Source organism: Stegodyphus dumicola, chromosome 5 (genome assembly GCF_044657685.1).
Source record: "Stegodyphus dumicola isolate Sdum_Otavi_A_Nest chromosome 5, ASM4465768v1".
NCBI classification, from domain to species: domain Eukaryota; kingdom Metazoa; phylum Arthropoda; class Arachnida; order Araneae; family Eresidae; genus Stegodyphus; species Stegodyphus dumicola.
In genome coordinates, this window is record NC_140772.1 from 62,050,824 (window position 1) to 62,301,125 (window position 250,302).

The 250,302-nt window shown below is 32.0% G+C and overlaps 2 protein-coding genes and 1 long non-coding RNA gene across 4 annotated transcripts; 2 read left to right on the forward strand and 1 right to left on the reverse strand.

The window, feature by feature from the left end:
* Positions 1-530: 530 nt before the first annotated feature.
* Positions 531-35,201, reverse strand: Alg2 (alpha-1,3/1,6-mannosyltransferase Alg2). 2 transcript variants are annotated; one of them, XM_085816711.1, is made up of 4 exons: positions 34,611-35,201; positions 27,307-27,504; positions 17,937-18,015; positions 3,683-3,849 (listed from the first exon to the last, which is right to left on the reverse strand). In XM_085816711.1, the coding sequence occupies exons 1-4, from the start codon at positions 35,101-35,103 to the stop codon at positions 3,822-3,824; spliced, it is 798 nt and encodes a 265-aa protein (XP_085672837.1). In that variant the 5' UTR covers positions 35,104-35,201; the 3' UTR covers positions 3,683-3,821. The 2 variants fall into 2 exon arrangements, with proteins under 2 accessions (XP_035204411.1, XP_085672837.1); XM_035348520.2 differs by lacking the exon at positions 17,937-18,015 and having other exon boundaries at positions 531-3,849; positions 34,611-35,199.
* A 1,002-nt stretch (positions 35,202-36,203) lies between these two features.
* Ltn1 (E3 ubiquitin-protein ligase listerin) lies at positions 36,204-235,056 on the forward strand. The gene is made up of 31 exons (XM_085816712.1): positions 36,204-36,449; positions 40,847-41,059; positions 45,189-45,287; positions 50,077-50,307; positions 51,658-51,710; positions 53,425-53,605; positions 78,969-79,142; positions 82,381-82,568; positions 88,486-88,633; positions 93,295-94,020; positions 100,428-100,650; positions 106,159-106,301; positions 109,157-109,241; positions 118,030-118,180; positions 132,648-132,816; positions 150,265-150,501; positions 158,277-158,380; positions 161,921-162,037; positions 167,998-168,125; positions 181,024-181,129; positions 181,434-181,575; positions 184,341-184,548; positions 186,223-186,463; positions 188,383-188,472; positions 189,147-189,327; positions 198,787-198,958; positions 211,087-211,216; positions 211,323-211,410; positions 212,634-212,828; positions 228,280-228,447; positions 234,853-235,056. The coding sequence occupies exons 1-31, from the start codon at positions 36,405-36,407 to the stop codon at positions 234,916-234,918; spliced, it is 5,202 nt and encodes a 1,733-aa protein (XP_085672838.1). The 5' UTR covers positions 36,204-36,404; the 3' UTR covers positions 234,919-235,056.
* Positions 62,257-68,774, forward strand: LOC146997120 (uncharacterized). The gene is made up of 3 exons (XR_015040997.1): positions 62,257-62,661; positions 64,722-64,764; positions 68,562-68,774. It is a non-coding gene; the product is annotated as an uncharacterized LOC146997120 (long non-coding RNA).
* Positions 235,057-250,302: the final 15,246 nt, after the last annotated feature.

The window sequence follows — 250,302 nt, forward strand, 5'->3', positions numbered from 1 at the left end:
TTTACAGGACAATATGACTTCAATAAAAATTTTGCACTCCGTATTTTCACCTTCGGGGGAGGGGGGCTTCCACCCTCTCCCATCACCCGAATTTGGATCCCCTACGTCCCTCTTTGGCATCCGGAAAATCTGGTCACCTTACATTAATCAAAGTATCACATCAGTAATATATTAATAAATATTACTGATTACCACAATTTCAATATAATTAAGTTTTTTTTAAATTCCCAGAAATTCCAATTTTTAGCTAAAATTCTGAGTTGATATGTCATGAAATTCTACCTTCTTGCTTATATTTTTTATTTTATTTGAATATTTTCTAACATAAGTTTCCCGTTCATTAACTGATTTTGATATATCAAAACTGAGAGTGGAAAACTACATGGTACATACTATTTCTGAATTGATGGATGTGTTCCAAATAATATACAAAAGTACTGAATGAGTGTCTAGGATGTGTTAAAGAACTTTGCAGATTAATATATACATAAATGTACTAATGTTATATTATACATCAATGAAAAATAATATAACAATAATTCAATAATATTTATTTTTTCTTCTACATTGTACACTGCTATCCATTTAAATGATATTGCGATGAATCAACAGGTTATAAATTAAGCTAAAAATGCTAAGGGCAAAAATTAGCAAATAATTATGGTACTATTTATTACATTCAGTTTTAAATTTGATTTTAATCAGCAAGTAAACACATTTAGCATGACTATTTGGGTTAAGAAGATAACCTGAGCAGTTAAGCAGTTACAGAAAAATACTGGAAGGACTGGAAGTTATAATAAATCACCAGTTTTTCATTTTGATATTGTGAATTTCAACATAATTTCAGAATACGAAAAATAGCTCAGTTACGACAGAATAAAATTTTTTCGTTTTGTACCAAGCATATGGATTTAATTTTCAGATTCATTACTGCATCAAAACAAAATTCCATAAAAAAAAAAAAAAAAAAAAAACTGCACTCTATATACTGCAATGAACGCAACTAATGATGCATAAGATAGTGAAAAAAGCTCACTAGTAATTCACCTAACATGTAAAAAACTAAATATTATACCTAAATAGTCTGAAAGAAACCATGTATGAACTAAGTGAAAATATATTACATATAAAGTTATTAATTCCATTAAAATATACAATACAGTCAAAAGTCGTTAATCCGGACTCGTCGGGACTTCGGCGATTCCGGATTATAGATCATCAGTTTAAATCTCGTAAGATGGCATGCAGAAATTCTAAAATTAAAAGTATGAAACCGTAATTTATGAAATAAAGAACAATTATGATCTAAAGGGTATCAAAATTTGCAAAAAGAAAAAGCTTAATATTTATTTGTTTACTTTATTAAACATTTCTTTCAATGTAAGTTGTTTAAGTTTTGCTTCGTTTCATGTGATAATACTTTCTCTTTAATTCTATTAAACAGACATAATTTCTTGTTCAGTTACAAAGTTCCGCTGTTCAAGTCCTATAATTGCTGTGTCGAGAATACTGACTAATTTGTCAATCGAAATTTTTTCGTTTTCAATAACCTCTGTCACTTTCTTCGCTATCGGAAGCGAATTATAATGACGAGGAACTTGTTTTAAATCATATCAAAGACGGAGCACATCGAGATGAAATACTACATTTGATAAGGAATTATAAGCCAAATAAAATAAAAACATCTGCCCTGAAGATAAGGATAGTGCTGACAGATCAACTTCCAATTCATTACGCGCCCGCCGCTGCGTTTCCCCTGCCGAGCAGCGTGAAATTGATAAACAGATTTCGGATTTCAAAACATACTTTCGCTTTAGATCCTTTACATATTAACAAATATATATCGGAAATTCTATTTGATATAATCGAAAGTTTAAACTTACTTTTATAAAATTTCTCTTACAGTCTGCAAAAAATAATAAGCCGGATCCAATTCGAAAATTAAGGAACAACGCAATCATCAACATTAACTGAAATAGATAATTATTTAGCTTATACGTCCATTATACATAAAACGCGCACGCGAAAACGTATTCTGCACTTGCGCACACTCATATGCGCAGTCGTAAAAGGTCTTACGCGCACGCGTAAACCCCTATGCGCATGTGTCAACGCGGCGCATGCGCAGAAAGTTTTTAGTTTTGAGGTCCGGATTATAGATCATTCCGAATTAACGACTTTTGACTGTATAAATGAACTGTAAATGCAATATGGATTTAAGATAACAATACCACTGCTGTCAAATCAAAAGACAGTAATTTAAACTACATATTTGTAAAAATTTCAGTTAAATGTCATACTGAATGTTTCTTCCTTTTTCCCCCCATCATAGTAATGACTATATTATGGAATAAAACAGAAAAATATAGAAACTATCGCACTTTGCACTCAGAGAAACTGAACTGTTCAAATACTTAGAGAAACTGAACTGATCAAATACATAGAACTCTAGTTAACTGAGTCGGCTGTGGTCTCTGTTAATCTGACTGAGTTTTAATCTGTACAGTTCGGATAATAATATTTTTAGGTTATTTAACTATTTGAACTTGATAAGAGGTTCACAATTTTAAACTACAATTCAGCTGTTAAATATCGATTTTCAAGGTTGCTGGTGAAATCAGAGAAGATCTGTAGACACTTGAATATAATGGATAGCTATGAAACTTGAAATCTAAAAAACTGTGAGTTTTTATGCTGCCTGGCAATGCCACTTAAAAGAACTTTGAACTGACTTAAATTCATTTTATAATGCCTGATTCAGGTTACTCAGCTGTTTATAATATAATTCTGACATAAAATATATCAATATTTTATTAAATAGTCTAAATTTTATAATTTTTAGCTAATTTCACTTTGTAATTTCCTGATACTTTCACACACATAAGTATGGCAGTAAAGCTTTTATTATAAAAATAACTTCAAATATGATGAAAATAAAATTAATTAACATACTATTGAGTGGACGAATTTAATAATATACCATACATTAATGTAAAACAAAATTAAATACAAATATTAACTGATTAAACAATGATTGAATCTTCATATAAAGTTCAATAAATGTCTACAATACATTGAAACAATTTAAATAAAAACAAATTTAAAAAGAAAATTATGCTGAAAATAATTATGGGGTGGGAGAATGAAATTTTAAGAACTGAAGTTTCATTAATTCAATAAATTTAATCTATTCATATGAAACCCTTTCCTAAGTTTAAAGGCTAAAAGCTGCGAGCTGGGATATTCAGTGATCTACTGGGAGGATGGAATGTGTGATGAAAGAAACTGGGGGATAGCAGTTACGCTATAGTAAAATATTATTTAAAAAAATATAATACAAATTTTAGTTTTTTTCAATAATTGAATTAAGTTTTGTAGCAAAATTTTGAAAAGAAAATTTTTTACGAACATGTTCTGTAGCAGATACACCCAGTTCACGAGCTAGGCTGTGGTCTCTTGTAAGTAAAATCATTTTTTCTGCAAATGATTCAGGTGTTGAGTTGCAAAGAAAACCTGTACTTTCATGCACAACAGTTTCTAAAGGACCCCCACTGTTGCATGCTAAAACTGGTCGTCCTAGGAGCATGGCTTCCAGAGGTACAATACCAAAATGTTCATTGGAAGGAGTGTACAAGACAGCTGTACTGCAATGAAATAATAACCTCTTTTTATCATCATTAGGTGATTTTAGGAATGATACATTTTTTTCTAATTCAAGGGATTCAACATAATTTTTTAATTCCTGATAATGTTCTTGATTTTCAGCCACTCTCTCATCATATCCTCCAGCAATAATGAGATGAATCTTTAAAAACTCTTTAAATGGCATCATCTTCTGCATACACTCTAAAAAATAAAATAAAACATTATACTTGAAAATCATAATACACGATCTCTAAATAATATTCTTTTTGGTTGATTTTTTAAAGAAAATTTTGGACTCTAAGTTCTTGAAAAGTGCTCCTTTTTATTTTTTGGAACTAGCTGAGGAAGAATTTCTGAAGATTATACAATTTTCAATATATTACAGTGCTTTGTCTGCACAACAAAAGAAAATATACATGTAAAAAAAGTTTAAAATCTATTTTACTGTTAAAAAAATTGCACTGATTAATGCTTTTTTGTTAAAAATTACCTTTTATTCTCATATTTAATTCAGCACAACCTCATACAAAATATTGATAGTCATTCATTAATTTAACAAACAGTATACACTTGACAATTAATATGATGGAATTTCAACAAAATTTTTCTTTTTTAAGCAAGATCTCATACATGAAACATACGTAAAAAAGAAAAAATCGGCTAGTGCTCCTGACTGCTGTGGCATTCATTGAGCTCAGGTTCAAATTCTAGAGAAGGTTTGCAAGTATACAGTTCAGGGTAGCATGTGGATATTTAAAATGCATTGCTAACCAAATGTCCTCTTGAAAGGTTTAATGGTATAAAAAAAAAAAAAAAAAAAAAAAAAAAGGAGAGAGAGAGAGAGAGATGGGAGACCCTCACACCTTTCCCCAGAGACACTCTTCATCAGAACTGGGATGAAGCTGGGCAAAGTTGTACTGTTACCTATCTGATGCTTAAAGCCCATGACAGACACAATCTTACGTTCCTTGCCATGATAAAATTTATGGACTTGTTTTGATTAGATAAGCCACAACAATAACACCATCAAACTCTTTGTTAAAATGTTTTACATATGAAATTATAAATAAAAAAAACACAGTTAACCCTGCAGTTAAAAAATATGTGTCTTTCAAATTTAGAATTAAATTAATTAGCTCTATTATTAAACAATGAAATGTTAAAATATTTTTTTGCTCAAACAAGGAAAATTTTAAGAAAACATTCAGAGCAGGGGAGGGAAAAAAAAAAAAAAAAAAAAAAAAAAAAAAAAAAAAAACTTGTTAGGATAAGCACCTATGATTGAAAAGGTTACATTAAAAAGTTAACAAAAAATTACGAGTTGAAAGAAATTTTTAATAACCTGACTGAACATACCTTATTATTAAGAAGTTATTGGTACATATTTCTAATGCGAATTTTCTTTAAAGATCCTTTGTTGCTTTTAATAGCATCGAATATTTCACTGTTAATTTTCCGAAGCTTATTTAAGCTATTAAGGTTGATTCAGTTTGACCTTATGATATTGAGTATCCTTTTGACTGGTGCCAGTGTGACTGGCATGCTGAAAATGCATTCTATTATTTGAATAAGATTGGGCAATGACATTTTTTTTAAGTGACTGAAGAGATTTACCTGTTTTTATTCACAATTTTTATTTTTCCAAATTTCATAATTAGCTTTTCCAGAAAATTGCTACTTCATTAAAATATTTATCTATGTTTATTGTATTATTTGAGACAGTTTCATTTAATTTTCCAGTTAAAACTTCAGTTTCAGACCAAGTTATTTCCCTGTTGTTTATCCCAATAAAATATTTTTATCCACCAAAATTGTTTTTCCATAGCTCGATGTAAGAAAGACATCTGTGATAAAGCTGTAAACTCTTGTATTATTGTATTGATATTAACTGCTTCATTATTTTTTAGTATTTTAAAACATTTTTCCTTTTGCTTCTTGAGGCATAAATTTATTCTCATGTTTTTCCTTGAGGTATGTTTTTAATTTCAAAGACATTATCAGTTGCCCTTGCTTTCGTACTTTCCATAATCAAGACAGCTAGCCAGCATTGTTTAAATAATTTGAGTTGCCCTTGCTCCCCCCAAAAGTTTTATCATCACTGGACAGTGTTCTTGTGAAATAAAATTAGATTTCAGTCCTTCATATATTTCAAGTATTCTGTCAATATTTGGAAGTAAGAAAGAAAATATTGTTGTCATGTGAATGTATTGTTATGATGAAGAAAATTTTTACACTTTACATATACAAATTCACAGAAATCTTCTAGTTTAGTGACTCAAACCATATAAATGTAAAAAAATGCATAAATTTTGACCATTAAAGCTTATAATTCAATAAATAGAATATTAACTGAAGGCAGCTGTGCATGATGCAAGTGCCACAACCAATGCCAAGAATATTTTTTTCTTAGTTCATTTTTTTAATCTATTGTGAATGTTTTTCATTCTTCTACATTAAATATGTTTAAAATTAGGAATGAAACTACACCTGGAAAATGCGATAGCTTCTTTGCTCCAATAACAATAGACAACTTTATTGATGCCATCATAAAGTTTGTTTTATTTAAATCTGTGTAAAGCCGCTACAATGGCTCAACCACATTAAGAGTGATAGCTTCACATTTTGTTATGGCTGATGAAACTTTGTTTTAAAGAGCTTCAAAATTAATCTAGATGAACAATCAGGTAACTTGAAACTAAAATTGTGAATAACAATATAAAATGCAAAAGTTGCTTCTTTAGCTGCTATTAACAATTCTTTATTAGTTAAATCAATACATTTAAAATATGATAATATATTGGAGAAATTTCCAGCCACTGTTACTAAATTTCACACATTTCAAGTGATTTATAATGCTGAATGCCAAACATAAACTACTGAAAATTCTGTAAAGCACAGTTCACATTATCAGTACGAAAAAAAAAAACTTTTTCCTAAAATAGATAATCCTTTTTCAATTCATCAGTAAACACACAGTTTTGTTTTGGCATTTTGAACGCAACTCAGAGAGGATACACACAACAATGACGTGGTCACTGTTAAGTTCCAATGTTACGAATTCTAACTGAAACAAAATACCTAAAAAATTAAATAATAAAAATATCTGGATTCTATGCTATTATAAATTTTGTGAAAAAATATCAGGATGAAAAAATAAAGTTTCATCTAAATTCAGTAGCCTACATACTATAATTCTGGGGGAAAACATCTAAACAATATTAAAAAAGCACTCAAATCTAGATATAAAATATTTAGAATGGCAACAGCGGAGATATTTTAATTCCCTAATTGCTGTTTCACCAAATGCTACACTGCTTTAACTTTTCATACATTCCGCACTTCAAAATTTTACCAAATAACTGGTATTCACTTACACTTCAAAATAAACGATTATGCTACCAGCATATAATGGATTCTAGAGACTAATGAACATATTCTAAAGTATCATTTATGATTGAAAATAGACTAGATCTTAAATATCTCTCTCTTGTAAACAGCAATATTTTTAATAAGCCTGCTAAACATACATATTTTTAACTCACTATAAAAGTTGTTTTTGTTGCCACTTCCAAGGAATAAAACTACACTAATACTCTAAAACTCAGTGGCGTAACAGCCCTAATGGGCCAAGGCCTGCAGTACCCGAAAATCTGCTTTCTTGGCCGTGGGCCCCGGGGTGCTAAGCATATGCCCTGAACAAGTGGTCAGCTTGTCGCAGGACACCCAGTGTTTATTTCCCAAGTGAACTTGGTACTCATTTTATCGACCCAAGTGATGGAAATCAAGGGATGAAAGGCTGAGTCGACCTTGCTCAGCCCAAGGTTCGAACCCCGAACCTGTGGTGCTGCTGCATGATGTGCTAGCCACTGCGCCACCAGGCCTAAAACTACACTAACAAGTGGCAGAAAAACATACAATAAATAAAATAAATGAAAGTATGTATAAAATACAAAATACACATCATCTGAAATTCATCATTCTCCTACCCTATGTTGTTGAGAAAGTTGTCATACAGTTTACAAGTCCAATCTCTGGATAGAACTAACTGCATGTTCACTCTTTGCTTTTACAGATTTGACTATTTTCCAACGAACACACTTCAACTCGATTTCTATCATATTTTAGTTCTAACCAACTGTATGACAGTCCTGTATGACTGTATGACAGTTGTCCATTTGTGGTTTTCAATCACAGCAGTCTAATGGTTTTATCTTTTCTAGGTAGTAATTCAGTAACAATGGCTGATGGCCATTCAGTACATGTAATATAATTATTCCCAATAAGAACTATATTTCCAGGTTTAACATTTTATTCATATTTCTTCAAAGGATAACTCTCCAATAATTTGTTAAGATCTTGTTTTAGACAATTAAAAATAAATCTTATTATCTAAGCAATCAACCGTATCATTGCCATAGCTTGAAAAATAATAATACTACTACTATCTTGATCCATAATATCTGCATTCAGTATTTTTCTTTCTATCAGTTCCACAGCTACAAATATTTGAACAGCTTTAAGAATAAATAGAAGAATGTCCTGCAGTTTTTGTTTTCCTCTTTTCTACAGATATAGAATACCCATGAAAAATTTGTCTGTGATATGCCAGTAAGGTGAAGATTCTAATAACCAAGAGGATGCCTCACACCATTGCAGCAAAAAAGTTATAATTCTTAAACCAATCCAAACTGATCATCAGCATATCATTTCTTCTATCTCACTAAAGTCCTAATAGAGGAGTATATGGTTGAAGATTATTATTCCTGGTGTGCAGCGAACATCTCAAATTGAATTTACCTCCATGCAGTATGACTTAAGACATTTCAATGAAGGGTAGCATATCACCTATATTATTTAAACTTGTTACGTGATTATCAACAAAAAAAAAAATTAAAAAAAGAAGCTTAATACAGTCAAAAGTCATTAATCCAGACTCATCGGGACTTCGGCGATTCCGGATTATAGATCATCAGTTTAAATCTCGTAAGATGGCATGCAGAAATTCTAAAATTAAAATGTGAAACCGTAATTTATGAAATAAAGAACAATTATGATCTAAAGGGTACCAAAAAAAAAAAAAAAAAAAAAAAAAAAAAGCTTAATATTTATTTGCTTACTTTATTAAACATTTCTTTCAATGTAAGTTGTTTACATTACTTCGTTTTATGTAATAATACTTTCTCTTTAATTCTATAAACAGACATAATTTCTTGTTCAATTACAAAGTTCTGCTGTTCAAGTCCTGTAATTGCTGTGCCGAGAATACCGACTAACTTGTCAATTGAAATTTTTTTGTTTTCACTAACCTCTCTGTCACCTTCTTCATGTCTTTATCCATTTTTTGCAGCAATTCCACTTTTTGTTTGATGGATATCGAAACATACTTTCGTTTTGTAGATCCTTTGGGAGCTCCAGCATCGGAAATTCTATTTGACATAATCGAAAGTTCAAGTTTACTTTTACAAAATTGCTCTTATAATCTGCAAAAAATAATAAGACGGATCCAATTCGAAGATTAAGGAACAACGCAATCTGCAACATTAACTGAAATAGATAATTAGATAATTTTAGCTTATACCGTCCATTATACATTAAACGCGCACGCGAAAACGTATTCTGCGCTTGTGCACACGCATATACGCAGTCGTAAAGGTCTTTTGCGCACATTTTAACGCCTATGCGCATGTGTCAACGCGGCGCATACGCAGAAAGTTTTTAGCTTTGAGGTCCGGATTATAGATCATTCTGGATTATGGGTGTCCGAATTAACGACTTTTGACTGTATAATCATGATCATATTATGAATCATTCAAATATATTCCCGAATGATAACCCAGGCCTGCTCACAAAAGGAAAGAGCTGCTCTTTACATCAAAGATGAAGCTCTTATTTTAACTTCTCTACTTTCATTCGCCTTCTATCAGAAGAATTCCATATAGTTTCCTTTCTCTGGCCAAACACACGCATAAAGGCCTTTTTGGTATCTGCAATAATACCAAATTTAAAATTCTCTAAATTTGAGGAGAGTTCTAATAAATTGGGTCTGGATTTTAAACACTGGTTCAAAGATATGGATTTATTTTGGCTGGCAGATGCATCGAATACAGGAGGACGTACAGGGGTTGGACAAAAATATGGACACACTGAAAGAAAAATATACTGCTGTGACTAATATGGTGTAGGAAAACCGTTGACATTCAAAACAGCTTGGAGTCACATCAAAATGGATAAATAGAGGTCTTTTATGCTTTGCAAGGGAGTCTTGTACTCTTCTTCCTGTAAAAATGTTGGCAAGCCCAGTTAACGATGATGGTGGTGTATAGTGCTTATGCAGATTTCTCTCCAAAAATAGCCAGCAAAGGCTCAATAATATTGAGATCTTATGACTGTAGTTGCCAGGGTAGATGTGAAAGTTGACCATCATACTCAGAAAACCAATCCTGGATGATGTGAGCTGAGTGAACAGAAGCACTTACAGTCATTGTGGAATACAGCACCATCACTGGGGGAAAAAATGTACCATGGAATGGACGTGATCAGCCAAAATAATCACATAACCCTTGGCAGTAATATGACATTGCACAGTAATGATGGGTCCCATCCCATGGAATAGCATGATATGGTTGCCAAAACCACGACCGAACCACTGCAATGTTTCACTCTCGGCCACATTCTCTGTCATATATTTGCTCAGTCTAGAGGATTAGTATACAACAGGCAGATTTTGTTAAGCAGCATACGTAAAATGAGAAGCAAAATCATGATCAGCATGATTTGTAACAGAAGTCTGGCTGTTACTACCATTGCTGCTTACCTACAGAGAGAGAGAGAATTGCTGATCAGAACAGACTGAATACTTGATGTTGGCATGGATGTTAAGTGTTGAACGTCAGTTATACTCAGTTTGTCTGATGCAGTTAATGTTGTAGCTTCATGTATAGTTTTTGGATTTGTAACCTAGTTGATATACTTTAAGATTCCAATAAGCCGCTAAGACACCAAAAGTGATAAGTTGTTTTATGTTATCTTAAATCTCACTAGCTGTAAGGAAAAATGTTTTGCATTTATTTTTACAGTTTTATGTTGCATCTTGTGGCCACAGTAAGGATTAATGATAGGCAACAACTTGCTTTAACATACAGAGAAAACTTAAGAAGGTGAGCAAATAGTTACAAATTAAATTGGGTAGTTAGATAACCTTATTGGGTAGTTAGATAACCGTAGTCATTATAGATTTACAAGACCACTATTGCATTTTATTTACTTAAAAAAAATATTTGTTAACAAAGCACAATTAACCCGTTAATGCCCAATTTATTTTAAAATGAGAATTTTTGAAAAATATTTTAAAATTACATTTCATATATCATAAATAAAGTAATTATGAAGTTTTATTCAATTACCGTAATTAGGAGTTCAGATAATAGGTGATCTATAAATAGATCGTTGGGAGGTTCTGGTAATAAAAAAAAAGTAACTGCCCTCTGATCTTATGTCTAAAAAATTACATATTTAGTCAAAAAATATGACTTTTTTTTTTCAAAATTAAAACCAACTAAAAAGATTTAAAGGAAAAAATCCTATTTTACTGATCTAAACTTAATATTAATGAATTAATTATATTTTTATTGAGTAAGTTTGCAATATTTATGTGTGAAATAGTGGAAAACATTTCACACAGTGTTATATCTCATTTTATACAAAATTTAATTGGACTTCCCTTACATTTTTTAAATTAGTGTCTTCTTTGGTTTCGTCTTTTACCTATGACATGGTCTTTTTTATTTAAACATATAGAGCCTATGACTTTCATCTCAATGACATCACCAAATGTCTTCCAATGCTTTTCTTCGAGTTTGTTTCCAGTTTGAGGTAAGCAAATGCAATATGTCTTCAGATGTCTTTTATATTTCTTTTCAACACTCATATTCCAAGCTGTTCATTCAGAGTTTCAGGAGTATTGTCCAAATTCTCTGCATTACATTATAAGTCACAATTTTAACAGTAACCCTTTACTCCACACGTGGCCGATGATTATAGAAAATCCGTATAGGTTTACCTTTCGGAAATCGTTTGAAAAAATGATGACCGTAATATCTAATCATCAACAGACAGAAATTTATCAAAAATTCCAAATTTTTGAAAACTGTGATTTATACACGTGATTAATTTTCTTATTTTGAATGCCCGGTCTGATTTTTGTATTGCTGCATAATTATTGCTGGCAAAATGGATTACAGATTTAATTTCTAAATATTTATTTAGAGACAGTTCATTTTTTACTATCAGTACCATGAGATCTTCCTCTGACCAGTAATCACGTTTATAGCGTGAAGTATTGTCGCCAGAGAACATCAAAAAACCAATAAAACTCTTCAACTCATCAATTATAACTGAAAACTTTGGCTTATTTTTCCACACTTTTGCGTGTCTTTCTCTGTTTCATTTATTACCCATTCGTACAATTCGGAAATTAAAAATTCTTCAAAAATTTTAAGTGAATTCATATTTTCTAAACTATTTGAAATACTCTCAAGATTTTTGCCAGACAAATTACCTTTTTTATTAAAAGCATAAGCAGAGTTATTTATTTTGTCCAATTTGCTTTTGGCTGCATTTTTTGATAATTTCAAACTAATTTATGTTTTTACCGATGAAGTGATTATTTTACCATCATCAAAGCACTCTTCGTCAGTGAACTTGTCCACCTCAAGCGGTTATGCAATTATATCTGACTTATCCTTAAAAAATGTATATTCTAATGATTCTTCGGCGGTGAAACACTTTACGCCTGGACATTTTGGAAAAAAATGAAAAGGGAACAAAATAGTATTAGTTACCACTAATGACCAGCGATCTATTTATAGATCAGCATGTTTAAACTAAAAATTTAATTATAAGAACAGTTATTTTTCTAATCTAAATAACGCAGAAGAATTAAAGAGGTACTGAAAATGTAGAACACGCAAGAAAAGTATAACTGACTTTTAATTTAATTAATTACAATAGATATTTTGCTTTCACAAAGAACTATCTCAGAAATTGTGCTTTATAGCACTTCTTACCTTGTTTATTTTTCAGATTTTAAATATTCTAAAGATTTCAGATTTTAAATATTTTTCAGATTTTAAATATTCTAAGTCATGAAAATGAAAATTATAGTCGCTTTATAATATGACACGGAAAAATAGTGTTTTATTTTAATGTTATTTCTTAAACATAATTTTAATATACTATCATTATTTAAATGAAATTTACCAATGTTATAATATATTTTTAAAAAACATTGAAAAATTCAAAAATTTGAGTTAAAAATTTTATATAGAAATTGACCTTAAAATTGACAAATTTAGAATCATTTAATAAAAAAATTCAAATTCACAAAAAGGAAAAGTTGTTTATGAACTACTGTATTTGACGGCATATAAGACGCACTTTTTTTCCTAAATTTGGTCTCAAAAAAGTTACCTGCGTCTTATACGTGAATGTAATTGCATTCAATAATTGTTTATTTGGGTTTTACGAAACGTGAGAACTAAAAGAAACCATGCTATTGAAACTTTTTTTCCTTGTGTGTGGCCGTCTAAATAAGGGTGTGTCTTATATGCTGTCAAATACGGTATTAGCAAAAAAGAATAATTTCAAAATGCTTATGCTCCAGTCTTGCACATAAACTCAAGTATGGCATTGTTTATATTAAAAGTAGTTTCAAATTTAAATGATGATCCATCAAATACATATTTATTGGTGAATTGCCAAAAAATATTTCTAAAAATACTAATTCATACTCAAAATGGCAGTCATAAAAAACAGACAGAAATTTCAGATGATTAAAATTAAGGACCTTCTGTCGATCTTGGCAGAAATTCAGGACTTTTAAAAACCAAAAATCATTTCTAAAAAATTTAAGGACTTTCAAGGACTCTTAAGGACAATATAAAGTTTGTCTAAAGCAGGACCATATCCTCAATTTCCATAACGGGTATGCCGTTGAACACCAAATATTTTGAAAATTATATGAATAAATCAACATTAGTTGAATACAGTTGTTTGCATATTAATATGTTGTTGAACACTGTATAATATGAAAAATAATTAAATGCATATAATATATTTTAAATTTCTCACATTTATGGTTTGAAATGGAAAAATTTCAGGTAAGGTTTGCAAATATTTTGCTTACAATTCAATTTTGCTTCATTTATGCAGATCACACTATAATACGAGGGTTGGAACTTTAATAGTGGCAACACAGCTGAAAAAACGCTATGCAACAAAACAAAAGAATATCGCATATACCACATGTGAACTACATACCTACCTTACCTCTCAGCAAAAAGACTCGTCCTGCTTACGTCACGCGCATGCGGAGTGACGCGCAGAATGGATCCTTGTATTAGCTCGCGGTCTAAAGTAAGTGTTGTCAGGATGTTTTCAAAACAAGAACAAAGATGTTGGATAAAAATTGAATGTGCCAGAGGTCGTACAGCACGACAGTGTCATTAAGGGCTTCAAGAGGCTTGCGGGAAATCTACATTGCCTTACAGAACCGTAGCAAGATGGGTGAAAGAATTCAATGAAGGACGCCAAAACATGGCAGACATGCTGCGGCCAGGTCATCCGAGTGTCAGCGATGCAGACTTGCAAGCTGTTGCCGCACTAATGGACAGTGATTGCCGACAAACGATTCGTCAGCTGGCCGGACAAACAGGACTAGCGCATACGACTGTGCTGCACATTCTGAAGGAACGTCTGTTCATGAGAAAATTGCTTCACGATGGGTTCCACATCAATTGACGGAAATGCAGAAATGGCTACGATACGATGCTGCCCGAACCCACCTGGAGCGCTATGAGTGCGAAGAAGATGCTTTTTTACGCTGTATCATTATGCTGGATGAGACTTGGGCCCGATCGTACCATCCAGAACTGAAACGCCAATCAAACGAATGGCGTCATCACGGGTCACCACAACGTTCGAAATTTCGTCGGAACCCCAGCAATGTGAAAGTTATGGTGATCCTCGTGTACGACTGTGATGGTGTCATCCTAACGCATACCATTCCCCAACAGCAGACCATCACTGCGCACTATTACTGCTCATTTTTGGAGCACAATCTCCGAATAGCTTTGAGAAAAAACAGCGACACTTTCTGCACAATGCTCCTCTCATTTTGCATGATAATGCTCGGCCGCATGCAGCGCAAGCTGTGACTGATTTGTTCAAGCGATGGAGCTGGGAAGTGCTTTACCATCCACCATACTCCCCAGATCTAAGTCCTTGTGACTTGATTCCTAAGATGAAGGAACCACTTCGTGGCACTCGCTTCCAAATTGTTCCCGAGATTCTTGCGGCAGTAGACCGGTCCATTCAAACTACAGTCAAAAGTCGTTAATCCGGACTCGTCGGGACTTCGGCGATTCCGGTTTATCGATTTTTACGGATTATAGATCATCAGTTTAAATCGCGTAAGATGGCATGCAGAAATTCTAAAATTAAAAATATGAAACCGTAATTTATGAAATAAAGAACAATTATGATCTAAAGGGTATCAAAATTTACAAAAAAAAAGCTTAATATTTATTTGTTTACTTTATTAAACATTTCTTTCAATGTAAGTTGTTTCTTTTTATGTGATAATACTTTCTCTTTCATTCTATAAACAGACATAATTTTTTGTTCACTTACAAAGTTCCGCTGTTCAAGTCCCGTTAATTGCTGTGCCGAGAATACCGACTAACTTGTCAATCGAAATTTTTTCGTTTTCACTAACCTCTCTGTCACATTCTTCATGTCTTTATCCATTTTTTGCAGCAATTCCAATTTTTGTTTGATGGACATCGAAACATACTTTCGTTTTGTACGATCCTTTGGGAGCTCCAGAATCAAAAATTCTATTTGACATAATCGAAAGTTCAAGTTTACTTTTTTAGTATTGTTCTTACAGTCTGCAAAAAATAATAAGCCGGATCCAATTCGAAAATTAAGGAACAACGCAATCATCAACATTAACTGAAATAGATAATTAGATAATTTTAGCTTACACCGTCCGTTATACATAAAATGCGCACGTGAAAACGTATTCTGCGCTTGCACACATGCAAGTGCGCAGTCATAAGAGGTCTTACGTGCACGCGTAAATGCCTATGCACATGTGTCAACGCTGAGCATGCGCAGAAAGTTTTTAGCTTTGAAGTCCGGATTATAGACCATTCTGAATTATGGGTGTCCGAATTAACGACTTTTGACTGTATCAACAAAACAGGTGCTGCTACAGGTATTCCACGACTTCCACATCGTTGGAAACGGGTTGTACACAATGCTGGCGATTATATTGAAGGACTGTAAAACATGGTGACATGAATCACTTTTATTCCTTGTAAATAAATAGTTGCCACTATTAAAGTTCCAACCCTCGTATATTTACAAGCATAATCTGCAAATGAATTACATTAATTATTGACAACATTTTACATTAATCATTAATAAAATTTGAGGAGTGGTACAGCTAAAGTTGATATTAGCAACATCAGCTATTCGATCTTATAAATTTCACTGATCATGTTACAAATACTGTTGGTATTTATACATGGTATAAATTTATGTACAATATTATTTATTACATATTTACTAAATATATGTATTTTATTTAATTTATTATGTACAGTTTGAGTATGCCTCGTATTTTGACCTTTCGTTTTCTTTACATTTTATCATCTTTAAATATTGGTTAATTTTAAAAAAGGCACAACTTTAAACTAAATATACAGTACAATGCGAAATTTGTCCTCTGCATTGTACTGTATATTTAGTTTAAAGTTGTGCAGAAAATTTTCAAAGCAGAATATAAGCCTTTGCACAATAATAATGCTTAAAATGCACCAATTCAGTTCTAAACAATGAACAGTTATTTCTTCCATCTGAATGTGATAAAAGTACCGAACACATTTATGGAAAATTCAGTGCTTTTGTGTTGTGGAACATCAAACAAAAAGTGGAATTGCTGCAAAAAAATGGACAAAGGCATGAAGAAAGTGACAGAGAAGTTAGTGAAAACGAAAAAATTTCGATTGACAAGTTAGTCGGAATTTTCAGCACAGCAATTACAGGACTTGAACAGTGGAACTTTGTAACTGAACAAGAAATTATGTCTGTTTATAGAATTAAAGAGTATTAGCACATAAAACGAAGCAACTTACATTGAAAGAAATGTTTAATAAAGTAAACAAACAAATACTAAGCTTTTTTCTTGTAAATTTTGATTATCCTTTAGATCATAATTGCTCTTTACTTCATAAATTACGATTTCATAATTTTAATTTTATAATTTCTGCATGCCATCTTATCAGATTTAAATTGATGATCTATAATCTGGAATCGCCGAAGTCCCGATGAGTCTGAATTAAAGACTTTGTACTGTAATAAGGATTTTATTATTTGACTCAGTTATAATAATTCCTTTTTTTGCTATATGAAATTTACAGGCATGCACAGCATGCATCACATGCCCTAAGATGATGCCTCTGGTCTAAAGAATACATATACAATGACAAAAATATTCTTCAACAGGAATTTTAAAATACGATAAAATACAACAAAATATAAGAAAGGTAATTAATTCTTAAATTCATCATTGCTGAATGGCAAAATTCATTATTAATGATGAAATGGTTAATTTCGCCATTCCGAATTCAATAACGGGGAAAATGAACTTCCATTTACCGAAACCTAGCATTACTTTTCCATCCTTGTCCTTTCAGTGGTTACATTTCAATAGATTCTAGACCCCAAGTTACAAACCTTATTTAGAAATATAAGAAAATGCACAATAATAGAACAAAATATATTTACTCATTGCATTACTAGCTATATACAGATGGAGGATAAAATAATACGAACACTTGTGAAATAATGGAAAACCTTTATTAATAGGTGGTTGGATCACCCTTTGACTGAAGTACAGATTGAATGTGACATTGGATAGATGTATAAAGGTCATGGACAATATTTAAACGAATATTAAGTCATTCCTCCCGCAGAGCGGTCTCTAATTCTGAAAGTCCGGATGGAGAAGGAAATTGGGAATGAAGTTTGAACTCCAAATATGCCCATAAATGTTCAATAATATTCAAGCCCGGAGACTGAGGGGCGAAGCAAGATGTTCAATTGCATCGTCTTGCTATTTGAACAATTCTTAAATACACCTTGCAGTATGGATAGTGGTATTATTATTTATTTTCCTATCGTTATTTCTAACTAATTAATCAAGGTAAAACAAAACTGCTTACTTTGTCCCAATGGGTTCTGCCAGGGCCACTGGTTGAAATGGATTTCTTCTGTTCTTCTGTGCATCTCTATCTGCAAAATCTTGAAGGGAATAATCCATAAATGATAAATACTTTCTTTACACAAACATATTTAATAAAGACGCAAACGGTTAACAGAATATTTACATAATGAGAAGTGTTTAAATGTGGCACGACGCAGCGTGCGACTTCTCAGTTCCGAGTTCTCGTGCAATCTCTAAGCGAGAGTTCATAGTTCGAGATGACGTCACTCAGCCATCGGATCTCAGCAAGAGTTGAGTTGCAACATCCTCTGGCCCAGAAGGACAATTGCTGTAATTGTCCTTATTACATTCCAGCTTCACTGGATATAGTAGTTGCACTGGTCTTTTAATCGTATGGCCATTTGGCAAGTGGATAGCACAGGCTCTCATGCTTGCCATCTCTTCCAGGAAAGATTTCCATTATGATGCCCATCTTCCACATCAGCCTTGGAATTTTATCTTCATGCACTAATATAATAGTTCCTTTCTTCAAACAGGTTTCTGTTTTCGCCAGTTTGGAATGATGAGCAGATTTTAAATTCATCAAATAATCCTGCCTCCATTTTCACCAGATTCTTTCTACCAGTATCTGTTGATGTCTAAATCGACGTGTAAGACTCTCCTTTGTTAAAGTTAATTTAGAGCTTCATTGCGGCAATGACAGTAACCGTCTTCCTATTAAGAAGTGACCAGGGATCAAAGATTCTGGCTCTCCTAGATCCGAGTATGTAAATGTTAAAGGTCTGGAGTTCAATATAGCTTCCACTTCTGTTATGACTGTCTCCAATTCCCTGAATGTCAAGGATGATTTGGCTAGGATTCTCTTCAGAAGAGCTTTCAGAGACTGAACCATACGCTCCCAAAGGCCTCCCCACCATGCCGCCCTCTCAACTAAAAATTTCCATTTGATTCCTTGCTTAGAGAACTCGTCTTTAACTTTATTGTTTTTCATCATCTCGTTCAATAGCTCTAATTCTTTTTTCGCTGTTTTAAAGGTTTTGGCGTTATCAGTATACACTATTTGGCACAAACCTCTTCTCGCTATGAACCGTCTAAATGCAAGCAAAAATTTTTCTGTGGAAAGGCCAACTGTAAGTTCTAAATGCACGGCTCTAGTTACAGCACAGGTAAACAGTAAAACGTATGTCTTAGATCATTCTCTTCCATTTTTGATGTACAGTGGACCTGCGTAATCTAGTCCGGAGTTCTCAAACGGAAAGGCTTCTCGGCATCTGTCTGGTGGGAGAGGTGCCTATCTTGCATGACAGGTTTAGTTCGAAATATTTTGCAGACATTGCAATTGTACAGAACACTTTTAATTTTTCGACGAGCCTTCAGCAACCAAAAATTTATCTCTTATCTGATTTAAAGTATCTGCTATTCCTCCGTGCCCTACCACCTGATGACTATGAAGAATATTTAGATCAGTCAAATGATCTTTGTCGGGCAACACGATTGGATGTGCTTGTTTGTAATCCAAATTTGAATTTTCTAATCTTCCACCAACACGAATTACACCACTTTCGTCTACAAATGGACTGAGGACTTCAGTTTTGATTTTGAACCTAATGCCTCTTTGTTCTTCAGTGCCCGTATTTCATTTGTGAAATTTCACTCCTGAACACATTTGATCCAATAAGTTTCTGCTATTTCCAATTCGGTAACCTGCAAACATCCTGATAATTTCGAGGTATTTTTAACATTGTTGATGAACCTTAAGCACCACGCAGTAATTCGGTAAATTCGATGTAAATTGCTGTAATTTTGGGTTTTAAATAAATCTTCGGAAGGTTCGGTAACACACGAATTTACGAAAACTTCCTTTGATGTTTTTCTTAGTTCCTTGTTGGAATCTTAATGTTCTTTGTGAAACATACATTCGGTTTTGGCCAGTGTTCCATTTCTTCCTTTAACCACGTGGGCCCGTCCCACCATATGATATTCTGCTTCAGATATTTGACATTTTCACCTCTAGTTAGCAAATCAGCTGGATTATGTTCACCAGGCGTATATCTCCAGTTCAATACATTTGAATTCTTCTGTATTTCCTTCACTCTGTTCTGAAAGAATGGCTTCCACCTTTTCACATCACTTCGAATCCAGCGTAACGTTATACTAAAATCAGTCCACATATATACAATTAAATCAATGTCCGGAAGTTTCTTTTGGATGTATTTGACAAGCGGGAGCCTATCAAAGCACCCATCAATTCCAATCTGGGAAGCGATACTTTTTTCAAAGGTGCTACTCATGATTTTGATGTAATGAAGCTTGTATGAATGACTCCATTTTTCGAATAACAAAAATACAGAACAGCCCCATAGGCCTTCTGACTCCCATCTGTGAAACAGTGTAATTGTAAACCATTCTTTATATCCCTTTCCCAAGCACCTGCAAACTGAGGTCTTGGTATTTCCAAACTAGAAATATGAGCTAATTCATCACACCAGCTTTGCCAATTCTTTCTGATATTTTCTGGTATTTCAGTGTCTTATGCTATCTTTTGTTCCCATAAATCTTGCAATAAAATCTTAGCTCGAATGGTGTATGGATTTAAAAACCCCAGTGGATCAAAGAAACGTTGAACAAATCTCAAGATTTCCCTTTTAGTGGGTATGTTATTTATCCTTTTGGCATCTTTTTACCAAATCTTCAATTTCTATCAAAAATGTATCATTTCACCTATTCCATATGTATCCCAATACTTTAGAACAAGTCGAATCTTGTGAAAAATCTTCTTCATATTCCATACCTTTTGTAAATTCGTTTCGTTTTCCACTTCCGCATGTTAAATCCACCTTTTTTCAGTATGCATTTAATATGTTCTGATTCCTTGAATGCTTCTGATTCTTCATTTGCTCCAGCGATTAAATCATCGATATACATATTTTCAGTTAGCATAGAAAATACGTTCGGATACTGTGAGTTGTATTTGTCAGCATGTACATTAAGAGTTGCTCTGAGAAGAAACAGGCCCACCAGCGGCCGAGCGGTAAAGTCGCTGAACACTGGTAGTTCGGCCGAGGTTCGAATCCCACAAACGGGCTGGCTGCATGGGCGTTTTCGTGGTTTCCCCCATGTGTAACGTGTATACGAGCCAGTTTCCCTTAGAAAGTCCTCCACGAAGGTATCCTTCCTCTTAGGCAGATAGCGCTAGTGTGCTTTGCCATAATTAAATACACCAACACCAACAACTGTAAAGATACGGACTAGATGTTTCTCCAAAAATTACTCTTGCCATACGAAGAGCCTTTGTTTTGGTTCCATTTAGTTCACCATCGTTCCATAGAAACTTGACTGCACTTCTGTCTTCATCAGCAAGAGAAATCTGCAAAAATGCTTGTCAGATGTCAGCTGTAAACGCAATTCGATTTTGGCGGAACTTAAGGAGCAATTCCAGTATGTCTGGACACATCTTGGGACCTGAATGTAAACAGTCATTTAATGACAAACAATTCTCCGCATGTGACGAAGCGTCAAAAACCACACAGAGTTTTGCAGTTTCCTTGTTTTCTCTTATAACGGCTTGATGTGGCATAAAATATGTTTTTGGTCCAATTTCAATGTTAGTCTCTTCGGCGATTCCTTCTTTAAAGTACTTATCAGTTACTTCGCGATATCTGTCATAGAACTGTTGATTTTTCTGAAATATACGACTTAAACTTTTAAATCTAATTTTAGCAATCTCCAAATTATCTCCAAGCTCATTTGAATTATGATTCCAGGGAAGGTGAACAATATAATGTTTGTTTTCAAATTTCACAGATCTTTTGAAATTATCGAAAACTAAATTATCTTCTAATTTGAGTTCCTTATTCGAATCATAATTTATCCCCATAGAATCGAGCTCCCAGAGCTTCTTCAGCAAACTAGACAGTGATTCGTTCTGTGTATCTTTATTATTATGAACTACAACCTTCATAGTATTCACATTAGTTGAGGAAACTCCATAAGACCTTTCTGTTCCACTAATGGTCAAACCCAATTTTGTTTCAACCGCTACTAAGGAATTAGACAATCTGTGAACCTTACCCGTAACTATTTTCCAATAAAAGTCTGCTCCTATCAGCAAAGAAATTTTCGGAGGTTTATTCCCTAGTCCCCATTCATCGGGAAGTTGTATGCCCTGTTTTTTAATAAGATTAGCTATTTCATTTCTAGGGGAATGAATATGTGATCCATTAATGACAGGAATAATTAAAGCTTCTATTTTGATTTCATATCGATACTTAGAATTACGCAAAATGAGCCTGGTTTTTTTAACATTCTGCGCTTCAGACGTTGTGCAACCGAAAGAGAATATTTTTATGTTTTCTTCTCCAATCACCTGAAGTTTTAATTTCTTACAGATGTCCTCCCTAATAAATGTTCACAGCGATCCTGAATCAAACAAGGCGCGAACGCTTTGCTGGCGCCTTCTGTCTGTGTTTATAATTTCAGTTTGTACTGTCAGAAGAAATGAGTTACTTGCTGTTGCACAATCGGAAACAGAGGAGTCTCTTGTCTTGTCTGACGTGTTCATTTCGTCAGAATGTATCAATGTATGATGTCATCGATCGCAAATACCACAAGTTAGTTTCGATTTGAAGTTCCTGGCTAAGGGATAGCTTTTGAGACACACGAAACAAATTGCTCTTCGCTTTAACGCTTCCTTTTTTTTTCTGGCCCAGTCTTCTGACATGATTCTGACATATGATTTTCAGAACAGAATAAACAGCTATTAGATAGTGATGTGTTTAATGCTGCCACTGAAGGAATTCTACCCTTATTACAATCCCGATATCTTTCGCTGTCTCGAAAACATTCTTGAAACTGCCGCTTATTTTCAAAATGGGATTTCTTTTCAGTGACTTCAGAATCTGTTGGCTTAACTAAAATTCCTGTACATTCTCAACTTTCTATTTCTTTTCTTAAAAAAATTTAGCAAATTTGTAATTTTTGTCTGTTTATCATCTTCATATTTCCTAATAAATTCTAGTGCTAAATCATTCGGAATCACCTTTATTAATATCAGATACAATAAAGTACTGTATGAATCTGGTAAAATATTACACGATTCTAACCCTTCACAACGATCATATAATTTTCGAAGTGCTGTCACATCGCAAGACCTTTTAACTGGAGTAGAAGTTAATAAATTGTTCATGTGGGTATCTATTATTAGTTCCTTGCGTCCGAAGCGATCTTTTAATATTTTCACAGCCTTCTCGTAATTCTCCGCTGTTAATGTCAACCCTTGTATTGCAGTTTCTGCATCGGAAGTAAGAATTGACTTTAAGTACTTAAATTTATCTACTGCATGTAGACTTTCGTTTTCGTGTACAGCTGTCTCAAATCGCGCCCAAAACCCGGGCCAACTGCACACATCCTTTCCCGAAAAGTTTTCCAGGGACAATTTCGGGAGTTTATTTTTGTTTTGCGATTCAGTGACAGTTCCACATGAAGTAGAATTAGCGCTATGTGGATTAATATCTAAATATCTTTTCGCGCGTAATTTCCAAACAATAATTTTACTTTTATACTCTTCTCTAGACATTATCTCATCTTCTAAATTTGTCACATCAATTAAAGTTTCAATACCATTATCCGCCAAGATTAGTTCTTCTTCTTTACTAATTAACTGAGCAACCGTTTCTTCAATTACATTTTTATCCCCCTTATTAGCAATTTCTGTTTCTATCTTATTTATCAGCCTCATAACTACTGCTCTTATAGCAGATCATTTCTTTTTTAATTTTTCTAAATCCATGTCTTTATGCTTAAAGCAAAATCTATTAATCAATTCAGTTCAAATTCAACCAAATGGCCCCATGTTATGGCGCCACAATATTATTATTTATTTTCCTATCGTTATCGTTATTTCTAACTAATTATTCAAGGTAAAACAAAACTGCTTACCTTGTCTCAATGGGTTCTGCCAGGGCCACTCGTTGAAATGGATTTCTTCTGTGCATCTCTATCTGCAAAATCTTGAAGGGAATAATCCATAAATTACTTTCTTTACACAAACATATTTAATGAAGACGCAAACAGGTTACAGAATATTTACATATTGAAAAGTGTTTAAATGTGGCACGATGCAGCGTGGGACTTCTCAGTTCCGAGTTCTCGTGCAATCTCTAAGTGAGAGTTCATAGTTCGAGATGACGTCATTCAGCCATCGGATCTCAGCAAGAGTTGAGTTGCAACAAGGGGTGTTGTCTTGAAAAAAGCGGTCACTCCCCAGGGAACAGTCTGGACATGATACCCTAGAATGCTTAGATAGTGATTGAATGTGATCTTCCCATGCAGAATAATAAGTGGCCCAAGACTGCGCCATGATATCGCACTCCATACCATAATAGCGCCATCCCGATGCTTCACAATCGGCAAGAGGCAGTCCGGATAAAATGCTTCTTTGGGGGTTCTTCAGACATAAATGCATTCGGTCGTCTGAAATAGGGTGAATGGCGATTCATCTGACCATATTACCTGTTGCCACTGCTGTGGGGGTCAGCCTTTGTGATCTCTGCACCATTGGCGTTACTTGAAAGCATTAGTTGCTGTCACCAAGGGTCTACGAATTGCCAATCTGCCATAAATGTTTGCAGCATGAAGTTCCCTTTTGACAGTTTTTGTTGAAATGGGGTCTTGGAGATGACTTTTCATTTCGGATGTTATCTCGGATAAAGATTGCTTGTGCTTTCGGGCTACTACGCGCTTCAAGACCCGTCTCTCTCTATCAGCCAGCTTTGACTTTCGGCCACTGCTGTGCCTTGAAGACGTGGTCTTACCTTCTTCGTGTACACTGTCATAATGGCTGATACCATACTCCTTGCCCACCCCACAAGGTTTGCTGTTTCCATAACCGATGTTTCACTTAAACATGCTCCAACTATCATTCCTCTTTGGAACTCTGACAGGTCTGACATTTCAATTTGTCACAGACAGTTCAATTGAAGCATGCAACGCAGGTGACTACTGTTGAGAGACCGATACCTTCCTCTTCACGCTCACTAGGTGGCAGACTTCTGTTGCACGTGGCGCGGCTGTACTGAAGCTGTGAAATGTCATACTTTTTCACATGTGTTTGCATTATTTTGTTCTCCATCTGTATGTACACTTATAAGAAATAAATCTATATGTACATGACATACTAAATTTATATATGAAGAGTTCAGGAAGCTAATTTGAAAAATCTAACTATGGAAAAATGACCAGATAGTTGATTCAAACTTAGTTTTGCATTTTTACACGGCAGATAAAAATAATATACGGCAAAAAGTCTGAGATCTGAAACTGTCCAGACTTCTGGGATTCCGGATATTTCTGGATTTTAGATCATCATTTTAAACCTGGTAACATAATATGCAGAAATTATAAAATGAAATAGTTGTTTATCAAAAAGCATTTATGGCCATAAGAGAATCAAACTACAAATAAAACCACTCTTAATATTAATTTGTTCTATTAAACATGTATTTCAATTTAAGCTGCTTCACTTTCTGTGCTAATATTTCTTTAATTTTACAGAGACACATAAATTTTTGTTGACTTGCAAAGGTAGCGATATTTTCTGATTTAAGGCCATATTACAGTTTCATTGTCTCTTAAGTAAATGTTTGAGGCATTGTGATCACAATGGAAAACTTATTACATCATCTTCATTTAAATTATTACTTCTTCTCAAAGTCCATTAATTGGAAAATTTTGCCTTTTGCTTATGATATCCGAAAACGTTCAAATTCATGATTATCAGCATTTTTATCATTTAACATTTGGTTGTTTGCCATAAATTACGACAAGCATTTAGAAAAATATCTGCAGACATTAACCCCCCAGTGGTTTTGTCATTATTCACACTACAGATTTTATGTTAAAACATTTTTTAATTCTTAAACGGTCCCGTCATTGTTTAGGAAATTAAGTACTGATTTAAAAAATCCTACTTTATATTTACATTTCAGTGCCTACAGCACTCCATTATCCACCGAATGCTGGATGTAAAATTTGGATGAAAGAACAATATGGAGGTGTTATCTTACACTAAAATTTTAATTGAAATATGAGCCAAAGTTTTCATAATCAGGATAGATTTTGTATCATCTAGCAAACCAACAAATTTCACATGTTGCCAAGCTTCAGGCATGAAAACGATTTCAAACCAATTCATTAATGTTAGTGTCATCCATGCTCTTTTATTTGAACAATACATGATGGAAAAAATCTTTACTCTTTTAAATGATCAGGGTCCTTTATTTTTTCCAATTATGAAAATTTTACATTTGTGCACTCCAGCAGCATTTGCACATACCAAAATTGTTAGTCTCAATTTGGAATCATTAACCATTGGTTAAATACATGCACTCAGTTTCTACCTTCATTTCTTCATGAAATATTTTTGTTTGAATCATTGCATTTAATGTGTCAATGGCACGGCATCATTGCAATGATATCTCACCTACTCAATCATAATTTTTTGCATAATGAATGATTTTTCTGTTATTCATTGCCAGTTGGGTCACCTACCCAAATACTGACCATGCTTAGTTTGCAATAAAATGCCAAAATAATAATAAAAAAAAAGATTATTTTTTTCATTTTTTATGTTATATACTGTTGATTTCCACTTGCCATACTCCTTACATATTATGAAAAGCATATGTCTTATCTATCCTTTGTTTGTTTGTCACTGAAATATGCTTTCACATGGCAGATGCTGCTACAGCTTGAAGAATTAGGAACTCTTTGATATACTTTATATTCAAACTTTGATAAGACAGCTACAATAATAAGGGTCTGCAAACAGTAATAAGCTAGATCAAATTAGAAAATTAAAGAAGAGTGCACTTTGCTATATTATACTACATTGCACTTAAGTTTCTCGAAATCCTTTTTCCTTCTCGGCTGCTATGCCAATAAGCGAAAACCAGTGCAAGCAACAACACACTCCAGACAAATATGTCTTGGGACTTCACTTACTGTTTAAGACAAATAGAAAAACTGTACCATCTCCCTGGCACAACAACCGCTCAAGAGCTAGAAGTGTGGTCATCATCAGTGTCAATCAAAGTATCGTCAAGGGCTATGTCCCGATTCCCTAACCAGTATGTGTTTGAAAGCGACAAGCTGGAATTTCAATTAATTGGGAGAAAAATCATTTTTATGACACTCCAGCGTTTTCTTAAATATTATATTTCCCATCCCTGGCCTTTGTACTGGGGGGGGGGGAGAACCAAAAATTTTAGATATTTTAAAGTTTTATCTATTCTTTTGCTGGTAATATGGAGGTCGGTATTAACGACCAGATTTTGGACTTTATATTGTATTAAACAAAATTAATTACTTACTCATTGCATCAATTGCTAAAGATATATTCTTCTTCCTCTCATATCTATTCAAAGATAGGAAAATTGTGGTTGCATCTGTTTTAACTTCCAAATCGCTATTAGGAAGAGGACGGAGTATACTGTTCACATTGATGGTTGGATAAACTACTTCCAATTTTACATGTTTTAAACTGGGAAATGTCTGTCGAAACACTTTGGCTAAAAGATAAACAAAAATTTTTAATTTATTTTATAAACAATTTAATAAATAATTAAATTAATATTCCTATAACAAAACAGATAATATTATTCTGAATTCATAAATTTACAACTCACATAGCATTATGGCCTTAGCAATTTTTAACATACATTTGATAAAATGAACAGCAATATTTTTGCAAGAGAATTTTTCTAACTTGAATAATAAATAACATATACAGCTAAAACATCATACCATTTTGAGATTAACAAAATTCCTTTTCAAAAATTTTCGACAAAATAAAAACAAATAGCAACATCTGGTGAGCAACAAACTTAAGATGACTCTCATGGCATGGAATAGGCATGGTTGGTGGTACTGTTATTAATGAGACATATACTTCTTATAAATATTTGCTTTGAAGTCCTTATCTTCTAACAAATCGATCTTAAATGTGACAGTTTTGGATAAATCTATTTTTTGTATTACTTTTGCATTATTGTTTGTAGCAATTTTATTATTTATACCTTACTGGAATTTTTGCATGAGAGACAATTCTTTTCAAATATTAAAATCAACATATCCTCCAGATGGGTTTGTGCTTGCTTTTCGTAAATGTTTTTGTGGAATTTTATGATGAACTTGATTACATTTGACCTTGTTAGTCTCTTTTCTTCCTTACAGCTTTCTTTTTAGAGTCATTATAATTATGTAAATATCTTAAAATATTTTCTAGTTCACTATGCCTTTCCTATATGCAAATTTTTAATGCACTGTATAATTCCTCAGATAGTGGTATGTTCTGATCTTTAAGTGATTGCAACATAAAATTTATTGTTGAATCTGCTATTAATGAGTTGGAATCTTTCTGACATAATGCCTTTACAGCCAGCTTTATTGAAAGCAAAGCTAATACAGTTTTAGATATTAAAATAAAGTTGGAAAAAAATTAGTTGTCAATTAATGCTTTCAGAATTGGATATTTTATTTTCAAAAATCATTCCATCATTAAGAGCAAACTTTTTCAGCACATTTTAGAATCTAATATTAGCATAAATTCTTTTTTCAAAAACCTATACTTACTGAAAAGTAAGTACAGATTTTTGTAAAACGGCATTTTTAGTAGGGGAACATTTAAATATCTTAACAACTTTACAAATTTTCTTAATTATACGAAACAATCCTTCATAAGTCCTTGAATCCTTGAAGGACAAAATATCTTGTCCTTAATATCCAAATGAGGTACTTTTTACAATTATTATTATTTATTATTTTCTCCATTGTCACTCTCTCTTTGAAGTTAGAATCAGAAAATTCTATATCCAGAGTATTTTGCTTCTCATGCTCTGATTTTGCTGATACAGCACACTGATAACTTCAAGCTGAATTTCATGAGCATAGCACAATTCCTGCTTTGCATCAATCAACTTCCCAAATTTTTTTCTTCATCACTACTCCATCTGTAGCTACACAGATAATATCTTCTTTCAGAGATAATTCCCATTCCTTCAATTTGCAGTTGACTACTTCTACACATTTTGTTGCTGGGATATTTCTCGAGACACGTGTGAGTGCTATATTCCAAATTTTCTTTTGTGAATGATTATTTATAGTCAAGTCACATCTACTTTGTACACTTGCTTACTCATCAAATGCGAGACTAAATTTTGTACCATTTAATTTTAATTCTGTTAATTCTTCTTCCAGAGAACTGCAACTGTTGTTATTATACAAGAAGTTTATAACAGTTCTTATAGCATTAACAGATATTGGTATATTTTCGAAATCTCTTCTAATTAATGACAGCTGAAGTCCGAAGCACTCTGGATGGCAAACCATCTAATGTTGTCATTCTAGATAAAACTTCATCTCTATTAGAAAATCTGTGATTTGTGATGTCTTTGGTTTAATAGTATCATTTTTAGTAAGTTAGAATTTGTTCTGGATAAGTGATAAGCTTGAAGATCATCATGTAACAATAACTACAAGGTTACTACGAGGTGCTGGCCAAGAAATCACAGTGTGAACATTCCAACTGGTTTGTTGAGCCGAGCCACATTATCTGAGGCTAGGTTTCATACATGCTTCATACTTGATCTTGATATTATCCAGATAAGAAGAGGAAATTGAAATGGCAGTGAGACAGCAAATGATTGATGTTGGTACTGCTACAGTGATGAAAATACATACTTCAAATAACAGTAGATGCCCAATAAGTTAAACTCATTAACAATAATAAAACAAAATATTTGTTACTTACAGCTAACACTGAAAATACCGGTTTTTCAAGAAATAGGATGAAATACTGGTATTTGGTATACGAGTATTGCAATAACTACTAACAAAGTTTTAAAGCATCTGTGGATTTATTTACTAGGGTGAGATTTAGTGTTTCTACATATGTTAATTTATGATGATATCTTTCTTGACAAAACTGTTTTCAAGTACTTCAACCACTTCATCATAATTTGATCCCAAAATTCAAAAATCCTCTATCATGTTTGCAATGTTGCTGCCTAAAGTATGGTTTTAAGTAGTTGAATTTTTTTGATTTTTGTTAAAGATTCATTATCTTAGATTGCAATTTTGAAAGTTTCAAAAACTTGTCCACTGGGTGCTAACACTTTTAAATTTAGAGACAGTTAATTTTAGAAGATGAGTAAATTTATTACTTTCATTTTTAGAATCTTTAGCTGTTTCATTAAGAATACCCGTATTTTCATCATCTGAATATATGAATTTATTTAATACCTTCTTATTTTTTCTTCAGTCTTAACTTTAGTCATGTAACTTAAGTTTCAAATTCATTCACTTGAACTTTCCAATCATGCTCTATTTGAGTCTCTAAATCACTTCAGAGTTTTCATTTCATAACCTGATATAAATTTTCTTCTAGTACACTTTAACTAACATCCTCTTTACTTTAACTCTGCCTTGATTTTCTTAATATCATAGGTTTTTGTAACCTTTAATACCTTCCATTTTGATTTTAATTTAACCACAGGATCTTCCATCACTCTTGTACTTAAAAAAAACAGGAAAACTTGGCTTTCCCTTTGCTGTCTTTTAGCACAAAACTTCACACACCTGTTATGTGCTAATCCAAACTTGAAGGCCTAATGCATCACAATATTCAAATTTCAAATTATGAAGCTTGATATTGGATAGTTAATATGAAGATGATGTTTAATATTTACATAATTTTTAATTACATTGATTAGTAGTTTACCCTGAAGAATAATCAAAACATCGCTACAATCAAAGAAATAAATCACTTAAGGGAACTTAACTGTTCTTACTCAGTTGGAATCTAAAATTAAACTAAACTATAAAAATGAGATACGCAGGGAAGTATGGGGAAAATGCATGTCACATTTAACGCATGATGCGTCACCATCTATAAATAATCAAAAAAATTTCCACATCCTTTGAGTGGCATAGTTTTGTGGATCTGCTAATGAAGATTTGTATTTAAACAGCTCTGATTAGCTGAATTTCTGTTATTACTTGTTTTAATCTATGTTTTCATAAACTTTCATTCATTAAGAATACTTACATTACTAAAGAAAATAAAAAAGCAACAAATTTAAATTATAATATAATATATATCAAGAGATTAAAAATCTTATGACTGGATAAAGGCAGTCATGCCACTTGGGGTTAATCCCTGATTCTGACTGATAATCATTGCTGTGCTTGGCCTTTTTTTAAGAGTCTTAAACTGCCTCAAGAAAATTGAACATTACAATTTATAAACTAATTAATAACCCTTTCTTTTATTAAAAATAAAAGTATGGAAATATAGCTTATTCTGATCTATGATGGCATATGGCAAAGGTTTAAAGTTCTTTTTCCGTAAACCCTTGCCAAAGATAGGATGTACACTGCTCAAAAAAAAAAAAAAAAAAAAAAAAAGGGATAGTCCTATATCTCTCAATCTACTGGGCTGATTGACAACATTCAAATTGCATTCTTCATGTCTCGAAAGCGCGACTTAGGCTATATATTAGATTTATATATAACACTATTCTAACATAGGTATTTTGACACAAAATCGGACTTCTTCTAAAATAACATACCAATTTTTTTACATATTTCGATTCTACGACTCAAATTACACCTAAATATGAAATTTTGTAAAATTTGGAGCGAAATTTACGGAGAAATTCACAAATTTATGTTGGCACTTTTTTGTCAGTTTGCGCCAAGAATAGTTCACTTGGCGAACTTCTTAATATATAGCAACCTACTTTCCTTTCCTGTGAGACGAAAAAAAGTCACCATCGTTCCTTTTTTCCAAATAATATTCTTTATATTATACTTTTAATTATAACTTATTATCTTAAGTAATTTTTTCTTTTTCGAATTTCATTTTAATTGTTTAAGTTGCATATTTTTTTCAAATAACTGTTTTAAAAATTTCTATTTACCTATTCGAACTGCGTAAATAAAGGTGCAGCGTTTATTTTTTTTCAAATAGTTTTCTTTATATATATATATTTTTGTCATAGTTATTATTTTAGGTAATTTTTAAATTCTTATACTTTTATTTTAATTGTTTGTGTTGCATTGTCTCTTCAGATAATTGTTTTAAAATTTTCTATTTATTCCTTCGAATTGAGCATTTTAAATATATTTATTAATATAAATTTTCCAGAATTTGATTTTATTTATTTGAATTGCGTTTCTTTCGGAGGAATACTTTGTAACCCAGACTACGATGCGTTTGAAAACTGCATATATTAAAAGAGAAAATACAGTAAAGCAAAGTTAACACGCCTTTCAATGTTCCGTTCAGAAAAGAGATATATAAACGACATTTTAACTTAGGATGACTTGCATACACTGCTTAAAACAGTTTTATCATTGTGCCCATTGCTTTACACAATTTTATCCTACATTTGGTTTCTTACAATGTTATTCATTTTTTAGTCAAATATTTTATTTTTGAAATCGCAAGAATAAAATATCATAAGATTAAAAGGTTTTAAATTAAAAAAAATCAAATACTAAATTTTACGCAAAAATTTATTTTTTCTTCTCTTTTTCTTCAGGCATTCTACTTTATTCTTGCTCTTTTTCATTAGGCATTCTGCAAGTATATTAAAAAAGCATCCAACTTTTCGAAACATTTTGGTACTTCTGACAATTATTTTAAATAAAGTTATCGCCTTCCATTTCATAAAGGCCAACAAACAGCCAAGCGGTAAAGTCGCTGAACACTGGTAGTTCACTCCGGGGTTCGAATCCCGCTAAATGGGCTGGTTGCATGGGCGTTTTCGTGGATTTTCTCATGTGTACCGTGTATGACAGCTGGTTTCCCTTAGAAAGTTCTTCACGAATTATTTCGTTAGAGTTTTATCAGTCTTTAGAGACTAAACATTTTGAAGGTATGAGATGAAAGGAAAGACTGGTTTCATCAAGAGGTTTTGGTTTATTTAATTATGACAAAGCACACTAGGGCTATCTGCCTAAGGGAAGGGATGCCTTCGTGGAGGACTTTCTAAGGGAAACTGGCTCGTATATACGTTACACATGGGGGAAACCACGAAAACGCCCATGCAGCCAGCCCGTTCGCGGGATTCGAACCTCGGACCGAACTACCAGTGTTCAGTGACTTTACCGCCCGGCCGCTGTTTCATCAGGAGGGAAAAAGAAACGCCTTTAGGTGACATCCACATACAAAATACTGGATAAACTCCTGAATCTTCAAATAATTCGACTGAGAAAATTATGGGATTCTCCATTTATGATACGATATGATGTTCTATAACGAATTTAAATTTCTACAACCATATAGACTAAAACCAGTCGCTCTTCACTTTAATCTGCAATGATATCATTTTTGTCTTTTCTGCTAACACAAGCTCAATTGATGGTATTTGCTGGTGTACACGTCCAACTGTTTTCTCTTTGAACACCTAAATTCTTTGAAGTATACTGATAGTATATTCGAAAGCGTCCAACTTTTTGAACATCTTGGTACGTCTGACAGAAAAATTTTTACGAAAATACATGACAATTTTCTCAATCATTAAACCCGTTAAAAAGAACACATATGAAATTACCTGATCGCGAAAAAGTATTTACCCTTTCCAAATATGAACATTTCCACATATAAAATAAATAAAATATCCAAAAACTTTTACCTCTAAATCATCTATTACATTATAAACGTCACCAACGAATTCATACCGCAAACTTTACAAATACTTAGTGTCAAATATTTAAATTATTTCCATGCACGTTTACTTCAACTTAAACGTATACCAAATTCCTACAAACAAGAATTGCACAAAAATGGCATTGCACACACTCTTCACTATATCCATGTACACTGCTTTTTTCTCATAAATTAGAAAAATTTCACGAAAATACATGACAATTTTCTCAATCTTTAAACCCGGTAAAAAGAACATATATGAAATTACCTGATCGCGAAAAAGTAATGAACATTTCCACATATAAAATAAATAAAATATCCAAAAACTTTTACCTCTAAATCATCTATTACATTATACACCTCACCAACGAATTCATACCGGAACCATTACAAATACTTATTGTCAGATATTTAAATTTCATGCATATTTTTCATGCACGTTTACTTCAACTTCAACTGAAACGTATACCAAATTCCTACAAACATAAAATTCACAAAATAGCTATCATTTAATTAAAATATAATTAAATTCAAAAACACTACTTAAAGTATAAATGAGCACATACATTAAATTAATACATACATAAATACCCATTCCGAATTCACTTTAGTTACGGCCATGGGATCCAAAAATTCACGAACACTGTTTCACACAACACAGAATAAAGCCACATACAAAATTTCCAGATTTTTTCCCGATTTCCCCCCTTTTCCGATTAAAGAACCGTAATTCGTCCATTAATATCACATGACATATCCCATGATCTGTCATTTCCCTCACACAAAATAATGCGTAATCGGAACTGAGTACTGCTCACATTATTATCAAAGTGCCAGGTAGTAACCTTTATCGCCTCCAAAATGTCGCCAAACTACCAGTTACCATATTGTAAAGATCAACCAAGTATTTAACAACATATTAAAAAAAAAAAATCATTTGAGAATTACAATGATTTTGAATACCTGTGAAATTACTGTTCACGAGAATGGTATCTGCCATTCCTGTAGTTTTCTCCTCTAACCAGTCTAATGGTAAACGATATAATTTTTTGATCCAGTTCTTCCGCTCTGTCAGTAGTTTATCAGGGAAATGACAATAAAAAATAACTCTTGCTCCTTTCCATTTCAAAATTGGAATGCATGCTGACACTTGATCACATATCACGATGTCAGGACGATAGTTACTAAAAAATATCAGATAGAAAGCCGCATATATCATACGAAAATATGAACACAGAGCTATAAATCTACTTAAAATACTCCTAGGTAACCAGTCTCCTACAACAACTGCATTAAGAGATCCATCTTTAGTTTCGGCAAAACAATGTTCGGGATCATGATGTGCAGTAAATATACGAATTTCATGCCCTTTAGATTTCAAAGCCAAAGCAGCATCTACTACTAGCCGCTCCGCTCCACCTATACCTAAATCAGGATGCAGAAATGCAATCTTCATCTTGTAAATTCAAGTAAGAAACAGAAATGCAATGGTATACACATATTCGCTAACGAAGCATCATCAAAATCAAATCGTCATTTGTTGATACCAGCCATACTGCCAAATATGAAAAGTTTAATTTAAACTATACGTGTGGCTTTTTTATACTGAAGAGCTAAAGTTCTTCAAAAGAACCCGCCTCAAAAATAAAATTTAAAAAAGAGTCTTTTTCTTTTTTCTGACCCCTTTTTGATGCAGGAGAATTATATCAACTTAATTAATTAATCCATAGTGTTGACTGTAAAACAAAACTTAATGTTTTTCCACAGAAACACGATCAAATATCTGAATAAGTTCTAACAGATTTCATTACTAGATATTTAAAATTTCATCGCAGTGTTATCCAGGAGGCGAGGATAAGGTTCTTATTTCATTAGCCTCAAACGTTTTTTTAGCATTTGACCTCTTGAAAGTTAAAACCGAACTGCTAATATATAATATAAATTCATTTTTAGGAATAATCAATTCAGTGTTTTACTAACTGCTATAGACAACATTAATATTGTAGTTTGTGTTACAATGAGCCCCAACGCTGACCGCATGGTTAAAACCGGTGAATACGGGTAGTTCAACATGAATCCCAACCCAAGTCAACGGGTTAGCTCATTGGCTGGCTGCATTGATATTTTTTGTAATTTTTCACGTATTTGACCTGAATACCACCCAGTTTTCCTTGGAAAATAATCCACGAAGGCCTCCCTTCCATTTGACTGCAAATCTAATGCATTCCAAATAAATTAACTTTCGTACAATAAATGCTTCGTGTCCAGCGTTCAGCTTCTAAATCTTTCTTACTGATTTCTACATTTAAAAGTACTTTCGGACGGGCGCTATTTGAAAGGAATTCTAATTGGGTAAATTTAATATTTGTCCTCATTCCGTTCTTAGCCCTTTAGTGGCAGATTTAATGTATTCCAAATAAACTAACCTTCTTACAAGAAATGCATCGTGTCCAGTATTCAGTTTCTAAATCTTTATCATTAATTTCTACGTTTAAAAGTACTTCGACCGGCGCCATTTAAAAGAAAATATAAAGGAATGTTTGCCTTTGTTCCTTTTCCTCATTAATTAATCTATCTCTTTGGTTCTGCATCTTGGCATCATTGTTTTGTTATTTTCCTTTAACATATGATAGAACGTTTATGCAATGTGTCTTTTACGATACGGAAATTGAGGAGTCGAGTGTTAGTGGGTAAAACTTTTGAGTGAAGGAATTTGCTGATAATTTTTCCTGCCGTTAGTTACCAATCTAGCTAAATATGGGAAAAACTAATAAAGGCCAACGAACTAAAGGAAATACCAGAGTAAATATTTGAAATTTATACTTCTTTCTTACTAAGCTAATTCTATAGTTCTAGCTATGACTGTATGCCTTTTGTAAGAAAATGTTTAACTTTTGTTTTTGTAAAAGTACGTTAATTCTATACCACATATTGCGATACTGGAATTTCATAATTTGCATTTCTCATTTATAGTTATTGGATATTTTTAGCCGTATGCTATTATGAATACGTAATAGTAAAAAGAAGGCATCTTTTGCTTAGACGGGTGACATGACTTTTTTATACTGAAGAGCTAAAGTTCTTCAAAAGAACCCGCCTCAAAAATAAAATTTAAAAAAGAGTCTTTTTCTTTTTTCTGACCCCTTTTTGATGCAGGAGAATTATATCAACTTAATTAATTAATCCATAGTGTTGACTGTAAAACAAAACTTAATGTTTTTCCACAGAAACACGATCAAATATCTGAATAAGTTCTAACAGATTTCATTACTAGATATTTAAAATTCCATTGCAGTGTTATCCAGGAGGCGAGGATAAGGTTCTTATTTCATTAGCCTCAAACGTTTTTTCAGCATTTGACCTCTTGAAAGTTAAAACCGAACTGCTAATATATAATATAAATTCATTTTTAGGAATAATCAATTCAGTGTTTCAGTATTCAGTGCATGGGGAGGTGAACAAGCAGGAAAGGGTTTACGGTAAACAGTTGTGCTGAAATTAGATCCATTGCGTATTATAAGAATATCAAGGAAGGGAAGTGTATTATCAGGGCAGTTATCAGATTCAATCTCAAAAGTGAACTGGATGACTAGATCAATCGAATTTATAACAAATAAATTCTGGGCTAAGTCTTCCTTATCACCATCAAAAAGAGTGGGTTTAATCCTAGTATCCGGTGCACACAGGATTTGGCTACTTTATGATGAGTAGTTAACGGGTCATTCAAAGAAAATATGTAGTTAAACATAGTATATAGTATATATACTATGTGTGTATAGTATATATATAGACGTTTTTTGGATCATTTTTGGTGTTGGCGATAATTTTCAAAGTCGCGCCAAAGCTGCACCGTATACTAGGATTTTACCAAAGAGGGAAAGTGTTATCTACTAGCGAATCCACAGACGAAAAGATAGTTTTTCAAATGATTTGCCCTCAAAATAGTGCATGTAAATGTCAGCAAGTACAGGACTGAGGGGATTACCCATAGCTAGTCCTTCAATTTGGCAATAATATTCATTTTGGAAAACAAAGTGAGTTTGACTCACAGAGACTTTAGTGAGGGAAATTAACTCCAATTTCAGTATGTGAGAAATAGAATTCTCGAAGTCTAGTTTCAAGGCATTTTAGTCCACCTTCGACTGGAATGTTAGTAAACAGCGATTTAACATCAAACGAAAACCATAATGGAGTGCAAGAGAGAAGTATCTTTAAGCTTATTGATGACTTCGAGAGAATTTTTTACGGTGTGAATATTGTTGGAAAATAAAGGAGAAAATATGGAAACTAAATATTTGGCCAAAGGGTAGGATGCCGTTCCTAAATTGGAAACTATAGGTCGAAAAGGAATTCCAATTTTGTGAATTTTGGGGAAAGCATAAAATCTTGGGATTTATAACAGGGCTTTTATTCAGTTTTTCTAGAAGCAAAAAATTAGTAAATTGAACATCTGTGGAAAGAACTTTGGTATGCATAAACTGTTCTGCCTGATTATTAATAACTATCATCCAGTATGCTTGAAAATTTGTTCCATAATAGAATAGAAGTGCAGATCACCACATGTAACACCACATATGCAAATCTTATGTTCCAGTAACACCACTTAGAAGTACTGTAAAAAAAGATAATAGGTTCTTTATACTATTTTTAAATTTTTTTTTTTTTTTTTTTTTTTTTTTTTTTTTTTTGGGCCATTCATTTGCATGGGAATGTTCAGTGTGCACCCCCCAAAGAAAAGTTTCTGAGTTTGATACAAGAAGAAATGTGGCTCATAGAAATGAATGCTGGTATTGGACAAAATAGAGATATGATGATATGAATGTTGAATCTTATTGCTTTGGGCAGGAAGAATGGACAAACTGTTGCACTAGCCTCATCATTACAGAAAGAGGATAGGGTTGTTGTGTGCAAAGCAGATTGCAGAGCAATATCAAGGGGAAAAACTAGGATTTGTTGCATAACAATCTGTGTCAATCTGTTCAACATCTGCAGAGAAGGGGAATCTTTGCAAAGCATCCATTGATTCTGTGCTACTGGAATATGGGACTGCAGTGGTGCATTGAATAACTGTTAACTTTAATTGTGCCTTTTATATTTTACAAAGAAAGGAAGTAATTATGTGCAAATTGTTTAATTTTTATCACACCTCAGAATCCAGTTAATTACTCTTGTATACTTCTAGATTATTTTTGCGACTTACGTTTCATCCCTCCCAAAATTTTTAAAGTTTCTTTAATTAATTTGAGGCTGCCATGAGCATCATGAAAACTAATAATTCATTGAGTAGATTTTTAGAATGTCTGTGATTATTTTGTGAAAGAGAATAAAATCAAAGTAACTTTGCAGAGCAGGTAGTTGAATTAATGTATTTTATTGTGCTGACCATTTGTAAGCACATAGCTTCTTTTAGTTTTCTGTACTGTCACTATGAGTATGGAAAAATGTTAATTATAGTAATTTTTATATTAGTTACATGAAAAAATTCATTTACATACTGTAGAGTCATTAGGATTTTTTATGATGAAGACGTGAAAAATTTGCAGTGCCCTTGGCGGGATTCAAACACCAGACCTCCAGAATACGTTTTGAGTGTGCTTCCATTTACACCATGAAGGCATGTGGAAAGGAAGGTGAAAACATCTTATATATTCCCCTTTTATCGGGTGACTAGGGATGAGGGTACCAATTTGCCAAATCCTGGTAATGACAAATTATCATCCACCACCTTTTACTTCGAATGCCACTGCTGAGTCATCATTAGAATTTTTTTTCCCGATGTCACAAAACAAGAAATCTGCAGTTGCCCTTGCCAAGATTCGAACTCCAGACCTCCTGAATATGCATTGAATGTGCTTTCAATAACACTGTTTGTGCAACTGTGAACAATATTAGCACATCATCCAATTCCTAATTTTTTCCTCCTGTTCTATATTTATAACTTATATTTTTATTTTTCTATTATTGCTAAACGGTCGGATTAATTTTTGAGATGGGTATCGTACTGGTTGGAATTAATTTCTGTCGATAAAGCAGGGATACATAACACTCAAGTTTACGATGGGTAAACAAGATTTAGTAATTCTTTTGTGAACTTTAGGTATATCTTTATTCAACACAATCATCTAGTGATATGTTTTTGTATAAAAATTATGTTTTATAATTCTCCGTGTGATATTTTTCAAAACACTCTCCAACATGTAGGCCAGGTTTTCGAGTGCACGTATCTAAAAAATAATTGGTTTGGTGCCTTCCACCTTTAATCTTTCTGTTTGAACATACACTACAATCTTTACATTTTCACAATGCTGCAATATATGCAGTTTTCCATGAAGTCTTTCTTATCGGAGGTCAGGTTCAGGTGAAAATGTAATGGGACACCCAATGTTTACTATAAGTAATGAAAACATTGGGTGTCCCACTTATCGGAGGTCGATGGTCTTTCTGGTTTCGAATCTGCTCTGTCACGAAAATCACCTACCAGTTGTCACCAATTTTCGGACAAACATAAAATTTGGCATAGGTGTCCTGTTCTCTCTTCTAGCTGAATTTTGGGAATTATTTTGGAATATTTTAAGAAGAGAGAATGTCTAATTACTGTTAAATACAATTTATAAAATATTCTTTGGAATTCTACAAGGTATCGTCGAATGTTGTCGATTTCATTACATTCAAAAGACGACTGACTCGCCACTGCATCTTGCATGACAAGCGCTGGGTCACAACTTTTGTTTAGATTAGATTACATTATCTCCAATCGTTGGAGCACCGTATTGGTTCGCTAATAGGTTCTTTAGACGTTGGGGTTCATATAGGAAAAGTGTAAACTGTTGCATGAATGCATACAGTGTACGATTCGTATAGCTCCTTGCTGTGGTGGCTGAGAGCAGACATACGACTGGAACGGTAAAAAGGCTTTGGTGGCTGAGAGCAGACATACGACCAAAATGGTAAAAAGGCTTTGGTGGCTGAGAGTGGACATACAACCGCAAAGGATTAACTATGTTTTTTAGATATAAAATCTTATTCATTACAAAACAGTTTGTTTCTGAATGAGATACAGCAGTTAAGTTATGTATAAAATTAGACATTTAATAAACTGTTTTTTACCCTTTTTTTGCATTTAACTGTAAATCTTTTTATTTTATTTTTTTTTTTTGCATTTAACTGTATTTTAAAAATGATCTTATTAATTTTTTCAGCCGTCTAGTAGTGGCCATACTGCTCAGCTGTTGAATTCTAGTGGAAAAGCGTTATCTGGATTTATAGGATTTGAGGCACTGGAAAAAGAAATTCCAAGCTATGTTCCTGTGGCTGGTCAGCATACAGTTGACACAGTAGACAGTTCTGTAGATTCGGATTTTCGAATGGTGATGCGCAAGATGCTTAAAAGAGATGTTGTGACTAGATTGAAGGTACATTGCTTAATGTAAACTATCAAAACATCTCAAATTTTTGCTTCCTATATACCGTTTGTATAAGTAAGATTATTCAAAGGTTTATTCATCCAAAAAATTCATGATCCACCTTTTGGAAATTTGGTAAATTTACTGTTTAAAATATAAATTTATGGATTAATAATATGAAATTCTTTAACCATAAATAATTGTTTTATTCCATACTGCAATGCCATGAAATTAATAATCATTTAGATTTTTAAAGCTGTTTTCAAGATCTGTACAAACATTATCAACTCCGGATTTTGTCCAAAGTAAATAATATTGGTTTCGAATGAAGTAAGAAGTTTATGTTTTGTTTAACATTGATATTGAAAACTTCTGATTGAATATTCTTTATTCCAGTTCTTTATGTAGCTTTCAAGAGAATTACCTACTGAGTTCTAGTGTACTTCAGGTGATTTATTTTTATTTAAAACAATTTCATTATACAGTCAAAAGTCGTTAATTCGGACACCCATAATTCGGAATGATCTATAATCCGGACCTCAAAACTAAAAACTTTCTGCGCATGCGCCGCGTTGACACATGCGCATAGGCATTTACGCGTGCGCGTAAGACCTTTTACGACTGCGCATATGAGTGTGCGCAAGTGCAGAATACGTTTTCGCGTGCGCGTTTTATGTATAATGGACGTATAAGCTAAAATTATCTAATTATCTTTTTCAGTTAATGTTGATGATTGCGTTGTTCCTTAATTTTCGAATTGGATCCGGCGTATTATTTTTTGCAGACTGTAAGAGCAATTTTATAAAAGTAAGCTTAAACTTTCAATTATATCAAATAGAATTTCCGATATATATTTGTTAATATGTAAAGGATCTAAAGCGAAAGTATGTTTTGAAATCCGAAATCTGTTTATCAATTTCACGCTGCTCGGCGGGGGGATTGCCGCGGCGGGTGCGTAATGAATTGAAAGTTGATCTGTCAGCACTATCCTTATCTTCAGCGCAGATGTTTTTATTTTATTTGGCTTATAATTCCTTACCAAATGTAGTATTTCATCTCGATATGCTCCGTCTTTGATATGATTTAAAACAAGTTCCTCGTCATTATAATTCGCTTTCGATAGCGAAGAAAGTGACAGAGGTTATTGAAAACGAAAAAATTTCGATTGACAAATTAGTCAGTGTTCTAGACACAGCAATTATAGGACTTGAACAGCGGAACTTTGTAACTGAACAAGAAATTATGTCTGTTTAATAGAATTAAAGAGAAAGTATTATCACATGAAACGAAGAAAAACTTAAACAACTTACATTGAAAGAAATGTTTAATAAAGTAAACAAATATTAAGCTTTTTCTTTTTGCAAATTTTGATACCCTTTAGATCATAATTGTTCTTTATTTCATAAATTACGGTTTCATATTTTTAATTTTAGAATTTCTGCATGCCATCTTACGAGATTTAAACTGATGATCTATAATCCGGAAAAATCGATAATCCAGAATTGCTGAAGTCCCGACGAGTTCGGATTAACGACTTTTGACTGTATTCATTAAATATGGTTCAAACAAGCTGGTAATTTTGAAAATATTTTACGACTTGAATAACATGCTCAGTGACATTTGATATATTTCAGTGTTTAGTCAATAAATTAAATGGCTGATCTTTAGAATATGGTAACTGGTAGTTTGGCGACAGTTTGGAGGCGATAAAGGTTACTACCTGGGACTTTGGTAATAATGTGAGCAGTACTCAGTTCCGATTACGCATTATTTTAAGTGAGGGAAATGAGAGATCATGGGATATGTCATGTGATATTAATGGACGAATTACGGTTCTTTAATCGGAAAAGGGGGGAATTTGGAAAAATATCTGTGGCTGTATATTATTTTGTATTAAGCTTCATTGTGTGTTGTGTGAAGTAGTGTTGAATAATTTTGGGATTGTATGGCGCTGTCTGAAGTGAATTCTAGATTTTTAATGCGTTCGTGTGATAATTCAAAAGAATTGATTGAATGGTGCATGAGTGTAGGTTTAATTGTGGATAAGTATGAATGTCCAAAATGTGGGAATGAAATGAGATTGTGTGGAAGGAAGGATATTACTGATAAGTTTGAATGGCGGTGCAAGAAATCTGGTGAAAATGGACATTTTGTGAAACAGAGTGTAAGGAAGGGTACGTGGTTTGCTGAAAGTCGTGAATTCATAATAAAAGTGTATCCACCATGTAAGCAAGATTCTGAAGAAGATTAGGTAAGTTAGTATTTTTAATTATTTGAGGATATTATTTTTATGCATTGTTCTAAATGTAAGGTGGAAGTAAAGTAATTTGGTATTATTGGGAAAATTGTTATTAGCAATGATTTAGTTTAAAGTAATTAGGATTGTAAGCTAATTTTTATTAATTTAATGTATGTGCTTATTTATAATTTAAGTAGTGTTTTTGAATTTAATTATATTTTAATTAAATGATAGTTATTTTGTGAATTTTATGTTTGTAGGAATTTGGTATACGTTTTAGTTGAAGTAAACGTGCATGGAAAAAATTTAAATATTTGACACTAAGTATTTGTGATGTTTGCGGTATGAATTCGTTGGTGACATTTATAATATAATAGATAATTTAGAGGTAAAAATTTTTGGATATTTTATTTATTTTATACGTGGAAATGTTCATATTTGGAAAGGGTATATACTTTTTCGTTATTAGGTAATTTCATATATGTTCTTTTTAACGGGTTTAAAAATTCAGAAAATTGTCATGCATTTTCATGAAATTTTTCTAATTTATGAGAAAAAAGCAGTGTACATGGATATGGTGAAGAGTGTGCGCAATGCCATTTTTGTGCAATTCTGGGTTTTTTTTTTAAGTAAAAATAAGTCGACGTGTACATGGTTTAGTGATATTTTAATTAAATGATAGTTATTTTGTGAATTTTATGTTTGTAGGAATTTGGTATACGTTTTAGTTGAAGTAAACGTGCATGGAAATAATTTAAATATTTGACACTAAGTATTTGTAATGCTTGCGGTATGAATTCATTGGTGATGTTTATAATATAATAGATGATTTAGAGGTAAACATTTTTGGATATTTTATTTATTTTATATGTGGAAATGTTCATATTTGGAAAGGGTATATACTTTTTCGTGATCAGGTAATTTCATATTATATGTTCTTTTTACCGGGTTTAAAGATTCAGAAAATTGTCATGTATTTTCGTGAAATTTTTCTAATTTATGAAAAAAAAGCAGTGTACATGGATATAGTGAAGAGTGTGCGCAATGTCATTTTTGTGTAATTCTGGGATGTTTTTTTAAGTAAAAATAAGTCGACGTGTACATGGTTTATGTGTATGTGTTATTTTGAAAAACACGTAAGGAGTATGGTATTGTGCACTTTTTCCCAATTTTGCAGTGAATATTTGTCATGATTAACCAGTTTTGTTAGATAAAATTTCTAGCATAAGTGTAATTCGGCTAGTAGATTGTTGGAAGAAGTGTTCAGTAGATAAAAAGAAAAGAAACATGTCTTTACTTCGTGAAGACAAAATGGCGGCGGGGAAAAAAAATAGAGGGTTGCTGTAGGAGAGTTGGTCGCCAAATTTTTGCCAAAAAATCGCCAAGTTACCATAATCTAAAGATCAACCAATTAAATATATATATATACCAACCTCCAACCAATGCTTTCAGCATTTCTAATAACTTGATTTAACAGCAAGGATAAGTAAATTTTTATTTGAATGTGGCATTAAAGATGTATCAATAATTTCCACTAAATGTACAATTCTATCTATTGTACAAACATATATGAAAATGATTGGTTGATTGAGGAAATTAGACCAGTCATGTAGCAACATAATACTATTTGATAAACTAAAACATTACTCCATTTCTCTATTAGTTCTTCATATTTAACATTTAATAATTTAGGCCTAAAATAATTTTTAGATAGAGGCTTTATATCCAGGACATAGCATCTCTTCTATAAATGAAATGGAGGTTTTTTTTTTAAACTATGAAATGACTCATTTGTAGCAAAAAGTAGTTTACCTGCTTGATGATTTATTTTAGTTAAGTGAGAAAATGCTGTTTTAATGTTATGCTTGTAATTTATATATTTACTTTTTCTCCCTTTAGGCTGTACAAGAGTTTGGTAATCACTGTGCTGAAAAAGATAAAGATATTGTAAAAAATGTGTTGCCCTTTTGGCCACGTTTATTTAATAAGTTAGCTTTGGTATGTTTATATGCATTTTCTTTAAATTATTAAATTGAATATGCATGATATTTCATATATATATATAGTACAGAGTTTGAGATCTGGACATCCAATATCCAGAATGATCTAAAATCTGGACCTTAAAGCCACCAACAACCTTTTCTTTTTTGTATGCTTTACGCATGTGCCCAGTCACCCGATAGGTTAGCGGCCTCTTGGTTCGCCTCTAGGGGTTGAGGCATTTAACTTTGTTAGGGCAGCCTTAAGCTTGCCAGGTCTGAGTGCCCTTTCCTCGTAGCACACTGCCTTATTTGACCAAAAGGTATCTTATTTGACCAGGGCAGGAGACCTCTCAAACATGAGAAGTAAACAGTTTTCGAGTAATTATGGTCAAATTGTTGCTTTTCCGAATTAAAAAGTTAACCTATGTTTAACATAATATGTAACTGCACTTATCTTTTTGTATGTAGGATAATAATAATAACAAGCAATCACCAAAAAAATTCACAAAAAAAAATTCACAAAAAAAAAAAAAAAAAAAAAAAAAAAGCACAAATTACTATGATTGCAACAGTAGATGCAAAATAAGGATTCAGCACTTTGTTGAAAATGTCTACCTTTACTTACATATCAGCATTGCATATTTTTGTTCACATACATTTACAAGATCAGCTCAGCTTATGTTAAAAACTGCAAAAAGCATTAACTGATAAAAATCAAAGCGATATAAGTAGTATAGATCTTATGCATGAACTTGCAGTTATTGCAAACTTTTGGAGAAAATGTAGCATCGCCAGTTGAAACTCCAAGTAACAACACAGCAGTGTGCAGAAAAGAATTTTGGATATATCCCTAGATACCTAGAGCATTTTTTGTGGCCTTTTGTGATCACAGATTGAACCTTGTTGTAAATGACACGAACAATTTATTTGGTGCAAAATTTATTTGGTGTTAGATACTTAACTTAATTTGCTTTTAATTTTAAGATAATAAATAGTGTTAAGGAATATACATCCTATAACAGAATAGTCTCGACGCACCAAGAAGGAATCATCCGATTGCTTTGAAATTCCGTATTCTTAAATGTTTTGACCAAATATGTAAATGATTAAAATTTGGTGTCCAATGAATGAATAGTGCGATCTCCAGCGCAAGGGAACTGCGCATCCAGTAGATATATAGTAGGAGCAGTTCTTGAACTGTTGTTAAAAATGTCTCTTGCATTGTAATTTAGGACACCTTTCGATGACTGAAAAAATGCCTTGCTGCAGGATTCGAGCTCATTATGAGCAACTGTCAGAGTTTGAAAGAGGCAGGTTGGTCAAATCGAAGAATCACTCGTCGTATGAGTCGAAGTGATGCGGCAATTAGAAGATGCTGGCAAGAATGAATGGACAACGGTAGATTTCAGCGTCATTATGGTAGCGGTCGACCTAAGGCCACGACAGATCGCCAGGACAGAGTGATTGTCAAATTTGTTGTAAAAGTGCCTGATTCATCGCTATCAACCATTAGACATGCAGCCCACACAAGAGTGTCCACCATGACCATTCACAGATGGCTCATAGAGCGAAAACTACGCTCGTACCGACCGTTACACCACCTGCCAACTCACGCCTGCATGCTGTTGAGCCAGATTACAGTGGTGCTTGGCTCGATCAGATTGGAATGATGCTGACTGAGGAAGTATAGTCTTTAGTGATAAATCCCGCTTCCAGCTGTGTATGACGATCATCGAAGACCCGTCTGGAGATGCCCAGAGCAACGTGCCAATTCTGCTTTCACAACTGCATGCCACACAAGCCCTCAACCAGGAGTTATGGTCTGAGGTGCGTTTCGCTTGATAGCCGGACTCCTTTGGTCGTCATTAGAGGCCAGATCTCTCTCTCATTGAGCATGTCTGGAGTATGATGAGAAGGTGACTGCATCTGCCAGGGAATATTAATGACCTAGCCTGATAACTGGAGCAAATTTGGAAAGAAATACCACAGGAGATCCTCCGGGAGCTTTATCAGTCTATGCCACACCGTGTGGCAGCTTGCATCCAGGATAGAGATCGGTCAACACTTTATTGAGCTCATTATTTTCTAACTATGTAACTCTGAAATAATTCATTCAATTATTCTGAAATTTTAATCATTTCCTGTTCTGTACATAATCTTCGTATCCACCAATTTTTGTCTCCATCGAACAACTCTTTCTTGGTGCGCCGATGGTTTTTAGAGAGTGCATTTGGTAAAGCATTTAGTTTATTATTTCACTGTGCTTGCAGTGTTACTTTTTTATAACGTAAATATATGTATAATTCTTCAATAAATATGTTTGAGTGTCAGTTTTAACAAAGCACAAGATGTTTGCACATTTAGTCAAACTGAAAGATAAAATGTAATTCTTTTAGTTTCTCATATTATTATGTTAATAATGCTTCATTTTAAGTGTTTCCCTTTAATATCATCAAGCAGTATTTTAAGCAGTTTCCCTTTAATATCATCGCTGCATAAAGGCTCTCTGTATGCTTTGCACGATGGCACGGATTAGGCTTGGCGCGGGCCTGCCCATTGGGAACCATGATCTATCTTATACAGATGTTGCAATAGGTGAATTTAAAGTAACACTTTAATTGTGTGTCTTTAGTATAGATTGTATAACATTTTTATATGACAACCTTTATGATAATTTTGATATCTATGATATTCCTACATCACAATCTTTGTGATACCTATGATATTCCTACACCCATTCGCCAGGTTTTTCCTCAGGAATTAAATTCTGTTCTAGATCAAACCATGTTGGTGGGCCACCTGGATCTTGTTTGTAATGTTAGTAAACAGCTCTCCTTAGAAAGTAAATTAAAAAATGCTGTTCTGACTACTATATATACAGTACAAAGTCTTTAATCCGGACTCGTCGGGACTTTGGCGATTCCGGATTAGTTTTTCCGGATTATAGATCATCAATTTAAATCTGGTAAGATGGCATGCAGAAATTATAAAATTAAAAATATGAAACATAGTTTATGAAATAAAGAGCAATTATGATCTAAATGGTATCAAAATTTACAAAAAAAAAAAAAAAAAAAAAAAAGCTTAATATTTATTTGTTTACTTTATTAAACATTTCTTTCAATGTAAGTTGTTTAAGTTGCTTCGTTTTATGTGCTAACACTTTCTCTTTAATTCTATAAACAGACATAATTTCTTGTTCAGCTACAAAGTTTCACTGTTCAAGTCCTGTAATTTTTGTGCCGAAAATACTAACTAACTTGTCAATCGAAATTTTTTCGTTTTCACTAACCCTCTCTGTCACTTTCTTCATGGCTTTATCCATTTTTTGCAGCAATTCCACTTTTTGTTTGATGGACATCGAAGCATGCTTTCGCTTTGTAGATCCTTTGGCAGCTCCAGAATCAGAAACTCTTTTTGACATAATCGAAAGTTCAAGCTTACTTTTTATAAAATTGCTCTAACAGTCTGCAAAAAATAATAAGCCAGATCCTATTAGAAGATTAAGAAACAACACAATCTGCAGCATTAACTGAAATAGATAATTAGATAATTTTAGCCTCGTTTATACCTTCCATTATACATTAAACGCACATGCATAAACATATTATGCACATGCGTAAACGCTATGCATGCACAGAAAGTTTTGTAGCTTTGAGGGCTGGATTATGGACGGCCAGATTAAAGACTTTGTACTGTAGTAAGTACCCTCCTGATGATTGGCTCCATGTGTACACTGATGGTTCCACAGAAGGCACTATAAAAATGCCAGTGCTGGAGCATATTTAAGTACTTTCAGTATTAGCTATTCCTGTTGGTAAATGCTGTGACAATATGGATGGCAAGATAGCAGCAATATCATTGCAATTGATAAATTGAAAGACAGTCCTGATCCCAATATTGTGTTTCTCATTGATTCTCAAGCTGCTGTATTATCACTTGTGAATTCAAAATACAATGAAAATGCATGCTTGTAGAATGAAAATGCATGCTTGTATCCATGCTTGTAGAGTGAAGCCTTTTGAACTTAGGAATTCTAGAGAAAACATCGCTGTCCAATGGATTCCGAGCCATTGTGGCATTTTTGGTGACGAGCAGGCTGATAGACTTGCCAAAGCTGGCTCTCTAATGACTCAGCCTGATTCTCCTCTGCCTTTGCATAGCATTAAAAGGATTGTAAACAATAAAATTAAGAACAATAGAATGCCTTCATACAGAGATGCAGCTGTGGGTAAGAGGTGGAGTATCCTGCGTAACAAAAAGAATAAAATTCCCAATTCTTTGCCTAGATCTGTTGGAGTTGCTTGTTTTCAAATGCTAACTGGACTTGATTATTTACAAGGGCATTTATGTCATATTGGAATCAAGAATTCAGCTTGTTGCCGTTTATATCATCAGGGTGACATGGATGGCACTCATCTCAAGAACTGCCCCATTGTTTTAAAGTTTATAATTGACAACTCTTTTGAAGCTACTTTTAATGCTTGTTTTCATTCTTCTTCATTTTACTGGGCTGCTCATTGCTTAATGGCAGAAGTGCCGCAAACGGGTGTGGGATAAAAAAAAAAAAAATGTTTATATACACTGTCCGTTGGCTTCATATTGTATAATCTCTCTTTATAAATCTGTAGAAAAAAGGTAATTTACTTACCTGTTAAATCATGACTGTAGAGTTAATATAATCATGCTTTTTGCATAAAATTACTTCCTAAAATGGTATTTTCATAAATGTAATTTTCATATGATATGAAATCTGCAGAAATAATTGACTCCTAATTCAAAAATTCCTATTGTAATTTTTTCAGGATACTGACAGGCGCATAAGAGAAGCTACTCATGAAGCAAATGGAAAGCTTATATTTAAAGTAAAAAGAGAAGTTGCTCCATATTTGAAAAATATAATGGGTGTTTGGCTATTAGGTCAATGTGATCTGTATGCTCCTGCAGCCACTTCAGCACAAGCAACATTTACAGCCACTTTTCCTTCTGGAAAGCAGTCTGAAGCACTAATGTTCTGCAAAACAGAAATATTTGCTGTAAGAGTTTCTACTTTTTTAGAATCATAAGCTTTTTGTTGTTCATATTTTACAATGCAGCAATTTATATAAATCCCTTTATTATTATTTCAAGATCATGTTCTGTTAAATTTAATTAATTATTTAGATTTATTAAAAGTTTTTGAAAAATTTTTCACGCGCACACAGAGCACTTTAAAATCAAAGAAACAATCTTTTACGAGGGATAGAGCATATCGAAGAGAACTTTTTATCCCAGAATGCATGGTCATTTGTTAAGTGGTTAGATGTTGGAGGTGGTTCCATTTGCTAACCCGTTCACCTAGAATTGAACTAACAGTGTTAAACACTGCTCGGCCAATAGTGAGCCCTTATGGAGGAGTGACATAAATAAGTAAGATTATTATTTGTTAGCCAACAGTTATTTTAATCACCATCCACCCTAGTTATCATAAAATATATATATATAATTTTAATGAATCCAGCTAATGTAATTTCATGGGTCCAGCTAGTAATTACTAATAATTGAAATGAACCTGTGTTAATTGCTTTTAATTCATTTAGTTATTTAATAACACTAACTTTGAGAGAAAAATTAAATGTTTTACACTTTGCTGAATGACAACACACTTCAGTATTAAGATGAAATATTTTAATTCAGGCAGCAGCAACTCATTTCTTTTAAATTGCTAAGTTTATTGATAATTTTGAAAGATAAATATATTGTCTTTTTTTGAGTGGCAACACACTTCTTTCATATTGCTGAGTTTTCTGATTAAATTTAAAATATAAATATTATATGCCTTGCAGGATGTCAGCATAAAGCTTTTAAATCACTGAAATTTTAATCAAAACTTCATTAAGTTCACACAAAATATGAAAAAATAAAGAACAAATTCAAAATTTAGGCTTCAAGGTACACATGTTCAGGTAAAGGACTGTGTGTATTCAAAATTTGGTGGTGTCACCACTTTTCTACCATGAGAGCAATATGCATACTAAAATATAGATTCTTTAGTAAATAATAATAAAGATTTGAGAGAACTCCAGTTCATTATAAGTTAAAAGATGTGGAATGTAAAAGTCATCAGCTGATTATAAAAGTTATCCCAGAATCTGAAAGTGCCATATGTTTATATGTTGTAAAAAATGACATGAGACATGAATATATTGCAAAATGGCAAGCACTGTCCAGTGCATGTTCAGCTGCTTTAAAAAGGGTCAGGAATTTATGGTGCTATTTCAGTGTGTTCTATAACCCCTTAAAGATTTTCCAATTTATTCCGGAACATCCAGTATTTTTTTTTATTATATGACTGTATGTTCTTATAAAATGTGTGCATATTCTGATTGTACTTTTTTTGTTTTTAGTATTTCAAAGATAATTTATTTGAGCAAACAGCAAAGACAATGAGTGAAACAAAGTTAGTATTTATAATAATTTTCTCTGCATGCATACATTTTATGTTACCATATTTTTTTTTTAATTCAGAAATTATAGTTCATACAGGCTTTTTAAGTTTTATTGTTATGTGGGCCTCTGTTTTTTTTTAACATTGCTTTTATTTATGTATTAAATCATACCCCAATTGAATTGTCAATTTGAAAAATGGAATGATCTGAAATTTTGTTTTTTAAATTTTAAAGAAGATAAGCATAAACACTATTTTTCCTTTCTAACAAAGCTCATTTAAACTTTAGTGTTCTTTTTTTTGGGGGGGGGCGTCCTCTTTTAAAATGAGGACATTTTATGTTACCATATGTTTTGTTACATGTATGCATTTTATGTTACTCTCTCTCTATATTTTTTTAAATTCAGAAATTATAGCTCATGTAGTCTTTTTAAGCCTTATTACTATGTAGGCTTCTTTTTTTAACATAGCTTTTATATATTTATTAAATCATACGCCAATTGAATTGTCAGTTTCAAAAATGGAATGATCTGAAATTTCGTTTTTTAAATTTTAAGAAGAGAAGCATAAACACTATTTCTCCTTTCGAAAAATCTCCTGATTTCTTAAAAAAATCTCCTGATTTTTGAGTGTCATAGGTTGGCAAGTATGCATCTGGTAAACTAAGCAATTTCAAATTTTGCTGAGCTTTGGCTACATAATGACTTTCAAGCATTCATAAATTAATGTTTATGTATTACATCATCCATGCTGTTTTAACTGAATGATAGATGCTGGGGGGAATTTTAATCTTTTTAAATGTCTGAATTTATGTATTTTTTCCACTTGCAAGAAATTTTCATTTGCACAAGCCAAAATAGTTAGTCTCACTTTGGAAACTCTGACACTAACTAGAGGCTTTTCTGAAGAGGTCATAAAGATATTTCAAGGAATATGTTCGGTGAAAATACTGGTTTTGTCAACTTTATAAATTTATTATGGAGATAACATTTCATTATTAATCAGCGGTTATTTTATAGATTTTTCTGCTTTCATTATCAGCTGAAGCTTAAATTTTAACTGCCTTATACCATGACTATTTTTAAATTTGATTAACCAGCCTGTGTGGACTCTGCTTTCTTGAGACTATTTTCACATGAAATATTTTGGCTTGGATTAATTTATTAAAATTAATTAAAGTTATAAACTTACAAACTTTTGCATGTACAATTCATTTCATCAAATTAATGATGAATGGCTTTGTACAAGACACAATTATAATTTACCAAAATTAGCAGCAGCTTTTGTTTTGTAGCTGAACTGTAAATTAATTTTGGTATCAAGAATTTAATTAAGTAATAAGCATTAGAAATTTTTTTAAAGAAGTAAATCTTTTTGAGTATGTCAGTGAGATTTGTATGCAAAAATCTGAAACTTTTTTCATTTAATTAAAAATAATAAATATTTTAAAAATTGGATCATTTACTGTGTAAGTATCTATGAAAATTCTTTCTTTTAAACCAAAAGTGTTAATTTTTACACCTTATTTTGAGGATCAGATTCTAAAACAAAGCATGTGACCACTTTTCTGTGTTCTTTTCTATTTCCAAACACCCTTTCTATTTCTGTATCATTACATTGTGAAACACCTTTCCTGTATCATTAACTGTAAAAAAATGCACTATGTAGTAGATAATAATGTATTGTGCATTTTTCACATTTTAGTGTTGTTATATTTTATTTTTAGTTTAACAAGTGCCGAAGATGTTGAAAACAAATATATATTGGTGATATCTGCTACCCTGCAAGCCCTTAAGCTTTTTTTGACAACAATTCTTCATTCTGAATTGCAAAACATTTATGAAGATCTACGTTCTGTTGTTGTTGAAAGTAAATTTTGGAAATATGCCAAGAATAAGGAGTCACTGGTAATGTTTCTGATTGTCATTTGTTTTAATCTGAATAATGAGAAAATATTTAATATTTTGTCCTCTCTCCTCTTATGAGGAAGAAAAATATTCCATAAAAATTTCCCATTGATTTTCTTTTTTACTGTAACAAAAACGCAGTAAATTGTTAATTTTTTTATGAAGGGAATTGCTTTATAGAGCTATGTAATCAATATTGAAATATCTGTGACATTTAATTGTTTGCATACATCTGTCAAAAAAGGGAAATGTTTTATGAAAATTTCCCATTGATTTTCTTTTTTTATACTTCTATATTGTAACAAAATTATATTCAAATATTTCTATACTGTATAACAAAAGTATATTCATATACTCCTATACTGCAACAAAAACACAATTGTTTACTTTTTATAAAGGAAATTCAATTACTTTAAAGAGTTACATAATCAGTATTGAAATTTCTGTGACAATTAATTGTTTGCATACTTCTGTCATAAACATATTAACTATGTTAACATAATATCCACTGTGTATTTAAATATCTTATATATGAGGGTTGTTTAAAAATTTTTTGACCTTTTGCCAGGGAAAATATATGCTTTACATGCTGCTGAAATCACTTCTTAAAGGCTTCTTTTGAAATGGTATTCATCTCTACCATCACTTTCTGCATTATCTCAAAATGGGATCTTTCCAATATCGTACTCAATTTTTGAAACAACTAGAAATCACAAGAAGCCATGTCTAAAGAATAAAGAGGTTGCTGTTCAACTGTACTTCTATATTTCACCAGGAAAGTATCCATCAAATGCAATGAATGGTCTGGAGCATTGCATGATGCAATTGCCAGGTTTTCACCATCCAGAGGTCTGATCGTTTGTGCTGAACTGCATCACGAAATTAGCAGAGAATTTGTTTAGTACCCTTTTGTCACTGTTTGCCCTCCCGTTGCACACATTCTTGATGCACAAGTCTCCACAGATATCAGACAAAACAGTAAAGTAAAGGCTACTGTTACAGCCTAGTTTTTATTTATTTATTTATTTAAGGTAATGAAATAAAGAATATTATTATTTTTAGATTAGTCTCAGTATTTATTTAGGCAAAGCAAAGTATGTATTTTCTTTTGTTCTGACGGCAACACGTTATGAGCCCAGTTCAACTTAGCTTTGGAGGAATGCAAGGGAAGAGGGCCATTATCTATGAAAGAAAACTGAATTTTTTTAGAAGTTGTTTTGAGCGGTTTAGCTCATGCGTAACTAAAGATGTCATTAATACCAGAAGGGTTTGAATTGTTGAACCACAACAACTGTATGAAAAATAAAAATGAATTGTTTGCTGACATTAAGAACTATCATAGGCAAATGGAAAAACTAACAAATAGAAAATTAGTATATGCACCAATAACGGTGGTGAATTTTGTAACAGCCAATCCGAAAGGTACTTAGCCAAAAATGAAATTAGTGTTGAACATAGAAACATATACACTCCAGAAGAGAACGGTGTCTGTGAATAATTTAACTGAATATGGCATTAGATGCAGTAAAGCTATGCTTAATGCTAGTAAAATGGGAAAAGGATGTTGGGCAGAAGCTCTTCGATGTTTTGTGCATATGTGGAACAGGGTGTTTCACAAGAGTAACTGAACCCCTTATGAAATGTTTCTCAATAGAAAAACCCAGTGTTGTTTATTTTGAAGTATTTGGTTATAAAGCCTATGTTGGCATACCTAAACAAAACAGATAAATTGCAAATGAGATGCAGAGAAGGAATCATGGTAGGATATGCCAAGGAAACTAGGTGTTATAGAATACAGAAGATAGTATCCTAGGCCAGAAATCAAAAACTAAGTTTAAAAGACTAAAGAATCGGAGGGGTTATCAGAATCGTATAAAGAACAGGAAACTTCTGCAGAACGAATTAAGTCATTAAAACATACATCTACTCCGAAAGAGGTTTTGGACTTTAACTGGGAAAGAAAAGCGGTTAAGAGGTAAGATGGAACACATATAGATATATATTAGTATATAGAAGGAACAAACACTCGTTTTAGGTCTCATAACAACATTGGAAAATACTGCGAGGCTAGAAATATTAAATTAAAAGAAGATATGTTTGACTTTACTGGTGAAAATGAATGCTCTGGAAAAGTTAATTTTATTGAAAAGGAGGATCTGAAGACACAAATTCTGTAGAAATTACTATCCCACAAAATTTTAAAGAAGCATGCCAAAGAATGGGATAAAGCAGTGAGGGAAGAAATTGACAAGGTAAAGAAAAAGAAGGTCTGGAAATTAGTTGAGAAGCCAGATAAGAAAATTATGCTGGGAAACAAGTGTGTGCATATGCTAAAAGGAAATGAAAAGAATGAAGTAGTTAGATATAAAGTGCATCTAGTCACACAGGGGTTCAGACAGAAAAGAGGTGAAGATTTTGATGACATTTACAGTCCTGTAGTAAATTTTTCTGCCATAAGAATATTTTTCACAATACTAGTATGTTTGCATGGATGGACTAACTGTCTGTTGGAGGTGAAAAATGCATATTTATATGCAAAGCTCAACGAGGAAATATATATGATCCAGTCAGAGGGATATATTGAAGAGAAAAATAAAATGAGTTTATTTCACAGGGCAATTTATGGTCTGCATCAGAGCAGCTATGAATGATTTTGTGAATTTGAAAATACTTTAGAAAATCTAGATTTTAAGAAAATACTATGGTTTAATTGTCTTTGTAGAAGCTCTAATGTCATCATCTTACTATATGTAGATGATATTGTAATTTTTAGTAAAGCTCAACAGTGTATAGATAAAGTAATCTCACAATAGAATAAGTTTTTCGATCTTAAAGTATTAGACAGAACTAGAAAGTTACTTGGAATTGAACTTCGAGAAAATGACAAGGGAACTTTCATACATCAGCAAAAACATATTGCAGAAATTTTTGCAAAATTTAAACATTTTCAAATACCCACTTCTCATATCTAAAGCCACTGTTCTTACAAAATTAGATTGTCTGTCTACAAGTGCAGAATTTGCAGAAATGCAAAAATTACCTTTTAGAAATCACTTGGAATGTTTAATTTTTGTAACTAATAGGATAAGGCTCCTATATCGCCTATGCAGTAAGTATCTTATTGCAATTTAAGGAAAATCCTAGAATTAGGTATTAGGAAGCATTGTTGAAATTCCTTGGTTATCTCAATAGTACTAAATCATATAAGTTAAACTTATCAAGGATTAAATATTTAAATGTGTATTGTTATTCAGATACTGACTATGCAAGTAAGAAGGCTGACCATGTGTCTATGAGTGGATTCATATTTTATTTAGATGAAGTACAAGTAACCTGGAAAACTTCTAAATAAAAGTGTGTAATTTTATCCACCATAGAGGCAGAGTATATCACCTTATTGGAAGCAGTAAAGAATTGATGTGGATGAAAAATGTCTTTTAATATGAAGTTCAGTTTGAAGGAATGTAATCTATTTTGCAATAACAATTCTGCCACTGATTTTTTAGATCCCAATAAAAAACCATCGGACTAAGCACATTGACATACGATATTACTTTATTAGAAGTGTTAGCATAAATTTAGGTATTTTGCATAATGAAACTCGAAAGGCATACAAAATGAACGTGTGCCAAGATATATATTGGCGAGAGAAAGTAAAGTTCGTGAGCAATGCAGTATATTTGACTTTCACCTTAGCTACGTGGAGTGTATTCGTTTAGTACTTTCTCTTTTCAGGTACTATGTCAACGTATGTTCCTGTTTTCTTTTTTCTTATTGCCTAAAATTACCACCGGGGAAACATGCAGTAGGCAGCAAATGGGTGTTTAAGACAAAATATGATGAAACTGGTAAAAATATAAAATACAAAGCACGCTTAGTAGCTAAAGGATTTACTCAAAAATATGGCAGTGATTATGATGAAATGTTTTCACCAGTAGTGAAACACACTATGATAAGAGTTTTCTTAACATGGGCAGCATATAATAATGCCAAGGTACATCAACTAGATGTTAAAACAGCTTTTTTGTATGGCAACTTAAATGAAGAAATATATATGGAACAACCAGAAGGATTCATGGTTCCAGAAGAAAGACATAAAGTTTGTAAATTAAGTCGATTTATGGTCTCAAACAAGCAGCTAGGTGCTGGAATGCAGAAATTGAAAATACATTGAAGAATCTTGGGTTCAGTCAAAGCAAAGCAGATCCGTGTCTTTTCACAAAAGTAGTTCATGATAAAAGAGTTAATTTAATAGTGTATGTTGATGACATCCTAATAAGTTCTACAGAAGGACTAATTCTTCAAACAATTAATGATTTAAAGAAACGTTACCAAATAACGCATCTTGGTGAAGCTAAATATTTCTTAAACATGGAAATAAATGGCAAGCAAGATGGAAGTTATCTCTTATCACAGAAAAATAAAATAAATCAACTTGTCAAGCAATTTCAACTTGAAGATGTGAAACCCGCTAGCACACCAATGAAAACAAACTTGTGTTTCTTTATCCTCAGCAGAAGCTGAATATGTTGCACTATCGCAAGCTACACAAGAACTATTATGGCTATTAAAATTAATAGAAGATTTCAATCTACCCCAAACTCTACCGATAAAGGTATTTGAAGATAATCAGTCTACTATAAGACTTGTAGAATCTGAAAAATTCAGTTCGTGCACAAAACATATTGATACAAAAGTTCATCATATACGCGAGTTGAATAACAAAGGAATAGTAAAACTTGCTTATCTTTTGACAGAGCAAATGGTTGCTGATATTATGACTAAACCAATTCCTAAAGCTAAATTTCAGTTTTGCAGAAGTGAATTACAATTGGTATGAGTTTCATTAGCAAAACAGGGGCAATGTTAGCATAAATTTAGGTATTTTGCATAATGAAACTCGAAAGGCATACCAAACGAACGTGCGCCAAGATATATATTGGCGAGAGAAAGTAAAGTTCGTGAGCAATGCAGTATATTTGACTTTCACCTTAGCTGCGTGGAGTGCATTCGTTTAGTACTTTCTCTTTTCAGGTACTATGTCAACGTATGTTCCTGTTTTCTTTTTTCTTTATATCCTAAAATAGGTAAGCCTGCTATTTAGGACTGATGATGATTCTATGTAAGTTATTCTTTTGAATACTTCAGTGTTTTAATGTCCGTGAAGATTATTAGTTTTTTGTTCTGCTTAAGTTAAGCAAAATTATCGTATTTTATTAAATAAAGATTTCGTAGTTAATTTTTTGACTTATGATTCTTTAATGAAAACTGTGCTTGAGGAAACTTACTCAATACGCCTTCAGTGCTAATGCACAACCAACAAGAAGGTTGGTGAATGATGGGTTGTCTGACCTCAAATTCATCTCCACTAAATTAAATAATGTGGACTCATTTATGAAAGCTGTAACTGCTATGAACTCGAAAAAAGTTTTGTTTAACTGTTTATAGTAATTAAAAACAATAAGTATTGTGTCCATATTATAGAACCGAAGTATAAATTTTTTTTCTAAGTTTTTTTTTTTTTTTTTTTTTTTTTTTTTTTTGCATGAAGAAAAGAGGCCCACTGTTAACTTAATGTTCTGTTATTTTCCTCATGCAAATTAGTTCAAAGGTCAATCGGCGATAAACTAATGTGGTTGCCACTGATTGGCTGATGACGTAGTGTCGGTGGGTTGGCCGATGTATTATATATGCCAAAATGGTAAATGCGAGGAGATTCGCTTGTTTTCTTTTCTCTGTTTTTGTTTTTAATGTAAAGGCTACATTTACAGCCTAGTTTTATTTTATTTAAGATTAGTTGCGGTATCTATTAGGCAAGGCAAAGTAAGCGTTTCCATTTGCTCCAACAGTAACACAGATTAGCAAGAAAAATATTGTGCGTGGAAATTTTACTGATCCTCGCTTCTTTGGCAATTTCTCATACAGTCAAACAACGATCCATCACTACCAGATTTTTGACGATTTTAACAACAGCTGCTTGGTTTGTGGTCTCAGCTGCTTGTTTTGGAGTAGTTTATGGTTCCTCAGAATGCTGGTCACTGTCTACTGATATGTGTGGTCATTTTTGAATTACTTGAATGACTTTGTAATTTATGTTACCCGCATAGCATAGTCTCCAAACACTTGAATACTACCCAGGCAGCACGTCTTCAAAAATATACGTATAAATTTTGGTGAAAGAAGGGTATGGTATTTTTTGCCCGTTACTTTTACGAAATTTATACGAATGAAAAAGGCTGAAGTTATGTAAATTAATGTAAGCTTTGATATGAATAAAAATAACAAATTTGATATAAGAAAATAAATAAGTTATTTTGAAGATCTTTAAATTAAAAAAATATAATATTTTGCAAAAATGCACGTAAAGATTTAGCTAGTTGACTCATCATTATTTTCCACACGTTATTTTTACGAAAATTATACGAATCCGAATGTACTGAAAAAAAACTACCGCCATAACGGTATACTTTATTCGTCACTTTTACGCATATTATACAAATCCGAATGTTCTGAAAGAAACTACTGCCTTTATGGTATATTTCATTCGTCACTTTTACGGATATTATACGAAGTCTAAAAAGATTGAAAATGAAGTTTATTAATTCAAAATATTTAGTACATTTTTGGCATTTCACTTTGTTTTCCTTTTCCACGAACATGAAAGAAAGGGCATTCATATATGAGGCTAAAATTTTTCTATGAATTTTAACATGTGAGCTAAATCTTTACGTGCATTTTTGCAAAATATTATATTTTCTTAATTTAAAGATCTTCAAAATAACTTATTTATTTTCTTATATCAAATTTGTTATTTTTATTCATATCAACACTTACATTAATTTACACAATTTCTTTTATGAAATCCTATTACCCATTTAACTGGAATAAGCTGTATATTAAATTTGTGTACTTACTGGGTTTGGTACAATACTCGCCTTATTTTATTTAGCAAATGTGGACAATTAAATTGGAATAAGACTAGCAAATCTTTCATGTCGAGGAATAGAATAATAAATAGAGCAGAAGATGCTTGAAAATGTTTAACTTCTTGAACAATAGTTTAATGTAGACCAAAGGATCATTAATTATAATCAAAGATATACTAATATTTTTATTTAATAATAATAACTCTACAAAATTGCAAGCTTAATCCTGATATTTTGCATATATTTCAGTTCCTTTAATCTTTGTTATAAAAATCACATGAGGCTAACATTTTTAAAATTTTGTTTAATGTACGGGAAAAATGATATAGCGATTTTAATAATTTTTATATGAGGAAAAAATAAATAAATAATTATATTATATTTTATATTTTTCCTGAAACAGTTAAAGACATTCTTAATATGGAGATCTGCAGAATAAGTACAAGGGTCCAGTTAAATGAACTCAAAATTTACATACTTAATTTTACACTAACTTATAAAAATTAACCGGATTTACGATTACACACTGAGCATGCGCATACACACGAAAAATAGAATTATTACCTTAATACAGAGATGCCGTGAATATAAATTTATATAATGCAAAAGTAAGTTTATTTCATATGCTAATTTAGAGGCTTTCTTAATATGTTTAATTATTAAAAAAAAAAAAAAAAAAAAAATTCTTCTGCCAATGACCAATGGCAAAGCAGACACTTTCTACTTCCGGTTGTGGCGGGATATTTGTGAAGTCAGCAATGGCGGTCGAAAAGAATGGTAAAGTCGCAAAGAATACTGTTTGTTCGTGGATTCTCGTTTGTGACTGAATCCATCGATGTTACTAATTATTTGAAGAAAGTAAGTGAATATTTATATTTTCAGTGTTTAATACTCATACTTTTTTCACTTATATAAAATTTTATAAATAGCGTCTGTGTAGGAAATGTGATTTTCCATGTGTTGTTCTTTTGTGTACATGCCTAATGATTCATTTTCAGGATTTGGCACTGTTAATGACATAGAATACCAAATCAATAAATTGAAAAAATTTTGCACTAATCTGTTACTTACTGTTTTTGTGTCACTCCTGTTTGTATGTGTCTCACCTTTTTATAGTTATATTATTTTTACTCAAACGTTTTAATATTTATCTTAAAGCATACTGTAATTAAGCAGGAAATAGCTTTTAATGGAAAAAGAAAGGCAATATTAACATGACTAATTGTTCAGAAATCTGTTCTGGAAATATTTTCTACCTTATGCCAAAAAATAAAGCATGTAACTTTCATTTATTTATGAAATTCAAAATTTTTTATTTGTTTAGTGTTTTCCCTAAAAATAATTTAATTTCTTATTTTTGAATTTAGTTTTATAAATTTGCTTTAATATATAATCTTTAACTCAAAGATATTGTGCTATTAAAACAGGAAATTTTATGTGATAGAAACACAGGTACTTTGTTCTAAATCTTTGTTCATTTTATTTTATATATACTGAATTTTCATGCACTTGTAAATATATACTTTCATGAATAATAAGTAAGTCCTAAGTCCTTTCATGGATGCATTTCATTTTTGTTTGTTTGATTTTGTTATTTTGTTGTTTTAAAAGATCTGCCATAGTTAAAGAAAGAAAATAAAGTAAGAATGCTTTACTTTCAGTTTTGAATAAATTTATTACTATTTACTGCAGCTTCAGGTTTCTCTAAACATAATTTTCGAAGTCAAAACTTGATAGTTATGTTGATTATTAGACTTGCATGAAAAAATTTATTGAAAAGTTCGTATTTGATCTAAAATACCTTAAATTATTGGAATTATATTTTACTAAATCATGTATTTTGATATAACTAGATAGTTAAAAAAATTAAAATTGTAAATGTGCAGAAATGCTTATGTAAAACCAAGATATTGTTTATATTTTTGTTGCTTTTTCCCTTGTAAGTTAAATATATATATATATTACAGTATGTGGAGTCAGCACCCTGCTGAATTGAGACATCCCTTGAGACGTCCAATCTACTAGACCCTTCAGATGTCCAATCTACTAGACCCTTGAGACGTCCAATCTACTAGACCATCAAAGATGCAGATTTGGATATTCTATTTCATAGTTATTGAAATCATAATGGTATGTTTGTTTAAATTAGTACTGTTTATGAATGTGATAAAAATACATTCTGATAAGCTAAGAAATGATTTATTTTCTATTAATTATAAACTGTAAATACTCTAACCAATTTTCTTCATAGTATTTACTAAACATTTTTTTTTTTTTTTAAAGGTAGGTAGTCTTATTTATACAATTCTTGCACAGTGAGATACCAAGAAATAAAACATTTCAGGAATTTTCACTCAGTATATCTTGATGTGTAAAATCATGTTATTCAACGCCATATTACTTTTTCACAGGAAAGTAATTTTATTGATCTAACATCTGTATAAATCAAACTTTTTTAAGAATGATTACAGTTTCTAAGCTAATTTAAAATTTTCAGATTTAGAAAATATATGTTTAATGTAGCATTAGTTTTCTATGAAATAGAAAATGTTTAAAAAATGTTCAGTTGTTAGAGGGAAATAATATAAATGAGATTTATATTATTTCCCTCTAACAACCCTCTAACAATAAATTTTCAGCTGGAAATGAAACTGAATTTTCGGATAGTGAAGATGAAATTCTCTGCATTTAAGAATTCTAATAAAACTGATTAATGTAAATCCTATGATTCATATAGGTATTCTTATGTTATATCAGGACCAGATTCAGAAATGTGTGTCTATATGCATGCATTTTTAAATGTAGATGCACGTGTGTGCATGTGTATATTCTTTATGTATGTATGTGTATACTCATACACATATATGCACATACATGCATATACACATGCTTACATATCTACAGTGGAACCTCAAGATACGAGTTTAATTCGTTCCAGCATTCAACTGGTATAGCGAATTTCTCGTATCTAGAAACAAGCTTCCCCATTGAAAATAATGAAAATTCAGTTAACCCGTTCCACACCCCCAAAAATATCAACATTTTAATATCAAGTCAATTTTTCGTAATAAATAACACTGGTAAATAATATAACCATAGTTTAACTTTGTTACCAACCTTTTAACTCCTTCTCATTAATCCACACCAACAACAGCTTCTCAACATCTAGGAGTACTTTTATGGTGCTTGGAAGCAACGATAATTCCTTTGGCTACATCAAGTTTCTTAATTTCTTCAGAATAGTGTAGATTTTCGATGTTGAAAGGCCGCAAGTCTTCGCCAATTCCATCACCATGCTTATGTTTATCTATGATTTCTTTCCTGATATCGATGGCCATGGCCTCCTTATTTTTCTTTGCAGCACTATCTGAGGCAACAATGTTCTTGCGAGGCATCTTGAAATAATTATTTTCACGTTAAATGTCAAAATAATTAACTTACAAGTGCACAAACACATATATAAAAGAACACTGAGTGATCTGACGAGGGGATTCCGAGTTGAGCCGGATAGGGAAATAGTGCCACCCATACCAACAGCCTAACTCATTGCTCGTTACTCGAGTCAATGCTCGTATTTTGCTCATACTTTCCTCGTATCTCGAGGTTTCATTGTACATTGCTGAATCCCGTACTAATAACAGAGGAGTACCCTTGCCAGTATTGCAACAGAGCTAGAATGAATTATTGTGTTAAATATGTGGAAAATGCATGCTTAAAGTACTGTTATTTTCTAAAAATATTCTGTATGTCTATTTTTTGCAAGAAGAAAAAATAGCTAAAAGCTGTTAATTTATTTATTAGTCCAATGGGGCTTTGTCCCTAAAATACTATTGTTTTTGTTTTGCGTTGGTTCACTATAAATATCCATTTCACTTTTCAAACTGTTCCCACTAAATGTTAGAGTCCCTAGTGTGGGATTAATACTCTTTATCTTAGTGCCCTCTATAACCTATGTTAGGGTTAACCTGTATAACCTACAAGGATTGCCAGTTTAGGCGAGATATCTAGGTAGTCATCATAATATGTACCTTATTTTTTATTATTTTAAAATTAAATTGAAAGTAATAAACTAGTTTTCAAGAATGGAGTTAAACTAGATTTGCATTCAACTCTGGTTTATTGTGTTGATGTTTTGCTGTAACAAATATGAATTTTTGTTTAAGTATAATAATTTAAAATGTTTTTTCTAGAGAATGAAGTACTGCCACTAAGTTGTATTGGATATGTTGCAAGGTAATTTTCTATTCTACATTAACTCAATCTTTATGTCCTGTTACAGATATAATGGCAGAAGTAATGAAAACCTGACATTCAAAAAGAAAAAAATAACGTTGAATATATTAGATGGTTAACTGCGGTTTGGCAGCTCATTAATAATCTTACACATATTGAATACAAATAATTACAAATAATTTAATACAGATATAGTGGCAGAAGTAATGAAAACCTGACATTCAAAAAGAAAAAAATAACGTTGAATATATTAGATGGTTAACTGCGGTTTGGCAGCTCATTAATAATCTTACACATATTGAATACAAATAATTTTGACAATTACCAGTATTTTCAATAGCATAAAATTAGGCAAGAAAGCAGCTTTAGTTTAGCACTGATTTTAAATACAACTCTCTTAATTTCGATGATGATCCTGCACACACAGGTCCTGTGTAATAGAAGGCTCGCCAACGGCCCAGCGGTAAAGTCGCTGAACACTAGTTCGGTTCGACGTTCGAATCCTGCAAACGGTCTGGCTGCATGGCCGTTTCTGTGGTTTTCCCCATGTGTAACATGTATACGAGCCAGTTTCCCTTAGAAAGTCCTTCACGAAGGCATTCCTCATCTTATAATTAGGCATTAGGCAGATATCAATAATTAGGCAGATAACCCTATTGTGCTTTGCAGTAATCAAATAAACCTAAACCAAACCTGTTACAGATGTATTTTTATGTTACTAAAATAGTAAAACTTAAAACTAAACTGGATGGCACAAACAGCCCTTAGAGAGCCATGGCTGGCAATGCCTTGATATCTACCTTCTAGATGGTGAGCTCTGTGGTGTTTGTGCATAAGTGGTCAGCTTGCTGCAGGCACCCTGGTATTAAGTCCCCAATGGAACTTGGTACTAATTTTATCAACCCACTCAAGGGATGAATGGCTGTTTCAACCTTGCCCAGCCTGGGAATCAAACGCCGGACCTCTGGTGCTGCTGCGTGACGCACTAGCCACTGTGCTACCGAGCCTCCATAAAGTAGTAAATTTGTGAAAATTATAAAAAAAAAAATACGAATTATGAGAGTACTTTTCCGTTTCGCCGGAGCAAATCTTGCCAAGCAGACTTTATTGGCGACAGCACACAATATACACATAAAAAATGTTAACAAATGTTAGTTCTAAGAAATTTTTATTTTAAAGGCATAAACATTTTAATATTTAATGTTTAATTTTAATATTTAATATTTATTTTAATATTTAAAATTTTGTAAAATGATAATAAATAAAGACAATAAATTTGTAGAAAGACATTAATTTGTATTTGTAAAAAGAGATTAATTTAAGAAGATGCAACAGCTATGCTTTCATGGTACAACGTTCTGATTCGCTGTTTCATATCACGTGACCCCAAGTGATCTCATCTCATGTTAAACTACGCTAATTCTCTCAGTAATAATCTACATTAATTTCAAGTTAAATCTTAATTTGGAATACAAGTTTAAATGCAAGAATTATTTCATTTCGTATGAATAGCTTACTCAGAAATTATGTAAAACCGGAGTGCTTTACTTCGCTAGTGCATTCTCATTAGAATTGATGAATTTAACCCTTGATTTTGCCTTTTCTATATTTTCGGGTGAGCGTGTGATTGCATCCTAATTGGTTTAATTACCACGAATGGCCTTAGGACATAAAATTGAACTATCTGGTAAAAATTTTATGTAATTGTATCCCAGTATTGAAAGAAATATTCAATCTGATAGAAATAGCTGCGATGTGTTTTGAAAATGAAACGTAAAAAGTTACCAGCGAGGATATTCTGTTTGGCATCGGTTGTGCCATTTTGGGTGACTTTATCGCTTGCACCGGCAACATGGAAAAGTACCAATATTGGTTTGCCAAAGGTAAGATGTAATTGAATTTAATAAGTTGGAAATACTGTCTGTCTTTTCATGAGTTAAAAAATAATTTCAAATAAAATTTCTTTTTTCAGTTTTTAATGTTATTTGTTTAATGTTATTGTGATCTGATTTATCATATTTAGTCACATATTCCATCCCTCTTTGCACTATAGTATATAATTCAAAGGACTTATCAGTTTCAGCAATATTTTTTTTACCAGTATACATTTTTACCATAACTTTTGTTTTTAAATCATATCCTGAAAAATTAAGGAGTAAAGTACACAAAGAAGGAAAATATGCAAGTAAATAATGGCATTTAGTGTTGTTTATGTGTCTAATATTTGTACTAGATTGTAAAAGTTATAAAATTCTATTAGCTTTTATTCTTTTTTAAATTGAGATGCTTCTTTGCACCCAAATGGTTAAAGCCTTCCAGAACTGGTACTTTGATCTAACTTCTATTCCTAATAAATAATCCAGCTGCATACAGTTTACTCAATTTCTGCCATGTGTAAGGTAAACAGCATTAGCGTTTTTTAAATATATCTTTTATAACTATTCCATCAGGTAGATTTCCTTCATATTTTGCCTTAATTGAGTGATCCTGCTAATTAAGAATTTATTAAAGTTAATATTTTAAGATTTGTGTGTATAATTCATTTTAAGTATGTGCAAGCAAATGCATACATTAACAGTTACATAGAATTATGGTTTGGGTATCAAATTCAGAAATTTTTGGGCTCTTTTTAAAAGATTTATTAATGATTTATACCATATTAATATTGGTAAAAAAATTCTGTGGCTTTCATATGAGAGTATATATTTTAAAATAGCTGCATAATATGGTAGAGGTAAAAAGCTTCATTTGGATCATAAATTAATATTACGTGGGAATTTTTCATTTATTTAATAAAGAAAATATTCAAGCTACAATTAAATTTTTTTCACTGGATTATTTTCATACAAAGTTTGCAGCAAATATTTCCTGCAACAGAAGTGACAATTTTTATTTTGCCAAGACAGGAAATTTAGTGAAAGCAGTAACCCTATTTTGAGATGTTAAATAGGAAGGCAAATTTTTGAATTTAAATTGATTTTTGAAGGAAGACTATTTGAGATGTTAAATAGGAAGGCAAATTTTTGAATTTAAATTGATTTTTGAACGAAGACTTCATTTAGTCTTGCTGTCATTCTACGTGGCTTTTAACTTTTTTATGGTATTTATAATTTTATTATTATTCAGCTTTCTGTTTGCTTAGAATGTACATTAATATAGACTTGAAATATTTTATATTGCAAACTGAGATGCCATTGTTATCATAATTAAAGATTTGTGTTCTGATTTTGGAGGAATTTACTGATAATACTTTTGATTGTGTATTGGTTTCTGGTTTATTGAAATGTGTAAAATAGCCTGTTAATGCATATACATATGTTAATGACATGCATATGTTTATGAAGTATTCTGTTATATGTGTTGTGATTAGTATATAGTGCTGTGATTAGTTTTCTGCTTACTCTTTATTTAAGAAAAAGTTATCTGTAAGAAAGCGAATGTTCTTTACTATATGTAGGAGTAAAATTGGAAAGGCTAATGCAATATAATTAATACAAAATTAAGTTTTTTCTCGTGTACTTAAATACAAACATAGCCATTAAAGACTTTCTTAACCTTGCAGTTCTAAACAAATCTTTAGGTATTTTTTACTTGAAATTATAGGCATTGTGTAAGGTACATAATTGAAGTTTATTATGTGATAGTATGAACTTAAATTTTTAATTACTGAAATGTAAATTTTTAAATATGAAATACTCAGTGCATTTTATATGCATCTTTTAATACTTCAACTATATTTAAAAACTGAAAACATCTGAAGTGTAAAATTATTACAAATTTTTCTTTTTCTTGTTTAGGAGCTGTTCTCAAAACATTGGGTGACAAGAATTCACTTTTACAAAAATCGAGCAGGATATTAAAGACAGCGAACTCTAGAACAAATATGGCAAAGCTGAATGAAATCTATGTTGAATTTTATTATTGAAAAAAATTATTCTCTTCAGATTTAATGTTAGTTTTTATTGTTTAACAGTAATTGCAGTTTTCGAATACCTGTAAAATAAACCTAATTCTTAAATTAATTTCATGTGTATTTCTTTTGCAAGTATTACAGTTCATAATACTTCAAACAACTTGAAATTTGATACTTGTTAATTTATGTGGGATATGTTCATAATAATTTTATAATATAAATAACTCATTGTCATCATATGAACATAATCTAAAATGCACAGCATTTGACAACAAATTAATAAAAAATTAGCCACCTTCTAATTCCTTTCTTTTGTCCAGTTGCCTCCTTTTAAATCATTTAATACCATAAAGATATTTGATGAAAAAAAAATAATTGGTATGCCCACATCAACATGTACATTTATAATGATGTTATAGAAAAAGTCACATGAGATAAATATTTAAAAACTTCAATATTCCTAAACAAATTAACTTTTTAAAATTTTATCTGGTATATAAGATAAAATAAAGAATATATTTAGGTAATTTTGAATTTGCATAATTTTATGAACTTATTTATGAAATTAACAGTTGCATTGTAAAAGGGAACTTTTTAAAAATGCCTCGATAAAGCATTTCTTTTGTAGAGGTGAACTTTTAGTACTGATCTAATATATTTATAAGATTTTAAACTGAGAAAGACAACAATAATAGATTACAATACATTGCAAGGTTGACTGATAAATGTAAAATTTTTACATATCATAATTCTGTGAGTAATTAAAACAGAAGTTACTCGATTAACTTGCATGCAAATTAATATTTTCTCTAACATGTTTTGGATAAACGTAATTTTAATAAATAAATATGTATATATTTGTGTATTATCTGAAGATATGAATGCAATATTTGTGACATTAAATGTTCATCTTCAAGGAAAATAACAAAAAGTCAACTTCGTAGCTATTGGAAAAGTTAAGTTTTCTACAATTTCCTGGTCTATATTTAACAATTTTAAAATTTAGCACACTCATTCAAATAATCTAAATGTATGATGTTTTCTTTTGCGCTACAGTCGTTTACTGAATTTGGTAATTAACTATATTGTACTTTAAATAGAAATTAATGTAGATATTCCCCGTATTTTGCGGTATAAAAACGTATATACGAGGGTTGGAACATTAATAGTGGCAACTATTTATTTACAAGGAATACAAAAGTGATTCATGTCACCATTTTTTACAGTCCTTCAATATAGTCGCCAGCATTGTGTACAACCCGTTTCCAATGATGTGGAAGTCGCAGAATACCTGTACATACCTGCCAACTTTTACGAATTTTTCGTAATTTTTAAGAAAATGCGTTTGTCTTTACGATTTTACAATCGTAATCCATTTTTTATGATTTTTTTCGTTCTTCAAGTGTTTTCAGTGATTTTTGTCGAAATTTTAGAATTTTTCACCATTTCAGCGATTTTTGCCATTTGCATCGTGTTTTACCGCCAACTACCGACTACTTCAAATCCAGTAACCTGCGGTTTCTCACAACTCGCCACTTAACCAGCCAATCCAATGCGCTGAACTTGTTTCTCTCTCTCTCTTTTTTTTTTTTTTTTTTTTTTTTGTGGGCGCCAGATTATTTTTTTCGCGTTCGCTTCAGCAGCAAGGGAATTACTCAGCTCGGACTGAGCGAGCGTGGATTGTCTCATTCTGTTTTTTTTTTGTTTGCATGCGCTACGAATTTTCTTAATACGTCATTGTTACGAAATGAGTTAAAAAAAAACCGTATTCTCAATATTTTCGGCCAGCCTACAATTTCCAACAATTAAAGAATCCTTCAAAGGAAATAACTATGCATTTTGAACGTGTGCGTGTGTGACTTCATAATAAGTCATGGTGAAAGAAGCGACATTGTGAAGCACGTTAAATCTAAAAAGCATGAAGTTAATGCTTCGGCTTCGACAACGTCAAAGAAAGTGGATGATTTTTTTTTTTTTAAAATTCGGCTACGAATTAGGATGCCGATGTCATTTTGGCAGAGTGTTTGTTTACTGCATTCCTCATCGAACACAACGTGCCGCTAAGCGCTGCCAATCATGCCGGTCAACTTTTGGTGCTACTTTGGTAGACGGTTGCATGGATTTTTGGCGATTTACGTTGGTGCGATTTTTACAATCGTCAGCCATCTTGAAAAACGCTGTTTTTACGCATAGTAAAGTATTCGAAACTTAAAATAAAATAAATATCGTTAAAAGTAATGGATTAATTTTTGTTGAAAATGTCATAAGATGGCAGGCAAGTGTAAATAAATACATTTACTATGAGTATAAAGTACTAAAGTAAGGCTATTATTACTTTCATATAGCAAAAAAGAGAATAAAAACACCGCTATAAAAACATTGTGCCAACGTTTAATTAGATTAAAATATTATTGAAATTGAATATCGAATTAAAACCATCCTACCAACATTTAAAAGAATTACAATATTATTAAATTCAAATACTTTAAAATACGGGTAAAATCCTAGTATACGGTGCAGCCTTGGCGCGGTTTTGAAAATTATCGCCAACACCAAAAATGACCCAAAGAATGTCTTTGTATATACTATACATTATATACTATCACTACATACATACTATATAACTGTGTATAACTATATACATTCTTTGAATGACCCGTTTACTACTCATCGTATATGTTTCGTTTTTACTGCTCATCATAAGGTCGCCAAATCCCGTATGCACCGGATACTAGGATTAAACCAAAATGCGTTTTGTACTGATTAATGTAATGTATAGAAATAGTGTTTTTGTATTATTACATCATCGTGTTCTATAATCCACTCACAACCGCTCTAAAATTAAAACAAAAAATAAATCGTGTATGTCCCGTTTTTGCTGCTTATCATAAAGTCGCCAAAAGTAGCCAAATCCCGTGTGCACCGGATACTAGGATTAGACCAAAATACGTTATATAAAATATAATTAACATTAAAACATGTGTGACAATAATTATCTCAGCAAGTTTTGAAAATAGTGTATTAATTTTTTTTAACACAAATTGAAGTATACAATTATAAAATAAAAGAAAAATATGTACTTACATTTTTTTGAGTAATTTAATCTCTTATTTATTGATAAGTACCACAAAAAAAATCGAAATCATAATTGAATCGGCTCTTTTAACCATCTTCATCTGTTGTCCACATATCTCGCACTTCATTGAAGAAGCAATTAGCAAGGTTTCCGTCAAAAATTTAAAATAAATTTCCTCTGACGCTATTAACAATTTATAAATAAATCTTTGATTAGGAAAGACAGGTTGGCCAAAATAAGGTCTCAAAGGGCAATTTTTTTATTCCAATACCAATAATTCTTGGTAATTACCAATGACAACATCTCTCCTTCGAAACGGAGATATCCATTCCATTTGAAATCTGAGGAATTTGAAGAGATGAATAATAAAATTTTAAAATGGCGCGGTAATGCACAAATATTCAGTAACCAATCAGGGAGCTGATTACATCACGCATAGAATTAAAATTATTTAAGCAATCCTTCATAATAAAATCATTTTTAAGACAAATGCAAAATTAAATTGTATTTTAATATTTAACAGCCATAAATAATGTTTAAAACAAAAGATTAAATTTATAGATATTAATAAAACCAATTACTTTTGTAAGGTGATGTCATTGATTACATCATCCACAACATAAAATTATATAAAATATTATAAGCAACAAAATTTTTATTTCAAATAAAAATGTAAAATTAAATTGATTTTTAATATTTAGAAGCCATAAATAATATTTAAAACACGGAAGTTATGCATAATAAAACACATTATTATTTTAATAAAATGACAACAAAGTATCGGTTACTATAAATAACTTATCCAGCAATGGGTTTACCATAAGTTGTATTACTCGCCAAAAGAAAAATCGCCAAAATCCGTGCAACCGTCTACCAAAGTAGCACCCAACTTTTAAGTCAGATGTTTCCCGACTCCAAGATTCCTCAGAAATATGCTTGTGCTCGCACGAAAACATCTTTTATTGTGAACGAAATTGCTTGCGATGCACAAAGTAAAACGATAGCTGCACTCCAGAATTCAGCATTTTCGGTGTCAATCGATGGCAGCAACGACAGCGATTGGAAGCTTTACCCCATCGTTGTCACATATTTCTGTGATGTTTCTGATGAAATGAAAACTCATCTTTTGCGTCTTCCATTGTTAAATGGAGACACTACGGGAAAAAATATTGCCTCCTTGGTAATTAATGAGTTGAAACAACTTAACATCCCAATATCAAACTGCATTTCATTTGGTGCAAATAATGCTCATGTTATGGTGGGTGACAAAAAGGGTGTAGCCTCTTTCCTCAAAAAAGAACAAAATGAATTAACTGTTATTGGATGCCCATGCCACTTAATTAATTTGGCAGCAGAAAAAGCTTTTAAATGCTGAAGTGGCAAATTTGAAACAAATTGAAAATTCATCTTTTGAAAAGATTCGTTTTTTTATTGATAAATTTCCATTTTTGTTAACAATTAAAGAAAATGAATGCCATAATAATGCTTTAGATGAACTACAGAACCAATTTTCTGCTGCACAGTTTGAAGACTTTGCCAGTTCTGGAGAAGATAGACTTCATGTCCTCATTGGTACCTTAAAAAGAATAAAAAGAGCTGATGTAACACCAAAATATGATAGACTAGCAAGAGTTTTATGTGCTATTCTCGTAATTCCACACAGTAATGCTGAGTGCGAGAGAGTCTTCAGTGTTGTGAAGAAAAACAAAACTATGTTTCGATCTTCAAATTCACCAAAAACTCTAGAAAACATTTTAATTGCTAAATGTTATGAGGAAACTAATTGTTATGACCGGAAATTTTCCAAAGAATTTTTGGCTAAGGCCAAAAAATGCACTCTAAATTCATTGCAATAACTTTTTTGTGTAACATTAAGTTCTTGTTTTATGTTTCCTAATAAATTTTTTAGTTACTACTTAATTGAGATTTACTAATATAAGTACAATTTTCTTTTTTTCTATTTGTATAAATTGTTATTTTTTTAATATCAAAGCAGGATATTAATTCTTCGTGTTCTTCTGAATTTTGGAGAAATCTTCTGAATTTTTATCTTTAGAGGTTGGCAGGTATGCCTGTAGCAACGCCTGTTTTGTTGATAGTTTGAATGGACCGGTCTACTGCCGCAAGAATCTCAGGAACAGTTTGGAAGCGACTGCCATGAAGTGGTTTCTTCATCTTAGGAATTAAGTTATAGTCACAAGGGCTTAGATCTGGGGAGTATTGTGGATGGTAAAGCACTTCCTAGCCCCATCACTTGAACAAATCAGTCACAGCTTGCGCTGCATGTGGCCGAGCATTGTCATGCAAAATGAGAGGAGCATTCTGCAGAAAGTGTCGCTGTTTTTTCCTCAAAGCTGGTCAGAGATTGTGCTCCAAAAATGAGCAATAATACTGCGTAGTGACGGTCTGCTGTGGGGGAACGGTATGCGTTAGGATGACACCATCACAGTCGTACACGAGAATCACCATAACTTTCACATTGCTGGGGTTCTGACGAAATTTCGAACGTCGTGGTGACCCGTGATGACGCCATTCGTTTGATTGGCGTTTCAGTTCTGGCTGGTACGATCAGGCCCAAGTCTCATCAGCGTAATGATACGGCGTAAAAAAGCATCTCCTTCGCACTCATAGCGCACCAGGTGGGTTCGGGAAGCATCGTATCGTAGCCATTTCTGCATTTCCGTCAATTGATGTGGAACCCATCGTGAAGCAATTTTCTCATGGACAGGCGTTCCTTCAGAATGTGCAGCACAGTTGTATGCACTAATCCTGTTTGTCTGGCCAGCTGATGAATCGTTTGCCGACAATCACTGTCCATTAGTGCGGCAACAGCTTGCACGTCTGCATCGCTGACACTCGGACGACCTGGTCGCAGCGTGTCTGCCACGTTTTGGCGTCCTTCATTGAATGCTTTCACCCATCTTGTTACGGTTCTGTAAGGCAATGTAGATTCCCCGCAAGCCTCTTGAAGCCCTTAATGACACTGTCGTGCTGTACGACCTCTGGCACATTCAATTTTTATCCAACATCATTGTTCTTGTTTGGAAAACATCCTGAAAACACTTACTTTAGACCGCGAGCTAATACAAGGATCCATTCTTCGTGTCACTCCGCATGTGCGTGACCTAGGCAGGACGAGTCTTTTTGCTGAGAGGTAAGGTAGGTATGTAGTTTATGTGTGGTATACGCAATATTCTTTGTTCCCTATGTTTTCTTTGCATATGCGAATGTGTAAAAATTTAGTCCGATGCCATCTCTTCTTTACTGTGTATAAGTGCGCATTTTTGGTAAAAAATTTGCATAAATCTCCAATTACCTATTTACTGCATTTTTCATAAAATGTGCTTATCCATCTTTTAGGTATGTACAGCAATATGGAATAAATATAACTGGAAAATTTAAATGCAAAAAAAATAATTTCTATTCAAAACTTACATTACACTTAAAGGCTGAATATCACTTTTAATATTTCATTTCAAAGTGGTAAACCTGAGTTCTATGCTTTAAATCAATTAATGCTATCGTTTATTTACATGGCATAAGAAAATGTCCTTCGAAAAAGCAAATAATTTATTTAAAGTGTTATTTATTAATAATGAATTTAGTAAACAACTGTTTGCTACAGTTGTTTACTAAATTTAAATTTATGAAATGAATTTAGTAAACAAAAATGTAAATGAATGATAGCATTAATTAATTTAAAACATAGAATTGATGTTTACGAAATTTATTGCATATTTTATAGTCACTTTGAAATATTAAAAGTGATTTTCAGCCTTTAAGTGTTATATAATTTTTGAATAGAATTCCCCCTTCCCCTATTTACTAGTGCATTTAAATTTTCCAGTTATATATATTCCATATTACTGTACATAACTAAAAGGCAGATATGTAAGAATTTGATATAAAAATGACGTTTTATCTTTTAATCATAGCATGCAGGAAGTTTTTGCATAGATTTATATAAAAAATATGAGATTAAAATAAGTGCATTTTACGAAAAATGCACTGAAAAGGTAACTGGACATTTATGCAAATTTTTTACCAAAAAATGTGCATTTTTATACACAGTAAAGTGGAGAAGACATCGGATTAAATTTTTACCAGTCATTCGCATATGCAAAGAAAACATAGGGAATATTTTGGTCAGTTACTATCAAATATATACGTTTTTGTACCATAAAATACGGGAAATATATACGTTAATTTCTATCAAATATATATGTTTTTGTACCGTAAAATATGCGGAATATCTACCTTAATTTTTACCTAATATGTACGTTTATATACAGTAAAAAATCTGAGAAATTTACGTAAATTTTTACTAAATCTATATGCATACATGAAGCAAAAAATTGAGATTTACGTATATGCGATAAATATACGTAAATTTGTGCTAAAAATATACGTAAATCCCTGAAATTTATGTATATTATATGTAAAAGTTGCGAATGAACAGCAGTTTCTTGCGTAAATATACCTAAATTTTACGTAAAAGTTACTTATAGTATAACGTAAAAATATACGTAAATATCTAGTAATTGCCACTGGACACTTTTTATGATATTTTTACGTTCAATTTGAACGTATTTTATACGAAAGGCCATTCGTAAATTGCACGTATTTTTCTCGTGCAATTCGTAAATTGCACGTATTTTTCTCGTGCAATTTACGAATGCATGCTTCCCGGGTGCAAATTGTTTTGGTTTGAGAAACACCAAACTTTTGACAAAATTTGATGCAGTATCTTTGCTAAACTGGTTTAGTCATCTTGAGAGAAATAAAAAATTCGATGAAAAATTGTAACAGCGTCTACTTTGTGGCAAACACGCAGTGACTGGCACACTCCTATGTAGAGAGAAATTTCGAGCATGTGTATTAAGTTGTCTCCTTACATTGTGCACGGTGGTGCCACCCCTCTAGCATCATTACCTTTGGTGGGAAAATTTAGGGTCAGATACTTTTTAGACTGACCTTGTACAATGATAAATACAGCGTTATTTTTAATAATTTTATGTTTTACTGAATGTTAAGGTAAAATATTTTTATTAATTTTAAAATATCTGGATGTCTATTAGAATAAGGAAGAGGCTTATTGATTAATATCTTATCTACTCATTGAATGATTGTTGATGAATTTCATTTTGGTCTTAGAATATTTTTGAGCTTCTTGTATAAAGAAATGTTACATGTGCATAGAACTGGGCAAAAAACAGGAATTTTTTAATTTTTTATTTTAGTGCAAAATACTCAATATTTCAAAAAATGCTCAGTACAAACTTCATAATATGTAAAGTAATATGCTTGTGATTGGAAACCCTTTTATATTTTGAGAAACATTTTGCTTTATAATTATATGAAAGACTTCATTATGTAATATGTGAACGTTGCTTTAACTTCATACAATTAAAACACAGTAAAAAATAAAAGTACCTGTTCAGTTTAAAATAGGGCAGTTTTCTGTTAAAACTTGTAGTTTTTTTGTTTTGACATATTTTCTTGGTTTGATTTTTGTTTCCTTTCTGGGTGGATTCATCTTTACTGTTATAGAAACTATGACTTGATATGAAGAAGCAACTGTCCTGTTTCTTCAAAAAAGATATGTTCTTCACAAATAAAGATTGTATTAAACCTGAAATGGCTGTGATGGGAAGAAAAAAGTGTTCAAATACAAATTTAGCTTGTAGGTTATTGGTTACTGGCATTTTATTAATTTACTTGTGGGGTCAAAAATTAGCATGTATTGAATTTTGCAAACAAAAGCTAAGAATATCAACTTCATTGAGTCTCAACAACATTTGAAGTAATTACATGAAAGAGGTATCGGTCATTCCCGCCTTGTCTCATCCTAATGTTAAAGTTGATGGACGTTGTAAAATTGTTGGAAATTGATGATAGCTTATTCACTAAAAGGGAGGGCAAATTACAGAGGCATAGCTTATGTAATTCACCCTTTTCTTTTCCTACAGTGGGTATTTAGGTGTTTTTTTTTTATCTTGAAATTAGTGAATGTTCCTTATTGCTATTCTAGATTGTTCTATTTAATCTAATATTGAGTCAAAGGCATGGGGAAAGTAATAAGTCAAAATGTGCCATTATGACACTGAAAATGCATGGTGTGGCTTTAAAAAAAGGGTGTCAAAGAGAATAGTGCATTTTATGAATTTGAAATTTTTAAGGATATAACATTGTGAAAGAAGAAGAGTCCTAGTGTGACTTTATGAATCGGAGAACAAGAGAGAATTGATGCAGTGTCTCGTATCTACCAAGAAAAATTTGAGATACAGGTTGTTTGCTGTGAAATTCATGTTGACAATTTCAGGGGACTTCCAAAAGTTTTTCTTGCACTTCTAGAAAAGGGATGTAACATGATTAATGCTCAGTAGAGTGACATGCTAATAAAGAAAGTGAAGTTGTTTACAAGAGCAGATTTACCATGTCTTGAAAATTGGTTTTTCTAAATTGTCTTTCTCAGTTGTATAGTATTTATAGTTTGTCGAATAAAAGGTAAGTTTTTCTTGATTTTTCTACCCTTGGGCAATAGAGCCAATGGAGAAGTTTAAACATTTCTTGTTGCTCAAATTGCTTCATGCTAAGTATTAGCAGCATAATTGTCTTAAAATTATTCTCTAGATAGAGCATGAGAGAAAGTTTTTGCCTTGCTTGAGAGCAGGAATTGTTTAGTGAAAACTGGAATTGACTGTTCAAGATAAAATTTCTGTTGAATGCACTACAAACAGATATGTAAGTATAATGAAAAGAAAAAAAGTTTATGAAGCTGCAAAGTTTATAAAAGTACATTTTAGATTATGTCAAACGCTGGGGGCAAGGCACATGTCTCCCCCCCCAAAAAAATAGTAAACTGATAGCTTCAGAAACTTTTAAAAATGTAAATTTTGTGGGAAATCATCAAGTTTTCAGAGAATGCATTGCAGTCAATTTCAAGAGAGAAAGAAGTCATGCATGCATTCTTTTTTTTTTTTTTTTTTTAAAGTCAGATAAATTAAACATTGCAGGAATCATTTTCTAAGGAATGCGAAAGAAAAAGTCTCTTGCAAATGATGGAAGTGATTCTTATAAAAAAATTATAATAATAATGTTGTATTTTTTATGATTTGAATTGTAATATTGCAAAATTTGCCTTATGATTGTTATACATAATAGCTTAATTGTGATTTTGTTCACATAGTAACTGTTTAAATTTTATTACAATAGATTCGTAGTGCTTGGTATTCCTTGATTAGTTGTCTGTGCCGTGTCAAGCATGATGTTTTTGCTGAAATTGAAAAAAAGCTTGTAACTGCAATTTTTAGTTGTCTTTCTGAAAGTGATCCAGTAGTTGCCCCTTCTGTATGGGAAGCTGCATTGCACATTATAGTTAAATTTGAGGTATGAAATATTTTTTATATTTCAAACAACAACTTACTGTATTATTAAATTTATAAATGTATGCATGTAAATCATTGTATCTACTAAAATTTACGCTAACAAAATAACTCAAAGGCATATTGAAACTCTTAAGAGGCTTTTCACATTTGATCTTACATTCCAATTATCAACAACTTTTATGTTATTGTATTAGAGATTAATAATAGGAAAGAGATAAAACTGTGGGGGGGGGAAAGTGGAAAAAATTATATAGGAAGATATTTTAATTTCTGAAGTTGCACACTATAAGCTTCGCATGCAGTTAATGTGGATATAGTGAGTTTATGGCGTACATACTTAGCACTTGTGTTATACAGCATGTTATAATAAATAGTGAAATTTTTTACATTTGGAAGATATCTGACCCCAAAGCTGCATTCATAATTAAATGCGATTAGTGAGCATCTTGAAAATTATCCTGTGTCATGACTAGTGATTTCTCTCATGTGTTCTTGATTGAAGGTAGATCTGATAATCTGCAGTGCTGGATAACTGCCAGAGTAATTTCTGTAGTATGTTGTTAGCATTTTTAACATGCTTCAGTACATAATTTTGTATGTGTCATGATGCATGATTGTGTGATACACACTCTGTATTATGCCCAAGACTCTGACATTTATAATTTAAAATTTTTCATAATTTTAATACTATAGAGTAGACTAACTAACGGATGTGGAAAAAATTGTAACAGAAAATACCAAGTTTGAATAGCATGATTGTGTGAGTGAATGAATGTGTAACATCAAAGCTTACAGGTATGATAATGTCACTGTCAATATTATATTGATTTCAGTTGTTGTAATGATGTCACATTCAGTATTTCAGATGTACTCAAATCAGTGTGCTGATGTTACTTGCACATCTTATATGAGCTCGCATTGTTTGTGATTCTTTCTTTTACCAAAAACTGTTGTCATCATAAATATACTTACAATATTGCTTTCAAAGTTCTTCTAAATAAAGACAAAACATATCAAAGAATGAAAGAGTGGTCATGTTTACTTGCTTCAGAATTTCCAAAGAAATCAAGTGTTGTATTTTGTGTGCAATTGTGAATTTTCAGTCATTTATGGTAATTTCATTTTGCATGTGTAATCTAGTAAACACCGGGGCTACATGAAAATAAAATCTGCATTGAAGGCAATATAATTTTTTCATAAAAATAATGACAATTCTACTATAAATGTAAACTTATTATAAACATCATTTCTGGTGGAACACAAATTCCATTTCATGTGTTGACCATGAAAATTCTTTATTTGGATCAATGTTTTATGATTTTGCCTTAGCCAACAAAATTGCAAGTGGATGGTCTAAAGTACATGGTGGATTCTACGAGAAAGGAAAACGTGCTATTTGCATTAGCGAGGGATTGGCAATTCAAATTGCAATATCAGTTCTGTGAAGTTATACCTTGGTATTGTTTCTTTCTACAGTAATAGTCCTACAGTAGGATCATTATTATTGTCATAGTTGAAATCCACCCATAATTCAGGCAAAGGAATTTTCATTGCCTTGAACAGTGATTACAACTGTATACTTTAGGGCATTATGTCTTGGGGAAACAAGGAAGTCCATTTTGTCCCAGTGTAAGCAAAGCTGGTTGTGGCTACATCCTCAAGAAAATGCCCATCAACTGTGAATTTCTGAAGCATGCATAAGTTAAGGATGTTTCTTTTAGAAGGAAGCTTTCATTTTTCTTCTGTTCAGTACATGGTTTGATTGTTCAAAAACCTGTCTGTTTATCATTTCATTGATTTTAATGAGAGAAGTTTTTTCTCCTCTTCGAATTGAAGTAGCATGGCACATAGCATTCTGAGATTGCGAGATGAAAGTGGATTATGCAAATTAAAAATAAATTAAATAAATAAATAAATAAAAGTAATGTTAACTATTTTGTAAGTACTTCATAGCAGTGCACATGCTGAAAGGATTTTTAAGCATTGTATGGAAGCATCAGTCTCACTTTAGATTAAATTTATTTTACTAATACATTAGATGCACTGGTGCTGGAAAATGAAATTGTTTACTTACAACACTGTTTCTTTCCAGAATAAGTATAGATGTGAAAAGGTGGTTGCAGCAAAGTGGGTGTTGTGGTCATGGACACGTAACAAGGGGAAAATATCTTAATTAATTTTTAATCATTTGTGTAAAATTGTAAATAATGGGCTTATGTGTAGTGTAACATTCAGTTTCTGTTGTTGAATCCCTTCTCTCCAATCTGGAGAATACTTGAGTGTTGCAATCATAATTCAGTTAATTCTGTTAATATATTCATAATTCAATTATGCATGACTGTAACATCTATAATTTAGTTTTGCATTATTATATAATCAAATTAAGAGGAGGGCATTCATCCTGAAAGATCGGCATATTTAAATGACATTAGAGTGAAAAATAGAATATAGACATAGAATAGACTATAGATATATAGACATAGAATTTCTATGTCATAGAAATTCTAAGACTAGTAATTTGCATTGATCAAAGCACTACCCATTCATTTCTGAAATCATCTCACTATGCATGTGTTGGTAATTCTGTGTATTGTTAAGAGGAAGGCATATGATATGATCATCTTATTGTTTGAAAAATGAAAGTGCTATTAATTATATCATAGTTATAAAAAATGCCTGTTTTTTATGGCTGTGATTAGTACCCTGACACACTTGCATAAAATACCTGTGTTATATCATTATTAGTTGTTAATGTTCTTGGGTTTTATTCAATATGCTTTAATGTAATAATCTCATGAAAGAGCTTATTCTAATCATCTGAACATAAAACTATAAGTTAGCACCACATAACAAGCTTACTTAAATTTTGTTATTAGATGAATGTATGTTTTATATATTTTGTATAGTAAGTTCAGCAAAAAATCAAAAGTTCTTTTTATGCATGAAGAGAAATTCTTATTTCCAGTAAGAATTCAGTAATTTTGTGAATATTTCTTATCATATACTATTTATATTCATTCAATCAATTAATGTTGTTATGAACTGAAATGAATATGACATTTGATGATAAGCATTGGTTAAATTGCCATTTTTGCTAGATTTCTATGTGCAATTTTATTTTTTGCTTCAGTTAAATTTGGTAAGCTGCTGGCATTCCTTGAACTTAATTTAAATATCCATTGACAGTTGATGACTTAAAGTAATCAGCAGAATTTTAAGATATTCTTTTTCCTTTATAGAATTGCTGGGAAGGAATAGATATTCACAAAGTAGTTCTTCCTCAGTTATGGACACTCTTAAAACAAGGTGGAAGAGGAAATGCTCATTTACTCTTTCCTTGCCTTTTGCCTTTTCTGAGCAAGTTTCCAAAACAAGTCGTTGAAGAAGAAAGCTTTTTACTTCAGTTTTTCTCATGCTTAAACCAAAGGTCAGTCTTCTGATTTTACTTTTTGCAGTCTTTAAAATTTTTTAAATTATGTAATACAGGAAAAAATATTCAATTTTAATTTTTTTTCTCCTGAAATTCTGTAATTAATATTCTATTGAAATATTTGTGTTAGAAAGCTGCTTTACCCAAACTTTTTCAGTAAGTGGCACACTTTCAGTTTTGTTATTTTTTCATGGTACCCCAGTTGCAGTATTTCTATTACAATGTTAATCCACAGAAATGAAAGCAACATTTTAATGAAGAGGTATAATTTTAATTTATAAGAAAGCATACAAATTAAGTATGATTAAAAGAAACCTTGGTGGCAAATTAGAAAGTCAATGTGACAGGTGAGCTTGTTGATCCCTGTGCAGTTTTTCAAATTGCAGAAGTCTTAATACAGCTGTTCTTATTTTTTTTTTTTTTGCTCCATACTGGTTTTTAAGCAATATTTGGTCCTTATTCCAGCAGTAGCTTAAAATTTATCTTTGCATAGAAAGGATGTCACAAAGGGAATGAGGATCTTTAGAGCATTAGAACTTTAAATTTGGATACTCAGTTTTGATTAAAATCCAAAATTCCAATAAATATGAACAATCAAATTTAATTTTCAGAATGTTATTGCAAAAGTGTTCAGTTAAACTCTCTTTGTCTTATGAAGTAAAGTGCCAGGCTACTTGAGAATAAAAAGAACCTTGGATCAACATAATTTTCTCTACATTATCTTGTGCAAAGTATTTTGGGAACCCATCATTGAGTTTTGAGAGATGTTCCTTGAAAAGGGACATTAATTTCTCTAGAACAATGACTTTATTAGAAGTTGTCAATTGGTACACTGTAAAAAAACAATTTTGAACACCACTGTCCTTCAGTTTTCTTATCCTCAACTGCAGTTTTTTCCTAAATGCTTAAATCTGTTCTACAAATTTCGAGATGTGCATATGTTTCCTTGTAGAGACATATTCAAGACATTTAGTTTCTGAAATATGTCACACTAATATGCTAGTTTGAGCAAATGTCTGGTTCAGCAAAATACATTGTGATCGTATGACCTTCCTCATGCAGAAAAGTGTGAATTTCTTGATGCATCTCAAATGCCTGAGACAGGATGTTGCTGCACGATAGCCATCATAAATTGCAATAGTAGAGCAAGGTTGTGTGTTCAATTTCCATGTCCTTAGATAGCTGGTTTTTTTTTTTTTTTTTTTTTTTTTTTAAATCTTGCATTTAGCAGTCTGGTTTTCATGTAGTTTACTATGTCTGTGATACATTCAAATACCAAATTCAAATGAAGACTAAGCATTTTCAATGCAAATGCTTTCCTGTATTTCAGATAGCATGTGATGTTTTACTGCAAATAAGCATCTGCAATAGTGACTGAGCATTGATCGAATGTCATCAGTATGTACACTGATGCACTATTTCCGAACTAAATCATTTTCCATTATAAACTTGTCAAGCATTTCGAAGAAGTCAAGCCTATGTGCTTCTAATGATGTTCTTACAGAACAGATCTTCAACAATAATATTACCATCCTGGAAGGGTACATAACTTAAAAGATTTCCACCTTTGTTATTGTCAGTAGCCCTCTCTGACAAATTTGACCCAACATCATAAAATTATTTGCAAACTGAAAGAACTAAGTGATAGAATGAAATGGTGCTTTCAGAAATGAAATTGAGAACAAGAATTACTTTAGATTTAAGGGAGAAACAAAAATGTTGAAAGTATAATTTAAGTGGAATTGAATGAACAGCTGAAATATAAGTATTGAAAAAAAAAACTTAAGAAACTATTTTTTTAAGAAATAGAATAAAAATTAATGAAACATATTAATAAAGATATAATAAATGAAAAATATGGCTGAGTGTCCAATGCAAGTCCTGTCACCCTGTGATGCAAAGCCAGAGGCGCTGCGGCACATACTTCGATCCCTGGCTTTAAAATAATTGTGACACAGAAAATGTTAAAATGATGAAAGTATGGTGAAATATTTGTGCATATGCATAGTTTTGATGAAAATGTAATATATTTACATTGTATTTTTAATAATAGTGTGCCTCTTTCAGTTTGATATTTCTGAAATTAATACTAAAACCAAGTTATTAAAAAAGTTTTGTTTAAAAAAGTTTAATACAACAACCTATGTAGAAAGAGAAACATTTGCATACATAAAAATTAATGAATTTAATTATATATTCAACTACAGTTTCTTTTGAAAAATGTAAGTTTACTGCTAAATGGTTACTTGTCTTCTGTAGCAGCCTTGGCAAGAAAGTGGAGCTTTCACATTTCTGCATTGTTGAGAAACAACCAGTTACTGATTTGCGCATGTGTGAAAAACAAATAGTTAACAATGTGTAAGAAACAAATGGTTAATGATTTAACTGGTTTTTCATAATTGCATTGTGTCAATATAACTGTTTCTCACTATAAAATGCTAATTATGTTTATTATTTTCAATGTTTCAACAGTGGGGAAAAGAAGCTATAATTAATATTTTTGAAATATTAACAGCAATTACTGAATTGTGTCCACTAGAAAGAATATAAAAAATTTATTTTCCGGTATGTTTATATATTACATATATGTATATTTTAATTGCTAAAATTATATTAAATAAAATGGTATTTATATATTATCCCATCAACCACCCAAGTAGCGCGATTTAGCATCAATTATGGTGACCACTTCCTGTAGAATTCCACAGTAATGGTTGCCAGTCATTGCCGAAATTTCTTCTAAGGTTCATCGGGATAATATGAAAGTACCAAGAAAAAAATAAATAGAATTTTCTGGTATGTTTATATGTATAGTTACTTTAAATAAATTGTTTATATTTAAACAAATTGCATAATAGTATTAAATATAATAAGCTCTGTTTAATTATGTTGTTGTTTTAAAAAAATTGTTAACAAACTGGCATTAAATACTAATACAATTATAGTAATACAAATTTATGTTAATTTTTTTGTGTATTATATAAAGGTAGTCAAATTTAAAGCGACCTGCAAAGGCATTTCAATTATGTAATTTTTGCAAATACTATGTTACGAAGATTTTAAGATTTTAGTTATTTGAAATTTGATATTTTCATTTCCATTAAAAACAATAATATAATGTTGGAAAATCTGTAAATGTAGTTAATTAATTTGGTACTTACGTATTGTCGCAACCAGGTTGGCGCTACTTGTAAGTTTATGATGCTAAAGCAAAGTTTAAAGTTTAAAGAAATTAAACATTTAGCAGTAGTAGCAATGAAAGCTCCCTGAGATATGCTGTGCAGACATTGAAGACAATAAAAGATTTTGAGCTTAACCAATTTATTAACAATATAATAAAGAATAAAAACACACAAAAATAAATGTCAATAATATCAGAGTCTTAGGAAAAATATAATATAATCATCATTCATCAAATAATATTTTTACCTGGTCTCCAAAACACTGGCATTCTATACAAACAAAAATGTCCTAAACAGTAATTATGCGGCCTAAAAATAAAGCTGGCTACCCATTCAATAAGTCCATAATCAATGGTCAAGAAAAACACCTGAAAATTCAAATGAAGTTCTTGAAAACACTTAAAACCGGCCTAACTCCGTTTGCACAAGGAATCGTCGCCGCTCACGTATTTTTAATTCCGCCTTCATTGAAGAAACATGGATGCCGCCCACGGCAGTCACTCACATGGTAGCCGAAGAACTTTATTCTGGAACCATCATCTCGCAAACCAGAACCAATGCACTTTAATCACCGGACTGCATCCATTCTTCTGAAGGGGCTGGAAACCGCTCACTCAAATGCCGGGAAAGCAGGAACTAGAAGGGTTGAGCCAGAGCGACGCGAGATACTTATAGCAGAAGTAGGAATGACGTCATCTCACGGCAACCAATCAGCTTTCGGCACGAATCGGCTTTTCAGATAACGTAACATCATGTTTCGTTTTTGCATCTCAATTAGGTTGAAACAGTCCGTTCTCAATGCAAACAGTGGCAGCAAGAAAAAGAAGTAGAAGTAACTACTGTATTACATTAAAATAAGGACTAAACTAAATAAACATTTCAAGGAGGAGAGATGATGCAGTAAAAGGTTTAAAAATAAGCTATATTTTCCAACAGTTTGAGTAAAAAAGTATGAATAGAAAGAAAATGTACATTTATTAATTACAGATAATTTTTAATACAGTTTTTTATATTATTTTGTTTTAAAATATAAAATAGCAATTAAACCCTTCCGGTTTCGAATTTGAATAAGTTGCAGAATTATTTTTTCGGCGGAAATCTTTTGGCTATTGCTTTTAACACTGATTGAAAACCGTATTCGCCATAACCATGTACACGTCGACTTATTTTTACTTAAAAAAACATCCCAGAATTGCACAAAAATGGCATTGCGCACACTCTTGACTTTATCCATGTACACTGCTATTTTCTCATAAATTACAAAAATTTGCACGAAAATGCAGGAAAATTTTGTGAATCTCCACATGCTCTTTTTACAAAACTACGTATAACACATGTAGGGTTGCCGTAAGTAGGGTAGCCAAATTTGGCAATTTATGCGAATTTTGGCCTGGTTACGTTAATACGTAAGTACCATTAATTTCTAGTGTGATAAAAATCGTATTAAAATATTGCAAGATGCAGATTTCTTAACTTTTATTTGTACTTGCCAAAAAATGTTTTCAGTTTCAATAAACTTATGTCAGGGATATTTAAAGTTGTTGTGTGTCAGCAATAGGTACAATATAACTTTAAGTTTTTAAGTTTTTTACAATGAGTTCTTAACAAAATTTTAAAATTGTAGTTTATTTTATATTTTATATCATAAATGCCATTAATAAAGCAGATTTCTAACAACTTATGAAAGGTTATCAAAAGTTCTAAATTGAAGCCATCATCCTCTGCATCCAAAAGGAATCCAGTGATTATAGTGAATTCTGTAGCAACATATAGATTTCAAGTTTAATATTTAGTACTTCAATAATTTTTGTTGTGATTTGTTTCTGTTTATACTATTTTATACATATTCTTTTTAGCTGAAGTTTATTCAGTAGTAAAGTTTTGATTTTATAAATTAGAAACAGCAAATGCTTTTTTTTTTTTTTTTTATGTAAAAAAAGAAATATTTGCATAATTTCCTGTATTTTTAATTTTTGTTAATTTTTAATTTAAAAATGTTTAATGGTAAATTCTTCTTTGAGGTTTTAGACTGTAGTTTTCAAATTACTTTTTTTCTTCAGTCATTTTCATCTTCATAGTCATCTGTCCTTTTGGACTGTTGATGAAGGCAATGAATTTCATATTAAATTGCATATCTGGAGATTTGTTTTCCCAAATAAAGGCCTGTGAGGATAAAGTCTAAAAATATCTAAAAAGGAGAAAATCGTAAAATATCAGCATTTATAATCCTATTATAATTAGATGCCACAGGAAGATAACAGGGTGACATTTGGTTGTTGCTGTTAATTTTCAGTTTCCAGTGGAGATGTATTCTTTTTGGTGGTGTAAAAAGACATATTCTCCTATCTTTATTATCTGCTGCTGGAATTTACTCTTTGGGAGGGGGGAAAGGGGTGCCCCGTTGATTTCTGTCCATTTCGTACCTCCCTTTTTATGCGTATGGGAGAAGATAAATGACCATGGCTAGAATTTTAAAGATCTGAAATAAGGTTACAGAAACTGTTTATTCTTTTGGAGGAGTCCAGTTCCTGAAATCAGGAAATAAACTGAAAATTATGTAAATAAATCAAAATTGTCTGAAACAAACTTTAACTAAGGGAAGGTATGCGAAGGAGAGAAAAATAAGATTAAATAAGGTACATGTAAAAAATATATGCAATAAATAGTGTAATAATGTAACTTTTTTTCCGATTTGTATTACTATACTCATGTGTTTACTGCATTTATTATAGCCTTAAACTTGAAGGAGTAAGAAGTTCACCAATGGAGTGTGATGCAATTTTAACTGCATTCATGGAGTGCCTTACATACATATGTTTTGTTCATTTTGATAATAAAAAGTTTGCACCAGAATTTTTAGAAAAAGTCATTATCAACCAAGTAAGTACAGAAAATTTCAGTAACCTGCTCATGAAAGGACCAGGGTTCTTTAGAATGTTTTCCGAATTTTGTTTATATTTTCCCCTTTTACTCTAACTGTACTTTTCCAAATTTTACTGTAAATTTAGATTATTTGCATCTAAACAACTAATCAAAACATACTCATGCCTCTAGAATTATTCAAGAAATATTAAACTGTTATATTTTTAGAAAGAGTTATATGTAAAGAAAACAATGTCAGTACAGCAGAAAAAGGGATACATGCTGGAGAAGTTTTTTGAAGTAAAGAACTCATCATATTATATTATACAAGATGATTCAGAAAGAAGTATACACTTTCCAGACGCTGTAAAACAGTAACAATCAAAGACAATCACCACACACCTAGATGTACTCTTAAAATTTGTGTCTTACCTCTCACAGAAGTGACATAGACACATGGATGTCATGTGATCAGTCAGTCGAAATGGCGGGGTCTGCAATGGGAGAAGGCCTTTTGTGTTTGAATCCGCAACTGCTGTGCACTGGCATTTTTGATCATGATTCGGAAAAGAACCTCCAACTAGAAAATCTTATCAGTGACATGAAACATTTAAAACTACGGGCTACTTGTGCTAAAGTAATGGATGACTGACTGTATCAAAAGAAGTCACCGATAGAGTTTGCACCGCCATTCAGCGAGGCCCATTAGCGGCCGAGCCGTAAAGTCGCTGAACACCTGTAGTTCAGTCCGAGGTTCGAATCCCACGAACAGCCTGGCTGCATGGGTGTTTTTGTGGTTTTCCCCATGTGTAATGTGTATACGAGTGTGTGTTTATTTTTCATGAAGAAACTGCCATGGGAGCCACACTTCTGTATATGTTAACTCTTTGGCTGATGTCAAGTTGCAGAGCAATATTGACAACTTCCTTCTTCAGAGGATGGTGCATCACCACACTGGTCCATCTACGTGTGAGTTTACCTCGATGAACATCTTCCTCACCGAAGGATTGGAAAGTCCTCCACGAAGGCATCCCTCCCCTTAAGCAGATAGCCCTAGTGTGCTTTGCCGTAATTAAATACACCACACCACTGCCATTCAGCGAAGCTCGAGAAAATCAAAGCAAAAGTTGTGTTGTGAAGTGTAGATATCTTAGCCTGCTGTCTGGAGAATTTTGAGAAAGAAGCTGAAAATGATTCCATACAGTCTGCAGGTGTTATTGCACAGGTCAGTAATAGGATATAATACTTGGTAACTTTATTTTTAATGAAAAGTGGACCTGCATAATCCAGTCCTATAACATCAAAAGGATTTGCATTTTCAATCCTAGATGAAAGTAATGGGGCTATGACTTGTTGCATCGGTTGGGAGTTATAATGCTGTCACAGTACACAGTTTCTTATAACCTGTTTTTACATTTTGTCTAGATCTAATTATTCAGTATTTTTCACAGAGGAAGGTGAGAGTATTATCTGGAGCTGAATGAAGAACTCGTTCATGGGCATCATGTACCAGAAGATCTGTAAAATGAGTTTTTAAGGAATAATTGTAGGATGCTGCTCGTGAAAACATAAACAGGATTTTTGTAATCTTCTTCCTAGAATCAAAACTCCTTCCTCACTTAGAATTCAGGTCATAAATTTTTAAGCTTTTTTCGATATCAACTGTCCAGACTTTAAATTATTAATTTCATCAGGAAAATGTTCATTTTAAGCTTCTTGTATCAAATATAATTCTGCAGCAAAAAGTTCTGCAATCAAGGATCCTGTTTTTTTGTCAGTTTTATTTTTCAGATTGTGAATAAATCTAAATATCCACACAGTGGAATTTTTTGTGCCTATATTGAAAATTAACACTGAATAAATACCAATATATGCTCAAAAATAGTATTTTTCATATTGTTCAAAAATAGTATTCAAATCATACTCCAGGTTTATTATATGTTACAAAATTCAATTCTACAGTGAAGTGAACAAGATCAAAAGTGGAAAATTACTAAACAAATATGTGTAAATAGCAAATGTAGTTAAAAAATGATATTACAAAAATAAAACATTAATAATAAATTAAGGATTAGGTATTTTTAGTTTTAATCAACTATTAATTTGTCATTATGCATTATTGTTGCCTTTTTATTAAGGAAGAGGATATTTAGTAAAATATATATTCAAAAAACAAACCAGCAACAGCCAGAACTTAAACATGTATTTTATTACCACCATCTGAAGTATGTTAAATCAATTTCTGTTATATTATTTTAAGTGTAAAATTATTTAAGAAAAGTTAAGATACGTATTTGAAATTAGGAAATGCAGTCGATGAAGGGCAAATCGGATATACATATTTATTTATTTAAAACCAAATGATATAAGCCTTCTGCAAGGGGGGGGGACTACGTTTCATTTTCTCTCCTCTTAAGGGAATAACAGCGATAAGTGGCTTCATGTGGCAACCATTCTGTCTGTAGATAAGGACGACTTTAGAGACGTAGTGTCAGCTGTGCAGTGGCTTTGTATGTAGGAGGTACTGCTTTACCTCGATGAACATCTTCCTCACCGAGAGATTGGATAAGCAGCGGACTGCAACATGCCACTTATCCAATGGCCAGCCAGAAGTCTTGTCTTAACACCTTGTGATTCCTTCCTGTGAGAGTACCTAAAGGACAAGGTATTCGTCCATCGCATTCCTGTCGATCTAGTGAAGCTGAAGCAGCGTATAACAGCTCCTATCGATGGACGTGATTCAGATACCTTAATATGTGTATGGATGGCATTGCATTACTGGCTCAATGTATTCTGTGTAACTAAGAACATCTGTAACTGTCTCTAACAAAAATTAAAATAATCCAATACAATTCTGTTGCAGGTAACATATAATATCTTACATTTTTCTTGATTTATAGTGCATTGAAACTGTATACTTCTTTATGAATCACCCTGTATGAAAGTTTGGTATAATTCCATTATCAGGAACTGCAAAAAATTTCCAAACTAGTGGTGATACCAATGATACCAAAAATAATTATAGTAAGGAAGGAAGCATAATAACAGATAACTATCTAAGAATATTATTTTATTTCAGATGAAATTATATTATATAGTAATCATATTAAATAATTGCAGTTAAATGGGCATATTTGCTAGATATCTGCATATATTTTGGCTGCGGTTTCATGCGGTCTCGATAATGGAATTATACCAGGAATTTTTATATCCACCAGCAAAATTACTTTCAAAGTAAGTTTTATATTTTTAAGCAAGTAAATACTCTTTTTACAAAAATTTTAGCAGTAAAATTTTCCCTAACATGAGTCCTTATACGAATTTTGCCTTATATTTTGCTCTTGAGTAGTTGATCAAAAATATTATTAGAGGCTATAAAGAAGTGCGGAATTAAAATTTCAGATTTACTTAAAGAAAAATTATTTCTTCTTTATTCAGCTTTTCTTTACCATGTAAATACAAATAAAGTCTCTATTACAGTACAAAGTCAGAAATCCGGACTTGTCAGGACTTCTGCGATTCCAGATTTGGGATTTTTCCACATATTAGATCATCAGTTTAAATTTAATAAGATTGCATGTAGAAATTAGAAAATTAAAAATATGAAATCGTGATTTATGAAATAATGAAGTATTTTTTATGTAAAAGGTATCAAAATTTAACAACAAAAAAAAAAAAAAAAAAAAAAGTATGTATTTGTTTACCCTATTAAACATTTCTTTCAACGTAAGTTGCTTCGTTTTTTTTGCAAATACTTTCTCTTTAATTCTGTAGACAGACATAATCTCTTGTTTACATTACATCTAGTTACATTGTTGAAGTCCTGTAACTGCTATGTCGAGAATTCTGACTAACTTGTTAATCGAAATTTTCTCGTCTTCAGTAACTGGGCTGTCACTTTCTTCACTATCGGTAGCAATATTTTCTGGATCTAGAACCATACTACAGATTTCGCCATTCATTAATAATTTATTGATGATTGAGAAGCATTGTCATCACAATGAAAAACTTCTTTTATATCATCTTCATTTATTACCGCTTCTCCACATTTCTTTACAAAATCCATTAATTGGAAAATTTCACCTTTGTCTTACGATATACAAAAAAAACCCTTTAAATTCGCGGCTATCACCATCAAATTTAGCTATCGTCCACTATACATATTTGGCAATACATCATGAGCTTGGCGACTAACGACAAGTTCTTCCATTAAATTTTATCTTGCTTCTATCGCGCACTGATACAATTAAACGTTAATTGTATTAGTTTAGCTATTTATTAGTATTATGTCTATTTCTTGCACATGCTTAAGGCTTATCAGAGTTCTGAATAAATAAATTCCTACATATACTTAAGTTTTACTGAGGGCCGGTGCTAGATATCTTACCGCCTGATGCAGTCTCTGTGGCTTGGTGCGGCCATATGAGCCTTGGAGCTGGTTCTGGGTTTATGTGAATAACAAATCAGTTATATTATAAGTGCAAAGCCAAATAAATGATAAGAGATAATTTTCCAAACTATAAAAAATTCAATTTTAAAGTATATTATGTTTGATGCTTCATCTATAACATAGTGTTATTTTGAATAAAAAATGGTATTTTAAAGATTTTTGTTTCAAAAATAATTCTGTTAATTAAGGGGAAATATGTTTATCTAATGAATTTCTTTACTTGTTTTAGATTATTCCTACTGTGGACTCTTCATTTTATGATTGTGAAAGTACTCACATTGCTGCATCCAAATTGTATCCATTATTAGGTGATTTAATTAAAAAAACTGAACAGAAAATTCTTAGTGAAAATGAAGGAAATTCAGAGAACTATGCTAAATGTTTGCAAGTTTTTTGGGACAATATCATTGACATTTTGTGTAAAATTTTTGAAGAAAAACTGAAAGAAAAATGTAGAGTGTCAACATATGTAGCTTATTTCTTTAATAGTATGTTTTCATCATCTACAGTTATAAGAAATAAGAAACCAAAAGTTAGATTTGAGGATGAAGAGAAAACTGATCAAAATGAAAGCATTGCTTCTAGTAACCAAACAGCTGTTACTATGGGAACATCATTCACAAGAGAAAACCAAACTTTTCAGTCCATTTTAAGATTATATGAAATTCTGTATTCAAAAATTAATGCAGAATGCAATATTTGTTACTTGAGGATTTTTGGAGAATTAGTAGCTTCAACTATAAACAAAGAACTTTTTAATGAATTTTTAAATACACACATTGTTCCAAATGATGATGAAAAACTGTTTGTCATTTTTTGCCAAGAAGTGATTCTGAAATGGGCATCTGCTAGTGAAGGTGATTATGCTTGTATAAGCTCTATTGTAGATATTATCTTTTGCATTTGTTGTGTTACTGAAGAAGAAGCTGTGGCGATACTGAATAGTTGTTGTAAGGTAAATCTTTATTTGTTGCCTTGTACTTTTTTGTAATATAATATGTTTTATGTATAGTGCATACATTTTTCTCAAAATATTAATTAAATAAAATATTTATTAAATATTAAAAATCAAATTTTCATTTTGGCTGGGACTGAAACATAATAAGCAAGTGAGAATAAATCGGAGGAAAAAGATATTAAAAAAGGAAAATAGTTTACTTGTGCGACTATTGTGCTGGTAGTTATGGGTCACAATATCAATGTATAAAATATAAAAACTGCATTTTATAGTTAAATTTTGGACTGCTGCATCTGTGCTGAGTAATAGCTTGTAGAATAATAATGTGGAGAAGCTGATGTTTCATATTTGGTACATCGTAGATAGAACTTGACATCATTTATGAAAATGGTGTTTCAGGTCTTTTAAAAGTCCAGCAAAAATATTTCTTGATATATTTTGAAAGTTCTCCCAAAATTGATTTGCCCACCAAATTTGGCTCTCAGTATAGAAAGGTTCTGAGAGGGCAATGGTACTTCTTGTGGCATTTGGCATGTACTTCATTTCTGATACCGTGAAATTCTATTTTTCATTACATAGAATGCTGATGTGTGAAGTAATGCCAACATGTGAAAGAATCATATAAAAGTTTATATCAGAATTTTTTTTGGGGGGGAGCCTGCGAGGAGATTTGCAGTGTTATTCAAGAAGAAACTGCAACTGATAAAATATCTGTTGAAAGCAAAAATTGATATTTGAGAATCTATTCAAGTAAAATGCAGACTAAAAAAAATGTTCACTGTGAAGGCAGTGTAAGTCTATTATGAAGTAAATAAATTTGAAATAATTCACATGGCTGTCTCATAAATAAATGCTAACATTTTATATTGTTAGGAAATAAATATTAAAATGATTTTTATATCATTCTTTTCTCTTAACTAATGGCCACATATCACAATGTAATTTCTTATTCATTCAGGTGAATTTGAGTTCAGAAGAGTAAGTTCCATTTCTCTTCTCAATATGTTCTAAGTCGCAGATCTCTAAAAGAAGAGTTTTACAGAGTAACAATTATTCGAAGAATGTGCTCTAAGTTCTGAATCTCTAAGTTCTAAGCTCTGTGATTCTGTAATTAAACCAGCCAGATTTGGCTGGCTGGTTTATTCACCTGGTGTCTTCAATTTCAGTTAATTTCGAACAGATTATTTAGTGTGGATGTATGTCTATATGAGAAAAGTAAGATTCACATGCACTGCTATAAAGCCTTATGTAGAGTTATAAGACTTCATCTCTATATCTCTAGACAGACGTAGTTGCTTTGTTAAACATATGCAGGGAACTACATCTATTGATCATTATTTCTCTGTGTGTATCACATGTACACTGTTATTACTGTCTTATTTTGTAATGTTCATGGCAATTTTTCATACTTCTGGCTTTATTCAGATGTAAATGTATTTAAAATCAGATGTTCAACTAAAGCTTAAATTGTCATTACAAAGGCTCATTATTGGAGACTTAATTTTGATAACAAAAAGTAATGGCTTTTAGTTCAGCTGCTTACATAAATGGTTAAAAGCTCTCCTTCTCAGAGATTCTCCTAGTGGTATTTCAGCACCACAAAAAATTATTTTGATTAGATAAATATTAAAACTGAATCCTGATTGGAAGATATACATTTTGCAAAGTGCTTGCCTTAACTTCAGATAATGCTATGTCATTATTTCCATTTCGGCCCGCCAGCGGCCGAGCAGTAAAGTCGCTGAACACTGGTAGTTCGGTCCGAGGTTCGAATCCCGCGAACGGGCTGGCTGCATGGGCGTTTTCGTGGTTTTCCCCATGTGTAATGTGTATACAAGCCAGTTTCCCTTAGAAAGTCCTCCACGAAGGCATCCCTCCCCTTAGGCAGATATCCCTAGTGTGCTTTGCCATAATTAAATACACACCATTATTTCCATTTCAGAAAAGGATTGTTCAAATTTAATTGCATAAGGATAGTTAAGTTTGTCCTTTGCTTAATCTGTAGAAAAAGGAATCAGGTTAATTACTTTTTGCGTTAACTTTATAATGGAAGAATATACAAATTTAACTTTTAGGGCTTATTTGTAGAAGCTCTTGAATGACTTCATAAATTGCTGTTATCTCAGCTGTGTAAACGCAGAGATGTGTATATGTGTATAGCTTTTATTTAAATTTTTTCATGGTTATACGTCTATGTTGTAGTAATATTGTTGCTAAGTAAATGATCTTTCTCAAGTCTGCTACCTGTGAAGATTTTTGGTTAAGCCTCATAATGTGTTGTTTTGAAACCAGAATTAATTAAAATCATGATTTTTTAAAATTTATTTTTTTATTTGATTAAAAAATCAAACAGCCAGGTTATATTTAAACTATTTTTTTTATTTAAATCGTATTTTTAAAAATTTAAATTAACTTTTCATTTTAAATATTTTCTCTAATAAAAATTTATTATTTTCTTAAGTACTAAATAATATTTTATCTGTTTCTTAAATTTATCTCTTATTAAAATTTATTATACCATTAGCATAATTGATTGCATTATGGATAGGCACAGGCTTCCTTGATGACTGAAAGTGATTTGTTCATGTCACTAAATTTTGAAAGTGTTTTTCAGCACTACAGATGTCGTCTCAGCTGTCAATAATGTTGCAACAAGACATTGTTCTTTTATTCCTATGCAGTTCTTTTATTCTTATGCAGAGTGCATTTTTATTGCTCTTATGTACCGTAATTTCCGGAAGAAAGGCCGCATCAGCGTAAACGCCGCACTCGAGAAAAATGGCGGGAAAAAAATTAAAATTACACAGAAACGCCGCATCAGCGTAAACGCCGCAATAGATTAAATTGCGCGTTACATCGTCGTGGGCCGTATAGATGCAAAAACTCAACCTAAGTCCTGCTATATGACATACCAGTTAAGAAAAATGCATAAAATGAAACCATAACTCAAAAATAAATTAAAGGTAAGAAATGTATAGCTTCTGTGCCGTGTAGAGACATTTTCAAAAATTTTCCGCTCCCTAATTAAAAACTATTCAACAAGTACTTGTACCCAAACTGATGGGATCTGTATTTGGCAGAATACCAAGAAAAATCCATTCATGCTGAAGGGGAAATACATCAGAGTTCACTATTTCGAGGCAGGTGGAGTCGTGTCCGCCTTTGAAAAAAATTGCAGAAAAGGCAGGGGTGGGAAGAGGATGGGTTCTGGAAGATTCATTGAATGGCAGAGGAGAGAGACTATTCAAACTGATGAGAATGTTGATTTGAAAGGGGGAAGAATGTTATTGTTCTGAGATCTCGTTTAGGGTGAATAAGGCATGTTGGTCCATTCAAGGGAAAGAATGTAAACAAAATAACGTTCGCAAAAAGCAACTGAGTGGTGTTTTGTGTGGAAACAGCACCAGTCTATGCACAATGACAAGGCCATCCAAACTATGTACAATGACCATCATAGGAAATATTTTATTTTTAGTGCTCCTAAACGCCGCACCCGCTGAAAATTTAAGTTTTAAACACGTAAACGCCGCGGCTTTTCTTCCGGAAATTACGGTAATCATTATATGTAAAGTTTTTTTCATCAAGTTGCAAACTTTTTATTGCTCTTATGTACCGTAATTTCCGGAAGAAAGGCCGCATCAGCGTAAACGCCGCACTCGAGAAAAATGGCGGGAAAAAAATTAAAATTACACAGAAACGCCGCATCAGCGTAAACGCCGCAATAGATTAAATTGCGCGTTACATCGTCGTGGGCCGTATAGATGCAAAAACTCAACCTAAGTCCTGCTATATGACATACCAAATTTATTCAGATGTAATGGCTTTTAGTTCAGCTGCTTACATAAATGGTTAAAAGCTCTCCTTCTCAGAGATTCTCCTAGTGGTATTTCAGCACCACAAAAAATTATTTTGATTAGATAAATAAAGAAGCCGGTAATCAAGATATAAATTTGAGTAACACACATAACAAATTGTTAATGTACTTTAAAAATTATGTACCTGTTTTTGATCATACATAATTTTTACTAAAATAAGTTATTTTAATTTGTTTATTATTTATTATTAATACTGAAAAATACTTTGACTTAAACTATTATAACACTGTGTTTCAAATAAGGAGATTTGAAGAGTTCAGCAAGTCATTCTTTTATGGTACATGCATAGGTTAGTTGTATTTTGAAATTAATAACAGGTTAATGCTTATATGGAGAAACGTAGTTAGTTGGATAGGAGTTTTGGTATATTATTTAAATCTTGAGTGCCTATGATGTGGAGCAGTGATGCTTTGTGGAAGTTGTATAGCATTAAGAAAAATCTTCAGTATTATGCTTCAGAAATATCTCTAGCTGGGAATGGTAGTCTTAAGCTAATTCTCTGGTATTTGTTGGAATAATTTTTGTTTTCAAATAATATATTAAACCAAAAATATATCTAATAGTTGTAAGCAATGATGTATATTTTGTTTTATGGAAATTTACATATTTAGAAATAAGTGTAAATCTCTGGAAAAAGAAGTCTTTTATTAACTTTGTAATGCATGATAAATTCTGAATGGAACCCGCCCCCCCCCCAAAAAAAAAGTCATTTTCTGTAGTTAATGGAATGCATAGTCTTTTTTTTTTTTTTTTTTTTTTTTTTTGATAAATCTAGGCATAGAATGGGCATTAGTATCTCTACTCTCCATTTAATATATTCATAAATAGTTCACTGAAGCAGTCAAAAAAGTGTTAAATAGAACACTGTTTATCGAGAAATTTATGGGTAAATTCATACTATCTCGTAAAGTAAAACTATTATTTTATCTGATCAGTATAAAGCTTTTAAAATACATACAGGTGCTTCCAACCTTACGAAATTTCTTCAGAATCAAAAATAAAATTAACAAAAAAGATCCAACATGTGATTGCCCACCCAAAAAAGAGTACTTACTGTATATACTCCTAGTTATCGATGATAAACCTGATATCACTTTACAGCACATTTGGAAGGACTTGCCAAACTTAGGGATTATGTCATTACAATGTGTGGGCAGCATCTAGTTCTGCAAAGTTAACTTTCTATGTAAAAAGTGTGCAATTCAGATAAAAAAAATATGTATAATTTACACAAACCTGAATATTATTATAGTTAAAAGGAAAAAATGAAACAATTGCTTATTGAAAAAAAAAATTTGCTGCTGTTGAATAAGTATGTGATACAATTATTTTAAAAAAAAATACTGGCGATTTTTGCTTGGGACAAGGACTAACACAACTTATTAAAAGTTTTCTGGTAAGAAGCACCATGTTTTTCAATGTTTCTTGTAAAGTATTCTCTTCTTTCTTCTTTTGAGTCAATCTCCATTACAAAAATCAGACAGTTTCTGTGCCATTTTTAACAATATAAATGTTTAATATCTTACAAGTTAAAAGCACTTTTATATTCTTCGTTATCACTGCCTCAACTGTCAGATGGCCTTATAAGATCATTCAGTTCTTCATTTGTCATTTTTTGATTAAGTTGTTAACTTTTCCTTTTTCCATACGTGAAAATCCTTCACCACTATTTCTTTGGCATTGTTTTTAATCAAAGGAAATCTTTTCAAATTGATTACTTTTGATCAGAATTGATGCCAGCAAGCATTCAGTGTTGATGAATGAATGTTGAACCCCACATGAATGAAATTCTAACATTGGACAGATTAAATGGAAAAAACAAAGATAATGCGTGTATGCAAAATTTTGTTTCACAAATCCGTGCTCAAAGTTTGAGACAAAGTTTTCAAGTTTGAAGAAGACATTTTTGAAATTTTGAGAGGTTTGCTGAAGTAAAGTCTGCTGTGCACGATACCAAGCAGCGATACATTTTATTTATGATGAAAGGAAACAAAAACCTATTCAGACAAGATCAGACATTTATTTTCTTAAGAAAAACACTTCAGAAATCAGTGTTGCTGTCACATCTAACATGCCAACTTCTTTCACATCTCAAACAGCCTGATCATCACAATTGTTCCCCTTACTTGTCGATAAGTCTTCAGAGGATCAGTTGTTAGAGTTTGACTCATCCCCGTCTATGTAAATATCTACTTTCCTCATCTTCATCCATTCACATGTGCCTTAAAGATAACAGTTAAAGGTACATTCTGTAGAGTAAAGTAATTATTTATTTATAATGTCTTGTACTTAAAATTTTAAATGCGTTATTTATTTTAGTATTTTTAATTGTTATTTAACAGCATTTATAGCTTTTCTTGGCTATTGATATTTTAAATATATGTAGCAGAATTATATAGTTACAATATTTAATTAAAATTTGATGATTTCATTTTAAAACATTTCCTTTTTAAATTGTTATTTTTTGTTTGATTATATATAAATGAGTACATTTTTAATCAAATAAGATTTTCTTTTATACTTTCTAAGGCAAAAAATATAGTGCTGTTAGAAAATATTTTAAAGAAGGGTTTAGAGACAAGTGCTGAGAATGATTACTTTGAAGAATGGCTTAAAAGTTCTGTATTGTCTGAAACAGTTCTGAATATTTTGAAAGAAACCAGAGCATCATTAGATGGCACAACCAGAAATGATGACTGTGTATCTCAGATGAATGTCCTGGGCATTTATTTGACTGCAAAGTACTCTAAAGGTAAAAATTACTGAATAGTTTTGGGTTTTGTGTAATATTAATTAACATGTGTTTTCTTTCTTTCTTTCTTTTTTTTTTTTTCCCCATTAGTGAAATGCATTTAAATCTGTTATTAATAGATTGTAAATACACACACAAGTTGAAGAATTGCATTCTAATTTGCATAATTATTCATTGCCAAAATTTGATTTGATACTTGTGTATTAACGCAGGATTTCTTAAACTGTGGGTTGCGGGACCTGCAGCAGGGGGTCACATAAATTTTAGTAGTTTTGATATTTTTCTAACTTATTATAATAATTTTACAATTACCAAATATTTTTACGCAATGTATCTGAAAATAGATGAAGATAAGACAATACAGACAAGGGGGGGGGAACGTTTCAACGTATTCTTTTTGTAATATAAACATTCATTTTCCTTGCTTTGCACGTGAGGCTGTCATTTCATCTGTTACTTATTTAAAATTTTCACTTTGTTCTATGTCTTAAAATTAGAAATTAAAGTTGATGACCTAAAACTGCAATAGTATATTACAGTACAAGTGAAAAAATTGACAGTTTCACTCATGCTGTGTCGGATTTGTGCAATGCTTATAGGGTCCCACAAAATTTTTATAAATATTATGGGGTCCTGGGGGTCGCGAAAAAATCTCGATGATAAAAAGGCGGGCCATGATTGAAAGAGGTTTAAGAAGCCTTGTGTTAACCCTTTTGATGCAATTTGGCGATTTTTACAGATGGGAAAAAAATAATGCTGTAAGTCGTCATTCAGTTCATATGCAAAAATTTATTTATTACATCTATGCTCTAAATTCAAATTATTTATTTAGTCAGAAAACCAATCAATAAACCTACTAATTACAGGCTGGTTTTTATTTCTTATGTACTTTTGGAAAACTCATGGCAATCAACAGATTTTTAAGATTGACAGTATTTGAGGGAAGATAAACAATACTGTTTTGACTATAGAATATGACATGCTGTATGTTTCATTTGGTGATGTGATAAAGATTTGCTAAAGTATAAAATATAAAATGAAAATTATATAAAATAAAATTATAAAATGAATAAACCAGCATATCCTGTTTTATATTCATTTTCATCATAATTGATGATATGCTCATTAATTACCAGAAACTACTCTAGAAAGTGAATAGTGACTTTGCATTTTTTATAATTTTCAATGTGTTTCTTTTTTTATGTAATTTTTTGCATTTCTATAATTTTATGTTATGAATCAACAAACATTCTCTATTCTTAAAAAGCAAATTTAAAGTTAATTAAGTTTTAAATAATGAAATCTAATTACAAACAAATAAATGATTAATTATTAATTTCTCAAAATTCCACTTGTTTAAATTTCTTTTTAGTAATTCACAACATTTGATTTTACTTTTGGTTTTGACTTTTATCCTTTCCTACATGGATGACGAAACACGAATTGAATAATTGAAGAGTTAGGTTTCGAGGCAACTTTCCCTTGATAAGTTTGTCTCCTGCCTGCTCAACAATTATTCACTTATGGATTTTTTATAACTTTTTTAGGATTAAATTCTTTTTGGAATTATATGTTTATTCATGGATTTTGATGCTTGCACTTGATTTACATATGCTCTCAGAACTTAAATGATATTGTAGATTAGTTTGCAGCAATAATTAGTCATTTATTAGTTTGCAATTAAATTTCATTATTTAAAATTTAATTAACTTTAAATTTGCTTTTTATGAACAGAGAATGTTTGTTAAATTCAAATTTCATTCCTTGCAGCAGTGGCGCAAGAGAATTATTTAAATTTAATTTAACTTTAATATTTATTCTTTTGAAACAGTTATGTTATGAATTAAATGTATTTTTTATATTTAACTGAAAATAAACATGTGAAATTATATTTAATTCTAAATAATACTCATAAAAACAAGTAAAGCAAACAAATAACTACAATTTAAGGATGACAGAACAGTTTTAGCTTAGGCACAGGAAAGTCGTTGATCTCCTATTTTGGGAAAACTCGCATGATGTAAGAACCTGTGATTTTCTGGGATGCTTTTACTGACTGGTAGATGAAATTTGTAATATCAGCAGAACTGATGCTGAATGATGTTTACTGGCTAAGATCTGTAAAATAAACTATAGCTCACGAAAAACTGCTGTTTTCTTGAAAGATTGTTTTAATGGAGCCACAAAGGTTATTAGTAGCATGTTTTCTTGATAGCTAAAGTCTAGTTTCTTTTCTTTTTTTGTTTGTTTATTCTCCCCCCCTTCATTTGACATAAAGGGGTCAGGTACCTGTAAAATAGCAAAAGTATAAACATTATAAAACTCGGTATTTCTGTAACTAACTGTTCATGAAATTATGTATGCTTATTTTGATTCCCTTGACATTGTATTTACTCTTTTATTTTATGTTCTGGCTATTAAAATATCTTAAATAAAATTGGAATGCTTTTTAGTCATTGACATAAAACTGTAATATGTACTGCTCACAACATTATGGATAAGCAAATCTTTATTTATTTATTTATTTTTTATATTTATTTTAGATTTCTTTTCCTACATTAGAAAAATAATGTATGATTAAAATGATGAAATTATATTTTCTTTAAAAGATATTTTTCATATTTTTGGGATGCCATAATTGAGTATTTTTTAGTATAAAAATAAAGGTAATTTCTTAAATTTTTATCCAAGAAGCACAATAGTTAGTTATTTTATACTCATTTAGGTTTTATACAGTTAGACAAAATGTTTTGATTTTTCAGAGAAATTATGCACGCTAGTTGGAAAATTATAGTTTTCAAGAACCTTGACTTAGTTATGTAATTAGCTTAATCCATGTAAATGCATTTTATTTTCTTAATATTAATAAAGAAATATAAAAATATATGGAACTTATACATTGTTTTGTCTACAGTGAAACTGTCACCAAGCAGCATGATTTAAGGTCAGTTATGGATAAGTGTGATGTGTGATGTAACAGCACTCTCGTAACATCTGCTTTTTTGTTTGCTATAACCATAATTAATTCTCGAGAAGCATTTTTCTAGAACAAAGATATAAGTTAATTGTTATTACTGTTTTCTTTTTCTTGCATTTTGGAAAAAAAATATTAAAAATTATTAAAATATGGGACCTGTCTTCTACAGAACAACAAGCGGTAGATTATTTTCAATGTTATGACCATCAAGAAAAAGTTTTTCTTAATGGACACAGTATGGTCACCTGGATGTGGCCTACAAAACAGTAAAAAATTCGAACAGCTACCTGCAGAAAGTTTGCACTCATAGCATTTTTAAGCAGGTTCTCTTGTAAAATTAGAAAACATAATAAAATAGTAAAAATCAAAGAAAGTCATTTTATGAAGTGCAAAAACAAAGCAGCTTAGTTTTTGATTATTTATTAGTTAATATTAACTAAAGGGTCATCATTTCCATCAAAGTTCCAAAGGACTAATTGGCGTGACTTTTATGGAATCTCCACAAACTTTATTGTCAACAAGATAATATGTAAGTACCAAACATATTTAAAAGTTCATAAGCATGCATAAGTACTGCATTCATAACCACCATAATTTTGATTTAGACAATAAAAATTGATTAGTCAAGATTTTCATATGATTTCAAGTTCAATTATAGTTCTAAAAGTTTTTCTTGTCAGAAATGGTAATTGGCCATTTTATACAGGTGCAGTATTTACATAATAGATCAAAAAATTATCTAATTCAGTTAATGTTGCAGATTGCGTTGTTCCTTAATCTCCGAATTGGATCTGGCTTATTGTTTTTTGCAGACTGTTAGAGCAATTTTATAAAAGTAAGCTTGAACTTTCGATTATGTCAAATAGAATTTCCGATATATATTTACTAATATGTAAAGGATCTACAAAGCGAAAGTATATTTCGAAGTCCATTAAACAAAAAGTGGAATTACTGCAAAAAATGGATAAAGTCATATCCTTTGTTTGTGTAACCATTCAGAAATCTGTTTATCAATTTCACGCTGCTCTGCGGCAGGGGGACGCCACGGCACGCAGTGAATTGGAAGTTGATCTGTCATCACTATCCTTATCTTCAGGGCAGGTGTTTTTATTTTATTTGGCTTATAATTCCTTATTAAATGTAGTATTTCATTTCGATGTACTCCGTTTTTGATATGATTTAAATCAAATTCCTCGTCATTATAATTCGCTTCCGATAGTGAAGAAAGTAAAGTAAACAAATAAATATTAAGCTTTTTTTTGTAAATTTTGATACCCTTTAGATCATAATTGTTCTTTATTTCATAAAATACGGTTTCATATTTTTAATTATATAATTTCTGCATGCCATCTTACCAGATTTAAACTGATGATCTATAATCCGGAAAAATCGATAATCCGGAATCGCTGAAGTCCCGACGAGTCCGGATTAACGACTTTTGACTGTATATGGGCCATCTGTAGCAGCAGAAAGATGCAGGGGCAGCTGACATGCTGTTAGTTAGCTACTACATCTTGCACCTAGTAACAGGAAGTGATCATCTGCCACTGGGGTAATCCTCCAGTATCCAGACCTACAGGGGTTTTGATCCCTATAGTAATGATTCCGCAGCCTCTTGAAGACAGTATGATGCACATTCAGCTCTCTTGCTACAACGGATTGCGATGCCAATTGTGTCTTTGGCTCATGTTTTCTGCTTTGCATACAGATTACATGGAACTATTGCTGCTTGCAAACTGATGCATAAGCCTGGCAAGCCCCCTTTAAGGCATTATGGTGTAACTGCTGGAGTGTGTTTTATGATACTATCTCATATGTAAATTGTATGTTTTAATTTATCGTTTTACGTTCATACCTTTTATTTCAGGGTTTATTGTTTATTTTTGTAAAATTGTATGCAGAAACATTTTATATATATATTCAAAGGATGTAATATGAGGAATTTTCTGATATGTAAATGTAAAACAAACCATGTAGCTCTTTAAATGCCAAAAGCTTTTATTTTTTGTCACAACTTTGATGACAAAGTAAATTTTTAGATTTTTTTGGTTTTAAAATACAGGTAATAAATTAAAATTTTGATCTGAGATATTTGCCTCCTCAAGTTAAATTAATGCACCTGTTGACATCTGTGCTCAGCTAATGTTTCAGTAGTTATTTTGAATAATTAAAATTATCTAACTCTATGTATTTAATCAGTATATGTGGTAAAACGTACAAGATAATATGTACTTATGATCTTAGTTGTTAGCTTCAGAAATCTATTGAATGATTAAGATCAATGAACGTTCCTAATTTTTTATGTTATTAAAAATTATAGCCTATATACGAGAATTGTTATGATCAGTGAAGTGTGGCCTATAAATTAAGTACAAACACGTGTATGCATTAAAGTAAATGTTAAAATGAAATATGCTTTTTGTTTTTCTGTATTTATTGTAAAATTATGAAATGTGTAATTTAAAAATTTTGTGTGTCATGTACTTTTCTAAAAAATTGCATGTATAATTTTTCATATATTTCTTTTTTAGGTCCTATGGTAGATAAAAATAATGTTGACAAATTTTTGTATACCTTGAAAGATTTCATTGATTCAAAAGATGTAGTGGATTTAAATTATCATGTTATAAATTTTATATGTGATACATCTAGTAAAATTTTTAGAAATTCGGAGGTAATTTTTTTTCTACTTTAAATTATTATATGTGATGTATTTTATCATACATTGTAATGATTTAATATATCTTCATTTGTGTAATGTTGCTTGATGATAAATAAATGCTATTAAATATTTTGAGCTTATTTTATGTATTACTAGAAGAATAGTATTTGTTATAAATTATGACATATTGTGATTTTTAATATGTTTCAATAATTATGAGTATCAAAGTAAGGAATAAAAAGATTTTCTTAGGCAGTTATGAGCATAAGAAATTAGAATTATAATTATCTGAAATCTTGAAGCTAAAATTAACTTTAAATGTTTTATATTTTTTATTTATTTGAAACTGATGATTTATCATCAACACTTAATAATTTTAATTTTTTCCTGCATGTGGAATTTACCCACTGCCCTTCCCCTTAAAAAAAAAAAAAAAAAAAAAAAGTCTATTTCACTCATGGCTTGCAATTCCATGCTTTTCTTGACTCATATATTCTGTTCCTTTTGAATCATTGTTCTTTTATTCAAAATTTTGGTCATTGAATATAATTCCTTATGTTTGCCAGTATCTTTCAACCTTAGTGAGAAAGAAATCAAGTAAATGTATGGGGATTTGTATTGTCCCCATTAAACAGTAGCAAATTAATAATGATTTAAATTTTTTATATTATTCTGGTCTATTACATTAATATACTTTAATTATGCAATTTAGATGTATTTTTATAATTGTATGCAGAAAGATTGAAATTAATGAAAGTTTGTGCTAATATGTACATAAAATATTAGTCAGCAAAAAATTAAAGTACTGCAGTTAGCTTGTTGGCATAATTTCTTTCATTTGCTGTTGTTTAATTTCAGTGTATATGTAAAATACTTGTTTTATTCGTTTTTCTCTCCTTTTTTTAACTTTAGTTAGAATAATGAGGAATTTTAACTGTAATTTAGAGAAATATGGTTTGTTGTTTTTATATTTAAGTAATAATTTGTAAGTATTAGTGAATGTCTGATCAGAATTAATGCATTAAGTAACTACAGTATTTTCATATTACATTTTTGAAAGTTTTTAACAATGTTAAGTTAAAAAAATAAGTATTTCATATGCAGATATTTCTGAAACACACAACAAAATGTATATTTATTTGAAATACTCATTTTTTGATGTTACCGTATTGTTAAAATTGATGTATTCAAGCGGTTTTTATTAAGAAGTCCATTATTTATTCAGTTCATATACATCATTCAGAAAGGAAATTATATAAATATTATGATGAACTGATTTGAGCAAATCATGCTCAAATTCTTAATAATTATGAACCTTAAAAATATATATTACAATCTATTGTCCTGAACTTCTGTCATAAATGAGAAAATTTAGACTAAAGCTAATAAATAATATCTATGTTATGTATATTGCTCAGTATGGTATAATCTAGGATAGCATGTGTTATATGATACTACAGCTGAGAAATTTTTAGTTCAAATCTGGTTACTGGCATTGCTTCTTGTTATTGATATTATTAATTCCTTTACCATTATTTTATTTTTGATGTTATGCATTTATGTAAAATAATTAGGGAAATAATGTTGAAAATAATGAAATAAGGAAGTTTTAAGAAATGTAGTTTATTATTATTATTTATTTTATACTAGCATATATTGTGTTAGATCTAAGATTATTTTATTGCCTCTCTTGCTCATATTCAGTGTATATGTTTAACCCCTTCGAGCCAGGTAGCGCAAACACACGCTTTCCGCGGAGGCCGGCAGTGTCTTATGCGAGCGTCTGTCCAGGGCCGGGGGCTTTTTTGCTACTAAGCTTAAATCCATGAAATTTCCGAAGTATCAATGCATTGTTTAATAATGCTCTATAGAGTATTTAAACGGCTTATGCTTTATAGATATTTTTATACTATATACTTTAATTACCTTATTTCTTGTTTAAAAGCATATTTTGCACATTTTGTTTTCATTACTCACCATTTTATGACTTTTAACATTATTCATCTGAAAACTAAATATATTACTTAAAATTCTCTTTTCGTATGAAAAATTTGAAAACAGGGATCTACACACAGTCCTACGTTACATTACTTGCAATCGTAATAATTCATTTGCCGTTTTGGAGGATTTTTCCGGGAATGTGAACAAACGAAGCATCGTCGTCTCATTTTCTCATCAGTCTCTTCTGAACAAAGTTTTGGAAAATGTCTTTCAGTTAATCTTTCAGAATCAATATCAGAATTTCAGAATCAATATCTGAAATATTTTGCGTCATTTCTGCTATTTCATGCTCTGTTAAACATTTTTGACGCTTCGACATTGCAACGGTAAAAACAGAAAGAATTCACGTCTAACAAGATCTAATTATTTTCAAAAACTGAACTGCAAACCGAAATACCCAACGCTTTAGCGCAAATAAAACTTCTCTACTTAAATAAACAACTACCACGTGCGAATAAAGTGTGATTTAAAGAGACGTCATAAATCACGCCATTCGGAAACATTTATTTCCCCTTTTGTTTATATAATCAAAAACACGTGTATGTGAGTCATGCTTCTCTCATTTCGAGTAGAAGGTCTAATGTACATTTATCTGAAACTATATGGACATACAGTGCCATCTTGTGGCAGAAATTATAGTTTGAAAAACGTTCCAGGACACTGTCACAAATACGTGACAGTCGGTAGAGAACGGGAAAATGCTCTGGCATGCCTGCATGTCAACCGGGAAGTGAGTGTGTTCGTTGTTGGCACGTAGACGTGACAGTAGGCGCAAAGGGGTTAATTAACTTCTAGGATTTTAAATAATGTGTTTCAAAAATTTGTTTCCAGTTAATAATATGCTCTTGCATTAAATTTTTTGACAGCATTGTTGGAAGTTTTCAAGTGCAGATGATTTGCTTTTATTATTGTTTCATATCAGTATAAATGCATTCAACCATAAAAATTCAGGTAAGCAAATATAATCAAAATAAGCTTTGTTTTGCATGTAATGTATGCAAATAAACATGCTGAATAGTGTGTCTCTTACATTCTTAAAATCAACGAAACTCAATATTTTAATGAGAATAATGCATCTTCTATCTATTCATATCTATTAACCCAACACTATTATGTTTTAAAAACATTCTGCAATTTAAATTTTTTTTAATATTTTAATTATGTGCCTTTACCCATATGTTAAGTCTGATAACTATCTTTTATTAAAGCCTACAGTGAATACACATGGATTGACACTCTTTCCATTCATCCTACTGCATGTTTCTCAACTTCATGCATCTAATTGATTTAAAAGCAATCATTAGGATTGGTTATAAGGCTTAGAGACAAGGCCTCCCCCCCCTCCCGTTTTATGTTCTGATGCTGTTTCCTTATATTTTTATATTTCTTTCTTTATTAGTCCAAAGGGGCTTTGTCCCTGAAGGACTGTTGTTTTCATTTTGCAATTTTGCATTGGTTCCCTATAAATGCCCGTTTTACTTTTCAAACTGTTGCCACTATATGTTAGAGTACTGCATTACATTTGAAGAAATTAAATAATGAAAAATCTGCATAAATGTATGTGTATTTCTCACATTGTGATAAAACAACAGTACATAGAACCATTGAATTTTGAATGATGTAATCCTACTGTGAATATGGGCATGTGGAAGCCCAAATTTGAAATTTGGAATTTGTTTTATTATTGATTTCATATTTTGTAAAACTTTAGCGAATTTTTGATTAACAAACTCAAGAATTTCAAAGCGAGCAATAGCAACGTTGTACGGGGAAAAAAAAAAAAAAAAAAACATTTTTATCTCCAGCGTGTGAGACTTTGTATTAGAAATTCTAAAGATATGCTCAATTTAAAACTTTGCGATATTGCTCTTAAACTGAATTTTATGGTTTAAGTGCGAAGAACGTGATATTTAATTAATAACGGTAATAGACAAAATGTTAAAAAAGGTCCCTTTGAACGTAATTTAAAACCTGAAACCTTTCAGATTTTTTATTTAAAAATTTTTTTTATTTATTTATTATTATTTTTTAATGTTTTTTAAAAAATGTCATCCAATATTTCTTTTTTTCTGCATTTTCTCATTCTCCTATGTACTGTACAATTAAATATATTAATAACTAAGGCTGTAAGGAATATATATGTAACTAAGGTTACAGCTGTATTGTGTATTTAACTAGTTGTTAAAAACTATGTTACATGGAGTGTTGATTAAAAAAATGTAAATGTAAGATTAATTTTAATATATATAGATTTTGAAGTTTTTCTTTTCTTTCACATTATTTGACCCATTTTTCACCTGTATAGAAAAAATTATTTTTAGAGTGAAAGAATTAAATTGGTCATGGGCTGTAATATTGGCACAACTCAGAAAATGAACTTTTCAAGTAAATGTGTTAAGGTTTTCTTCATTTTGAAATGCAGGAATCGCACATTTAATTGATGGATTAAAAAGTGAGCATTTCTGAAAAGCGTCATAAGAGCTCAAATAATAATTATAAAATGTTTAAAATTAATATTATTTAATACTGCATCCTATTACATTGTGTTACTGTTATTTATTATTCCCCCCTCCCCCCATTGTGAACTATGCTGAAATTCATGGGACATAATAATCAAAAAAATTTAGAAACAAGAAATTAAATTTTATTAATGATTTTACCACCGTTTGACATGGATTGCGCAATTATAAAATCTTTCAGTAATTTTAATCTTTCAGTGCTACATTATTAATCAAAACAAACTAAACTATTTCCAATATCTTATATTTAAGGAAGTTTCGAAATAAAACCTATTTTTATGATTCAAATTTTAGTTTACTGTAAAATGCTAAATAATAGCTTGGTATTGATTGATGGCAATTAAACTTTGTAGATCGTAAAATGTTTTCTTATATATTGCAAGAGCTGTATTATAAGCTTTTTCTCACAGTCACTTTCTTGAAGGACTGCAAGCTTTTCCTTGTCTGGAGGCCTTTCACACTAACAGTTGTAAAATCTGTTTCTTTAAAAAAGGTCTTATAAACCAATGTACATGACAAACTAAAGAATGCTACAGAGGCACTACTGTCATGTCCCAGTGCTACCTGAGGGGGGGGGGAAGAGACAGTTTTACAATGTTGGAAACAGACATAACTCAAAATTTATAAACTTGTTTCTTATAGAAGTGATCCAATGTTTGTTTTTCTGCTTTCAATATAGAAATGTTGCTGAAGTATGCAGTGTCATTTTTAGTATTTACCATAAACCAGTATGCCATGTCTGATCTGTGAAGTACTTTGTATCAAGTCATCTGTTGCCATCTGAGAAGTGTTAGTATTGCAGATAGTGTACGTGTCAAACTAAAGAATGCTACAAAGACACTATTGTCATGTGCCAGTGTTACCTGCAGGGGTTAAAAAAAAAAAAAAGGACAATTTTACAATGTTCGGAACAGATATAACTCAAAATTTGTATTTTTTAAGTTGTGTCAATCCATGAATGAGACACTGCATAAATAATTCAAAAATATGATAAAAAATTTGCATAATAATTACATGACTATAATTGTATATTGCTGAATTATCTTAAAATGCCTAAAACCGGCTAAGATTGTAATTTCTACATTGTAGGTTCAGTTATTGCATTAGCTGAACTATTAGGTTACAGTGGTTGTCCAAGGTGAAATCTAAATTCAAACATTTCAGAACTAATATGATTATTTAAAATTTTTGACTGTCATATTGTTTCTACCAGCTATTGTAGATGTAAGAGTATTGTACATAAGTATGTTATCAATGATAATATGGTCTATTTGAGTTAAAATAGCATGCAGAATAATGATTATTGGAGGAGTCAAAGCAATAAAAATCAGCATAATAATATTCATAAATTTTCAGGGCTGGTGTCAAAGATTGAAATATAGAACTTTTTTCTTCAACTGCAGAAGGGCAAATGATGAAAAAGAAACCAATAATCAGGCGATAAGGAGAGGAAGAAAGTCAAGTTGCTGCCTCATCTATTGATGAATAATGGAAACACCTGAGATATAATTTCCTTGAAACTGATGGTAAAGATAGATTAGAATTGGAATCATTAACTAGAACTTAAAGACTTTTATGAATATGGAACACCTCTAGAAAATCTAATTCCTCAATCGAAGATGTTTTTGAATAATTATGGCTGCAGAAAAAATAGAAAATGTGACTTTCTGACCAACAGTGTTGGGCAACAGAGGATTGATGTGTTTCTTTGTTCCTAACATATGCATCATGTTCCTTAGCATGAAACTTTAAGGTTTTCTTAGTTTGACCTATGTAAATTAATTCACATTGGCAAGAAATTCTGTATATACCTCAGGAGTTCATATCCAGAATTGAGTCCTTAATTATGGAACTGCAAATTTTATTAACAGAAGAGAAAACAACCCAAAGTTTTAATTCTGCAAAATGCTTGCGATTTTATAGCTAATTGATAGAAAGAAAGCAATGACAACATAATTCTTATAATTTCTTAAAATGAGATTGTTCTCTTTTATACGTAGAGATGAGAATTTTTTAAACTGCGTGGTGAAACAGTTAACAAACAGTTTAAGGCGAAACACTTTTATCAATATCAGTTGATTTTAAGAAATTTTGTTCTTGATTAAGAGCCAGTTTGGAGAAGCAAACTTGAAGTTCTGGAAAAAAGAATTTGATCCAGTTTGGTATCCATGAGTGGCCACATGGTTAATGCTTAAAAGATGGGTGACCTAAGACTCGGCCAGAGCTGCAGTGTCTCAAAAAGATGGCTGTGGCCGAAATATCGGCCAGAGAATTCCCTTTCATCCTTCAGGGGGCAGAGATAGTCATTGTCCAAATAACCTCCCTTGCCACTTATGCGAGATGAACTTCGCGCCTCCCAATTGTGGAGTTTCGTAAATTCCCTTTCGTTTCCCTCAGCAGTGAAATCTTAGCTCGGGGCAAAATCTTTCAGTTGTGTCAAAGAATATCTGTTCTTCCTATATGTTCTTTGGTTTCGCATGATTCACTTGCTCTCTAGAACTCTGCACTAATACTTGGCTGTGCTTTACTTTCACTATGTATAGAAGAAAAAAAGGCTTAAGTAGAAATCGAGAAATTGCTTCAAGATCTTGAAAATGAAGCTTTTGGTGACAGTGATTTCGAATGTGAAATTCATAATGATGAAGGAAAAGCGGTGTCTTCCTTTATGGAATTTCAGTCTGTTTTCGAAGATGTTGCAGACAAAGAAAAAAATATAAATGAATTTCATTTGGAAGACAGACATAAATTGGGTTGATCCTGATATTTCGATGAAAACGGATACCTATTCATTTAAAGGAATCAACACATTAAAAGGAAATGCTACAGAATGCAATAAGGAAATTGATTTTTTCGAATGCATATTTCAAATGCATTTACGCTTTTATAACATTCAAAACAAATAAATATGCCAAGCAGTTTTTCAAGTTAACTGAAAGAGTTTCTAAAAAAGCTCATTGTGCGAAATGGAAAAATGTGAGTGCATCGGAGCTAAGGAAATTTTTAGCTCTGCTTATGGAGCACATCGATAAAGATAGCTTAAAAGACTACTGGTCAACTGATGAGATGATCAAAATCCCATTTTTTTGAAAAGCCATGGCAAGAGATCGATATCTAAACATTCTTCAATTTCTTTACTTTTCTGATAATAAATTAGCACCGAATAAAGAAGATCCCGAGTATGACCGCATGTGGAAGATTCGGAATGTCTTTGAAATATTAAATTCTCGCTTCAAAGAAGTATATGACCCTACAGAAGAACTTGCGGTTGAAGTTATTGTTGCTTTTAAAGACTGAGTAATCTTTCGCCAGTACATCCCGAAAAAAAAAAATGTTTCAGTATTAAAGTCTACAAACTTGCAGATAAAAATGCGTTTAATATGCGTGTGTGTTTGGGAAAGGATAAGGTTTTAGGCGGAGAAAAATTTTCTTCACATCGAACTGTCACTGGACTTGTTGAATGCGTTAAAAAAACATAAACTTTTTATGGATAATTTCTTTTCATCCCCACAATTGTTTCTTGAACTTCACCGTAGGTATGAAATAAACAGCTGTGGTACGGTTAGGTCAAATTCAAAATAATATTCGAAAATATTATCCGAAGAATTGGCTTCTCCATGAATGGAAAAAGGTGAATGCAGAGAATAATTTTCTCAGGGTATGGTAGCTACATGCTGGAAGGATAAGCGAGAGGTTTTTATGCTGATCAACATGCATAATCCATCCAGACAAATAGAAACTGGAGCCGAAAAGCTAGATGTAATAGCTTGTTACAATGCCAATATGGGTTATGTAGATCTCGGTGACCGAATGGCTAATAGTTACACATTTGGGCAGAAAATTCTGAAATGGACAAAAAAATTATTTTTTCACTTATGAGACCTGTCCATTTTGAATGCTTTCATTTTGTTCAAAATGAAAAATTCTGTGCTAAAACATAAAAATTTTAGACAGAATCTAATTCATCAAATGGTTTAGAAAAGTTTGGATGAAGAACCAAAGGTTCCTCGCCTAGAATTCCACAATCTGTTAAATGGAAACTTTCAACGAACAATCACAACCAACACTGGCCATTTCAAATGAAAGTTCAGAGACATTGTGTATTTGCAATAAAAACGGAATTGAGAAAAGAACTTCAGTTTCTTGCAAGAAATGTGATGTTGGACTATGTATAAATTGTTTTGAAATTTATCACACTAGCAGACTTGAGACATATATACAAATTTAATTCTAGTGCAGTTATCATATCAAATATACAAATTTGAAACAAACAAGAAAAGGAAAAAAAGGCCTATTTTTAGGCTGAAATTTGAAAATAAGGTTCATCTATATTCAATCAATGTATACACCTGCACACCTTACATACATACTGAATACTGTCTCAGAATTTAAATGATATTGTAGATTAGTTCGCAACAATAATTAATCATTTATTTGTTTGCATTAAATTTCATTTAAATTTATTAACTTTAAATTTGCTTTTTACGAATAGAGAATGTTTGTTAAATTCAATATTTACATTCACATACATATAGACATATATATGCATATGTAAATGTAATTATGTACATATATGTACACATATAATGCACTTATATACATACATATATGCATGTATAATATATATATATAGAAACACATATATGTATAATGTACATATTACATGCGTGTGTATATGCCAAATATGCATGCTGATTATATATATGTGTATATATAGTCTATCAGCGGTCGAGTGGTTAATATCACTGAACACTGGCAGTTCAACTCGAACCTCAACAAACGGGCTGGCTGCATGCCTGTTTTCCTCCACTTTAACCTACGAACCAGTTTCCCTTAGAATGTAATCCACAAAAGCATTTCCTTCTGTGTGCTTTGCAATGTTCACGTAACCTTACTCTTTGTTTCTTAGATAATTAAAATAAATATTAATTAAAATATAGATACATATGTAGCTTTTTGTTTTAACTTCTTTCTTATAAGAAAATTATACCCATATTTCCGTACTGATAACAGTCAGATCACACCTTCGGTCAATTGAATGTCGCATAATGGCATATCAGTGAAGTCGATATACACTTATGTTTCTCGAAGGTTCTATTCTCTGTTTCATCTAAATAAAGCTTCTGCTATTTCTTTCATGTACACATGAACAAGAAATGCATGGGCCAGTTTCACACAGAAAGTCTTTAACAAAGGCCCATCAGTGGCCGAGTGATAAAAGCCGCTGAATACTGGTATTTTATTCCGGGATTGGGGCCCCGGCGAAAGAGCTGGCTGCATAGGCGTTTTCGATATTTTCTTCTTACGTTACGTGCATACAAGGCACTTTCCCTTAAAACACCTTCATGAAGAGTGCCTAATATTTTACCGAGAGACAGAATTAATTTTCGGCATAAGCCTTTTTTTAAATAAAGAATGAAATTGTCATCACTACGGTAAAGTAATGATGAGAAATGTTATTTTAATAACATTTGTAATTTCAGTATTCCTCACATTCTTGTGCATAATGAATATATGAGCTGCAGAAGTGATCTGCATAACAGCATCAATATTTTGGCAGGATTATTTTCTGTTTATACTTTCTTCCAGTCTTTATACGCATATATAAATAAAAGTGGAAATATTTGGATTACGACTAAAGCACAAAGGGCTATCTGCCAAAGGAAGAAGGGACTTCATGGAGGACTTTTTAAAGGAAATTAGTTGGTACTCATGTTACACATGACGCCAGCTAGTTTACCGAAATGTGAACCGAACCTAACTATCAGTGTTCATCGAATTTACCTTTTGAACTCTGATAGGTCTGTATAAATAAATAAAGTTTATAAATCCACTTGAAATTTTACATTAGTATTAATTTCACCAATTTTTCAGTGTCATTAAAAATATATATTTTTCTTTGTATTCCCCTTTTTATTGTAATTTTTGTATTTAATATTGCTGTTTGAAACATGCAAAATGCATTGGAGTGCACTGCAGTGAAAATATAATCAATAAAATCTATTTTCAAAGTAAAGAAAAATAATAATTAAAAAAAAAAAAAAAAAAACATGCTAAAGGATAAAAAAAGCTTAAAGCAAAACTGCAAGAAAGAACAATGAACAATAATGTAGTTGAAAAATGAAATAACTTACGATACATTGGGGGGGGGAATCAATAAATTAAACTGAATAAGAATACTAATGAAAAAGGTAAAAGAAACTAATATAATATAAAGAAATACAATGGGATTTGTTTAATATATAAATATAAGCTGTTACACAATTCTTGTAAACAAATAAAAGCGAACTGCTGATTTATACAAGAAACAAATAGTTAAACATCATTTTCGAGTATAAATTAAAAATGTTAATTAGTACATGTAATTCTAAACTAAATTCAGTTTGGAAACTAATAAAAACTGAATAGACTATGGATTGATTATAGGTGTGCATTTGCTGCTGAGGCGTATTTTCATTATGACGCAATGTCAAAAGTTAATATTCCAACATACAGCAATTATTTAGCTACGAAATCTCACCATCATATGTTTCCTTAGTTTAGGGAAAAGAAACAATTCAACAAACAAATTCAACAAATTCCTTTATATTATTCCCTAATCTCATCTGAAAATTAACAAAGGAGACCCCCAAAGGTGACCTAAAGGAAAAGTTGCGAAAGAATACTAATTTCCCTTTACAATGGCAGCTAAAAGGGGATGGAAATGCATTTGGATTTCCCGTCTTTTTAAGTGAAACCTTTCCAAACTCCCCAGTCTCTTAAAGGTTAAGATCCCTGAATGCAGATAGTTTAACCTGGATTCAAATCCTGGCAGATAGGCTGGCTGCACAGGTGTTTTTATCGCTTTCTCCATATGTAATATAAATACAAGCTAACTTCCCACAGAAAGCCTTTCACAAAGTCATCACTTCCTTTAGCAGGCAGCCTTAATATGCTTTGCCATATTCAATCCAAACTAAGTCTTGATGCAGTGTGGTAACTATAAAAAATTAATTCAGTATTTACTTATTTTTAAAAAGACCTTTACAAAAATAATGTGATATTAAATTAATATTTTTAATTTGAAAATAATGGTATTATCAATTTATTATTAGCTATTTTATGAATTTTTAAGAATTTTTAATGTATTGTGAACCAGTAATATTGTGTAGGTATAACTTGAGTGTTTAATCTATATATTATATAAATATAACATTGTGCATAATAAAATAACTGTATTTCAGATATGTTCTCTGAGAATCTTAAACAGACAATTCTGGCTGGAATGTACTCTTCTGCTAAGATTCGAAATGAATATTTGCAGAATAATAGTTTTATTTTGCAAGCTGCTAATGCGCTTCATAACAGTATACTTTCTATAAAAAGTTGTGAAGAGTAAGTAATCTTTTTTCTCCTCCCATCACTTATGTCTTTATGCAAGCAAAGCTCAGTATTTTTGTTTGGGCTTTTAATATATCAGTACTGTATAGCCTTTTTTTCTCTCTTAGGATATTATTGGTAAGGCAATAATCTTATGAATAAATTGTATGATTTTGGCTTTGTTTTTGCACTTACACAAGCAAACATTTTTAAGTCTTACTGCATAAAATCAGCAAACATTACAGGGGAGAGGGATTTAAGCTTAAATCATACATGAAATATTTTGACATTTGTAGAGAAATTGCAATTTAACATTTTGTATTTTAGTTCTAAATTTCAAAGAAATATGAAATTAGTGGCATTAAATATAACTAAATTTGATCTTAATTTTGTTTTGGGACTAATATTTTTCTCTTTCTCTCTCCCCCCCCTTTTTTAAGTTGCTAATGTATTGTATTTATGAAACAAAGTATTGTTATTTTCACATTAATTTTGTTTAAAATGCTTTTAAGTGGGAAAATGAAGAATACTGTAAAAATGTATAATCATGAATAAGCATTTATTTACCTTTGAGTATTTTACTCATCATTATCTTCACTCTTAGAAACTGACTGGCCTAGTATTCTTTAAGTAGTTAATTTCTCTTGTAGTCATTAAGATCATTACTAATGCCACATTTCTCAAGTGATTTCATGACAGTTTTATGTGCTACTTGATTCCACAGTGTTTTAATATATTTATACACTTTTAGAATATTTGGCTTCCTTCTGTCTGGTAAAGTGATAATCTGTCTAGAGACCACATCTAGTTACTCCATTTACTCCTCATGAATCCTTTGAAATACTTCAGATAGTTATAACTCTGACTGCTGAATGATATATATTACATATAGTATTTTGAGATATTTCTGGATATTTTAACGGAATTTTATGGATTGACAAGTGTAATACTACATAAACGTGCATTTCTGAGCCATTGGAACAATTAGTACATTTTTTAAATAACAGCCATTATTTACAGTCAGTATAAGCTATTACTTTTAGCACTACCCACAGTTTTCACAAGATGGATCATAGGTCTTACTGACACCAGATTCGCTGTCTTGCAGCATGTTATTTACGGCAATGGTAAGGAATTTGTTTTTTTCTGCAGGATTGAAAATTGGAAACCTAATATTCCTTATGAGCTACATTGAGTGCAATGCTCTATATTTAAAAACATTAATTGAAACATTTTGATTTTTGAGAGTGTTTTAACATAAATTTGCAAGGGAAAAAACTTCCTTTTATGTATATATATAAAAGGATATTTGTATGTATATTTATATATATACATTTTTTCATTGAAAAAATTTCCTGACATGCCAAAATGAACTTCGAATTGGGCTAATCAGCCATTTACCACTTCTTAATTTTATTTTATTTTTATTTTTACCTCAATCAATTGATTAGTACTTTTACTATGTTTTAAATGTACATAATTAGTTTAACATATAGCTTACTTTTTGTTAATTTTTACATGTAAATATTCAAATGTTGTATATTTCTCTTTTAACACATTTCATTGCAACTAAATTTACTTATGTTGAAGTTTTCGCGGAGCCACAGCTTTTCGCAACTTTTTAGCATGCATTCTAAAATTTATCTTCTAATTTCCTTAATTTTGCAGCGCAATGCGCAAAATTTTTTACCACATAGGTCTTTTATTGTTTGTTCTTCCTACTTTACTTTAAATTATATATATATATTTCCCTTTATATACTATATATACATGTGTATATGTGTGCGAGATTTGCTTTTTATCAGTAGCACTTTATAGTATTAGGAGATACATCAAATAACATTGTAAGATATTGTAGCCAATGAGGCTCGGTTCATAATTGCATAATTATTACATTATTTCTGATACTCAAGTTACTTTACAGCAGAATATACATTTGCAATAGTATACATTAAAAATACACTTTACAAAAACAGCACTTTACAGATTTTACAAATTTATAAATGTATATTTCATGATATTGAAATACAGTAGTAGTATAGAAAGTTAAGCATCTAGAAACAAACTGGGTGAATATTAAATTCTTACTCTAGGTACTGTTCCTATTAAGCCTCCCCCCCCAAAAAAAAATAATGTGCTGCTAACTTTGTCTTTCTTATATGGGCCATCCATGTTTAGAATTAGAGTATTGTTTCTGGGAATGTTATGATGGTGCAGATGTATATCTACTCCTTGCCTTTGAAGTCTTGGCTGAACATTAGCGCCATCAATGACATTTCAGAATTGTTTGGATAATGCCACTCATCAAAGAAGCTTGTGGGAGTGTGAAGGTGAAAGACTGATAGGATTACTGGTTCTTGCTGAACTTGATTATGCAGTGGTGTTATAACTTGCCAGAACATTAACTGATGCAGTTGCTATGGGCTAAATGCCCTTGTGATGTTTGGCATAAATGGGTACTTGACACTGAGAAGATGTTTCATTGGTTGGGCCCAGACTGGAGCAGCATATATAACTATGACAGTTAAGCAGAGAGTCTTTTTGAATGTGCAAATTTAGTCCTCAGTTGTTTCCTTGGAACTTGTGTTCCTTAATGCGAGAAATTTAAGTCAATATTTGATCTCACGTAAGGCCCAGGTATTTCAATTCTTTCATGATTTTAGTCCTGCTACTATTGATTGTGATTCCTGGACTAATGTTGTTCGTGATTCCCTTTTTCAGAATTATAAGGGCCTTGGATTTGCTGTCTGAGATGGTCAATTTCAAAGCACTGCAGAGATTATGGAACTGCTGAGAGATCCAAGTTCCATGTTCCTTCAGCTCATTTCTGGATTTCCCTGGGCTATGAAGGCGACATCACCTGCATAAGCTATTACTTGTGTGTGCTTAGGCTAGGTAGTAGTTAATATGCTATTGAAGATCAGATTCCATACGATTTAACAAGCATATGATTCTTGTGGGCATCCTCATGTCTGTTTACGTTGTATGATGCCAGTGTTATGCATGATGATCTGCTCACAGCTCGAGAGTTAACTGGTGAAAGCTTGATATGTTTGCTAGGCATCTTGTTTGTTTTAGTGCATTTGTAATAACTGGCCACGACAAAGTGTCAAGGCTGAGTCATGAGTGCATGTGTGGTAGTTTTCCCTCTCTAAAGCTGTATTGGCGTTCACTGATTGTGTTGCCTTTGTGTAGGTGATGCTTCAGACAGTTGATTAGAAGTTTTTCATGTACTTTTTTCAGTGCTGAAAGCAGGCATATTGGACTGTAGGCATCCGGGCTACTATTATCTTCATTGTGTTTAAGAAAGAATATGACTTGCCTGACTTTGAAATCAGTGAGGAAGAGGCTAAAATGCAAAAGCTTATTGAAGAAAATTGGAAAACGTTTATAAATAATTTTGACTATCACATACCGTATTTGATGGCATATAAGACACACCCTCATTTAGAAGGCCACACACAAGGAAAAAAAGTTTCAATAGTCCGTGTGACAGTGCGTTACCACAATAACTTAAAATGTGGTATCTTTATCTTTGATTCATATTTTCTATTTGACCGAGCTCAAAAGAAGTTTTTTTGCGTGCATTTATAACAAACCTATGAAATGCTAGTATTTTTTCTTCATAATCTGCTGGCATTTTCTGTGCAATAATTGTTTTTGTGTGCATTGATAAGCCTTGCCTTTTCATGAACCTGTAGCACCAGCCCTGAGACTCTGAAAAGTTCTGATTCCCACGTTTTTTGCAAATCCTTTGGCCTCATTGATTATCATTTTGGTTGAAACACTTATCCCAGATTTCCTCTTATCTATCACCTACGTTTTTACGGCATTTTCAAGTTCAGGCCAAGATGGAGCTGGGCATAGAAGGTTATGTTTTTGTTTTTAGCAGTCTTCAGTTGATCTACCTGCAGTTGCCAAGTACGTATCATTTTTTCGGTAGGTGGTGGAAGAAAATACCTTGCTGCTGCTCTGTTTCCATGCACTTTGGCATAGTTTAACACTCCTAGTTTATACTGAATTGTATAGCTTAATCTCTTGTTTCCTGTAGTCATATTTTCCAGGGTATTTTTTTTAAACAAATAATTTTAAGCACCGATACCGACACGTTTATACAGAGTAGCACCGATACCGACATGTGTGTCGGCTGAGTCAAAGAAAGTCTATGTAAAGAAGGAAAGTCTCCATAGACGAAATGTGACCGTCAAACCTGTTTGAACTTCGACATCAGCTTCGAGCTTTGGCGCTTTTTGGCAAAAGATAGTTCACACATGCGCAAAATAATTATGGCAGATGTAGAAGAAGTTATGTGTGTCTAGACCTTTATCCGGGCTAAAAATAGCATTCAGTATTGAAAGTTAACCTGTGTCCTTCACGTATAAGATGCAGGTAACTTTTTTGAGACCAAATTTAGGAAAAAAAAGTTCGTCTTATATGCCATCAAATATGGTAATTTATACCATCTGGGCTAGATGCTTTCTTTAAAAAAAGGTTTTTGAAGATCTGTTGTATTTCTTCTCTAGTGAATTCTTAATCATCTGCACTGCTGTCTACTGTTTTGTTTGCATGGATGTGCTCTTGCTTTGTAGTGTTTTCTGAAGGATAGTCCACTGAGAAGAATGCACACAGGATGTTGTTGTGTATTTTGTGAGTGTTTTTGTCATGTCATTTGTGGCATTATTTCTCCATGCAGTTTCTTGAAGAAAGAATTGCATAGGTTTATAGACCTTGTTAGTAGCAATCTTGTGCAAAATGCCAAGCATGTCTTTAGTGCAGCAGAAGTTTCTCTAGCTTTGTATCTTAGCTCTGATGATCATTCTTTTGTAGATTGCTCTTTCCTTTCTAAGTGATTCTAAAGCAGTTGTTGGAATATTCAGTCTTCTTTCAATTTTCATTTATTTTATTGTACAGAGATTCTTCGTCCACCAGTTAAGAGTGTATAGTTTCTTTACTAGTATTTACTTACATGTATTCCATTATGTGCTAAGCATTTGCATTGTGAACACATCTAGGGCTTCACTTGTTGTGCTTGCTTGTAGATCTGGCATGATTGTGGGAAAATTTTATTGAATGTGATTGCTGAAGATGTTAATTTTTCTATCTAGGAGATTGTAGCATTTGACAGTGGCTGCAGATGTGATGTGATTTATTGTAAAATTGATGTAGTTGTGATCGAATTCTTTTCTTCATCCACTGCCCAGTCTTGAGTGAAGCTGCTGGTCTACTGTGTAGAGATGGCAAGATGTGGCCAGCCTCTGCCATTATGTGTGATGTATGATGGTGCGGCTCCTACGGTATTATGCAGTGTCAGGTTTTTGGCAACTATGTTATCCTCAGGCTATTGACCTTTTGAATATGTAATTGCATATGTCCAGCTTGTACGAAGTGCATTGTAGTGTCAAGCATAGATTTTTAAAAGGACGCATATTGTGTTAAGATTGTCTATGAAATTAAGAGAAGCATCTGTTTATTCGAAAGGAGATGCGTAAATTGAGCTAAAGTCTGTTTTAAGGTGATTTAATTTCAGGAGTATCTCTACATGATCAGGTTTTGCAATGATGGTGAGAAGAGACCAGAATGCGTTGCAACACATGATGGCTGCCCTTGGTGCTTGGCTTAGAGCATTGTTGATGCGCTTGGTAGTGTTTCAGTGAGGAGGAAAGCTGGAAACTTTGTCATTTTTATGATAGTGTTCTTGCATGAAGATTACATCTGCTTTATTTTGATTGCAAGGGCAACTGCATGTGGTGTAACTGCCCGTGCCAATTGCAGGCTTGTTTGGATGCATCTAATGTAATCAATTTCAGCGTTAATTGGAGTGACAGTACTAATATGCTATAACCGCTCAATATTCCGGTAGAATGTGAATGGTTAGAGTATATTCTTGTAACTGCTCATATTCTATCAGATAGAGTCATAATCCTAGAGATAGAGTAAAACAGATGGCCTGTTGTAAGGAAACTGCCTATTTTGTTATTGCTGTCTGAGAAATTGCAATTGATGCAGTTTGGCTGTATTGCTGTGCATTTTTCTATCTTGTGTTAGCCAGAGCAGTAGGTTTTATTATTGCATGTCTCTTGCGTATGTCTGAATTATTGACAGTTGTAGCAGCTTTTGGTGCCAAAAGACCCTGTGACATAGTATGCATACCAGCTGATGAAGGTATGGCGTTGCTGCGTGATGATTTTAAATGCTACTGGCTGGCATTTCACAATCCATTTGACATTGCTGTTTTTTTATTGTCAAGCTTTAAAGTACCCTAGCATTAGCTTTGGTTATGTTAATAAGTTCATAGGAAAGGAGATTTTTCCATGTCTGATATTGATTTGTAGTCTGGGGCTGATGTCGTGAATTGTGCACCTGGGCAGTCTCTTCGCAGGGACCTTGGTTTGCTCTAATGTTGATGAATCTTCTTTGAGCTTTGTTGTGTTACATTTTTCAACAAAACCGTGTTTCTGAATGGGTCTCATTGTCATGACTTTGATCCTCAAGTTATGCATTGGCGCAGTGTTTGTGACTTCAGCTCGTTGTGTTTACCTATTGAGTAAATCAAGAGTTGTTGTTGATTCCAGTTGTTGAAATAAAGAGTACTAGTTTAGTAGCAGTCTTGCATACTGTAATGATTGTTGAATGGTTGAAGTTGCTGTATGGTTGTTAAATGCTGTTGAGTTTTTTTAATTCATTTGCAGTTGAAGTAGTGATTGTGGCAGCCATGTTAGGATTTGACTTCTCAGCTTTCCACAGCTTTTCCAGTGCGGTTTTAATTTCTCCAAGAGCCTAATTTGGGAGAAGTGGTTCTTCTCGATCTTTTGTTGTGGACAATCACAATGCAGGTATTGCACAGTTTGCATTGTACACCTCTGGCAAAGTGAAGAAGAAAGATGGAGTGGAATTATTCACCTTGTGGTGAGATAGGCTTTCATACATTGCTCGCTATATTAGCTAATATATTATTGGAAGCTGACATTTGTATAGAATAGGAGGCTGTATTATAAGGAATTAGATTTTGAGGTACTTAATAGGCATTGGTAAGATTGGCAGAATTTAAAAAAAAAAAAAAAAAAAAAAAAAAAAAAAGCCGCTTGTGGGTTGGATAAAATAGTTGTAGAAAGAGGAAAACCACAAAAAACACAGTGATATGCAATTAACAAGATATACACTTATAAAATTAATAAATACAAACATACAAAGAATAAAATATGAAAGAAGTAAAGTATCTTATCGAAGATTTCACAGTGTTACTATTGACAGGTGTGTGTATATATATATGTGTGTGTGTGTAAAAAATGGTCTTGTTCTGTATATTGCGCATTGTTAGAAAACAACTGGTAATTGTCACTGTTAGATTATAATGGCAGTAATGCAACAAAATGTGTTAATAAAATGAAAAATGTAAATAAAGGCGGCCTTAACATAGGCTTCACTGCATTACAAATATGAAGCTACATTGAATTAACATTCTGATCAGTGTATGTAATACGAGTACCAATTACATGCCTGAGCTAAAAATGAAAATGCAAAAAATTCTGTTAAGTCTTGATTACTTTTAAGAGTATGCATATTAAATGCTGCTGAAAATGGTGTACTATTTGGATGCAGGTGTGTAGATACAGGAATTTTATAATTCAATAATGTTGTGTCTAGCGGTGTGGGTTCAGTGAAGTGCATGACGCAACCAAAACAGACTAATTCATGGCACAAACATTTATTTCTAACTAACTCATAAGACAGCAGCGATGCACTATTTATGCAGTTACATTACATTCTACTCTACTCTACTCTTACTCAGAGAGGTTCTCGGGTATAAAAGTACTGATACTCTCGAAATCAGATGCTGCATTTCTCCCCTCTTATTTAGAGATTTAATCTCTGAGGAGCTTTGCGGATGCACGAAGATCGTCGAAGTCCTGGCTGAGGTTGCTGCAACTCTTTATCAGGATCCACTGGAAGGACTGGATCAGTTTTCCTTGGAACTAATGATGTTTCAAGTCCGGCTGAAGTTTGTACAACTTCACTTCTTTGTTCGATGTCCTTGTCCGGAGCCTGTGACTTCACGTTTCCATCTGAAGTAGCAGCCATACGAGGTTCATAGATTACCGGTGCAGACGGAACCTCGCTCCCTACCGATCTGATCTGATCGATGTGCCAGCGCAGTAAAGTTCCTTGAATGTCAATGGTATAATGCTGCGCTCCATCCTTAATTGTCAGTTTGCCGATCTATAATCCCGAATGGCAACCTTTTCTCCGATCTCAAAATTTCTGTCTTTGAAATCGTAAGTATTCCTTCGGATGCATTCTTCCACTCTTCGTTTAAGATTTGGAACAACTAAATCAATTCGAGTTCTAATTTCTCTTTTTAAGAATAACATACATTGCTGGACTTAACAAGGTTGTCATGTTTGGTGCCTTTCTATAATTCATGAGGAATATGGCAAGTTTTTGCTTAATATTTCCTGGATAACCTTGCATGGCACGTAATGCTTGTTTAACAGTGTAAACGTACCGCTCTGCTTGCCCGTTACTTGCTGGTTTAAATGGAGCACACATTTTGTGTTTAATTCCATTATTCGTTATAAAGGTTTCAAATTCCCCCGATGTGAACTGAGGACCATTGTCACTCACTACTACTAAAGGCAGTCTGTATCTTGAAAAACAGTCTCTCAAACATTCAATTTTCTGAAAGGAATTTGCTGATTTTAAGGTATACACTTCTAGCCATTTAGAATGTGCGTCAATGATAATCAAGAACATTCGTTCAAAAATAGGGCCTGCAAAATCTACGTGAATGTGTTCCCAAGGCGCACTTGGATATTCCCAGTGATGGACCCTTGCCTTTACTGGATCTGATTTGAACTTAATACAATCGACACAGACAGTTCCTAGAAACTTCTTCAATATCATGATCAATTCCCTTCCAAAAGACGTAGGATCTGGCGATTGCCTTCATTTTAACGATTCCTAAATGTCCTTGGTGTAACTTTTAACTCAGAGTTTTTTCGGAACAACTACCCTCTGACCACTCATTATACAGTCATCTTGTAAGGCGTACTCAGCTTCCCTACCTTCCAAACTTTCTCCAGATTTTAATTTCATATAAAGACTATTTAATTCTTCATTAGCTCGCGTTTCCCGAGCTATCTCCTTAGCTGTTACCAGAAGAGTTTCAATTTGGGAGAGTTGGAATATTTCAACATCATACTTAATGCTTAAATCTTCAGACTTAAGAGGCAGGCGTGGCAGCCAGTCAGCATTACCATGTTCCTTGTATTTCGATACACAATATCAAACTGATATGCTTGCAATATCAGTGCATAATGTAAGAGTCGGGTGGCTGTGAGGATAGGAAGTCCTCTTTTCGGTTTGAAAATAGCGACTAAAGGTTTATGATCTGTCACCAGAGAAAAGCATCTCCCCTTTAGATATAGATAAAACTTTTTGACAGCCCAGACAATTGACAGTGCTTCTTTATCGATTTGGGTGTATTTCTGCTCCGTGTTAGTCAGTCAGTGTCCTTGATGCGAATGCTATAGGCCTTTCTGTTCCGTCAGACAAAACATACGAGAGCACTGCCCCAAGACCTACCGGAGATGCATCAGTAGCTAGCAGTAACGGTAATGTGGGATCGTAATGCATTAAAACTCTGTCTGAACAAATTTCCTTTTTTATTTTTTCGAAAGCAATTTGGCAGTTTTTTGACCAACTCCATTTAACATCTTTTTTTGTTAAATTATTTAAGGGATGTGCCAAAGTTGCCAGATTAGGGCAAAATTTGGCATAAAAATTCACTAACCCCAAGAAGCTTTTGATGTCTTGGACACCTTTCGGCGTAGGGGCATTAGCAATTGCCGAAATCATTTCATCCGTTTTATGCAATCCATCGGCATCAATTTTATGCCCTAAAAATTTAATCTCATTTTGAAAAAATTTACTTTAAGTTAAGTTTAATTTTAGGCCGTGCTCCTTGCATTTTTTTGAAAAATATTTCCAATGCTTTTAAATGAGACTGATCATCCGGTCCTGTCACTCGAGCATCATCCATAAAAATTTTAATTCCTTCAATCCCCTGAAATAATCCCTCAACATAGCACTGCCAAATAGCTGGGGCAGCATTTAATCCATACATTAAGCATTTACAAATATACAACCCCTTATGCATGTTTATTGTTAATAACCGTTGGCTCTCCGGATGCACCTTCATTTGTAGATAAGCATGACTGAAATCAAGTTTCGAAAATTTTTTACCTCCATTAAGGCATGAAAATATTTCTTCGAGTTTTGGTAATGGATGCTGTGGCACTTCCAAATTAGGATTCAGAGTCACAGAATAATAAGCACAAAGCCTGATGGAACCATCAGATTTAACAAATGGCACAACTGGTGTTGCCCATTCTGAAGTCTCAACCCTCTCAATGATACCTTCTTTCTCAAGCCGATCAATTTCTGATTCAACTTTATTTTTTAATGCGAAAGATACCGGTCGTGACCTACAAAATACTGGTTGAGTATTAGGTTTCAAATTTAGTTTTACTTCGTGATTGTTAATTTCACCTAATTTACCGTCAAAAATTTCCTTATACTCCTCAAGCAATTTTTTTAAATTCAATTCACTAGAAGTTTTCAGTGTTTTGATGGCATTCCAATCGAGTTTGATTTTATACAGCCATTCTTGGCTGAAGATTGTGTCCAAATTTTCCTTCACAATGTATAGATTTAAAACTAATTTTTGTTCTTGGTATTCAACTTTAAACATATCCTAAAGGTACCACCTTATCACCCCTGTAAGTTTTTAAAACTAATTTTTAGGCTGAATCTTTTTATTGCAAATTTTTCTAAATTTATTTATAGACATTACCAAAACTGTTCCCCCAGTATCAAGTTCCATGCTAACTGGTTTGTTTTCAATTTTAACTTGAAGCATTATTGGTGGTCTTTTTGGCTCTTCCTCTCTTAACATGTGCGTTCTGGAGTTAAATCCATAGATGGGGACCTCATTTTTCGAATCATAATCATTATTTGCTTCAACTTTCTTTTGTTTAACCTGGCGGTTTTTCCTAGACAAATAACATAATATTTCGATATGTCCAATTTTTTTACAAAAGCGGCATTCACTTGTTGCAAATCTACAGTTGTTTTTATTGTGATTTGCTCCTAAGCAACGCGAGCAAGTTTCATTTTTACCTTTATTATTCTTAGCAACAAAGTTTTGTTTCCGCGGTTTGGACTCATTTTTCTTGGTTTTAAGTACCTTCAGTTCTACGGAATTTCCTATAATCTCATTTGCACCCTTAACCGCCTTTTCCATCGCCAAGGCTATCTTTAATGTTTTTTCTAAATCGATATCATCTTCCTGAAATAATCGATCTAAGATATTACGATCTCGTAGACCGCTAACGAAAACATCCCTTAACATTGTATTAGCATATCCTCTTTATATTCACAAGGAATCACTAACGAGCGTAATTCAGTGACATAACTACTAATTGATTTCCCCTCATGCTGTTTTCTGTTAATAAACATGTGCCGACTAGGTATTATTAAAGCTTTAGGATTTAAATGATCCTTAAGAACCTTTTTTAGTCGGTAAAATTTTTTCTGAAGAATTATCCGAAGATAGTAAGTTGCAATGCGACCATTAAAGCTTCATTCTGCTTTATCAATTCTTCAATTAACTTCTCCATCCTTTCAAAATAAAAATCAAATAACTTTCCTACCTTTTGCAGTTTTCGGGGAATCCCCTAAATCCAAGTTTCGGTTTTGAGACTACTTACGCATGTAACCGAGTGCGCCGAGTCGGGAACGATTTGCTTCTCATCCCATCCTCGTCGCCAACTTGTTGTGTCTAGTGGTGTAGGTTCAGTGAAGTGCATGACACAACCAAAACAGACTAGTTCATGGCACAAACATTTATTTCTAACTAACTCATAAGACAGCAGCGATGTGCTATTTATGCAGTTACATTACATTCTACTCTACTCTCGCTCACAGAGGTTCTCGGGTATAAGAGTACTGATATTCTCGAAATCAGATGCTACAAATAATGTATGGTTACTTATGGTATAATCACAGAATTATAAACTAATGACTGAATAATTATACTAATTTTTGGTAATTATAATGCTATTGACCAGAAGAAGAAAATTTCCAAGAATAAGTATCTTAATTTAAGGCCATTAATCACATGCTGCTTGGATGCTGATGCATACAAGTAATATTCACAGAATTAAATAAAATATGGACACTACTATGGTATAGTTGTATAAATACATCAGTTATTGTTAATTGTACTGAGAACTGAAACACATGAGATAAGTGTAAAATGATATAAGATGCTAATTTTTAATAATAGAAGGGTGCCGGGAATGCTTAGTTTATGACAAATATAATTAGCTTAAATAATCTAGTCAAGTATCAAAATATATATAAATTATGTTAGAGTAAGGTAATGTAACTGCAAAACTATCTGAGTACTTGAAATGCGTTAATTAGCTAAACAACAATAATTGGGACTTTGAGAAAACTTGCTACTATTTATGGTAAGTCAAGGAGAGTATTACATGCACGAACAATGTAGCTATTATAAAACATGCATAGCAGCCATTTGATTATATAAAAATAATATGCACAGTTATAAATTAGTGCCAGTATCTTGAATCACAGCAGTTTTAAAAGAATAATTGTTAATGAGCCAGAAAAATTTTCTGAATGACTATTAGAATTTTCAAGTAAAGAGAAACAATATTTTAAGAAATTTATGACTGTTAGCGAAAAATAGCTAGGAACAGGAAGTTTTATGTTTGACTGCTAAAAATAAAAAGCCACATATCTGTATTGCCTGTATTATCTGCTGCTATTAAAATATTCTTTGATTACCTTCTGCCAGATAATGCAACCAAAAACCTGATATTAAAGTACTATTACCAAAGTAACTGATTTTGTATTACTTGTTGCTATCAGAATGGCATAAATATTTCATGGAAGTAAATAGGGCAATGAAAATAGGAAAGTTAATTGGTCAAATGACACTGTGGCCAACAGAATTTCTGAAATTTGCAACAACTACTTCAGGTAACTGATTGCTAGACTTAAGGAAAGTCCAAAATATATAATTCAATTGGACAAAACAATTAGTATATGTCATATACATTTATAATGACAAAAACATTAATTTTTATTTTATCTTAATTTGGAAGATCAGAGAAGGTATATTGAGTAAAGTTGACGAATTTTTCAGAATGTTTAAAATGAAAAAAATGCGTTGAAGTATCCACAGATGTAGCAAAAGTAGTGACAGGCAAAATTATGTGTTTTAAATCAATTGTTAAAGTAACTGGCAGTTATTATGTAACTTAATAGACATAGCCTGATCCATTAAGATGCCTTAGCAGCAAAACAAAAGCAATAGAGTTGAATGATATGCTTCAGGATGCTGTCAAAATTATAAACTTTATTAAAAGCAGCTTATTTTCAAACCTCTGTAAAGGCATGGACTTTGAGCAGAAGTAAAATGGACATCAAGAGGGTGAAGTTTAAGAAAAGTAATGCTATTAAAGCATGAAATGAGTATATTTTTAACCAAACAAAAATCTAGCTATTCTTTTTCAAAATGACTAATGGCTATTAAAGCTGCCTTATTTTTGAGATATTTCTGAGAAAATAAATTATCTCAACTTGTCGCTTCAAGGAAAAATTAGGAATATATTTGCCTGAAAAAATAAAATTGATTAAAAAGATCAATATTTGGAAGAATGGGGTGGAAAATGATTCATTTGAAATGTTTCTGACTATCGACAATTTTATAATTGAAAAGAAATAGTAAAGTTTTAATTGCACAAATTATGGAAGATCACTTAATTCAAAAACATATTTTTGAAAATGCTTTATATTGAATTTTCATTTCAAAAAGTTATCTTGGATTCAGAAACCATTTTTGTTTGACACTTGCCATGTAAAGCCCAAAAGTAATCTGCTATGTGATTCGGACTTAAAACTTGAGTTTCCTTTCAAAATCCGTTATTAAGTTCTGGATCAAGGCTTGAACGGATCTACCATAATTTCTGAAGTGGTGTTAAATGTTCTGCTATTCAGCACCACATAGTTGTTTGAAATGAGTTTTTCAACTTTAACACTTATTAAATTCAAAAGTCATCCAAGGCTGAAAAACACTGAAGATGCTTTAAATCCAGAACTTTCAAATATTGCACCAAAATTTAATTTATTATGCAGGAAAAACACACTTGTTTAAACATGATTTTCTTTCATAATTTTTTTTATTGAAGCAAGTCTTAAAACTAATACTTTTCATATTTGTGTTATTTACCAATGTAGCAAATTATTTAAAGGAAGATATTTGCTTTTGTATGTTAATTTTACATTTAATATCTGGGGTGGTGAAAAAATTGCGATAATAAAATGGGAGTATGAATGAAAAAAAGCCTTAAGAAGCACTTCTCTACATCGTACTATCTTCTTTTTACTCTTTTAGAGCATCAGAGATATTGCAACATAGTTCATTTTTGCTTTCATCAATGGATGAGGCTATGTCTCTTCACAAACCAGATATTCATTATGCAGCTCTTGTTTTAAGTGAGCTTCTAGAATCAATTTTGCCTTCAGAAGAAGAGTGGAATAAAATGAAACATAATCGAACATTGGTAAAGTATCCCTTTTTTTAAATTTTTATTTTATTTTATTTTTTATTATTTATTTATTTATTTATTTATTTTTAATATTTAGCAAAATGAGGGATGTATTATCACATTAGTTTGTTGTTTTTGCTGTGTGGAAAAATGGTAATTTATGTATTACATGTAAGGGTGAGTGTCAGCATGACTTAATTATACTGCTGCTGTGTTAAAATTAGCATTGTATTTCATCTGAAATGATACTTCCTGTGTTAACCTATTATTTCATTCCTACTTTTTTTTTATGTCTTTTGTATCTAGTAATTGAAAAAAAAAATATTAGAGACATATTTTTTGGAACTTTTAATTTATCTTTTATTCCCATTTAGTGGTACCTTATTTTTGTTATTTTTATGAAAACATGTAGTTTTGAGGATTATTAATTTGAAAAATTCAGTTTTTCTTTTAAATGAGTACAACATGAATTAGAAGTATGGCTATGAACTGTATTACTATGTATTTTAGAAAGAGATGTATTAAACTTGAAGCTTCATTTTTTATTTCAAATGTGTTATATACCTGAGTTTACATCATTAATCAAAACATCACTGAATATACTGCAATAAGGTACTGTTGTAGCATGGGTGATTTCATACTGGAATGTTTTTGTGATATGAGTGGAAAAGTATATCTATGCACTGTAGAGACATGAAGAAAATAACTATTTACAATAGGAAATATATACAAAAGGAAATCTTCTTGAAAAACACAGACTACTGGTGCATCAACAGTAGTCATGAAGTATTTGCTTATAGCTGACAGGAAAAAGCAGTAAAGCGATTGTAGTTAGAGTTGTTATTATTTTTCAGTTAGAAAAAATTCTCTTTCCAAAAGCAGTATTTCACTTATTATAACCATAATATTTTAATTGATGCAATTAAACAAGTAGCCATATTTCTGATGTTTTTGTAGTAATGTAGTATCTGTTGAAGTCTATTGATTCCAATTTTTCCAGTCAAATCCTGTGTGTAATACTGTAAAAGAAACATGTTCAAAATCAAAACATTTTTCAAGGTATACCTTCTATAGATCTTTAATGTCAACTTTGTAAACAGCTTGCCAACAGAAAGGTAATAAGCATAGACTGAAAGATAATGTTGGAAGGAACAAGATTTGAATTTTGTTATGGATGAGATATTATTGTTTAAAGAAAAGGGCAAGATCTCTTCAAAGTGAAAGATAAGCATTACCATGCTAAAGAGAAATTCTGCTTTGATCAAAGCTAAGTACTTTTTCCCTTAAGCAGGCATAACTTTCTTTCCATCTGTTAAAAGTCTTTGATGGCTTAATCATCTGATCACCTTTCACCTTTGTTCAAAATTTCATCAAACACTGATTATACGAGGGTAAGTTGAAAAATAAGTTTCCCCTGTCGACTGTGGTCAGAGTTGTGTATGAAAGTCAAAAAATAGAATGAGGCATTAAAGATATGACATACCTTTATTTTTCCACATAGGTACCAAGTACATTGAGACATTTGTCATATCGCTTGATAAGCTTCAAAAAGCCCTCCAGGAAAAAATCAGGGCTTTGCATATGGAAGAAGCATTGAACGGCTTATTTCACTTTATTGCTTCCAAAGCGCCTTCCCCCGATATTTTTCTTCAAAGCCAGAAACAGATGGAAGTCGCTTGGTGTGAGATCAGGACTGTATAGCGGATGGTGTAGGCGCTCCCAACCAAGAGTTGCAATATGGTTTTGCGTTGCCGTCGCCGAATGTGGTCTGGCATTGTCATCCAACAGCAGAATGCCAGATGTGAGAAGGCCAGGCCGCTTTTTCCGAATCGCCTCTTTCAATTTCGACAGGGTGTCACAGTAGCACGTAGCATTGATGGTTCCAACCTCCAAAAAGTCCAGCAACAAAACTTCTTGGGCGTCCCAGAAAACTGTGAGGAGCACTTTACCTGCAGAGGGAGTTGTCTTGAACTTCTTTCGGACAGGTGATGACGGATGTTTCCACTCCATAGATGCGGCCTTCGATTCTGGCGTGAAATGGTGGACCCATGTTTCATCCCCCGTCACAATCCGAAACAGAAAATCATTGCCATCTTCATGGTAACGCATGAGATGTTCCAGGCTGACCCCAATGCATTGTTCCTTGTGTGTCAAGGTCAATTGTCGGGCACCCATCGTGCTGACACTTTTCTGTATCGAAGAATGTCGTGAATGATGTTTTGAGCTCGCTCATGTGAGATTCCAAGTTCTTCCGCTACTTCATCGATGGTGATACGCCGGTTTGCTCTAATCATGTCATCCACCTTCCTGACATTTGCATCTGTAGTGGCCGTGCGCGTCCGTCCAGCTCTCGGTATGTCCTCCACTTGCTGACGTCCATCACTGAATGTGCGACACCATCTCCGCACCATTTACTTTGACATCACACCTGGCCCATAGACTTCCACGACGCGGTTATGAATTTCTGTTTCTAAATACTCCACGTATACTCCACAAGCAACACCAGCCAATATCGCACAGTCATTACTTTCACCGCTTTAGACACACCCCTCTCTCCAATTTCTCCCCACACTTCTCTGAAATAGTATCCACTTTCGCATACTTTGTCAAGATCATTGTGGTGTTTCATTCCAAAGCTTTGCGAATAATGTTACGGGTAGCAACGCAAAGCAAATGATAGTAGTTTGGAAGGCAGTTTACGCATCGGCTGAGCAGGACATATATATACGCCTGCGGCAGTTAAGGGTTTAATGCTCAACCTGTCATTTTTTTATGATTAACTTATCATAAAAAACTATAAAAACTGTTTACACTGAAATATGCTCCATATAATGTATGACTGTTATACTGAACATACTGATTTATGGGTATTTGGCATAAATTACTGCTGCCCTTACTGCTAACATTTTATTGTAACATTTGGCAATCGATTGTATTTCCAATATCAGCAGATCAATTTAAACCATTTTTTTTTTTAAATTTATTTCTTATATATGTGTAAGCTGCAGAATAGCTCTCAGCCAACCAGATTAAAGAAAATTTTTATTATAAATACCACTGCTACTAACTGTAACATTTTTTTTCATAACCCATTTTGCTTTTGCTAGCCATAGATGTTTTTTGTGTCCCGCAATTAGTCTTTGTCTAAAAAAGAGGTACTCTTCTGTTATTGGGAACAAATTCAGAAATGTATGTATAGATGTATGTGTTCATGTATGCATGTGTACAAGTATGTAGGTATGTATGGTGTATACATTTACACGCATGCAGATAACATTTCTGAATCCAATCACGATAACAGAAGAGAACCAAAAAAGGTGTAAACTTTCAAAATTGTGCAGGTGCATAGAGCACCTAATGCTTTGTGAATTTGTTTTAATTACGGGAATAAGACTGTACACGAATCAATGACACTTCTGCTAAAGCTTTTCTTCTCTGTTGTGTTATGAAATATATCTGCTAACCCTGAGATATTTACCAGCTCTCTATGTGCTCCTCTATGTGTGCAGATGAAAATCAACGTCATCTACACCAAATCATTATATATATCACACACATATATGTATATATATACACACACACATACAGTGTATGGACAAAAATATGGAAACACCTTGTGAAATGCATGTTTGAAAAGAAAGATTGATTTTAATGAAATATGTAGGTGGCGCTGGCATTTTTTACTACTGACGCCACCTATACAACTTCGTAAATGTGCTAAACAGTTCAGTTGTTGTCGGAGTACTGTTATGTGAGGTTGTCATTGCATTATGTCAGAGTTAACAGACTTCGAACGTGGGCAAATTGTTGGAGCACGTATGGTAGGTGCTTCCGTAAGCAAGGTAGCCGAGGTGTTTAGTGTTTCAACAGGTACTGTATCGAAGATTTATTCCGCATATTTGAAAAGCGGAAAACCATCATCTGCTAAAATACAGCGCGGACGAAAGTGTGTCCTGAGTGATCGTGACAGACGATCATTAAGGGCAATTGTGATGAAAAATAAGAAGACCACAGCTGCAAAAGTTACTGCTGAAATGAATGTTGTGTTACCGAACCCTGTGAGTACCTAAACAATGAGAAGGGAGCTTCATAAACAGGGAATTGCTGGCCGTGCTGCAATTGAGAAGCCACTCATAAGTGATGCTAATGCCCGTAACAGGAAAAGGTGGTGTTTAAGTTATAAAGCCTGGACTATAGAGCAGTGGAAGCGAGTAATATAGTCTGACGAGTCTTCTTTCACATTGTTTCCCACTTCTGGCCGAGTTTATGTCTGGAGAACGCCATCTCAAGCCTATAATACAGACTGCTTGTTGCCAAGAGTGAAACATGGCGGGGGTTCTGTTATGATTTGGGCAGCCATATCGTGGTTCTCTGCTAGCCCCATGATAACTGTGTCAGGGCACATGACTGCCAAGACTTATGTGAACATTTTGGCCGATCAAGTTCATCCCATGGTACAAACTTTGTTCCCCGATGGTGATGGTGTCTTCCAAGACGACAAAGCCCCTGTTCACACAGCTCACATTGTCCAGGACTGGTTTTCTGAGCACGAGGATGAGTTGTCCCATCTCCCCTGGCCACCACAGTCACCAGACCTGAAATATTATCGAACCTTTGTGGTCTGCATTGGAACGGAAAGTGCGTTCTCGTTATCCCCTGCCAACATCGTTATCTGAACTTGCCACCGTTTTGCAGGAAGAATGGTATAATATTCCCTTGGCAAACATACAGGAACTGTATTTATCCATTCCGAGAAGACTGCAAGCTGTTTTGGATGCCAACGGGTTTCCTACACCATATTAAGCAAAGAAACATAAAACATATAAAACAAAGAAACATGTTTTTTTAAAGGTGTTTCCATATTTTTGTCCAACCCCTGTATATATATGTAATAAATTCGAAGTCAGAAGCAATGCCCAGGAAATTGGGATGCTGATTAAATCTTCAGTTTCATTTTGAGCAACATGTTGTGGCTAGATAGAAGTCAGCACATTAAATGTGCCTGTTCCAAAAGGCTTACATTTTTTGATAACTTTATAGCAAGAAAGCAGCAGCAGACAGACAACAATGTAGTTAGGCCAAAGCTTGGAAAGCAAGTGCGTAATGTTCAGGATGAAATCAGAAGTCAAACTGAGTTAGTTTTGGTTCTCAAAGCATTCTGATTGGATAGTTAATATTGCTGTAAAATTACTATTGGCGGGTTGAGTTTTAGCTCAGTTTACATCACCAGAATTATGTAAGAGTCATATGACATAGAATAGTCTTGAAATGACGCAGTGCAGAGAGGGGTTACTATTTTTAGAATAGAGAAGGGAAATGTTTGCTACTCTAATGCTTTTTCTCTCAAAAAGTCTTCTCTGTCGCTTCGCCTTTTTCTTTTGAAAGGGGGAATGTGTAAGATAAAAAATATGAAAGTAAACTTCTAAATTTAATTCACTATAACCTCTTATTTTTTATTTCATTTTGAAACTTCATCGCTCTGTCTTAAAAATGAACTGCGTCATTCAAATTAATCATGTGATCTTACGTAACCCTTAATGCAGATGCCTCTTGACCAATCACCAAATTGCAAACCAAAACTTTTCTCTTCGTATGCTTCCATCTTGCATAACTACGCACTTCAGCTTTTGCCCTCTACTCTGCTAAGATGTAATTTCGCTGGCTTGCTTTATATCTCAACAATATCAAAAATGTAAATCTTCTGTGGAAAGGCACGACTAGAGTGCCAAGTGATTGTGGCCACAAATATCAATTGGAAATAAAAATGGAATTAAAACTGCCACGACTGCCAAGTTTAGATACTACGCAATCAAAATTCTTCTTCAATATGAATCTAAGCATGCATCGACACTGCTCTGGCTTTTCCTTGTGCTCTTATAATTACATATATATGTATATACATTAGATATGTATAGAATATTTAACTCAAAGTTATGACTTAAATTAGCAATAGCCCAGTAATTCTTCATTTTTTCATATTAATTTGTTTATCTCTACTTTCTGTTCTGGAAGTAGAAATTGTTTGTTTGTTATCTGTTCTGGAAGTAGAAATCTTTCTCGACTGTGTCTTTTCAAATTAATCCATATCATGCCATCTTATGTAACCGTGCATTGTAGATATTTTTTCACCTATTAGATTAAAGAAATTTTTAGCTATTTTTTTGTATGAGCACTTACCTGTCTCCCCCCCTGGCTTCACCTTGCTGCATCCAACATGTGTCTCCCATCACTCTGTCTAAAGATGTAATAGGCTATATAAAATTGCAGAGTGCATATCATACCTATCATAATGTATAAAGAAGAATATGTGTCCTAAAAATTAGTTATCAAAAAAGAAAATTGCGTATTGAATTTATGGCCTTTCTTATTTACATAGAAAAGAATCTCCAAGTTATTCATCACCAATCCATTTTAGCTATCCCCAAATAATCATATCACACACACACACATATATAATTGAGTTTATCTGGTAGTTGCATTCAAAATCACATGAAACAGATTATTTTCTGCAGTTTGTCCTTTCCTCCTCATGTGCTCTTAATGAGAACGTGAGTGACTTCTTTCAAACCAGTTCTCAATTCCTTATACTAAGATTTTGTCAACAGTTGTTTAACATTTCATTTCCATCATGCATCTTTTGTTATGCATAGTTTTGTTGTGTGAGAGTTAAAACATTTGAGATTTTTTTAGCAAAATATCACGTATGTGAAAATTATGGATTGCTTCTGTTTCATTTCATTTTGAGGCACAGTGGCTAGTGTATCGCACAGCAGCACCACAAGTCTGGGGTTCGAAACCCGAGCTGGGCAAGATCGACTCAGCCTTTCATCCATTGATTTCTATCCCTTGGGTCGATAAAATGAGTACCAAGTTCGCTTGGGGACTAAATACTGGAGGTCCTGCGACAAGTTGACCCACCTGTTCAGAGCATATGCTTACGCACCCCGGGGCTCACGGTCAAGAAAGCAGATTTCGGGACACTGCAGGCTGTGGCCCATTAGGGCTGTTTGCGCTACCAAGTTTTTTTTTTTTTTTTTTTTTTAAGTTCTTTTTCATTTCTCAGCAGATTTATTAAATGCAAAGTGTAATAAAATTTAATACAAAACAAAGAATATTGTGCTGAAAACTTTTCCATGAAAAGAGAGTTATTAAAGGAAATATTGCAATGAAAATATGTATTTATTCTACTTATTCTGAAACTAATGTGTATACGAAAATAAAGAAGCCACCCACATCCTTCTTTAGTTGAAAAATGATATTAACAGACAGAAATGAAAAATTGCATCTTTTCAGAAGAATTTGGTACAAATTAAAGAGTTGCCGCAACGCTCACAGGAAAGCAGAGTCATGGATGATATTATTAGATGCTTTCAAATACCCAAATATCAATTTAAATAGTATACTATGTTGCATTTAGTCAATCCCCACTGTTGAAAATATATGCTTAGAATGCTTTTGAGGACACAGCAGAGCTGTCTGTTAAGAATTGAATGCAATTAATTTTATGAGTTTTATTAAATCTGTTGCAAATAAGCAAGTTCCAGTGTGTTTACCATACCATAAAACATAGTTGAATGAAGCAACGGAAAAGTTGACACCTTGCTACAACATCCAAATGAGAAGGATAAACTCATAATTTCAAGAAATATTTTAAAAACTTCAAAATCATCCAACAATAGCTGTATCATTTGAGAATCAATATGCTATTAACAAAGATTAATGATATAATTTATAAATTCACAGGGATTAATGTCCATTTATGGCATATCACAATTGCAAAAAGTGGTAAAAACTATATTGGAGAAACTTTAATCAAAGAACTCATAGAATTTTTATGTTTTTTTACTGTAATAATACTCTGTGTAAAAAAATTGTATCTCTGCAATAATGCATTGGGATATACACCCAAGCTTTAAAAACATTGTCTGTGAGTGATAATGCAGTAAAGTGATGAGCTGGAGAAATGTTAGCTAACACTGAAAATAAACTTGCAGATATTTTCCAAAGCTGTTTATTTCTATACATTTGGACAAGACAATTATTCCAGATAATAATATTTATTGATGTAGGTGTGCTATTTTAATGAGAACAATGCACTACAAAGAAAAATGCTATTCACAATAAATCTTATTGTAGATACAAGAGCATTATCAATATTTAATACTGTAAAATTGTACTTTGCAAAAAATAATATACCCTTGAACAATATTGTAATATGTACTACTGATGATAGGTACACTGCTAAAAAAAAAAATGGGACAGTGCTATATCTCCCGTTCTACTGGGGCGATTGACAAAATTCAAACTAACGTTTTTCATGTCTCGGAAGCGCGACTTAGGATATATATTAGATTTATATATAGTACTATTCTAACATAGGTATTTTGACACAAAATCGGACTTTTTCTGAAATAACATACCAATTTTTTTACATATTTCGATTCTACGACTCAAATTATGCCAGAATACCAAGTTTTGTAAAAATCGTACGATTAGTTTTTAAAATATTAGCTCTCAAAATTTTAGCTCCTCAATGTTAATTGAATTTGGCAAATATTTATTAATATCTCTTTTTTTATTAAACTTTTTTGATTTTTTCTCTCACATTTCGAAATTTTGGTTCATTCCAAATAAAATTTACCCATTTTTTGCCTTTTATTTTTTAAATTTTTATTTTTAAATAATTTCTATAGTTTTTTCGAAAAAAATTTTGAATTATAACCTATAAACTTTTTACCATCATCTTAAAGTAGGTGTATTTTTAAGCATATCTGCAAAAAATTAGACTTTTTTACTCAAAATTTTCTAAGATATACACGAATTTACATAATTTCGCGTTTTGAAATTTGGCACCTTTTTTTTGAGCGATAATAAAGCCAAATGTGGTCTATGGATTTTTGTTACACTGAATTGCCACAGCTATTTTTTAACCTTAAACTTCAAGTAAAATTTTACGGAGAATTAATTATATGACATTTTTTCCCTCAATGATGCGTAATAAATATTTATTAATACTATATGAAAGGCTATTTTTTAAATTATAGATGATGTTATTCAAATTTTTAACTATTTTTTTTTTTTTTTTTATTTCTCTCGTATCTTTTCTTTTTTTAAAAAATTTAAGAGTAAGTTTTTGTAAGAGTAAATTTTTACCTTCGACGTTTTATCGTCTGCTACTTTACTTCGTTTAAATCGAATTGTCTAAAACTGAGAATTTTCGTTTGATATTTATTTGAATTTTATGACATTAACTGCATAATTTATTTCTAAACAAACTGTTGCTTTTGAAGTGGCTGAAAGAGCGGCTGATACTATTATCCATATTTTTAAAGCACAATATATTTTCATAGAAACATAATATTTAGAATAATCATTTTTTATAAAAGTCAAATTATGATATAAACATATAACCCTCTAGAGACTGAATTAATGGAAGTTCAATGGTTATGTAGAAATGATCTGCAGCTACTTAATGGCTGGATAAGTCAGCAGATTCTGTGGACAAGTAAGAATAATTATATAAACGACACCAACATTCTGGATTCAATAAACAACGAGGATACGATGTTTACTAAATGAATTAAGAAGTTTTAAAACATAAAAAATCAACTCATTTTTTTCCTAAAATGTATTTTTGTGCGTAGCGTATTTTCATTATATCCTTAAAATTCTAATTTAGAATGTAATTGTCAAGAACTGAATCCTAATCATCAGTAATATAATAAGTAATTATTGCTGTTATTAATAAATCCTTCTTATAAAGTAATTGCAAATATTTCAAAAAACTTTCTGTCTGACTGCAAACATTTTTCTATGCAAATATTTTTAATTTTATATTAATCAAGATTGCACAACATATTACTTATTTCCACTTCAATTCTTACCGTCAGTTCTAGTAGAATTTACAAATCAATTATATTTAATTAAGGATTGAATTGGATTATTTAATTATGGCAAAGCACACGAGGGCTATCTGCCTAAAGGGAGGAATGCCTTCGTGGAGGACTTTCTAAGGGAAACTGGCTCGTATACACGTAACACATGGGGAAAACCGCCCATGCGGCCAGCCCGTTCGCGGGATTCGAACCTCGGACTGAACTACCAGAGTTCAGCCTCTTTAACGCTCGGCCGTTGGTGGGCTATTTAATTAAGGAATGACCATCTAAGTTAAGGAACAGCGTACCGTAACAACATTCCAATTATTGGCGCCGTATCTTTCATGTTACTCCCGATTGGCTAGCTACATGATTTTTAATGAGTATTCGGATTTTACTAGTAACTTCACTTGGAAATTGCGCTTAAACTAGGTTAGTTGGTTATTTGAACATAGAAAAAACATGGGAGCTATTTGATTAAGATGCTTTCATAGAGAATCTTTGTAAAGAGAACCTAAAAAACTACGAAAACCAACCATGCAGCCTGGGTTAGACTGAGCAGCAAACAATTAGTATTTAACAATATTTTCTTTTTCAAATGCTAGGCAACTGATGAGGCTCCAATTAAATTTCAAATTTAATATTTTATTTGTAAATATTTAAAATATTGTTGTATTCTTTGACACAAAAAGCAGAATTTAAGTTTTGTTAACTCGTTAGTAAACTACCAAGCCGTAGTGCAAATGAATATTCAATTTCTTTGGCAATAATTGTATTCACAATTCTTGGAATATGAGCTAAAGAAGGAACGTTCTCGGAAGATTAAAGAAGTGTTTAAATCCAGTGATATTAGGTTTGTCTTACAAGCTCAGGATCAAAACGATTCTGCAATTGCCCGAGTAGTTGACTTGTAAATGGATGTGAATTAAGCAGATGACTTTTAATCTTACGTTATTCAGCCAGAAAACGTATTCCAAATGTTTTGTATTGCATGACAATGCATCTTTTCATTATTCAATAAACAGTCGGAGAACCGCTTGTGTTCGGAAAATAAGTATGTATATTCAATCGTCCTGCATGTTCTTCAAATTTGTCTTCTTGTGATTTTTTTTCTTTCTCAAAAACTAAAGTTGCCTCTCAAAGGAAAGTTTTTTGACATTGAAGAGACGAAATTAATATGACATCTACTTTTAGAGGCATGTGAAAAACAGATCTCTACAAACCTTCTCTACATGTTGTGCAGTCAGACAAAAAGTTACATCAGCGTAAATTCTATAATCTATTTTTATTACACTATGATTACTTTATTAACATACAGTGAATATATACTAAATCTTTTACTTTAGCTTAAGTAATTCGGAATTTTTGACGGAATTGTTGTCGGAACTAGGACTTAGAAGATAAGTCAAATTAAATATTTCGATAACCCAGTAAATTCAAGTTCGAAATTTCAATATTTTATTTTCGGAGGGTGGGGAAATGTTTTCAGTTTTGGTCCATTATACTAAGTATATTTGCTTCGATTTTTGATTTTTCCATAAAAGAGAAAATTTTACGCATGGTATACACATAACGCATAGCTTCAAATTAAAATTTAATAATATACAGAGTGGTTATAATTAAAGTTCCACATTGAAACGGTCATAAAAGGAAAACTACTGGATCAAATGTTATCAAACTTGAAAATCGTGTAAAGGAGGTCATGGGAATTTATTTTCCACGAAAAAAAGGAAGTTCGAAACCTCACCACCAGGGAGGGAAATGGCGCTGTATGCAATATTGTTAAACGAAATATGGGTCGGAATCTAACTTAACCTTTTGTTAAACGGGTTTAATATGTTGTATACCCTTAAGAAACTTTGAAGTAGGCAAATTATTATTTAAAGACGTTAAATTCGATAAATGTCGAGTGCGCCATCCCTGTAAGTGAGAATTTCGTCCGTGAAAACCACGAATTAGCGATTAGAAAATGTGAGATCGCAAATCGCTCTCACAAGTGCGTACAATCTGGAAATCGTTTTCGTACAGATCGCTAATTTGTAATTTTTTAAGCCTGAATTCGGCACTAAAACATGAAGATACTGATTCAAAACGCTTTTAATCGATTTGGGCCAAAGAAATCTCTCATGTTATCTATCTAGTTCCATTGCATTCTCCTACTGCATTCGATTGCATAACAGTCATTTCACACCGTTTACTGTTGAATGACAGCTAGTTTTATAACTAAACCATTTTTTTCTGAAGAGCAGTTGACAGCTGGACCACTGCGATTGCAGTTCCTTAGAGCCAATATTAAAATGTTTCGTGATACATGAACTGCAGTAACGTGGCATTTTAGATACTACGATTTTTATGCAGGGCTGGGCACCACTTCAAGAGTGTCACATAGTTACTTAGGCAACATTTCACAAATGAACGTCTTATAGGCCAACACTTCCCCTCTTCCCACCAGACCTCAACCTCTGTGACTTTTGTCTATGAGGTTATCTCAAAAGCACTGTTTATGGTGATAATCTAAACAATTTGGCAGAAATGAAAAATGTGATACACTGATAACATTCCTCCTGATATGCTATGTGTAACGTGTATACGAGCCAGTTTCCCTTAAAAAGTCCTCCATGAAGGCATCCCTCCCTTAAGGCAGATAGCCCTCGAGTGCTTTGCCGTAATCTAATAAACCAAACCAAAACCAAACCTGATATGCTAAGAGCTGCTGTTGAGAATGCAGTAACATGATTTAACTTGCTTTCGGAAAATGCTGGACGCTACATTGAACATGCTTTGTAACACGTTTCGGAAAATATTAAACACATTTTAAACAGATGTTTTCGTGTCTTATTTCATTTAACAATATTGTATACAGCGCCATTTTTCCACTGGTGGTGAGTTTTTGAACTTTTTTTTTCCGCCGAAAATAAATTCTCATAACCTCCTTTACACGATTCCCAAGTTTGATAACATTTGGTCCGGTAGTTTTCCTTTTATGACCATTTCAAAGTGGAACTTTAATAATAACCACCATGTAAAATAAGCTTTAAAAGTCTGACAGTTTGGTTCAAGTCCCAACTTTAAAAAATATATATATAAATATAAATTTTTATATTAATTCTCTTAGAAAGCATGTTTTAAGAAGCTAATTTTTTCTCTCGCGTTATAGATTGTATAAAAAAAACATGATCTTTAATATGATTTAGATTGTTTCAGCCGATATAAGAATCGGGTTACTCTGTGGTACAGAATAAACCCTGCTGGACTGTTTTATTTCTTTGTCATTTAGCAAAAAACTTTTAATTAAATTATTTATCCTTTGGACTTCGCTTTATTTATAGCTAAAATGACTAGCTGTCTTTAGCTGAAACGCAATTCATATAATTGATATTTTAAAAAATTGACAAGAATGCAAAATGTATGGAAGTCTAGCAGTCGAAAAATCTTAATTTTCTTGTGTGAGCACTGAAAGGAAAGAAGAAAATTAGGGAGAAAGGTAAGCAAACATTTGCAGGGAAATTTGGCTGTCAGACGTACCAAGATGTTCAAAAAGTTGGACGCTTTCGAATATACTTTCAGAATACTTCAAAGAATTTAGGTGTTCAAAGAAAAAACACTTGGACGAGTAAACCAGCAAATACCATTAATTGAGCTTGTGTTAACAGAGAAAACAAAACGATATCATTGCAGATTAAAGTGAAGAGCGACTGGTTTTAAACTATATGGTTGTGTAAATTACGTTATAGAACATCATATCGTATCATAAATGGTGAATCCCATGATTTCCTCAGTCAAATTATTTGAAGATTCAGGAGTTTATCCAGTGATGCATGTGGATGTCACTTAAAGATGTTTTTTCCCCTTCCTGATGAATTAGCGGCCGAGCGGTAAAGTCGCTGAACACTGGTAGTTCGGTCCGAGGTTCGAATCCCGCGAACGGGCTGGCTGCATGGGCGTTTTCGTGGTTTTCCCCATGTGTAACGTGTATGCGAGCCAGTTTCCCTTAGAAAGTCCTCCAGGAAGGCATCCCTCCCCTTAGGCAGATAGCCGTAGTGTGCTTTGTCATAATAAAATAAACCAAAACCTTTTGATGAAACCAGTCTTTCCTTTCATCTCATAGCTTCAAAATGTTTAGCCTCTAAAGACTGATAAAGGCTCTGACGAAATACTTCGTGAAGAACTTTCTAAGGGAAACCAGCTGTCATATGCGGTACACATGAGAAAATCCACGAAAACGCCCATGCAACCAGCCCGTTTACCGGGGTTTGAACCCCGGAGTGAACTACCAGTGTTCAGCAACTTTACCGCTCGGCCGTTTGTGGGCCTTTACGAAATGGAAGGCGATAACTTTATTTAAAATGATTGTCAGAAATACCAAAGTGTTTCGAAAAGTTGGATACTTTTCAATATACTTTTAGAATGCTTAAAGAAACAGAGAAGAAAAATAAATTTTTTCGTAAAATTTAGTTTTCGTATTTTTTTAAATTTAAAACTTTTCAATATTATGATATTTGATTCTTGCGATTTCAAAAATAAAATATTTGACTAAAATATAAATAACATTTTAAGAAACCAAATGTAGGATAAAATTGTGTAAAGCAATGGGCACAATGATAAAACTGTTTAAAGCAGTGTATGCAAGTCATCCTAAGTTAAAATATCGGTTATACATCTCTCTTATTTATATATATTTTTTCTGAACAGAACATTGAAAGGCGTGTAAAACTGTGCTTTATTGTATTTTCTCTTTTAATATAGTATGCAGTTTTCAAACGCATCGTAGTCTGGGTTACAAAGTATTCTTCCGAAAAAAACGCAGTTCAAATAAATAAAATCAAATTCTGGAAAATTGATATTAATAAATATATTTAAAATGCTCAGTTCGAAGGAATAAATAGAAAATTTTAAAACAATTATCTGAAGAGACAATGCAACACAAACAATTAAAATAAAAGTATAAAAATTTAAAAATGACCTAAAATAATAGCTATGACGAAAAATATATATAAAGAAAACTATTTGAAAAAAAAAATAAACGCTGCACCTTTATTTACGCAGTTCGAATAGGTAAATAGAAATTTTTAAAACAGTTATTCGGAAAAAAAAAAAGTGGAACTTAAACAATTAAAATGAAATTCGAAAAGAAAAAATTACTTAAAATAATAAGTTATAATTAAAAATATAATATAAAGAATATTATTTGGCAAAAAGGAACGATGGTGACTTTTTTTCCTAAGGAAACTAGGTTGCCATATATTAAGAAGTTCGCCAAGTGAAGTATTCTTGGCGCAAACTGATAAAAAAGTGCCAACATAAATTTGTGAATTTCTCCATAAATTTCGCTCCAAATTTTACAAAATTTCATATTTAGGCGTAATTTGAGTCGTAGAATCGAAATATGTAAAAAAGTTGGTATGTTATTTCAGAAAAAGTCCGATTTTGTGTCAAAAAACCTATGTTAGAATAGTGTTATATATAAATGTAATATATATCCTAAGTCGCGCTTTCGAGACATGAAGAACGCAATTTGAATTTTGTCAATCGGCCCAGTAGATCGGGAGATATAGGACCGTCCCCCCCCCTTTTTTTTTTTTTTTTTTTTTTTTGAGCAGTGTACCTTGAATGATATATTGCTGTCATGGATATATTGTTTATTTAAAGAAATAATTGTCAAACATTTTGTGTATTGATTGTATGGTGCTTAGATAACACCTTATAGCAAAATATCTGAGTACAATTATTTATTGATAAATTTAATCTTCTTTATCATAATCTATGGACGAGAAAATTTCACCAGTTTCCCAAACTTTTATCTCTAAAAGATGATTATAACTGTACTGGAAATTGAATGGTTTAATGGTCACCTTATTGGCTTAAATCAAATATGGAGAATCCATTTGAAGAAATTTTGAACTTGAAGATTTATGACTGGATGAAAAAACATTTTACTGCAGTTAACGCTGAGGTTGATATTACTTGTCAAGAAGAGCTATTAGAACTCAAAAATGATGAGAGTAAATATAATTTTGATATTGTAGAATCAGGTATTAGTGCTACTAATCGTATTATGAGCAAACAAAGAAGCTGTCTGAATATTTCTGAAAGAGGTCTCTTTGTTTATTCCCTATGAAAATTGAACTAGGTATCAAATATTTAATCTCAGAGCATCAGCCCCAAGGATCTTTCTAATAATTGATTAAAATTTGTATACTTAATTAATTTTTTTATTATTAGTATAAATAAGTGGATAAATTTAACGGTATACTTTTACTAAACCTCCTCTCAGAAAAGTGTTTTACACTTAGTTAAATTAAGTTACTGTAGAATTGGTGGATGATAATGAAATTTTATATCTATAAAAGGGATTAGTAGGTATATAAAGATTGGCTAACCATGTGTTAAACTGTATGTAAGGATTTTAGCAATAATATGTAAGTGATTGGTAGAGTGTAAAATTATTATATAATAAAATATGCTGTTTTCTTAACCTCATATACTTGTAATTATTTTAAAACTATATTAATATTATTTATAAAATGAATATTCTGAATTGAATTAAACCATTTTAATGAAATCATATGATAATCATATAGATGAAGCTTATTTTTAAACATTTTCATTGATATTGTATAATATAATAAAGAATCAACACATGACATCTTGCATTAAGTAGTCTTCTTTGGATGTCTGGATAAATGCAAGAATTAGATTTACATTCTTAAAATACATAAATCTCATATTTCATTTAAAAAGTTTAGTTTTTCCCTTTATCTCGTCACTGATTGCCATTCATCAGAATGTATATTTGTAACATGTAACATTAAATAATTTTAATCACAAATCTAATCCTTTCGTGGAAGCATTACTATTAAACTTGCTACTGATTTTAATGATAATTTTGACAGCTATGCTATGTGGTTAGTATAGTGAGTGGTTAGCAGAGTCAGTTTTCACATACAGAACCTTAGGTTTGAATCCCAATGATGTGTGTTTGTATAACTGTTTTCTTTCTCATTAGTGAAGCACTGGTTTACCCACTGTGTGTTCTTGTTGGGCACTGTCTTTTAATGCCCAGGCAGTAAAATATCAATTAGGTCCAGCCATTCATTGGCTTATGTCTAATCAAGCAGTGCTCAGCTTTGGTTATGAAATAGGAAAACCTTTCCCTCTCTCTTATATTGTAGAATCAGGTATTAGTGCTACTAATCGTATTATGAGCAAACAGAGAAGCTGTTAAACGTGAAAAATGTGGCAGCAGTTAATATTAACACACTGCATGTTATTAACTTTGTTTGTAGGTCTTTTTATAACCTTATATAATGATAGAAAATTTTAAGATAGAAAAATGTATTACAGATTTATGTTTCTTGTATGATTCTGATGATATAGTTACATGTATGCTGACCTGGTTGACCTATTTTGATTTTTTTTTTTAATAATACTAATGATTTTCTTAATTTTTTTACAAATAATGTAAGTAAATAGGATTTTAACATGTATCATGTGTTAAGTCGAATTCCAATTTTATATCTTGATTATGTGGCAAATAATACAATTATAAAATATAATTTGTTTGTAAAAATCTTATTTATTTTTTAAGACTTTGATGCCATCCATTTTGAAAGGAAAAGTCTTTTACCCGTTGGACAAAGATGAAAGTACATACTGCAGTAGCAATGAGGATCAGTCCCTGCTTTTTGCATCTGAAGTGATATCAAGCATATTTGTTAATCTAATAGAAAATTCGAGTTCTCAAGAAAGTGAAGCATTTTTTGAACAGTATGTAATGAAGCATACTTCTGAACTTCTGTGGTGTTTAAGTTTTGCCAGTGAAAATGTGAGTATAGTATACATTTGAATAATATTTTTCCCAGAAATGTACTCAAAGTAATTTTGTTACGGATCTCTAATATATAATTCCATATATTTTTTAATTTATTTAAGTTATTTTAATCTTATTGTATGTCTGAGAAAAGCACTGAAACAGACCTCTTGACTTCTATAAGCATCTTAATTACTGATTTTTTTTTATTTGAGTTAAAAAAATTAACATGCAGATAGAAATACTCAAACATAAACTACACTCTTTTGCAAAAAAAAAATCGAAGCACCAAGAAGGACTTTTGCGATCGTGACAAAATTTTTGGTATGCAAAAACACCTTGATTGAACATGTAAATGATCAAAGTTTCAAGGCAGATGAACGGGAATTGCGATCATAGCGCACATTCCTAGTGCGCAGTTTGCAAAGTATAAAACCAGTAACGGCGGAAAATTTATCTTTTTTTTTTTTTTTGTTGCTGTCATTGTAATTCCGTAAAGAAGCAACTAAAGGTGCCATTACGATGATATCGAAAACCTTACTGACCACTAAATGACTTTGTGGTCGCATTGTAGGGTTGCGTGAAGCTGGGTAACCATACCGAGCAATAGGGCACCACCTGCAGCGTACAGACACTGGTGTGCAAAGATATTGGCAGCAATGGTTGCTACAAGGAAATTGCTGATGAAATGAAGGCTCTGGAAGGCCAAGGAGCATAAATGCGAGGCAAGATAGATGGTTGTTCGCCAGGCCCGAACTGCTTCAACGGTATCATTGTCGACTATTCAACGCATTACAGCAATGTCTATACCTCCCATGGTACCGTCCACCATCTCATGCCACTTGTCTGAGGTGGGGTTACACTCACAGAGGCCTTTAAGACATTTGCCTTTGACCCCACAACGTCGGCAGAATCATTTGGAGTGATGTCACAGCGGATCATCAGGGCTGCCATTAGACTGGCATCGTATAGTGTTCAGCGATAAAAACATGCTTCACTCTTGAAGCAGATGACCACCGCATTTGTGCCTGGAAAGGATGGGGCCAGCAGTCCCAATCACCTTTTGTTTTACAAAGGCATACAGCCACGTGTGTGGCATTATTTCTTATGACAACAGGTCATCTTTAGTCATCCTCCGTGCATCTTTAACAGCTCAACGATATGTTGATACCATCCTGCGGCCGCTTGCATTACCCTTCATGGCACATCATCTTGGGGCCATTTTCCATCAAGATAATGCCAGGCCACATACCACACGCATATCTCTGGACTGTCTCCATGCAATTGATACTCTTCCTTGGCCATTAAGGTCACCAAACTTTTCACCAATCGAGCATGTCTGCCAAATGGTGGACTGCCAGATTCGGGCACCACAAAATATTGCAGATATGGAGTGACAACTGATGAATGCCTGGCAGATTGTTATGCAGGATGACATTAGGAATCTCTACCACTCCTTGCCTTAACAAATTCAAGCATGATTGCCGCCAGGGGCGGTTAGACCAACTACTAATTTGATCACTCAGTGGGTGATTGTGAGCCATGAACAGGTACTATGACCTTGATTTTTTAATCATTTTATTATCTGTGCATGACTATACACATATTCACTTTCATCAAAAAGAACCACTTCCTTCACGGTGCTTACATTTTTTTGCAAAAGGGTGTATATTTTGAATTATAATTTGCATTATGGATCCATTTACGCTTATTTGCAAATGTACATTGCGCTTGAAGTATCACTATAGCTGTCTGCTGATGCTTCAATCATAATTTACATGGCATTTCACACTGTTGCAGAAAACTCCTCACAAGGGTACTTCTAATGATAAATATTTTTTGAATGTTTTACTGTAAGTAGTGGGACTAAGTTGTGTAATAATTACTGTGCTCAATTAATATTTTATGAAGTTGTCATTTAATACTTTAGGTTAGATTTTCATTTCTGATACTAAATTTATATAAAGACATAACTGAAATAGTACAGACTGTTAAACCCAAAAAGGTTATTAGTCTTGAAGATTATTTTGTGTTGATTCTCTTTAAATGCATTGTTTCACTTTTCATTTGGGTTTGTTGCCATTCAGCAAAGTATAAGATACTTATCTTTCAAATTTAATCTGTCTGTTATTGATTAACAGTTTTAAAAGCAGTAGGTGCAGTTCATAAAAATATTATTTTTATTACTTTTCAATCTGATCTAATTAAATAATTAAATATTTTTTAGATTTGGATAATTTTTTTTCACTTTTCAACTATACAGAAGATATATAGTTATACATATTATCTAGTATTCTGTAAAATGTTTTGCTATTCCACTTAGCCATCTACTGATAAGACATATTAAACTTTAAAAGAGCCCTTGTTCACCAGTAGCCAAGCTAAAGTTGGCAAACACCAGTAGTTTGATCCGTGGTTTGAATCTAGGTGAGAAAACTGGCTGCATTGCCGTTTTTATGCTTCCAAGACAGTTCCCTTGGAAAGTCCTCCAAGAAGGCATCCCTCCATTTAGACAGACAGCTCTCAAGTGCTTTGCCATAATCAAGCAAACCAAAATTAAACAAGCTTTCTTCATTGACCATTAAAATTTGAACTTTTTTTTAGTCCAAAGGGGCAATTTTCTCAGAAGGAATACTAATGTCATTTTGGCATTTTGCTTTGTTTCACTGTATTATATTTAAAGAAATTCAATAATGAAGAATCTGCAATTAATGTTTGTGTGTTTCTCGCATTGTGATAAAACAATGGTACCTAGAGACATCAAATTTTGAATAACGTAATCTTTCATCGAATATGGGCCCTAATTTGTAATTGGTTTTATTATCGATTTCCATATTTTGTAAGACTTTAATGAATTTTTAATTAAGAAACTCAAGGATTTCGAAGCGAGCAGTGGCAACGTTGTACAGAGTAGAACATTTTTATCTTCAGCGCTCGAGACTTTGTATCCGAAATTTTAAGATATGATCATTTTAGAATTATTTTGAAATATTGCTGTTGAACTGAATTTTATGGTTTAAGTTCGAAGAACATGATATTTAATACATAAAGGTAACACAGAAAACATTAAAAATAAACCCCTTTGGACGTAATACAAAATTTAAAAAAATTCAGGGTTTTTTTTTTTTTTTAATTTACTTTTTTTATGAGAACCTTCATCAACTTAAGTTGCATAAAAGTATATTAAAATCTCTGTAAAAGGGTTTTTTTTTTTTTTTTTTTTTTTTTTTTTTTTTTTTTTTTAAATTTAACAAGCTTGTACTCGGATATTGTCATTCTGCTATATGTGCGGAAACTGAATTGCATGGTTTTAACTAAGTTATGTGAAATAGGTTAGCTACAAACTTTATATAACTTTTTCTCCTTCTATGTGCATTTTATCTTATTATTTTAAAGTAACATGTATCTCATGAAGCCTGTGACATGAGATTTCCTCTTTGTCAGAATTGATAATCTGAGAAATATGTATTAAAAAAATAATTTATTTTTTATGTTAAGTCACGCAGAAATCTTCTTGAGATTATAGCATTATGATCAATCCCAATAAAATGTATATTCTTCATTTCATCATTTGAATTCAACAAATGAAACTTGTGAAAAATTAAATTTAACATAATGTAAAAGATTAGAATATATCTAGCTTTTAATTCTAGGCTGAAATACTGATTTCTCAGAGAAGTTATATAGGGGCATATATTTGAATGACCTTCTCTGAAGCCTGAGAATATTTAGTCCTTGTATCCTGCATTATTGCCGTGACTTCTGTTCTTTAGCTGTATCTAAAAATAGCTGCATTCATAGGAAATTTTGAAGTTTTTTGTTGAAGTGAATACTTTAAAGTACTGCAGGTTCATTCTTATAATTAATAATTATACTTATTATTATAAATATGCTTATTATATTGTTGCATTTTTCTTTCTTCTGACACCAGTTGTTACGTTATATTCTTCCTTCACTATCGTACAGGGTTCGTAGATTTGAGTGAATAATGACGACAATTGATGAAGTATTGAAAAACATACTTTATTGGCTGGTATTAATCAGGAAAGCTCCAAAGTCACTTTTTACAGTCGTCGAATATCTACTATAAACACGCTGTAACAATCAGCGACACAGCCTTCACACTGTCAGGCAATAACGGTGGAGACAGTTTCATTGCAAAGCACCAGAATACAGCTCCCGACTCTGCTCAGTCGTTCTTGGAACTCCACGTACTCTCAAGACTCCCCACGCTACAACTTGCGATGCACTCAACGACACACAGAGCACAGCTCCCGACTCTTCGGTTCAGTCGTTCCCGGAGCTCAACACACTCTCTCAACAATGCACTAACCGCGATATACTATGAGACTCTTTCAGTGCACTCGACAACCCACTCGGCACTCACTGCCCGGCTGTCTACTCGATTGACTCCTCAGGGATTGACTCGCTAGACAAGACACCAACTCGATACTAACTATCTTGCACTCCAGGCGAGGCACACTCACTCGCACTGTAGGCGAGGCACATACACACACTGACTTTCAACTTGTGTTCGAGAAAATTCTGGTCTAAACCGGTAAGAATTCGTTCCAGAAGGTTCTCCATCCGTCCTTGGCATATTGCCAATTTTGTCGCAATGTTGCCAAATGGGTGATTTTTCGCCAAATATGGCAACCCTTCCTTCCCTTGCCACTTTATGGCAACCATAAATTTGCTTTGCGGGGAAGCTACCTTACTGCGCCTAGACATTTTGTAACACTGGCCCCTCCCAAGGACTGCACGTCCCGGGCAGTACAACCCTTGGTCAGAAGCCAAATTCGATACAAACAAAACATAATAAAACAAATAAATAACATGACTAAAGAAACAAATATTTGCACTATGTATGAGTTATATACACGAATTAGATGCATAACAATTTTAAATTATACACATTAAAGTTCAGAATGAATTGCAGTCTCAGTCAATGTAAAATATACCCGGGTCAAATACTTTTCCACTGCAGTTCTTAGATGCATTTCTCTTTTGCATATCACAGTATGAAGATTCAGTCCTTTGAGACATTTCATCCACAGAAAGATCTGAAACAATTGTTCACCACTCTGAAGTTTGTTCGCATCATGTGTACAGTTCACCTTGGCATTTTCAGCAGCTGGTACATGCACATTTTCCTCCGTTTCCTGAGAACCAGCTCCAAATTCTGCATCAGAGTCATGAACGGAACCCGATCCTTTACAAGCAGAAGTATCCAGGTTTAGAATCAAGTACTTCTCTGCAAAACCTGAAAACCTGCACTATGAGGCACACATCCGGTTTGTGAAGTGGGTGAATTTTCTTGCAATACTGGAGCGCCCTGCTTAAACTGCACTTCAGCATCTTCCATCTCTGCATCACATGGACTTTCAGATGGTTCAACACTTACTGCCTGCAACTTCGTAACCTCACTATCAGTTTTGACGACCGTAACAGTCACATTTTGACTTTCTTTCACTTCAGGCACTTGTGAATCAAAAGCTTCTTTCCTGTCTTATATTTCTTCATGTTTTCAATCTGTGTCTTTAATCTCGTTAAATATTTCATCCTTCATTTCTGGATCTTTCTCAGACAGTTCATTAGCTACTTCCTTCATTTCTTCATCCTTTGATTCTTCAGATGCCACTTGTCTCATTTCCACATCATATTTTATGCCTCCAGATTCTTCTGTAAGATCCACTTTCACCTGTTGGAGTTGCTTTCGCACCTTTTCTTGGGCGCCATTTATTTCTTCTCGTTGGGCTTTCTTCTATTCCAGTCTGGCTTTCATCTCTTTCAGTCCAACTAAGATCTCAGCTTTTATCTCAGCCAGTACGGCTTTCATTTCAGCCTTCATCTCTTCATATCCAGCTTTCATCTCAGCCCCCGTTGTAACATATCTGTCTTTTATCTCAGCTAAAATGTCCATCAAAGTCTTCATTTCTTCATTTCCATTCTAAAGCATTCCAAGGCATTCCTCTGCAGGCGGGTCACCGGCATTCACTCACTAATCCCACTACTGACACCAGTTGTTACGTTATTTTTTCTGCCTTCACATTTGTACTGGGTTCGTAGATTTGGAGTGAATAACGACAACACTTGATGACGTATCGAAACACACTTTATTTACCAATATTAATCAGGACAGCTCCAAAACACTTTTACAGTTGTTGAAGATCTACTATAAATACACTTGACACGATCAGCGACACAGTCTCCAGGTTATCAGGCTATCACGGTGGAGACAGCTTCACGGCAAAGCACTATAGTACAGCTCTCGAGTCTTCTTGGTCGTTCGCAGAACTCCACGTACTCTCGAGACTCTCTACGCTGCAACTCGCAATGCACTCGACGACACACAGAGCACGGCTAACGACTGTTCGCTTTAGTCGTTCCCGGAGCTCAACATGCTCTCTCGATGATGCACTAACCGCGATATACAATGAGACTCTTGAGTTGCACTCGATGACCCACTCGGCACTCGCTGCCCGGCTGTCAACTCGATCAACTTCGCAGGGATTGACTTGCTAGATGAGACACCAACTCGATACTAACTAACTCACACTCTATGCAAGGCACTCTCACTCGCTCTCTCGACGTGGCACACACACTGACTGTGGACACACACTCGATACTGACTATCTCGCACTCCAGACGAGGCACACTCACTCGCACTCTAGGCGAGGCACACACACACTGACTGTGGACCAGTAGGGTTTATATAGCTTTCGGCTTGTGTTCGAGAACATTCTGAGCTAAACCGGTAAGAATTTGTTCCAAAAAGGTTCTCCATCCGTTCATGGCATATGGCCAACTTTGTTGCCAAATGGGTGATTTCTCGCCAAATGTGGCAACCCTACCTTCTCTTGCCATTTTATGGCAACTCTAAACTTGCTTTCCAGGGAAGCCACCTTACCGTGCCTAGACATTTTGTAACAATATTATTATGATGATTCTACTTCTGCATAAAAAATTATGCTTTATCTTTTGTAGATTATACATTAGTGGCTTTGTAAATTATAAATTTTGTAGTTTTTTTAATCATTTTATTAATTTATTATATATAATATATATATATTATTATATTAGTAAAATATATATAATATATATATATTATATATGTAGTAAAATCGGAAGAAGCTCGATGTAATAACTTGGCGTGGTAGATAGATGCGTAAATCAGAAACTTGCATGCGTGACCAAATTTAATTGTTTCCTTTTTATTCATATTTGGCACAGTTTAATTTAATCCAACACAGATCAAATTGGCACTACAGCACCTCATTCTCAATGAACATTTTACATCGGATAAAGTTGGAAAATATATTTTTGAAGCGAAACAAAAGAGAGCAGAGAGACAAAAAAAGGGGGGAAAGAAAAAAAAAAAGAGAAAGATTGAGATTGCCCGGCAAAGATCTTTTATACTAAGGCATGATTACATTTAAGTTCACATTACAAGAATGTTTATATTCAGTGAATTAAATTTCAGATACATAACAGATGAATATTCAGATGCTGGATTAAGATTTCATTCCATGAATAATTGGCAACAGAGATCAGATGATAGTACACTTTTCAGAATTACAGGAAGTAAAGATTATATTAGAAATATTACTGCTTTACTATTTTTAGGATGATGAGTGAAGCATGCTCAAATTTAAAATAGGTGTTATATTGTTCATTTATTATTAGAAATGTAGATATTTTATATGTTATATATGTGTAGATGTGTATGTATGTATACACGTATGCATACGTATATTAATGCATATTTTGTGGCAACTGTATTTTCTCAGGAGATGGAAACTCATGTTGATAAGCTTAGCACAAATTGCTGCAAAATTCTATCATTTTTGCCTGTAGAGAAAGTTCAGGAACTTGTAAATATTCTCTTTTATAGGTAAGTGGATTCATATCTGCTATTATAAATAATCTGATTATTTTAATGAGTTTTGTTTGTAGAAATGTTCATTTTTATTATACATTGATTTAGGTTGTAGACATTTTAATTATAGTTGAACACAGTGAAATAATAAAGGGGCCATGGATATTTATTTGCATAATCTTATCTTTTTATTTTAATTAATTGCTTTTATTAAAATAGTTTTAAATTTAAAAAAAATTAAATATTAAAAAAATATTAAAATTTTTTTACACAAAAATAACATTTAAGTAATAAACCCATGTATTGTAGGATAAAAAATGCATTTTTCTAAACTAATTTATTAATAAAGTTTCCTATTCATGTTTTCTGATAATTTAATTTTTTATACATCTAATAACTAAACCTGAAGCAATTATTTGATTCTACATATGATAGATAGTTGAATTTTTTTTAAATGTATGTGTATTTGTATTCTATTAGAATTTAAGGAATTGAATTGAAATGGGGATTTGTCATTAATAATTATTGTTATAATTGGAAGAGTCTTATGCATGTCATTTATTATCAATGATTGGTCTGCAAATCAACATGGATAAAAACAGAGTGCTTGTTGGTAACAGGGGTGAGAAGTTCAGGATCCTGAAAACAAAAGCTTTGCAATTTGCTTTGCTTTGTCTGCTAAAATGTTTTGCTAGAAGAGTGGCAAAAACTGCTGAAGGATCCATAGCTTATTCTTGGTGTACAGAATCATGCATATTTCAAAAATTTCATCTCCGAGTTGGTTATGCATATGATACTGATCGAGCGGTACTGTTTCATCATTGAGTGAGCCTCACAATTTTCCTTGCTGCAGGGAAAACGAGGCAGGAAGAGTTATGGAATGATGCATGCCTAGATTATTTAAATAGGTTATTAGTCTGGAGGCAGTTCAGAAGAATAATGAATTGATGCAAGTTAACTGACAAATAATGAAGAGGAATATGCTCTTCATATTGACATTAGTCATAGTATCATTCACGTTATCTTGTGTGACTTCAGTCGTATGAAAGTTTGTGATCATTGAGATGTGTAGAATCTAACAGTTGAGTGCATGAGCATATCCCTAGAGCATCAGAAGATAATCTAGAAAGGAAAATAATTTTCTTTTATGCATTGTTGTAGAGGATGAATTTATTTGCCATTGCTTCAATATCACTGTCAATCAAATGACTCTGTCAGTACTCTCTGTAATGTCAATACTCTCTGTAAAATGACTCTGTCAATCAAATGATTGACAGAGCATGTAATTCAAACACACTCTGTTTCCTTGATTAGAGAAACTGTTCCTAGCTTAGTGCTAAGAAGGATGGGGAAAATATTACCAGGGATAACTTTTTATTGAGTTTCTGCTGAACTTCTTGATCATATTACAAAACCATAAGGTAAGAATCCAAGCAGAATTGATGAGAGTGTCTGACCAGGAAACTGTCTTTTTACATACAGTACCAACTCCTGTGTGATAAATACAGTACAAACTGGCAGACTATGGTTTAGAAACATGTTGCAGCTTCTTCATTATTCCTTGTGATTTCTAAAACTTTAGGATGCCTTAGACTGTAATAATAGTTATAAAGAAGGATGATTGCACATGCTGTTGCAACTGTATTCAATCAGATAGTATTTCAATAAAAAAGGAATAAAACATCAAAGTTTGGCTTCAAGGTGTAAAAATGTTCAAAATGCATACCCAAGGAAAAAACCGAAACGGAATGTTGTAAAGCTAAGAATTTTAATATTAAAGTCAAAGGACAGTTGCATAATCATTAAAATGCTGAGTGTCAACTGTAAAGAAAGTGATGAATTCTGATTTGAATCTTATAATGCCGAAAAAACACAATGTGCATCATTTTATTACATATTGCCACAAGCAGAATGCACTGCAGAATTCTCTGAGAAAGAATTATTCCAATGAAAATGAAAAAACTGTTAGATGAATTTAGAATATATTTAAATAACTGCAATAAGAGAGATCCATTTATTATCATCAAAAAGAAGGGGGGAAAACTTTTAGAACATGGTTCAAAGTATCTAGAAAGTTTTCAATATCTAAAGAAAGTTCAATGGGATTTATGATTATTGCTGATTCTTTATATAATGACAAATAACAATTAAAGAGAGTGTAGAAAACTGTTAAGGTCAACTCCACATATTATCAGGAACATATTTTATACCCAATTTTCAAATATGGCATATCTCATGAAGCACTGCCATCGATCAGTAGAATTGCATCAAGACAGAACAAGCAGCAGCGTGTCAAAATTCACTGTTAATTTCCTGGAAGAAATGGGACAAGAAACAAGGCCATACCCTTTCCTCATATCTCTGCTAAATCTCCTAATGTATCATCCACTTATTTTGCACTTTTGGACTTTTAAAAGCGAATTGACCAAACGACCCTCCATGGATAATGGAAAGCTGGTCAAGAGGAATGGGATAAAATACCTCTTCGGTTACTGAAAAAGGCTTTATTTTCTTTGAAATTACTGTATCAAAAGAAAATGAAAAATAATGTTTGTCAAATGGAACATTTAAAACAAAAAAATTTTAGGTAAAATGTTTTTATAAATACAATGAAAATTGTTTAAAAAATTGTGTAAACAGCCTCTGTAGACAGAAAAATGGTGTCTCCCTTTTCAGGTTCATTTTTTTTTTTTCTCCTTTCAAGTTAGATTTTCATTATTTATCTACTTTAAATTAATCTTTTATTTGTTTGATCATAGATTGTTTTGAATAGTTTAACATATTTTACATTGTTCCAAAGCAGGTGTTAATTGCTAGTGATTTTCATATTCTTAAGTGCTTGCTACATAATATGCATGCAGATCAGTTGTTTAGCAGTTTTTGATGTACTCTGAATGATGCAGTTAAATATATTAATATAGCATTTAATTGGTTGAAATATTAAGAGTTAATTTAAGTGTTTAATAAAAGGGCTGGTCTATTGATGGTAAAATTAGAGGTTTGAATGTAAAACAAAATCTTAGATGACATGGTTTTTGTATGAAAGGTGGAATATAGGTATATTAAATTTATATCCCCACTTCTCTTTTGCATTATTTACCTGTATTTATAATGAGAGAGAAAAGATGCACTCAATTAACTGTATCCATAAGTATTATTCTCAAATATAACATGGTGGATGGTTTATATCTATCCTGCCTGTGTTAAAAAAACTTGGCATCTGCTTTGTTATGTATCTCAATCAATCAAATCAAATTACTATCCAAAGTACTGCTCGAATACTTAATGTTATTCCATTTTTTCTGACCATTGTATAGCATAATATAAGGGCAGTATAAGTTAACACTACTATGAGAATAAGTATTATTTCTTCTAATAAAAGCATCTATTTTTTTTTTTGTTATTCAAATATTTATATTTAGAGCAAAAGTCTGTATTTTCAATACTTTTATAATTACTGTTAAATAATTTTGTATTTGAAATTTTGAATTTTGTTTGTGAAATTTTATGACTGATAAAGAAAGCTATATATTTTGACACTTAATGTTGTTACAGGTCCTTGGATGAAGGAATATACTGGGCACTACCCTTTCAATGTCTTCTTCAAATCCTGCAAACAGTTTGTTCTCATTTTTTTCCTCAGTTTCCAGAAATGATCTGTAAAGCAAATGAGTGAGTTTGAAGATATATACAGGGTGTTTCATAGATCATGGGACAAACTTGGAGTCGTGGTGTAGCATACTAAAACATCCATTTTTTTTAGAGGAATGTAGGGTCTAAAGTGATGGATTAAGGCAGGAACGGGGAAAAAAAAAAAAAAAAAACACGTTACGAGAGGAAAATGTGCTTATTCACAAAATCAACGCAAAGGGCTTTTTTGTAGCAATACAGTATTCACAATAAATGTTCAAAATTGCAACCACCAGCAGTAATACATGCTTGGTAACGTCGCAGAAGGGATTGACAAACATTCTGATAAACGACAGGCATTTTGTGTGTGCTTGCAGCCGCAATGGATAAACGTGCAACGAGGTCCTCCAGTGAGTCAAGGGGAGTCACGTAAACGATGCTCTTCAGATGGCCCCCCATAAAAAAAATCCAAGCTGGTTAAATCTGGCTAACGGGGTGGCCATCGAACGGGTCCACCACGGCCAATCCATCGGCCCGGAAATGTCCCATCCAAGTAATTGCGGACCCACACGGGGTTATGGACTGGTGCACTATCATGCTGGAACCACATGCGATCATGAACGACAGCCGTAACATCCTGCAGCAATTCCGGTAGCACCTCTTGCAGAAAAATATGATAACATAAGCCATTTGTATGTACAGGTAAGAGGTATGAGCCTATGAGGTAGTCGTTAACAATACCCGCCCACACATTCACGAAGAAGTGGGTTTGGAATGCATGTGGAAATGTCCCATCCAAGTAATTGCGGACTTGCATGTGGTTATTGGCTGGTGCACCATCATGCTGGAACCACATGCGATCACGAACGACAGCCGGAACATCCTGCAGCAGTTCCGGTAGCACCTCTTGCAGAAAAATATGATAACATAAGCCATTTGTACATACAGATAAGAGGTATGGGCCTATGAGGTAGTCGTTAACAATACCCACCCACACATTCACGGAGAAGCGAGTTTGGAATGCATGTGGACGTGTGCTGTGTGGATTATGAGTTTCCCACACGTGCATGTTGTGGCTATTGAAGATGCCGTCCTGTGAGAAAGTTGCCTCGTCTGTGAATAGCACATCCGATGGGAAATCCACCTGCACCGCACACTGCTGCAAGAACCAATGACAGAAATGAACTCGAAGAGGGTAATCTGTCTCTTGCAAGACTTGGACTCTGCAAATGGTATGGGTGCAAACAATTTTCATGCATTACTCTCCAAATGGTGGAATGACTCAGCTGCAGATGATGTGCAATAGCTCTTGTACTTGTCTGAGGTGATTCATGCACAATGTTCAAGATGGATTCTTCAATGCGAGGTTGTTGTGCACGTCTTCTTCCACTCCTAGTGTCAGAGGTGGCTTCAAATGACCTGTTTTCACACTGAGACCGATGCAACCTCTCGAACATTTTTTGCTTCGGCATATGCCTGTTTGGAAATCGTTCTTGGTACAACCGTAGCACTGCTTTGCTCTTCCCATTAGCAGCACCATACATGAGATGCATCCAGCTTTTTCCCTGTGCGTAAACTCACCCATCACGCTCGACATCAGAGTTGCGAATGATCCTCTGGTGCATCGGATCGTGGTTTGTCCGGCTCACTACTGCCCTCTACCGCTGCATTGCCAGCCAAACACAGCTGTAGTTCCTATCACTGTTAGTTTTCGCTTTTTTATACATTTATTGTGAATACTGTATTGCTACAAAAAAGCACTTTGCGTTGATTTTGTAGGTAAACACATTTTCCTCTCGTGTCTTTTTTTTTTTTTTTCCCATTCCTGCCTTAACCCCTCACTTTAGACCCTACATTCCTATACAAAAAATGCATGTTTAGTACACTCCACCACCCCTTCAAGTTTGTCTCATGATCTGTGAAACACCATGTAGATATATATATATATATTAGCAATTTTCTATGGTATAAATTATTTCTGCTGATCGAGAGAAATGTTAAAATTTTTCTTAAATATGAAAGAATTTCTTTTTATAATATAGTTTTGCAGTGGAGCATAAAATAAAAGAAAATTCCTTTCCAAATTAACCCTTCCAAATTTTCCCTGCTATTGGCATTTGCCACCTTCATAGTTAGAGGTCTGTTTTATCAGTAATAGAGATTGTTTTAGTGTTTACCGCTAAAGGTCTCATCTGGTAGCTTGTCCGCATGTGTTTTCGCATGCATCTTGTGGATATTTTTTTTTTTAATCCCTGTCTGTAAAATGATTTGTTAGTAGGAATGATTTGATAATATGTTGCAAAGGGTTCTAACAGTTGTAAAATGTAACACTTTTTTTCCCTCCCCCCCCCACATCTTAAAAAGTCGGGGAATAAAAGATTAAGGGAAAATAGTTTGAGTTGCATCATTTAAAAAAAAAAAAAAAATGAGATTCACTTATAAATTGTACTCCATAAAGTGTGAAATCCAAACGTCCAGTATTCAGAATAATCTAAAATCTGGAAACCAACTTCCTTTCCCTCCACTTTTGTATGTTTTTACGCATGTGCATTTGATATTTTTTATAATAAAATAGGGAGAGTCCTGATTTTTAATTTCATTTTGGCTCTAAATAAAATACCTACATATTGAAAAAATAATCATTTATTAGCATAAATATGTATGATCAGTGATTTGGCTTCATAGCTGTATTTTGACTTAGTATACACCTCAAGTATTCTGTTTTGACATATCATTATTTCACATGTATTGAATAATTTATACCTCTGGGCCAATTTGGCGAATCGTTATTTATTTTCTTCTATTACCACATGATTATCACACATGGCAGCTTGAGAAATAACTCGGCAGCGATGTCTAATATTTTTTTTCAGATATGAATAATTGAATACCAAAGAGCATGATAACCTATCCTATTTTGTTGACATTACTCTTGGCGATGATTACAAACTTCAGCGAACTGTGCTGCAAAGTACTGTGTTGACAAGGAGAAATTTTCTTCTTTATACAAAATGATTTTGTAAATGATACTCAGAGACCAATAGATTAAATTTAGTGTTTCAATTGAAAATAAGTTATTTGTTATTCATATGAGCCCAGACCTGCACCCAGCTGGGCTGCAGAGTTCATGGTAGACAAAATTTTTAGAATTTAGAAAGCACTTAATAGTAACAAAATTAAGTGATGGCAAAATCTTTAGAATTCAGAGAAGGCACTGGGATGCAAAAATTTTAGAACTTAGGCAGGCACTTAACAGCAGAATTTAAGACCTGCAGCACTGTCTGCACCAGACTGTAAAATAATTAGGGTTTGCCCTGGTTAAGCCTTAAGCATAAGTAGAAATTTATTTGCTTGGAACTCAAATAAGCCTTAACCATGTGTCGGAAATAGGTGTAAATATAATAAATAATATAATTCAGGCTTAACTTCATCAGCATGTTATAGAAACAAGATAAAATTTAGCATAACAACATGTCATTAGTCGCTAAGCTTAATCTACATCAACAAAAGTGTACAGCAGATGCTAATTAAGCTTTATGATGATAGTTGCAAATTTAAAGGTTTTCAGGTATAGCTAACAGAAAGTTAAATTTTCCAATTAATAGAATTTGTGATCCCCAATCATCAATCAATTAACAGATGGTGAAATCTATGATATGGTTGCAAATCCAGGAAATATCTCTATCGATAGTGTAGAAAAAGACAGAGAGGTTGTTGAGAACGAAAAAATTTTTACTGTCAATTTAGTAGGAATTCTTGACATCAGCAGTTGCAGAACTTGAACTGTGAAAATTTGTAACTGAACAAGAAGCTCTGTCTATCTATAGAATTAAAGTATTAGCATAGAAAACAAAGTAACTTAAACAACTTACATTAAAAGAAATGTTCATTAAAACAACCAAATAATTACTATGCTTTTTTACTATTATTATTATTTTGATATCTTTAAGGTCATAAATGCTTCTCTTTTTTATTTTTAATTTTTTATTTTATAATTTCTACATGTCATTTTACTGGATTTAAACTGAAGGTCCAGAAAAATTCCAAATCTGAGGTCGCCGAAGTCCCAATGAGTTCAGGTTTCATACTTTGTACTGTAGTAGCCAATCTACAAAGAATTTTAGTGACCTGTTATTTCTATCTCTACATATAATAAAACAAAGAGTCTGTCTGTGTGTGTCTTTCGTTCGCGCTGCGCGTAAGCTAATAGACCCACGGCTACGAAATTTGGTACACAGGTGCATCTAGATAAGAGCCAGTGCACCTCGAAGCGATTTTTTCAAAATTTGAATAAGAATTTTTTTATTTAATGTTTTGTGATGAAATTGGGTCATTTTGAGACATAATGGGCTAAAGAAAAGCGAGATTTTACTCTACACCTTTTTCCCATCGTCATGAAACGTAGGCACTTAGCTATTTTATGAACTTAAAATAAATTTCGTGTTTCAATAAATCGATTAAATATGAATTTATTTAACAAAGTGAGCTTAACACCTTTTCAAAGGGATTTTTTCTAAAAATGTTTATTTTTAAAAATGTACAGTTTATTTTTCTTTGATTTTCGGATACGTTAAACTTTTATCCTTGTGACTGCTTTTACAAAAAGAATTTTGGAAAAATAATAAAATTTTGTATTTTTAAAGAATTTTTTAAATGAAGCTTCCGAATATACTTCTCACATCTCACATCTTTAAAAATGTGGTTTTGGCAACAGTCTTATTGTTGTTGACAGATTTTTGATGAAATCGCATCATTTTGATTAGTTTCATTCTTTTAGAAATATGGGTTTGGCAACAATATTTCATCGTATTTCTTATGTCACTGTTTTTAAGAGATTGGCATATTTCATTGTCATTTATATATATATATAATGCATCTTTATTTATTTATTTATTTTTTTTTATATATATAAAGTTGTTCTGCAGAGTGAAATTCTGCGTGGCATTTTATGTTTTTTGAGTTGCTTTCATGTTATTTTTTGCTTATTTCACTTTTTGTAAGATATTGAAAAGTTTTGCATGATTTTTTTTTCTTTAACGGAAAGTTGGTTAATTTTTTTATTAGGATAATTAATATTTGTATTAAGAGATATAGCTTATTTAATTGTAATTTTTTCTCTTCAAAATATAAGATAAAATATTATTAATTATACTTTGCTTTTCAGAAGTTTTTGTTTTTTGCATTCTTTTATGTTATTTATTGCTCATTTCACTATTTTTAAGATATTGAAAAGTTTTGAGTGATTTTTTAAGGAAACAAAGTTCTTAACAACATTTATACCATTTGAGTTCTTAAGATTTTGCAAAGAGAAGTTGGTTAATTTATTTATTAGGATAATTAATATTTCTATTAAGGGATATTGCTTATTTCATTGTAATTTTGTTATACATAATAGCTTTTTTTTATGAAGTAGTTCTGCAGAGTAAAATTCTATGCAGTTTTTAAATTTAATGTTTGGTGTTTCCTTCAGCCAGTTTTCTGGTACATTTAAAAGCCAGACGAAGGCTGGCAACAAAGCTGCTAGTAATATCTAAATCAAACTTGCCAATTCTAGACCTATATGTGAACATTTTTTTTTTCATTGTGGTAAGCATTTTTTTCTGCTTACCTGTTTTAATAACACTAGAAATTTAATTAGTTCAGCTGTTTAATATTGTTTAGTGATTGTAAATATAATTTTCTGTATATTGGAAAAAATCGATAAAAGTTGTTAAAATTTAAAATTAGAATTATGAGTGAAATTAAAGATTATAATTTTTTTTTTGTTATAATTTGGATATGTCTTTATCAATGAATGATTGATAAAGATCATGTGTTATTTGTCTGAATTTCTGTGCATGAAATATTAGCTGCAAACTTATGTGCATTTAAATTTTATTGTGCTGTTGCATTCAGTGTTACATATTACCATTTCCTGTCAAATTTTAATGCAGTTCCTATACAAAGTATAAAATACATTAAATTAAATTAAAATGAATGGATTTATTTATTTATTTACTTAGGCATGACAGTGACAATAAGTATGTAACTATTCAAATACTTTTGTGCTATACTGAGCAAAGACAAAAAATTTGTCATCTGTCACATTTGTTACAAGAGCTTTCAAAAATGGAGACTGAATCAACAGTTGGTAAGATATGTATTAGATTTAGTAATTTATTATTATATGCATGATAATTTCATATGTCTTATCTGTAGCAAAAACTCATCTCTACATTTTTTTCCTTAAAAAATCTGATGTGTACACCACATGACTTCTTTGTATGGAATACTAAATTATACGCATTTTTTCTTGCATTTCATTTAAACTTATTGGATTGAATTAAATCTACTTCGACTGCATTTGTTTACCATAACGACACTCTGGCACTAGGTACACTTAACAGTATTATATTTTGTTCATATTATAACTCAGAATGCACAAAATTTATATCATTTAAGGAACAGAATTATCTAATCGTTGCCACATGTTCTATTCAAATACTATAATAAAGCTAGAATGATGTATAAAAGAAATTAAACAAAACAAAAATGAAACAGTTTTTCACAGACAATTGAGTATTTCTCATTCAATTAATTCAGTTTTCACTTCGCGAGAAGGCAAAAATACATAAAAATTCAGAATATCTATATTAAAAATTACAAAGTAAATCTTTAACACTTATTTCCTCGAAAAAATTCCAGGAAGGATTAAGCATGATTTAATTGGCAATAATAAATGAAGGTGTTATCTTTGTTGTTGCGAAGCTAAGTTTCTCTAGATTGGCAACAAATCCACTATTCTGCTGTTTCAAATGTAAACCAGCAATGACCGCCATCAAAAAAAGGCTTAGCGGCACTTAAACAACTTTAACATTGTTGATAATTCTAAAAATATTACAAACAACTTTAACATTGTTGATAATTCTAAAAATATTGCATACATATTTACTAAAGGCATAAAAATCTTAACCGGAAGATAAGAGCAATATAATTCAATCATTTTTAAAGCAAAAAATGTACAATTTACAAACATATAAGAGTAAAGAAACTGAGATCACTGAGCCGGGTAACAGAGTGGATATATGTATAAATATATTTATATACGTTTGGTGAGGCCGATTGCAACCAAAATACGAGGTGCACGTCTACATGCTATAGCAGTCCTGTATACAAAATTTCAACGTTCTGAGGCTACTCATTTTTTAGTTATGCAAGATACATATGTTCGTACAGGCGCCACAAAAAATTCTCTTGAGGATTCATTTTAAAGCAGTTTTATAATTTTTTTGGAGGAAAAGAGTCTTTTATTCTTTCCTTACGTACAGATGTCATGCAAAAAATCTTTAAATTGCATTCGATAGCGGTCAAAATGGATATTTTTGTTGAAATATGCTGCCTGAAACTTTTCGCGATTACAATACTTCCTTTTTACTTCGTACAAGGAAATAAAAATAACAATAATCCATTCATCTTTTAAAATTATAATATGCTGAGTTCCTTTTGTTTAGATTCTCTTATTAAAAATATTTTATATCAGATTTTCAGCTAAAATATTGTAAGACATTTATATGCATTATTATATGCATAATAAAACACATTAATTTAGAACATTTTTACTTTATTTAATTTTTATTTTAAAATTTATTTGCCTCCTTTTCTTTTCAGCAAATAACAGTTTGCCAGTGAAAAGTTGAAATAACTTGCTGTTTAGAAATGATTTTAAAATGAAAAATTACTGTTAAAAAAGGGCAAATAAAATACCTTGTTTCAGTTCTAAAACAGATTAACATTCTTTACTCATTCTTGAAAAAGTATTATATTGTGCAACAAGTAATAATATATGTGACCATTTTTAAGGATGTAAACATAGCATTTGCTCTCTTGTTATACTGGATATTTCTGTGTTTTAGAATGTAACTCATTGTCCATATGTGCTCAAGAGACCTTTGTATTTCAAAAAACTATGCAACATTAGCGAAACCAATAGAAATTATCTTGTAAGAATACAGAAAGTGAAAGTTCCTGTAATAAAGGCGTGTGCAAGTTTGACTATTGAAGTTCAATATTTTTTGCATGCTTGCTATCCTAGATGTACTAGTTTATACAGTGTCTAATTTGCATTTTGAAAAGTGCCACTTGTTAAAATCTTGTAATATGTTATCATTTACAAATAAAAAGAATATTATTTCTATTTTTTGTATGGGTAAATTAAATGTGTAAATACTACTCCTGCCTCTTGATAACTGCAAAAGATGGATAATTCTAACATTCAGCTTTCTTTTTTCATTAATTTTATGTGAAAAAGACTTTTAAAGGAGAAATTATGTTGCCCTCTCTTCATTAGGAAGAGGAATCAGTAAGCAGAATAGTTTTTCCTTCTGAATGAAAAGATATAGTCTGCTCTTATACTTTAGGAAATGCCAGAGGAAAGAGGAAATTGTACAATTTCCGTATTCATTGAGCATTTTAGTGATGGGGAAAATTGCAAAAAGTACTCAGTAACATAAAATAAATAGTGTTTACACTTAGTGTGTTCTAAATTTAGGATGGGTTATCACAATACTTTTGCCATTTCTCATAAAATTAAAGAAAAATCAAAATTAAATAATACATTAAGAAGAAGGACTTGATTTTCAGCATTTATAATGAAGGAATTAAAAATTCCTCCATTAAATTAAAAGAGCAACTAAAAAAATTGATTAAACTCATTGCTCAAAAATAAAAAAAATAATTTGATTTCATAAGAAAGTATATAATCATTGTGCATTCTAAGAATATAGATATATATATACACATTACAAAAATCTTAGATTCAGACATCCAATCTCTGGAATGATCTAAAATCTTGACCTTAAAGCCACAACCAACTTCTTTTTTTTTTTTTTGTGTTTATGTGTGTCCCTCTCCGAATAAGACGTGGAGATAATTTCGCTTTAGCACTAAATAAAATACGTTGTTATAGAAGAAATGATTATTTCAGCATATATTTGTGCAATCAATAATTTGGCACCTTAGCTTCGTATGTACTTGTCATACATCTCAAACCGAAACATTATACATAGAAACTTCATTGATTTTACACTTACTGATATTTTATATCCCTGGCACCAACCCGATGAATCATTATTTATACTTTCATCACTGCATGTTTATTATTAACACATAGCAACTTAAGTAATGACTCGTGCAGCGATGCCTAAAGTTTTTTTTTTTTTTTTTTATATATATATATATATATTAGTAATTGAAAAACAAAGAGAATGGTTCCAAATTTTTTTTTATTTAGAGAAGCACCGAGCAACAAAATTAAGGGATGACAAAATTTTTATAATTTAGGCAAAGCATTGGACCCAAAATTTAGAGGCAGCAAAAATTAGGGAGGAACTTAGCAGAATGTAGGACCCACAGAGTAGATAAAATATTTGGCGAAGAGCCCTTGATAAGCCTTAAGCATATGTGGGAATTTATTTATTCAGAACTCAGAAAAGCCTTAAGCATGTTCAAGAAATAGACATAAGTATAATAAATAACTAAGCTGATATACATTTCAGGCTTAATTGTCTCAGTGCATGATAGAAGCAAGACAAAATTTAGTAGAACAACTTGTCTTTCGTCGGCAGTCTCATGGTACATATACAATAATCTGTAGCGGATGCTATTAAGCCAGGCTAAAATATTCTTTACTGATTCTAAGGAATTTCAGTTAATATTGCAGATTATGCCGTTCCTTAACTTTCTGATTTGATCCGTATTATTATATATGAAATTTTATGAAAATTACAATTTGAACTTTTGAAAATGTCAAAAAGAGTTTCTAATTCTTGAGCTGCAACAGGATCTACAAAGTGAAAGCATGTTTCGATGTCCTTTAAACAAAAAGTGGAATTGCTGCATAAGAGATAAAAGTATATCTGTCTCCAAAATTATGAAAGAACTATGGTGTTGGAAAGTCAACTCTATATGACATAGGAAAACAGATGGATTCCGACACTTCACAATGAGTAACAGAAAAATTATTCATAATGCTAAAAGTGATCATCTTGACAAAGTGATGGTTGTAGTGGTCAGAATGCCCTGTAGTGAGGGCATGCCATTGACGGGTCCAATGCTAATGGCACAAGCCAAAATATTTCATGAAGAAATTAACTTAAAAACTGAGTGTGCATGTTTGACTGGTTCGTTAACCAAATTAAAAAATTTCAAGGGGAAAAGCTTCAGTTGATACTGAAGCTGCTGAACTACTTACAGATAAATTAATTCATTGAACTCATTAATAGTGAAAAGTTATCTCCAGAACAGATTTACAACGATGGCTGTGGAGTCATGGAGTCAGTATCAGAGTTGGGCAGATTTTTGGGTAAAGGGAGTTGAAGTAGCTAAAAACACGACTCTAGATTTTTGTTAGAGAGTTTGAATTTGAAATGAAATCAAAGTGAATTGAAAAAATATTAATGAACAACTGAGTTATTATTTTTATTTATGGACTATGTACATAAATAAATATTTAGTTATTTTCTATTTTATTATCATTATTTTCCATTTTGAACAATGGATATGATATTTACCATTATTCATTGAACTGATTCATTTAGTTACTTCTTTAGCTCATGGATGGCATTATTTTAGCATAATTCACAAGAAAAAGGAGTGCAATGCTGCAAAATGCATCTCAAGTCACCGAATCTGAAACTCAAAAGTATCTTATGGTTAAAATACTGAAGCTAAAGAAATTGTTAAAGTAGATGAAAAAAGGACTGCTTTAGATATTGAAACTTCTAAAAAATATTCATATGAAGCTTGAGATGATGTTGCTGAAGAGGCATCAAACCTTGTCAAATCAAACAGATGCGTTGTGCAGTCCACATCTTGCAATTTGCTAAGTGATGGGCTGAAGGAATCTCATACTACAATTCTCACTGGTAAATAAGGCAACAGCAGTAGCAGCAAGAACTCCTAAAATTAATGCCATTCTTAGGGGTCCAGGAGAAAAAGAAATTATTGATCAAACAACATGATTGAGAAGTACATATTTGACGATAAAGATTTTGTTAGAATTAAGAAGTTTTCTAAAAGATTTAGATAACTGTAACGTTTCAGTAACTGAAAGACTGTGGAATGATCTTGCAGAATTGGAAGCTCTTCTTTCTACACCATATATAGCCACATTAAAGCTACAGTCTGGAGAATTAACAGGATATTTGTTTCTGTGAGAATAGAAGAATGTGATCTTTATTCTTTCTAAAATGGAAGGTCTTATTGCAGGAAGAATCATTTCCTCAATGAAAAAAAAAAAAAAAAAAAAAGAGAAATTAGTTTGCTAGACAGATTGCACTGGGATCAATATATGTAGATTCAAAACACCGAATTTTGCTGGATGATGAACAAATTAAAAAGGCAAAGAAAGCCATCTATAAGCTTTCCCTAAGAATGAAATCATTCTCAGAAAAATTGGAATATTCAAATCAGGACAGTTAGACTGCAGATATTGCAACTGAGTCTCTATTATCATCTTTCAATGATGAATTAGTTTTTGAGAAATATTTGTATAATATTGAAAAGGCTTAGGCAAAGTGAATGAAAATAAAGAACCTTTAGATATAAAAATGAAAAATTACAAACAAGATTTCTACACAGCCCTTGAAGGAATAGAGAAATATGATCGCTCTTGCAAGACATATCTTTTAGAAGTTATACAAATCTATCCTGAGAAGTTAAAACAAGTATCCCTAACAGTAATAGTTCTTTTTCTTACTCAAGTTAGTGTGGAAAGATGATTCTCAACTCTGAAGTTTATCAAATTGGATCTATGGTCCTTTGTCAAAGAGGATTTTGCTGAAGCTCTACTGTTTCTTAGAAATTACTAATACCAGTTTTTCCATTTCATAGTAAATGCTAATTAATATAAATAATCTGCTATGCCATCAATTTTATCTGTAGCAGCTGTTACTTCTTTTATATTTAAAAACAATAAGCTGCCATCGGTCATTTTTCCTACGGAATCCACAGCTCTGTTTACAGCACTGATGAAATTGGTCTATTCTGGCAATATGTACTGCAAAAACCTTGGCTGTCTCTACAGAAAAGGATCCAACAAGTGTCAGATTCTGAAGCAAGATTAACAATTTTAGCATGCACAAATGCTGCAGGAACACGGAAGTGTAAACTTTGCATAATCGGAAAAAAATACATGACCTCTAGCATTTAAAGGAGTAAAGATTTTCCCCATTGTATATTGCGCAAATGAAAGAGTATAAAAGACACAAGCTTTAATAAATTATTGATTTGAAATTCATTTCATACCTGAGGCTGTGCAACATTTGAATTCGGTTGGTTTACCTGATTTCGCAAAAATTGTCCTGATTGTAGTTCGAGAGTTCACTTGAAGTTTTAGTGAAAGATAGAGTATCTGTATTATTCTTTCCTCCAAGTTGTACGTCTATCATTTAGCCTATAAATGCTGTAGTGTGCAATCTGAAATGCAAATATAAAGTCTCATTTTTAAAATCCTTGTTAAATTTCTTGAATAATGGCAAGACTATTCAAGAAATTTTAAACACATTGTATTGTGTTTAATGTTGTTAGTAGTTTGATGTGTAACTACTTATTGTGCTCTATGATACTGGGAAGAACTTTACCAGTATTTTTGTGGAAAGTTCCAGAAGTTTTCAAACTGCAGTTGTTCTTTTGATAAAATGAATTTATTAACCTGTGTGCATTCAATCTATTATGAACTTGCATGCATGCAATATTTAACTCTTGCAAAACAAAAATGGAAATAAATAAAATGGATACAAGATGGCAAACCTGTACATACCATTATGTAATGCCTCAAAAATTTAAACTAGAGTCTAATGAGAGTGATGGAAGTTCATGATTACTTTTTGTGTATTATAAATAGGTTTTCAACTACATCTTAATTCATTGGATTATCTGTTTAAAGGTAAACATTTTGATTTAAGAAATTATTCCCTGAAGTATTTTGTTTTTCCACTTCTGTTTTTTCATTTTCGTTTTCAATACTTTTAAAAAATAGAATTCTTTTATAAGAATATCTAAATTTTATTAGGTTTTACACTAAATAATTCTATTTATTTCCCTTTGTGTTTTACAAGAGTAAAAATGTTACTTTAATTTCATTCACTTAGTGTGCTTTCTGTTTCTTTGACTAAAAAAATAAAATAAAATTTTCCTTGAAATATTTAAACGGTTTCCTTTTAGTTTGAAAATTACATTTATGCACAAGATTTTAGGCTTTTGAGCGATTAATTTCTTGCCAAAGTTTTTTAGTTTCACCAATGAAACCAAGATGGCAAAAATGTACGTATCATTCTGTATCGCCTCTCAAATTTAGACTAGAGTCTAATGAGAGTGAAGGGAGTTCTTAATTTCGTTTTGTATGTTCTAAATAGGTTTTTCAACTACAACTTAGTTCATTGGTTGTTCTGTTTAAGGATTCCCATTTAAATTTAAAAATTTTTCACTGAAGCATTTTGTTTTTTCACTTTTGTTTTTCACTTTCATTTTCTATTATTTTAAAGGTATAGAATTCTCTTTATTTAAGATTATTCTAATGTTTATAATAAGAATTTTGGGGAAGGGCCAGAATTTTCAGATGAACTATTACAGTCAAAAGTCGTTAATCCGGACTCGTGGGGACTTCGGCGATTCCGGATATTCGATTTTTCCGGATTATAGATCATCAGTTTAAATCTGGTAAAATGGCATGCAGAAATTATAAAATTAAAAATATGAAACCGTAATTTATGAAATAAAGAAACATTATGATCTAAAGGGTATCAAAATTTACAAAAAAAAAAAAAAAAAGCTTAATATTTATTTGTTTACTTAAATAAACATTTCTTTCAATGTAAGTTGTTTAAGTTGCTTCGTCTTATGTGATAATACTTTCTCTTTAATTCTATAAACAGACATAATTTCTTGTTCAGTTACTTTTAAAGTAATTTTCAGTTCTTTCAATGTAAGTTCCGCTGTTTAAGTCCTATAATTGCTGTGTCGAGAATACCGACTAATTTGTCAATCGAAATTTTTTTGTTTTCAATAACCAGTGTTACTTTCTTCACTATCGGAAGCTAATTATAATGACGAGGAATTTGATTTAAATCATATCAAAGACGGAGTAAATTGAGATGAAATACTACATTTAGTAAGGAATTATAAGCCAAATAAAATAAAAACATCTGTCTTGAAGATAAGGATAGTGCTGACAGATCAACTTCCAATTCATTGCGTGCCTCGCCCCCCTTCCCCCGGCAGAACAGCGTGAAATTGATAAACATATTTCGGAATATATTCGGATTAGAGAATCAAAGGATATGCCTTTATCCATTTTTTATAGCAATTCCACTTTTTGTTTTATGGACATCGGAACATGCTTTCGCTTTGTAGATCCTTTGGTAGCTCCAGAATCAGAAATTCTTTTTGACATAATCGAAAAGTTCAAGCTTACTTTTATAAAATTGCTCTAACAGCCTGAAAAAAAAAAAATAAATAAAAAAAAAAAATAAAAAAAGTCGGATCCAATTAGAAGATTAAGGAACAACGCAATCTGCAACATTAACTGAAATAGATAATTAGATAATTTTAGCTTAGCTTATACTGTCCGTTATACATTAAACGCACATGTGTAAACATATTATGCGCATTCGTAAAGGTATTACGCGCATGAGTAAAAATAATTACGCACATGCATAAAAATATTACGTGCATGCGTGAACGCATTATGCGTTGACGCATGCGCAGAAAGTTTGTACTTTTTAGGTCCGGATTATAAATCATTCCGGATTATGAGCGTCTGGATTAACGACTTTTGACTGTATAATTAAAAGTATGAAATCGTAATTTATGAAATAAAGAGCATTTATGATCTAAAAGGTATCAAATTTTAAAAGGTATCAAATTTTACGAAAAAAAAAGCGTAATATTTATTTGTTTAATTTATTAGACATTTCTTTCAATGTAAGTTGTTTTGTTTTTTTGTGCTAATACACTCAAGAGCCAAAACATTATGACCAGCCCTACATTTTGCGATGAACGCCCCTGGATGACGTGGAAGGCACGTGATCAGATGGAAGTGGTATTTAACTGCTGCTGGAGAGTCTGAAGAATCATTTTTTCACTTACTTCTGTGTGTGATGGGAAAGACTGCGGATCTAAGCGACTTTGATAGAGGGCAGATTGTAATGGCTCGAAGGCTCGGAACAAGTATTTTCGAAACTGCACGACTCGTGGGTTGTTCGTTATCTACAGATGTTAGTACGTATGAAAAGTGGATGAATGATGGTGAAACCAGCAGTAGACGACATGGTGTTGGACGTCCACACGCTATCAAAGTAAAAGGTCGTCGGAGACTGTCTCACATGGTGAAGCAAAACCGGAGCCAGACAGTGGCTCAGCTGACAGCCGAATACAATGCAGGGCCAAGTAGAAAAGTATCAAAGCACACTGTTCAGCGGACACTGTTGGATATGGGGCTATGCAACAAACATCCCACTCGTGTGCCTTTGCTGACCAAGCATCATCACCAACTGTGCCTGCGCTGGGCCCTGGAACATCGCGACTGGTCCATGGATCAGTGGAAGAGAGTTGCCTGGTCAGATAAATCACGGTTTGTCATTCACCACGCCGATGGCCGTGTCAGGATACACCGTCTTCCAGGCGAACAGTTGCTCCCTCAATGCACAGTAGGTCATACACAGGCCGATGGTGGCAGTATTATGATCTGGGAGACGTTCTCTTGGGCGTCTCTGGGACTCGTAGTTGTGGTAGAGAAAATCATGAATGCTACAGGGTGTCTGAACATCATTGCGCACCAGTTGCACCCTTACATGGCCTCTGTTTTTCCAGCTGGAAATGGAATGTTCCAACAGGACAACGTCCCATGTCACAAGGCTACAATTGTGTTGGAGTGGTTCCAGGAACATGATGCTGATTTCCAGTTAATGTCCTGGCCGCCTAACTCACCGGATATCAATTCGATAGAACACATTTGGGATGTCATGGGATGGTAGCTCAGAGGTCAAAGACCACCAATTCGCAATATCTCAGATTTGCGTGACCGTTGCTACAACATCTGGTACAATCTGTCTCCGGCCATCTATCAAGGACTTGTGGCATCCATGCCAAGGCGGGTTGAAGCTGTGTTGCGTGCCAAAGGTGGCCCAACTCGTTATTGGCAGGTGGTCATAATATTTTGGCTCTTGAGTGTACTTTCTTTTTAATTCTATAAACAGACATAATTTCTTGTTCGGTTACTAAGTTCCACTGTTCAATTCCTGTAATTGCTGTGTTGAGAATACCGACTCCTGCAACTGCTTCTGGTTTTATGTGAATAACACATCAGTTATTCTTAATTAAAATAGCACTAAATGTAATCTTTTCACCTATGAGTTCATTAACAAAATCTATTTTTAGTGTGCGAAAAGAAATTTTTCCTCATCAACATTTCTTAGAGCATTTAAAAATCTATAATCATCATCAAGTGTAATGTTGGCATAAAAGGTTGCCATACTCTAGTTATTCAATTACTAATATAAAAAAAAATGTTTAGACGTCACTGCATGAGTCATTACTGAAGCTTTCATGTATTGAAAGCAAAATATAGTAAATAATGACTCGCCAGGTCTGCGTCATGGATATAAAATACTAGTAGGTGAATGTTTTGGTTTGAGATGTAATGTCAAGCAGATACTCAGCTATGTAGCCAAATTATTAAGCTCACAAGTTTATGCTTACATTATTGTTTCTTCATAATGAGGTATTTTATTTTGGGGCATAAGTGAAATTAAGAATTGGAATTTTTAAATGGAAATCTCCACATGTTTTATTATGAAAGGAAAAATCAAATGTGCATGTGTAAAGCATGCCCCTCCCCCCAAAAAAAGTTTGTGGCTTTGAGGTCCGGATTTTAGATCATTCCGGATATTGGACGTCCGGATCTCGGACTTTGTACTGTATATATAATTTGTTCAAGCAGGGTTCGTAGCGGTCCTTACAAGTGCTTATAAGTCCTTATATTTGGAAATAAAATATAAATGCCCTTATAGGTGCTTACTTTTTCTTTAAAGCCCTCATTTTTTTGTTTTTAGTGCTTATTTTTTTGCTTTTAGTGCTTTTTTTTTTTTTTTTTTTTTTAATGAACGCGCATTTTTTTCCCGTACCAAAGCCGAAACTAAATAAACAACTTTTCTTCTTTATATGCAACGTCAGATGATGAATCATACTCCCGGAAATTGCTTTCCGCGTCTTTCTCTGCGTTAGCGTAACCTAAGGTACCCGCGAGAGTACAGACAGGTGCACATCGTTCTATAGTCAAAGAATTACGAAAGTGGTAGATCGCATTCTCGTTCCGCGTGGTCAGTTCATATTCGTGGTTATTATGATTGTTATGCTTATATTATATTATGAGCATATGCATGAATATTTATAATAATATAGTTGCAGTAACTGCTGAAGTATAGATAAATTTTCAAAAATGGGTGTGTTTTTTACACAGATTAGCTTTCTAGGGAATAATATTCGGAATGGCTTAAATAAAAGGAAAGTAATCGAATAGTCAAAATATTTATTTATTTTTTTTACATTACACAGTACGGAGGTTGGGAGGTTCTCTCCCCTTTCTCCGCAAAATCTCTAATATTGAAGCAGCGGACTTTTTTTTTTTTTTTTTTTGTCACTGTCCAATCTGGATTGAATAGAACTATTAAAAGTTTTTGCCGTCTACCCAACCCAAGCGAAGATTGATTCTATTCCGGAAATTTAACGCAGTCTGTTGAAAATTAGAATCAGAAACACCCCAGATTAGTAAGTCTCTTTCGTTTCCTTTATTTAGTTCTTTATTCTCTGAATACCGGCAGCTGTTGATTCCGATTGCGTAATATCACATGCGGAAGAATTATGCCGCACGGACGTTTGCGGTATTTTGCAGAGATAATTGATTTTGATGAACACTTAAAAGAGTTTTACTGTGTTTTCTAAGCAGAATATTTCTCAGTTCCCTTGATCTATTTTTATATGATGCACATATCGAAATGTCAAAGTCATTTATTTAGCCGAGAAATCTAAAGAACGGCTACAATCTCCCCCACATCTCTTTTTCTAGTTACTATCCGGAATATTCGGCTATTTCCGAGTATGCGGGTTAGTTAAGCTTTTACTGTTAAAAGAGACTGCATGAAGCAATTACCCGTCTTCTGATTTCAGAAATGTGCCTCTTTTTTACTTAAATTACTTTGCTTGGAATATATGTTAAGGGAAAACTGTTATGCAATGAAAATTTAGAAAATGTTCAGAATTTTGATTGAATTAAGTTAAATTATTTAAATATTAATATGAGAGGAAAAATAAATTGCATTTATTATTAGGTGCCAAACGATACAATTAATATGGCTTATTATTTATTTTCTATATTTTGAACTGAAATTTCATCATTAAATCTTGTAATATAGTTTAGTTCTGCATAGTTTTTTCCCTCTCATTGTAAACTAATTCTGTAAATTGAACTGTCATTTAAAATTAAAAAAAGTTAAATTGTTTTCTGTGGTTGAGGTAATGCTCATTTTCTTAATAAATATTGCATTGCTCATATTTTAAATTACAAGTCTGATTTTTCTTTTAAGGTTATGCAGTTGTGTATAATATAATTAGACAGGTGCTTATTTTTTCCTTAAAATGTGCTTGAAAAGTGCTTATAGGTGCTTATTTTTTTTTAACTAAAATGTGGCTACGAACCCTGTCAAGAAATTTAAAAGAAACTTCCAAGAAAGTTTTTCTCTGTAGTGTATTATCAGATATTACCTTATTATAGTTTATTATCAGCACTGATTTGTATCAGCTAAAAGAATATCTACGTTAATAAACTATAAGATCCATTTTAAAAATTCTTTCTGAAATTGTGAGAGCATATCTGTAAAAATCTTATCAGATCTTTGTGTAACATCATTTAAAATCTATTTGCTGCATGTAGAATATATAAATGATAAATTTCAATGAATGTTTAAATATATTATTTCTTTTTTTAAAAAAAATAGGAATTTTAGGTGAAATTTCACAACTTTGTTGTTGTTTACTGGGAGTTGAATTTATTCCTGTAGAAACACGAAGTTTATTAGTTGATACATTTAACAAGATAGTGAAGTAAGAATCCTTATATTTTTAGTATATTTGATAATTCTTGATTCGAAACTGTTTCAGCTATTTCCATAGCAATAGTTTATAATGACTCTTTAGTGCATGTAATTTTAACTTAGATAATAAGATGCAGATTTTACTGTAAACATTATGATGTATATTAATTTAAGAAATCAGAATGATACATTTATTTTCAGAATACTATCTTTAAAAACATTTGCATGTTATCCATGAAAAATTATAGATACAATAATGTGTTAAAATGAAATTGCCCAGTGTACTCTTTTAACCTAAAAATTTTTTATTTTAGCTTGAAGTTTGTTGAGGATGAAAAATTTCTCCATTCAATGCAAATGACAGCAATTTTGTCTTCTATTTTAAAATGCGACTCAAGTCTTATAAACATGGGAGACTTAAATTTCTTTGTTGACCATCTAATTTCACTTTTAAAAGTATGTATTTTAAATATTTTTAATGCAATGTTGAATAACTATTCCAAAATACAAGCCAAATTTACTTTTTGTTATTTTTTTTAATTGTGGTCCTCATACCTTCACATTTTTTAAAAATCAAAAATTTAATGTTGCCATTTAGATGATTAGTTTTTCTATCCATTTTTAACTTATTGCTAGCTTTCTCAGATTTTTAACTTTATTGCTTGCCAGGAAGGTTTCCTTATACTTTATATCTGTCGCTTTCAAGTTCTGAGAGAAAAAATCCAGTTTTCTAAATAATTGGACTGTGTAAAAGTGCGTTTGTTATACTGGATATGATAGTTTAGTGTATGTTTGTTGGATGTTTTCTTTGTACAAGTAAATTCACAGTTATAATTGTTTTGTGAACAGTGTTAAGAAATCAGAATGCAGTTTTGTTACTTTCCAAAAAAAAAAAAAAAAAAAAAATTAGTACTTGACAAAGTTAACAATAATGAGTTCAATATGTTTGAACTTGTTGGGTTAAAACTGTTGTATAATAATTTATTCATTTCTCTTTTAAATTCATCATAAATTGCTGTTAGATTTATCATTTTATTCATTTTTAATTAATTCTTTTAGTATTAGATTTCCTTTTCCAATCATATAACTATTTATTTCAGTTATATAAGTTGTAATTTGCATTTATAAGTTAAGGTATTCATTTGAAATGGAATGCTTTGAAAGGCTAACTTTTTGTGCATATATACTTTTATTAACTTTTCAAAAGATATTTTTAAACATTCTTTCGTTTTAATCCTAGGGAATTACTTTTCACTATGAATGGATTTTTTAAATGAGTACTTATCTTGAGAAATTAATTTTGTGCAGGAGGACAATGACATTATGTCAGATTAAAATTTTAATATTTCCTTTGTAACCTTTAATTAATGATACTTCATATTTCATGGTTGTGTATTTATATTTCACAATAGACCTAGAGAGTCTATTTTGTAATACAATAAGGTAAATGTCGTATTACAAATAAGTAATAAGGGCTGCCGAAAGGTATGATAATGCTCGTGTGATGATCTTTTGTGGTGTCCTATTTTTTGCCAGGATACAATGGTAGGTTATCTGGCCTGTATCATTTTTTAATTAAAGTTTAAAATACCATTTTATGGATTTCATATTTAAATAAGCCACAGGTGAATACGATGTCACAATGGCTCTACATTTAGGTCAAGTAATGAAATGTAAGATGTGCTCATAAATTTCAAGGAATATGAAGTCTAAAGAAACAATGCATTGGTGATTAATCTAACTTTTTTTTTATAAATTTACGCCTTTGCAAACATTTTTATTTTTATTGCAAACATTGTTCGAAAAGCAATTGTTAATTTATATACATTTATCTGAGTGTTCGTTTGAGAAATCTTGAGTGTTCGTTTGTGATTATTTCATCCAAATTAAGTTCCATCTTATTTGTTGTAATCCTTAATGCTAAATATAAATTTTCATCAATAAATTGTGATCAATATTTATTTTTCATGTGCCTTAGTAATGAAAAAATTCTTTCACATAAATATGTCGATATATGCTCAGATACAGTGCAACAGAAGATGCACATTCATGCTTCTGATATTGGTAGTTCAACAAAATTGGATGGGAAAGAGATAAAAATATCATTCATAAGAGGCTGGATTAAACATTTAAAAGGAGTTGCAGGCTGGCTTTTGCCCATTTCTGATCTGTACTTGGCTGCCATGTTTTGTGGAGCCTTTGAGGTAATTGTTTTATCCCTAGCATTAGAGTGCCTGTATATTTTAATATTTTACCACTGACAGCATATCATATTGTAATATTGGTAAAGGTTCATTATTCATATGGTAATGATAATTAATGTTTAAAGACTTGGCTGGTGATTTTTATTGATGTATTGGGCTCATGTACTTAACGCTGTTAGATGAAAATTTAATAACCTACCAAATCACATATAATGCATAACAAATTATAAGTAAGAGATCATTGCTATTCTAAAAGCAACAAATTCTTTGTAATAAAAAAGCTTTAATTTTATCGTTCTCAGTTGTGAAAATTCCACGTTAAAAACAAAAACGTTTCAGAAATTTGGCATATTCAGAATTGCTTTGAAAATAGTACTCTGATTTTAAAATAAACAAATGAAATTTAAAATTTGCACAATATCCAAAGTTAATTTATTTAAGAAACATTTGTAGAATTATTTTATGGGAATTTCGGAAATTGCTTTGGTAATAAAACTTCAAACTATTTTTGAATATTAGCATAGCAAGTTTAAAACTGAAGTGAATTTTTTCAGATTTTAAGAATTGCTTTAAAGAAATCTTTTATGTAATTGAGCAAATTTATGGTGTCATAACTTTGTACAACTTAAAAATGCGAAATGTGTAACTTAGAACATGATAAAGAGTATTTAATGCTATATATTATTTACTAAAAGTGATGAAATGGATAAAACAAATTTTCAACAAGATACACAACTCTATGCTGTAGTCAAATCTAAAATGTTAAGTTTAATATTTTGTTTCCTATATTAGCAGAATTTCACAAATTTAATGATGTTGGAAAAAATTCCATATTATATTGATTTTAAGTTTAGAAGCATGACTATATTAAATAGATTATGATGTTTGGTTATTTTAATTTTTTTAATATAATTTAATGTTTGGTGCCCTTCCCCTTCTGTATGCCACATGTAGAGAATTTCCATTATTAGTAAATAATTTTAGACAATTTAAAGGTTTTCCTTTTTTTTTCCATAGGGTGCTAAAGATTGGAAATATGAAAAGCCTATGGATCTACTATTCTTGCAACATTTAAGTTCTGTATTTATTGTAATATCATCATATATATTTATGGATAAAGAGAAGAGTCCTGCAACTGGCTTGGAGCTGACTTCAGACATATGGAAGCATGCTGAAAATGAAAATATATATCAAGAATTCATCTTTTTTATTCTTCATGTTGCAGGTTTGTTTTCAAACTTTCAATACAAGATTTCTAAAGCAGTATTGTAGCAATTTGAGTAACAAAGAGGTGATGAGATAATAAGTTTATCAGTTGAAACATCACTTGCATCCAGCACTCGAAAAGTGATAGCATTTATTTGATATTTGAGTACTTTCCATGGCCATCATCGCCACTAGTCTGTGAAAAAGCCAAACATATTTATCCAATATGAATTAGTCCATTATAATTATAATCTCTTCTCCAGAATAGAAGGACTATTATGAGGGATCTATTGCAATAGTGTTTATTATGTTTTAGGCAGTTGCTAAATTCAGTTCACGAATAGTAAATTCATTTCAACAAATAGTTGCTAAAATCATTTCAACAATAATAATTCATGCTTAGGTGTAGTTGCTGCAGGATATCAACAAAAGTGTATGTTTTGATGATATATGACATCTCGTATGTTTTGCCGATATATGATAGTTATCATCAAAGCCGGATTTAGACTTGATAAGGCCCTGAGTTATTTGAGATATGGAGCCCTTTACGTCTGTTATACTATATTTTAATACATTTTAATTTTTGGGAGCTATAGTTGTGTAGCTTATATGCCTAAGCTATAGCTTGTGTAGCTTATATGTAAATCATGCACTGTCTTCCAGTAACTTGACAGAAGTTGGATGTGGCAGGCACTTATACTGAGGGATTATAAGTGGTTGTAGTTTAGTAGAGTGATTTTAGCATATTAGGGTAATAGTCTTTTTGGAACTATTTACACGTTACCATTACTTTTCGTCCAATCCTTTTAGCATTCTAAAAATCACGTATATACCATATTTCCTGGCGTATTCAACCCCCTTTTTTTTTAGTAATTTTATCATTTGAAAATCAAGAGGTGAAAATTATGTTAATAATTTCATTTTCAAAGGACTCGGTTAGTGTAAGAATGAAAGAAACCCACATTTCAATAAGAATACAAAGTAATATTCACATTGCAATCTATAATAAGCTTTTCATTTCTACTTCCTTGTAACATGAGTCTTGCCAATTAATTCTCTTATTGTCTTTGCTGATTGTTAGACCTCAAATCATATATAAATAATTAAACAAGGTGTGTATGCAGCTGATTGGGTAAAATTGTATACTGAATGTCAGTTCGTGTTTGCTTTGCTGTGGTATGTTGGTGTTTTTATCAGGCTGGCATGAAGTTTAACAATTAGAACAAAAAGGTTCAGCATAACTTTAGCAGAAGATTGTTTTTATTAGTAAAATGAAAACAATCAGTATGTGGGCATATCCATTTTAAAGTTTAAGAAACTTGCTTACTGAATGTATTATAGAAGGAAAAAATTATATGTGAATATTTTAAAAATTTTCAGAACATGAAGCTATAAATCTAGATGATAATATGTCAATAAATATAGTATTTATCAGCATCAGATAGCAAGTTGACAATATTTTTTATGCTAACAAGATATTTTTAGTGACATTTATATTACAGTAATTAAATTAGAAGTAAAAATAAATACTCTTGTCCATGATTTTTTTTGTATGTTTGAAATTAAGTAATAAAAGTAAATTTAAAAGCTGAATGATAATGAAATTTATTTCTGATTTAATATTATGCATCTTTTTAAGCCTATATTGTATGTATAAATGCATTCATTTATTTTATATTTATTTTCCTTATAGTTGTAATCAAGAAGATGAATCTCTCATCAAGAGTATATAAAGCTGTTGTCAGTAAATTATTGGAGGCTGTGAAATTTATTCCAGAGAAATATCTTTCAGATGTGCTTCTGGATCATAGTTTAGAAAGCGTTGAATTTCAAGGAAAAGACATTGAAGATATTAATGCTTTAGACTGTCTTATTTCATGTCTTGCATCTAATGTTCGAGAGCTTCAGCTTGCTTCTCATGTAATGTTAATGAAGTGAGTACACATTTCTTTTTGATTTTATTTCCATATAATCTAGTTTACTTCTGAAGAATTATACATGATTTATAAAATTAGCTTATAAATGCAATACTTACTTTTTTGTCAAATTTTGAGATTGAATTCATTTTATGTATTATAAAAATAAGAATATTAGCAGATATGAAAATGAAGGTTATTCTTAAGTAGTTTGAGAGTTATATAAAATTGTTAGATTTTGAGGCTATGAACCATTAATTCATTATTTTGAAAGCTCTAAATCTGAATATTTTGCAGTTATTGTGGATTTCAGTTTATTCATGGATAAATAAAATACTTAGATCACTAATTTTTTTTTTTTTTTTTTTTTTTTTTTTTTTTTTGTTTTTGTTTTCCTTTTTTCCGCATAGAATACTAATAATCAGAAATATCACATTAAATAGTTAGCTGTTTCTTTCTAATTAAGATATTAGTTCTTGATCAAATAAGAATCAGAGGGAACCAATTTTATAAGTAACTATCATTCTTTTTAATTTAGATCATCAGTTATTTCAAGGGGATTAACATATAGCCATTGTTTTATCACAATGCGAGAAATAGACAATCATTTATGCAGATTTTTCATTATTTAATTTCTTCAAATATAATGCAGGACTCTAACATTTTGTGGCAACAGTTTGAAAAGTGAACCGACGTTCACGAGTCCGACGCAAAATGCCAAAACGAAAGCAATAGTCCTTCGGGACTGAAATCCCTTTGGACTAAAAAGATTTTAAGGAGAATGTAAACGTTTTATTTTGTTAATATATCACGTAATCCTTATTTATTAATTCAAATTTGTATTTTCAATTACTAAAGTATGTTTTCTTTCTATATTTTGATAATGTTTACCAACTTATGGTAAATATCAGTAGTTTAGGAATCTTTTGGGGGGTGGGGGGAGTGTTAATCACCAACTTACACCCAATAAGTAACTTTTTACCTTTTCATCTGTAAAAAATCACCATATTGTACCAGGGTGTTTGCGTTAATACATAAGTGCCTTTTTTAATTTTCTACAAAAATTGAGTCTATTTAAATATTGTGAAATATGTATGTATCATTTAATAATGAAATATTTTATATCGTATAATCATATGTAATTATAATCATTACTCTAATTATACGATTATCGTATAATTAGAGTAATTTGGATTATCATTTAAAGCTTAAATTATGGATTGAAATATAGTCAAGAAAGAAAACTAATCAGAAGTGTGTAACTGAATACTGCAGATATTTGCATTGCACGGCATAAAAGTATTGCTATTAAGTTATAATAGTCAGAAATGCTTAATTTTATGAGAAAATTAAGCACATGTTCAAATGATTATTTTATTTTTAACTTTACGTATATCTGATTACATTCATATTCATTATATAAAATTAATTTTCAGCAATCAGTGATCAGAATTTTCAGCAATATAATGAATATAAAATTCATTATATTGCTGAAAATTCTTTCAGATGGCATTGTGCTATATGTAGATAATATATTATGTTTGATGACACAATAAGACACTGACACTCCAATTTTGCTAAGAAGTATGCTATACATACATTTTCCATTCGAAATTCTGACTAGCTAATGCAAACAATATAAAACTGGAATAAGATGATCACAATCTAAGTAGCACTTAAGCTGCCCATTATTTTGAGACACTATTTTTTTTAGGGAGAAAGTGCATTTTATATGTAAAAAATACTCTGCATATATATGTTATTACTGAAACTTAAATGTGACTTTCAGATTCACAGTTATTTTATTTATTTATTTTTTTTTAAATCAAATATTCCCTGAGGTTACAAGCATGAAATCACTTAGCTTATCGTTTCACTAAAATTTTCCTATTTTAAGAGTACTGGCAATGTATATTTAACATAAAGTTATCTTCTAGGGTTATGCCTGTGCTGCCTACTTTAATATCAAATGCACAGAAAACCGAGGAAGATGAAGACAGTGAATATGAGGCAAAAATACCAAATAAGTAAGATTATTTTATCAGCATAGTGATTATTTTAGTGAAAATAAAGTTGAACTATTTTTAAAAAATTATATGGTAACTTTCTGTAGCTTTACTTGTAGTTATAATTCTTGTGTTTTCTGTAAGTTTTTATTAGTTATATGAATGTAGTATTTAATTAAGAATAAGTAAGATCAGCCCTGCTATAAATCACATTTGCTCTTTATAAATTATATCATGAAAGAGAAGTAGAAAATTAAAAATAGAATTTTTTCTATTTATCATATTTTATAATGGACTGAATGGCAAGTGGTATTAAATTTTTTTAAATTGATTTTTAATATAGCATGCTGTTTGATCTATCCACATGAATGAAATCAACAACCAATATATATATATACAAATCCTGCCATAAATCTTTGTAACTATTCTTTTGTGGCTAAAATCCTTTGTCATCAAAATTGTTTTTTAAAATAAAAATTAATAATACTAAGTTATTCTTTGAAATAGTCATTTTAGCAAGAATTAATTAGAAGATAGAACCAAATCTGAGTTGTAGTGTTTTGCATCTTATACTCATTTCCAAAATATTTAAAATAAAAACTATATTTATGTAATTTTTTGTATATTTTACTTATAAGAAAATATATTTATTTTTTTAATGCCCATGAATAAAAATATAAGTTTTTATATTTTAGATTATCATCACTTATTCAGTTACTGAATTTTACAAATGAAGTTGTGCAGAGTATGCTATCTGATATTAGAATTGGTGATTGTTGTACAGTCTTACCATATACAGATTCGTACACTTTTGCCATGGCATATCTCTTGGCATGGCTAGAAATACTGGAATTCATTTCCTCATCTCCATCTCAGGTCTGTATGCTTGATTTCATTCGTATTCTTTTTCATTTCACCATCTTAATTAAGTGATTTTCTTAATTAGAAATTTGAATTCGATTTTGTTTAATTATTTGAGTATAGCAAACACTTGAGGGCTATCTGCTTAAGAGAAGGCAAGTTTATATGGAGGACATTCAAAAGGAAACTGGTTTGCATATGTGTTATCCATGGAGCAAACTGTGAAAAACAACCATGCAGTCAGCCTGGGATCAAACCCATGTCAAACTTCCAATCTTGAGTGGTCCTATCCGCTTGGCCGTTGGTGGGCCATATTATTATTATGCTTGAATCCTTTAATAATCATGAAGAATATTTGTTTTATATTGAGCCCTGAAAATCAAATATATTTTTGTATTCCAAAGTATGTCACATCTAAAAAGTAATATATTAAAATACGTAGCTGTATGATTGAAATAATCATTATTTGCAACAAAAATCAAATTTTTCAAATAACAGCTGTTTTTAACTATTTTAACGAAAGTCTGATTTCTCAAATTACTAGTTATAATAGTGAATTGGAAGGTATCTTGTGTTATATATCAGAAGAAATAAGTAAAAGTATTAGAAATAAGATTGAAGGCATCTTTTAACAGCTTCATGATATAATAACTAGAATTCTCAAAGGAAGAAGCAACCTGCTTATAGGCATCATTGAAGATTATATTCATCTTTAATTGGTTGACTTCACTTGAAAGGTTTATTGCTCAAAAGTGTGTTATATGGAATTAGACAGTTTTCATCCAGTAATAAATGTGTTAGTTTAGTTAGAAGAGCTGTAAGCTGATAGCATAATGTTAGTTGTTCAAAATAATATATTTCATAACGCTAATAAAATGGAAGTATCTGAAAATCTTATTTCTGTGATCAGTTCACTTTATTATAACATAACAAGATTTCCAGATCTTCTCTTGGTTTAGTTTTGATGAAAAACAACAGATACTATAACTTACTCAGTTATAATATGCACTGTGTATCATCAGAATGAAGAAAAAGAATTTAAGATTTTATTTCAGATGACTTTGAGAATATACAGAGCTAAGGGAGAAGAAGATCAAATTACAAAGTATTGTATCTAGCCTGAAAAATGTAAGGTTTCTTAAATATCAAGAATGGAAGAAGTCTGATATATTTTTTTAAACATATTGATTAAAATATTTTCTTTCATCCTTGTTTCATTTTATTTATTTTGAGCCTTTTTTTTTTTTTTTTTTTTTTTTTTAAATCATGTAGTGTAAACCTATAGACTGTGAATATCTGATAGGGAAATAGAAACTGCTTAATATTAGAGCTTTCGTTCAAACTTTTTTATATATATCTGGGCCTCCTGACCACTTTTGTAATAAAAAAAAATAATAACAAAGGTAGGAAAGTATAGTAGAATTTGGCATTACGAATATTAAGTAAAATTCTTCATATATATATATATATTTCTTCCACATTTATACATTTCTTATAATTTTTTTGCTTTTTTATGTTTAAATCAATGTATAAGAGTTGATGACTATGAAAACTACTCAATTGCATGTACATGTGGGAGAGGAACCTTAATTTTTAATAAGACTGTGTTTAATTGAAAAATGAAGCAATTTAATAATTAATTGAATGTATCAGGTTCTTGATTTTGACATAATTTTGTACATGTATGGAAATGTATATATACAAAATATTCAGTTTTTTCCTTTATTTTCTTTGCTAATAATTTTCAGGAAATCTAAATATATATAAAGTAAGAAATTTAGAACCAATTTTTCAAAAAACCAAAAATTTAAATTCTGACTTACTTATTGAAAGTACTTTATGTACTTCTTTATTGAAATTCTTACTTTGTCTTTACTGATAATTTTTCAGCAGCTTTATGTGCAAAAATACTAGGCATGATTATATTATGTTTTTTTTAAAAAAATTGTTTTGTAATTTTATATGTATATATATGTAGTTAATGAATACAATAACATTCCTTAATTCATATAAAGCTAATTTAAATTTTAAATTATGAAAATTCAATTGTAAACAAATAAAAGATTAATTATGGCTGCAAACTAATTTGCAATATCATTCAAATTCAGAAAGCTTATGTAAATTTAAGTGCAAGCATCTAAATATGAAAAAATATTATTTAATCCTAACAATTTTAACCCCTTACTCATCGTGCCCGTGTCTCTTATGGGCAACCTATACGAATAAATTTTGTCACGCCCGTATCAATTCTATTTACACAGAAAGCTCACAGATGGCAGCACAATACTTGTAATTTGATTAGATAACAGTAATATGTAGATTCAGAATATTTTTTCCGTTAGAACATATTTTGAAAGGATGCAGTTTCAGTGCTCATCGCTTTTTCGTGTTTAATATTTGTAAAATGAGTAGTTCAAGTGAACAAGAGGATTTAAGTCTTGAAGAATCGGGAAGTGACTCAGAAGGCAGCTTTTTTTCAGATGCTTTTTATTCTGAAGATAGTAATGATTCCGCGCAACTTTTACCAGGGTGCCAATGTAACCAAATTATGTCGAATGTCCCAGATATTTGTCCTCCACATTTTCAGTTCAAATTGTTGCCTGAAGTGAATATTTCATTTCAAGCCAGTTCAGGCATTTTGCAATATTATGAACATTTTATAAATGATGAAATGGTGGATGTAATTGTAAAAGATACTAATCGTTATGCTGAGCAATCAGGTAATGTTGTTGGGAAAAGAAAACTGAAAGGCTGAAGAGAATGGAAACCAGTATCAGCACATGAAATCCATTTGTTCCTTGCACTTTCAGTTTTACAAGATATAGTAAAAAAACATGTATTGGACTAAAAAAACGTCAGTAGAAACTCCTTTTTTCCGTAAGATAATGTCATATAATCGATACTGTGAAATAAAAAAATACTTTCATTTTGTGAACAATGATTCTTATGATCCAGAAAATCATCCTAACCCGAAACTCTACAAAATTTGACCTATCTGTGAGCATCTGAATAAAGTATATCAAAAAACAATTACTCCGGAAAGAGGTATTACCACAGATGAAACGCTGATGTTGTACAAAGGACGTTTATCCTGGCGCCAATACATACCCTTGAAAAAAGCAAAATTTGGTATCAAAACATACATGCTATGTGAATCTAGTTCTGGTTATATATGGTTATTTATCATATATACCGGGAAAGGTACTTTGTTTCATCCTAAATTCCAATCTCTCTCGTTACCTTCACAAGTTGTTATGACTCTGATGATGCCATTATTGAAACAAAGCTACTGCATCACCTTAGATAATTATTATACTTCACCAGAATTATGTGATATCCTTTTTATTTATCAAACAGATGTGGTTGGAACTGTTAGACAAAATAAAAAGGATTTACCTTTAGTATTGAAAAATAAAAAATTAAAAACTGCCGAAATTCTATCATTTAGACAAAATCCTTGCTCTCAAATGGAAAGACAAAAAGGAAGTAACAATGTTATCATCTTTTCATGATTCTGAAACTGTCGAAGTAATGACCCAAAGTAAAAAATTGAAAACAAAACCAAAGGTAGTAATTGACTACAATAAAACAATGGGAGATGTGGATCTTGTAGATCAGTATCTTTCTAGTTATCAAGTAGCAAGAAACGGTGGGAAAAGTATTATAAAAAAATATTCTTTCACCTTTTAGACCAAGCCGTTTTCAACACTTTTCAAGTTTATAAAAAAGTAGGTGGAAAAAAGTCACATTTAAAGTTTAGACTGGATTTAATCGATGAAATAATTGCCAAATACCTTACTTTTATCAGTTTTTCAAGATGTCCATCGAGGGAAACGCCATCAAATCATTTATTTGAACGACATTTTTTAGAACCTATATCACCTACAGAAAAAAAAAGAAAACCCTTACAGAGAATGTAAAGTGTGTTCATCAAAGAAGAATGCAAATGGAAAACGAACTAGGAGAGAAACAAGGTATTATTGTAAAGATTGCAATGTAGGACTGTTCATACCATGTTTCAAACTTTACTATACCCAGAAAAATTATTAATTTTTAAAAAATATTACAGCTATTATTGATGTTGAATAAAAGTCTTACCATTTGCAGATAATAGTGTGCATTATTTAAACGTACGTAATTTTCCTCTCTCCAAAATTTACTTGTAATCTTAAAGGCCTGTATTGAAGCTTTTCTGTCTAGCTTGGGTGTAAGAGGAAAGCCAAATACAAAGTAAAAGAAGGTAAGTTAATACAAAATTTTACATATTTAAAAAAACTGTAAAATTTCACAAAAAATATAGTGTTTTTATATGAATTTATTTTAAATTTCATAAGCATTACAAACATTAATTAAAAAAATTGATGATTTTTGAATAAATTTTGTCAAAATTTTGCGACGGCTAAAGAAGTAAGGGGTTAAAGAATTTTTTAATTTGCATAAAGGGAATCATTGTTAAGCAGGCAGGAGACAGATCTTTTTAATGGGAAGTTGCCTCCAAACCTAACTTTTCAGTTACTCAATTCGGGTTTCATCATCCATATAGGCATGGGTAAAGAATTATACAAAACCAAAAGTAAATTGGAACTTTAATATTTCTAAAAAAGTAATAGGTAACACTTTTTATAGCCAAATAATTAGAAGGAAAAATACAAGTACTGAAATAGAAGATTTAAAAGAAGAAATAATAAAGTTAATTAATGTTCAGGCAAATAACCAGGTCCCTATACAATTTATTAATTTCTATATTAAAAAGGCAGACAACTTTTCTATTTAATTTTTTTACTCTTTATGGTATTATAACACTACCTTAAACCTTAACTGGAGGGTAATGGGGGATATTGAAGAGTTAATGGATTAATTCTTGTATATATATATATATTTCTATTAATCAATAAGGGATTCTTTCCTTTTATTAATGATCGGTCTTTTCTAAGTTTAAATTATAGCCTGAATTGAGTGAAGCTTTTTATCTTTTTCTAATTGTCCTTACCTTTAGCTAGTATTTAGTTAAAGTTTTGGTTTAACATTAATTGAACTTTAGTTGTAATAAAATTAGTTAAATTCAACTTTATCCAAAAAAAATTATCCAAAAAAAAATCTATTTTTCTTTCAATTTTTTTAGTCTTTTCGAACTTTAATTCAATATTTGGAAACATTAACATCATTTTCCACTCATTACTTACATTTCTACAATCCTATTGCAGTTAGAAACATTTCTTTTCCCACGCAGAACATACATTTTACATTACTTTAGAGTTTGCAGCTATGTTTTTACCATAGATAACATAGGTAGCAGCTTAACACTAGTTAGAATAAGCGCTTTCTATTTAAACAGTTATAAACAACAAACTACTCATCCTCACATTGTTTAGCAAATGCTACACTATTCTCCCATCATTCTAAATTTCTCGAAATTCTTTTACAGTTAAATTTCTCATTTAAGCAATTCACTACTTTTGGTTTTGTATAATTCCTATATGGATGACGAAACACATTGAGTAATTGAAGAGTTAAATTTGGAGGCAACTTGAAAAGATCTGTCTCGTGGCTGCTCAACAATTATTCACTTTATGCAAATTAATTTAGTCTTAAAAAGGTTCTTTAAAATTTTTAGGATTAATTTTTGGATTATACAGTACAGAGTCCGAGATTCGGACGTCCAATATCTGGAATGATCTGAAATCTGGGTCTCGAAACCACGAACAATCCCCCCCCCTTTTTTTTTTTTTTTTTGTGTGTGTGTGTGTGTGTGTGTGTATGCTTCACGCATGCGCATTTAGTTTTTTTCCACATAATAAAACATGTGGAGAGTCCTGATTCTTAATTTCACTCTCGCACTAAAATACATCATTACTGAAGAAACAATAAGTTTGCATAAATTTGTGTGATCAATAATTTTGGCTGCATATTTGCTTCGCATATATCTCAAACTAAAACATTCTACCACCTACTAATATTTTATATTCCTGATGCCAACCTGACAAGTCATTATTTATTATATTTTGCTTTCATCACCACATGTTTATAAACACATGAGAACTTGAGTAATGACTTATGCAGCGATATCCAGACAATTTTTATATTAATAATTTAATAACAAAAGGTGTGGAAAACTTTTATGTTCACATTACGCTAGGCAATAATTACAGATTTGAGTTAAATGCACTAAGAAAAGTTGACAAGAAAAAATTTAACAAAATTTTTTTCCATAAATTTAAAATAGGTTTCGTTAATGACACTCATAGGCCAAAAGATTACATTTACTGCTATTTAAATTAAGAATAACTGATTTGTTTTTCATATAAACCCAGAACCAATGCCAAATTCTGCCACCCGATGCCTCGTATGCATCGGGTGGCAGAATTTAGGGAAGACAAAATTGTTGGAATTTTAGAGAAACACTGAGCAACAAAATTAAGGGATGAACAATTTTTACCATTTAGGGAAAGCACTGAGATTCAAAATTTAGGGGCGGTAAAAATTTAGATCTTAAGGAATGTGCTTGGTAGCAGAATGCAACCCGCAGAGACTGCATCAGGCGGTAAGATATTTAGCACCAGCCTTCGATTTTGTTGCCAGTCTCACAATACATAACCAATAATGTATAGTGAATGCTGTTAATCTAGATTAAAATTATACTTCCAAGGAATTTCATTCAATATAGCAGGTTTTGCTATTCTTTAACTTTCTGATTTGATCCGGCTTAATAATTTTTGAAGGCTGTTTTTATTACAGGAATTTTGTGAAAATTAAAGTTTGAACTTTAGATTATGTTGAAAAGAATTTCTAATTTTCGAGCTGCAACAGGATCTACATATCGAAAGCATATTTGGATGTCCATTAAACAAAAAGTGCAATTACTGCAAAAAATGGATAACAGTATATCCATCTGAAAATTGGGCAGGAGTATGGCATTGGAACTGTATATGACATACGAAAACAAAAAAAGGAACTTTTAGCTTTTTTTTTTTTTTTTTTTTTTTTTTTTTTTTTTTTTTTTTTGTGGATTCTGACACCCCACTACCAATGAATAACAGAAAAATTATTCAATATGCTAAAAGTGAAGATCATGATAAAGTGATCACTGAATGGGTCAAGCAAGGGTATGCCATTGACGGGTCGAATGCTAACAGCTTAAACTAAAATATTTCACTAAGAAATGAACTTAAAAACTGAGTGCACGTATTTGACAGGTTGGTTAACCAAATTAAAAAATCACCATGGTATAAGGCAATTAAAATTTTCAGGGGAAAAAGCTTCAGTTGATACTGAAGCTGCTGAACTATTTTTAAATAAATTTATTAATAGTGAAAAGTTATCTCTATAGCAAATTTACAATGCTAATGAAACTGGTCTTGTATATCAATATGCACCACAAAACACCTTGGCAACCTCTACAGAAAAAGCCCCAACTAGTGGCAAAGATTCCAAAGCCAGACTAACAATTTTAGCATGCGCAAATGCTGCCTGCAGGAATACACAAGTGTAAACGTTTTGTAATCAGAAAAAATACGTGACCTCAAGCATTTAAAGGAGTAAATATTTTGCCCTTTTTTTGTAACGTGCAATAAAACAACATGGATGACGCACGTGTTAATGAATGATTGATTTGAAACTTATTTCATACTCGATGCTCGGTGGAATATGGTTGGTTGACCTGAGGAGGCAAAAATTGTCCTGATTGTAGATAACTGTATAGCCATACTTCACTTAAAATTTTAGTGAAAGATAATGTATCTGTATTATTTTTCTCTCCAAACTGTACATCCATCATGAAGCTTATGGATATCGGAATAGTGCACATGCTGAAATGCAAATATAATGTTGAATTTTTAAAATCTTGGAAATTAAAAAATTAAAATCTTAAATAAAATCATAAAAATTAAAAAAGAAAAAAAAAGAAATGTTAAATTTCTTGAATGATGGCAAGACTATTCAAGAATTTTTGAAATATTTTAGCATCTGCTTTATGAAGCATTGCAGAATCGTGAGATGCTGTGTCCTCAGGTACATTAAAAAGTGCTTGGCATAGTTTATGGCCAGCTACCATATTTCATGGTGAGGATGATGAATGTGAAGGTTTTCGTATATCACAAACCAAAGGTGAAATTTTTCAATTAATGAATTTTTTAAAGAAATGTGGAGAAACAGTAATAAGTGAAGATGATGTAGCATCAGTTTTTCGTTGCGATGACAATGCTCCAATCATCAAGTAATTAATGGACGGTGAAATCTGTAGTATGGTTCTAGATCTAGAAAACACTACTACTGATAGTGTTGAAATTATTTCTTTTTCCTTCCGATGGAGCCAATTTTTCTTTTATTATTTATCATCTGTCGCTGACTATGTCACGTGACTGGCGGCAGAGAAAGAATGTAATAACTCTTTTAGTTTAGCTTGAGTTTGATGCTTGAAATTATCTGTTCTTGGCTGCATAGCGGTAATCAACAATTACTTATAATAATTGTTCTTGATAAACTAATCTTGGCCCTATGATGGGGAAATTTATATTATATGTAAAATTTGTGTTTTGAATAATGTAAATAGGCTCTTCATTAAATATTTCTGTGTTTCAACTGGAAGTTCTTACTTTCAAGTTGAATCTTTACGTGAAAATGGTATATTGACTCTCGATATACTAGTATATTCTTGATATTAAATTGATGCTCTACAACTCCGTGAATAAAATAGAATTGTGAATCATAATCATAACATTCAAGTTTACGCAGATAGTAAAGAAAGTGGCAGAGAGGTTATTGAAAGCAAAAAAAATTCGATAGACAAGTTAGTCAGATTTCTCGACTGGGCAGTTACAGAACTAAAAAAAAAAAAAAAAGAGCTTTGTAATTGAATAAGAAATTATATGTGTCTACAGAGTTGAAGAGGAAATATTAGTACAAAAAAAGCAACTTGAACAACTTCCATCGAAAGAAATTTTTAATTTAATAAACAAATAAATATTAAGCTTTTCTTTTGTAAATTTTGTTACCTTTTAGATCCTAATGCTTCATTATTTCATAAATCAGAATTTCATATTTTTAATTGTATAATTTTTACATGCCATCTTACTAGTTTTAAACTTATGATATAATATCCGGAAAAATTCCAAATCTGGAATCGCCGAAGTCCCAACAAGTCCGGATCTCGGACTTTGTACTGTATAATATTTTTTCATATTTAGATGCTTGCACTTAATTTATATATGCTTTTTGAATTTGAATGATATTGCAAATTAGTTCGCAGCAATAATTAATCTTTTATTTGTTTACAATTGAATTTTCATAAATTAAAATTTAAATTAGCTTTATATGAAGGAAAGAATGTTATTGTATTTGTTAAATAAAATTTCATTCCTTGCAGTAGTGGTGCAAGTGAATTATTTAATTTGATTTAACTTTACTACTAGTTTCTTATGAAACAATATATATATATATATATTATTAAAAAATTTGATTCTCATATTTTTATTTTAGATTCGCTCTGAGTATGCTGCACATCTTGAAGAAAATAAATTGTTGTCTTGTCTTTTTTCCAATGTGTTTTGTCTAATGCCAGATAATCCGTTGGCTGTTATGCAGACAGATCCAACTCCAACTAAAAAAGGCTTGAAATCTCTTTTCCTACATCCTCCAAGCCTTACTTCAGGTTAGATTAAAGTTGATACATAATAATGTTCCCTCAGATTGCTAATAATTTTACAACCCAAATACTGAATTTTATTCATATTTATGGTAACAAATTAAATAGATACATCTTACCTAGGAAAAGCCATGTTGCAGTATCAATTATTGTCAGTTTTGTCCATCCTTAACCTAAACTCTAGCTCTGTTGCTTTTAGCTGTTCTAGCTTTGCAGGGTTTTTTTTTTTTTTTTTTTTTTTTTTCTGTTTTAGCTTTGCAGCTGTTCTTTTGTCTTCACATAAACGTAGATAGAATTTCCATGTAATCGATTTGAATGGCTCAAATGTGTGTGGGGGGATTAATGTGATTTTTAAAAATTTCACGTCGATAATCTTAACATGTACATCAGCTTCTCCATTTTTCATGTTGAATTTTTTACTGAATGAGTCCTAGATTTGAGACTATGTCATATAGGATGTGAAGTTTGTCTTAAAATTGTACAGTATGAAAGTAGCTCCAGAAATTTCTATAAAAATGAACCTAGTTGACTATGGTCTTTTTAACCATTCATTGCAGCTGAAGCCTCCTTGCTTTGATTGTAGCTTGACGACCCTGTATGATTTATGTGTCTTTGTTTGAGAATTATTTGTAGTTATTATGACTAACCATAAGCTGCAGTGCATCTACATCTACTACAGAGCTTTAAATTGTTGAATTTTTTTTCCTGATATTTGGCTTAAGCCAGATGTGGCTGTTACACCTGTTACTTTTGAAGTTATTTTTTGACAGTGAATTTTTTACTTTGCTTCTTTTATAAACAACCTTCTTATTTAAATCAATTTATTATGACAAAAGAGCAGTTTTCCCCTCAGCAAGGGCATCTCTCATTAGTAGCTCATTTGCCGTGGCCTTTTATGAGATGAAAATGGATTTATAAAATGCCATTTTTCAAGTATGTATTTTAATTCTTAGTATAAATAAATAGTAATTTATTATTCCGTTAAAGTTACATTTTCTTTTTAAAATATATTTAAAGGATTCTCAACGTACTGTTTTCTTGGCCAAAACTGTGCAGTAATTTGAAAACTTCTGCATATCTAAAAGATAATGTGAATTTTTATTTCCTACATTATATAATATTCTTGACGTGTTAATATTTTTTATTGTTAGCAGATCTTCGGTGAGAGAAAATTTGCAGTTTTTTATATAAATTAAACACACTAAGCATGAATTTGCAGAGTCATTGTTTTGAGAATAGTGTGTTTAAAATTTTACACTTTCTTAATTTGAAGAAAAATAAATTTATTGTTTCTGTATAACAATTCTTGTAAATCAGAGAATATAAAATTATTTCTTTTCAACTCAGTGAAAACAAAAAGGTCTGATTCATATTTTAGGGAAGGTGTAGACATCAAAGTAAGACTTATTACTAGTTCATTAATAGTTCTGTATTCTTCAGCATCAGCAGCATAGACACTTATCTAATGAATTAGTAATTGAGTTGGTCATTGCAGATAAATCAGTTACTTCAGATTTAACAAAGTATAAAAAAATATGTACAATGCTTCATATGACAATTCTTAAAATTCCTTGCAACTGTTTTTAGGGTATGGAGTCGAAAAGCGAAATGTTTGAGTTCCACAAATTTAAAGAAATATTAGTTGTAATCCTTCATTAATGTAATGTATTACATTTTCTGTATGGCATAGTTATAAAATCATAATACTAGTCAAATGGAGCTGTAAATTATCAGTTTCACTGGACTGAGGTTGGTATTTATTGAATAAATACTATGAGAGATGTTATTTTTATTTTAAAATAAAAACATTTTTTACTTATAGATAAATGGTTGGATTTGAGTTATGTATTGCCTCAGATGGCAGTATTACAAAGCTTCTTGAAGCAGGAATAAATAATTAGAAAGAAATGTGTGAGACGAAGAAAAGAAGATATGATGGGACATTTCACCAATTTGGCTTTACTTTGAACAACTGTAAAGGCAGTAAACAACCTCAGTTTACATTGCTTGCCATGAAGGCAGTATACAACAAACATCAAATTTGCGTGAAATATATTATGTGGTGAATATGCAAATGATTAGCATTCCAGTGCATGTGCACAAAGCAGGTATGAGTAAAGCCATTTACACTGTGTATAAACAGGAAACTGGATTTCTCATTTGGAAATCACATTTAAATGTTTATCATTTGTGTAAAAGTCATGTTGTGCTTCATTTAAGATGGAGAAACTCCAGCATGTGTCAAAATTTGATTGCAGCATGATCTTGGCTTATCATGATTGCCGTTAATACTCCATAACATTGCTGCTCTTGTTGGTTGGGTTCCTGTGATTCATTCAAACGAGTGTGGAATTGATGGTTCCAGAAGTACTATACTGAATGCCTGAGAAGACAGAATATTATCATCTCAGCTGTGCAGAATTGCACAGCTATGCCACATGCCCTAAGTCAGGAACTTAGTTTGTAGGCAGGATGACAAATTCCAGATGGACAGTGCAATGGCATTTACAGCACTATAGACTAGGAGCACAGTGTCCCTTGATGCTGCAGCAGAAGCAGGTGAGTCTCAGTTGTGTGATGATGCTAACATTAGTCATAAGATTGGCAGCACTTCATCTTTTCAGACAAATCCCAGTTCAATATATGGCATCAAGATAGAAGGGAGACATCGATGAGGATAACTGTTATCAGTTTCATTCGTCATGTGGATATGGGCCTAGCACCTGGCATGCTGGTATAGAATGCCATTGGGTACACATTCTAGTCTCCTTTCATTTCCCTGCCGCTAATACGTTTCTGATGTATTAATCCACGAGCGTGTGCGCTGGGCCAATTGACCCGTCCAATAAAAGGAACCTCTCTGAAAATGCCCCTATTTTTCTTAAGTGGTTGTGGTTCAGTGTAGTATTCTCCAAGGCCATCCTCTTTATGTTTCCAAAGTTTTTCGCTGGAAATTTGCTCGAAGTTTTGTTTCGATCGTATCGGGTCTTTCAGACGCAGCGTGGCTATTCGCATTGCTGTAACGTACTTCATTTGTGGTAGCACAGAAAGCTGCAAACAAGTCTCATAATTTATCCTATAAAGAAGAAATGTTACATTTGTAAAAATTATTAGAAGATGTAATCAACTGCTGAAGACTCCATTGAAGAAACTGATGATGAAAGTTCTAATGAATTTTTTAGTTCTCATGATACTGATTCAGAAACCGAGATGCATTCTGAATACGAAAATGAGAATGACAGTAAAAGCTTTATTATAGGAAAGAAAGGGGGGGAAAAGAGACCTGAGGTTGATGTTAGAACTCCTGCTCATAATATTATTGCTAAATTGCCTGGAAACATTGGTAAAACAAAATATGTGCAGACTCCAAATGAATTGTGGAAACTTTTACTGCTTGAACAAATGTTGCTGAAGGTTGTCAGTTATACACATATTTACATTGCATCTATTTCTGAAAGCTCTCAAAGAGAGAGATAGATGCTCGTCACACAACTCTAATTGAAATTCGTGCATTTATAGGTCTTTTATATTTTTGTATATTAGGTCATCTCATGTAAATGTGTGGGATCTGTGCGCAATAGACGGAACCGACTTGGAAATTTTCCTCAAAACTAAGTCCTATAAACGTTTTCTTTTTTTATCAAGATGTTTGCCTTTTGATGACATAGGAACTCTCATTGTCAAGAAAGATTCAGACAAACTTGCACCTATAAGAAATTTTTTTTTTTTTTTTTTTTTTTTTTTTTTTTTTTTTTTTTTGAAGATTTTGTGAATAACTGCTAGAAATATTACACTATTGGTGAGTTCATAACAATTGATGATAAACTTGAAGCTTTCTGTGGAAAATGTCCTTTCAAGCAGTACATTCATAATAAACCTGAATAATAATTCCTGAGTAACCTGAATAATAATATAATCGATTTCTAATAAATTCTATATTAATATAACACGTTTTTCTATTCCTTTAAAAAATTTATTTCATAAAAAATATTATAGAAATTAAAATTAAAATTTTAATTTTTATAATTTGCATTTTTTTAAAGTTTGATCATAAAATGTCAGAATAAATGTAACTCTTTTACCTGAAGAGTAACAGTTTTTTCTTCAAAAAACACGTGTCTGTGCCGTATTTTTGATGCTGCGTGATGCTATCTTTGAACAAGATAATGCATGACCACTTGTTATCTGTGCTGTCTTGACCTTCTTCATGACAGCAGGGTCTTTTCTGGGAGGGTGTTCAACTGTTGCCTTGGCCAGCATATTTTCCAGGTCTCTCATCCATTGAGAACATCTGGTCAAGGATTGCTGAGAGACTGGGCTGCCAGCCAGTATGATTAATGAACTTTGGTATGCAGCTGATGTACCCATATCTGCCATCCAAGCTCAGTTTGTCTTGATGCTTAGTTGGATTATATACATTGTTGCTACCAGAGGTAAAAGTTTTGTGTATTGACTACTGCACGCTGTGTATCCCTAACCATCTGAAAATTTAATCATGTCTTCCTCCCATTATATATTCAGTAAATAAGATTCTGATATTTGCTTTCTTGTTTGATAATATTTTAGATATGGAGAGTATGAAACCATCAAAATTAAAAAGATATCATGCGCACACGCATATGCGCATGTGTAAAAGTATTACGCGCATTTGCGAACGCATTATGCGTTCACGCATGCGCAGAAAGTTTGTAGCTTTGAGGTCCGGATTATAGGTGTCCGGATTAACGACTTTTGACTGTACTTCTTAATCCAGAGGCCATTTCAGAAGGGAAAAAATCATCAGGATTGTGCATTGCTTCAGGATGCTGCCAAAGTTTTAAACTTCATTATAAGCCATGCTTTCAACGCCATTTACTTTCAAATCTCCACATAGACTCCAAATACAAAAATTTATTATAACACACAAAGGTAAGATGGATGTTAAGAAGGCAAATTTTTAGATGATTATTGTTATTAAAAGACAAAATTATTATATTTTTTTAACCAAACAAAAATCTGATTATAAAGTAGCAGATGCCAGATAGCTATCAAAGCAGTTCTATTTGTTAGATGTTTTTGATAAACTAAATGTGTCTCTTCAAATTAAAAATAGCAATATATTTGTTTTGAATGATAAATTTGAAGTTCTTATTAGAAGAATCAACATTTGGACAAATAGGGTGAAAAAAGATTCACTCAAAATGTTTTCAACTATCTACAGTTTTATCATTGGGGGGGGGAGAGAATTGTAAAACTTACATGTCAGACATTAAGTTTTACAAACACTTTATATCGAATTTTGATTAAAAAAAATCTGATTAAAAAACCTTATTTGATTTATATTAGTGAGATTAATCAACTGCATATAAAGCCTAATAGGGAGTTGCTGAGCTGTTTAGTGACTCAAAATTTGAGTTTCCACAAAAGTCCTTAACTTAATTTATTTGTTAGATTTAGAGTTAGAATTGAATTGCCATAATTCTCATAAATGGCATTAACCCTCTGGCTGATGATCCCGCGATTTTCATATAGTTTTCTTCCTTTATTGAGGCATATGTTTTTCTTTCTTTATTGAGGAGCGCATCCCGTTTTTTTTCCTGTTTAACGATTGAAATAAATTATATACAGTATTAGGCATTTAGATTACGTTTTGGCCAACAGATATCGTTAGTTGTCCACTAAATTGCGGCGTTTGAAGGCACATGGTATTAGCGCTCAAACTTCACTTTTTGACGCTTTTTTCTTACAGAAATGGCTGCTAGAAAATGTTCAGCGATTATCTTGATTATTGAATTATTAATTAGATTTATTGAATCTGGTTAAAAAAACTGTTGTACTTTGCCTTGAACCCTGTTTTGAACTCTATCATACTAAACTGCATTTCTAAGGTATTTTTCCCTCAGCGCTTTATATTTTCTTAAATTTTATACATTTTACTTTTTTATATTATGCAATAAATAGAAATTAACTGTAATTCGACTGAAATTTCTTTAAAAAAAGTTTTTTTTTTTTTTTTTTTTTTTTGGTGATAACATCTGAAATTGGTTTTCCTGGCAACTTAGTTTCTCATGATAAAAATCTATATAAAAAATATTTTCTAGAAAGAAAAGTGCATTTTTCAATTCTCCAATATATATAGATTTAAAATATGTTAAAAAAATACACAGTTTTAGAAGCAATTTCAGTCCACAAATTGAGCAATCAGAGGGTTAAGTCATGTTCTGCCATTCAATACCATGTAATTATGTGAAATGACATTTTCAGTTTTAAACCTTATTAAATTCAGATGCCGTTCATTGGTGGAAAATGCTGGAGATGCTTTACATCTAGCAATGCCAAATATTGCATCAAGATTTAATTTATTATGCAGCAAAAAACAAGTGCATCCATCTCGTTAAAATATGATTTTTTTCTTTCATCAATTTTTATACACTTGAAACAAATCCTAAAACTACTTCTTTACAAATGTATATTGTTTACTAAAGAAATAAATTATTTATGGTAATATGTGTATTTTAATAACCTTATTTTATATTTAACATCTGGGATCACAAAAAAAATCTTGTTGATAAAAAGGGTTCATGAATAAAAAGAGCTAAAAAATTTACCATTGTTTAAAAATGTAATAAGCATTTCTTTTAGTGAATTTTTTAATTCAATAAGAATGAGAATAATTCTATAAGTTAACAATTATGACTTTTTACTTTATCATAATTTGTTTTATAAATTAACACTAGAATTAACTTATTATTTTATAAAACTAACATAATTTGTTTTATAAATTAACACTAGAATGGTGGTAGGGGTCATTTTGACCCCTGAACACTTTTGACCGTTGGTTATTTTTTTTTTTATTGGAAGAAATTGTTTGGAATTTTTTTACTTTTCCTAAATAGATAACAAATATTTGTAAAAAAATTTCAGCATTCTAGGTTCGTTAGTTTTTGAAATATTAGCATGTATTCCTAGAACAGCAGACAGGGATCATTTTGATCCCTTTACCTTTATCCCTCTTTCTGCTCGAGGCATTGTCAAATAACCCATGAAAATCATTCACTGATAAGGATTTTTCGATTGCTTTCATGCTATCTCCCAGAGGGATAAAAACCTGGGTGGTCTATAAGGATTTTTCGATTGCTTTCATTCTATCTCCCAGTGGTCTCACTACTTTAATGTCTACATAAGTTGTTGTTCCTTTGTTTGCAATTATCTATTCCTTTGAAAAAATACTGCAAGGAAGGTAGATGCAGGGTTTTTCATGCTTACATTTCTTTACAGAAATAGTTTATTTTATAGATGTATTTTCCCATTTGTTAGTTCAGCTTACTTACTGCAGGTGATAACAGTTAGGACAGATGTTTTCTTGGTAATCCCAAATCAGTATTTCAGTACATATAAATCGTGTTGTCAAGTTCATTATCACCTTTCCTTTACGCTGTGAGAATCATATGCTAAAATATATTCCCTGTCGTTTTCTGATAGTCTGATATTTTTCTACTTTTTTTAACTTCTACAAAATATGTCTTAAATAACTAAAAAGAGGTCTTACAGATGAAGAAATTAAAAAATTGTTGCAGGAGCTATCTGAAAATGAATCTGACAGAGGTGAAATTGATAATTTTTCTGTAGAAATTGAAGATGAATTCCAGACACAAACTATTAGTGAATCCGAGGACAGTGAAGTAAATGAAGAACTCAGCAGAAATAAACAGGCAAAAACAGATCAGGGTATTTCCAAAACTGTTTTTACAGCTCCTGATAATACTATATGGAAGGAAATAAATTGTGTCGTCAAGTTCATTATCACCTTTTCTTTACGCTGTGAGAATCATACGCTAAAATTATATTCTCTGTTGTTTTCTGATAGTCTGATATTTTTCTACTTTTTTTAACTTCTACAAAATATGTCTAAATCATGAAAAAGAGGTCTTACGGATGAAGAAATTAAAAAATTGTTGCAGGAGCTATCTGAAAATGAATCTGACAGAGGTGAAATTGATAATTTTTCTGTAGAAACTGAAGATGAATTCCAGACACAAACTATTAGTGAATCCGAGGACAGTGAAGTAAACGAAGAACTCAGCAGAAATAAACAGGCAAAAACAGATCAGGGTATTTCCAAAACTGTTTTTACAGCTCCTGATAATACTGTATGGAATGAAATAAATTCCAAAAATTCAGCGTGCAGTCGTGATCCTGCTTATAATGTTCTAAAAGAAACAGCAAGACCAACATCTTTTGCAAAGAGTCATGTTTTTGAGGACAAAGTGTCTAGTGCTTTCAAGCTTTTTATTGATGATGATATCTTGCTGCATATAAAGAAATGTATAGAATCCGAAGCTCATTGGCAACTTAAAAATAAAGACTGGAAGTTATCTTTGGCTGAGTTATATGCTTTTGTCACTATATTGTATGTTCGAGGAGTAATAGGAGCAAAGGGCTTAGATTTATATTCCTTGTGGTCCGAAGCATGGGGAATACCATTTTGCAAAGAAACTATATCAAGAGATAGATTCAAAGAAATAAAACGATTTTTAAGGTTCGATTTTGACAAATTTTGGTTATCTGTCGATGTTGATACTAAAAAACCTCTTGAATGGATTTCCTTATTTAAGAAAAGATGAAACAGCAAATCCTCAATTACGTTTGTCTGAAAATGTTGTCATAAAATTAACGGAGCCACATTTAAACATAGGGAGGAATATTACCATGGATAACTATTTTATTAGCATTAAATTAGCAGAAAAGCTAAAATAAAAAAATACAACTATGATCGGCACAATGAAAAAGAACAGAAGAGAAATTCCTATATCTTTGAAAAATATGTGTAGTAATCTTTATTCATCGACAATAGTAGAACATGATAATATCACACTTACCATCTATCAAGGCAAAAGAAACAAAAGCGTTTTTCTACTGAGCTCATTACATTCTACTGTAAAAACTGAAGATAGTCTCAACAAGTTGCCCGATTCAATAGCATTTTACAACGCAACAAAGTATGGTGTCTATATTCGTGATCAGATATGCTGAAAATATTCAGTCAAATCGGCTTCTAGACGATGGCCTGTACATATCTTTTTCAATATTTTGGATCACGCAGCTTTGAACGTCTGGATAATTTATAAAAGTATAACAGGATACACCATTAACAGGAGAGATTTTCTACTGAAATTAGGAGAGGCATTAAGAGTGGTACATATGACTTCAATACTCCCAAAGATCCTTCCTGAGTCTTCAGAAAAAACACATGAAAAGAAAATGGATATAAAGAGAAAAAAGTGTCAAGTACAGAGATGCAATGGAAATAAATCTCAAGAATATTGTGCCTCTTGTTCCAAAGTTGTGTGCGGAAAATGCACTGGAAAAATTGTTAAAAATTATTTTTGTATCAACTGCATTAATTCTTAATGCATATGTGTAATCTCTAATATTTTAAACATTAAATAGAATTGAAACAAATTATAAAATACTTTACATATTCCATTCAGCTACACATATAATGATATAACTGAAACATCAGAGAACATTTCTCATTTCTGGATTTAGAGAGTGAATTATCCTCCAATTAAGTACATAAAAAATATTATTATATAAATTATGTTTTATTTGAGTTAACATTAGTTTTAATTTGTGAAACCATTTATTTGAAATCAATTCTTATATCAAATTAATGAGTAATTGTAGTATGATTCAATTGATCGCCACATATACTCGATATATTTACAGTATTTTAACAAGTCAATAAATTGTCATGTGATATTAAATATAAATTATGAAATACATATGAAGTACATATTTGTTCCAATCTATGGCATTTAAAATTGTTTTACCGTTGTTATTTCTGTACTTTATCGAAGGGTCAAAATGACCCCTTACCGCCGTTCCAGTAGGTAAGATTTTTCCACCATTCTAGTGTTAAACATCCAAAGCTGTGCTTGTTTCTGAGGTTACTGATATTGAAGTATTCAGTGTTTCTTGTAATGGTTTTGAGAGCATTGGCAAAATAAAGTGATGAAAAGAATGATTATTTAATCTTATCTAGTGTGTCTCAATATATGTAATTTAACAGAAATAGTAAGAAATTAGCAAAGAGAAAATAATCCCGTGCCACTTTTATGTTTTAGCGTCTGATATATGGAAATTAAAAAAAAAAAGAAAGAAAGAAAGAAAGGAATTATTAGCTTAATCACTGACGAAGGGATACTCAAAGAAAATCAAACTTTTTTTAAAAATTTATTTATTCAGATTTTAAGTACAAACCTTCAATCTCCATCAAAGTACTCTCCACTTGCACTAATGCACTTGTCTAATATTTTATTCCATTTTTCAAAACATTGTTAAAATTCATTTCTTGTGATGCTTGACACCACCTCTGTTGTTTTTTTCTTCACCTCAGCAACAGGAGCAAAACGCTTTCCTTGCATCTCTCTTTTCATTCTAAGGGAAAAAAAAGTTGCACGGAGCAAGGTCATGTGTGTATGGGGGGGGGGGTGAAGAACAGGAGACATACCAATTTTGATCAACAAATGACGTACAGACTGGGCTGTATAAGCAGGGACATTGTCATGATGGAAAAACCACTCGCCCAACTGCCGCACACTTTTACGCAATCTGTTCAAAACTTCCAAGTAGAAAAGCCTGGTTAACTGTCTGACTCTGCAGAACAAAATCTGAATGCATGGCTCCTCTTACATCTAAAAACAAATCAGCGTTGTTTTAAATGTTTGATTTCACCTGACAAGCTTTCTATGGGCAAGGTGAACTTGAAGTCTTCCACTGGCTTGATTGTTGCTTTGATTCAGGATCGAAGCATAGCACTGAGTTTCATCACCTGTGGTAATTTTTGAAAAAAAGTTTGGATCATTTTGAGACTTATCTTTCAAAGCACAGCATGCTTCTACATGCCCAGCAGTTAAGGCACAAATTTGGCAGGCACCCTTTTCATTCTTAAATCTTCTGTCAAAATTCACTGCACTGAACTTCAAGTCACTCTTACAATTTCTTCAATGATCTGTCATCGATCTCCATTGATGATTGCATGAATTTTTTCAACGTTTTCACATGTGTCAACTGTTGAAGGATGACCAGAATGAGGTTTGTAATCAGTTTACATTTCACCATTTTTTAAATGGGAAAAATGCTCAAACACTTTAGTTTTACCGTAGCATCGTTCTTGTATGCCATTTTTAACATTCAAAGAGTTTCTGTTCCACTTTTTCGGAGCAAAAAGCAGAATTTCAACGTCTTGCACTGTCACACAAAAATCGGCCATTGCGAATAATGATCACACAAAACCGTTGTCACTGTAAACTGTGCCAAAAGTATTCCTGACCTTCAAAAATGGCACTCAGTTAACTGACTCAGGAATGTTTACTGCATGCACTCCTAGCAGCAAAAATGTGGCAATACAAAAGCTGTGCTCACTGAAATATTAGTTTGGTTTCTTTTGGGTACGCCCCTATACAACAGAAAGCTACTGTTCTAAATAACTTGAAGTGGTTGCAGAAATGTATTGTGTTGTCAATACAAAGCAATTAAATGTTCTGGAACTTTTGACAGTTAATAGCTTACTTTGTTTTGATAAAAAATATCCATTATAATTTCTCTGCTTCTAATTGAAGTTAAAACTATATTTTTAATCTTGAGGTGTGTTTTTCTTTTCTCCCCCCCTTTTTTTTTATTTTATATATATAAATGTGAAACAGGCTAAAATTAAGTAATCATTAATTTCTTGATATTATATAAACATAGCTGATGATATTCAATTGATAGCCAAAATTTCTTCACTAAAAGAGAACAAAAAAACTTTTGCAATAAGCGCAGACCTCAGAAGGGAGACAGAAGGATTGTGGGATAATCAGATAATTCTGATTTAAATCAGATCATGTTAATGAAACTAATTTTATCTTCATTTAGAATTTTAAAACTGTTCCTTTAATTTTGAACTCTCAGCAGCAATAGTATTCTGTTTCATTCTTCTTTCTGGAAATTAGTTAATATTCAGAGGAGGTAAAGCAAAATTTTCAATTTTAATTAAAATAAAATGTAATGTGAACCATATGAGTTTATTTACCAAAATGTGTAGCTATTTTCTTTAAATTCCATAATTTGCTGTTTTTTTTTTTTTTTTTTTTTACTTATTTTAAATTTAGGTGATCCATCATCTAAAGAAATACAAATCTTTGCATGTTATGTTTTTGCAACTGCACTTAGGAGAGTTCCTGCTTCTGTCAGAACATGGTGGAACAATTTAGACAAAAGATCTGCTGACCTTGTTAACAGGTTTTTATATTATTATTGCTGTTTATAAATAATATGTAATTAAATATTTCTGATTTTTTTATTTAGCATAATTAATATTTAAAATCAAACGTGCACTTTATTTCAGATTTACATCAAAGTATATAAGTGGAATTCTTTGTGCTGAGGAAATTCAAGCAGTACATGACAATGAAGTGAAATTTGAAAACATGATAGTAAGTAATGTTATATTATAGTTATATTAAAATAAAATATTAACTGATTTAGCATGCTTTGCAGTAACATTATTTATCATATCATGGTAAAAAATAATTGACAAGTTATCTGTTTATTATTTATTTTTTCTGTTTTTGATAATTTACTGGCCTGAGATGAAAGTCATTTTCTTAATTTTTATTTTTGCATGAAGCTCTTGCCAAATACCTGGTGGTAATATTAGGAACACGTAGTTATAGCTCTGACATCTAACAGAGATTCCTCAAATCTTGCTTAATAATTAATAATTTGTTTTTGTACAAAATATTTTTGCAGTTACAACCAAATTGTGGAACAAATAAAACTGTCATTTTTAATGTGAAAACAGTTCCCAAGAGTTGCACGAGAAGCCTTTGCATTCACAAAAGGTCACTGTGTGGTGTAGTTTATGGCATAGTTACATTATCGAAACATTCCCCCCCCCAAAACGAGGAAGATGTGGTACAGCAACTGTTGAGCAATATTAATAAATGATAATATTTTCTGTGGCCGAATTTGGTGGACATGTGGTTTCAACAAGACGGTGCCTTGTCACACTGATAATGGCATTGTCTATGTATTGCAAAAAAGTTTGGTGAAACAATAATTGCATGAAATGCTACTGATAGTTGGCCTTCCTAATTTGAAGTCAGTGCAATAAAGTACAAATCCCTAACGCATTAAGAATAAACATTGAAAGCTGCATTCATGACATAAGGTCTGAGTTATTGCAGACAATAAAAATCGTGCTCATCAAATTCCCTTGTTTGGACAAAGTCGAGGTATATATTTAAATGATGTTTTATTTATTCAAAATGTAATGTCATAAATAGTATTTCAAAATAATATGAAAAGTTTGGTTGTATCTGAAGAAGTTTTTATTTATTTCATTTTAAAATCATATCATTCTTATTGGAAAATTGTATATAAATTAGTTCCTATGGGATACTTTGTATGGAAGAAATCTTGAGACAGATAACTGCATAGTTTTATTCTAATTATGTAACAAAGACTTTTCTCTGTTCAGGATTTTTTTAAATATTGCAGGTCATTAACTTTTTTCCCCCTATGAAAATATTTTATGCCTTAATTTTTCTGATAAACAAATACTGTGATTTTCAATTTAATACTGTAAATAGATGTCATTAAGTAGTGGAATGAATTTCTCTCAATAAGCAGTAAAGGTTATTCCATTCCATTCCAGGTTAGAGCCAGACCTGGATCAAGAGAAGTGATTGCCACTTACACTATTGATGATTCTGCTATAGAATTGAGTGTACAGCTTCCAGCTAATTATCCACTTGGACCTATATCTGCAGACCGAAGGGGGAAAATAGTCGTTGCAGTACAAGAATGGAGAAACTGGTTAATGCAACTGACTACAGTCCTGACATACCAGGTTTTTATCTTATTACAATTTTAACTTGATAAGAAAATCTGCTAATTGAATTTAATTTGCTAAGAAACATTTGAAAAGGTAAATTGATATAATTTAGAGTTTTGATATTTAATATTTTAATATTTTGTTTTGAAATTTTTCTGAAACTCTTTTTGTTTTTTTCTTTTATGATGATAGTTCTCTTAACAAGCATTATTCCCTTCCACATTTCAGTTACAGGCTTTTTATTTTGAAAATTAATACATTTAGAACTGTGCAAAACATGCAAGGTATTTATTTAAATCGAAAATTTGCTTTGTAGAACTGTATTAAAAGTATTGACTGATGGCAAAATGAAATGTAAAAAAAAAAAAAAAAAAAAAGCTTTGTTAAGGTTTGAATACAAAAACATAAATATTCATTCTTCACAAGATAAACTTACAACGATCATATTATACTTCCCTTGTTGAGCACTTTTTTTATTTTGCGAGAAATTTGTATCAGCTTTACACTTATATTTTGCAGTATTATTTTGAGAATTGCCAATTAAATTGCTCACTGGTGCAGAAATTATGTTATTTTTCTCACACCTATTTTTAAGAGTGGAAGTGACAACTACATCTCCATTTAATTTAGGTACTTTATAAATACAGCCTTTTATTTTAACTCCAGAAGCATTTTTTTCTTCCTTAAAAAATGTGGTTCCTTAAAAAGTGGGTTCCATTGGTCAGGAATTCTAGATAAACATTTCTATAAAGGCAGCCAGTGGATACACACATGTTTAACCCCCCTTATTTCAGTATTATGCAGCTATTTAAATTGTTTCAAATTTTTCTTCCTTTTAGAACTTCTTTGAAGATAGTGATAAATATCAACGATTTGTTCATCCACACTTATTGGCAGAGAAGCTGCTCCCTTTTTCAGCTGCTAAGTTTAAGAGGTGACAGGTTGCAATTTCATAATTTGCAAATTTGAATTTTCCTTTTTTAAGATGCCTGCCATTAGCCTACCATGAGTGGTGCATTATTGGCACCAAGTGCTAAGCAATTATCTAGAGGAACTGCATTTTCTTTTAAAGTTTAAATAATTAATTATGATGTATTAAAGTCTGTCGAATGAAGTGGGGACAGAAAATAAACCACTCTTAACTTTGGAAGACATTGGATTAAAAAAGAAACAACAACTAGATACAATTTTGAATTGTATTATTGCTTCCATTTGTAGAGAAGCAAAGTGGAACTGTTTTAATGCAGTCAGTAACTGCAGTTTTATTTCATACCCATTTCTTTAACAATTGCAGCCATTTTGGTCATCGCACTTGAGTATTTCTTAGTGATTTCGCTATCAGGAAACATATCTGTAATTTTTTTTTTTTTTTCAGTAGAACTCATGCTTTCCTTATGTCTTTGTGCACGCATATATGTTTGAGAACATTGGCCCTTCACTGTGCAAAATCTAAAAACTGCAATGACAAACTGTACACGCTGCAAATGTGTTACATTTCATTGAGGAAATAACAGAAGGAAAGTCATCTGTGTATGATTTTTGAGAAGTACATGATAATTTTATCTTTTTGCAGATATAACTAAAACAGAAGATTGTAATTTCTTAAACTATTTCTCGAAAACATGTGCACTCACTCCGCTCAGCAGTAAGATGAACAAAATAACAACCTTGATCTTGCTTTGTTCTCATTGGCTAATACAGGGTGATCAGCAAATAAGCCATGATTTCAAAATTAAATATCTCTACAACAAAGATCGATAGAATTATGCAGTAAACTCTACGTTTATTAGAAAAACTGTAAAAATGGTGTACAAAAGTTTAAAAAATTTAGTTATGAAAATCGTTAACAGATGGCACTCTAATCACAGTGACCTATCAATAGCTTTTAAAATGTGCTTCGAAGTCGAAAGTGATCAGTACAACTGTTGACTAGTGAAAAGAGGCTAGCATAAAAAGTGAAATAATGTATTCCATTGAACAATGTGTATTTTGGTTCTGGAATTTCACCGATTAGAACACAGTCCTACGGCAACACGTCCCAGTTTTCAAAACCAATTCAATGCTTTAGGTGGCCCCAACGCGAAAACCATTCACATGCTCTTCGTGAAATTCACATGGACTAGCAGCGTGGCTGATGATCGAAAGGGAAATGTTGGGACTAAGCAAACTATAGTCACTCCTGAAAATGCAGCCAAAGTTTCTGGATTTGTTCAGCAAAATCCTAGTAAAGCATCCGACGGATTGCATCAGAGACAGGTTCGAAGTACACGAGCACACAAAAAATATTTAAAAATAGCTTACGGCTGTTTCCATACAAAATCCAAAGTCATCAGGCCAATACCCATGAAAGCTGTGCAACAAAGGGTTGACTTTGTGAATCAGATTCTAACAATGATCGACAACGACAGATTTAATGGGAGCTGCATCCAGTTCACAGATGAAGCACATTTTCATTTGAATGGAATCATTAATAAACAAAACTGGAGATTTTGGGGTACCGAAAATCCTCATTTGTGTGAAGAAAACGCACTGCATTAGCCTAAAGTTATGGCATGGGCTGCGGTATCGTCAGAGGCATTATCGGACCCTTTTTTGTACAAGAAACGATAACTACTGAACGTTACATTACAATTTTGGAATAATTTGTCAGCGCTCAACTAGAGTTGGAGGATCGACCAGCTATCAACTGGTTCATGCAAGATGGGGCTCGACCACATCGAACAGATAAATTTTTTCGCTTTCTTCATGAATATTTTGGGAATAGAGTAATTGCATTAGATTATCCGCAATTTACTGACACAGGAATAGCTTGGCCTCCATATTCTCTCGATCTGAGTCCTTGTGACTTCTTTCTGTGGGGCGCATTGAAAGACGCTGTCTATTGAAACAATCCTGCTACTCTAGATGAGCTTGAATCATTGATTGGTGTTGCATGTCATTCCATTTCCGTTGAGACACTGCAAGATGTGATGTCAAATTTCATTGTTCATTTACGCCGCCTCATTGTTTCGAACGGTGAACATTTTGGAAAAACTGTACTTTGATTGCAAAGGCTGCTTTATTTTTTTAATTTTTTTAAAATTTCTTTCAGAGAAAGAGTGTTCAGCGCAGAGTGCAATCTGTTAATGATTTTTGTAACTAAATTTTCTAAACTTTTGTACACCATTTTTACAGTTTTGCTAATAAATGCACAGTTTACCGTGTAATTCTATCAATTTTTATTGTAGAGATATTTAATTTTGAAATCGGGGCTTATTCGCTGATCACCCTGTATATGTCAGATGACAAGTAGTGGCACTCGATGCTCATTGGATAACTGGAACATGACATCTGTGGACACATGTGCTCTCACTCACTAAGCAGAAGCACACCATAATTTTGCACTGATGAAACAACTTTCATTTTCTTTTATATGTAATATAGAGAAAAATCTAGTGCTTTCAGACATCCAAGATCATTTTTTTATGTGCAAACAACAAAATACTAAGCCAAACTACATAAAAATCCTGAGAAATTTTAATAATAAGAGAAAGTCGGGAGAAATTTGTTATAAATCAGGTAGGTGGGAGAATGGTCGGGAATTTCCCACTTAAACCAGGAGAGTTGGCAATTCTGAACATGACTTACAAATAATAGAGGAACAAAGGATTTCCCCACCTAGTCATCCAATCTTAATATTGTGTTTGCAAGACCAGTAACTGACATATTAAAGAGCATATTTTAAAATTAACTGTAATAACAGGAAAAACTAGTTATTTGAAACATTCTTTGTAAGAATATTAATATATAAATTTATATTTCCTCTATTTAAAAAAAAGGATGTGTGCAAAACTATTAATCTTAAAGCTTTTAATTTGTTTTGTTAAATATTTAATTTGCCTAGCCTATATTTGACGGTGCCCTTGCCAAGTTGTTGTTTCATTTATGGAAACCTGAGTAAAGAGTGCCTGCTGGATTATTGCCAAGTTGTTGTTTCATTTATGGTAACCTGAGTAGTTGAATGTTATGAAAACCCTATTATGACATAATTGGTTGCATGAATTTGACTGATGGGAAAAGATTTGTAAGGGCTTGTTTGTGTGTTGGATGTTGGTTTTGTGGTTTAATCTATAAAACGGCTGAATGTGGTAAGATTAATTTGAAATTTCTATAGGATTTGGAACGAAGGGGGGGGGGAAGCATTAATTGACTGGTGTGTAAATGAAGGTTTACTTAGTTGCAATTATAAGTATCCTGTTTGTACAAAGGAAATGCATGTGGTCGAACATAAAGATCATTCAGATGGCTTTTGATGCAAAAGCAAAGTTTAAAGTTATAAAAACATTTAGCAGAAATAGCAATAGAAGCTCCCTAAGATTATATATTGTGCAGACATAGAAGACAAAAGTTTTAAACTTAACTTATTTATTAACAATATATATAAAAATAAAAATACAATAAATAAATTTAATCAACACCAGAGTGTAACATTATCAAAAATTACATTTAGTTTACTATTCATTAACCCCAAGGGTTTATCCTTTAAAGAATATTACACTATTAATGATACAGCAATACATTACCTGATCTTTGAATACTGGCATTCCAATATGCAAAAAACATATCACAGAACAAAAACTACGCAGTTAATATGAATTTCACTTCACTATAAATAGGTCCATGCTTTTTGGCCAAGAAGGCACCTGAAAAATTAAACAAAACCTTGAGTGCACTTGAACTGGCAAAAGCTGTTCACTGTAGTTACACACGAGAGATCACAGCTTGGAATTTATTGCCGCGAAAACATAGAACAGATTGCCACTCATGGCAGTTGCTCACCGGAAATCTTAGCTTGAAATTTGACGTCCCTTGACTTTGGAAACAGAATGCCGCTCACGGCAGTTGACCACCAGGAACCACAACTTGAGATCCTGAACCATAGAAACTGGATGCCGCCCATGGCAGTTGCTCACATTGTAGCCGCTTTGCAGAATCCAGGAAAAATCATGGACTGGAACCACTGTACTTATTGCTGGACGGCACGAATCCACTGTGTCTTCCAATGAGCACTGGAACGGCACACCAAGGAACAATGAAACAGGAACCAGAAGGAATAAGCCAGAGCAATGCAAGATTCTTATACCTGAAGTAGACATGACGTCATCTCACGGCAGCCAATCAGCTGTTGGCTTTCCAGATGACGTAACATCAAGTTTCGTTTTTGCATCTTAATTAGGCCGGAACAGTCCATTCTTAATACAAACAGTGGAGTGAAAAAAGAAGTAGAAGTAATTCCTATATCCCTCTAAAAATGTGAACTAAACCTTATGTAAAAGTTATAATTATTTCAAGGAGCAGAGATGATGCAGAAAAAGGGTTACAATAGGTCATATTTTCAACAGCTTTGAATGGGTTTGTCGCAAGAAAGTTTTAAATGGTCACCATATAAAGTGTTCCTTTAGAAAGGGAACATAGTTTGAGGAAAGTTTTTGGATGCTCTTTAGGAATTTTGTGTGCCACACATTGAAGACAGAGAACTTTCTAAATAAGTTTTCGAGATTATATATTTTTTGTGCGCAATGCCGAGTTTGTGCAATTCTGTGGTGTTTTTTTAAGTGAAAATAGGTCGATGTGTACGTAGATATCGAGTTTGTGCATTTCTTTGACTTGTTTTTAGCTTTATTTATCGCAAAAATCACCGCTAAACAAAGCTATAATAACAAATCAAAGAATTGCATAAACTCTGTGTCCATATACCTCCAAGTTTGCCAAGGGGGCACTGTCAAATATAGTTTTTTTTTAAATTTAAAAGTGTGTTTTTATGATATAGATATATATCATATCGTAGGAATTTCACTTTTATGATTCAAAAAAGAAAATAATCAATTCAATGTCAGTAAGCTAAAACTGAAGGGATACACTCCTCAGAAAGCAAATATGAAAATTTGACTTTGGATTAGTATTGGTTTTAAACAGTAGGTTTTGATATTCACTTTGACTTAACCTTCAAATTCTTCTGAAACCATTGAACCAAAATTTCAGCTAACTGAAAATCAAGTAATCAAAGTTTTTGTGTATACTCTCAGTAGGGAAATTAAATAATCAGAATATATTAAAAAATATAAGTAGTGCTGCAGAGTTTATGCTAATGCGACTTTTTGTCTTAATACAAATGACAGATAATAAGAGATTTTTAGAGGCCCGTTTTTGGTATGGCTCTAAGAACAAAATGTTGCAATCCTCTCATCTCTTCTTTGATTTAAAAAAAAAAAAAAAAAAAAAAAAAAAAAAAAAACTTGTCTTTGAAAGGGTACTTTAGTTTTTAGGATGGAAAAATAGTCAGATGAAAGGAGTCGAATCTGGTAAAATTGTGGGGTGACTAGGTACACATACTTATTTTCAAGACAGAGAGGCTGTATGAAGTGGTTATTGACCAGAAGAAAGGTACAATATTGTGCAATATAGCACGTTTGGAACAGCTATTTCCAACTAAACAACATTAGATTAAAAATCATCTAAAGACAACTATTGAACCAAATACTTAAAACTTCAGAATTTTTTTGGCATCTCAGCTTGTAAGATAAATCTAATGTTGTTTAATGCATTAATATTTAATCTAATGTTGATAAATCTAATGCACCAATTTAATCTTCCCAAGATGAATAATGTAGGGAGATAATCAACCCATCTTAAGCATAGATTTCAAGAACACCTCATGTGTGCAATAATAGAAAATTTAATAACTCAACATTAAAATGCACTGTTGCATGGTAGTTTAAAATGTGTTTAACAAATATATAAACTCTGTTTTTTCTGCCTGAGAATATAACATTGTTTATTTTAAATATTTGCAAATCAAATAGTAAATTAGAGCTGCTATTGTAACCTGGCTCCCAAATCAAATGATTTCATGCATGTGCAATTTTAATAGGGGCCACTTTCCCATAAAAAAAAGTTTCCTGTGCCTAAAAATATAACAAAGTTTATACAGTACAAAGTCCAAAATCCGGACTCGTTGGGATTTCAGCGATTCCGGATTTGGGATTTTTCCAGATATTAGATCATCAGTTTAAATCTAATAAGATGGCATGTAAAAATTGTAAAATCGAAAATATAAAATCATGATTTGTGAAATAACAAAGTATTTATGATCTGAAAGGTATCAAAATTTACAAAAAAAAAAAAAAAAAAAAAAAAAAAAAAAAAAAAGCTTAATATTTATTTACCTTATTAAACATTTCTGTCAATGTAAGTTTTTTAAGTTGCTTCATTTTTTATGCTAATACTTTCACTTTAATTCTGTAGACAGCCCATAATCTCCTTTTTAGTTACATTGTTTAAGTCCTGTAACTGCTGTTTCGAGAATTCCGACTAACTCGAAATCGAAATCGAAATTTTCTCGTTTTCAGTAAATTTTCTGACACTTTTTTCACTATCGGTAGCGGTATTTTCTGGATCTAGAACCATACTACAGATTACACTATTCATTAATTGATTAATCATCAAGAAGCATTGTCATCACAATGAAAAACTTGTTTTATATCATCATTTATTACCGCTTCTCCATATTTCTTTAAAAAATCCATTAATTGGAAAATTTCACCTTTGTTTTACGATATTTGAAAACCTTTAAAATTCATGTCTATCATAATCAAATTTAGCTATTCTTCAATCTACATATTTGGCTACGCATCATGAGCTTGGCCATTAACAAGTTGTTCCATTAAATTCCATCTTGCTTCTATCGTGCACTGAGACAATTAAGCCTGAATTGTATTAGTTCTTTATTATACTTATGTCTATTTCTTGCACATGCTTAAGGCTTGTCAGAGTTCTGAATAAGTAAATTCCCACACATACTTAAGCCTTATTGAGGGCTGGCACTAAATAGCTTACCGCCTGATGCAGTCTCTGTGGGTCCTAACTTCTGTGACTTGGTGCGGCTATACGAGCCCTGGTGCTGGTTCTGGTTTATGTGAATAACAAATTAGTTATTCTTAATTCAAATAGCCCTAAATGTAATCTTTGGGTCTATGAGTATCATCAACAAAATCTAATTTTAGCATATGGAAAGAATTTTTTTTTAAATTTTTCCTCGTCAACATTTTTTAGCACATTTAACTTAAATCTGTAATCATTGCCAAGCGTTATGTCAGCATAACCATATTCCTTTATTATTCAATTACTAACATAAAAACATTGTTTAGGCATCACTACATGAATCATTTCTCAAGTTGTCATGGTTTGATAAACATGCGGAAAAAAAGGAAAGTATAATAAATAATGATTCACCAGGTGTGTCAGATCAACGATGTATCTATGTGGAATGTTTTGGTTTGAGATGTGCCAAGCAGACATGCAGCAACAGAGCCAAATTACTGATTGTGCAAATTTATGCTAAAATGATCGTTCCTTCAATAACAAGTCGGGATAATAATATTTAGTGTCGAAGTGAAATTAAGAATCGGTACTCTCCAGATATTTTACTATGCACAGAGGGGGGAATTAAATGTGCATGCTTGAAGCCTACGAGAAAAACTTTGGGTTTTGAGGTCCAGATTTTAGATCATTCCGGATAATGGATTTCGGACTTTGTACTGTATATTTGCAAATCAAATAGTAAATTAGAGTCCAATAACTTGGCTCCTAATTAAGAAATTTGCTCCATGTACAACTTGAATACGAGCCACTTCCCCATAAAAATATCCTCCATGAATGCATTTCTCTCCATAGATAGCCACATATGCTTTGCCATATTTAAATAATCAATTTGTCTAATTTAATCAAAATGCAGATTTCTAAACCACAAAACCAGAAACTTGCTAAAAATTACTGTAGTTATCCAACTAATAGGTTTATGAGAGACATAGTGTCAATGGTTGAATTGCCAATATTCACTTTTTAAATTTATATTGTCATTCTTTAGTAAAATTCACTAAATTTTTGCTTTTTTGTGAAGTTGAAGGAAAGAGTAGAAGTGCAGGTTGATATAAAATTAGCAGCAAGTGCACAGAAAAGGGCAATTTTTGAAATTATTGTACAAAATGAATTGTTATAAATTCTAATATAACAACAAATAAAACAGAAATGATACTGATATCAAAATAAATGTAACAGTAATAATCATTTATTATATAACTAATAATTAGAATTCATGTCTTGACAAATACATTCTAAATTAGAATTTTAAGCTCGCAATGAAAATGTATTTTAAAATAAAAAATGGATTTTTTTTATTTAAAAACTCACCTTACATTTATGTAATAAAGACCATGTCCTCATTGGCTATCAAACCCAGAATAGTTGTGGATGAATTCTACATAAGCCACTTTGGGAATATGACTGATGAATTCTGTTGCTACAAGATTGAATGTTTATATCACAGTTTGAATATTAAAAATTGTTATAATGTGCTTTGAAAAAAAGGCAGGGTTGTTGATAAAATTAGGGGTCTTTCATGTATAGAAAACAGTTTGTTTAAAAGTATATTATGCAATTAACTAGCTAGCTTAGAAAAGAATTTGGCCACAGAATGTCTTTGGACATCTTCAGAATTATTTTATTTGTGATATCTGTAACACACAGAAAAGAAGAAAATGCCGCTGTTAAACATTTCAGTAGTAGAAAATTGCATGTTTTATTTATTATATTTTCGGCGCATTGTTTAATGTGTTCAAAAGCATTGAATACGTATATAAATACAGTTTTGAAATCTGCAGATAAATTTGGTTGCATAGTATGAAATGAAGTTAAATGGCAGACGATAAAGTGGTAAAGGTAAGAACTTACAAAAAAGAAAAGATCTTTGAACTTTTCATTAATATTTTTGTATAAATTTAGAGAATATATATTATTAATAAATATTTATTATACATCATTAATAAAAATGAGAATAATTTCTATATGAATAATCCTCAGTAAAACTTTATTTGGGAATTTAAGGTTAAAAATAAGTGTTGTAATTCATTAAAGATTGTAACAAAATGCAAAAACCACATTTGGCATAATTATTGCTTATAACATATGTTAAATTTCAAAACGCACCAATACATAAATTCATGTTTATCTTTGAAAATTTTGGATGAAAAATTAATTTTTTGCATGTATGCATATAAATTTACTTTAAGATGATGGTAAAATTTTTATAGGTTATAACTCAAACTTTTTTCAAAAAATTCATAAAAATTATTTTAAAATACAAATTTTTAAAATAAAACAGAGATTGTGTTTAAGTTTAAATTGGAATAAATTAAATTTCAAATTATCAAAGAAATCAAGTAAATCTACTTTAAAAAGCGATATTTTTAAATATATACCATTAATTAACATTCCAGGGTTAAAATTTTGAATGTGAATTTTAAAAATGCTGCTGCTGCAATTTTTACAAAACTTATCAGTTTGGCATAATTTTAAGCATAAAATCGAAATCTGGAAAAAAATTGGCATACCATTTTTGAAAAAAATCTGATTTTGTGACAAAATACATATCGTAGAAGAACGTTATATGTAAATCCTATATATCCTAAGTCATGCTTGGCCTACTAGCAGCCGAGCACTAATTTCACTGAACACTGGTAGTGCGGTCCGAGGCTCGAATCCTGCGATTCGCTGCATAGGCGTTTTCGTGGTTTTCTCCGTGTGTAATTTATATACCTCCAGCCTCCTTTAAAAAGTCCTACATAAAGGCAATCTTCCTCTTAGGCAGATAGCCCTCAAGGTTTTGCCATGGTCACATAAACCAAACGAAACCTAAATCACTGTACGTACATGCATATGTACGTATCTTGCATAACTCAAAAACTTTTAGCCTCAGAACATTGAATATTTGTATATAGGACATAATATGTACTTGTGCACCTCCCTTTTTGGTTGCAATCGGCCGCACCAAAAGTGTGTGTGTGTGTATATATATATATATATACTTTGTTACTCGGCTCCGTGAGCTCAGTTTTTTTATTCTTATAGGTTGGTAAATTGTGCATTTTTTGCTTTAAAAATGATTGAATTATGTTGTTATAATTTGGTTAAGATTTTTACACCTTTTATTTATCTGCATGCAATAGTTGCAGAATTATTAATAATTTAAAAGTAGTTTAAGTGCGACTAAGCATAACTTAGCAGCAAGATTTGTTTACATTTGAAACTTGGTTAAATAGTGAAATAAGTCAGTTTTGTATCTTCAGTGTTTTTTTACCGAGAGGGACCAAAAGTAAACTTTCGGTTTTGTACACTGAAGAATCTGCCTTCTTGCCCACTGGCCGAATTGTTTGTTTTTGCGTAGAATCTCTAATTTTAATTGTAATTTTTTAATTGTTTTTAACCGTATTTGGTGTTTTATTTATTATTATTATTATTTTTTTTTGGTATATTTTTCAATTTTTGATGAAGATATTTTGAGGTTTTATGTATTTTGCCTTGTCGCGAACTGAGAACAGACTTAATTGAATGAGAAATATATCTCTGATGAAATTTGTGGAAATAAGCATTTCATATTCGCAGTAAATAATGTCGCCAGTATGTCTTCGACAGAGGAGAATGTTTACGAGTAGCACATGCGCATTAGGTGAGCGGTGCTGAATCATCTCCGAATAACTGTTTGTTTTTAGCCCAAAGGGCTATTAATTTTTTTTTTTTTTTTCTTTTTGCATCGAAAACTTTAAATGTCTGTTTCACTTTTCAAATTTTTCATACCAAATATTATCGCTCTATGTTATATTTAAAGAAATTAAATAATAAAGAATCTGAATAAATGTATGTATGCTTCTCACTTTGTCATAAAAGAACAGTACATAGAACCATCAAATTTTGAATAACATAATCCTCCACCAAATATGGGCATCTTCTGGAAACCCTAAGTTCTAATTTAGAAATTGTTTTATTATCATTTCATAGTTTGCAACAAACGAATTTTTCATTAACCGCCAAAACTACAAGGAATGTTTCTTTTCTCATGAAAATAATAACAAATATTAAATTAAACATTTATAACATAAATTTGCATTGGAAAAAAAAAAATGCTCTTACGTGTGGAAAAAGCAAGTGTTGCGTTTGCGCAACATCAGCGGAATAAGACTACGGATGTTTAGTGAGTAGGATTCTATTCGTGTGATGTTTCTTTTGAGTGGGGCGCAGGATTACTTTTTAGCTGTATAACATTTTATAAATCTACAAATCACTTTACTTGTAATTGATTTAATATTAAAATATACATTGTATTTCTTTTACAAATACAGATTATTTCAATTGAAAGATTCAAGCATGAAAAGCTTGATTACAATCATGATGTTAAGCTACATTGCATACTTTGCATCTATAAACAATCTGGCTATGATACTCTTTACATCAAAGTCTTTTGTTATCAACGGACTTTACGATAAAATGTCTACCACCTCCATGCATTGGTTTTTGAATGCTGAATTTACTAGGTCTTCCTGCTGCTGATATATTTCTGGCTAATTCTACACTCTCAATATGAGTTTGCAAAAAGAATAATGCATTCTCACGTCTGAAATCTAAAAGAGACTTTACATTTAAAGTAGTAAAAAGTGGTGATATTTAGTAAATTTAGATACGGTATCATCTCATATAATTTATCAGTATTGTCAATTTGACTAGTGTCAAATGCAAATTCTGCTTCATATTCCTGTACTGCAAACGTGATATCGATTCTAGTACAACAGAAACAGAAATGTCCTTATCAAAAGACCAATACATTTTTTCTTGAGGTAAAGAATGATATCCTGTAAGCAATAATATTCCAATAAATCTTCTCATATAGGCTTCAGATGCAATAAATTTTGGATTTTTTTTTTTTTTTTTTTTTTTTTTTTTTTTTTTTTTTTTTGCTGAGCATATATATTTGTCTGTTCAATGAAAGAGAGTAAATGTCTAAACCAAAAAGAAAATTGAAAATCTGTGCACTAGTTTTACCTTGTATTTTGTCTTTTATAATTTCTCTTCTATCTCCTTCTTCATGTTCTCCTTGAGACATAACTAACAGTTCCTTTTTTATCCACTTCAAGATTTCAGTCTTCTGCTTTTTAAACTTTTTAGTATGACTGTAACTGCTTTTAGAAGGCTGAAACTTAGTTCTTACGTGAATTTCAACTTCTCCAGCAGTATCATTTGGTAAAATATCATTATCATTATTTAAAACATTGCCATTCCTTTCTTCTTAATCACTAGCTTCTGCAATTTCTGAGGGAAGAACAACAATATCAGTTTCATCCTGGTCATTTTTAACATTTTCATCATCTGTTTCTTCATCAAAAAATCTTTGAAGGGCTTCTTCTAATGTAAGATACCTCGTTCTAGGCATTTTTAAACAACCAAAACATAGAAAGGAATGAGTGAAAAAAAGAAATTGACTACTTGTTTCCTGCTGACGTTACGTCAGAGCAACACCTGTTTTCCCTTCCTTCCCAACACAAATATAAACATCTGAGTAATGTAATGTTCTGATAAACGGTGACCTTGACTAAAAATAGATCACTAATAAAGACGGCGATTCTTTCGTTAAATATTTTCAGCAAAAATACCTGGTCGAAAATTTTGCTTAAAGTATGAGATTAATTATTATAAAGAAAATGATTGTTGAAGACAAATATTTTTTTTACAGAAATAATCTTCATAATATTCCCTACACAAAATCATCTGCTGGTATAAAATATCTTAGGTAGTTATATTTATATATGCATTTATTTTGACCATTGCGTCAACGCAACACCAGCGGCTAATGGGTTAACAAACTCGACTATTTCAAAGCAAGCAATGACAACACTGTACCGGGGGTGGGACAATTTTATTTTCAACACATGAAACTGTGTAATGGAAATTCTAAGGATATGCCCATTTTAAAGTTATTTTGTAATATTGCTGTTGAATTTAATTTTATGGTTTAAGTGCAAAGAACTTGATGTTTAATAAATAAAGGTAACACACAAAACATTTTAAAAATGCTCCTTTGGGCATAAAGTAAACTCTGAAAGCTTTTCCGAATTTTTATTATTATTATTTGTTTAATTTCTTTTATACATTGTTTTAGATTTATTGTAGTGTTTGAGTAGAACTTGTGGCAATGATTAGATAATTCTTCAGATGATATAATTTTTATGCATTCTGAGTTCATAAGTGAATGAGATGAAACTCTGTTAAGAATGAGATTGTTACTATGATAAATAAATATAATGAATTTTAAAGGGTGCATTTATTCTATTGTGGTTTATGTGCTGTCGGTGAAGTAGATTCTGTTTAATTCAATAAGTTTAAATAAAATGTAGGAAAAAAATGCATATAATCTAATATTCCATACAAGGAAGTCGTGAGGTGTACACATCAGATTTTTTACTTGTACGAAGTAAAGGAAGTATTGCAATCACGAAAAATTCTGGGTACCCTATTTCAACAAAACTATCCATTTTGACCATATCAAATACAATTTAACAATGTTTCTACGTGGCATCTGTACGTATGGACAGAATAAATAACTCTTTTTCCCCAAACGAATTATAAAACTGATTTGAAATGTATTCAGAAGAAATTTTTTCATGGCATCTGTACGTATATATGTGTGTACATCAGATAAATAAAAAAAATAGCCTCAGAACATTGGAAATTTGCGTATAGGACTGCTATAATATGTAGTTGCGTACCTCCCTTTTTGGTTGCAATGGGTCGCGCTAAATATATATATAGAAAAGGAGTAGTAAATGTTATATATATATATATATATACCCACTTTCTGTTACTCGGCTCGGTGAGCTCAGTTTTTTTCCTTATATGTTGGTAAATTGCGCATTTTTTGCTTTAAAAACGATTATGTTATTCTTATCTTCTCGTGAAGGTTTTTATGGCTTTAGCATGCAATATTTGTAGAATTATCAACAACCTAAAAGTTGTTTAAGTGCAGCTAAGCCTGCTTTTTTTTTTTTTCACCATAGCAGCCATATTTGTTAACATTTGAAACTTAGCAGAATAGTGAATTAATTCTTTCTGGACCTTCAGTGTCTTTATTTGCTGAGTGGGACTAAAGGAAAACTTTTAGTTTTGTGCACCGAAAAATCTGCCTTTTTGCATGCTAACCGAATTGCTTGTTTTTGCATAGAAACTATAATTTTAATTGTAAAAAATTTTTAAATTGTTTTAACTGTATTTGGTATTTTTTGTTTTTCTATATTCAATTTTTAATGAAAATATTTTGAGTTTTTATGTATTTTTATCTTGCCGAGAAGTGAGAACTGAATTTATTTGAATGAAAAATGTATCTCTAATGAAATTCGAGGAAATAAGTTTAAATGAAATGCAGCAAAAAATACGTATAATTTAATATTCCATAAGTCGTGGTGTACATATTAACTTTTTTTTTATTTTGTTCACGTGAATTTATTCATATTTTCTATTTTTATAAAAAGTAAAACATTTAAATAGTGTTTGACATTTTGCTTTTATATATTTATCAGATGTACAATTAAACATTTCTCTTTTACAGAATGGTTCTATTTTGGATGGTTTAACTATCTGGAAAAAGAATTTGGACAAAAAGTTTGAAGGAGTGGAAGAATGCATGGTCTGCTACTACATTTTACATAGTTCTTCTCTGAAGCTGCCAAAACTTTCATGCCATGTGTGCAGGAAAAAGTTCCATTCTGCATGCCTGGTATGTATGAATTGTTTGAACAAAATGTAATCATTAGTGTTATGCAACAACTATTCAATCAATATCAATGTTTAGCGAAACTGAATTAAAATGTTAATTCTGTGATATAAATACATAAACTTAGAATAGTCCTCAATTCATCTCTAAAATGAGGCAAAGTTTTTACTTATATAAGCAAGAGAGTGGGTAAGAATACTGTTAGTTTGACTAAGTGTTAAATTCTAAGAGATGGGTTGGCTGCCTGGGATACTTACGGATTTCTCAGTGTGTAAAGTGAACATAAATCTTAATTAGAAAATCCTCAGTGAAGACACATTTTCCCCCTGCTTCTGATTGAGAATGGTAGGAAAATAAATTTTTTTATTTCAATTTTATTAATGAAGATGACTTGTTCCATCATCTGATTTGTCAGATTTTTACAGAAATAATAATTAGAACAACTGATGTTTAGAGATGATGGTGACAGATTTTGATTACATATACCTTAATTAATTTTTTCTCTCTAAACAATTTTACAAACTGTATTATTAATGTTACAGGATTCATTTTTTCTCTCACTCATATTAATCCCTTCTCCCCAAAATTAACAGCAAATGAAGTTCATTTGTATCAAGTGTATTTATTATTGAGACATTGACAATATTAATGACAATTAAGTATTAATTAACTCTGTATTGATAATTATATAAAAGCAGGTTACACTTGATATATATATTACTGGCAAAGTAAATGAAACGATGGCATTCTGCAGAATGCCTAGGCATTGTATATAATGCCATACAATTTTAGGCAAAGTATAAAATATGATAATTATTACGTACCTTCTCTAGGCATTGTATATAATAACTGGGCATTTTATTGAATGACAAATACTCTTTAGACAAAGTATGAAAAAAAAGTTATGATAAGGCTATTATTTAAAAGACTTTATTCCTCCAAAATACAAATGTTATTTTGAAAAATTAATGAAAGAATGGCATTAAAAACCTGTTATTCCAAATATGAAAAGAAAGATAATGAGATGATGTTGATCAACATAATAAATTTGTATTTTCTATATGGCTGAGATTGGGAATCAGTAAGATCTACCTAACAATGGAAAATAAATTCAGAAACAATCATGTTTCCCAACAATGCCCTTTTTGCTTTTTTTTTTGACTGCTCACAAAGGTGGTTTTACGGTTCAATATCATTACGTTTAACGTTTTTGTATTTGTTCGAAGTTCTTTCAACATTCTATCACGTCCATGCCCATTACTCACATGAGTTTTTATGAAGTACGGGAAATAACTCAGCGCCGTTGATGTAATACTATACAGTATTGACGCTTTCTTGAACAGGATAAATGAATGTAATTTTGTTTTTTACAAACATCATGTCCTAGTTCTTCGAAACGAATCAGAAATGTATTTCATACATTGCCAGTTTGTCATTTGACTTTCTATTGAATGCCTAGGAAATGTATGAAATATGAATCGCTTCATACATTGCTGGCTAGTTTTAGGCATTATATACAATGCTGGATTTCAAACTTTTCCGGTAACATATGCATACGTATATATATATATGTAATATTGTAATTTTGGCCAGAGGGGGGGGGGACAATTCACTTTTTAGTGATTTAAATAAATCTTAAAACAGTACAATTACTTTATACATGCAAAAGTATTTTAAAACTTAATGAAAAAAAATTGGCTTTGTAAATGAAACTTAATAGCACTTCAACATCACATTTGATGGTATTCCATTTTTTGAATGAAGTATTCACTAAATGAGTACAAAACACTATTTTGTACATTTCAGTAAGGGTTGTTGACTTTCAAAGCACTTTGAACACATTTTGGACTGGTGCTGCCATCTATTGGCATGTGTAATATACATACCAATAGACTGGTGCTGCCAATGAGGGAACCTCAGCATGGGTGCTGGTTATATATTATACTCCGGTCTTAAAATAGTATAAATAATCTTTGGTTAATTATCACTTCTGACTGAAATGAAATAAATATATATGATTCAGCATGTGTACATCATATATTTTCAGATTTTTAATTTTTTCTTCCCTTCCAACAGAATTTATGAATCTTCAAATGTGATACTTTGGAACGAGGTATATTAATTTCATAACTGCAAAATATTGAGCATTCATGTGATAATGCTGCCACTTAGAATCAAATGGAAACACTAGAATCTTACGATTACAGCTTTTGGTGTAGAAAAATTAGCATTTTTTAGGAGGTTAAAAAATTAACAAACAACTGGTATATTTTATAGGGCGGTTCCCTTTAAAGGGTTAAAGACCACTAGATGGCATCCTATGCAATGAATATAGTTTTAGGATCCTAATCTTCAGTTTGATTACATTCTGCCTTACTTTGGTGTCAGCTGTTGCTATGGTTGAGGTAAAGTGTAATGTAAACAGAGCTCATACATACTACAATATGATATATAATTTCACTAAAATTATTTACATATATATTTAAAATTCGTAATGATGTGTTAACAATGTAATGAAAAATATTGAAAGTTTGGCAATCTTTTTTTAAAAAGTCACTGTAATAACCAGATTGCATCTGATGAGCAACGTTTACCATTTTATTCATAAATAAATCAAATTGTGGTCAGGTTGCTGCATTAGTATGTAAGTATCTGATTGGATGTGTATGAAATCATGTAGGATTATAGTAGAATACGAATCTGGTCTACGAGATGAGTTGAAATTGCAAGGCAAAATTGGACAGTGATTAAATTAGGCAAAGAAGGTGTGAACATGAGCAATATCACTGAGAGTAGTCCTTGCTCAGACATTTGTAAATTGTAAGTTATCTTACTTGTTTGATTATAATGTCAAGTCCATAAATTTTATCATCACCAAGAGGCAAGGGTTACACCTGTTACTGGCAGAGGTATTGAATAAACGTCCATATTTTCTGCAGCATTCAAATCCAAGCCCAAGTACTATGGTATGGTATGGTATAAAAGAAAGTGGGTGGAACACCAGGTATCCATCATAGACATGGTGTAGTCCCATTCTACTAACTGTCTAGAATACCTCTATTCAGGATCGGATGAGATATGCCCTGGAGCATTTACTGACTTAGTTCATGCCACGGCCTCAGGTTCTGAACCGCATGTGGTGCACCGTGCATTTCATTCAAAGGTGTGGGTGTTTATTTAAAATTGAACTGGGAAAAAAACATATAGCATACACAGACTTAAAATATACAGGGAGCATACATTGAGTTATGTCATATATACAGTTACAACATAGATTTGGTAAGGACTTCTCATGATGGGGCCCTTAATTCAATGCTTTTACTTGCAAGAAATTCTGTTATCTCTAGAAGATTGCTATGGGGGTGTTTGTAGGCAAAATTCATGAAAGCAAGAATCTCAGTACTGGGTCTTTTGAGGTGCCACTGACTTGTCAGGAGACAGTTGAAGATATAATGTTCTGGATCACCCCTTTTTTCACATTGGCAGCTATCCTGTAGGCACATATTCCTTTCATAGAATATGCAGGGAAAGAGCCATGACCTGAAATTAGCCAGTTAATAAGTGCATTCATGTGAATGTTGTATCAACAAACCTTGGGGGTAAATTTGAATGCTCTTCTTCCCTGCTGTCTTTCTTGCCATTAAATTTGCTACTTAAGTAGGAGATGGGATTCCAGTGTTGCTTTAAGGTTAAAGGATGGTCATGGTGTCTCAGCTTTTGTTGCAGTGAGGTCTTTTGCTGCTTTGGCAAGCTGGTTGGCCCTTTCATTTCCTGAGTGGCCGACATGTGCTTGCCGTTGGATGAAGACAGGTTTTGTGTCTTCCTTATTACACTGAGGATTGGCTAAGGCTTGTATGGCCGATTGTGAGTCTGTGAAAATATTGATTTCCTTAAAATTGGAATTGATGCAGTATTTGAGACATTCTTTTATTGCCCATAATTCTGCCTGAAAGATGATATTGTTCTTGTGTAAAAGGAATTTTCTTTCTGTAATAACATTGGAGCATTACCTTAAGCGTGTGAATGCACACCCAGTACTTGATTCATCTTTCGAGCCGTTGGTATACACTGCTCGACATTGAAAATGCAACACCAAGAAGGTCAGAAAGTGATGAAATTTGGAAAAAAGATGGAGACAGCAAGCAGCAATAAGTGATCTTTATTTCAAAATGATAGTCAGAATACAGAGCGAGAATGGGGTTGGCTCAGTAGGATATAGGACCACTGTGGACAGCGATGCACGAAGAAACACGTCTAGGCATAGAGTCAATAAGAGTGTGGATGGTGTCTTGAAGATGGCTCTCCATTCCCTTTCAACCATTTGCCACAGTTCGTCTTCTGAACGAGGCAGGGGCAGAGTCTGCAAACGGCGTCCAATCACATCCCACACGTGTTTGATTAGTGATATGTCAGGAGAGTACGGTGGCCAGGGAAGCATCTGTATACCTTGAAGAGCATGTTGGCAGATGCAAGCACCGTGTGGTCGGTCGTTATCCTGCTAATAAATTGCATTACGCAGTCCCTGAAGGTAGAGGATTGCCACCGGCCGCAGTACATTATCCAAGTATCGTTGGGCTGTCATAGTGCCCTGAATACCTAGAGGTGACCTGGAATCGTAGGCAATAGCACCCTAAACCATTATGCACGTTGTCGTGCGGTGGGGCGTTCCACAGTTACTGCTGGATTAGATCTGTCTCCATGTCGACGCCACACATGTATGCGGCGACTGTCACTCGATAAACAGAAGCATGACTTATCTGAGAACACGGTGTTTTGCCATTCTGTCATCCACATCGCTCCAGTCCAGCACTATTCCACATCGCTCCAGTCCGGCACTATTCGAAACATTGGCGTCTATGCTGTGGGGTCAATGGCAGTCTTCTTAACAGACGCCGTGAGTGCAGGCCATGTTCAACCAATCGACGCGAAATGGTTCTGGTCAACACAGAAACATCCAGGGTATCTTGCACATGCTGCAGAATCGTGGTGCAAAAAAACTTGTGGAACCGCCACAGCTTGTCGGCGGATGCGTTGATCCACGCGTGATGATGTCACTCTGGCTGCACCTGCACCCCTCCTTCTTCCCACATTTCCTTGTTCGAACCATGTTCACCATAGCTGATGCACCGTACTTGCATCCATGTGGGTATAAGCTGCGATTTGATGTAAGGACCAACCCGCCTTTCTCAGTCCGATCACCATACCCCTCGTAAAATCGTCTATCTGCTGGAAGTGCCTTCGTTGATGGCGGCCTGGCATTCTCTCCTATTACACGCATCCTCCAGGACAAAAAACAACTTTCTTCGATAATTCATCTGGCAGAAATAATGACACGAATATTGCTAATTCTGCACGTTCCTTCCCTTATATCTTACTTCACGTGCATCGAAGATCTGCGCATTTCACATCATTTGCGTAACTCAGTGATGTGCGTCTACTCTAAAATTTGCATAAATTTCTGACCACTCCTTCTTGGTGTTGCATTTTCAATGTCGAGCAGTGTATATTGTGGGGCCACGTGAAGTCTGATTTGGTTGATCATCTGTTCTGAGCATTCGATTTGTAGGTGTGGCTGGCAAGTACTACAATAGCAGACTGCCTTACTGTCATGCCAACAAGATTGTGCTGAAACATTGAAAAGCTATAATTTTTATTATTTATAGATTTTACTGGCCTAATATATTAAGTTAGTCATTCTTCATATCAGTGTAGATCAGAAATCAGTGACTATCTAAAACTGAAATTCGGTGAAAAAAAGTGCTTCATTGGCATAGGTTCAAGTAAAGTGATCTCAGTTAAACCAAACCTTCCTTTCCGTATGAGGATATCTATGAAGTATTGTCAGCTTGTCCTTGTCAATGGCAACTACAGACATTCCAGGCAGTAATGATTTTTGATTATCCAATTTAAATATCCGTAAAATATTTTTTATGCTAATTATGATTCAATATAGTTGATATTTAGGCTAATTTAGTTTGGAAATTCATTCCAACTGGTGTCACATCTCAAGACAGCATATTACCATGCATTTTATATATCAAACGATGAAGCATATAAATCCTTCATGATCTGTTTAAATTAACTTTTTTTGAACTACATGCAGAATTGAATTCATTTCAACAGATTTCCCTGACTAAAACGTTTTATGAAAATTTTCTATGTTGGCTTGGTTTTGCATGCATTTACCTATTAACATATGCATATAATTATGATTATGCATCATCATAGTTTTATCATATGCCCTAATTTTTCTGTTTGTTGCATAGTTTTTAGCATATTGTGAATAATTCACTTCTTTAATGTATACTGTATTCAATATTGTTGTTGAAATTGATGAATTTTGTGAATTGTACTTTTTGTATGTATTTATGTAATTTTTCTCATTAATAACTTTGTTTTATTTTACAGTACAAATGGTTTCGTACAAGCAACAACTTTACCTGTCCCTTGTGTAGAAATGAATTTGCTATGTAATACTAGTATGCATAAAATATTTTATAAATCAAACTCAACAATGATTGATGTGTACATAAAATGCTCTTTGATTTTAATGTGTTCAAACAAAGAAACTGTAATTATCATACTGTTTAATAAATATTCTTATATATAAAATCACCAAAAAAATTATTTTTTCAAAAAGTATAGCATAGAAACTTGAATATAAAATTGTAAACATTATGCTCAGTGTTCACCAAGAGAAATTCACCAAAGAGAAAGATCTATATATCAACATATTTCATAATTTTAAACCTGAATCAATGATCTAATTTAGGGATCTTCAACCCGTGGCCCGCTGAAGACATTTTAGTGGCTCCCACATTTGAATTTGAAGAATTTTGAGAAAATTTGATTTCAAGAAAAATTGCCTTGTTGGCTTTTTGTCATGATTTTTTCTTATTTTTGATATTTAAAACATTTAATTGACATGCCTGGTATTATTTGAGATAAAAGTTTCTGAAAATGATAAATTTTTCAAAAATTTCACTTTATCTTATGTAATATTAAAATTAAAAAAATTGACTATCCATAAAATCTAAATTCCATAAAAAGGTTAAATTTTTATCTTTAACAGATTTAGAACTTGTACGGAATGTTAAATTATACCCATTTTTCCTGCATTTCATTTAAACTTATTGGATTGAATTAAATCTACTTCGTCGATAGCACATAAAGCACAATAGACTAAATGCACTTTTTAAAATTTTACTATACCAACACTCTGGCCCTAGATCCACTTAACAGCATTGCATTTCATTCATTTTTTAACTCAGAATGCACAAATTTTATATCATCTGAAGAATTATCTAATCGTTGCCACATGTTCTATTCAAATACTATAAGAAATCTAAAATAATGTATAAAAGAAATTAAGCAAACAAGAACAAAAACGTTTTTCACAGACGATTAAGTATTTCTCATTCAATTAATTGAGTTCTCACTTCGCGACAAGGCAAAAATACATTAAAACTCAAGATGTCTGTATTGAAAATTATGAAGTAAATATTAAATACTTATTTCCTCGAATAAATTCCAGAATGGATTAAACATGATTTAATTTGCAATAATAAAAGAAGGTGTTATCTTTGTTATTAATTTCTCTAGATTGGCAACAAATCTACTATTCTGCTGTTTCAAATGTAAATAAGCATTGGCCGCCATTCGGCACCTAAACAACTTTTAAATTGTTGATAATTCTAAAAATATTACATACAGATTCACTAAAAGCATAAAAACCTTAACTGGAAGATAAGAACACAAGTCAGTCATTTTTAAACCCAAAAAAATGCACAATTTACAAACATATAAGAATAAAGAAACAGATCACTGAGCCTAGTAAAGAGTGGTTATATACAGTACAAAGTCCGTAATCCGGAATGATCTATAATCCGGACGTCAAAGTCACAAACTTTCTTTTTGTATGCTTTACGCATGCGTGTAAAGAATGTGCATACATTACGCTTCCCCAGTTATAACATCTTGGTTCTGTACTCTTATTAGGTATAGCGCGTGCATTATTTTGTGTGTTAGTACTTGAATAACCCTTATTCTTAGTATCTCAAATGCGGATTTTCTCATAAATTTAAAATTTTTCTTTGAATTCAGAAGTACTTTTATACTCGTACAAAATAATTTTGTTACTACTCTGATCCGGTATCCCACTGATTACATAATCAAGAATTGATGAATCAGCTACAGAACTGCGACTGGCTATTTCACGCATGGCAATTAAATATTCGGAAAGGGATTCACCAGATTTTAAGTGTCGTTTAAGTCCAGGCAGTCTAAATGAATCGCATTTTTTTCTACTTATCATGATATTACTTGCATAATCAAAAAAGCTTGGAATAATGATTTGTTTCTCTAACCATTCCGAAATCTGTTTATCAATTTCATGCTGCTCTGCGGATTGGGGGGGGGGCGTCGTGGTGCACAATGAACTGGAAGTTGATCTGTCAGCCCTATCCTTATCTACATGGTAGATGTTTTTATTTTATTTGGCTTATAACTCCTTACTAAATGTAGTATTTTATCTCGATGTACTCCGCCTTTGATATGATTTAAATCAAATTCCTCGTCATTATAAACATCACGAATACACATCAAATAGTTTTCTGGTTGCAATTTTCTAATTTCGAGTATGCGTAATGTATGCTTTACACATGCGTGCGTTAAAAGAAATGTTTAATAAACAAATGTTAAGTTGCTGATTGTTAAAATCAATCTTTTTTAAATTTTACCCTTTAGATCATAATTGCTCTTTATTTCATAAATTATGTTTTCGTATTTTTAATTGTATAATTACGAGGTGCACATCTACATGTTATTGCAGTCCTATATATAAAATTTCGATGTTCTGAGGCTACTCGTTTTTGAGTTATGAGAGATACGTACGTACGCACGTATATACTCACTTATATAATACGAGGGCTATCCAGAAAGAAGTAGATTACGTTTTGGAATAAAAAAATAAACAAAGTATAGGAAACAAATTTTATTATATACAGATGAAAGCCACACTCAAATACTACTTTTCTACATAGTCACCATACAAATTAAGGCATTTATCGTAGCGATGTACGAGCTTGGAAATTCCTTCGTTGAAAAATTCGGCCGCCTGCGCCTTCAACCACTTCGTTACCTCTTCTTGCCTTCCATCTTGCACAAAACTTGTGGTAACCAAGCTTTTCGCTGATGATTTCGTGCAACAAACTTCGCGAAATTTGTGGAAAACTCAAAGAAAGTTCCGTTATTGTGAAATTTCGATTTTCACGGACTTTAGCATCGACTTTTTCGAGAAGTTCGGCGGTCACTATGCTGGGTCTCCCACTTCGATCTTCGTCGTGAACATTGGTTCGGCCATTTTGAAATCTTATGACCCACTGACGCACTCCACCTTCAGTGATAATGTTGTCCCCATACACTTCACGAAGCTGCCGATAGATTTCTATCGGTTTACAGTTTTTTGCAGTCAGAAACCTTATTACTGAGCGCACCTCACAGCTCGCGGGATTTTCAATTAACGCAGACATTTCAAACCGTCACAGTATCTGAACGGAGCACAGCACGAACCTCTCACTAGCACGGCTAGATGCAGACTGAGCTGCGCAACGCTCTGACCCCAAGATGGCCGCGCTAGCCCCGCCCCTAGCGGACACAGACGGAAACGTAATCTACTTCCTGGATGGCCCTCGTAGTTATATAACGGAAACTAAGTTAACTGTTATGTAATCCAATAATTATATAACAGTTAACTTATATATTTTGTTCATATTATAACTCATAATGCACAGAATTTATATCATTTAAAGAATAGAAATATCTAATCGTTGCCACATGTTCTATTCAAATACTATAATAAGGCTAGAATGATGTATAAAAGAAATGAAGCAAACAAAACAAAAAAGAAACAGTTTTTCACAGACGATTGATTATTTCTCATTTAATTAATTCAGTTCTTACTTCGCAAGAAGGCAAAAATACATAAAAACACAAAATATCTATATTAAAAACTACGAAGTAAATCTTAAACACTTATTTCCTCGAAAAAATTCCAGAAAGAATTAAGCATGATTTAATTGGCAACGATAAATGAATGCGTTATCTTTGTTGTTGTGAAGCTAAGTTTCTCTAGATTGGCAACAAATCCACTAGTCTCCTTTTTCAAATGTAAACATCAATGGGCGCCATAAAAAAAAAGGCTTAGCGGCACTTAGACAACTTTAAAATTGTTGATAATTCTAAAAATATTGCATACAGATTTACTAAAGGCACAAAAACCTTAACCGGAACATAAAAACAACATAATACAATCATTTTTAAAGCAAAAAATGTACAATTTACAAACATATAAGAGTAAAGAAACTGAGATCACTGAGCCGGGTAACAGAGTGGATATATGTATAAATATATTTATATACGTTTGGTGAGGCCGATTGTAACCAAAATACGAGGTGCACGGCTACATGTTATAGCAGTCCTATATACAAAATTTCAACGTTCTGAGGCTACTCGTTTTTGAGTTATGCGAGATACGTACGTACGTACGCACAGACGCCACAAAAAAATTCTCTTCAGAATTCATTTAAAATTAGTTTTACAATTTTTTTGGGAAAAAGAGTCCTTACGTACAATTGTCATGCAAAAACGTTAAATTGCATTCGTTAGCAGTGAAAATGGATATTTGCGTTGAAATATGATGCCTGAAACTTTCCGCAATTACAATACTTCCTTTTTATTTCGTACAAGGAAGTAAAAAGAGAAGTTGAAGGAAAAATGCAGTTTTCTTTTCTTCCAAGAAAAGTGGTCAGATTTTTATTTTTTTGTTGTACATATGGGGAATGCAGTTTGCCTTATTTGCAGTGACTGTGTAGCTTTGTTGAAAGAATACAACATTAAGAGACATTATGATACTGAGCGCAGTGAGAAATAGTTTGCATTGGAAGTGACAAGGTGAGTGAATTAAAATCAAATCTAAATTTTCAACAGTCTCTCTTCACTACAGCGAATAAAGAATCTGAAAATAGTGTTTGTGTTGGTTACATGAAAGCAGAAAAAATTGGTAAGAGTTGAAAAGCCATTGCTAATGGAGAATTTGTAAAATGTCTTCAGAGTGCAGTTGATGTACTTTGTCAATCACAGGCTCAAGTCATATTGAATGTTAGCTTGTCTGGTGTGATTCTATGTTATATGGTGTCTGATGTTATTGTTCTGAGATCTCGTTTAGGGTGAATAAGGCATGTAGGTCCATTCAAGGGAAAGAATGTAAACAAAATAACATTCGCAAAAAGCAACTGAGTGGTCTTTTGTGTGGGAACAGCACCAGTTTATGCACAATGACAAGGCCATCCAAACTATGTACAATGACTATCATAGGAAATATTTTATTTTTAGTGCACCTAAACGCCGCACCCACTGAAAATTTAAGTTTTAAACACGTAAACGCTGCGGCGTTTCTTACTGAAATTACGGTATATCTGCTATAATCACAGATGGTGCTAAACCTATGACTGGGAAATAGGAGTAATAACATTACTCAAATCTGACGTGAATGCAAGTGGAAATAATACTGTGATGACTTTCCAATGTATCTTCCACGAAGAATATTTGTGCAAGAAGTCCTTCTCAAACTTTGAACATGTGATGAATGTTGTTGCTAAAGTGGTTACATTTTGTCAAAAGGACTTATCACAGGAAATTTCAACAGTTCCTGAGTGATTTGGAAGCTGAGTATGGTGATGTATTACCTGGAAGTATGTTGGTCGAGCTGAGAAAAGATGCTTCAACGCCTGTTTTCTTTGAAGAGCGAAGTTCAACAATTCATGGAATTTAGAGAGAAATCTATTCACGAGTTCAGTGTTGAGAAATGGTTGACAGACTGCATTTCTTGTTGATATTACAGGTCATCTCAATGATTAGAATTATCTACCGCTTACTGAGAAAAGATTTACTTGTTCCTAACTGTTTTACTGCTACACGGTGCAAAAGCGCTGCGTTCATTTGTCTCGAAAACCGCGCTGCGAGTTTCGGCATGTCTTTGTTGCTCCGTGGGTGTGAACGTACGTAGTCTGACCTTCTAAAATAATTAACTGCGTCGCAGTTTTCGAGGCAAATGAACGCAGCGCTTTTGTGCCACGTAGCAGTCAAATGGATAATCTTTATTACTTTGTGAAAGCTATTGAGACAAAATTAATCCTGTGGGGAAGTGAGTTGCTAAATAAAAATTTCACTCTCTTTCAAAAATTGATGGAGTGTGTGAAGAACTCTACAACATGGAATTCAAATAATTATGTACAAGGCATTTCAAATTTGAAAGAGGAATTCTAAAGCAGATTTTTCAATTTTCGTAAAAATGAAATGTTTATGAGAATGTACTCCTTGCCATTTTCAGTAGACGTTGAAAGTGTTCTACCTGAACTTCAATTAGAATTCATTGATTTACAGTGTGTTTCTGCAGTAAAATGCAGGTTTCTTGAAGATCCTACATTAATTGATTTTTATTCGAAGAACGTGACCAAAGACAAGTATCCAGGAATTCGTAAACATGCACTCTTCATGTCTTCTATTTTTGGCAGTACCTACATATGTGAACAGTCTTGTAGTAAAATGAAAAACAAGATACTGACTCAATGTCAGCCATGACACAGTAATGCAAGTTTTGTTTTTCTTTTTTTCATTGCGAATCCTTTTGTCATATCATTATGTGCAATCATTTTTATACTTTTTCTTCATAGTTAAAAAAAGATGCAAAACATTTTAATTCGATTTCCATTTGACTTTTTGGAACCAATGTATATATAAATACAAATCTGTAACACTATTTCTTCGCTTAGGATCAATTGTAGCCTTGCAAAACAAACCTCCCTTTTTATATAAATTATCTGACTACACTATTTTTTTGACAGACATGTGGCCCGCGGATCTTTGTAAATTTATTGATGTGATCCTCGGGCACGAAAGGTTGAAGACCCCCTACTTTAAAACATAGCCAGTATGAGTAACATTACTCGACAGTCGCGATCGCCACATCAACAAAGAGCTTCAATCAGCAAATGCAGGTATATGCTCAGATGTGCTTTTTTATTATTTAAATGTTACCTAATATGACTGGTTCAATGATGTGAAATAATCATGTTAAATTACTTAGCTAATCTTCTTCTAATGTCATACTGATGCAAGTTAGTGTCTTCTTTTCTTCCTAAACCTCAATAGTACAGAGCATATTAAATGATTAATTCCAGTTAAAATTTAAATGAATTGCATTTGCAATAAAATATTTACATAGATTTACTAGACTGTAGTTTATTTATACATAAATTTTCAGCTCACACTAGTAAGTTCTTATTCTCCGAAAGTTCTACTCTTCAACAGACCTGTAGATGGCAATATAAATAGTTTTCAGGAAACAACAACTAACATTAAATGGGAAACAGTAATAAAGTGATGCATGGCCAAGAGGAAGGAGATAAGAGGACAGATATGCAAATGAAGCTGAAAAATCCTTGAGGAATTAGACCGTGGTGTCTTGGAGAAAACTACAATTGCTGAAAAGCAATCTGCCAAAACTACAAAGCTAAGTGCTTTCGTAGTGCTATACGAAGAAATTGAAACTGTATTTCTAGAATAGTTCAATCATATGCATACTTCTAATGTACCTTTAAGTAGACCCATAAGTCAAAAGCAAATGAAATCGCAATAGATAAATAAATAAAAATAAAAAAATATCAACATTCAAGCAAGATTTTAGTTGTTCCTTTGTATGGCAGTACTGCTTCCAAATGAAACACTTGATTTCATTTTATTAATTTGTTGTGAAACGAATACAATTGATGAAGAAGCAAACAGCAGAACAAATGAGCAAACAATGAATTTGATCAAGTGAGAGAAAAGTATGCCTTGTATGGTCTACTATTAGGAAGAAGTTGGACTTTTTTAAAAAGGTGACAAGTGCCATGGTGGAGCACACAGTAAACAATGCTTAATTGTTGTCTTTGTGTACAATGCAGATGGCAATGAACCGTTCTTGGGTTAATCCAAGAAACCATGTTCTTTTACGAACATAAATAGTGATTGACCTTGCAACTACTCTAACTATAAGAAAGCTTGGATCAACAAGATCATCTTTTCATGATTGACTCCTTCATTTTACTAGTCGAATGGTGGCTCGGAATAGGCATGTCCTTTTGAGTCTGGGCAAGTGTCCATAATATACATGATCTGAACTGAAATGTACGGAAGCAATACAAAAGTTCATAATCCCCAAATGTAACAAGTGTCATTTTTAGCCTTTGTATAAAGGCATTATTGCAGTTATAAAAAGGTCTTATTGGAAATCACTCGTGAGACCTGCAATTCGCGGTACTGAAAACTAGACGGAAACAACTTGGAGTCTGCTGGATGCAATAAAAGCTATCGCCACATCCTGGAAACCAGAGTCATCACAAGACATAGAGAACTGTTTTAATGCAGACTGGAGACACAAAGTCCTGTTGACAAGTTAGATCGTGACAATGATACCACTTCACTTGACAAATGAAACAGTCCACAAGACGTTGCGAATCCTGGTGTTAGATGTTTGAGGAGTGTGTTAATGCAGATGACGATGTTGCCGTGTGTGCTCCAGTAGAATCTGATCTAAGAGCAGTTATATTTGAGGTGCAAGAAATGTCATTAAAAGAAAGTGAGGAGGACAATATTATTCCACCCACCCGCCAAGAAATTTTACACGTCCTGGACACTAAAGAATGTTTTGCTTGAATATTCGAATTGGCCGCTAGTTTTACTGAAGCTATGCGTACGTGATGTTACTAGGCATTTTCGTTCCCGTTTGCGACAGCGCAATATACAAGAATTTTTGACTAAAAATGATCTGCAATTCCATTTTTTCAAGTTGAAGTTTATTAATTAATGTAGTACGTAGCATTTTTTATATGATATCATAGCATACATATGTAACTATATACTGTAAATGGTTCATGTGTAGGAAAAAAAAAAAAAAAATCTCCAGTTAATAAGAATTTTTTTTAACACAAAATCTTGATTTTTCTGTCCTTTGAAATTTGTGCTAATGAGGGTTTATTTAATTATTAAAGTTTATTTTATTACTGGTTTGCTATTTTGCATGCAATATGAGATTTCATATATGTAAGTTTTTATGTGCAGATTATAATTATTAATCAGTTGTTACTAAAAAGTCTTCTCACCAGTAGTCATGCTGATTGCAATATTTGGAACAGAATTATAAAGCTTGTTTTATAGAATAAGCTACAAAAGTACACAGGAACTGTCTTTTGATTTCTGTTTCATATAAATCTGTTCTCATAACCAAAAAAGTATTCCTTGTTAATGTCATCGCGATCATGATAGTTGATATTTTAACTATAATTTAAAACATTCAATAAGTAACTAAGGCTTTAACAAGTAAGAGCTATTATTTAAATTTCATGATTTCTCAATTCATTTTTTACATTTATCAATCTAGTTTCACGACAGATTAACAAGTCTTAATTCTTCACTTGTCATCAGTTTCTTCTTTCTGCCCTAAAGATTCATGATTATATCAGATGAATAGAAATTTCTTCCTTGTGAGTTATATCACAGTCTTAAATATATTTAAAAATAAAGACAATGGAACTGAATTGCATTTAAAAAATTCCACATGCATTTTCATTGAATACAGTCATAAAAGGATTCTAGAAGGTAATGAATGTAACAATTTTAAGAAATTATATGGTAAAAACCAACATAAATCAAGTGATTTTTTAGTTAATGTCTTAAATTATTTTTAGTACAAAATATAATCATTCTAGATGAAGACCGTGAATTGAAGAATTTTTATTTTTTGCTGTATAGATAGTCTACAAATGATAATTAAATCACAGTCCATTAAAAATATAGAATGCATTTTTACTGTGAAATTGGTGCATTATTTATTAGTGAGAGAATAATCAACATATAAAAATAATTAATATGAATAATTATTTATTCAGGGGCTCTGAAATCAAACATGCAGTTAGAGAACTTTCGCTTCTCTCTCACACTATATATACATAATTTCAATTAGTTGAAATTTGGCAACTCCCTACTTTTGATAGGTATTTTTTTCAATAAAACTTGAATAGAAATAACACACACTTTAATTTCTAAGGGATTTTAATTCTTATTGGTTGTGCTTATAGTCCATATTTAGTTTCATATATATATATATATTTTAACTTACCGAAGCCAGAGAAAATATACAGAGAATTCGCAGACAATATCCCTGAGGAAGAATGGTGAGCAGTATTAACTGAGATCTGAGAAAATGAGATGTTATATTATACAGTCAAAAGTCGTTAATCCGGACTCGTCGGGACTTCGGCGATTCCGGATTATCGATTTTTCCGGATTATAGATCATCAGTTTAAATCTCGTAAGATGGCATGCAGAAATTCTAAAATTAAAAATATGAAACCGAAATTTATGAAATAAAGAACAATTATGATCTAAAGGGTATCAAAATTTGCAAAAAGAAAAAGCTTAATATTTATTTGTTTACTTTATTAAACATTTCTTTCAATGTAAGTTGTTTAAGTTTTGCTTCGTTTCATGTGATAATACTTTCTCTTTAATTCTATTAAACAGACATAATTTCTTGTTTTTTGTTTTAATAACCTCTGTCACTTTTCTTCGCTATCGGAAGCGAATTATAATGACGAGGAACTTGTTTTAAATCATATCAAAGACGGAGCATATCGAGATGAAATACTACATTTGGTAAGGAATTATAAGCCAAATAAAATAAAAACATCTGCGCTGAAGATAGTGCTGACAAATCAACTTCCAATTCATTAGGCGCCCGCCGCCGAGCAGCGTGAAATTGATGAACAGATTTCGGATTTCAAAACATACTTTCGCTTTAGATCCTTTACATATTAACAAATATATATCGGAAATTCTATTTGATATAATCGAAAGTTTAAGCTTACTTTTATAAAATTGCTCTTACAGTCTGCAAAAAATAATAAGCCGGATGCAATTCGAAAATTAAGGAACAACGCAATCATTAACATTAACTGAAATAGATAATTAAATAATTTTAGCTTATACGTCCATTATACATAAAATGCGCACGCGAAAACGTATTCTGCACTTGCGCACACTCATATGCGCAGTCGTAAAAGGTCTTACGCGCACGCGTGAACGCCTCTGCGCATGTGTCAACGTGGCGCATGCGCAGAAAGTTTTTAGTTTTGATGTCCGGATTATAGATCATTCCGAATTATGGAAGTCCGAATTAACGACTTTTGACTGTAATGTATTTCTTCCGCCTTCTTAGCCTGCCTTAGTGTAGTGGTCTGCACGCTGGGCATTTATTCCAGAGGTCCGTGCTTCGATACCCGGCAAGGGCGTTGCTCATTTTTCATGCTTCCAAAAAATCCTAATGTCTCTACAGAGGCACCTGGACTAATGATGATGATGATTCTCCACACCCAGGATTTGGTGATTGGGTCCCCTAAAACCCTAGTCACTCTTTAAAAGGGAAAGTATGTGAGGTATTTCTCCTGCCTTCGTGGTGTAGTGGTCTGCAAGCGGGACGTGTATTCCAGAGGCCCGCGGTTCACTTCTCGGCGAAGGCACTGCTCATTCTTCATGACTCCTGCTTCCAAAAAAATACGTAAAGCCTCTACAATATTTAGCAAAATAGAACAGTATTTGATGAAAATTATTTTTACATTTTAATATAAGTTCTCAAGACTAGACTCTTTGTACTTGAAAATTGACAGTACATTTGATTACATCCTAATGTAAAATATTTATATTTTTATTATACACCAAGACATCAGTTTAAAAGTTTTTAAAACAAATACCTTGACAAATACAGGGTTCGTACACATTTCCTTACATGAAAGACTTTTAAAGAAAAAATGAATAGAATAAAGCAATTATCCATAACACCGACTTCATGCTTGTAATTTCACTTTAAGAAACTAACAGAAGTGTGTATTATGCACTATTATTAAATTCAATTTAATACTTACCATAAAACAATTTTGAAAATTAAACTAACTCCCTACAAGTTATGAAGTAGATAACATTAAATTAGGAACATAATTTCTTTAAAAACACGTGTAAGTGTATTTTACACTAATAACAGTCACTATTTTAGAGATTTACATGATTATTATTTAACTTATTTGATATTTATTTAAACACAGTCAACTACTATTATAATAACAATGTAAGAATATTTTGCAGATTAAAATAACTGATTTGTAAACATACAATTTATTTCCTTGGTTTTTTGAAAGATACTAGAATAATAAACTGTACAATAAAAGATACAAAACATTTGCACTTTTTTTTAAATCTCAAATCTTTTCAGCTATTTTAACATCTAATTTATTTATGTCTATTTCCTTTTCTTTAACTATTCTTCTAAGTTCATTTGCTTTGATAAACAAATCAGTTCCTGCTGGTCTCAGCTTCATCTGCTAAAGCAGCTACTTCTTCATTAACATCTTTAATTTCCCTTTGAAGAAATGCTTTCTTCTGCTTCATATAATCAATTTCTTCGTCAATAATATTTCTTTTCCTCTTTGAATTTTCAGATTTAGTTAAAGATTTTTGTTCTTCTAAATACTGAACGTTCTTCTAAATAACGAACTCCACTTCTTGCAGAAGCTGCTGCTGATCTCATTTCTTTATTAATTTCAATATTAAGAACACCTCCAGAAAATTTTATGTAATCAAATACTGGGTGTTGAAAAATGTATGATACGTCACTTAAATTTTCATTTGCTTTATTTACAGAGAAGCCCCTTTCCACAGAGGGCTGTTCATGTGACAAGATAAGAATACTTGTCACAGTGAATACTTGAATAGTGAAAATATACATTTTTTACTATATATATATATATAATTTATTTCCTAAACAATATTGATTAATTGATTATATTATCTCCTAAGTTTAATTAAAGTAGAATTATTTTAAAAGAGTGAATCCATACTGGTAGTTATATTTTGAAAGATGTATATATATATAAATATACATTACAAAGTCCGAGATCCGGACATCCAATATCTGGAATGATCTAAAATCCGGACCTCAAAGCCACCACCAACCAATTTTTTAGGGCTTTTTTGAAGGGACTTTACGCACGCGCATTAGATTTTTTTCCTCATCATAAAAAAACATGCCGGAAATCCCGATTCTTAATCTCAGTTAGGCGCTAAATAAAATATCTCATCATTGAAGAAATAATTATTTTAGCATAAATTTGTGTGATTAGTAACTTGACTCCATAGCTGCGTATCTGCTTGGAATAATCTCAAACCGAAACATTTGTTAATTTTGCACCAACTAATATTTTATATCCTTGATGCCGAAATCGCGAATCATTATTTATTGTATTTTGCTTTCATCACCGCATGTTTATCAACGGATGACAACTTGAGTGATGAATCATGCAGCGACGCCAAATAACAGAGTATTATCCGATTACAGATTTAAGTTTAATGCGCTAAAATGTTGACAAGGGGAGATTTAGCACAAATTTCTTTCCTTATGCTAAAAATAGATTTTGTTAATGATACTCATAGGACAAACGATTATATTTAGTGCTATTTGAATTAAGAATAACTGATTTGTTATTCACATAAAGCCAGAACCTGCGCCAGAGCTCGCATGGCCGCAACAGGCGGCAGAATTTAGCGAAGTTAAACAGAAGTTTTTCATTGCGATGACAATGCCCAATCATCAATCAGTTAACGGAGGGCGAAATCTGTAGTATAGTTCTAAATTCAGAAAATACAGCTACCGATAGTGAAGAAAGTAACAGAGAGGTTACTGAACGAGAAAAAATTTTGATTGACAAGTTATTCGGAATTCTCGACACAGCAATTACAGGACTTGAACAATGGAACTTAATAACCGAACAAGAAATTATATGTCTATAGTATTAGTCTAAAGTATTAGCAGAGAAAACAAATCAAACAACTCACATTGAAAGAAATGTTTAATAAAGTAAACATATAAATATAAGGCTCTTTTCTTTTGTAAATTTTGATACCCTTTAAATCATAAATACTTCATTTCATAAATCACGATTTCATATTTTCAATTTTATAATTTCTACGTGCCATCTTAGTAGATTTAAAATGATCTAATATCCGGAAAAATCTCAAATCTGGGATCGCCGAAGTCCCGACGAGTCCAGACCTCGGACTTTGTACTGTATAAATATATATATATAATACGGAATGTATATTTTCAGTTAAACTTCTACCCAATAACTTTAGTAATTCATGAAAGTTAATTTTGCGTCTAGTTAATTCAGGAAAATTAGTTTCAATTAGTTGTTTTCAGCTTTAAAAATATTAAAAAATTTTTAATTAGTTAGTTATTTTCAACTAATAATTGTATCGCCATTAGCAAAAATTATGCATTACTATCAACAACATAGGTTTTAAACCAAATACTTAATTGTCTATTGAAGCTTCTACACGTATTTCCGAACTTCACTTTTTCTCGGCTAGCGTTACCGAATTTGCCCTTAGCGACCTAAAGTCGAAATGGAGCCAACAGATTTCCCGCGAAATCGATAACAGACCCTCTCCAGAAATAAACTCATAATCCCGATATCCCATACATATAGTACGTGCAAAAGAGGAATAAACTCCGTAGAAGGTGATAAATTAATTTATGGCTTAATTGAAACAAACACAGAAATTAAGCTAAGCAAAACCGTGTAAAAACAAATTGAAATTATAAAACGAAACTTAATTTTCATGTGAATTTTCAGCGCTGACTCTCCCATTCTAGAAATTTCAATTTGTTTCAGACAAAGACCGCATTTAAGGATTGCCATCCATCAATATCCAGTCTTTGTAGTCAGCTTGATGAAGCCACAGTTTATTGAAAATGCACTTTCCAGGCATCTCGTTCCTATTGGCGTCGGAAGGGTTGTGGCCTTCCAGGTTGTGATTGCTCTAATTTTGGCAAATATTTTCAGAATCTCCCCCCTTTTTTTTCTCGAGCACCCCTAGATTTATAGATAACACCTGTTTCGAAAGATTGGGTGAATAGCCAATCAGACACCGATACTTTCGTTCCGGTAGCTAATTTTTTTTTTTTTTTTTTTAATCGTTTGCAACGCAAATCCGCCAACAGATTGGTTAAGAGTCGTGCAATTTTAATTCCATATTCATGAGAAATCGCAATTCACACATAGAATGGCAATCATTAGAAATGATAAGAAATGTCAAATGAGCAAAATTAAGGACCATATATTCATTTTGGCCAAAATTAAGGATTTTTAAGGACCACAAATCATTTTTGAAAAAATTAAGGACCGTACGAACCCTGCAAATTTGTTACTTAATCGAAGCTGTTTTAGGTACGTGTGTCATCCAAAAAATAAAAACCGTTTAGTTATACAAAATGAAAAAACACGATATTTATTGGGGAAAAAAAAAACAATTCTGTTTCATACCTCAAGCTTCCTTCACATCTCTATATATTTATCACCTTCATTTAAACATTTGCCATATACATTCACAAGCTTCAGAATCTCCATGTTATACTCGTCTGGCACCAGACCCGAAGACTGCAATGAACAGAATCTTGCAAGACAGATGGATAACTCTCGACGAATCGTACACTTTGTTTCTTGTTGTTTAAGCTTGATGAAATTGTGTTGCAGCATCTTAGCTACAAAAAACCTTGCACATGAGGGCTTCTCTGGAAACAAAGTAACCCACACAAAACTCAGAATGGAATCAGCATTGACATTCTTGATATGATATCACACAGATATAGCTACTTTTCTTGAGATATGATTGTGACTGGCAATAAGATCTGGGTATCTCACATCACCCGAG

What these genes read in the sequence shown, in the direction of transcription:
- Alg2 (XM_035348520.2), bottom strand. Translation starts at nt 35,103, where the DNA reads ATGAAGATTGCATTTCTGCATCCTGATTTAGGTATAGGTGGAGCGGAG. An exon ending in CGTGAACAGTAATTTCACAG is followed by an intron (nt 27,505 to 34,610) that starts GTATTCAAAATC and finishes TTTATCTTTTAG; the next exon opens with CCAAAGTGTTTCGACAGACA. An exon ending in TTTAGCAATTGATGCAATGA is followed by an intron (nt 3,850 to 27,306) that starts GTAAGTAATTAA and finishes TTTATTTTTTAG; the next exon opens with AGTGTATGCAGAAGATGATG.
- Ltn1 (XM_085816712.1), top strand. Translation starts at nt 36,405, where the DNA reads ATGGGAAAAACTAATAAAGGCCAACGAACTAAAGGAAATACCAGA. An exon ending in GAACTAAAGGAAATACCAGA is followed by an intron (nt 36,450 to 40,846) that starts GTAAATATTTGA and finishes TAATTTTTTCAG; the next exon opens with CCGTCTAGTAGTGGCCATAC. An exon ending in TCCTCCAAGCCTTACTTCAG is followed by an intron (nt 198,959 to 211,086) that starts GTTAGATTAAAG and finishes TTTTAAATTTAG; the next exon opens with GTGATCCATCATCTAAAGAA.